Source organism: Phacochoerus africanus, chromosome 16 (assembly GCF_016906955.1).
Source record: "Phacochoerus africanus isolate WHEZ1 chromosome 16, ROS_Pafr_v1, whole genome shotgun sequence".
NCBI classification, from domain to species: Eukaryota; Metazoa; Chordata; class Mammalia; order Artiodactyla; family Suidae; genus Phacochoerus; species Phacochoerus africanus.
In genome coordinates, this window is record NC_062559.1 from 12900004 (window position 1) to 13188361 (window position 288358).

Below are 288358 nucleotides of genomic sequence, written 5' to 3' on the forward strand. Positions count from 1 at the left end.
AGATCCTGCTGTAGAGCACTGGGAACTGTATCTAGTCACTTGTGATGGAGTATGATGGAGGATAATGTGAGAAAAAGAATGTATATATGTGTGTGTGACTGGGTCACTTTGCTGTACAATAGAAAATTAACAGAACATTGTAAACCAACTATAATGGAAAAGATAAAAATCATTTTTTAAAAAAAGGATAGATGGCTTGATACTTGACTATTCAGAGCCAAAAGCTAGAAGGTGTTTTCGAATACATTTTAGAGTCAAATGCCTTGCATCCTTGTTTCACATCTTTAATAAACGGAGATAATTTAAGGGAAGACAACCACAGAATTTGCCCATGAGATTAAGAAAGAAAAAGATGAAGGAAGAAAGGGCAAGTGGGAAGAGTGTTGAGAGAAAAAGACCAAAAAGATAGAACTATTATCAAACTCAAATTATGGATTGAGTTTCTTTTTTTTAATAAATTTAATGTTGACCTCTAATTGGTAGGTGCAGGGGGAAATTAAGAGGAGGAGGTAATTGACAGGTGAATAAAGAATCTGTGGACAATAGAATAACATCAACAATCACTGCAACAACCGGAAGAGAAAAATACGTGCTCTTAGAAGGAAGGGCTGATCTTTTGAGGTGATCCTCCACGTTTAACTAGCTCCTAGAATAGAGTCCAGGCACTTGAAAAACTCCAAGCTGATATCTGTCCTGCGAGAAAGTACATCAACACGTCTGAAGTTCTTTTATTTGTTCTCTTTGTGTTTCTGTTTGTGAAGATGGATGGATTCTTTGCTTCATTGAACACAACAGTTAAAGTGAGTGAAAATTAAATGTTGACTCGGTCTGATTAAAATATAAATCTAAATGCAGCATTGATAGAATCAGAAAGTGAGGCATAAGAGTCATTAAATATTTATATATGCCAGAAATTTGATTTTTAAGTATCTTTATAATGGGTTAGATGTCAGGAAGTCATAAACATGACAGTTTGACTTTAGCCTGCCTATTATACCCTAGGCATTTAAAATCCCAGAAGCTGGATTTTCCTACAAAGGACGATGAACTTTGCTACCCCTAAAGCCTGAGGCAAGAGGTCAAAGAATCCAAACTCGTGTCATTTATACAAAGGGAGACATGGAGGTTTTAATCAAACACTGTATATGCAAATGGTCAATACATACATGAAAATATACAAAACTTCAGATCTAGGCAAATACATGCAAATTTAATGACATTATTTACCTAATGATTGGTAAAAATTAATATGAATAATATTTATTGATGATGGGAAATAATGAGATAGGCACACTGAAGAAGAATAAAGTTCTCAACTTTCCAAAATACAATCGAATATAGTGTATGTATTTTTTGACCTAGTAATTTCACCTCTAGGAAAACATCCTAAGGAGATTTGGAAAAAGTATAAAGAATTAAGTACAGGGAGTTCCCGTCGTGGCGCAGTGGTTAACGAATCCGACTAGGAACCATGAGGTTGCGGGTTCGGTCCCTGCCCTTGCTCAGTGGGTTAACGATCCGGCGTTGCCGTGAGCTGTGGTGTAGGTTGCAGACACGGCTCGGATCCCGCATTGCTGTGGCTCTGGCGTAGGCCGGTGGCTACAGCTCCGATTCGACCCCTAGCCTGGGAACCTCCATATGCCGCAGGAGCGGCCCAAGAAATAGCAACAACAACAACAACAACAAAGACAAAAAAAAAAAAAGACAAAAAGAATTAAGTACAAAATTGTCTAAGGGAACACTGATTGTTACCATAGTACAGACAATTCAGATGCCTACTAGGAGGAAACTGGAATAAATAAATTATGCTCCAATTATATGTTCATAAAGTGAAATATTAGGTAATTGATTAAAGGGATGAATTTATCATTATGAATTAATATGCCATTACATAGGCGTTCCTGTCATGGCGCAGCGGAAAAGAATCTGACTAGGAACCTTGAGGTTGTGGGTTCAATCTCTGGCCTTGCTCAGTGGGTTAAGGATCTGGCATTGCTGCAAGCTGTGGTATAGGTTGCAGACGCGGCTCATATCTGGCGTTGCTGTGGCTCTGGCATAGGCTGGCAACTGTAGCTGTGATTAGACCCCTAGCCTGGGAACCTCCCTGTGCTAAAAAGACAAAAGACAAAAAAAAAAAAAAAAAAAAGGCCATTATATATTATCACATGAAAATAAGATTGAAATATATGTACAAAATGCTATGCTATGTTATAGTATATATTTTAAATGTTTCAACTTGTTATTAAATTATCTATGGAGAAGTCTACAAGGATGAGTTTTTAACCATTAATTACATTTAGCTAGAATTATATAGAACTTTTTGCTTTCTTGTCTATAAAGACAGGCTTTCACTTCAGAATTTTGAGCATGTATTATTTTTGTAAACTACAAAATCAATTAAATGATTCAATACAGGGGATTCTAACATTCCTTAAGTGAAGCTGTAGCCATAGAGGTGGGTGGCTTAAGCAGAACGTAGATGGAGTTGCTGGAGTCGAGAAGCCTGATCAGCTTTCAGGCTAGATAAATGGATGTGTCATCCACATACATGATGACAAAAAGAGATGGAGTGTGAAGAGAGAGAGTAAACCATATTTTGTTTTAAAAAAAAAATGGTACAGAAAGTGATGGACAATAATAAAAGCCATAGGAAAGTACTGAGGTGGCATGACTCTCAAATGACCAAGGCTTTTCGGCATGAAAATGGAAAAGGGAAAGTCAGGAAGGGCAATAAGGAGCTGGAAGAATACGGCCACACCACCGTAGACGCGGCTGCTCAGTAATGAGTGGCCTTTGAGGACAGGTCTGCTGGGAGGTGCTGCTCCCAGGGAGACCTGGTAGAAGGGCATCCAGGGGAGATGTCTCAATTCAGGCGTCAGTTTATTGAGCCTCTAGGACATACCAGGTACCAGATCAGTTCTTAAACATCAGTTAAAACTTATAAAAAGCACAAGGGGAAAGGTCTTAACAGAATGAAAAAAAAAGGGGGGGGGGGGGGAACAGATGGTAAATAGTGATAAAAGTTCAAAACAAGATAGCTTGTTTTGACTACCGGATATTGACTACCGCAAGTGACGACAATAAGGTTTGTAGTATAAGGACTGTCCCGCAGAATGCAGGGACAAGTGAAAAAATGAATGACAGTTTTGAAGGTGCCAAAATATTGAACATATAGAGATGGAAATGGCAAAGCATGAATATCCTAAAAGCTAGAGAGGCCAGACTAGGTGTATGGCTTTATCACCCTCTCGAGTCTTGCTACCCAGAGTATGGTCCACAAACCATCAGTCTCTCAGTATCACCTGAGAGCTTGCTTGGATGAAATCTTAAACTTACTGAATCATAATATTCATTTTAGCATGCTCCACCAGGAGATTCATAATTATACTAAAGGTTGAGAAATATTGCTCTAGAACATTTATTCCAAAATACCCAATCATAGCTGGTGGGATTACAACTAGGATACTAGGAATTGTGTATTCTATTTTGCCTGTGCAGCCATCTGTCAAGCTACTAGTGGAAGTGTAAGGCTGGTGGAACTTTTTTTCTGGGTTTCTTTAGTGAAAAAGAAGGGGTGCTTGTAAAAGACTCCAGAAAAACAGATCTGCAAAGTCGTGGGTATCCGTTCCAGAAGACATTTGTGCCTAAGAGTGAAGAGAGGTGGTTGAGAGAGCTTTGAGGATCTACATCCCATTGAAGAAGGAATTCTGTCTTATGGAGAATCAGTAATATATAGTACTGAGGCTGTAAGCAGGAGTTTAAATGAGCAGGCTAGTCTCGGCCACAGCCAGAAAACTTAGGAACCAGGAGACTCAGAGCCATAGGACCAAGGGAACATGCTGGTCTAGGGAGCAGGACAACACTATAAAGGGAGGGTTGCAGAACTCCCCTGTGGTGACATTATGACTCTAGTGATAAAACCCATATCATATTCCCCCACACTCCTCCCAGGATACAACTTCTAAGTGTATGACTAAGGAAGACATCAGCCTGAGCAATGGAGGTGGCCAGCAGGGAGAGGGCAGAGGCTTAAATTCACCTCAGTTCCCAGGAGGGCCACAAGAGTCTGTCAGAGATTCAACCTCAGCCCACAGGAAGTGACCTCAACTGCAGAGCAGGCAGGAGGTACAAGAGAAACCACCCTTGGAGAAGACAGTATGTGAGTAAGCTTGTTCTCAGGTGGGAAAAGTGGCTGACATTCTTGCAGTTGCAGGGGAGAAGTAGGGCTCAAGCCATGTTCTACTAGGATGTGCCCTCCCCCAAAGAAATGTTCAGGAGGATCTACCTCCTAGTGATAGTGAGCATGCTGAGCAAAGAAGAGGCATACAGCTTCTGCGATTCTTTGAGAAAATCCCCTGGAGTGAGATATGGACAGTCATTTCATGCCTGCTCAGAAATTCTAGCAGTGAACTTGCCAATACCTCTTCCATCACTCCTTAGTCCCATGCCCACTTCTACCTAGCATTAGTTTAAAAATAAAATCAGTTTGGGTACTCCTCCTCTGGATATGAATATGGAAATTAACTGAGAAGTTGGAACACAGCCTAGAATGGTAGTTCAACCAGGGAACCAGGCAGGAGTCTCAGTTAAACTACTAGAGGTACTACTTTTACTATGATGTTTATTTTTGTGTTCTTCCTTTTGCAGAGACAGAGAGTTTATATACAGTGGCTATTTTACATTAAATTGAACTATTGAAGATACTTCCAAGCACCCTCATTTGGACTATCTTCATTTTTCTCAAATCAATGTCTATCTCAGGAGAGCACAATTACAAATTAAAGGGGTGGAAAGGAAAAACATCCTTAGATCATCAGTTTTTCATTACACAGTAAAAGGAGGAATGGTAATTCAATTATTCTAGATCGGTTAGTAGTCCATTCGGACAAAAATGTCCTTCTTTAGCAACCAAAATGGCTCCACAGGAGAAGTTTGGCTGGAGAGCTCTGAAATGCCCTGAGTTGGGGCTTGAACAAGACAACTATGCAGACTCTTTTTCACTCTCTTGCACTTCCTTCGCATTCTCTTGGATTTCATCTTTCGAAGTGGATAGACATCTTACCATTCTCGAAAATTCCCCAAATCCTTGGGGAAGCAAATCAAAATTACTACCCTGTGCATCCAGTAGGGGGCCAAGTAGCAACAGCATGATCCAAAACAACTGAATCTGCCATGGATCATTTTCCAAACATTTTACCCTTAATCTTAATTAAACTTGTCTCCTCTTTGATTCCATGACAATTGATGGAGGTACAGCTAAATTATGCTAGAATGACAGGTAAAGAGTGACAGCCATGAGTCATGCTCAAATCATTTTCTTAACTGAAATAATCACTGACTCCTGCAACATCACTTGGATTGAAATATGGATGATTTGATTTGTTCCTGAAGGTTACTGAAAGAGCTATATACCATGACATATCTGAGAGAATTATTCCTGCCATTGTAAAAGCACATTCAGATAAACTGGACAGTTATCTACTTCATTATTTCTCCACTGTCTAGCATGATAGCCGAAATAAAAATTAATGACAAAACAGTTGATTTAGGTATGATATATAAATAAAACTCGAATGGATCTGCATCAGACATATGTTATTTTTCCAACTTTTATAAACAATGGATCAATTTGCTGGCAAGAGTCTCTATAGACCAACCATTTCACCAGCTTATAAAACATTCCACTATGGGTGAGAAAAAGAGAGATGTTTTTCTCAAGCAATGTCGACCGGCATATATGCAAATAAATAAAACAAGTGGTTTCAGTGTGCAAGGTGACAATGAAAATTATAAAGCATACATTATGCTCCCACAATAAAAAGTATTGATAAATGCCCAGCTGTTTAAATTCCTTCACTATTTTTAATGCATTTTACATCTACTTATCATTTTGTACAGAGTATATAACCTCGAATAACAGTCAAAATATAATACGATGTCCACCCCAAAAAAGAACTGATTGACAATTGTAACCTGCATCCATCCAAAGAAAAAAAAATGTGCAATTTCAGCCACTTACAGAGCAATAACCAATTCTTAGCCCTCAAGAAGAGACAAAATAAGGATACACTATGTAATATATGCATTTCTAATGATGTAAAACTCTTACTAAATCAATTCTGTGAATTCTATTATTTTAATTATTTTAATGTTAATTCCTCAACTATCCAACACTTACATTTCATACTTTTATTATAAGAATGATCTACAGTGACAATAATATGAGGGTCTGAATAATGAAAGCAGAGTCATTTAGAGGCATTTAAAGTTTCAATTAAACAGTCAAATATGTATCTTTTGTTTTCTTTTTTCTTGCTGGAAAAGCATTCATAAAACCAATTTGTGGGATGGGATTAAGATGGCAGAATAGAAGAACTTGAGTTCAACTTCTCTCATAAAAGCAGCAAAATTACATCTACTGCTGAAAAACCTTCAACAAAATAGACTGAAAACTATCAAAAAATATATATATATCCTATTCCAGAAGACAAAGAGAAGGCCACATTGAGACAGAATGAGGGGCAATTACATGATATAAGCCACCCTATACCTGCCAGGTGGATGTCCCATAGACTGGAAAGTAACTGTATCACAAAGGCTCATCCAGGGGAGTCAGAGTTCTGAGCCCCACATTAGATTCCCATGCCTGGGGATTTGTAACTGGGAGGAGGAACCCCTGGAACACCTGGCATTAAAAGCCAGTGGGGCTAGTGCACAGGAGCTCCACAGGACTGGGGGAAATGAAGACCCCATTCTTGAAAGGCACACACAGACTTTCATGTCCACTGGGGTTCAGGGCAAAGCAGAGGCCACATAGGAATCTGTGTCAGACCTGACTTCAGTTCTAGGAGGACTTCCTGGGAAAAAAGGGGATGACTATGACGTTGTTGGGGAAAAACATTGAAGGCAAAGCTCTGATGAATATTCATCAGTGTGTGTTCCTCTAGAGGTGGCCATTTTGTGAAAATATGGCCCCACCCATCAGCACTGAGAAGCCCCAGGTGAAACAATAATCCAAGTATTATAATCACAGCCCCACCTATCAGTAAACAGGCTGCCTAAAGACCCCCCAGGCACACAGCCACCTCTAATCAAACACAGACAAAGCCTCACCCACAAGAGGGATTAGAATCAGCTCCAGCTACCAGTGGACAGGCACTAGTCCCTCCCCTCAGGAAGCCTGCAGCAATGCCCCACACCAGCTTTAGCCACAAGGTAGGCAGACATCAGAAGCAAGAGAAGCTACGACCCCATTATCTGCAAAAATGAAATTTCAAGAATAAATCTATACAAAATGAAAAGGCAGAGAATTGTGACTCAGATAAGGGAACAACAATAACAACAAACAAAAAAGAGCTACACAGCCTGGAGATTACCAACCTCTATGAAAAAGACTTTAGACTAATTATAGTAAAGATTATTGAGAGATGGGATTAAGATGGCAGAAGAGTAGGACTGGAGCTCAACTTCTCTCCTAAAAACAACAAAATTACAACCAAATGCTGAGCAATCTTCAACCAAATGGAGCAGAAACTTTCAAAAAGATATTTGTTTTCTCCAGAAGGCAAACAGGAGGCCAACTCAAGAGGTAGGAGGAATGATTACACAATATAAGCAACTCCATACCTCCCAGTTGGGAAGCCCCACAGACTAGAAAGTAACTGTACCACAGAGACTCACCTACAAGAATGAGAGTTCTGAGCCCCACATCAAGTCCCCATGCCTGGGGATCTGGCACTGGGAGAAAGAGACCCTGGGGCATCTGGCACTGAAGGCCAGTGGGGCTCATGCACAGGAGCTCCCCAGGATTAGGGGAAATGGAGACCCCATTCTTAAAAGGTGTGCATAGACTTTCACATGCACTGTGTCCCAGGGGAAAGCAAAGTCTCCATAGGAATCTGGGTCAGACCTCACTACAGTTCTTGGAGGACTTCCTGGGAAAACAGGGGGTGAATGCAGCTTGATGTGGGGGAAGTGCATTGGAAGAAAAGCTCTTGGGAATATTCCTCAGGGTGTTTCTCTGGGGGTGGCCATTTTGGGAAAGTCTGCCCCACCCATCAGCACTGAGAAGCCCCAACAATCCAGATGGGGTCACAGCCCCTCCCATCAGTAAACAGGCTGCCTAAAGACCCCCCAGGCACACAGCTGCCTATAATCTCACCTAGAGACAAAACCCCACCCATCTGAGGGATAGGAATAAGCTCCACCTACCAGGGGGTAGGCATCAGTCCCGCCCATCAGGAAGCCTACAGCCAGCCCCTGTACCAACTTCAGCCAAAAGGGGGGGAGACACAAGAAGTAAGAGAGGCTACGACTTTATTATCTGTAAAAAAGTCACCACACCAAAAACCTATAAAAATGAAAAGATAGAGAACTATAACTCAGATAAGGGAGAAAGAAAAAAACCCGGAAAAACATCTAAGTGATCAAGAGATTCTCAGCCTCCAGGAAAAAGACTTTAGACTGTCGATGCTGAAGATGGTGCAAGACATTGGAAATAAACTGGAGGCAAAGATGGATAATTTACATGAAACACTGAGCAAAGAGATACAGGATATAAAACTTAAGCAAGAAGAGATGCAAAATACATTAACTTAAATAAAAAATTAATTAGAAGCAACCAACAGTAGAATACAGGAGGCAGAAGAACCAACAAGCAAGGTGTAGGACAGATTAGTGGAAATCATGGATGCAGAATAGAAAAGAGAAAGAAGATAGAAAGCAAATGAAGAGAGTCTCAGAGAACTCTGGGACAACATTAAATGTACCAACATCTGTATTATAGGGGTGCCAGAAGGAGAAGAGAGAGAGAAGGGGACAGAAAAAATATTCGAAGAGATAATAGCCAAAAACTTCCCTAACATGGGGAAGGAATCACTCACTCAAATCCAGGAAGCGCAACAAGAACCATATGAAATACACCCAAGGAGGAATACCCCAGACACATATTAATCGAACCAACCAAAATTAAAGACAAAGAGAAAATACTGAAAGCAGATAGTGAAAAGAAACAAATAACATACAAGGAAATCCCATTAAGGTTATATGCAGATTTTTCAGCAGAAACTCTACAGGCCAGAAGGGAGTGGCATGATATACTTAACATGATGAAAGGAAAAAACCTCCAACCAAGATTACTTTACCTAGCAAGGCTCTCATTCAGACTTGAAAGAGAAACCAAAAGCTTCACAGATAAGCAAAAGCTAAGAGAACTCAGCAATACTAAACCAGCTTTACAACAAATACTAAAGGAACTTCTCTAGGCAGAAAAGAAAGGGCTGCAACTAGAAACAAAAATATCACCAATGACAAGGCTTACCAGTAAAAGTATATATACAGTAAAGATACGAAATCATCCACATACAATTATGCCACCAAAATCAGAAACCATGAGAAGAGGAGGGTACAAACACAGGACAATGGAGATGAACTTGCAAGTAAGAGACCAACAACTTAAAACAATCTCATATATATATATACACATACACACACACACACATCCTTATATGAAAACTTCAGAATAACTGCAAATCAAAAATCTACAATTGATACACAAACAAATAAGAAAAATCAACTCAAATATAACACTAAAGATAGTCATCAAACCACAAGAGGAGAGAACAAGAAAAGAAGGGAAGAAAAAAGAGCAACAAAAACAAATCCAAAGCAATCAATAAAATGGCAATAAAAACATACATATCAATAATTACCTTAAATGTCAATGGACTAAACACCCAACCAAAAGACATAGACTTGCTGAATGGATACAAAAACATATATGCTGTCTTCAGTAGACCCACTTCACTTCTAGGGACACATTCAAATTGAAAGTGAGAGGATAGAAGAAAATTCTCCATTCAAATGGGGATCAAAAGAAAGTTGGAGTAGCAATACCCATATCAGACAAAATAGACTTTAAAATGAAGAATATTTTAAGACACAAGAAAGAACACTACATAATGATCAAAAGATCAATCCAAGAAGAAGATATCACAATTTTAAATATCTACACACCCAACGTAAGTTCACCACAATATATAAAGTAACTGCTAACAACCTCAAAAGGACAAATCGACAATGACACAATAATAGTGGGGGACTTAAACACCCCACTTACAGCAATGGACAGATCATCCAGTCAGAAAATCAATAAGGAAACACATGCCCTGAATGAAGCATTAGACCAAGTGGACTTAATAGATATTTATAGGACATTCTATCCAAAAGCAGCAGAATATGCATTCTTCTCAAGTGCACACGGAACATTCTCTAAGATTAATCACATCCAGGGCTACAAATCAAGCCTCGGTAACTTAAAGAAAATTGAAATCATATCAAGTACCTTTTATGACAACACTATATGACTGGAAATCAACAACAAGAAAAAAAATGCAGAAAACACAAACATATAGAGACTAAACAACATGCCACTCAACAACCAATGGATCACTGAAGAAGTCCAAGAGGAAATTAAACAATACCTAGGAGCAAATGACAACAAAGATATGACACTCCAAAACCTATAGGATGCAGCAAAAGCCATTCTAAGAAGAAAGTTTATAACAATACAAGCCTACCAAGACCAGCTCAGCAGGATGGGGCTGAAGAACAGGTGCTGTGGAACTTAAGGAAAAAGCCAACACAAAACAAAACACAGAGATAGTAAAGGTGGGAACCTGGTGGACTCAAGGTCTCTAGGACCAAGAGCCCCACCTCAAGAAACCACACCACTTTTATTTTACTCTTTTGATGAGATCACATGAAGAGGGGCTATGGGTGGATAATCAAGCAAGAAGATTGGAAAAACATGTCCTGCAACACAAGCCCACCTCAGGAAATGAGAAAAACCTCAAATAAACAACCTAACTTTACAGCTAAAGCAGCTCGAGAGAGAAGAACAGACAAGACCTAAAGTTAGTAGAAGGAAAGAAATCATAAAGATCAGAGCAGAAATCAATGAAATAGAAATGAAGAAAACCACAGAAAAGATTAATAAAATGAAAAGCTATTTCTTTGAAAATGTCAACAAAATTGATAAACCCTTAGCCAGATTCATCAGGAAAAAAAGAGAGAGGACTCAAATCAATAAAATTAGAAATAAAAAAGGAGAAGTAAAAACAGACATCACAGAAATACAAGGATCATAAGAGACTACTACATGCAAATATACACCAATAAAACAGAAAACCTAGAAGAAATGGACAAATTCTTAGAAAGGTACAAGCTTCCAAGACTAAACCAAGATGAAATAGAAAAGATGAACAGACCAATCACAAGTACTGAAATTGAAACTGTGATTTAAAAAAATTCCAACAAACAAAAGTCTAGGACCAGAGGCAACTGGTGACAACCTTAAAAGGAGAAACTGACAATAACACAATAGCTTGGGACTTTAACACCCCACTTACAGCAATTGACAAACAATCCAGATAGAAAAGAAAAAAGAAAACTCAGGCCTTAAGTGATGTATTACACTAGATGGACCTACAGAACATTCCATCCAAAGGCAGCAGAATACACATCCTTCTCAAGTGCACATGGAACATTCTCTAGGATAGATCACATTCTGGGCCACAAATTTAGCCTTAGTAAATTTAAGAAAACTGAAATTATATCAACCATCTTTTTGTACCACAATACTATATGGCAGGAAATCAACAACAAGAAAGAAACTGCAAAAAAACAAACACATGGAGACTAAACAACATGCTACTAAACAACCAATGGATCACTGAATAAATATGAGGGGAAATTTAAAAAAATACCTAGAAGCAAATGACAAAAAAGAGATAACACTCCAAAACCTGTGGGATGCAACAAAAGCAGTTCTATAAGGGAAGTTTATAGCAATACAAGTCTACCTCAAAAAACAGAAAAACCTCAAAACAATCTAATTTTACACCTAAAATAACCAGAGAAAGAACTTACAAAACCCAAAGTTAGCAGAAGGAAAGAAATCATAAAAATCAGAGCAGAAATAAATGAAATAGAAATGAAGAAAACAGAGAAAAGATCAATGAAACTAAAAGGTAGTTCTTTGAAAAGATCAAGATTGATAAACCCTTAGTCAGACTTATCAAGAAAAAGAGAGAGAGGACTCAAATCAATAAAATTAGAAATGAAAAGAAGTTACAGGAGTTCCCGTCGTGGCCTAGCGGTTAACAAACCCCACTAGTATCCATGAGGACATGGGTTTGATCCCTGGCCTCACTCAGTGGGTTAAGGATCTGGCATTGCCATGATCTGTGGTGTAGGTTGCAGATAAGGCTCAGATCCCAAATTGCTGTGGCTGTGGCGTAGGCTGGCGGCTACAGCTCCAAATGGACCCCTAGCCTGGGAACCTCCATATGCTATGGGTGTGGCCCTAAAAGACAAAAAGACAAAAAACACACACAAAAAAGCACCAAATCTTAACCCTTGAAAATTATGAATCTGCAAGAGATAACCAACAAGGACTTACTACATAGCACAGGGAATTATACACAATATTTCATAATAACCTATGGGGGAAAATGATCAGGAAAAAAAAAAAAGTTACAACAGACATCACAGAAATACCAAGGATCAAAAGAGACTACTATAAGCAACTACATGCCAATGATATGTACAACCTAGAAGAAACTGGCAAATTCTTAGAAAAGTACAATCTTCCAAGACTAAACCAAGATGAAATAGAAAAGATGAATGTACAAATAGTAAGTACTGAAACTGGAACTGTGGTTAAAGAACTTCCAACAAACAAAAGTCCAGGACCAGATGGCTTTACAGGTGAATTCTTTCAAACATTTAGAGAAGAGTTAACACCTATCCATCTGAAATTATTCCAAAACACTGCAGAGAAAGGAAAACTCCCAAACTCATTCCATGAGGCCACCATCACCCTGGTACCAAAACCAGACAAAGATACCACAAAAAATGAAAATTATAGACCAATATCACTGATGAAGATAGATGAAAAAAATCCTCAACAAAATACTAGCAAACCGCATCCAACAATACATTAAAAGGATTGTACATCATGATCAAGTGGGATTTATTCCAGGGATGCAAGGATTCTTCAATATCTGCAAATCAATCAGTATGGTACACCACATTAACAAACAAGAATAAAAACCATATGATCCCCTCAATAGATGCAGAAAAAGCCTTTGACAAAATCCAATGCCCATTTCTGGTAAAAAACCCTTCAGAAAGTAGGCATAGAGGGAACCTACCTCAATATAATAAAGGCCATATATGACAAGCCCACAGTGAATGTCATTTTCAATGGTGAAAAGCTGAAAGAATTCCCACTAAGATCAGGAACAAGGCAAGGATGTCCACTCTTAGCCATGCTTATTCAACACAGTTTTTTGAAGTCCTAGCCATGGCAATCAGAAATGAAAAAGAAAGAAAAGGAATCCAAATTGGAAAGGAAGAAATAAAACCGTCACTGTTTGCAGATGACATGATACTATACCTAGAAAATCCTAAAGATGCTACCAGAAAACTGTTAGAGCTCATCAATGAATTTGCTAAAGTTTCATGATACTAAATTAACACACATAAATCAACTGCATTTCTATATACTAACGGTGAAAGATCAGAAAGAGAAATTAGGGAAACAATCCCATTTAACATCGCATTACAAGGAATAAAATACCTAGGAATAAACCTACCTAAAGAGACAAAGACCTGCACTCTGAACACTATAAGACACTGATGAAAGAAATCAAAGATGACACAAATAGGTGAAAAGATATACCATGCTTCTGAATTGGAAGAATCAATATTGTCAAAATGATTATACTACCCAAGGCAATCAATAGTTTCAATGCGATCCCTATCAAATTACCAAGGACATTTTTCAGAGAACTAGAACAAAATATTTTAGTTTGTTTGGAAGCAAAAAAGTCCCAGAATAGACAAAGCCATCCTGAGAAAGAAAAATGGAGCTGGAGGAATCAGGCTCCCTGTCTTCAGACTATATTACAAAGCTATAGTCATCAAAATAGTATGGTACTGGCATAAAAACAGAAATATAAATCTGTGGAACAGGATAGAAAGCCCAGAATTAAACCCACACACCTACAGCCAACTAATCTATGACAAAAGAGGCAATAATATACAATGGAAAAAATACAGTCCCTTCAATAAGTGTTGCTGGGAAAACTGGACAGCTACATGTGAAAGAATGAAATTAGAACACTCCCAGGAGTTCCCGTCATAGCCCAGTGGCTAACGAATCTGACTAGGAACCATGAGGTTGCAGGTTTGATCCCTGGCCTTGCTCAATGGGATAGGGATTCGGCGTTGCTGTGAGCTGTGGTGTAGGTTGCAGACGTGGCTCGGATCCCACGTTGCTGTGGCTGTGGCATAGGCCAGTGGCTGCAGCTCTGATTTGACCCCTAGCCTGGGAACCTCCATATGCCGCAGGAGCGGCCCAAGAAATGGCAAAAAGACAAAAAAAAAAAAAAAAGAACACTCCCTAACACCATACACAAAAATAAACTTAAAATGGATTAAAGACCTAAATATAAGACTGGATACCCTAACACTCTTAGAGGAAAACATAGGCCAAACACTCTCTGACATAAACCACCGCAGTATCTTCTCAGATCCACCTGCTAGAGTAAGAACATTAAAAACAAAAATAGACAAGTAGACCTAATTAAACTTAAAGGTTTTTAGACAGCAATGGAAACTCTAAACAAAATAAAAAGACAACCCACAGAATGGGAGAAAATATTTGCAAAAATGAAACAACTGACAAGGGATTAATTTCCAAAATATCTAAACACCTTCTGAAGCTCAAAACCAAAAAACAAACAACCCTAACAAAAAAAAAAAAAGGCAGAAGATCTAAACAGACAATTCTCCAAGGAAGACACAGAGATGGCCAAAAAACATAAAATGATGTTCAACATTGCTAATTATTAGAGAAATGAAAATCAAAAGAATGAAATAATGGCATTTGCAGCAACACAGAAGAACCTAGAAATTACCATAGTAAGTGAAGTTAGTCAGTGAGACACAAATGTCATATGCTACCACTTATATGTGGAATCTAAAAAAAAGATACAATGAACCTCTTTGCAGAACAGAAACTGACTCACAGACTTGGAAAAATTTATGATTACCAAAGGAGACACGTAAGGGAGGGGATAGGCTAGGGGTTTGGGATGGAAATGTTGTAAAACTGGGTTGTGAGGATGGTTTACAACTACAAATATAATAAAATCCATTGAGTTTTAAAAAAACAGTTTGCAGAGTTCCCATCGTGGCACAGCAGAAATGAATCCAACTAGGAACCATGAGGTTGCGTGTTCAACCCCTGGCCTTGCTCAGTGGGTTAAGGATCCGGTGTTGCTGTGAGCTGAGGTGTAGGTCGCAGACGTGGCTTGGATCTGATGTTGTTGTGACTGGGGTGTAGGCTGGCAGCTACAGCTCCAATTGGACACCTAGCCTGGGAACCTCCATATGACACTGGTGAGGCCCTAGAAGGACAAAAGACAAAAAAAAAAAAAAAACAATTTGCAATGGTATAAAACTATAGCTTTTAAAGTGCTTTGAATACATTAAATTTTTAATATTTTAAATCTTCCTAGAGGCAAACATCTATACAATGTCATATTTTAAACAAAAAAACCAAGAAACCAGCCAGAAGTTTTTTATTTTGATTGACTGATTAATTTTTAGGGCCGTAGCCGCAGCATACAGCGTTTCCCAGGCTATGGGTTGATTTAGAGCTGTAGCTGCCAGCCTACACCACAACCACAGCAACACCAGATCTGAGCCATGTCTGCAACCTACACCACAGCTCACGGCAACACTGGATTCTTAACCCACTGAGCAAGGCCAGGGATCTAACCCACATCCCCAAGGATACTGGTTGGTTTCCTTATCCACTAAGCCACAACAAAAACTCTTAAAAGTTTTTTAAAACTCATAGATCTGGTCTTAAGTGTCAATGGCCAAAGAATATGAAGAGAAAAAGGAGGTGGATGGAAGGGTGAGTGGCTCCCAACAACATATAGAAAGACAATAGAAACCCTGCAAGCCAAGATGATTTACTGATAAATAGATTAGATAGATAGATAGATAGATAGATTAGATAGATAGATAGATAGATAGATAGATAGATAGATAGATAGATAGATAGAGCTGAACAAAAATCAGCCTAAGGCATTTCACAACCCTTTCTGAAAAGATTAATATGACATTCACATCTGAAAAAGACCTCATGATAGCACTGTCCTACGGCATGTATTTGGGAGCAGCTCTAAACAAGAATCCAGCTAGATATTTGGACTCTATAAGACTCCCAGACTGGACTGGTATAAAATGCAAATAAGTAAGTAGGGCCAGTGTTTCCCAAAGAGACAATGCATGATCTCAGAAGTTCCCCAAATGGATTCAAATGGCATACAGAAATCAAATAGCATCAACTCTCACAGCAAAAGTTATTTCCTCTTTGATCAATAAGATGTCAAGGAACAAGCCTCATTTTAGTGTGGTCATGTTATCAAAAACTCTAGCATGTGGTAAACTACTTCAGTAAACAAAAAACAAAGAAGTCAAGAACAGCAAAGAAAAATAAAAACACAGTTTTTTGGTTTTTTTGTCTTTTTTTGCCATTTCTAGGGCCACTCCCGCAGCTTAGGGAGGTTCCCATGATAGGGGCCTAATTATACCTACAGCTGCCAGCCTATGCCAGAGCCACAGCAAGGCTGGATCCGAGCCACGTCTGCAACCTACACCACAGCTCACAGCAATGCCGGATCCTTAACCCACTGAGCAAGGCCAGGGATCAAACCCGCAACCTCATGGTTCCTAGTCGGATTTGCTAACCACTGAGCCACAACAGGAACTCCATCAAACAGACTTCTCTTTAACGGACATCCAAATACACTTGTACTTGCTGGGTTGCAAGTCACAAACTAAGGTTTAGGTCATGGTTTTTCACCAAAGGTCCTCCAAAAGTGTGTTTCTTCCTCTGCTTGGGCATAAAACAAGAACCTTTAGGTAGGCAGCTCCAACACTGTCATGTCTTTAAAACCGACAGACCTAAGGAGTGTCCTGTGTCTTCTGGACCTCATACTCCCACTCCCATAGTTAAGATCCTTACCACAGAAGAAACATGTTAGTTGTGGTGTTCCTTCATAGTTGATGGTGAAGCACATTCAAGGGACATTTAAGTTTCATTGGGTTTTCTTTCCTTTCACATTTCCCCCTTCAACCAGTCCTGATGTTACATAAGGCAGATACTCTGCATAATATTAAGGTAGATTTTCTGTCAGCTAGAAATTGGTCTGGATCTTATACCACGGATATAACAATGATACATTACCTGACCAGAGAGAAAGAGCCGCTTCTACTCTATAATTAAATAAAATAACATAATAATAATACCCTAATTAAAAGGGGCTAACAAATATTTTCCAAAGGGAATGTGACCAACGTAACGATAAAGTAATTTTTGTATACCTGCCTGGTCAACTTCCTGAGGTGCATCTATGGTTCTAAAAATGTCTCCTTAAGGAATCATGGCCCATCAGAACTTTGCACCTCAGGGACTCCACACCACGGCAAATGCCAGACTTACAGAAACACAGTACTCTTGCCAATGTTCCCCCTCTTCCTGAGGGACATCGCCTGCCTCCGTCACATGGGAGTCGCTGCCAGTGCCAGGTTCATCTTCTCCAGGAAGTCTGCTTCTCTTGCCATCTGAAGTGTTAGGTTTTCTCTCACTCTATTCCCGTGGTACTTTACATGTGCTTCTAAATTATAGCATATAACACACCACGGGCATATTTGTTTGCATGTCAGTTTCCCAGAAAAAGCACCCTCCCCTCAACGCAAGGTGATGGAGGACAAGACTGAATTGTTAACCATCTGTCTATCTCCAGCCACAAAACCTAGCAAGGTATTGTCCTCTGGGAGCTATGTAATAAATCCATGTGGAATGAGTATATTCGTGAACGACCTCCCAAACTTGCTGCAAATTTCTGCACTGTGGGAAAATAAAGAACTTCTTGCCATCTCTTACGTAGGTGGGGTAGGGGAAAGTTCTGGTTTATGAGTTGGAAAATGTAACTGAATGAATCTCCAAACTGTATTCATGAGGAATCCAGGATGAGATGAAGTCTCAGTTTCTTCTGCCTTAAAAATCCTTATTGAATATCTCCTACTTAAAATTTTTAGCTGAAAATGCTATACTACTTAAACTTGCGTGTACTAACAGCCTTGCATTTGTCATTTAAATAGGACCCTCCATCATTTTCCTTTAGTTTGTTAGTAGCTGTCCTGCATATAATTACCACAAATAAAAGAAGGCAGTGGAATATAAATGTTCAGAGACAACACAGCATGGCAAGCAGAGGTGAGAAAGGATGTTGCACAACACTTGCCTGGTTCCCCAGGGGACAAGGAATATAGAGCAAGTCACATCAGGAGCCTAGTGGCTGTTCAGCCCAGATACAGACTATGTATGTATGTATGTATGTATGTATATTATTTTTTTGGAGGTATAATATTTTAGAACCTTTTTTATTTACTAGGTTGTGCAAGCCTCTACTACTGCAACTTAAAATATCATACCTCTTTTTGCTTCATGAAGGTAAGGCTAAGTTCCTTCCTAAAAAACCTTCCTCAGACCCAGACTCTTTTACCACAAAGAAATTTAATTTCAGTGAGGAAGAGCCAGAGAAGGAGTTTCCCAGATGGGAAAGCAAATGAGAAGAGGAAGAGGAGAAGGACATGTTCTGACAGAATCAGGGCACCAAGGAATTCCATGAACAATGTCCCCGAAACACTTATGAATAGGTTTGTGAATAGGGTGGAATCCTGCAAACACATGACCTGGGTTCCGGTTCAGGTTAGCTGGGTAATTAAGAGCATGCCATTTCCCACTCTGGGACTTAGTTTTAATACCTACAAAATGAGGAAAGTGTCCTTTCCAGGTTTGATCTTCTGTGCCTCAGGGAATTTCTATAAATTGTTGCTGCATGCTTTAATTTGCATCAACTCTTGCAAAAGAGAACCACTGACTCATTCAAGGTATGTCAATTAGATCAACAGAAAAAAGGTGGTTAAAAAATAAAACGTATCTTCTTTCTTCTTGTCAATCCAACAAACACCAGAGACAAGGAAAGACTTTGCTTAAGAGTGAAACACTTTACCCGGTACCACACTTTACAAGATACATCACAGGGAAAGCACTGCCAAGCAGGAAAAAACAAAACTTTAATTTTTTCCACTTGGAATGAAAAGCGCTTTTCCTTGCATTTTATGCACAAAGGTTTAGGGTTCTACCAGGCGTTCTAAAGCTGATGAAAGAGAGCATACAGCATTTGATGACACTTTACATTTACGCTCCTTCAGCTCTACAGCAGAACGGCGAATTCAGAATGATGCCCTCTAGTGGAGAAATACTCTGGTTGCACGTTTCTTTTCCTGACATGGAGAATCAGACCTACAATCGCTTGGGATTTTTGCATGACAGGGGCACCACTTCTAATTATTTGTGTCTTTATGGTCTGATTCTTATCTGAGATATAGCATAAAAAGCACATAGACTTGGAGTTAAAGAGTCCCAAGTCTGAGTCCTAGGTTAGCCATTAAGTAACTTTGTAGATCTGGGAATCAATCTCTAAAAGTCCCAGGGTTTCCAAGAATTATGTATGTCACCTTCCATCTTCCATGAGGGGTTGTTGTGTTAATGAAATGAAGTAATACTTCACATGTGCTTTTTAAAAACTTATATATATATATATATATATATATATATGTATATGTATATATATATATGTATATATACACACACACACACATATATATATGTATTTAAGGCTGCACCCATGGCATATGGAATTTCCCAGTTCCCAAGCTAGGGGTCCAGTCAGAGCTGCCACTACAACCAGGGATCTGAACCATGCCTGCTACCTACCCCACAGCTCATGGCAATGCCAGATCCTTAACCCAGTGAGTGACGCCAGGGATCGAACCTGAATCCTCATGGATACTAGTTGGGTTCTTAACCTGCTGAGCCACAACAAGAACTCCTAAAGTATCAATTTTTATTATTAGTAAAGTTAAGAAAATTATTTAGTCCTTTGAAAGGCTAAACCAATATTAAGAAAGTACATCTCTCAATAATAGGTGAATCAACATATATTTCAATTTTTAAAAAGCTTCATATTTCTCCTGTGTCAATCTCTTCTCACATTTATCCAGAATCTTCTTTGAATTCACAACTGTAGTATCAAGTAAAAAATCTTAAATGAAATTTGATTAATTTACTTAAGAATTATCTCAAATAAGCTGAAGAGTTAATAAGAGATGTGCCAACTTTCTGGACTTAACAACAAACATTACAATAATTAACAAATAATTTAATTTTTTAAATGCCTCCTAAAGGAAGCCCATTTTAAATAAAAATATATAAGGTAAAAAAATATATAAAGTATGATTTTAAAATGACATTTTAACATTAACAACTTCCAAATGAAGATGAAATTCCTTCCCAAACTTCTCTACAAGTTACTTAACTTCTCTACAGAAAAAGCACCTAAAATGTGAATGACTATTTATGGTTGATGAGATTATCCATTTTATTTTATTTTATTTTTATTGTTCTATATGTTAACAATAATATATCACTAAAATTATCTTTATTAAGATAAAAGCATTATCTCAAATCATTTCAAAGTACTCTGCGAAGTGGAAAAATGGTGAAAACTGACTCAGATGTTTGTCATTTTCACTACCCAACAAGGTCTAAACCTCCCTTCTTTTATCCCCAGGACTCCCTCCAGGAAACACACATACCTTGTTCCCCACAGACAGTAGCAAAGTATATTTGCAAAGCATTCCTCCTGTTTCCCCAGATGTGTTTAAGTATGAGCTTCCCATAGGTGGCATTTTAAAAATTAAATTACTTGATTTTGTTAACTATGGTAATGTTTGTGGTTATTTACATCCAGGAACCTGGCATATCTCTTATTAATTCTTCAGTTTGAGATAATTCTTAAGATTCAGAATTTCATTTTAAGATTTTTTTACTCAATAGTATGGCTGTGAGTTCAAAGAAAATGCTGGATGAATGTGAGAAGAGACTGACACAGAGGAGAAATATGAAAAAAGCTTTTTAAAAAATGAAATATATGTTGATTCACCTATTATTGAGAGATGTACTTTCTTAATATTGGTTTAGCCTTTCAAAGGACTAAATAATTTTTTAACACTGCACCTACCCTCTTCTCCATCTCTCCATCACATGTTTTTGAGATTAAGAATATTTAAAATTAAAAGTAATTATATTTTTATGTTTGAAACAAATCAATTAACATTCCACTATAACTAATCTATCTTTCCAAGTTGCCTCTAACTTCCTCTGATATTACAGAATCAGAGAGAAAAAAAGAAGAAGATAAAAGGAAAAAGAAAACAAAAAAAAACATGTTCAAGATTAGCAAGGAAAACAGAAAAACAGATGAGGGAACTCCAGGAGCAGGGCAGTGACACTGAGTATGAGAAGGTGGGTTTAAATGAGGAAGATTTCAGGATCTGAAACAGATGGCAGAAGCGAAGTTCATGTGGGCAGGAGAAAGAGGAACTGGTGTTCAGCCAGCCCCTCCGAGAGCCCTGGATCCTCAGGGTGCACGTTCTGATGTCAACTTAAATCTCTGGGAAACCCTAGGACTACAGAACTGCTTCATGCTGAGCCACAGGAAAATGCTTGCTGGCTTCCCACAGACACTGGACCGTCTTCCTGAGATCCTACCAGTCAAATCAAGGCCCCTTCTTCTCTCTCACAAAACCTGAACTTTCCTTCACAGGACTTACTACATTTTAAGGATACATTTAGGTATGTGAGCAATGAAACTTGTAATCAAGGGGATTCTGATAGAAGGGTTAAAATGTTCTCAACTTACACATGATCACAAAACTCAGAAAGACCCTCTGGACAGACCCCACCCCCAAAAAAAACCTGCTAGCCTGTTTAACATTTCCAAACCATTCCATAAAGTCAGTCCCAGACCTGACAAGCATGCATAAAACCTCACAAGCCTGAGTTAGATTCAGCTTCAGAATTATTATAAATTATCTCATCAAATTATATATAATCAAATTATTTTAAAATTCTCATCAAATCATTATAAATTATCTCACCATTAACTTTTATAATAAATTTTATAATTAGTGCCTTGAATTTTGTGAGCAAAGAAACAAAATAAAGCAGAGAAAATATTTATATTTCCCTTAATTGTATACTTTTGATTATGGATCTAGAGCAACTCCAAAATAAGAAAGAAAGAAAAGGAAAGAAAGACAGACAGACAGAAAGAGAAAGGGAAAGAGAGAAAGAAAGAAAAGTTACTTGGAGAAGGATACTTGCACTGCTCAATCTACATGATGCTGTCTGCTCTGCATAATCAGTAGACTGGAAACTAACTATGTAACTACAAATGGGTCTACTTTAACCCTTAATTCTCACAGCATTAACCAATTTACTCAGCACACAATCTCACTCACCATAAGAACCATAAAGCAACAGGAGTCCTACAACTGTGTGCTCCTTCTGAATTGGTTCTCCCTTCTCAAACATCTGAACTTCTGTCTTGGTGGCCCTTCTGAGTTCAGCTTCCAGCAATCAAAACAGTAGCTGGACAGAACCCTCCCAATCAGCCTAATTACGAGTTATGAAAAAATAATGCACAGAGAGATGATTATAAAAAAAATTTCAGTTAACTTCAGAGGAGCCGAGAAAATGTGATTTCTTCCTAAAGATATCAAAATGAACTTTTGAACTTCACTAATCCATCCCTCCCAAATGAATTCTGACGGTGCTCCTACCAGAACTGTGTACAGGAGGCTCTGAGGAATTGATCCTCTGGTCTAATTTGGCTTTAGAGGCCTCTTCTGTTTTCTAAAGACCTTCCTCTCTGTCAAGTGTTTCTGGTCCTAGAAACCAACAGAGGTTATGCTCCTGCTCTTGGAAGAAACCTTGTTTTAAGTCATGTATGCCATTTTAAGAAAAGAAACCCCATATGAGTGAAAACATACGGTATTTGGAATCCAAAAAAACAAAACAAATGAATGAATCTAACAAAATAGAAACAGATTCACAGATACAGAGAACACAGCAGTGGTTGCCAGATGGGAGGGGGAGATGGGCATAGGAGATTAAGGAGATTAAGAGGTTCAAACTACTAAGTATAAGTTAACAAGGATGTGATGCTCAGTATGGGGGTGCAGTCAATAATATTTTAATAACTATGTACGGTATGTAATGTATAAAAATATCAAATCACTGTGGTGTACACCTGAAATGAATATGTCAGCTATACTTCAATTTAAAAAAGAAAGATAAAGTAAATTGACCCAGAGTTACCACTGTGGCACAGTGGGTTAAGAATCTGACTTCAGGAGCTCAGGTTGCTGGGGAGGTCCAGGTTCAATCCCTACCCCAGCGTAGTGGGTTAAAGGATCCAGAGTTTCAGCAGCTGCAGCACAGGTCACAGCTGTGGCTCAGATTCAATCCCTGTTCCAGGAACTTCCATATGCCACAGGCACAGCCATAAAGTAATTTTTAAAAAAAGGACTCCGTATGGTATGATAATGGTGGATACATGTCCTTATACATTTGTCCAAACTCACAGGATATACACCACCAACAGGGAACCTTAATGAAAACTAGGGATCTTGGGTGGTTATGATGTGTGGAGATAGATTTGGTATCTATGAGGGAAGCTATGCATTGGAGTGGGTGGGAATATATGGGAAATCTCTGCACCTCCTTCTCTTTGTATACCTAAAAGTGCTCTAAAAAAGGTAAATCTTAAAAAAAAGTAATCAGAAATGTTTACTTCAAAGGAGTTTCCTTACCTAAAATGTCTATCATGGAGCACGGATTTTTTTCCCACTGTCATCACTGCCAACAAGGCAGTCTGCAGTAGGGCAGGTGGGCTTTGAGGTCTCCCTGAAGGAGTGAGGGGGGTCTTCTACACGACCTCTTGTCTACTCTCCCTCCCTCATAGGGAAGCTTAACCACCTGTTTCTTTGAAAGCTTCTCCCCACAGGCATTTTATTTCCTCTCCCACTGTTCATCCTCATCGCCACCGTTAAGCACTAAAGGGATCAATACCATTAAGTAGGTCCTGAGGCTGAAGCCTTATGATGTTTTTAAAAAGTTTCTTTATGAAGATAATCCCCATTTCACTAAAATCTTTACATCCTGGTGGGGACTCCAAAACTACCCTTGTTGTTAGTGACCAAAAGAAACAGACTAAAAGTTTCACTTATATTTTTGGATATCTGTCCACTCACAACAATTCTTTCTGTGGGACATTGTATCTTTTTTGTTTTTTCTTCCATGTCGACATCAGCATCATAGGTCAGTGATGTGGCTATAACTGGTCGCAGTAGGCATCTGAACGAAGCTGTACCAACTCGGTGGTCCCCTTCAGAAATCTGGGCTGGGTTCTCTAGATGTCCAGTCAGTCTCTTGGTTGTGGAGGATAATGGTGGGAGTAGAATCATGATAATGTCCACACTCCAGAAGGGAGGTCACCAAACTTTTACTGCATAAGCCCACAGTATATCCCTAGTTCCCATCCATCTCAAAGCACAGATGTTCATCTTTGCCCAGGAGCTGGGAAAACCATAGTTTTTTTTGTTTGTTTTTTTCCTATAAACTACCTTGCTTCATTTCTGTAATAAATAATAGTGATTTGTTTTATGCATCTTTTTCTAAGGAATTATTAGGGTAGCACAAGGTTAAGCAAATTATTTATACTTAGTCTTATTTCTGACCCAGGTAACCACCGTCACTGGTGTCGTTGGAGGGGTAGGAAATGTTCAATTCTACACACTTCCCTATAAAGGAACACTTTTTGTCCAGTCTTGTTGAGCTTTCCTCTTATGTAGGAAGTGTCCTTCATCTGATGGGTAGCATCTGAGGCCATAACTGAGTCTTTTTCAATATATATAACAGGCTGGGACACTATGCCCTAAAAGGCACAGAGACTTGTATGTTCTCCCACTTACCAGACCCGTTAACATTGGACTCTTTTGCCCTTTCCTGGTCCATCTTTAAGCTCAGGTGCCCAGGCCCTGGCATAGTCTCCTCTCTGATCCTGCACTTAGGCTACTGCCTGAACTGGCAAATCAGATCTTGACCTTGATACTGGCTGGTTAAGTAGATTGGCACTCTGACCTTAAGACTGGCCATGTTTGTACATGCAGGAGTTCTGAGGACCTTTTCTTTAGACTTCCACACTTGACTTACCTGAAAGATTTTCCAATACCTTCTAACAGAAAACCAATGCATTAACTTGGGATATTTGGCATTTGGCCATTTATTTTTTTAAACACTATGTTATTTTTCACTTGCCTTTATATCAGAGATTCTTAACTGAAAACTAGAGCAAAATCACGGTAAGAAGTACAATTTAGGCAGTAAATTTTGCCTCGCATTCTTTTGGGGCATGATTCATTCTTGGTACACAGGTCACCCAGTATGCAGCTAGTGGTTTCTCAATGTGGGCTACGAATTAGAATCTCCTGGGAAGCTTTTTTTTTTTCTCTTTATGGCTATACCTATGGCACATGGAAGTTCCTGGGCAAGGGATCAAATCAGAGCTGCAGCTGCAAGCCTACACCAAAGCGACAGCAACACAGGATCCGAGCCACATCTGTGACCTACACCACAGCTTGCAGCTACACTGGATCCTTAACCACTGAGCAAGGCCAGGAACAGAACTCACATCCTCATAGACACTCTGTCGGGTTCTTAACCAGCTGAGCCACAACAGGAACTCCTGGGATGCTTTTAAAACTTGGAATGATCAGACAGCACCCATGTCAAGTTAAACCAGAATTTTTCTAGGTGGGAACCAGGCAATAGTGAATGTGCAGTGAAGGCTAAGAGCTACTGCTATGTCTGCTACTCTGGCAATAACCCTCAGGACTCTTTTTCCTTTTGATGGCAGGGATCTCCTGATCAACCAATGAGCACAGAGTCCAAACAGAAGCAAGGAAGACCCAAAGGAATTAAGAGGAAAAAGTTGAGCTAATGGGCAGCAAACACAGTGGGTTGTAGCATTAAAAATAAAAGTCTTGTGCCAGATAATTTATTACAGAAGACTGGAATTGTATTGTTCTCACTGGACAAAATTTAACAGAAAAAAAAAATCAAGTTGTGAAATGAGGCCAAAATGCAAACTTGTATATATATGGGATGGGGGAGAGATGACTAAACATGAATAATCAAAGTTGAGAAAATATAGGCTCTGGCTGCCATACCAAAATACCACAGACTGGGGGTCTTAAACAACAGGAATTTATTTTCTTACAGGAGGTTGGAGGTCCCAGACTAGGATGCTGGTCAGGTTTGGGAGAAAGCGCTCTTCCTGGCCTGTTCATGGCTGCCTTCTCTCCATGCGTCCACTTTTTTTGGTATGTGAGCATGGAGAGAAAGAGAGCAGGCTCTGCTATCTCCTTTTGCACCTGCAGCACATGAATTTCCCGGGTTAATCGGAGCTGCAGCTGGAGCCTACACCTCAGCCACAGCAACCACGGATCCAAGCTTCATCTGTGACCTATTTCACAGTTTGCAGCAATGTGGGATCCTTAACCCACTAAGTGAGGCCAGGGATCAAACCTGCATCCTCACGAACACTCTGTTGGGTTCTTAACCCACTGAGCCACAATGGGAAATCCTCTTATTTTTCTTATAAGAGCCACCAGCCCCATCAGATATGATCTCACTTAGCCTATATCACCTTATCACAGACTCTTATCTCCAAATGTAGTCACTTTGGGGATTAGGGTGTCAACATATGAATTAGGGGACAGGAGCAGGGTTGAAATTCAGTCCATAGCAAGGTTTTTTGGTTCAGTCTAGACAAACTAGTCAATAAAGATTGCTAAAATTTGACTGTATCTCAAAGTATATAAAAATAATAATTATTATTAAAGTTTACCATGTGGCAGGCACTAGAATACTGTATAGCACACATTTACAGTATAACACACCTGGCCCTTCTTATACATTATATCATTTAGTGTACGGAGAGAAACAAACATAATTATTCAGAGAAGGCCTCCGAAGCTCATAATAACTGAGAAAGGGTGTTTCCCACTCCCAGTATGAGCTGATTGTGTCTAGATTAATCTAGCACAATACCAGGGAGCCATGTCCTCCAAGAGCCTGAAATCAATTTCTTGAAAAGTCACTGGGCACTGGCAGCTGGTTCTCAGACAGCTCCCTGCAGTTGGTGTCCAAACTTTAATCATTTATTCCCTGAGTGAAAACTATTTCTCCTATTTGCATTATAAGCTGGCAGCTAAGGGGCAGGGTACCTCGCCTGAACACAAGGTCCATCTATACGCACAGCTACCCCTGCAGGCATCTCTGTGATAGGGGAGAGCACATCTGTTTTTGCTGAACTTAACTGGTCAGTTTCCCCCAAAAGGCTCCTTTACCAAATAAAGCCGGTTGGTTGGTTGGTTTGTCTTTTTCTAGGGCAGCACTCATGGCATATGGAGGTTCCCAGGCCAGGGGTCTAATTGGAGCTGTAGGTGCCAGCCTACATCCCAGCAACACGGGATCTGAGCCGCGTCTACGACCTACACCACAGCTCACGGCAATGCCAGATCCTTAACCCACCGAGCGAAGCCACAGATCGAACCCACAATCTCATGGTTCCTAGTCAGATTCATTGACCACTGAGCCACAACGGGAACTCCTAAGGCTGTTTTAACCTGGTGCTTCCCAAATTTTTATGAGCATATGAAACACCTGATGGATTTTGTTAAATTACAGATTCTGAGTCACTTGGTTTGCAGGGGAACCTGAGCATCTGCATTTCTAACAAACTCCAGGGGATACCAATGCTGCTGAAACAGCCGCTGCACTGAGTAACAAGCATGTTTTGAGAAAGGTGGTACTTGCCATCTCCCACCTCCCCTTCAGTCAATCAATCCTCACAACAATCTTCTGAAATATTCTTGTTTAGACTCATCATTTTGTGTATTAGAAAATTAAGGTTCAAAGAGACAAAGGAATCATGGGGAAGAGACTGTTACTGAGGTTTCAATTAAGTTTCTTTTTCTTTTTTTTTTTTTGAAAAGGGAAACTGTCCCTCTTCCCTCTCATCTTTCTCTCTCTTTACAAAGTCATTGATTTTATTCTGAAAGATTATAACTCACCATATTAATATAGAAGTGATCTCTGGAAAAATATGTAGAAGGATCCTGGATTTTGACGTGAATCACTACTCACCGATCAATTCACTCTCTTTCCCAGAACAAAGTCACTATAATTGAATAGATGGCAGCTATGGTTTGACTTGAGGAACAGCTAGGCAGCCACCAATCTCATACTTCTGTCACTTTTTATGTTTTTCTTTCTTCTGATTTTTTTCATAAACCCCTTGGCACCTCGTGCACAGAAGAATGGGTAAAAGAATAAATAAATGTATAGATAAATAAACGAGATTCCTACGTTAGTTCCAAAGGTTGAATAATGTTATTCTCCTCTACAAAACCAGCAGCGACAGAATCGTAAATACACACATATATATGCCTATATATACATACATACAAATATGCTTTTATTGTTCAGTATTATATATATTTAAATTTTTATAAAATGTACATAAAAGACAGATATGTATATATCATAGGAAACATGAATAAAGAAGCAAATATGTTTACCCCTCATGCATGTCCTTAGAATAGACTAATCAGGAGCACTTCAAACTGACAGGAAAACCACATGATCCAATAAAGAGATAAATTAAACTCATGAGCCAGTCTGTGCTCTGCCCATTTAAAATAATTTAGCTTGAGTTTCAAAGTGATATTGTAACCAGGTTCACTTCACTGAACCTATTTGCATATTCATCTGAATGCAAAGCACAAGATTAAAGTGAATTGCTGTTTAGCTTTCTTCTCTGGAGCTCTCCACAGGATTCACCCCTTGCTGACAGACACACCAAAGCCCCCAGGGAAGCATTTACAAAATGGGTTTACAAATTTGTTTATGTGCAATACCCTCCTCAGAAAAACAAAGATCACCAGGATCCTGCGACTAAAGCAACTCTTCTGATTTAACCCGCTTCTCCAAGTCATTTTTTACCACTATCCTTTTTTAATTTGACCTTGTCACTATCCTATTTAACTTTTTTTTTTTTTTTTTGGTCTTTATAGGGCTGCACCCATGGCACATGGAAATTGCCAGGCTAGGGGTCAAATCGGAGCTGCAATTGCCAGCCTACACCACAGCCACAGCAACACTAGATCCAAGCCACGTCTACACAGCACAGCTCACGGCAAAACGCTGGATCCTTACTTAACCCACTGAGTGAGGCCAGGGATCAAACCCGTGTCCTCATGGATATTAATCAGGTTCATTACCTCTGAGTCATGACAAGAACTCCTATTTAACATTTTTAAATCTATTTCACATGTGTAGCAAGATATCAAACATTTATTAGGCACCTTTTACATATTTAGCTTTATGTTAGATGCTGAGTTCACCTGGATAAGAAATTTATTATAAGAAACCTTGTTTTCTTATAAGAAACATATTAACATTTTGAATAATATAAAAAGTCATTCATTTGACTTAGCTCACTTCATTTTGAATATCCTGTCTGAATTTTAACCACTTTTAATTACTTCTGCATCCTCCCATAAAGTATATGTTTGTGTGTGGCTAAGCATAGATAGTCCACCCTAAAGATACACGCATGTCTTCCTATATTTACCAAATAAATATAAACCTACCAAAACAAGAAATATAACCTCTACTTTTTTTGGTATTCTCCTCAAAATAGCACATAACAAGGAGTTCCCGCTCTAGTGAAGTGGGTTGGGAATCCAACTGCAGTGGCTTGGGTCACTGTGGAGGCGCAGGTTCAATGCCTAGACCATCACAGTGGGTTAAAGATCTAGTGTTGCTGCAGCAGCAGCCACAGAGTAGGTCACAGCTGCAGCTCAGATTCAATCCCTGGCCTTCAGTTCCTGGCCCGGGAACTTGCATGTGCCATGGGTGTGGCACATAACACTGATTTTTAAAACCTCCTTTATACATCATGTGTTCCTTGTTTCATTTATTTGAAAAGAGTTGCAGAGTGCACCAATAACCAGAGAGCCATGGAAGTGGCAGAGGCATTTGCTTTGGCAAGACTGGTGGAGGAAGGGAGAGCCTACAGCCTGGAGGAAGTTTGAGGTGAGGCTGGGCAGAAGCAGCCACCTTTACAAACACAGAAAGCTACAGCTTGCACACACAAAAGAGGAAGAGAAAACCTGGAGGCAGCAATTTGGGAACGAAGGTCAACCCAGAAGTTCAAATAGATATACATAGGAAAGAGGAAAGCTGCCTGAGTGAGACTCAGATGTTATAAAGAAATGAGGTTACTGTGGAAGTGAGTTCATCTGTCACAGAAATTTCTATGACATTGAAAATTGCAGTTACTGAAAATATTAAAAATATCACATATTAACATTGTCCTACAATACATATAAAAGGGTTTTAAAGTGATAATACCATATTACTAGCAATCAGAGAACTAAATAAACTTGAAAATGTGTTTGTAACTCTATTTGTCCATAAAATATAAGACACTGGAGTTCCCATTGTGGCTCAGTGGCTTACAACCCAACTAGTATCTATGAGGATGTGGGTTTGATCCCTGGCCTCACTCAATGGGTTAAGGATTTGGCATTGCCATAACCTGTGGTGTAGGTCACATCTGCGTTCCTATGGCTGAGGCTAGGGCTGCAATTTGACCCCTAGCCTGGGAACTTCCATATGCCACAGGGTAGAAGCCCTAAAAAGACAAAATAAAAATTAAAAAAAAATTCTAAATTAAAAAAATATATATATATTACACCAAATATATGCAGTCAGATTGTTTCTAAAGCCACTTGAAGTAAATAATTTTTTCTGTGATTAATATCAACTTGATATATAGTTAAGTTCATCCATTTTGTTTTTTAATTTGTAGAGTTTATTGTATCTTTTCAATCTAACTTCATTTTGAAAATGTAAATCATAAGTTTCAAAAGTCAACATTATTTACAAAGCACTTTCAGAGAAATCATACTTTCATATCTATTCCTTCTTGAGAGTTTTATTTTTTTATTTTTTCTGTGTGTGTCTTTTGTCATTTTAGGGCACCACCCGAGGCATATGGAGGTTCCCAGTCTAGGGGTCCAATCGGAGCTGTAGCTGTTGGCCTATACCACGGCCACAGCAACGCCAGATCTGAGCCACATCTGCAACCTACATCACAGCTCACGGCAATGCCGGATCCTTAACCCACTGAGCTATGCCAGGGATAGAACCTGAAACCTCATGGTTCCTGGTCAGATTTGTTTCTGCTGCACCATGATGGGAACTCCTTGAGTGTTTTATTAAGTACCTTTGCATTAACATATGCAAATGGTTTCATATCAAATATACTCTTCTGAACCTTGTTTTTTTTTTCCCACTTTAACAGTGGATCCTGGAGGTCACTCCATATCAGCTAATACCATCCTCATTCCTTTTTATGACTGTATAGTACTCCATTGTGTGAACAGACTATTTTATATTCAACCAGAACCCTATTAACTGATATCTGTAACATTTCCAAGTTTATGGGTTAAAACATCATTTTTAATGGATAAATTATGTATACATAATATAACTGATTTAGCTAATACCATATTTCCAAACATTTAAGTGATTTCCAATATTTTGCCACTACAAAAAAAAAAAATCCTTCAGCAATAATTCTTTAGCAAATCCATTACAAATCCTAAATCATTTTCTAGAATAAGCTTCTAGAAGTGGAATTTCTTGTTTTAAAATTTTTGCACTTTAATGTTTTGTTTCTTTTTTTTAGGGCCACACATGCAGCATATGGAGGTTCCCAGGCTAGGGGTCGAATCATCAGCACTGCAGCTGCTAGCCTACACCACAGCCACAGCACCTTAGGATCCAAGCCGTGTCTGCGACCTACACCAAAGCTCACAGAAACGCTGGATCCTGAACACTGACAGCAAGGCCAGGGATCAAACCTGCATCCTCATGAATGCTAGTCAGATTTGTTAACCACTGAGCCACGACGGGAACTCCCAATTTAATGTTTTAACACCATTAATTTGAGTCCTACTTGACAGTCTATGCCATATGATAATAATCCTGATAGTAGGCCCCAATTTGACTATTCAGTAACATCACTCTGTCATTATGAATATAGTTTTTTCAAATCTAAAACTTACAGACATCAAAAAGCTGAATTAAAAATATAAACTAATTTAATTATTAACACAGTCTCCATTATGGAAGATTGCACTGGGTTCTTACACCTATAACACGAAGATCAGTTTGCTCTGTCAAACTGACTGAATAAATGAAAGTTTTGATTGAAGGTGTTATACAAATGAATTTCATCCACATGGATTGCTTCAATGTAAGAAGTTACTGGGGTAAAAGGTGAATATTTACTTTGGGTCTTAAGGACAAGACTTTTCCTGTTTTGTATACGCCCTCTGCACAGGGTACAAATGTAGAAAACTTTGAAACTATTGCCAATTTCCTCAGAAACGTGAAGTTTGACCTTGTAGAAAAGAAGTAGCGAGTTCTATACAGTTCTCATTGAGAAGCTAACAAAAGGGATAAAGTTGGCTGACTCTGAGACACGAGTAGAAACTGGAGAAGGAAGGGGATCTGGGATGGTCTTCCTCTAGACATTCATAAAGACCTTAAATAATTTCCCCTGAAGATGTATTCCCCAAAAAACACATGGCATAGAGGAATTCCCTACAAAGAAGTTTGTAGGGAGCCCTGGAGGCAACAGAAATGACTGGTCAATGTTTTGACTCTCACGAGGGAAGCAAGTAATGAACCTAGTATGTACCCAAGGACCTACATACCCAGTGACAGATTATAAACATAGCAGCCAGTGCCTGTGAGAACAGCTGGTATAAAGAGTTAAAAAATAATAATAATAATCTACTATTTAGCAAAGACTGATTGAACAGAAGAGAGATTCCTAGGCAGAGAAACTATTAATATCGAAGATTCCAGAAAACTACCTGAGGAGCCACCTTGTAGAATAATAAGATAAGAAAGTGACTTGGCTAGAAACTCCATCTGAGTTCCACAACCTGTAAAATTAAAGGGATAAGATAAGGGAGGAGAGGAGAAGACAGACCTTCTGCGAAAAGAGGCTGGAGTAGAGCTCCATTGGATGGAGAAAAGAATGCTAGTAGAGGCAGAGTCAAGAGATAAGCACTCTATGCCTAATCCGTAAATTCAAATATCTGCATGAAAAATTCAATTTTAAGTCAAGACAAGAAAAACTTATACACAAAATTTTTCTTGACCAGTTTGGGCCTCCTCCCTCCTCTCCCTGCATCAGTCAGGGCTCCTCAAAGTCAGAAATAATTGCTCAACCATAAAGATCAGTGTTTCTTCTGGCATCAGTCATGTAAGTCCTTAGAAGATAACATTCCTTTCTCAATTGTGTAAGGGACCGCAATGACTCATGACTCTTCTTGCCTGTGCAGTTATCTTTGTGAATTTTATGAACAATGCCAATACATCTTTTCCCTTAAAGACTGCAATTAGTGCAGAACAGACTGGGTGAGGTGACCTGAGGAAATACTGGGCTGCACCTGATGAAAGTTCTGAGTTTAAATCCTCTGGACCTTACTAATATTACTAGCTGGAGTATTTGTACCCTGCCTGTTTTAGAAGATTACTGTTTCTTGCATTACCAAATGTGTGACTGAGCCCCCAGTAAAAATGATGACTGAGACCTGAAACAACTAGTCAAATACAGAGTGATACAAAATCAATGACTGCAAGAATGTAACTTGAGATATGGGAAGAAGCAACAAAAATGAACCATTTCCAGGATCGTAACATACTAGTAAAATAGGTGGTGCAGAGTCTTCTGGCTACTGTTAACAGGGTCTGGTCCAGTGATAGCGCACTAAATGGCCTATCAATGAAATCCTCATCTGACCTGGGAATGAGCATTCCTAGCACTGCGGGACAAAATAGTCATGAAAGGCCTCCCAAACCTTGTTAGAAATTAAGACTGAAAAGGACAGGATTGTAAAATAAAGGTTTCCTGCCATCCAGTTCTACAGGAATCAAGTGTGGTTGCTGACCTACAGTACACCCTGAGAGGAATTTAGGGCAAGGATCAGGATGCGGTATTTTGTGCTCTGGGAAAACTGGCAGAACTGATCCTCACATGGTTAGATATTTTCAGAAAAAGATGTTCTGAACACAGTTTCTAGCATCTTCCCATACTCCAGAAAAGCAATAAAACCATTAACTTAGAAATACCTATTTCTTGCAAATAGCAGTAACCTTCTACCAAAATGCAGCTTGAATTACATGTACAATTTGGCCCATATCATATATATGCTGAACTCCTCCCTCACCTCTTTGGAACAATTTTCAGAGCTGAGAAACTGCCTCCAGGGTTATAATCTTCAGATTGGATCAAATAAATTTTCCCATTTCCTTCTTAGACTGAGTATTGATTAATCTCTTTGTTGACAATCTTATAGGACCAAACACACAATATCAATGACTGAAGCCAACCAGACGACAAGGAGTGATGGGTAAGATGAGGCACTAAAGGGAGCACTCCCACCTGAAGACAGCAGCGGTTTTGGTGGCTTAGGTAACAATTGCCTCCAAGGGATTTGGGCCCCGAATGGCCATAATGCCTAATTTTTAAAGAAACACTGGAAAATTTTTGTGTGAACAAATCAGACTGTTTTGTTACCAACACAATTTGTTAAATTTTTAAAAATCCCATATAAGCCAATCAAAACATGCCCACAGGCCCTCAATTTGCTATCTCTATAATTGTTCCCGGGCTACTGGGTATGAGGAAGCTGTTTATTCCTACTGGGTCCTACCATCCCATTCTCCCAAAGGCATGAGATGGGCTCAGAAACAATGAACATTACAAGGAAAAGCAATATATTTTTAAAGGCAATAGATAGTTGTTATTTACCTTAAGTTGTGCAAGCTCTGTGACGTCCAAAGTTAATTATGTTAGTGCAAAATAACTTTAAACATCTTTTACTTAAAAAAAAAAAAAAGAAGAAGAAGAAGAAAAAAGAAAAGAAAAACCTGTAAAGCTGTAACTTGCCAAATTTCAAACCAGTTCATAGTGGTGCAATTTAAGCCCTTTTCTTCTTGCAATAAAAATGGCACACTGACAAGGCATTTCATACATTCCAAGATGCTGATGCAGCCCTCCAAAAAGAAAAGGAAAAACCCATGCCTTCCAATCATCAGCTGATTAATCTTCCCACCAAGATGACCAGATATTTCATGGCTGCCTAGATAGAAAACATTACCTGAGAGGTCATCCTAGTGAGTTTTGAGAACACAGATTGGAATTGGTATTTTACAGCTCCCTGTAGAGTATTAAATGTATTCTATCCCTTTGCAAAAGCAATAGCTCTTTTTAATCTGAAAAAAAAAACAAACTTTTCTTCTATATAAAAAATCACCCTTGCCTCTCACCACCCCATTTCTACAAATATAATTTTTTAGAATGAGGGAATTTATAGTTGGAAAACACATTGGAGGTCATACTGGTCAAATCTCTGATTCACCAGGGAATTCAGGCTATCGAACCCCAGCAAATGACCAGTTGGTCTCTGCTTCAGTAACTGGTGACATTTAACCAGTCTCTAAGAATTTTGGCTAGCATGGAGAATGGTGAAACTGTGATTGGGGATTCCCTGCTCTCTCAAGTCCATATCTAACCAAGTGAAAAATCCTTGCTATTAACTCTTGCTGCCTCGATCTCCTGTCTCACTAGAAATCCTCAGTACCAACAAACACCCGGTGTGCTAGCGTCCCCAGCACCCTTCATGACTCACAAGTATCTGATTATTTAAAGCAGTGAAATATCACATTTGGCACCTCTCCTGAGAGGCAGCTGCTGTGTTTAGCTAGTGAGTGAGCATTTGGTGGGTCCTGCCCACTGGCAGGCCAAGTCAAAAATAATTTGTGCCCACGTCAGCAGTCAGAACCACAGGGTTTCACCGAAATCCCAAAATCTGTGGGCCTAATATAGCCAAAACAAGGAGCAGAATCCTACACAAAAAAAAGAAAGGCAAACAACAATTCGAGTTTGCTAGTCTTTCTATCCTTTCAAAGGAAGAACAAATCACTCTGTTTATAGAATTGGTCTGAAATGCTTGAATCTGTGTGAAGATATATCACCATCATAAATCAAATGAATTTATTATGGACCCATAATTTCAGGACAGAAAAAATTATTTACATTTTTATAGAAAAATATATTTACCATGGAAACTGTACATTTTAAAATATTGACTTAATGTGGGGTAGGATCCCTAATAGTAAGGGTATCTATGGTTTCTAAAGCTCTTAAAATAATGTCCTAGAAGCTAGCTGTCCTCATTTTCCCTATTTATGCTCATGTCACGGCTTTGGACAATCACATATTCTTAAAATATCAACCAATTAATGTTTTACCTTGTCACTTTCTTTCTGGATAAATTTACATGAAAAAGAAGTACTTCATTTGATGCAATTTTATTAATTTTTCTTCTGTATTTTGTGTCTTATATTCAGATGCATTTTCCATCATAAGGTTTAAAAGATTCTTTGACATTTTTCTGCCTAAAAGTTTAGAGTTTTGCCTTTCAGAAATAAGCCAAAATTATTTTATGTATATGGAGTGAGGTAAGAATCGAATTTCATTTTTCCCAACATAACAACACTGTTAGCATCTATTTTTCCACTGATCAATAATGCCATCTCTGTTGTATACCAGGATTTCACAAATGGAAATTCTGCTCCTGGGCTCCTGATCCTTATTTATGGGTCAATTTCTCTATGAAGCATAAATACCAATGCATTAAATGCTGTTAACTGTAAATAATTCAATATATTACAGAGTAGTTTACCATAATAAATTCCACTTCAGGAAAGTTCTGGCCATTTTTCTTCCCCTCATATTTGAGGGACTGATGGGAAATTATCAAATTTCTCAAAAATCCCAGGTGGTATTTTTATGAAAATTATATTGAGTCTCTAGCTTAATTTGTAGAGAAGAGGCATCTTATGATACTAAATTTTCTAATTCACTGATCAGACATCTTCATTTATTCAATTCTTCCTTAATGTCTTTCAGTAAGTTTTATAAATTTCTCAATAAAGGCTGAAGCAATTTTTTTAGATTTATTCCTAGGTACCCTTACACTATTGTGTTGTTGTAAAGATTATTAACTTTGAATTATATCTGTTTATTGATAGTGAATAATTTATAATTTATTGAATTATAAAATTCAATTAATTTTCATGTCTTATAGCCAGACATATTCTTAAAATCTCTTACTGGATTTCTTTACTTGGGCAATCATTTTCTGCATATGATAACAATTTTTCTTTCTTTTTTCTTTATATCTTTTATTATTTTACTTTTGTATTATCTTGGCTACCCTTCATATACTAAAACATAGAAAATAATATTGAATAGAGGAAGTTTTGTTGGTTATTATTTTTTGTTCCTAATTTTACAAAGAATGCTTCTATTTTTCACTAATTATGACATTCTTAAAAACATTTTACTGGATCGTACTTATTCAGACTAATAGTTTTCTTCTATTCCTAATTTGAAAAAAAATTATAATAAATGGGTATTGAATTTTCTCAATTTTTTTCAAACTTTGAGAAAATCGTATTTGTTTCTTTTTTGATCTGCTTATGCAGTGAATTTAATTTATAGACTGTTCAATGAAATTAAATAGTCTTGAATTTCTATGGGAAAAAAACACTATTTATTAAGGATATATGATCTTGCTATGCATATCTATATTTAGTTTGCCAGTATTTGCTCATGATTTGTACCTCTATGTTCTTAAGTAAGATGCTCTATTATTTTCTTTTTTCATGATGCTCTTGTGTGATTTTAGAGATATATTAGCTTTCTAAAATGTGTCAGAAGACCATTCTTCATTTTTGTATTTTTTGGGAGATATGTAAGATTAGAATTAGGCCTCCAAGTTTGATAGAGTTCTTTTGTGACACACTTTGCAGCTAGTTTTGTTTTGTTTTTTGTTTTTTTCCATTGTGGAAAGAGGGAATTATTCAATTTTTTAAAGCTGACAGAAATTGTCATGCTTTCTATTTCTTCTGGAGTCAGTTTGAGTAAATTATGTGTTTCTCAGAATTTGTATATTTCATTGAAGTTTTCAAACTTGTTGACATAAACTTATGTCATATTTTGTTATTCCCTTTTCAATCTCTTCTATATTTGTAATAATGACCATTTTCTATATCTAATATTGAATATTTTTCTCTTTTCCTTTTCTTTTTAGAAAATTTTTATTGTTGATTTAAAATGTTCTGTCAATTTCTGCTGTACAACAAAGTGACCTAATCATACATAAATATACATTCTTTTTCTCATGTTATCTTCTATCATGTTATATCACAAGGTTTTCCTTTGCTTTTGATGGGCCTCATCAGATGACTGTTTTATTAATCTTGTCAAAGAACAACTTTTGGATTTATGATTCCCACTTATTTATCTTTTATTTCTTATTTTATTAATTTCTGTTCTAAAGTAATTGTCTTTCTTCTATATTCTCTTGAGTATATTCTGCTGTTCTTTTACTAAGATGAATAGTTAGCTCATTAAGTTCATTCACAGAAGTAAAAGAAGCCAAACAAGTATGTGTGACTAACAATTACAAATATTTTTATATTTTATTTCTGTGGTTACAGAAATCTCAAAATATCATTTACATTTATAAACTGCTTTAAAATTATAGTTAAGAGAACCACCACTTTATTACTAAATCACATGTTTTTTTAAAGAGACTTTTATAACTATTTTTATGTGATTGGTTTTATTACAGTTATCCATTTTTATCTTATGCATTAGGGATCCCTGTTATGTAAAAGAAACTATAAGCTTCACTAGATTTCCATAGAGGAAAAAAAGCATAAAATCCTTTTGCTAGAGCTTATTGGAGGATTCTCAGGTTTAGCTTCCTCACTTTGCCAGGACCTAAAATCTCTAGAAACCCAGTGCCTTTGTAGGTCTTTTCCGTCACGTAACCGAAATTTACCAGCCCCTGGTTTCCCTTCTTTTTCACAAATTACCTCTCTCTAATGTGTTTTCAGCTCACCAGATTTTATTTTTGTTAGTTAATTTTACCCTTGGGTATTTCTCTTACTTGGGAGCAAATCCAACAATAGATTAAATATATTTCTGGTAACTTATCAAGTATCTCATTATTTTAGCTCAGACTAAATGTAGCCCATTATCCAGCTAGAAAATAACTTACTATCCAGCTAGAAAATAACTTCTCATCCAGAATTTTCCCACTTTTACTTAAGCTAAGTTGGGAGAAATATCTACCCTAATTTATTACAAATTCTGACCTCCAGATTTATGTTCAAGACAAATTCTGTCCCTTGAAGAACAATTTTCCCCAGTGAGACCTTATATCTCTTACATCTAGCCCTGAAACACTCTCCCATAATGGAGAAATTCAAAAATTTCACTACGGAACACTGGTCCTCAGGTTTTAAACCTCTATTGCTGCCTCCTGTTTGGATGGCGACACACACGACCTGAGCTTCTCTCTGGTGAACTGTAATCCCTACGAACATCACCGACAACTCAAACTCTGTGCCTTGACCCTCCACCTGTGTCCAGGCTCCACCATGCCTTCCCTTCCCTCAGCTGTCACAGCCAGAGCTTCAAGGATATCAGAATTCTGCGTTTCCTCTTAAATACTATAGTGTTCACACTGTTTGATCACTTATTTTTTCTGTCTTTAAGATTCTAAATCTTAGTGTCGTTTTGTTTCGATTCCTACCTAAAAGTGTAAAGGAACATCACTGGTGAAGGAGTAAGTCTTTTTCTTTTTTGTTCCCATTTGTTCATTCCACAGTAAAATCCTCTCTTTCTGTGTGTGTGTGTGTGTACACATATATGTAACATATATGTTTGGGTAATATTTATATAATTTCTAAATAATATCTTTGTTACATAGAAGTATTTTTATCTGAGAACATCAGCTACTTCCGGAAATGTGCCTAAATCCAAAAAACCTGACTGATAAATGATATATTACTCAAACATGTATCATATTTTATATAAATGTGTGAAGGGAGCTACTTCTTTCACTGATTTTTATCAAACTACACCTGCGTACTACTGAGGCTAATGAAGGTGGCAATATTTGAGCTGTAGTTATTTTTCTTTGCTTTCAAGTAATTCTGTATCTGATTGCTCTAACATGTATCCACACCTCCCACCCCACTACACCTTCACTGGCATTAGCTGTTGTTGTTCTATTTAGGTTTTGCAAATCTGTAGGCCAAAAAAAATGTCTTGTATTAACTTACATTTTTATGGCTAGTTCTGCTGAATATTTATTTTATCTGTGTTCTTAGAAGAGTTTGACTAAGTTAATTCTAACACAAAATCATTCTCCTTTCACCATGTATCTTGTTTCTTTAGTCTTAGGCCATTTTATGGCTACTGAATAATTAACAACCTGTTTTCATATAATCTTTTTGAATGAATTTTAGGAAATGGTTATTTTAGAAGGTGATTAGGTCCAATTCTTATTGCCTTACTGCTCAAATTCTTTTATTGTTTCTGACTAATTTATTTTAATTACCTAGGGATTAAACCAAATAAACTGCATGATTCAAAGCACCTGAATAATGGCATCAACTCTTCGGAGAGTAAAACTGCAGCCTTAGGATAGTCTTACAAGACTTCAAAACAGACACTTAATTTGGTTGTGGCTTCAAACACTTATATATTTAATTGGAAAAGAGAGAGAGAATCATATCCAGCACTCCTATTTTGTAAATCTGGCAGCTAACATCCAGAAAGGAAGGTCAATTCACCAGTATTACAAAAAAAGTTATTGGTAAGTCTCAGTATGAGAACTCAAACATCCTGGATCTTTTTCTACTGAGTTGTAACCATTTTCTCATCATAGAAAATTTTCCACATTGGGAAAAGATATTATGACAAATAATATATTTTCTATATTCAGGTAGACATTTACACATAGATTTCAGAAAAATATTCAATTTTCTCTGATCAAGGATATTACCCCCTTACATATACCAACAATGTAGGTATATGTTGAACCTACATTGGTTTTTGCTTGAGAGCTTCAAGTTCTTAAAAAACAATTAGGATATATTCCATTTAAAAAGTGTGTTAGACGGGCAGCAATAGGTTGAAACTCCTACAATGACTTCTGGCATATTTTTATTTTTTTACTCTTTTTTTTTTTTGCTCTTTAGGGCCACACCCACGGCATATGAAGGTTCCAGGCTAGAAGTCAAATCGGAGCTGTAGCCACAGAGCCTACGCCAGAGCCACAGCAACACCAGTTCTGAGCAGTGTCTGCGACCTACAGCACAGCCCACAGCAACACCAGATCCCCAACACACTAAAGGCCAGGGATTGAACCCTCAACCTCAGGGTTCCTAGTTGGATTCGTTTCCTCTGAGCCACAACAGGAACTCCGCTTCTGGCATATTTTTAAAACAAAACTACTACAGTGCTTCAATTAATAAGAAAATGAGTTTAACTGGAGTTAGTGACTTAATGAGTGACTTTTTCTGCACAGCATCAAACTTAACATGGGAATTCCCATTGGGGCACAGTGGAAACGAATCCAGCTGGTATCCATGAGGATGTGTGTTTGATCCCTGGCCTTGCTCAGTGGGTCAGGGATCTGGCATTGCCGTCAGCTGTGGTGTAGGTCACAGACTTGTCTTGGATTCCGCATTGCTGTGGCTGTGGTGTAGGCTGGCAGCTGTAGCTCTGATTTGACCCCTAGCCTGGGAACTTCAATATGCTGCCACAGTTGCAGCCCTAAAAGCAAAACAAACAAACTCAACATGGAACTTAGCCCCTACATCACTAAACCCCAAATCCAACCCACCTAAAGAATCTGGGTGTACTGCAGATCTCGCTGAAAAGCTGGAGTCTGCTGTATCTCCAGATTTCTACCTAGAAAGAGATATGTATATTCAGGCATTAGGCTAAAGAAGAGGTGAGTAGGGGGCATGTTTTGCATACCAGTTCTCTATTTTGGCTTAGATTGTGTTTTTCCTTGAGGGATCAGGAAGACATTTGGGTCTAAGAAATTTCTTTACACAAAACAACTTTCTGGTCGGCCTTCTTTCAAATGTGTGTCCTGGACCTTCTTTGATGACAAAGCATCCAGTACACATCATCCTGTGCCTTCCTCCTCTTCTACTTTTCTCTCCTCTTGGCCTTTCCAGCTCTCTTTTCACTTCATGAAGAGCAACAACAACAACAAAACTTTTCTCCTAGCATATCTGCCCTTTACTCAGATGCCTTGGCATCAGCCTGTCTTCTTCAAACACTTAAATATGACTCCAGCCAAAGACCATTCGCTGTGCAAGAGTAACCCTAATGCCAGCTGTTTGAGATAATAACCTTTTTTTTTCACCTTGTTATACAATAAACAGAGAATCTGCTGTAAGGGCTTAATGTAGACACATCGTTTACCATAGCATACAGCAATCTTTAAACTCTAAATAATCTTTAAGCTAAAGCATTTAACATTTTTTAACTCTGCTCAGCTTTCTCTATGTCCTTACATTTATTTCATTCCCAACCAAAGGCTTCTCTGCCTATGAAAGTAAACTTTCTCTTGCTGGTTCTGCCACTTCTCAGCCTGCTCTTGGGCCAAGTCTTTCTCAGCTGCCCTCTCCACTGAAGAGGCCCTTTCTCCCAATTTCCTATCTGACCCCAAATGGCTGCCACCCCTTGCCTAGCCCTCCTAAATCGAGGAATAATTAATCTAATAATTGCCACCTTTTACAGAATTCTGAAAACATATTCTTCTCCTTTATTCACAGTGCTCAAGTTTCAACTCAAGCATCCAAATATCTATTATTGCCCTATTCCAGGTCTTTGTTGTGAAAATAGTAGTCTCCACTTACATACCCTCCTTAGCACATACTGGCACCAATTTAAAACTCCTACGTTGAAAAACACCCCCAGTGAAACTTTTTTTTTTTTTTTTTTTACCTAAAAGATGCCAATTAAACAATGAGGACAGAGAATTTTCTTCTAAAAGTGTCCCCGTCTTTGTAATGGTGTTGCACCACTTCTCCTAAAATCAAGATGACATATTTCATCACCCCTCAGATCCTCGTTTCTAAAAAGAAATATTTAATAGTCATTCTGCCATGATATCCCATTCTGATCTCATACCCGCTGCTTTTTAAGCTCTAATAAAAGTTCCTACTCAACCTATACACAAAGCCATCTTGTTTTAAGGGAACTTGTCACTTAGAGAAAGGTTTCTGTTGTGCTGACGTTAAGTGGCATGGTAGGTCAAGCAGCATTTGTAAAGTCTTTACAAGGCTCCCTGCTTCAGTAATGCCAAATAAAATGTTTAAGGAATCTTCAGCTCCATCCCTTTTTGTTTGTTTGTTTGTTTGTTTGCTTTTTAGGGCCTCACCTCCACATATGGAAGTTCCCAGGCTAGGGAAGTGGAATCAGAGCTACAGCTGCCAGCCTACGCCACAGACACAGCAACAAGGGATCGGAGCCATGTCTGCGACCCACACCACAGCCTTGACCCACTGAGCAAGACCAGGGACGGAACCCGCTTCTTCATGGGTACTAATTGTGTTCAGTTCCGTTGCACCACAATGGGAATTTCTCTATCACATCTTTTGATGACGGCCCTTTGTTGTCAAAATAACTTTCACTTATGGATGTCTTAATTCAGGCACTCTTTTTACAAAATATTCTTTCTCTATAGTTCGAATTTCTTCTCTCTGCCATTTAATATAAGATTTGATTAGCCAAAGAAGGAATATAATTCAGGGGGAGTGGGAAGGCAGGCAGGCAGGAGAGAAGGGACAAAATCTCGTAAGTGCACGAAATTAACTGAGGTGTTGCACAAGTTAGCGAGTGTCAGTACAAGAAGCAGCATTATGCCTGACAAAAAGGCATTTTATAGGAAATACCACTTAGGTTTTTAATAGTGCTGCTGCTACTGGTCAGTGGAAGGAGGCATGATATTGATGTACAGTGAGTCATAAAGTAAGATTGGGTGCAAATGAACCTCATATATCTACCACCTCATGGAACTCTCCAGGTTAGAGTTCTCTTTTTTCTCTAGTTCCCAAATTATTGAAAATAACATTGACTCTCTCCTTCTAGAGAAGATGTGCTTTTTAATTAAAAAAAAAAATACTGGGAAACATGTTTTTGGCCTTTTTTTTTTTTTTTCATGGCTGACCTCATTCAGAATAACCTGTAACTTCAAACTGCCACATAAACACCTAATGCTTCCTTGGAAGTTGGAGCATTTCAGCTCAAAAATGCCTAATTGCTGCTACACATAATTTTTGCTGTTTTTCAATTTTAGGATCACTTGTTAGCCAGGGGCTAAGAAGGAAAAAAACAGATGCATTATCTTGAAAAGACAAGAACATGACTGACAAGCAAGAAGTGGCCCCGAAGCTAGACCCAGTCAATTTCTTGAACAAAATTCCATTCTCAATCTTTCTTCCCACATGAAACAGACCTAAGGGAGTCTTACACAATCCAAAGCCTGAAGAACCATTCTAAGCCAGAACTGAGATGTTAACTCCATCAGGTAAGGGTAAGTCTAACGGTCTTCCACTTGGATCACAAAGGAAACTAGAGATTAAAAAGAAAAGCTTTAAGGTACCAATTCTGACATTCATTCCCAGCTAATCAGTATGATCAGTTTTCTAGGGTTTTGGGGGTCTTAAGAAACGCTCACCTTTTTGCTTTTATTATAATTATTCCTTCCTCACCCTTTAGTGTGTATATACCAAGTGACCCTAACTTAACATTTTTCTTTTGTTTTTTTTTGTTTGTTTTTTTTAGGGCCACACCCATGGCATGTGAAAGTTCCCAGGCCAGGGGTTGAATTGGAGCTGTAGCTGCTGGCCTACACCACAGCCTCAGCAACTTGGGATCTGAGTCTTTTCTGCGACCTAAACCACAACTCATGGCAACACCAGATCCTTAACCCACTGAAGAGGCCAGAAATCGAACTTCCATCCTCGTAGATACTAGTCAGTTTCCTTAACCGCTGAGCTGCGATGGGAACTCCCTAACTTAACATCTTAACGTATATGACATTTCAACCCTATCAAGTAACTAAAAATAATCAACTATATCTTCACTTAGAAAATCTGCTTCCATTTTTTCTAAATTAAATAATCCCCATCCCAATAACCTTTTCATGCAAGGTCTTATTTTCTAATTAAACACACCGGTTGGCCACTTAGAGAATCTTAAAAATGTCTACATATATCTAAGCCAGTGGAACCCATAACAAAATTCTAACTAATCTCTGACTAGTGACTATAAATATAACTTATTCTCTTAAGGATTCTAATATAGCAATACAGAGTTGGAGGAGTTATCTCCTAATGATCCCACAGGTACAAAAGTAGGCTGCTAGCAGCCCTTCTCTGAATTTCAACCACGTGGAAAAGGAACCATGAACTCCCACAACTGCCGCCCCCTTCTCTGAGGGAGCAAGCTCACAAGCCCTTCCTGCTCCCTGCTCTGAGTTACCAAGGAAACTATGTGTCACATAAATATACCCAGTACTTGAGAGGTATTCCCTGAAGACCTGCTCTTCTATTTGCTTTTAACTAGGTCCTTTTACTGATGCACAAATAAGAAACACAGTAGACTCTCATCAATGGCTCCCTGAATCCACAGAAGATCCTTCCCATCAGGGAACTTGCAGTGCCAACAACATGGGAAAATTTGGTGAGCAAAATGGTCCCTCTTAGCAGGTAACCTGTTACTCAGAAGTGCCTGAGATTGTCCAGGGGGCAGATAATGCTTATACACAGAATGTCTTAGAAGCTTCCTAAGAGATCAATCACCCTGAGAAAGACGGAGCCAGGGAAACAGTTATTCTCCAATTACAAAGCCTCAGTGATCTCTTCAACCTCATGGACTTTCAGTCCCCTCTTCTTCCTCCCATGCCAAAGTCCCAGCTTCCTTGAAGTCCAGGCTCCAGTACAGGATATAGGCATTTATGCCTCCATTTAATTCCACATGGCACTCACAGGAAGGGGAGTTTTAGATTCTAGAGTAAGAGGGGGTGGAAAAAAAGCTTCACAGTTGTCTGGGCTTCACACCGGATATCTGAAAACCAGTAAGAATTTATGTACTGCAAAGATGAATCTACTACCAACATATCTCCTATTTCTTATACTGAAATAGTTTCTGGGAGTTCTCACTGTGGCTCAGTGGGTAAGAATCCAACTAACATCCATGAGGATGCAGGTTCTATCCCTGGCCTTGCTCAGTGGGTTAAAGGATCCGGCACTGCCATGAGCTACAGCTCAGATCTGGCATTGCTATGGCTGTGGTGTAGGTGGCAGCTGCAGCTCTGAGTTGTCCCTTAGCACAGGGGGATCTTCCATATGCTGTGGGTGTGACCCTAAAAAGACCAAAAAAAAATAGTGGCTGTATCTTGCTTAGCTGAAAATTTACTTTAAAAAACACCTCTCAGAGTTCCTGCTGTGGCACAGTGGTTAACAAATCCGACTAGGAACCATGAGGTTGGGGGTTCGATCCATGGCCTTGCTCAGTGGGTTGACGATCCAGCATTGCCGTGAGCTGTGGTACAGGTTGCAGACACAGCTCAGATCCACCGTTACTGTGGCTCTGGCGTAGGCCTGTGGCTATGGCTCCGATTAGACCCCTAGCTTGGGAACTCCATATGCCGTGGGAGCGGCCCTAGCCTGGGAACTCCTATGCTGTGGGAGCAGCAAAAAGACAAAAAAATAAAAATAAAAAACACATCTCATAAAGCCCGGCTTCTGGAAGATAATGTAGGTAGGTACAGGAATGAGGAAAATCGTGCCAACATAAGTTAAACAGTAAATTATAATATTCATTTATCCATATTCAAGAACATTTTTATTTTTTTATCATAGACAATTTTAAACATATATAAAAGCTGAAAAAATAGTGCGATAATCCCTATATACCCACCACCCCATTTCAACAATTATCGAGCTCAAATTTTTTTTGAAAGAAGTCCTAATTATTATATGATTTTATCCATAAATGTCGGTATGTACCTCTAAAAACATAGCACCATGACTTTAAAAAAAAAACCACAATAGCATTATCCAAAAAATTAGCAATAATTTGTTAGTACCATCAAATATCCAATTAGTCTTCAAATTTCTCCAATTGTCTCATCATTTTTACAATGTTTTTGATCAAATAAGGATCACAATGTACAATAAGTTCATATATCTCTTACAATTTCTTGAATCATAAGTTCTCTCCATCTTTTTTCATTATCATTTATTTGTTGAAAGAATGAAAACATCTGTCCTGTATATTTGCCCCAGCCTAGATTCTGTTAATTTCATCCCTGTGGTCATGTTAAATGATCCTCTTCCCATAAATTCTTCCCTTAAAACTTGATCCTCCTCAAGTTCTTTTTCTTTGCAAAAATGCCTTATAAGTAGTTTACGTATCTTCAATAGAAAGCACTTCATATCTGAGCGTCTCTATTTTGTGATGTTACCATGCACTGTAATACTCACCTAGCATTTTTAATTCACTGAGGAGAACTCTAAAAGACTTAGGCATGTTCCAATGTGTATATCCTAGAAATAAGAACTAAGGACCCAAAGATGAATAAGACATGCTCTTGCTCAGTAAAATCTTATAATTAAGGTGTAACAGGCAGAGAAACCAGCTGTTATAATGCCAGGCAGGCTCTGCCAATACCAGCTAAGTCTATAGGGTCAGGCTGTCTCACAGAACAAGGAACACTGGCCAAGCAGCAAAGGAAGGCGTCTCAGGTCAAATCAAGACCAAAGAAGTAGTCGTGCACACTGCTGGAAGTATATGGGGAAACCCAGCCTCTCTGGCCATCAACATTCTTTTTTTAGCTATACAATGAGAAAGCCAATCTAAAAGTTCTCTAAATTCCTCCCACCTCTAAAGCTCTTGCATAATATATATATAACCTATAGTACAGCCAAAGTACTCACATATTTGTGGCAAAGGATAATCAGCAAATCAAATGATAAAACATGAAACAGAGTGCTATTCACTCCTCCAATAAAAGTTTCAGAGGAAGATAAGTCAATGATTAAGATATCTGAAGGAATTCTGGCTAACTTCAGAATATTATTACTCAAGTTCTTCACTGAGTTAAATTTAATCTTAAAATGTGATTTTCTGAGCACTCGGTGGATTGTGGGCAGGAGTATAAATTAGAATAATATCCTTTTGAGGAGGAAATTTGGAAATATCTGGTAATAATATAAATTTGCATGCATTCATGCCAACATAATCCAAACAATAAATTCTATATGAATACTCACACAAATATGCAAAGATGATGATCATAGCCTTATTTATAATAGTGGTAAACTGAAAACAATGACACCCATCAACAGAAGATTGATTTTTAAGATAATGATTTGTTACCAAAAAGAATAAGCTATTTTTCTCTGCTTGTATGAACATCATTGCACAATTTCAAGTGAAATTAAGTTAGTATACTGAATGTCCTAATTCTGAATTCTTATTTTTAAAGCATCTTTCTACTTGTATATCTATATGTATGTATGAATATTCACTTTTTTAGTAAAAAAAAAAAATGTCTGGAAGTATAAAACCAAACAGAAGTTTTACCAGTATTTATTTTTATAAAATATAATTATGGGAGATTTTCACATACAACTCTTTCTATAATATTTGATCGCTTTATCTATACATGTCACTTTTCAAATTAGAAAAAGGGTAAACATTTTTCCTAAGAAATGCATTTCTTTTCCCAGATACATTTACCTTGTCCCCTCTCTTCCTCCCTGCTGCTCTGAGTCTCTCATCACATAAGCAGGCTCTATCTTACCACAAACTCTAAACAAGTACATAATAAAATTTTGCTTGACTTGCATGCTCCTCTGGTTTCTGCCCCGTTTCCCTCCTTCTCCTCACACACACGTCCGATACTGAGGCCACTCACGTGGCTGTCCTACAACTCCCCCCCTTTCACTCTTCAAACCAACATCACGGGGTTCCTATCCCCATCACTCCACTGAAATTTCCTTAATTAAAGTCATCAGTGGTCTTCTGATTGTCAAAGAGTGAGGGCCATGGTGAATCTTTCATCCTGGACCTCCCAGCTATACTGAATATTTTTCAACACTGTATTCTCAAGACTTTCATGAATTTCACCCCTGAGGGTCTGTGATGCCATCCTCTTGGCATAATCTCCACATCTGTGGGAGCACATAGAGCTTCCTCTCATGAGCCCTCTTGTTTGAGTTGCTCCCCAAATTATTCTTTCCTCTGTCCTCCTCTCTCTTGATTCCATCCTCTCCCATATTTTGATCTACCTTTCATGCTTTTTTTTTTTTGCCTTTTTAGGGCCATACCCGAGGCATATGAAAGTTCCCAGGCTAGGGGTCTAATCCGAGCTGTTGCTGCCAGCCTACACCAGAGCCATGGCAACACCAGACCTGAACTGCGTCTGTGACCTACACCACATCTCATGGCAATGCTGGATCCTCAACCCACTGAGCGAGGCCAGGGATCAAACCCACAACCTCACGGTTCTTCTGTGCCAGACGGGAACGCCCCATGTTCTCTCTTACGTATCTTCCACATCTCCCTCTCCATCACCTCAAGCTCAGTCACCAACATGCCCATGTCCCCACTCATAAAGTAAACACACGCATGCTCCTTCTATGCCCTCTGTTCTCTACCTCCATCCACCATAACTTTTCAATTTTTCTTCTTTACTTCAGAGCCAAGGTTCTTGGAAGGAGGAAACACTTGCTATTTAATCACCATCCATTCATTCTTCAGCCCAAAGGTGGATTTATTAAACAGCAAATGAAGCTGTATTTCAGGGCCCTTCATTGAATGACCCCCTCCTAAGGCCTTCTACAAGGTTGTGAATTAACAATTGTGTGGTTTTTTTTTTTCTTATAAAGAGACCCCCAAATTGTACAGCAGGCGGCCACGCACAATTTGGATCCATTATGTCTCAGCACATTATAAATGGGCTTCTAATCTAACCATTCTCTGATAATACTGTGACAAAGGTCACGATTTAATTCCTAATTGATAAATCCATAGGTGATTCTTGGTCTGTCTGACCTCTTTGTGATTTTGTTGCAGTTAACCATCCTCTCCTTAAAACTCTCCTGTCATTTTAGCTTCCATCCTCCCCTGGGTCTTTTTACATCACTTGCCTCTTCTCATTCCCTGTCTGTATTTGCTTGCCCCCTCCTACATGGAATTAATCACTAATTCTATTAAGCATACCTCTGAAATTTTCCTCTTCTACTCACTCTCATCTTCATGCAGGCTTGCTCTCAGCTTCTACTCTCATAAGATCAGTCCCTATGGATATGTCATCTCTCTGCCTTCACCCACCCCCATGATTAAAATTCTTAAAGGTGGCCCAAACCTTGAGGAGGAAATCCAAACTCTGTTTAGGGTACAAAGTCTCCCATGGCATGTTCTTTCCTTTTCTAGCCTTCTTGCAAAACATGGCTCAACTGCTATGCTAATCTCCAGCCAAAATACCTGCTGTTCCCAGAAGGCACATCTGTGCTTTGCACCTACCGCTTCCTAAAGAACAGTTTCTCATTCCCTCCTATCCATCTTCGTCATTCTAACTCCCTCTCAACTTTTAACATTCGGCCTCAGAATCACTCTATGACTACCCTTTTTTAAATTAAGTTGGTACTACTTATCTATGCTACAGCAAGATCCTATTTTCTATTAGAGGGTTTATCATACCACATTGGAATTGTGGATTTAGTCATTCCCTAGTTAGGCAGAATCCCTTAAGAAGAGGGAATACGCTTACCTCATCTGGTACAATTAGCACCAAAAATACTGTCTGGCACAGCAGGCTCTCAACAGGTGTTTTTGGAATAAATGAGTAAATAAATTAATGAAAGTTTAATACACTTCAATAGAATTCATTTGGGAATCTTTTTTCCTCTATTTTTCTGCCTAAAGCTTCTTTTAAAATTTAATCATAACTGGAATATGCTGTTCTCAGTCTCAAATGAAGCTACTAATTTGATTCTTTTTTAATATTTTATGTTCATAAAATATTTCTTTTCATCATTCTAATCAACATGTATTCAGTGCCACATGGTACATGTACTAGGGTCCTTGGGGTTCTAGGAAGAATCAGACAATGAAGGCTATTCTTACTAGTCAGGTTAATATGGTCTGTGATTATCAGCCACACTCTCAAGTGTGAAGAGAATTTTTTATTCATGTTAAAGGAATCAGAGGAAGCACAAGTAAGTGAAATACCCATGGAGATAAAATTTCAACACACAGCATTACAAAAATTGACAGTGAACAAAAAATTCAGGGTATTGGAGTAAGAGATCTGAAAGCCTGCATTCATGACCTCTGAACTTCAGTTGGTTTTTAATGTAGAAATTTAAAAGATAATTCTTTAGCCTACATTTGACATCACACCTTCCCACCTCAATGTCTAGGACACCCTGAGAAGTATCAGAGACAGGAGATATTCCAGGAGAAGGGATAGAAAGACGGGCAAAAGTAAAAACACATTTGATTCTAGGATGTTAACAGAGTATATACCATGAAGAGGAAACATAGCTGGGATGAGGCATATTTCAACCATGCTCCAAAATGAAGCAGACAATTGAGGAAAATTCTCTTCCTTCTCTACCACTAGGAAGTAAAATTATAATGACTACGAAGATTTGCGGCAGAGGTGGTTTTGGAGTGTTTTGCTCTCAATGCTCAGTTTCTTGTTTTCTCTTTTTCCGAGGGGGCTTCTGGTTTGTGAAGAAACTGTTATCTCTACAGAACAGAATGGTCCACATGTGTCCAGAAAAAAAAAGGAAGAAAAAAAAAAAAGTTAAGTGCTGTGTACTAGCACTTACTCTGAATTCTTCCAGGTTTGGGGCTCAAAGAATAAAATTAAGAGAACTTGTAGGGATTCTTCTAGGTTGGTCTGCCTAATTAACTTGAATAGGAAAATAGCCAAGATTTCAAAAGTGGCACTCTGATCTAGACTAAATATGATTCATTTTAAGAAAATTCTACTAAATAACCTCATCTAGATATAGTCACTTATGCCTTCAACGCATATTTACTAAATGCTTACTCTGAACCAGGCACTATCTTGGGCACTGGGAATACGGAATGGGCAAAATATACAAACTCCCTATCTTTATTGAGCTTATATTGTAATGCAAACAGCCTGGCAATCAGCTAAATAAGAAAAATTTATAAAGTGCCAAATGAGATAAGTTCTACAAAGAAAAATAATGCAGAGGGAGTGGATAGGGAAGGCAGGGAAGAGATGGTCATTTAAATAAAGTTGGTTCTATAAGGCTTCACAGAGAGGATGACATTTGACTAGGACCTGGAGGAGATGAGGAAATGAACCATGGGAATATCTGGGAAAAGAGGGGATGACCCTGGGGATATTTGGGAGATTAACTTTCCACGAAAAGAGAACAAGTAGTGTCAATCTCCTGAGAAAACAGAGTTTTAGAGGAATAAGGATATGACTCAGTTGGCTGGGGTCCAATGAATGAAGGTAAAATAACAGAAGGCTAGAGAGCCAGGCTAAGGGTAAACTACATAGGGTCTTGTACACCGGAGGAGGCGGGTGTCACCTTTCACTGTGAATGAGATGGGAAACCACTGAAGGATTTCCAGCCAAGGAGTGGCATGATCTGATTTGAATTTTAAACAGCTTGTGCAGGTTGTGTGTACACGGTGCTCCAGAGTACATCTTAAGCAATAAAGGTGTTAGTCAAAAAACTCCTACTGCTTTTTTTTTAGCAAGCAAACAAAGTCTTTATTAAAGGAAAGCAAATAGCTCCCAGGGCTGCTCGGAGGGGGGAGAAGAGCCCCCTTTCTTTATGTCCTATAGGGGTTTTTATTCCTTAAAGATGGGCACCAACATGGGGTCCAGAAAGATGTGGTTTTCTCTCATTGGCCTTGCTCAATTACCTCTATCAGTCCTTATCCAATAGGGGTTTTAGGGTTGGAAATGTCCCATAATTTTTATGGTTTCTTTGTCCTTTTTTTTTTAATTGTTAATTCCCCAATAAAATTTTTTTTTCTACTGTACAGCATGGTGACCCAGTTACACATACATGTACATATTCTATTTCCTCACACTATCATGCTTCATCCTAAGTGACTAGACATAGTTCCCACTGCTACACAGCAGGATCTCATTGCTAACCCATTCCAAAGGCAATAGTTTGCATGTATTAACCCCAACTATTGCATTTTTTAAATCAAATAGTGTTTTAATCAGTTGGAGGATGGCTATTTAAATTAAATCATTTCACAAACGGAGATATCATTGAAAATTCAGAATATGAGTCCCTCCAAGGACAAATGTCCAGATTCCTTTAACAACAGATAGGTCATCTGCCTATTAACTTTAAAAATTGATGAAACAATGGTAAATGGTATGGCTTCCATAATTTCTCTTTCTGATCTTTCATTGTTAATATATACAAATGCAGTTGATTTTTGTGTATGGATTTTGTATCCTACAACTTTACCAAATTTATTGATGAGCTCTAACAGTTTTCTAGTAGTATCTTCAGGATTTTCTAGGTATAATATCCTGTCATCTGCCAACAGTGATAGTTTTACTTCTTTTCCAATTTGGATTCCTTTTATTTCTTTTTCTTCTCTGATTGCCATAGCTAGGACTTCCATGACTGGATATTAGTGACATTAAAGAATTATCGTTAGTTTTTTAACTTATAGTTCTTAAAAAATCCTTGTCTTTTAGAGCTAAATACTAAAATGTTTATAGGTTAAATGATGGAATATCTGGGATTTACTACAAAATAATCTGGTTGGTGGGAGGGGGAGGAAAAAATAAAGTGTGCTGGGTCACTTAATTATAGAAGCTGAGTGACAGTTACAACAAAGGGGTTCAGTTTGCTATTATCTTTGCTTTTATACTTGTTTGAAATTTTCCATAGTATAAAAATTAAAAAAAAAAATAGAATAGGTTAGATCATTTTATGAAATGAAAAAGAACCTAGTTCTAAATAAATAAATGATGGGCACTCTAAATCTGAGGAAAGAACTTCTAAAGAACATCTCCATCAATTCCTACTTGTGATGATCAAGGCTTTCTACACCTATTTTTAAACATTTTGAGTTGTGGAAAAGGCACCAGGCCGGGAGAGCAGAAGTAGGCATTCTAGGTTTCTTTTCGCCACTGACGGACTTTTTGAGCCTGAGCTAGTGAACATAAGGACCACACAGTTCTGTCTCCTTCTCTAAAATAATGGAGTCACATCAGATGATCACAAATATTTCTTCCAAATCTAAGACATAATCTTTGTCTTCAAGCTGAAGCAATTACTGAACAGCTAGAAATGAATTCTGTCTCATCCCAGACCTTATAAACAGTAGGCAAACATGTTTCCAAATTCAAAACTGCATTTGGTCTTATTCGTCCTCCAAAAATAAGCCTTTGCTGCCCTTTCTAAATGGAAGGATCACAATGTATACACAAAAGTGAAATGTCATTCTGATGTCTCCACAGGTGACCCATAGACACTGTGGTTGAACAGTTCGAACCCATGTAGGACAGAGCCCCTCCCATGCTTTAGTACCAGGGAGGCAAAAGTCCTTCTCCCACTCACCCATTCTCTTCCCATTCACAGTTCTCAAAACCAAGGCAACATCCTTCCACCCACAAATTTTACACATGCACACACACATACACTTGCATGGATTTTATCACATAGCATGACACGACTGGAGTTATTTATGGCCATAGAAAACTAGACCTGGGCATGTGGCCACAATTCCCATTCATCCAAATGGTAACATAAGGGTGCTAGGTTACACTTCTTGCTCATAGTTCAACCTACTGGAAGTCATGGATCCTTTGAGAATCTGATGAAAGCTGTGGATCTTGTCCTCATAAGTTATCTGTAATTATACACACATACACACAAACGCATGCACACACACAAAATATAATTTCATAGTGTCCACAAACCTCCTTGAGGCCCGAAGACCCCCAACTTTAGAATTCTGAATCCCAAATTTAAGAAGAAATAGTTCCAGCTGTGTGAAGAAACCAGTATCAGGCCATAATCTGGTGTCTTCCTTAAGGAAGCAATCCCATCATTTTTTCTTACATTTCATTTTAGACATTAGCTCCTTCTTCCCCTTTCCTGTGTCTCTCAATACCCACATACATATTTTTCTAACTGACTTTCACCATCTCCATGTCTCTCTTTGTTCTCAATGTCTTAATCTCTTTTGCACTGTTTGTCTCTACCTGTATCTCTCTTTCCTTCTCTCTGTGTTTCTCTGTCTCTGTCTCTCACACACACATACACACACAAAGATAAATGTCATGTGCAGGTTCTATAGTTAAGTCTGATGTAAGAATATGACGTTGGAGGGAGTGGGATGGATGGGGAGTTTGGGGTTAGTAGATGCAAACTATTACATTTAGAATGGATAAGCAATGAGATCCTACTAACAACGCAGGGAACTATACCTAATCTCTTGGCATAGAGCATGACGGAATAGAGAGAAAAATATGAGACTGGGTCACTTTGCTGTACAGCAGAAATTGGCACAACATTGTAGATCACGCATACTTTAATAAAATTTTTTAAATTTTTTAAAAATATGATATTTAATACCATAGCCTGCAACTCCAGAATTGTCCTACTCTGTACTCATTCAACCAATTCTAATTTTTCCAGATCATTTACATTCTTTCCATTGTTTCATTTTTGCTGAATAACAATCACTCCATCTGACTGTCATGGTTTCGTGAACATAAAAGTTCTGACTCTAAAAGTTCTTTATTAAAAAAAAAGTTATCTTTTTGGCCTTCACATTGTGGCATAGCATGGCGTGCTTCTGTGCACTAACTGCTATTGGAGTCCCAGTCATATTTAAACATATCTACCTAAAAGTGACAGGTACAATAATATTTTCTAACTGAATCAGACTTCCTACACTGATTTCTTTAGTTTCTTTCCCCAGCAGTGACACTTCACTGTGTGGTTATGCATGTGGAACTGTACCTTGCATATTTCTATATAAAATACAAAAAGAACCTGCTCATGTGCACACATGCACAGAAACACACAGAGACTTGTAATGGGAAGCTTGTAGCAGAAGGGGATTAGAGTGAGTTGAATGATGACTATAGAAAAGGAATTCTTTTGACTCCAGTTGACTAAATCAACTTAAAGCGTAGGAACTCACCTGAGAACTGGATCAAACTTAATCATTTTAAAGAACAACGCCATCCTGTAGTGCCTTCGCTAGCACTCCTATTTTCTTTCTCTCTCTTTCCTCACTCTGTACGTCTGCATGTACATACTTCCTCTCATACATCGTCTGCATGTCCAATCAGCCAGTAGTAATTGTGATTTGACTGTTACTAAGCTAATATATTTATATATCACATTTTTGTGTATTAATCAGAACCACACTATTAGACAGTTATTATTTCCCTATCTTAGTGATGGTGATAAAGACACAGGATGATCACGACTTGGCAGCGGCTGTATTCCCTCTACCTATGGCCTCAGCTCCTGTTAAGCAGCCCCTTTCCTCGGCTAAAGCTCTCCACATATTCTGGGAACCATTCCTTCCAGTTGCCCCCTCAAGCCTAAGGGAGGAGAGGGAGCTTCTAATTTTGCTATTCCTAGATGCCTTCTCATTCCTTGTTGACTCTCTCAGTCCTGCCTGTTCCTCTTCATTAATAACTAGCCCCTTCATAAAACTCTCCTTATTAACCAAGTCAAAGAAGCACAGGCTTAATTCAGCAGCACAAAGGTAAACACTAAGATGATACAATCAACTAAAAGATGGGTAGAGAAGACAGAGAGGAAGGAGGGAAAGTGAGGAAGAACCCTAATTTTATCACATTGCCTCCAGTAAGGAGTCCATGGAGACCATGTAAAACCAGGCATTAAAGTTCTTTTGTAAAGTTTTAGTTGTAATGGTCATTTCTTTTTTTCCTTTCTTTTTTTTTTTGTCTTTTTGCCATTTCTTGAGCCTCTCCCGCAGCATATGTAGCTTCCCAGGCTAGGGGTCTAATCGGAGCTGTAGCCACCGGCCTACACCACAGCCACAGCAATGCAGGATCCGAGCCGCGTCTGCAACCTACACCACAGCTCATGGCAATGCCGGATTGTTAACCCACTGAGCAAGGGCAGGGACCGAACCTGAAACCTCATGGTTCCAAGTTGGATCTGTTAACCACTGCGCCATGATGGGAACTCCTGTAATGATCATTTCTTGAACAACAAATACAGATACATAAAACAAAGATAAACAAAACAGGCAATTCAGTGAAGTTTTTAAAATGGAAAGAGTTGGGAGTTCCCATCATGGCACAGCAGAAATGAATCCAACTAGGAACCATGAGGTTGTGGGTTCGATCCCTGGCCTCACTCAGTGAGTTAAGGATCCAGCATTGCCATGAGCTGTGGTGTAGGTTGTAGATGCGGCTCAAATCTGGCATTGCTGTGGCTGTGACGTAGGCTGGCAGCCACAGATCTGATTGGACCCCTAGCCTGGGAACCTCCATATGCCCTAGTATGGCCCTAAAAAGCCAAAAGTAAAATAAAATAAAATAAAATTAAATTAAATTAAATTAAAAATAAGATTAAAATAAAATAAAATATACAAAAATAAAATAAAAGTTAAGTAAAATAAAATAAAGTAAGATGGAAAGAGTCACTTAAGACAAAACTAAGACCAAACATGTTTGCCACATGACAGTGTACTAAACTTGGTAGCATTAAACAATGTTTATACTGAATCACAAAGCCTTTTGTTGGCCTGTGACACAAGGCAGCCCAGATTCAGGGGTGAGGAAGTGACTTTGCTGACAAGAGCTGCAGAGTCCCATTGCAAATCTTATGGCTAGCGTCAGAGGGGAACAGTTAGGACCACTGTTCCATCAATCGGCTGCTTTATCATTCACCAAACGGCTTTCCAAAGGACTGGCAACACTCTACCTCAACAACGTATTAAATGTTGTTGCACTACACATGCTATTCTTTGGGGACTGTCTAGTGTTTTTCCTACAGGCTTCTTTTTCTCACCTTTTCTTTTGCACTTTTACTGTCAGGTATATCTTCAGAATTTTATCTTTTCACTGCATTTTTCAAATATTATTTCTGCCTATCTACACTACTCAACTCTCTTATTTTTTGAGTCATTTTTCAGCATGGATTTTCCAAGCATATGCTCATATCATCAGAGAAAATTTTATACCTCCTGTCCAACTTTCAAAATCTCAAGTCTAACATTATATCCTCTAACATAACTGTGTAAGCTACTACCCCCAGAATATTGTTAAATAATAGTGATATTAGTAAACATACTACATTTGTTGCTGACTTCAATAAAAATGCTAACATTTCTTAATTTAAAACATGCGGTTTGGGGATGAGAAGGATCTATTTTACAATTGTAAAAGCTTTAAAAAGCTTTCATACGCAGTAATCTAGCGATTCCTAAGCTATAGGACTAGATATTGTGGTTTTGAATGATTCATAAATAGCAGTTATTAGCAAAAATAATTGGAAAATAATCTGCTTACTGAAATCAACCCTAAGAAAATAATTTCAGCTGTATAAAAGAGGTTTATGCAAATGTTTCAGTATTGTGTATATTAAAGTAGGACAATCTAGAGCCATCAACTAGAGGTATGATTCAATGAATCAATGTTAATGGTGCCACCAATTAGAGGGAATATGACACAATCGTTGGGACATACATTTAAGAAATATGTAATAAAATAAAAAAATATAGTGTTAAGCATAAAAATGCAAAAGTACATACTGAAAAACAACCTGCGAAAAATCATGTGGCTTTAACTAATAGAACTATAATGTTTAATTTTTTTCTACTTCTCTGTTTTAAAACTTTTCTTTAATAAGAATTTATTGCTTTTACACTAGAAAGTGACCGGTAAAATTTACTGAATGCAGGGGATTTGGTATCTATGAGAAGGTTAAGCATAAACCACCTCAGCACTTTGAAGTTACTTTGGTTTTTGATTCAAGCAAAAAAAGTGTAACCGATTGTTGACAAATGATATATTCTATTAATCATCATGAGGTTGGGGGTTCAATCCATGGCCTTGCTCAGTGGGTTAAAGATCCGGCATTGCCGTGAGCTGTGGTGTAGGTCACAGACATGGCTCGGATCCTGCATTGCTGTGGCTGTGGTGTAGGTCGGTGGCTACAGCTCCGATTCGACCCCTAGCCTGGGAACCTCCATATGCCACAGGTGCGGCCCTAGAAAAGGCAAAAAGACAAAAAGAAAAAAAAAAAAACTTAAAACAATTTAAATGCCACTTACAGCATACTTTCACATTCATACTTTATCTTTCAAATGACCTTGAGAGTGAGATACTATTGTTGCTAATAGCAGATGAGAGCCAAAGAACCTGAGGTGGAAAGATGTTGAGTAGCTGCTTCCCAAAGTCAGTCAGTTAACAAATGGCAGAAAAGATACTTATTGTTTACTTAAATTCTTATCATCGTGGATGGGCAGTAGCACCTGCTCCTATAAAGTAAACCTATTAAATTTTAATAGTAACAACATGATCCTGCTACAGTATTTATGCTGAAGCAAGGCTACTAACTGGTCTACCATTAACATTTTATTTATTCTTCTATCTTGTATATTGGTTGTTTTTGCATAATTGAAACCAAACTATATGCATGTATTATTACCTATTTTTAATTTAAATTATAATGTGCCTTTTACAAACATCATTTTAAATGTCTCCATAATCATTCATCTCAATTCATTTAACTATTTCCTTACTGTTAATCATATAAACGCATGTGTGTGTTTTCAGGATCATTTTTATGTATGAAGCTTTTCACCCTGTTTCCTTGGATAAATTTCTATCAGCGAATGGAAAAGTATAACTACTTTTTTAGGTTCTCAGTACACTTCAGAAAATTGCTATCCAAAGGGCTGCATGATTTATACTCCCACAACAGTTTATTTAAAAAAAAAATACCCTTGCAAGTATTGCTATTCACATTTTCAAAATTTAAATAAGCCTACAGCCCAAATATTTTGATGTTTCAACTGATACTTTACTTACTTGTGACTTAATATTTTCCCATATGCATACAGCCATTCTGCCATTTGTATTTTCACTATTATAAATTGCTTGTTGACTAATTTTTTTGAAATCTTAGTGTGTCTTAGTTTAAATGCACCATTTATACAAGTGTGCCTTTATAAGTTTTATTGAACAGTCTCGCCCTTACTCTGTAACATGCATTGAAAATTCATAGTCTACTTAATAAATTGGACTTTTAATTTTGAGCAACCAGCTTTCTTAAAAAAAAAAATTTCGTCGTAGTGAAATCCACTACTATTGCCGATGTAATTTCTTTCATTGTTTCTCAAAATAGAAGATGTCCATGCAGAGGTTTTCCAAATTTTTTCTTATATTTTTATGGCCTTTTATGGTTTGGAGTTTTATTAAAACTTTTTCTTTAAAATTTTCATTGAATATATTCTAGTGCTATTGGTAAATTATTGAATAATTGATATTGATTAATAAACAGCCTTAGTATGATTTATCCACATGTCTTTCATTGACTTGTGATATTTAATCAACATATAATCGTCTTTTACATACAAGAGTCTCTTCTGGTCCATTTACTTTGTCATTTTTGCTTAGCATAATGCCATTTTTATGGTTTAACTTACTATAGCATACAAAGAATCTAATATCTAAAAAGTCTATTTTAAATTCTTTTTATCTCTAAACATTCTTTTTTTTCCTGCCATGCCCACAGAATGCAGAAGTTCCCAGGCCAGAAGCCTAACCTGTGCCACAGCAGCCACCTAAGCCACAGCAGTGAAAATATCAGATCCTTAACCCACTGAGCCACCAGGGAACTCCTAGTTCCAGACACTGTTATCTGTTCATACCTTATGGAAAACGCTCATTCCACATTTTTTTACATTTTCAAGTTCTAAGAAAATCCAAAAAAAAAAAAAATCAATTTGTGAATTACATATTCTCTCTCTGGGAATCCTCTTTTATGTTTCTTGGGAAGTTTTGCAGGATTCTTCATTAGATATTACTAATATCTGTTATTTTTTTCTCAAATGTATGGGAAAAAACAGACATACTTTCTCTAGGACTCTTTGGTATATTTTATAAGTTTAAATAGTCTTTTACCATGAAAACAATATATGAATTTGAAAAATGCAAACATAAAAAACATTGGTTTTTCTCAATCTCACCTTATAAATGTGACTACTATTTTTAAGTCTCTTACTACATTTTCTACATACACATGTATGTCTACACACATGTGTATTATGTATAGATATTGTATCTTATCTATTATAATATACATATTTTGGAACTACTTAATACACAGTGTTCTCATTTTGATTTTCTTGTGTTGTATTATGACTTGGCAATTTTTTCACAGTTTATTAAATTTTTAAAAATTTAAATGAAATTTAACCATCATTAATTTATACTTTCTGAGTTGTGTTACTGATTCAGGAATGCTACACTTATAAAAATATTATCCCTTAACATATTATTTTTTAAGTAGTTTTACAGCTTCATTTTTATCTAACCTATTACTATAGCCATTTCACAGATGACGAAAATAAACAGTAATTTGCCTGAGGTCACATAGCTATTAGTGATGAAACCAGAGACTGAATCCATTTTGCTTGACACCATAGTTTAGTCAATTCATTATGTCCACTCAAGTACCAAAACCAAATATATTTAATTTTTACATTACTAGTTTATTATCTTTACCTTATTATCTTATTATTACCTTATTGCCTTTAATTCTCACCTTATCATCACATCACTCTTATTTTTTAAATCATTTTGAATATCCCCTCAGCATTATTTTTTAAATAAACATGAAAACAAACTTTCAAGTTCCTTTCAACACCTAACCACACCACTGCCCCAAATTTTGATATTCAGTATTATCACATTGGATTTATATGTTAATGTGGAAGGACTTGAAATTTCTATAATACTTAATTTTCCTTTCTGATAAAATGTCTTTAAGTCTTCCTTTACACTCTGAATTAAAATTTTCTTTATATAAGCTCTATAAATTTCTTTGTAATTTTTCTATGCATTTTTCCTATTGTCAATGAGACATTTGATTCTGTTAAGTTTTCCAATTGCTCTTTTTATACTAAAATGTATGAATTTTTAATATTAATTTTTGTGATACACCTTACTAAATTCTCTCATTATTTGAACTAGTTTTTCACTGCAATCTCTCCAGTTTTCTATATAAATTACTATATCATCTGCCAATAACAATAAAGTTGCATATTTCATGGCAATATTTGTATTTTTTTTTATTTCAATCTCCTTTCCAGAAAACATTAAATATTTCTAGTGCTAGTGTGCATCATTTTCTTGTTCCCGACTTCAGTAAAAATTAGTTGTTTTACTAGTTCAGATATTTAAGAGCAAGTTTCCCATAGGATCCTATAAATTTGGGTTTTATATATATTTATATCTCCTATAAATTTGGGTTTTATATATATATATATGTACTCACACAGATGCATTTCCAAGAATATTTATATCTCCCAAGAGTACTTAAAAATTGCTACCTATATCGTTTTTAAAATACACATTTGAAACTCAATACTTTCTCAGTTCTAGCATGAGACAGTATTTTTAGATTGCATGGTTCTTTTACCTATAATCTAAATTTACTTTAAATTACTACTTTAGGAAACTATGATCCCTATAAGCTACTTATACTACTTTAATGTTTCTGTAGCATTTTCATATTAAAAATTAAACAAAAGCAGTTATGAACAACTTAACTTTGCACATATTTTTGTCCTTAACATTTCTTTTAAAAAATTTAGTAAACTATATTTAGAGCGCATTTAACTTCACACATCATGGACAAGAGTTCTCAAATTGTCCTGATCTTTTTGTTTTTGAAAAAGAGTGGATGGTAAGAAGCCAGAAGATATGAATACAAACTCTTTGGAAGACATACAAATCTGCTGGGGTTTTCTCTCACTGTTGAAATACTTGGTCCTGTCTTTCAATCACTGTAAGGAAGCTGATGAACAAGTGAAGGGCTCCTTACTAAAAGGTTAAAAGTTATTGCCAGTCTCATACTAAAGAATGCCTCCAAACACCCCGGGGTCATTGGACAAGCAGGTAGCAACAGGGAGGGTGACTGCCTTCAGGGAAACACCCCAAACTAGTGACTTGTCTTCCGAGGCAGTATTTTTATTACTTCAATTTCCAGGGAGAAAAAGTAATAACATGTCCAGTTTGAGTTCAATTATATGATTTCAAAATAATGTCTCAGTTGTTTCAATGTTTAGGAAATAACAGTTAAATTTTATCTTACTCTGAGCTACCATAACAAAATACCACAGACCATGTGTCTTAAACAACAAAAATTTATTTTCTCACAGTTCTGAAGGCTGTAAGTCCAGGACTAAGTTGCCAGTATAGTCAGTTTCTGGTGAGGATTCTTTTTCTGGCTTGTAAACAGGTACCTTCTCTTTTAGTCCTCGTGAGGTGAGAAGAAACCGAGAGCTAATTCTCTGGTGTCTCTTCTTACAAGAGACTAATCCCATCATGAGGACCCTACCTCATGCCCTCATATAAACCTATCTCCCAAAATCCCCATCTCCAAAAATCATCATAAAAATTGGGGGAAGGGGGGACACAATTCAATCAATAGCATTCCTCCCCTGATCCCCTCAAATTCATGTCCTTCTAATATGCAAAATACATTTATTCCATCCCCAACAGCCCAAAAGTCTTAATTCTCTCCAACATCCACTCTCAAATCCAGTATCCAGAATCTTATCTAAGTTTCATCTAAACTGAACACAGAGGGATTAAAGGTACAATTGATTCTGAGAAAAATGTCTCCAGCTGTAAACTACTAAAAGTAAATAACTTACAGGCTTCCAAAATATAATATGGGATAAGCATAAGATAGATATTTCCACTCAACAGGGAAGAAATCAGAAAGAAGAAAGAGGTGACAGGCCCCAAGCAAGTTCACACCCAGCAAGTCAAGTTCCACTAGATCTTAAGGTTGAGGATAACCCTCTTTGGCTCCATATCTGCCTTCCATGCCCACAGGAATGGCAGCATTACCCACTGGATCCCTATATCAGAATCTGTATTTGTCAAGTTTCTCAGAGAAACAAAACAGCTGGAGATCTATATATACGTCAACCAGCTAGAGATGCAGGAGAAATGAAGGCACAGTTATGTCCAAGTCCAAAGTCATGAGAACCAATAAGCCAATGGTATCCAGTCTGCAAGCTGTTAGGCTCAAGACCCAAGAAGACCCAAATAAGTCTTAGTGTAGGGAAAACCCCATGTCCCAACTCATACGGTCAGACAGGCTTTTATTCAGGCTTTCTGTTCTACTCAGACATTCAACAGATTAGATGAGGCCCACCCACAGAAGGGAGGGCAATCAGCTTTGCTCAGTCTACCAATTCACATATTAAATCTCCTCCAGAAACACCACACAAACACAGAGCACTCAGAATAATGGGTGGCAAAACATCTGGGTACCCCATGGACCAATCGATTTAACACATAAAGTTAATCATCACAAGGTTCTTCTTGATTTGTGCCTTTTCTTTGACCACAAGGAGTGAACAGAAAGGTATTACCCAGTTTTGTATCTATTTGATGAAATTCACCTTAGAAATGTCTGGTTCTGGCTTATACCTTCTGTCTCCTTGAACAGTATAATCTACCTACCAGGGGTAAGATGCTCAACATACGAATGCTTTGAAACCTCTAGCAAAATATTTCCTCTTTATTTTATTTTGTTTTGGCTTTTTGGGGCCACACTAGCAGTATATGGAAGCTCCCAGGCTAGGGGTCAAGTCGGAGCTGCAGCTGCTGGCCACAGCCACAGCCATGTGGGATCCAAGCCACATCTGTGACCTATACCATGGCTCATGGCAATGTCGGATCCTCCACCCACAGAGCAAGGCCAGGGATCAAACCTGCATCCTCATGTATACTAGTCAGGTTCATTATTGCTGAGGCACAATAGAAACTCCCTCTAGCAAGATGTTTCAATTTTATGTCCTGGAGAAACATCTGTAGTTTGTTAGTTTACAGCAGTGTTATGGAAAAAATGCTGTATAATTTGATGGTTCAGGTAAACATTCCAATCTTTTTACTGATCCTTTAAGGGGAAATTTCTTCTCTATTTAAGTCTCTAGCTGGGCCTAAGAATTAAACTGATGCAAAACAGACTAAGAGGAGAAAAGCTTATAAATTTCGTTTAGTAATTTTTACATGTCCATAAGATATTTCATAAGAAAAAGAGAAGACCCCAAAAAAGCAGTTAGAGCCAAACACTTCTAGGTGGAACAAGAGTGGTTAAACTGAGCGGTGACAAGACAAAGAGGTTTGGGCTGAGCAGTTAGTTGTGGAAAAGTAACTAGGAAAACAAGGGTTAGTTTAACAGGATCTGTTTCTATAGATTTCTCTGTCCTACTCTACTGATAAGAATGTTTTCCTAGGAGTTGCTGTCTTAGCTCAGTGGTTAATGAATCCAACTAGTATCCATGAGGACGTGGGTTCAATCCCTGGCCTTGTTCAGTGGGTTAAGGATCCGGCATTGCCACGAGTCGTGCTGTAGGCTGCAGATGTGGCTCAGATCCCACATGGCCGTGGCTGTGGCTCTGAATGTGGCCAGCAGCTACAGCTCTGATTCAAACCCTGGCCTGGAAAGCTCCATATACTGTGGGTACAGCCCTAAAAAGACAAAAAATAAAAATAATAAAAAATAATAATGTTTTCCTCCCTCCTAGTACAGGTTGGGAAGCTTTCACAGGGAAGTTTATCTCTGGATAAGGAAAAGAAAGGTCAAAGATCCCCTCTTGGATCTGCTGTTTTTCAAATACCTTTAATTTATAATAATCAGTATGTCAGAATGGCATATTTTGGCATAGCTTAATCTAAACTCCTATAATTTCTATCAATATCTTCCCATAAAAGAAACCCCTGATAGCCTAGTGGTTGAGGACTCCCTGTTGTTACTGCTGTGGCTTAGCTACGACTTGGGTTCAATTCTTAGCCTGGGAACTTCTACATGCCACCAGCCAAAAGGGAAAAAAAAAAAGAAGAAAAGAAAAAGAAAGACCTTAACTAAAAAACATCATTAAAATCAAATTTTACTATTTTATAACATTAGGTTAAATATTAAACTAAGAATATTAATTGTTTTACACTAGAAATAGTAGCAGTCATGTGTTGTGGCTTTCCACAGATCTGTCTGAGAAATCAAATTAATCTTTGATAAAAGAGGCAAGAATATAAATGGGAAAAAGACAATCTTTTCAGCAAGTTGTACTGGGAAAACTGTACAAATGCATGTAAATCAATGAAACTAGAACACACCCTCACATCATACACAAAAATAAACTCAAAATGGCTTAAAGAATTAAACATAAGGCAAGACACTATCAAACTCCTAGAAAAGAACACAGGCAAAACATTCTCTGACATCAACCATATGAATGTTTTCTTAGTCAGTAGAAATAAAAACAAAAGTAAACCAATGGGATCTAATCAAACTTAAAAGCTTTTGCACAGCAAAGGAAACAATAAAAAAAAAAAAGACAACCTATAGAATGGGGGAAAATAGTTGCAAATGATGCAACTGACAGGGGCTTAACCTCCAAAATATACAAATAACCCATACAACTCAATAGCAAAAAAAAAAAAACAAACAACCCAACTGAAAAATGGGCAGAAGACCGAAATAGACATTTCTCCAAAGAAGACATACAGATGGCCACCAGGCACATGAAAAATTGCTCAATGTCCCTAATTATTAGAGAAATGGAAATCAAAACTACATTGAGGTACACCTCACTCCAGTCAGAATGGCCATCATTAATACGTCTACAAATAATAAATTCTGGAGAGGGTGTGGAGAAAAGGGAACCCTCCTACACTGTTGGTGGGAATGTACAGTGGTACAATCACTATGGAAAATAGTGATGGCTGTGCCTCAGAAAACTAAATATAGAACTACCATATGATCCAGCAATCCCACTCCTACGCATATATCCCGATAAAGCATTCATGATACCTGTGCCGGTACTTTCATCACAACAATATTCACAATAGCCAAGGTATGGAAACATCCTAAATGTTCAAAGACAGATGAATGGACTAAGAAGATGTAGTACTTATACATAATGGAACACTACTCAGCCATAGAAGAGAACAAAATTATGCCATATGCAGCAACATGGATGGAACTACAGACTCTCATACTAAGTGAAGTAAGTCAGAAGGAGAAAGACAAATACCATATGGTATCACTTATATCTGGAATATAATATATGGCACAAATGAACCTACCTACTGAAAAGAAACAAACTCATGGGCATAGAAAACAGAGGGAGGGGGAGGGGTGGGAGGGACTGGGAGTTTGGGCTTAGTCGATGCAAACTATCGCTTTTGGAGTGGATAAGCAATGAGGTTTGCTGTATAGTCCAAGGAACTATATCTGATCACTTGTGATGGAACATGACGGAGAATATGAAAAAAAGAATGTATGTATACATGTATAACTGGGTTACTTTGCTGTACAGCAGAAACCGACATAACACTGCAAATCAACTATAAAAAATTATAAAGAAATCAGACACTCTGGGTTCAAATACTGTCCTTGAAAAATTCCTTACCGTACCTGATCTCACCTGCCTTGTCCCTGAAATGGAGATAAGGCTGTTCTGAGAAGTAAAGGAGATAATACACAGCAAAGTCTATCGTACATTCTGTTTTTAAAAATGCATTATTATAAATTTTTAAGAATAATTTGTTTTAGAGAAGTTTTGAAATTATCTTGCCAAGTTTTTAGCTGTGTTTCTAATGTATATATTTGTCATTTGTGGTTCTCCTTATATATATATGGATTAGATAATTTTCTAAGGCAATTATAAGTTTCTGTAGTTTTCATCTATGTATTCATTCATTCATCTATTAATTCATTAAATACATATACACACATAAACATTCACATACACGCTGTGAGAAGAAAAGCAGGTATTAACAGGTATTATGAACAAAAAATAGAAATGATCCCTGCCCTCGAGCAGCTGACGATCTAGTGGAAAAGGAAGATGTTAACCAAATAATCAAATAAATGTAAAATTGAAATGAAATAATGACAATGATAAGAGGATTTCACCTAACCAGGGAGATGAGGAAGAGATTTTCTTGGAAAAGGACGCTGGAACCAAGATTTATCTGAAAGATGAATAGGAATTAACACAGGAAAACCTGGAAAGAACAATTGCTTAGTCTCAGTCAAGAACCTGAAGATGGAGCATGGACCATACACAAGAATGCCAGCCAGCCAGTGGGTCTGGAATGATGAAGGCTTGAATGAGGGAATGAAGTTGTGTTAAGAGGTCATTAAGGGCCTTTTAAAAATTCATTTTGGGAAATGACAGGAAAGAGAGGGAAAATTCAGATAATGAATCAACTGAGCAGGAGAGGTCTGTAAAATATTGAAGTTAAAGAAAAATTCAGGCTTATATCCAGAGAAATCACAAGGCAAAGATAAAAAACTGGGCCTACAGGTATGGAAAGGTGAGCTGGAGATACTGGAGTTCAGGAAGCCCTCTGAAAAAAACTGATGAAGAAGAGAATTAGCCTGTGGAGTTGCCTGGGAGGCTTATGCCCTACTTTGTGTCCTCAGTGAATATAGGATTCCCTTGGCCTGGAGGAGTTTTTAGAGCTACAGAGAAGTCAGAAGACTGCAGAAAAGCACTGCTGCGCTACAACTACTTTTTATAGACCTTGAACCAACACTCAGGCTACATCCAGAGACAGTCCTTAATCCCCAAATCCATAAACTTGGAGAAAATCTTATGGTTTCTCAGGGGTTTCATTTCTTCTTGAATTATGTTTACTTCAGGCATCATACTTTACCTGCCTAAATGTTTGGACTACAAGTTAACTCATCTTTTAAAACATTTACTAGAATAATGTCTCTGAATAAATGATGATGTTTTTGAAAAGAAACTAAGATTATATAACTTCTAAAAATGACTGCAGGAGTTCCCATTGTGGCACAGCAGAAGTGAGTCCGACTAGGAACCATGAGGTTGCAGGTTCGATCCCTGGCTTCACTCAGTGGGTTAAAGATCTGGTGTTGCCATGAGCTGTGGAATAGTTGCAGACACGGCTTGGATCTGGCATAGCTGTGGCTGCAGTGTATGTAGGCCGGCGGCTACAGCTCCGATTAGACCCCTGGCCTGGGAACCTCCATATGCCATGGGTACAGCCCTAAAAAGACCAAAATAATAATAATAATAATAATAATAATAATAAATAAAAATGATTGCATTTCACAAACAACAAAAGCAAAAATAAACAATGGGCTGCAAATATATGATAAATATTGTTATAATGATAAATATTGAATGTACAAAAATTTGTCTTTTTTGCCTGTCAGAGAAGTAGTTTTAAGTTAACCATTAATGTTTCTACCTAACTGACCTCGATATTTAACCTAGAAAATTCTACCTCAGCGAAAGGAAATAAACAGAACCAAGAAAGAGAAAGTAAAGAGAAGACCAAAGTAACACACTAAAAAAAAAAAAAAAAATTCTCGGAAAATAAGACTTATTGGGGGCACAATACAGCTAGACAGAAGAGACTAGTTCAAGTGGACAAATTAAATCATCTAACATGTAAGTGAAGTCACAAGCCATAATTAATTTCTACATTAAAATTGCACATAACAACCATGCGCTAATTATGACCAGTATAATCATTCCCATCCAGGTAGACAATCTGTGGTTTCACTTTTTAATTGAAATAGCTGGACAGAAAAATCATCTGAAAGAATAACGTGATAATTATATAGTAACACACTTTCACTTGAAATAGGATATTGATCCCTGAGATGATGCACATTTGTTATGCACTAATGCATTTCAACATACCTAAGTGAGATGATAGAGCTGGAATAATTATACAGAAATTGACAGCACACTTATTACTGTTTGTGGTTTTTTTCATAGCATTGGCATTTCCATGAATTATGGCATGTCGTCTCAGGTGTATACAAATGTTAAATCATTTATGGCAACAATTGGTCCTTAACTATAGCATATACTGAAGGGTGGCACCTGTAAGACATTCAATTAAAGGGATGAATTTGGTGTTTAGACTGTGCAATTAATTTGACAGGCATTCTGCAAGTTGTAAAGGGGATTCATATTTCATTCATTTTGTTTGTTTCCATCTATAAAATGTTACTGGAATGAGATAAATAAGCATGCTGGGCACATGAGGTATTTTTCAATCCAGAAATAGGCTATGTTGGAAGACCTGTGTTGGGGAATATCAACTACTTCACCTCTGGGAGGAACAGACCTGTCACCCCATCTGCCAAGAGATTTTACTATGCAAGATTCTAAGCAGTTAGTAAAATTAAGTTACTAATTACTCTAGGACCAAAGTAAGAAAAAATAAAATGATGGGGGTTGGGGAGGACAGCAACATAAGAAACAGAAATAGGTATAGGTAAAGAACAATCAAAGAGAATGGAGAATGATCTAAGAATGAATGGGGGAAAGGAAAAGGGAATTAAATTTGCTAACAAAATTTCACTCAAATGTGATTTAATTAGACAAACATTTCAAGAGCATCTACTAAGAGCCAATCACCTTTACCTTCTTTGCCAAAATCAAGGTCTTCACTAAAATGTACTTTGACTCATTTCATCGTTTCTATTTAGACCACCACCACTTAAGTTCAAGTACTTAATTTCTTGTTCCAGATTTTTTTTAAGAGGCTCATACACATTTGCTGTCTCTCCACTCTTGCCTTTTCCAGATATCAATGCCGGATTAATATCTTTAAAACTACCTTTGAAAACATTATTCCTCACTTCAAAAGCTCTCAATTGCCTACAGAGAAAATTCAACTTGATTCAACTCTTGTACTGTTGGGAACAGTAGTATAAATAGAGATAGTAGTAGTTGTAAATTGGCTCTCAAAAAAAGAAAAAGCACTAATTTTTACATTAGCTGTTTTCCATGGTGTAAATGCTTTCACCATAGATTTCAAACTACCAATTGATGTCACTGAATCAGCTGAAATTCTAAGATCTGGTAAGGTAGAGTGCAAGACTGCCAAAAGGAATAAATTGTTTATTTTCTCCTACAAAGTGTATGCCAAATGCTTCTGCAAGAATTGTTAGGTTCAAAACAATTGCACATAGTAAATGCATATCACAAATAAAATGAAAATTATAAATCATAATAAAATAAAGTTATTTATTTTGAAATAAAGAGCATTTGCAACTTTTATTTTCCTCCACTAAGTGTTGAACAACTACTTAAGAAACAAAAGTAAAGAAGAACCACCTGGAGGGTCATATGTCTCTGTGGAGTTCTAAGTCACATTTATAAGCCAAAAAGTAGTTTTGCATACTCAACCCTTCTGAGATCTCTCCCCAAATGATTCTGGAAATTGTGAATAGTTTCTGGTGCGCTCTGTGAACCAGCCTTCTTGCTTGCCACATAGTATAGGCCATTTCATTCCTCCCTTGTCCCCACTCTCTATGGATCCAGTCCCCTGTCTCTGCCAAGACCAAGAGCAGGAAATCTAGTGCTGGCACCCTCCAAAAGCACAGCCTCCACACCCGCCCTACCAAGGCACTGCAGAGTGCCAGTTCCTGCCAACACCTCCATCAGGCTGCCAGGGCCCTATGTCAAGGACTGACATTTGAGCAGAGGGCAACTGTGCTTGATGTCATCAGTCTTGTTATCTGTACTGAATTCCCTGCCTCTTGTCCTAACAAAAGCTGCTGGCATTGTCTTCTGTCTCTGTGAAATTTTGGCATGAATAATGCTGATGCTTTGCATTCTCAGTGGTCCAACCCTCTTAATATTTTTTTGGTCTTCACTGCCTCCCTCTCCACAATGGCTTTTGATACAAGTCCACAAAACTAGTCAGAAGAATCCTCAGTGGAGGAAGCCTTGTTTTCCAGAGTCACCTGAACAACCAATGAGTCTGGCTGTGCCCTTTCATTTGTCCTCAGGTGGAAGTTTGCCCAACCAATGCAAACAGGGGCTCAAGATTCTGATTTGGCCTGAGGATGGGGGACTGGCAAGGCTTTCTGGGATGCTAGAGAACTGAGGCAGAGATAGAATTCAGGGCTCCCTGGCATTGAGTCTTTTTCTGTCCTTTTGTTAGGAGGTGGCCATGTAGATGCTGAGCCAGTAGAGCCAAATCATGGTAAAGTCCTCCCTTATGACTGTTAGTGCAATTTTTTTTTTTGAACAGAAACATAGGCAGAATGCAGAAGAATCTGGCTTATGAATTCTGGTGTACATTTCCTGTACTAAAATTGTCATAGCCAACTATGTACTCCAGACTACAAAGGAAACACCACACACAAATATACTGCCTTGACTCCTGCTTCCATCAGTATTATTAGCAAAATAAGTCAGGAATGAACAGCATGTTGGCGTGTGGTCTCTTCCCACCAACCAGACACACAGTTACTGTGTTAAGAGAAAGCAGCAGAGCCTAGCAAAGGCAGATGCTCCAAATGGATGCTCCAAGGCATCAATTCCCAGCATATAAGCAAAGGCTAAACCAAGAGCAAAGTAACAACTTCCTAAGCAGGGGGGGGGCCTATGCGGTTTCTCTGAGTTGCTGGTTCAGACGTACCATCTCTGTAATGGGGAGTTGTCCTTCAAACTCTATAGCAGAGATATGTTCTGCTCACTAACCTTCCACGTAATTCTCCCCACTCCTTGCAAAAGAGGACCTTATCTCTGATTCTGGCCAATGGACAGTGATGGAAAGGACTTGTCATCCCATCTCAGCCAGAGTTTTGAGCTGATCAACAGTCCTCAGCTCTACCTCTGCTGCAAGGACTGCAAGAGGACACACACTGAGATGTTCTTGCTTCTTGGTGTCTTTGTAGAAGAGGGATGATGTGGGGCCTAGCCCTGCATTACTGTTGGCCTTTACATGAATAAACCCACCTTTGTTAAGCCATTAGGATTTGAGGACTCAGAGTTAGCACTGACCTTATAGTTTCACAACCCCAGTGACCAACCCCTTCCCCGCCTCTTACCCTAGAGCCAGTCTGTTCTTGTTAACAATGAGAATTCTGTGTTCCCACTTCAGTGACACCTGAGTTGTTTGTTGTTTTTTAAATTGTCTTTAAGGAGGAAGGGCCCCATTAAAGGGTAAACTTGTAATAAATTGGAATGTCAAAAAAAAAAAGATTTGAGGACTCATTTTTTACAGCATCACATCCTGGTTATCAAACAGCCACCGGCAAAGCCCGGTGGGGTCCCAGGAGAAAATCAGATGTAACCTAAGTGATAAGGTCTAACCTCTTCTTTTGTGCTAAGTCCAGGGTCACTTGTCCACAGGAGGTCTTGCACCCAACACAGCAGATGAGAATTTCAGCATAGAACCGGGGAGAACCCCACCTCCATCCAAGAAGGCGGGGCAGCAGGCCTTGTGCAGAGACGCTCACTGCCCAGCACTTGGCTTTGAAGAGCCAGGAGCAGAGCAACGACAGGAACTCCGCCCCTCCCTCCACAGAGGACAGGAGGGCTAACAAAGAGCAGCAAAACGTTGAAGGACAGGAAGAACCAGCAAGAGAAAATGCTCAGGGGGGTAGCCCACAACAGCACCTGCCGCCGTCGGCCAGTCCCCAGGGTGAGGTGACGACGAGGCACGGTCCCCTCTTTCAGCTCCTGCGCAGACTCACAGGTTAAATTGCAGGGACTTTCAGGGAGGAGAGAACCCTGACTAACTTCTGGTCAAAATAAAGCCAAAGCAGAGGGTATGAAAGGGGCAGTTGGGAACAGTCAGTCCAGACGCCAGCTCTCTTGTTGGGCATGAAAACCTTCTCTATCACAGGAAAGGGGGTTCCTCCATTCAGAACCGGACCTCGATGCGCAGGGGCCACTTGGGAGTGCCGTGGACCAGACCCACTTTGACTCACACCAGCTCCTCCAGCAACGCAGCCCCTTCCCTGTGCGGAAAGCGCTGCCTCTGGAACATCATCACCATCACCGCAAAGCTAACAATTCCTGGGAAATGGAAATAGAATCTGAGTAACAAAATAAAGTCTAACCTTTTCTTCCCTTTGCGCTTCGTCTAGTTGCACTTGCTCACAGGAGGCCGAGGGCAGAGGCCTCACAGACCGGCTCTCCAGACCAGAGTTCCTGGGGCGAAAGGGCTGCGAACCTCAGCTGGGTGGACGTGTGCAGAAGCACCGCGCATGCGTATCAGCACAAGATGGTGGCTGCAGGCTGAGGGCAGCAAGGCTGCGCCTGCGCGGGGAGCTGGAGCCTGAGGAGCACAGCTGTGGCCCGCTTGCGGGAGCTCCGCCCCCTCCCTATTGAAGCAGCCCTGCCCACTGCCTTTCCAGTAAGCACATGTTCAAGAGCTCAGCTGGTACCTCTCCGACTTTGATCAAAGAATAAAACTTTCCTTTGCTTCTTAACTAACTCGGTCTTATTCTGTCGGCTTAAACGACACTGGGGAAAAGAACACTAGTTGGGGCCTGACTCAAAAGGGTTGGTTACAAAATCCACTTTTATATCAAAACATCTTGCCAGTCTCTGCTTAATAAACCCATTTCCTGGGCTTGCCTTTTGTTTTGGGGTTGTTTTTTGTTTGTTTGTTTTTTGCTTTTTAGGGCCGCACCTGCAGCATATGGAAGTTCACTGACTAGAGGTCAAATCAGAGCTGCAGCTGCTAGCCTACACCACAGCCACAGCCACTCGGGATCCAGGTTGTGTCTGTGATCTACACCACAGCTCAAGGCAATGCCAGATCCCCACTAAGCGAGGCCAGGAATCGAACCCGCATCCTCATGGATACTCCTTGGATTCGTTTCCACTGTGCCACAGTGGGAACTCCTGGCTTGTCTATTCTTTGCTTAAGATTCCATCCCTACTTTCTAGTTGATCCTTTGGATCCACCCTTATTTCTTGGGTCATCTGTACTCAGAGTATGAATTTGACTCCCTTTGATGAAACCCAGGGACTCGGTGGATATAAAAAAAAAGGAAAATCTCCCAAGGCATTGTGTACAGAGGTAGAGAACATTATTTTAGGGAGTGTGGTTCCTCTTCTATACCTGAACATTACCAGTGAACACTGAGTTCAGACAAGAAACTTCATTGTATATTTGAAAGGACAACACATCATGTCTGTGTAAAAACCGCATTCACAATGATCAACTCTTTGCCAAACCTCATCTGACCCCTTTTCCAGAGATAGAAACTCGGAGCATCACACAATTCTTACCTCTGTGTAACCACCACTAGAATCAACATTTGTATAACACACAGGATCTAGTGGATACTGTTACTACCCCAGGATTTAGAAACAGGAAATGGAAATGTTCCCTCTTCTACCTAAATGTCATGTATAAATTATACTGGGCAGATACTTGTGATGAGAAGAAGATAATTATGGATCAGAAAAATAACCCATGTGACACTCTCACCATTTGAAAGGCATATAAAAATATTTATGAGATACATTAAAGAGCTTATTTTGCTAGTATCCAACTCTAAATGACCATTTCCAGTGTTCTCTAGCATATATTTTTATAACAGTATCAATTTATTATAAAGGTCAGTATTTTTTCTCTTTCAAATTCTTTCAAGAGGACTTTTAAAGTCTGTTTTCTGAAGTATTTAAAATTCTAATAAACCACTGCAAAATTGCCAGGAAAGCCGTATGGGATTTTTTCCTAAAAACATACCATTTGATGGAACATGAACCTGGGTTACAGTAAAACATCATTAAGAAAAGGTCAGCTCTGAAAAGCAAAGGACAAAGACCAAAAAAAACAAAAAAACAAAAAACACATCAGGCATCTTGGAAACATTGGGGTCAACAGAGTTCATTCAATGTAGTCTTTCAGAGTATAAAGCCTGAAGTTCTTAAAGTGCTAGTTTTCCAAGGAGATGAAAACATCCAATTTGTGTTAAAGCTGATCAGGTGTTCTTTTTCCTGTCATTTTGACGAATAGTCATGTGGTTTGATTTCTTCCCTGGATACTCTCAGAGCTCTCAAACCTGAAAGATTTTCATTGTCAAAACCACTTCTTTTTTTTTTTTTTTTGTCTTTTTGCCATTTCTTGGGCCGCTCCCACGGCATATGGAGGTTCCCAGACTAGGGGTCTAATCGGAGCTGTAGCCACCGGCCTACGCCAGAGCCACAGCAACTCGGGATCCGAGCCGCGTCTGCAACCTACCCCGCAAGCAGTTCATGGCAACGCCGGATCCTTAACCCACTGAGCAAGGGCAGGGACCGAACCCGCCACCTCATGGTTCCTAGTCGGATTCGTTAACCACTGCGCCACGACGGGAACTCCCAAAACCACTTCTTGGTAATCTTTACTTTGCAACCACAAATTCTGTTCTGGTATTTAGTGCTCAAATACGGAAACTTGTTGGATGAATAAATGTCTTTTCTGGGTCCTAAGTATAAACATGAAAAATCCTGTCAATTAGGTCACTTGTCTGCAAAGCACTGCTAATTGGTTTGATGCTTTTTCCTCTGAGTTTTCCAAACAGACAAGCTACTTCATTAATGAGCAGGCTTGGGTGGAGTTTTCCCCTACATCCCATCCTCAACTTTCTACAAAGAATGGGTCAGGGTCAAAGGAAAGAACATTCTATTTATAGGCTGTGCCTGGGTGTAGCGCTCTCTCTGCAATGAGCCTGGTTGAGTGTGTTCTTTCTTCTTGGCAAGCTTTCTTTGATGCCACATTTGGTAGATGGTTCCTCTCAAGGGCAGCCTGCCCAACCCATCACAACTCCAGATTCTGAGGTCATTGCTTTCTCATTCTTACTCCTCCCTGGCCTGTTTGCTTTCTCACGGAGAAATGAGACTCCTGCGTGCACTTAGGAGGAAAGGGGCAATGCTCACATGTTTTGAGAACACAGATCTATTTCTAGCTTGGATTAAAGCTGTCCTGCCTACAATCCAGCCGAGATCACTATTCATATTGCAATTTGGGCTCAAAGCCCCAACAAATAAACTAGAATCCTTTGTCCCAGCCTTATCCTTCATGCATGTTTTCTTTTCAGAAGCCCCACAAAAGTAGCAGCTGTTGTATAATAGAGTTTGTATACATCTCTAGGATACTGTCATGTCTCGTTTTACATAAAAATTCTATTTCCACAACATTCTCCAGAACATAGATTAGACACTTCTGACAACTGAGCGACACTGCTTCGTATCTATGCAAACCAACAAAAATAGAGTTATAAAGCACAACAGTTGAAAATCTTACCATTTTGACTGTCCTAGTTCCTTGATAAAAAGAAAAGGGACTATGACAAATAAAAACATGATCATTTTAGTATTTATTCCTTGTAAGTTTTACAATGGATGATAAGACAATCTGGAACTTTTTATCTAGTTGAAAAATATGAGAAATATTGCTTTGTCTTTCTTTTTTTATATATATAGGCAGGTCAACATTGTCCGTGATGAAAGATCAGCTTAAAGGATGTAGTCATACCTATCTCAGCAAGGAGACACAGGGGAATGAATATTTTTAACCTCTGCTTAGGGTAACTTCTGAATGGCCATGGTAACCTTTCAGTACTGTTTCTGAACTGATACCACCTGGATGGAGACCAGCTAGGAATATATAAAAGGCAGTTGCCAAATTACCATGGCCAGGTAAAGCCATGCAGAAAGGTCTTTTTAGACATTTACACTGTAGAGACCACTGTAGCACTGGAAAACAGATTTGTGTAGAAAGGCCCCTGAGCCTACTTTGAGTGTGGGGTCAACAAGAAATGTACCTAAGCAATGGAGAAAAGAGCAGCAGATTCTCAGGGGAAATCATTATAGCAAAATCCTGCCTTTTCTTTCCATCTGCAGAAGCCAACAGCAATAGTACCTTCCATCCATAGTCTAAAATCCACTTCCCCCCTGTCACTTTGTAAAGATACTGTCTGTGGAACCAATCCCAATCCTTTAAGTAGAGATTCAGGAAATGAAATTGGTCTAGTACAAGAGAATTAAATCAGAACACAGATTTTAACCCAGAGTCTGCCACTTAGACAGGTTAACACCAGCAAACCACTTAACCCCCTAAGCTTCAGTCCTTCCATACATAAAATGGGTCCACTTTGGACTTAATTAGGTTTCAGAGCTGTTATAAGAATTAAGGCTGTGATTCTCAAGCTTTAGCATCCATCAAAATGACCTAATGGGCTTGTTGAAACCTAGTCATGTGAGCCCCAGAGTTTCTGATCTAGTACGTCTGGGCTGGGGATGGGCAGGAACTGGCATTTCTAACAGGTTTCCCCATGCCACTGAAGCTGCTGACTTGAAGACTGAGAACCACGGAAATAAAGAAAAAGAGATGGACTCCCTTCTATATAAGACAAACTCCAGCATTGGAGCTTCACGTCCTAACTTTTCTTGCCTTTTCAAATTTACATCATCCTAAAAAAATCCCTGTCCCTATCCCACTGGCCCAAATTTAGTCAATCTCTCCACAAAGACCAGAAAATACAGCTGAGGGGGCATCATGCATTCAGCTAACACCTAGGCTTTTGACGGAATTCTTTTCATAAAGTACTTTGGAGAAGACAATTTCCAAAGGGAAATAATTGCAATTCATTTCTATACAGATATGTAACATTCATTTTTTTATCTGTCACGTGGACCTGCTCATTGTGGATGTTTCATAACTCTTTGCTGAATTGTCATGTTCTAAATGTGAAATGTAATAGCAGGAAACCGGGTGTGTAGACCAGAACAGGTTCACACTTTTGAAATAACTCACCGATTAATTTAATACGTCCAATATATCTCATTATTTCTTGAGTATTATGTAGATAAAACAAGCAGTTTAGTTAAATTTTTAACATGATCAGATTTTTAGTGAGTACCTATGTGAACAGAGTCTTTGATGATGTATTACAACGTAAAAAAAAAAAAAGTGTTATAACACCATTAACTATAAAGCCACCACTTGTAATTCAAATTCGTAAGTGGAAGGGCCAGAATTTATTTTTCTTCTGATGATGTGCAGCATAAATATACACAGACAGTATCTACAGGTAGGCAAAAATAGTTATCATTTATTAAACATCCATGCAGATCTATGTGTTATCTTCCATGCCAACAATTCTACAAAGGCGGTAACTGTCCTTCTTCTTAAAATAAAAGATTCAAATGTAGAGAGGTTAAAAATAGTAATAATAACAACACAAAGTCGGAGAGGCTGAGTAACTTATTTTTTGACACTGATATCCCATATGTCTCATAATATCAAGAATTAATTTGTTGAGTGTTTAACGATTGGCTGGATGGCAAACAGATGCATCCTCATCTAAACAAACATTTGGGGCAAAAAAGATTTGATGGATAAATAAGCCATTTTTCTCTTATTAAAATGTATGGTGCATGGGCCTGACAACCTGGATTATTATTTAGAAAGAGTTCTGTCATGGTCTTATGCTTCCAAGATTTAATTCTATATTTCCTTATAACTGGGGGCATTTACATGAAAACAAGACCTTGTTTTCAAACAGTTTAGCTGTTTATGTATTGCCTAAAGTCACGATTCTCCCTTTGGGTATGACAATTACTTCCATCATAGCCAATTGAGAAATGAAATATAGAAGCAAAATTGTTTCTAAATTAGTAGCTTTTAAAAGTTTCCTAGGGAGTTGTCAGACAACTCCAAACATGTTCCATATCAATTTCCAGTGTGGGAAAATAATAAAACTGTACTAAAAGGAAAGTAAAGGGAACTACTGTGAATAAATTAAATGTTGCCATCTAGACATGAAACAAATTCCTAATTTATGAGAAAGAATTTAAAGTAAGTTTTATGCTAATGACTGTAGTAGATGCTGCTTTACACAAGCAAGGGTCTGTTTCCAACCTGGAAAGCATCTCCAACTGAGATGTTCTTTCACATGAGCTCATGATCATCAGAACCACAGATCCCATGACTAGGTTGATGTGAGATGAAACACAATCCTCTGAGGAATCATAAGTTGATCAAAGTACACTTGCGCAAGCATGCACACACGTGCACACACACCCCTTTGTGAGCGAGGCTCCTCTACCTTGTAGTTAAAGAGGACTAGGTGTTCTCTGCCTTTTGTGTGGTACCTAGTGTTCAGAGTGGGTGGCATTTAGTAGTTCTCAATTGATATTATCTGGAGAATGGAAATGCTCTTGAACCATCTACAATCATTACGGCTGAATGTATACATGCGTATATATACACACACACACGCATTGGACCTGAGCACACATTTCAGAGGTCACTTTGTCATAAGTGGCCCCACCCCAACACATGTACACCTTCACATGCTGCTGTTGTTGCTGCGAGTAATAATCTCCCGCATGTTTAATGAAGGGAGGACTGTGAGTCCTATAAAAAGCCAGGAATGAACAAGAAAATGGATCAATCAGGGAGTTCCCGTCGTGGCGCAGTGGTTAACGAATCCGACTAGGAACCATGAGGTTGCGGGTTCGGTCCCTGCCCTTGCTCAGTGGGTTAACGATCCGGCGTTGCCGTGAGCTGTGGTGTAGGTTGCAGACGCGGCTCGGACCCTGCGTTGCTGTGGCTCTGGCGTAGGCCGGTGGCTACAGCTCCGATTCAACCCCTAGCCTGGGAACCTCCATATGCCGCGGGAGCGGCCCAAGAAATGGCAAAAAAAAAAGACAAAATAAATAAATAAATAAAAACCCTGTGAAATGTTAAAAAAAAGAAAAAGAAAAAGAAAATAGATCAATCAGAGAATGTAGCTGATAAAAAAAGAAATTTGAAGGGATCTGGCTTAACCAAGATTTGATATGTGATCCTTGAACCGTGGTTTAGGCACCCTCTCCTAGACTCCCAGATCAGAGGGTCTAGAGGAGCCTGAATGTGAAGGGACAGAGCCAATATGAGAAGGTGTAATGATAATTATTAAATCAATGGAGATGTAGGTGATTAATATTTTATGCTTAATAATTATACCAGTAATTATAATTTTTAGGAATTTATGATTAATTGTAACAAGTTAAATAATGGCTTATGGTGATAAATAAATTATGCAAAAATCAGAACAGAATTCTGAAAGTATGACTGGCATACATAAAAACCAAAAGAGGGAGTCAATTTCAAGCTGTGAGCCCCGGCCGTAAACCATGACAGAGGACGGATTTTGTGTCCTCCATGCTTGACATAGCCTCTGACATATACTAAACATTCAATAATCTTGGGGACACACATATGAGCAGGATGATTACATGATCATTTGCATGACTGATGAGAAATAGTGTCACTTAACAGAGTTGAGAAATCAGATTAAGTTCTCCTTTTCTTGAAACTGGAAGCCGACGGACCAGCAGTGAAAAATGGGAAAGCATTGAAAGCAACCTGAGGGATTTTGAATCTCCTTTTGCCTCAACTCGGAATTCTTGGCAAGGGATGTGGCCCCAGGAGACATTTGACACGGTCAGACTCAGATGAGGGTACCTGCATTTAGCAGGTGGAGGACAAGGATGCTGCGGAGCCTTCTGCAATGCATAGGACAAGCCCCCATGGAAAGAATTATCGAACCCAAAATGTCCATAATACCAGGTTTGAGAAATCTTGACCCAGATGAATAGACTCCTCTGCTTTTTCTGACAAACTCCTCTTGAGCCCTTAAAGTCCAGATCAGCTGTTGCCTCTTATCTGAAGCTTAATCAAACAACTGTCTTCCACACCTCTCAAGAAAACTAAGTTCCTTCTTCACCTGGGATTCCTTCACCCAAACTACATTTTACCTACCTCTAGCTTTGAACTATCGCAGACATTGTTATTTGTAACTGTAGCTGTGTATCACTTCAGCTGAACTGAAATAATAAAAATAGCTACCATGAATTAAACAGAAGGTCACACAACTAGAAAGTAGCAGGACTAAGATCCAAACCAGAGGTCAATGCCGCTGTGACATGTGTCCTCCAAGTATGAAGGTAAGAAGTATTAGGTGCAGAATAACCATCTTTGTACTTTTGAATCACAGAAAGTGAAAAGATTCATGTCCAGTCTATAGACTCACCCACTGAGATGAGCAGGGATAAGGAAAACAAACCAAGATGTGGCAACTGACAGTGGATGCCCTGGCGACACTCAAGCAGAAGGTCCCCATATAGAAATACTTTGTCAAAAGCCAAGCAAACAGGAAGAGGTAAGTTTAAATGATGCACTTATTACATAAATGAAGGAAATTAAAGGTGGATAAACATGCTTGTAGTCAAGGCTTCTAGGATGTAAGACAAACTTCAAAAGGCTGTTTGGTGGGTGATGCTCAGTGTGAAGTACAGGGACCTAGACTATCTAGGGATGGGAAGCTTGTCTTCACTCTGTGATTCAAAAACAGTTTCTGAAGGGTCTGGGAAAAGTGATGCAGGGCCCTGGACCAGGAGTAGGCAGTCATTCCAGCCACTCACCGAAAGCAGACCTAGTGATGTGAGCCGAGGGATGGGTGAGAGTACAAGTGGGCACTGTATCTGGGAAACAGTGGGAGGTCTGGTACCGATTTTAAGTGAAATGCCAGGGAGGGAGAGTAATCAGGAATCACCTGATAATAAAGCTGAGGGATGTGATGCTGGAGCCACCTGGATTCATGGAGGCCATGCAACGGGAACCCAAAGGAGACTCTACTTCTGCAAGTCACTAAAGCCTGCAGCCAGCCAGGCTGATGAGGATCTTACCTCTGAATTGGAAGGACTGGAATCAGTCTTGGCCACCAAGCCAGATTCCTTCCTTTGTTTAGAGAAAAATATTATATTACATATAGAAATAGATTATATTTTAGACCCAAAAAATGTAAAGACTGAGAAGAAAAATAATATTAAATGTGGGAAGATGTTAACATTTCCCCAAATGCAATAAACATTTTTTGTGCTATTTGGGCTACTTTTCTCAAAATTTGAAATTACATCAAAAACAGTCCTCTTGGAGTTCCTGTCGTGGCTCAATGGTTAATGAATCCGACTAGGAACCATGAGGTTGGGGGTTCGATCCCTGGCCTTGCTCAGTGGGTTAAGGATCTGGCGTTGCCCTGAGCTGTGGTGTAGGTTGCAGATGCGGCTGGGATCCTGCGTTGCTGTGGCTCTGGCGTAGGCCGGTGGCTACAGCTCCGATTCAACCCCCAGCCTGGGAACCTCCATATGCCGCAGGAGCGGCCCAAGAAAATGGCAAAAAGGACAAAAACAAACAAACAAACAAACAACCAAACAAAAAACAGTCCTCCTACACCTCCTCCCTCGTGGGGTAGAGTGCCCCATGTGGGTGGAAGACGGACTGTCCTCTGTAGGTTTTCAGCCAAGGTGGGCATCTCACCCAGGAGGTTGACCAGGTTGATTGGGTAGTAGCTCAGAGGAGGTCCCACCATCAGAGACCCGGGTTCTCTGTACCTGTCTGCCTCTTTCCTCAGAACTGTGCAGGAAATAGGTTCCTATTTCTATTATAACAACACAAGCTGGGCCCATTAAATTGAGTGACGAGCATTGCCTTAACCAGAAGACTAGTTACCCAGAGAAAAACAAAACCCTCCAGCGGTCCCCACTAAATAATCCCTTCCCTAATCTCCAGTCAAGAATCGCCCTTATAATCTTCTTTTAAAAATCCTGCTATGAATTAGCTCCGTGTGTTTGAAAATACAGAGGAGTAGACTCCAATTCCATTCCATGTGACATCAGAGGCACTTCTCAGGATAAGAGCCTCTCTCTCTGTGTTTCTAAGCACAGTGAACAAGCTGGCCTCCTACACAGAGCACCAGATCTGGCTATTCCTCACATGGCCTGGAAACCCCACTTGTATTATGATGTTAGAGGCAGCGATGGGTGCTCTTACATTTGTTAATTCTCTCATCCGATGCATTTCCATCCAACTCTAAGGAGGAAAAAGCTGATTACACATGGCCAGTAGCTAGAATCATTTAAGCTTAATTAATAGGGTCTATAAATAACTTTGTCCTTCCTTAAAAGAAAAAAAAAAGAAGATTGTGAGGTTAGCAAACAGTCATTAGAATGGCCTCTTTCCATCTTTATGTTAGGTTGTCAGAAACTGAAGAAATCTCAAATTAATTTCAGGGAAAATGTAGCAGCCCAGTGTTCTGGGCTACATGCAGAGGGGATGCCTGTTAACTGAAGTTCCCCTACCACCCATTTACCGACATACTTGTCAATCCTTCTTTCTGTAGCTACGAATGCTGCATTTAGTTTAATGTGATTTTTTCCACCCAGTGGATTCAATTTTAGGCTTTGTTGAAGCCATGGATTTACCTACTTTGAATAATTTTTAAACCCTAAAATAGAGAGGATTTCAGGATTTCTTATGCAACTTTTAGAGGAATATATCAGATGTCCTTAAATCTGACGCCATAAATTGATTTTAAGAGGCCCTATCATTTTACGCACCAACCAGAAAGAAAATCCCTGCCAATTAAATATTGACACTAAAATCACTTTGACGTTTACCACAGGGAAATTGAGGAAGTTCTTTTAGACGTATTTAACACAGAGCTGTATCATATATTACTGTCATACGTATTATAAAGCACTCATGAACTATATTGGTTCATGCATATTCCTAAAACTTGGTGTTCAGAGTCTGCCTCTTTTGGGATGACTTTTGAACTCAAAATTGTTCAGGTCCACCTTACCTGTTTAAGAAATACTGAACTAAAATACTTTGTTGCTGAACTTTAATCACAAAGAGCTGAAATTCTTCCTTTCCCTGCAATCACTCGGTTCCTAGGAGTTTAAAAAGTGCTCCATTATGTTCTCTGGGATTTTCTTACAAACAGCTGTTAGTTATTCCATGACTTTTGACGATGATGCTTTTGCTGTTCTTCTAGCTTGGGCAGTGACAAATGTATCAACTGTGTGCTGGCCATCGGTGCTACTGCTTGTAAAATACAGAGAGAGACTTTAAAATTTGCACCTTAGAACCAGTGGAGTACAATGTGTGCTCACTGAACTACCCAGCCTCTCTCCTCAATTTTCACCTCAGATGAGAATTGAAGCCAGAGTTTTGCTACATTTGCTTCTTGGTAGATATCTTCAATTGTTTCTGCTTTTTTTTTTTTGTATTTTTAGGGCCACACCAGAGGGATATGGAGGTTCCCAGACTAGGGGTTGGATCAGAGATGTAGCCACCGGCCACAACCACAGCCACAGCAATGACAGATCCGGGCCAGATCTACCTACGCCACAGCTCACCGCAACGCCTGATCCTTAACCCACTGAACAAGGATCGAACCTGTGTCCTCATAGATGCTAGTCAGATTTGTTTCCACTGAGCCATGATGGGAAGTCCTATCTCTGGGTTCCTCTCTGTGAACTTCCACCCCTAAATTTGTCATCTGAAATGTGAAGATATTCATTCATTCCTTTGGGTAACACTTCAGCTACTGTGGGTAATTTGTAGCATAGTAGGAGAAAAGATATCTCCCAGTGCTTGGTAAGGTCAAGGGGGAATAAATTTCGTAGTGTGAGTAGACGGCCAGAACAAATTTGGATTGTGACCCCTCGGCCCTCCCACCCCAAGAGATCAGGCGCTTGTGTGAGACGCTCTGTGGAAGTGGAGCGAACAACAAACCCAAAGGCAGGCAAAGAAGGAGGATACATGGAAGATACTGGACAGCACACAAAAGGAACTCTGCTTCATTTATTCCTTCAGCTAGTCAATCAAGCAGCAAATAGTTATAAAAACTCTAATAAATGCAAAATGCAAGCTTTGGTGCATCTTCCAATTTTGACCCACATCCGTTTTGCATCAGAGACACAGATGGCTGCCCCATAATTCCATGATAACTATTCTCTTTTCCAAATCTTACTCTTCAGTGTCTTAAGAGTCAAAAGGCTGAAAGAACATATGATCAAATATTTTCTTCCAACCCCTATAGCATTTCTTAGGACAAATCATGATACCAGAATGCACAGGGTACCTGGGTTTATTCAGCCAGAGCTTTAAAATTCTTTAAAATCAGGAATTTGAGAATTTTAGTGGCAGTGCAAGCTTTCCACCAAATTAAATTTGCATCACAATGTGTCTCACTCAGATCCTCCACTACCGGACAAATGCAGCTTATATTCATGGGAATTTAGGTTATTCATCCAAACAGCTGAAAATTGTCCTGGTTTAACTCTGAAAGACTTTGATGGGTATCCTTTTATTTAGTTATTTCTTCTAGAAATGACCCAGCATTGAAAAAATTAGGCATTTTGTTATTTTTTCTTTGCCAGCCCAGAAACTAGGTTATTGCATCCCAAACTCCGAATCAAAAATGCACACTGATTTTTTTTGAGATGCTTCTTGCCTCCCTTCACTCATATAAATCATTGGTGCTGTGCTGGATATAGGCCATGTCTACAGCCTGTTGAACAAATGATTAGACACAGCACAGGGTGTGTTAGGTTTGCTATGAAGTGAGCCCCCTGCTCACAGTTCTGGTTAAGTGCCGGGATTCATCTGTTCTATGTTTCTGCCCTCTGGCCACTTGATGTTAACTTGTTAAGGCCTGTGTTCATGTCATCTTACTGCTTTTGGTCCTGGCCAGACCCCTTTCTTCACTAGACTTGGGTCACTGGTGGTTGACAAACAGGCCCTTCTCAGTCCCTGGTTATCTCTTTGAAGTCATCTCCAGGTAGCATCTTGTAAAACTATCTAAAATAGTTAAATCGGCTCTTGGTTTGTTTGTTTATTTGTTCTTGAAGCCACCTTGAAAAGTTGTATCTGCACTTTCAATTTAAAATTTTTAAATGCCCATGAGCAGTTGTTGCCCTTTTGAAATTTAAGTTTCTCATTTCAACCACAGTAAACACAGAAACTAGAGAATGGGGTCCCTGACCAGCTGAGGAGGCTGAGACTGGTGAGGAATGTGGATGGTACCACTGAGAGTCAGTGTTCCATACTCAGGGCATGTACCAGCTTGGAGGGCACCTAGATGCTCACTTATATATTGATACATTGGTAAGCCAGGGTTGACCCCTCAGTGGAGCTGGTAGAATCCCCACTGAGTAACTGATTCAAGGAGTCAATCATCCCAAAACATTTTTACAGCAAATATATAGACAGGATACATTCCCCAAGCTGTTTTAAAAACTAGCAAATCAGAGTTCCCATCGGAAACAAATCTGACTAGCATCCATGAGGACAAAGGTTCGATCCCATGCCTTGTTCAGTGGGTTAAGGATCAGGCGTTGCCATGAGCTGTGGTGCAGGTGGCAGACGCAGCTTGGATCTGGTGTTGCTGTGCTGTGGTGTAGGCCAGCAGCTACAGTTCCAATACACTCCTAGCCTAGGAACCTCTATATGCCACAGGTGTGGCCCTGCAAGGACAAATAAATAAATAAAAACTAGCAAGTCAACAAACATATGCTAACCTTTGACCAATACTCCCATGTGCAAAGTAGTCTTGAGGTACATTAATTAAGATCCCATCAACCTAGGGAACCTGATAAATAAGATTACAGAATTCTTGACAAGCATTTAAGCAAGAGTTTTTTGCAGCAATTGTCCTGTTCATTTGATAGCAAACAGATGGCTGGACAAAGGTACTTGAGACCACATCCCAGGGAGTATTTGCCAACTGCTGGGTTCTGTGTGCAGAGGCTTATAGTCAAGAAATTAAATTCCTTTAACAAAAAGAGAAGAAATAAAAATCCTCCTAGAGTAAACACACAGAGAACTCATTTCCAGATCCTGCAAGGCTGGCTAAGTTCTAATTTTATCCTCTTCTACTACCTACACTACTTTTTAAAGTGGGGTCGGGGGAATTTATTATTTTAGTTTATGTGCAAACTCTAATTCCAATATGAAATCAAGTGAAGCCATTTAAAAATCAAAGTTGACGTTAACAAGATGATCTATTTCATCCCCCCAAAAGAAGCTAATGAATCATTGTGGATTTATTGTGGTAAAAAGACAGTGGCTGCTGGCAATTATACTGATGAGCAGAAGTCCTCACAAGTGGGTACTTTAAAGCAATTATTTTCCATTTGGTGCTAAAAAAGCCTCTGAGTACAACTAAGCTTTGATTACCTGGCATCTGAAAATATACTTTCTCAGAGGGGTATTTGCAGTGATTATTTTAGTGGAAAGAAAGTAAACAGCTACTGTTTGTGAGAACTCAGTTGTGAGCCTCTTTAAAATTTAAAATATGAATCATGCAAAAGACAGAGCCCTGACTAAATAGACTAGCATGGTACTATGACATTACATTCCCAACTAGAAAGAGTCAAGAATTTACTGGGTTCCTGAGGATCGAAAGGCTGAAATGTATGCTCTCAAGAAAAACTTCTTCAAACTCAAAAGCCAACCGCAGTTTTGCTAACAGACCCTCCAGTCCCAAGTCAAAATTTATTCCTCCATTTTTATTTCTTGGCCCCAGGTTCAAGAAGAATTCCTATTAAGAAGTGACAGACATCGAGTTTCTGCTCTGGTGCAGTGCGTTAAGAATCTGACTGCAGGTTTCTGTGAAAGTCCAGGTTTAACACCCAGCCCTGCACAGTGGGTTAAAGGACCTGGCAGCTGTGGCTGGGATTCAGTCCCTGGCCTGGGAGGTGGGGGGGGGGGGGAAGGGTGTGGCCATTAAAAAAAAAGAAAAGTATCCAGAAATAAGCTGTGGGTGGCAAAAAAAAAAAAAAAAAGGTAACGGATAACATCATTAATCTAAAATATTATAGGGTTGTTCTCATGCTTAAGACTCTTTGTTTCCAAACAAATTTTCTTAAGTGAAAAAAGAATAATAGCTACATGACTGAGTCAGAGCCTTTAAAAACTATCATTTATTTTGACAACATTCTTTAAGGTAAATTAAGAGTATTATGTAACCAAGGATTGGAACACCCTGGAAGAGTGGCCCTTGCTAAAATAAAAACACTTGTAAATGCCGCTGATGCCTGAGCATCACTGTTGAACACAAACATTGAATGGACTGTGGACGCAGCCCCAGCTACAGGGATCACAACAATTAGCCTAGAAATTATTATGCTAAGTGAAGTCAGCCATACAATGAGACACCAACATTAAATGCTTTCACTGACATGTGGAATCTGAAAAAAGGACAGACGGAACTTCTTTGCAGAACAGATGCTGACTCACAGACATTGAAAAACTTATGGTCTCTGGAGGAGACAGTTTGGAGGGTGGGGGGATGTGCTTGGGTTATGGAATGGAAATCCTGTGATAAATTGGATTGTGATGGTCATTATACAACTACAGATGTGATAAATTCATTTGAGTAATAAAAATAAAATAAAATAAAATAAAAAATAAAAGCGATAGACAGCACAGAGGTCACCTGGAACAAACACTGAATCCACCAAGAGAAGGAAGCGCAAGGTCCTCCAAAGAGGGAATCAGTAGAGAGAATGTTTGCTTTATTTTTTAAGTAGAGAAAAGTTGGGAGTTCTTATAAAGGGGCATTGTGCCCATTTCTATCTACTCACCGATGTTCAGGAGAAGACAAAAGCCCACATTTTATTTGTTTCATTTTGTTTTTTGATTTTTTCAGGGTTGCACCTGTGGCATATGGAGGTTCCCAGGCTAGGGGTTGAATCAGAGCTGCGGCTGCAGGCCTACACCACAGCCGCAGCAACACAGGATCCAAGCCACATCTGTGACCTACACCATAGCTCACAGCGATGCCGGATCCTTAACCCACTGAGTGAGGCCAGGGATCAAACCTGTGTCCTCGTGGTTACTAGTCAGATACGTTTCTGCTGAGCCACGCTGGGAACTCCCAAAAGGCCACATTTTAAAAGGAGTGAGGGATGTGGACCAACCCAAGGTTCAAGACCATAAGAAACAAGTATTCAAATTTCTAAACTCAGCTCATAAACTAGAGGTGGTGAGCACAAATACAGATGGACATGATCAACTTTTTCATGTGTCTTGGGCAAAACTTTTTCCCCAAATGGGAGAAATACTAAAGAAAATGCTGATGATGCAGTTCAATAGCTGAGAATGAAGACAAGAAAAGGGGAGGTGTATTGGATGTGTAACCAGTAGTTACCAAAACCAGAATCATCATTTTCATAACCAGTTTTATTTGTCAGACCCAATGCAGTTTAATAGAGTGCCAACACAAGTGTTTGACCTCTGATGTTGGCCCTACAAAAGGGGTCACTTGCCCAAGTTCCCACAGTGAACAAATCATGGACCTTGAACTAGCTGACAAGTGTTTGTGTCTATATTTTGTTCTAAATATAAAAATAATATATATTAATTTTGAAGATGTAGAAAAAATATTGAAGCTATGTAGAAGCATAGCTTCAATTCCTAGAGAAATTGTTAATGTTACCATAATTTCTCAATTTTTCTATATATTGCTTTTCCTACTTAATACTACTTTGTGCTCTGCTTTAAAATGTTATCATAAGCCTTTCCATATTCTTAAAAACTACACATGAAGGTCATATGTAACGTGTGCACGGTATTTCAGAAATACTATTTCTTACTTTGCAATTCCTATAGCTAAGCATTTTCAGAAAGTCTTAATTTTTTCAGTGTTATAAGTTATCTTACAAAAACATCAGCAATTGAGCTTCTGGCTTTAAAAGACGAACATATTTAAAACTCTAATCATAGTCTCAAATAACCTTCTTGAAAAGTTAGAACAATTGTACTCTCAGCAGTGTCTTAAGTGTCTACTTCATACTACTTGCCAACATTGGGAACTCCCTTTAAGAACAACCTTTATGTTTAATTAATACAATTTATATCTCATTTTTATTTGTAGACTTTGACTATGAAATAACCGAAATACTTTCCAATGCCTACTAAGTATTGTATTGTTTCTCTGATAAAGTAAGCACACATGGTCTTTGTCCATTTATTTATTGGAATCCCAGGTTTTTTTCTCATTGATTTTTAAGACCATGTCTGACACTTAGTGGTGGAACCCTAGCATTGTATAGGACAAACTAAAATCTGGTTGAATTATTTCTTTATAAGTAAATACTATTTTTGTTCGTCATGATTTTTCTTTGCCATTTTTAAATCTAATATGCACAACTCTTGAAAGTAGTTGAGTCTGTATTTTCTTTTGCCAATTCTTCCGTTTGATTTAAGTATAAAAAGTTTTACCCAAAGTAGAGCTCAGATAAACTCTCAGTTACCTCCTAGTCATTTTATGGCTTAATATTTATAAGTTAGTAATGATCTGGAATGTATTTTAGTATGGTATAAGAGTTGAAGACAATATTTTTATTTAAAAGTAAATGACTTAAACCCACTTATTAAATAACCTATCCCTTTCCCATTTTTTAATAAATCGTTTTCATATATTTAATTCATGTATATACTAAAATATCTGCTTTTTGCTGTTTCTTTGACCCTTTTAAATATACTTATAATTGTATCACATTGAGTATTGTATTACAGCTTTACATTGACTTAATCTTAAGAAAATAATTTAATTCATCTTTTTCACATTAAATAATTTATAGTCTTACCTACATATTTTCCCACACCATTTAAAAAATATATTTTAATAATAAAAGTTAAAATTTTTACGCTTTGGCCTTCTGAAAAACTCTTTTTTTATCCTACCCTTAACAGTTTGTTTATACTTTCTGCTTTTCAAAAGGGATTTAAAGCACCTTCAAATAAAATGTATGTAAGAGTTCCTTTGTGGTGAAGTGGGTTAACGATCCGAGCATTGTCACTGCAGTGTCGCAGGTTGCTGATCCAGTGCAAGTTCGATTTCTGGCCTGGGGACTTTCACATGCTGCATGAGTGGCCAAAAAAAAAACATGTTTGTATACAACAAAGTTCTGGGTGGGGGAAATAACCTATCAAAGATGTACAGAGGAGTAGGGGAAAGCAAAAATGCTAAGCGTAAAGTTTGATGTAATCGTTGTGATTGCCTATTCAATTTTGCTCTGAGTCTCCTCAGAGACAAACAGCAACAACCACAAAAACCAGGTTAAATACTTCTAATTATTTGCTTGGTGAAAGCTACCAATTTTAAGAGAGAAAACAGGTAGAAACAGAAAGAGAGAGAGAGTGGGAGAAAATGGGCACATACATTTCCTTCCCTGGTTATAAATTCTAAAAGGATTTATCGAATGAGACTCTATACAGAGAATTATAGGCAATATATCTTTGACCAAAATTATCTACCCACTACAGACAAAACCAAAGATATAATATTTAAATTTAATTTAGTGAAGATGGTTGTTGAGGGGGTAGGATAATGTGAAAGAAACAGTTAACATAATTTTCTAGTGCTCTGCCCTGATTTGAGGATAGAGCCAGAGAAGTGAGAGGATACCATATTTCTCAGACAGTTTTACTTAGAAGGCAATGGTCTCCGTAGGGTTTTAAACAGGAGTTGGTTGGCAGATGGTTTGAGGTCAAGCGCTTCAGCGAGAGTCGATGAGAACAGCATCATGTGCCACAGGAGAACTACAAGTTCAATACCACATTTATGGGTGGTGAAGCCAATGCAGATGGTCCAGGGACCATACCTTGAGAGTCACAGCCTGGGTGGCAAGTGTCCCCTTTTTCATAAATGGAATTTTTACCATCTTCCATGGGTCTCTGAAAATACAGTGGCTTCTTTCTAAGCTTTAAGTCTATAGAGTTGCATTTGTCTGACAAAGACATGTTTCCAACACTAGCCTATGGAAAAGCTTTTAACTTCAAGTCCCTCAGAATGAAAAGTCTTCTTTCCAGAAGCAAGTTTATGTCTATTCAAACTTTAAAAGCATAGGCATAAATTAAAAATATTTTTCAACTGTGCTGTTCTCTAAGTTAAAAAAAAAAAAAAAAAAAGCTTAGTTCCTTGGTATTTCACTATTTCAAAGCTTTTAGAGTCAAACTCCTAACATAACCTGCTTTATTACGAAAAAAGAATTCATTTATTTTAAAGTGTTTTGATCATGTTAATATATTTTAGAAGTCAATTAAATGTAATCTAAACATCTCAAAAGAGAGGAAGATTTATTTCTTTTTTATCCAAAACCATAGACACAAAGCCCTGAGTAAATGCATTTTCATGCTGTGTTGGGAATATGTAACATCCAGGCTAACTGCTTAAATGTCATCCAGCAAAGTGCAAACCCCATGTGTAGTTTGAAGGAACAAATGTTTGAAAATCTAATACTCCCAGATTAATGTCAAGTCATAGTTATGCACAAAGATGTTCTTATGCCAAGAAAGGATGCTAGTTAGATGGAACTTGCAGGATAACTTAGAAAATTTGAGTTTCTTGTCTAAGAATGGAATATATAACCTATAAGGACTCTCTTAAAAGTTAATCAAAGTCCAGAAAAGTGTTTTATAGTAAACTCTGACAGGAGGTCAAAATCATGTTTTGCAGCTGAATAAAGATCAGATAAAACCAAATTGTTTACCAGCTCTAATATGCCCTCAGCTGTCTAAACAGTCCCAACTGGGACAAGAAAGTAAAAATGCAAGCTCACCACACAGGGTCATTCCAACAAAGCAGACAATCGGACCAATTAAATCTGTTAAGCATTTTATTCTATGAAAGTCCAAATCTCTGTGTGAGCAAAAAAATCATTTCCTCTCAAGTCAATCGCTTCTCTGACCACCTTTGCTTCAACAACTTAAATATCTGAGGCGTCTTTTGCAAATCTCTCTCTCACTTAAGAAATACCCAAGCAGGTGCTGAATCTCTTTTCAATGCACTGAAATATACTCTAACACAGAATGAAAATTCATTATAAGACATTTTTTTCATTACATAGAAACCTGGTGAATAACTACAAACATCAGGAATGCCACTATATAAAATAAAATGCATAAATAAATATGTGGGGAAAATGAACAGAAATGACTGAAATTAAAAACACAACAAATTGAGAGTTCTTATAAGCTGGGATAAGAGATTATCTTTTTCTTTTCTTTCCAAAGAATTCTATAATGAGAATTTATTGATTTTTGTATAAAAGAAAATCTTAAAATTGTCTTACTATACAGTTGGTGAGAGAAAAACATGCACACAATGAATCAAAAAAAATCAAAAATAGTATATCAATATGTGAAAAGAATGCTGTTAAATAAATTCAAAACTGTTAAAAAATAACCTAGGAGCTGAAGTTGGTTCAAGGAGGCTTCCTGAAGGAAGTGAGTTTCTGGGCTCTAGGAAATAAGCTATCTGGCAGCAGAGCATGATAAATTTATGAGGATACCAGAAAAGCTGGAACAGATGTCACATGAGTTTGTAAGAATGCTGAATCTGCAATAAAGAAGACAATTGCCAACACACTGCAAGACATTTAGGGGAAAAAATTACATTTTTTTTTTCAAAAGAAATTGAGGTAGCAGGAAAAGCTTTGTGCTAGGAATTTTTGACCTGGATTTTCGTGCTGGTCTTGCCATTTTCATAACTTAGGTAATTCACATGAATTCTCAGAGTCTCAATTTCCTCATCTGAAAAATAATGACAGTAATTATATAGTCTCCCACCTTCCTTTGTTACCATAAAGGTCAATTGATATGACGTTTCTGAATATGAAAATGTAAAGTGCTACTTGTGTGAAAAGGGTTTTTATGAAGGACATGTTAATATGCATCTGTCAAATTTTACCCATGGCCCAGCCTTCACCTCTAGACTCTCCATACCCTTTCCGAAATGAACCTCATTCACACAACTTCAACCATCGTCCATATCCTGATGGCTCTGAAATCAATATTTCTAACTAGCTCTGACTACTTATATTTCCACATAATGATCCGAGTGCACTAAAAATCAACATGTCCAAAACGAACTTCCTCTCCTTCCTCTAAAGTCTGCCCCATACCTGACATGAGCCACCTTGTAGTGGAGAGGGGGAAGGGCCCTCCCAGAACAAAGGGAAGGCAACATGCAACACAAGCACCTGCACCGCATGTGCAGTTCTGTAACAATGTGACATAGCCTGAATCCATGGGCTGAAGTGTATCTGTAAGTGTCCACCCAGAGATTACAGAATGGATGTTACCTTATAAGGTGGACAAAGGGACCAAAGTATAAAAGAAAAAAAATAACAGCAGGTCTATAAGACAGCACCCTGCTATGTTCATGGCTCAGCCTTCGGATATGAATCCGCTGGCCAGTTACCAGCATGAATAAATGCTGCTTCCTGGCAAAAACACCTGGGTGTCCTGTCTCCCTGTATGTAAGTCCTGCAACGATCTGAGCAAAATGTAAGGTCGACATGAGCCCTGTCTTGGGTCAGGTTCCACAGAAGCAGACTCTGAGATGAATATTTATGTGCAGGGGCAGAGAGAGGCATGCACTCCCAGGAGAAAGCTCGAAGAGAGTAATGGGAAGAGGAATGGGAAAAAGTGGAAGCCAAGCAACTGCGTGATATGAGCAAAAACTCTAGTCTCAGCCTCACCCCGCAGGGAAGCCTTGAAGTATATGTTAATCTCCCAGTTTGTGCCAAAAGGCAGGGCAGCTATAGTGCAGTCTCTGGCTAAAAATCATCTCAGGGTCAAGATGGGGAAAGATAAGTTCCCAGATACTTGCAACCTCCATAAAGTGGGCAAAAGCCTCCAGGAGCCATCGTCATCTCCCAAAGAGGCAAAAGAGCACGGAAGCAAAATTGAGAGGGAATCCCCATCATGGCTCACCGGTAACAAACCCAACTAGTATCTGTGAGGACGTGGGTTTGAGCCCTGGCCTCACTCAGTGTGTTAAGGATCCAGAGTTGCAGTGAGCTGTGGTATAGGTCGTCGCAGATGTGGCTCGGATTTGCCCCTTAGCCTGGGAACTTCCATATGCTATGGGTGTAGCCCTAAAAAGAAAAAATTAAAACACGTATTTATTGCATTTTATATGACATGGTGAACTAGAGGCCTCCCTCAGCTCAAAATCGACCAACATTGTGCTCACGAGATGCAGGGAAGACGACTGGGTCCACTCGCACTGGAACTGGCCTCCTCAGTCTCCATCCCTGCAAGGGGCTGCGGGGTGGGGAGGAGTACGTGTCCTTTCTCCTTTCATCTGCCTCTTTCTGGAGCAGAAAAGCAGATCCAGGAGCCTGACATACTTCCAAAAACAGGCATGTGTGTATCAAGGTCTCTCACACCAGTCATGACTCAACAGGCCTCTTCCAATTCATAACCCTGAATCAGCACATTACTTCCTCGGAGTTCATTATAGCCTCTGCTCCTAATCACATCACTCCATCTCTTTTTAGATGTCATCCCTAAGGCCCTAGATTTCCAGTCTGATTTATGTCAGTGTCCTCCCCTGCCTCCCCCTACCTCATTAAAGACTCTATTAGCACCGTATGCATGCTTTTCTTCCAAAGCACAGGAAAATTTTTACTCTAATCATCAGCTTGCTTGTTTATTCTTCCTCCTCAACTGTTAAGGTCTTTGAGACTGGAAACTGTGCCTTAGTTGAGTTTTTATCCTCCTATGAGCCAACCTATCCCTATATGTGGCAAGTGGCGGGGGGGGGGGGGGGGGGGGAAGGGGGGTTGACAAATATTTGCTAATAAACGCTTGCTGAATATTTGTTGATAAATGTCACATGGTAGTAGGTCAGAGTGATTAGCACTGAGCAAAGAGTTAAGGTGTTAAAAAAAAACTGAGAAGATAAGTGGGAAGTACATCAACAATGAGTATTTGCTTGGAAATACTCTGTTGGAAAAGGGATAAACCAGAAGAAAGGAAACCAATTAGGAGACTGATAAATAGTACATAAATATTAGATGCCTAAATAAGGTTAGTGAAAAAGGGGAAGAGAAAAAAAATAATTGAAGATTTTGTTCTCAGATGTAGTGGTTAATTTCAATGTAATAAACACAAGGTATTATTTGGTCATTAGGTTTTGGTTATTAGAAAGAACATAAGCATTTGAGAACTTGATTTAAAATCTAGTTTACCCATTTAAAAGATACATGCTTTGAAGAAATTTCTTCAACTTTTTTTCATAAAAAAAGTTGGAAAAGGAAAAGTTAAGCTAACTTACATAAGTTGTTGTGAAATTAGATATTATATAAATAACAGCTATCACAGTGCCTGAGACCTAATAAATTATGCTTATTCATTCCCATACTATTTCTTCTTTTGCCTTATTTCACTTTTTTTTTTTTTGGCAATTTCTTTTATGTCTGCATGCTTTTGAACTAGGGCTAGGGAGTTGGTAGAGAATATCATTAGAAACATGAGTGTCTTTCAAAAATACTTGGTGGTACATTTAGATGAACACAAAATAAAATGAGGGCCTTTGCTAAATTATGGGTGACCATGTGCCTCCAACTCATTAATACATAATCTCCCCTTCTCTTCTCCCTCTCATAAGCCCTGCTTACTCTTCAAACTAGACTATGAATGATTCATCGAGGTCAAGATCCTAGCTACTGCAATGAAACCGTTGAGCTACGCTTGCAGACACTAATGAGGACGAGAGAAGCAACATTTACTTTTTTTTATTGGTTGGTTGCTTTTTTCCCCTAAGGTTCCCCTAAGGTTCCACATCCTAGCGGGAGTGTCCCGTCTCTCAACACAGTATCTTCGCATTGCCTTCGTCACCGGCTCTACTTTGTCCCTTGTGAATCATTTACAACTGGTTGCCCTTCTCACATCTCAACAACAGAAAAGAACCCACAGGGTTGTATAAGCATATTGTCCATCCTTTTCCAACTCTAATTTATCATGCCCTTGTTCCATCTTCTCTCAATCCCTCAGTTTCCCACACTGACCTCTTCACTCTTGAGGGATTAGACTTTTGGTAGATAGAAGTGTACATGTGTCCTCATGCGTTTCTGTATCTGAGAATGTGGATATGTGACCAAAAAAGTGATTCAATTTTTTAAATCTTTACATCAGTAATAAACATGGAGATAGATCCCTCCCCTTGATCACATTTTGAACTGCTCTTTTTCTCATCATCAACTATTTTTTGTAGTTCTGACTTCCTCAAAATCCATTTTTTTTTTTGTCTTTTGTCATTTTAGGGCCACACCCTCAGCATATGGAGGTTGCCAGCCTAGGGGTGGAATCAGAGTTATAGCTGTCAGCCTACACCACAGACACAGCAATGCGGATCCAAGACATATCTGAATCCTACACCACAGCTCACAGCAATGCCAGATCCTTAACCCACTGAGTCAGGCCAGGGATCGAACCTGCATCCTCATGGATACTATTTGGGTTCGTTAATCACTGAGCCATGACAGGAATTCCCTTAAACACCATTTTAACTTTAAGATCAAAAAGAGGAAACATCACTTTTTCCAATGCAGAACACACAGGTCTCCAGTGTGTGGAAGATGTGCCAGAAGAATGATCTGTGTGCCTGGAGTCACTTTTACCAAATATATTTAATGGTGACAACAATTTAGCTTTTGAAGGCAGCCAAGTTCCTTCCCAGATTGCTGTATGTCTAGCCAAATTAGTGAAACAACCAATGCTGCTGTGTCTCTGAAAAAGACATGACTTTGGCCATCAGAGCACTATATACACACCACAGCTCTCAGCAATGAATAGCTACTACCCAATTCCAGAATAGTCTTTTGTCAAAGGTAGCAATATGTAAATGAAGGTAAGTAACTTGACAAGTCTTACTTTAAAAATACTCTCTGCATCACACTTGAAAGGCTCTCGTGAAATTCAAGTACTTGAATCTATTACTAACTGAAAGAAATAAAGGTTGTAACATCTAAGAAGACTTCAATTTAGCAAATCATTTTAGTTTCTATAAGAAGTTTGTGTTTATAATAATTTACCCAATATTCATTTCCTACTTATGTAGTGTAAGTTAGATTACATATAGGATTCAAGCATTCTCCGTTATTTAAATGGTACAAATTGAAAAGCAAGGACAGAAAACAAACAAACAAACCATTTTGCATTTAGTATATCAAAAAAAAAAAAAAATGGAACAGGAATTCCCATTGTGGCTCAGTGGAAACAAACCCTACTAGAATCCATGAGGATGCAGGTTCAATCCCTAGCCTTGCTCAGGGGGTTAAGGATCCTGTGTTGCCATGAGCTGCAGTGTGGGTCGCATATGCAGCTCAGATCTGGTGTTGCTGTGGCTGTGGTGTAGGCCCACAGCTGCAGTTCTGATTTGACCCATAGCCTGGGAACTTCCATATGCCACTGGTGTGGCCCTTAAATAAAAAATAATTTAAAAAAAATGGAACAGAAGCAGCAAGGGCAACTTAGAAGAATATGTTAAGGTCATAGTACTTTGATGTAGATAGATCTTTCTTTATGACACTCAATTGGTCTAGGATTTAAGAAAGAAAAACAAGAAACTTCCTGTATTCTTACATTTACCTGACTTTTCAAATAAACTGCACCTTCAAATCTCTTTCAAAGTGATTATAAAAAATCCAATTTGAAAATATTCCTGGGAATAAAAAGACAGTGTTTAGCATTAACAAAAAGAAAAACAAAAAAAACTTATGGCTTAAATTTTAAATGCTCTAAATCTAACCTAATCACTAAGCTTAAAGAGACTATAGGCAAATTATCTTTCCAAGAAGTAAATTATGTATAAGGTTCTGTAGTTTGTGTCCTCCTTCCTCCTTCCCAAAGGGACTAAATAAAGAAAAAATGAAGGAACAGTTAGTCCAAATTTTAAAAATGAGTTAGAGGGGTTTATTGGCATCCATGGGATGATTTAAAAGCTCCCCTGAGAACTGGATAGCTAAACAAAATAAGACACTGTTAGGATGAAAAAGGAGGGGAATTGTGGATAGCGAACAATGTATATAGTAACAGTTTCAAACATCTAAAGAATCAATATATGGATGAAAATTTTTTAGGTCATTAGAAAGGGTTGAAATAACCTAGCGAAATCTATGAAAAGCTAAAGATGATTGTCACTTACTACTAAGGAGACAAATCATTTAAAGTATTTTTCTATATTTAAAAAAGAAATATTGAATTAGTGAAGATTTTTTTTAGAAATCACCTATAATTCCATGACTCAGAGATGGCCACTGTTAACACTGATTCTTCTTTTTGGGGATCCCACTGTACATATTGTTTTAGAACCAGAATTTTTACTTAAAACTATAATGAACATCCCTACTTGCAAATAAGTACATTTGTATATCTATTACATCTTCCGTAATAGCTAGAGTATTTCTTTGTATGCAACCACCACTGTTTATTTATCAGTATTTTTGGCATCTCAATTTTTTCCAATTTTATACTATTAAAAATAAGTATGCAATTGAAAAACATTTATACATACATTTTTGTGTTTAAATCTACTTCTGTCACTAGGATGAATTTCTAACAATACCATTTCTGCTTGATCAGAGATTCTGCATGTTATTTAACTTTGTCACACTGCTAAATTGCCAACCAGAAACACTGTATCACCTGTATTACCACTCTGAGAGTGCTCATTTTTCTAACTCATCACTAATTGTAGGTATTAACATTCTTTATACTTCATGAATTTGACAGGTAAAAAATAGTATCCTGTTGTTTTTAAGTGGGGCTCTTTGAGTATCAATCTATAAGAACATACATGTATGTATAATTTCCACTGTTTGTATTTTTTCCTTCTAATTTTACCCAAATATTGTTTGCTCAATTTTTTAACCACAAACTTCCTTTTTCTCTCTCTTCCTCTCTTCCTCTCTTTCTCTCTTTCTTTCTTTTTAGGGCCGCACCCGTGGCATATGGAGATTCCCAGGCTAGGGGTCGAATCAGAGCTACAGCTGCCAGCCTACGCCACAGCCACAGCAATGCCAGATCTGAGCTCCGAGCCACATCTGTGACCTACACCACAGCTCACGGCAAGGCCGGATCCTTAACCCACTGAGCAAGGTCAGAGATCGAACCCGATACCTCATGGCTCCTAGTTTCCTCTGCACCATGACAGAAACTCCCTTTCTTTTTTAATGTTATGGATTTTGCACTTGAAGTAACACCTAGAAAGACTAGACATTACCATTTACAGAAAAGCCTAAAGAAATTATCTAACTTAAAAAAATTAGTAAATCACTCATCAAGGAAGTTGCTTAAGATTAGGCTGGATGATTTCTAGCTGGGATTTTGTTGCTGTTGAAGACGCCTATATTAGATCTCTAAGATTTAATAATCATACATACATAAATAATAAAAGTAATTTGTAAATGCAATTAAAAGAAAAAGCAAACAGAAGAATCAAAAACAGAAATGAGACAGAGTAACACTGTAGAATAGGAGTTGGGTGAAAGACCTTTAGTTTTACTTTAATTTTATTTTTTTTAATTACTGCACCCAAGGCATACGGAAGTTCCTGAGCCAGGGATTGAACCCGAGCCACAGCTGCAACCTATGCCACAGGTACAGAAACGCTGTATCCTCTAACCCAATTGTACTGGGCCAGGGATCAAACCCACGTCTCCACAGCAACTGGAGCTGCTGCAGCCAGATTCTTAACACAAGGCACCACAGCTGGATCTCCTGGTTTTTATTTTAAAGTCTGTGTGTATGCCTCAATTTTTAAAATGTGTTTATGCAATTATTTAATAAAAATTATAATTGTAACAAAATTTAGTGATAAATAAACAAAATAGAGAAGACACATATCAAATACAGAAGATTACATTATTTGGTGGAGGAAGTGGCAGGCTAAAATCTCCTAGTCTGACTTAGACTTCTACCTGGTGATCAAAACATCTTTACTTCTCTCGACTACATCGTACTTATAAAATGGCCAAGAGCTTGCTCTATCCACTAACTATAACCACCTCAGCAATTTTAAAGTTCAGATTTGCTGGCTACATTCAAACTTTCTATGAGAAGAAAGAGAAGAGGAAGGAGGAGGAGGCGGTCTGGACTAGACCTGAGTAGCGTCTGATTGCCTCTCTTGGCTGAATTCCGTCATCACTAAGCATCACATTGAAGCCTATTTCTCCTGCTCAAGTACCTTCTAATTTATTTCATCTCTACCTTGATGAATCTGAGTATTCCTTGAGACCACAACTTTTTTCATTTTACTCACCACTTCCTTTTTCTGAAACACTATGTTGGTGACCAGGATGAATGGGGCTCATTCTTATCATCCACTTCTGGACTATCATGTTCACTTGAGTAGGAACATAGTCCAGAAGTGCAGGAGATGGGACAAATTCAAAGGCCCTGTGTAGATATGATTCTAACAAGGAAGAAAATGGGGATAAGTCTGAGACACTAATCCAGAGTTTCTGTAGGTCTAGAGAACTGGAATGGTCGGAGTCAGAGAGGGCATCTGAGAACCCATTCAAGAACAGGTTGAAATCCTGAGTCATGACATTGGATGAGAGCCCAACCCTTTCACCTCCTTCATTTGACAGTGGGAGTGCTTGCTTGGATCCAGATAACCTCAACCTCTTTCAGCTTCAAATTATGGCTGAGAAGCCTGGAGAAACTGGAGCAGATGGTTGACTTCATGCATCATTGAAAGGCCTGTATTCCTCTCACCTAATTGGCAACACTATAAAGCAAAAAGGACAAACCCGACTCCACTTCCAGTCTCCTTCCAATACATTATATCGCTGAGTGGTACAATGCATCGCTGTTTGGCAAAATGCAAAACAAAAGGGAATTAGGTTATCAAATATTTCTGTAAGTGGTCAGATAATAGGTAGTTTAGGCTCTTCAGGACATATATACTCTCCTTTGCTTATTTTTCTATGTTTGTCTGTTTATAAGTCTTTTAAAATGTAAAAATCATCCTTAGCTAATGGGAAATACAAAAACAGACCACAGGTCAGAGTTTACCAACCCCTGGTCTAAGCACTTCAGTTAAAAGACAAAGATTATCAGATGGAATGGAAAAAACAAGACCTAATATATCATGTCTACAAGAAATCCACTTTAAATATAATAATATCGATAGCTTTAAAGTAAGATGATTTAAAAAAATATTCCATGTAAATACAAAGCAAAAGAAAGCTGGAGTGTCTAGAGTTATATTATAAAAATTACCATGAAAAGAATGAAATAATGCCATTTTCAACCATATGGATGGACCTAGAGATTATGATACTAAGTGAAGTAGGTCAGAAAGAGAAAGACAAATACCATATGATATCACTTATATGTGGAATCTAAAATATGACACAAATTAATTTTTCTATAAAACAGAAACTGATTCACAGACATAGAGAATAGATTTGTGGTCGCAAAATGGAGATGGGGATGAATAGAGTTGGAGTTTGGAGTTAGCAGATATAAACTATTATATATAGATACATGAACAACAAGATCCTACTGTATAGCAACTATATTCAATATCCTGTGATAAATTATGATGGAAGAGAATATGAAAAATTACATATATATATATATATATTTATCTGAATCACTTTACTGCACAGTAGAAATTAACACAACATTGTAAATCAACTCTACTTCAATAAAATAAATTTTTAAAAAAGAAAAACTGGACTTGAAAACCATGAAACGTACCCTGGTTAAAAATGGATATAACAAAATTATCAAAGGATCAAGTCGCCAAGAATGCATAACAGCATTAAATGTGAATGACCCTACCATCATAGCAGTCAAATATATGAACCAAAAACTGATATAACCAATAGGAAAAAATGATAAATTCAAGATTGTAGCTGAAAACTTCAACACTCCTTCTTCAGTAACTGACAGAACAAGTAGAGAGAAAACCATCAAGGATGAAGGAAACACACATGATTGCAAAAATAACTTGACCTAATTCCCCCCCCAAAAGAGAATACACATTCTTCTCAAATGTACATAAAGCACTCACCGAAACAGACCATGTCCTTGGTCATAAAGCAAAATTTAACAAATTTTAAAGAATTGAAATCATACAAAGTATATCCTCTGATCATAATGGAATTAAATGAAATTAATCACAAAAAGATATCAGGAAAATCTTCAAACACTTGATAATGAAGCATCAAAATTTTAAGTAATCTATGGGTCAAAGAGAAGTGTATTAGTCTATTCAGGCTGCTAGAACAAAATACCATAGACTGAGTGGACAACAGATGTTTATTTTTCATAGTTCAGGAGGCTAAGAAATCCAAGATCAAGGTGCTGGCAGATTCGGTTCTTGGTGAGAACCCTCTTCCTGGCCTGCTGGTGGCTTTCTTCTCATGAGTCCTCATGTGGTGAAGAGAGACACCCCTGCTCTCTCTTGCCCTCCCTAGAAGGACACTAATTCCATCCTGGAGGCCCCATCCTCATGACCCAATTTAAACCTAATTAGCTCCCAAAAGACTCACTTCCAAATACCATCACTCTGGGAAGGCTAGAGCCTCAACACATGAACTTGGGGGAACAACAAACAATCAATCCAAAGAGGAAATTAGAAAATACTTAGAACTGAATGAATATGGAAATATACCAAAATGTATCAAATTAACTAAAACAATGTTTGGAAGAGTATCCATTACCATTAAATGCATATATTAGTAAAGAAGAAATTTTTGAAATCAATAAAAGAAGCTTCTACACTAAGAATCTAGAAAAATAAGGAAAAACAAAACCAAACAACCAGAAAAGAAGCTTAAAGAGCAGAAATTAATAAAAGGGAAGAGAAACAACAATAGAAAATGAAAGCAAAAATTAAGTTATTAGAACAGATCAATAAACTTTTTTTTTTTTCTTTGTCTTTTTAGGGCTGCACCCTTGGCATATGGAAGTTTCCAGGCTAGGGGTCCAATCGGAGCTGCAGCTGCCAGCCTGTGCCACAGCCACAGCAATGTGGGATCTGAGCCATGTCTGCAACCTACGCCGTAACTCATGGTAATGCCTGATCCTTAACCCACTGAGCAAGGCCAGGGATTGAACCCACATCTGCATGGATACTAGTCCCGTTTGTTATCACTGAGCCAAGATGGGAAACTCCAGCATATCAATAAACTTGATAAATCTCTAATCCAGCTAATCATGCAAATGTAAATCCATTCAATCTTCTGACTATGGGAAGGATCTTTGGATCTTTAGACTATGTTACTTTTATCTTTGTACTTTATGTCTTTAACTCTTTACTTCTATTTAATGTCAGAATATAGACAATGCAGAAATTTTCTTTTAAAAAGGGAAATGTCAGAGTTCCTATTGTGACTCAGGGGGTTAAGAGCCTGATGTTGTCTCTGTGAGGATGCAGGTTCAATCCCTGGCCTCAATCAGCAGGTTAAGGATCCGCCATTGCCTTAAGCTGCAGTGTAGGTCTCAGATGAGGCTAAGATTTGGTGTTGCTGTGGTTGTGGCATAGGCCTGCAGCTGCAGCTCCAATTCAGCTGCTAACCCGGGAACTTACATATGCAGGAGATGTGCCATTAAAAAAAATATAATAAAAACAAAAAAGGGATATTTCACCCCTTAAGTGCTCAAATTTCAGTACAGCTTTATGGCTGCTTACAACACATGAGCAACAGGTTTTCAGTAACATTTCCTTTTAAAGGGCTGAGTCGTAAGTTAATCAGGCACCTGTGAAGAGTAACCTGTGGATAAGGCACATCTTAATTTTGGTTGAGGTCTACACAGGAGGTTTCTCTCTAGCTTTCTTCCAGAATTTATAGCTTTGCTTCCCCAAAACATGATCCAACAACTGCACTACAATAAGGTCATCTCGAGAACAAAAGTTGCTTGGCCAAGACTCCTTTGCTTTGGAAGGAGCTTTCCAATGTCCCTGGATATGTTTTTAAATTTGTCCTTTCTAGGACTATTCTAAACCCAGGGCCATTTCTGTTTGATGAAAAATCTCCAGACATTTGGCAGCTGTGTAGACCTATGCCCTCAAGGAATCTGCAGTGAAGTGGAGGGTCACGAAGTAAATACACATAAAAGAACAGGCAAGCTAGGACTCTACGTGATGCTAAGATTCCCGTGGTAGCAGCTGTGACTACAGAGGAAGATGAGCTGTACAGCTCAGTGAGGACTGGAATAGCCTTCATGTATCAGGTGTTAGCTAGAGAAAAATAGCTCCGAACAGGGGAACCACATGCATTAAAGCACAGAAATAAGAATAGCCAAGGAGCAGGAATGAGACTAGTGTGACTAGAGTACAGAATGCACATTTGAGATGAAATGTGGTTTGACAGACTTGAAACCAGGCAGAGGACTTCAGAGAGAAAGCCGCAGGAAATAGCCAGGCGATGTGATAGACATGAGGAAGCTGGTCTTCGGGGAAGGTGAGCGGGACAGACGTGTGCATGATGCCTCACAAGGAGACAGTTCGACAACAGGTAGCCTGCCAGGAGTTCAATGCTGGACAGCAGCACTGAAAAAAGAAAGCAAAAGACGGACATGCAACATATTCAAAGGTAGAACCCCCAGCACTTGGTGAGTAGGCGCAGGAGATGAAGAAGCATTTGAGTTTCTGGGAGAATGTAAGAGAGAAATTAAGAAAGCAGCAAAAAAGAGAGAGGAAATAAAGGAACAATTTCTGGAAGAGATGATGATGCAATGAAATCCTCGACAACGTTAAGTACAAGGTGGTGGCAGGCCCCTTGAGTGGTGAAGTATACACCAGAGGTTAGAGGGCCACAGCAGGACACACATTCCTGAACTGTCTAAATAGACGTGATAAAGTCACACACACACAAAACTGATGTCTTAGGGAGAAGTGACAGGGAGAGAGGTGAGCTAAAGAGCCCCAAGTCTTCCACATATCCAATTAGGAAGAAAAGGAAAAGACAACTTCCTCTCCCCCCAGCAGCAGAATAGCTAGAGAAAACAGAAAGATCAAAAAACAAACAACAGCAACAAAAAATAAAGCTGCAGCTGGGGCATTCCCATTGTGGCTCAGCAAGTTAAGAACCTGACTGGTATCCATGAGGATGTTGCTTCAACCCCCGGCCTCGCTCCGTGGGTTAAGGATCTGGCATTGCCATGAGCTGTGGTGTAGGTCACAGACACGGTTCGTAGCCCAAGTTGATGTGGCTGTGGCGTAGACCAGCAGCTGCAGCTCTAATTACACCCCTAGCCTGGGAACTTTCACATGCCACACGTGCAGCCCTAAAAAAACCCCAAAAACAAAAAATCCTGCAGCTGGTCAATGGTGTCCTATGCCACAAAGAGGTAAGGGACAAAGAGAAGAGAATGAAGGCAGCTGAGCTTGAGAATTAAATGTCTGGGTCAGTGGTTATCAGGGCGTGTAGTTTACAGGGAATGGGGCATTACTATTCAATGAGGATAGAGTTTCAGGTTAGCAAGAGGAAGAGTCCTGGGGAGCTGGATGGTGACGATTGCACAATGATATGAATCTACCTAATGTCACTGAACTGTACACTTAAACAGGTTTAAGATGTTATATGTGTTTTTGTTTGTTTGTTTTTAACCACAATCAAAAAAAATTTGAAAGGAGGAGTTCCCGTTGTGGCACAGTGGAAATGAATCCAACTAGTATCCATGAAGATGTGGGTTTGATCCCTGGCCTTTCTCTGTGGGTCTGAGATCCAACACTGCCACGAGGTGTGGTCTAGTCTGCAGATGCAGCTCAGATCCCGAGTTGCTGTGGCTGTGATGTAGGCTGGCAGCTGTAACTCTGATTCAACCCCTAGCCTGGGAACCTCCGTATGCTAAGGGAGTGGCCCTTAAAAAAATTTGAAAGGAAAAAAAAGTCATTTTTATGTACAAAAATCTACATCTCGCTGAGTATGGTTTGGAGGCTTTTTATGGTAAGATTTTTATTTTTTCTATTACAGTTGATTTGCAATGTTCTGTCAATTTCTGCTGTATAGCAAAGTGACCCAGTCATACACACACACACACACATATACACATACATTCTTTTTCTCACATTATCCTCCATTATGTTCCATCACAAGTGACTAGATATAGTTCCCCGTGCTATATGGGGGCTTTTTTTTTTTTTGTCCTCTCAAGAGTCATATTCTTTTTTTCTATGTATAAGAAAATAATCAGCTCATTATACTGGAATCTCCAGCAATTCCCAATAATGGCATTGTGCTCAGTAATCATTCAGATGTATTTTTATCACAGAAAAACTTCCTTTGGAGGCAGTTGTTCATGAAGACTTCTCTACATAAACGGAAAGAAACAGCATATGTTTCTCATAAGATCCAGATAATGAAACTGTTGTCTGCAGACTTCTGGGCATGTAGAGCATACTCACCCTGGTCTCTACATGTTAAGAGTGACAAGGAAACTTACATCTCTATTCGAACTTCCTCACATTAAAGACGAAGAAACCGAGGCCCAAAGAGGCAGGATGAGGGGCACAGAATCGCCCACAAGCTGGTGGAAGAACTGGAACAGACCCCCATCTTCCCAGGCCCTGCTCAGTGCCCCCTCCACAGGTAATGCTCTTCCAAAGCAGAGTGTTCCTCATGCATAAGCCAGTAATTCTGTGTAGGAGACTCACGTAGGACTTAACATTGATAAAAGTCCCTCTGGGGAAAGAAAGTCCTTGTTCCAGAAAGAGGACACAGGACATCACATTTCCAATGAATGGTTGTATTATTAGAGTATTATTACTCCTTCCAATTAGTCTATCAGTCTGTAAATGCCTGTAAGGCAGTTATGATGCTGTGCTCAGAAGATACTCGTAAGTAGGATTAATCACTTAATTAGATATTTTAATAGAATTATTGCACCATGCAAGCTCATATTATTCCTAAAACTAGAAAACTATATGACTTCTAACCCATAAACGCAAAAATCATTTGCAAGATTGGGGGGGAGTGAAAAATAAAAGAAGGGAGAGCCACCTCAACCTTTATTACATTTTTGTATCTGTTGTTCTCTCACTGATAAATTTCTTGCTAATTTTAAAATTACCAATTTACTGAAAGTTGTTCAGCATCATAAGAGTGCTGTTTTCTCCTACGGATCCACAAATTACTATGTCTTTTGTAGTGAGAAGGTACTTGTGTTTTCCTTCCATCCCTTAGGTATAACCAATAATAGATGCTTGAGAAATGCAGTGACATTTCTCTGCGCAGGGGTCCACCCAGTGCCCGAATGTGGACCAAACGTTCCTCATAACTGGATTTTTGCATCCATGCATACAGCACCTACATCTGAGGTTCCTGCAGCAAAGGAATAGTTTTGGTGTGGGAGGAAGGGATCTTTGCATCCACAATGGAGCTGATGGCCATCTGGGAAGTCAGGCTTAATCTCCCAGCTGAATCATTCCTGGCCACTTTGGTGGCTTGCACCTGGCATTCTAGGGAGGTGAAGAATAGAATTCTTGAGTTATGGGATGAGAAAAGTCAGTTTAAATCATGAACAAAATACATACTGAGTTAAGGGAATATGCTGGGAAGGCTCTACTTGCCTCCAAAATGCATGTTTTTCATCAAGGAGAGGAAGATTTCCTTTGAGTTATAGAAGATAAAAATTGGATTTATGAATCTGTCAAATATGGCAGGAAACACCAATTACTAGTTTGTGATAAGTAATAGAATTCTCTTCAGTGTTGATGGCTTGAAAATGTGTAATTTAGCTGAATGGTGTCCTCACCACTATAGGTGAGACTGCTGTATGCACTTCCCAGATCTCAGAAATTTCCCTGGGAGGTTGTATAATTCTGATAGACAGTCATCACAGGGCCAGGTTTAGGGTATGATACTGAAGGATTTCCTCAGGTACAATCAGGTGAGACTCAGCAGGAAGCATTACTTCCACATGAAATGTGCTGTTTTTTTCCAAAAAAAAAAAAAAACTTCCATTGTTAAAGTAACTTGAATTGAGCTATAAATTAGAAGTCACACTGTATTTTAATAGTCAGAGCATCATAAAAAGATTATTCTCCTTGAAGGGGAAAAGACGTTTTTTGAATCAAAGAAGAAATAATCAAAGCTGAAATTTCGGAATGTTTTAGAAATTACTGACCATGAGGTACAAGACGGAAACATTTTTGTGAAAGAAATCAGAGGCAAATTCATAGTCATAAATGGCTTTATTGTTAAAGAAAAAAACAAAAATTAATGTGTTTAACTCAAAAAGCTTGGAAAACAGAACAAAACCTCAAATATTAAAATACAAGTTAAACCTGCAGAACAATCTAAGGCATGTCCATATAAAAGAATGTTCTGCAAAGCAATAGGGTCCTACTGTACAGCACAGGGAACTAAGTTCAGTCTCTTGTGGTAGAACATGATGGAAGATAGGATGGGAAAAAAATGTATATATTTGTACGACTGGGTCACTTTGCTATACAGCAGAAATTGACAAAACATTATAAATCAACTATACTGTAATAAAAATAAATAATAAATTAAAAAAAGAGTGTCTGGAGCATTTTGTTTAATGAGGTATTTCTATGCATACTGATATGGCACATGTTCCAAAGTATGTTGAATGAATGAATGAAGAAGGTTCTGAATCACGAATGTGGTCTACAACCACAGGCTTTTTTTTTTTTTTTGCTTTTTAGGGCCAAACCAGCAACACATGGAAGTAACCAGGCTAAAGTCAAATCGGAGCTACAGTTGCCAGACTACGCCACAGCCACAGCAAAAGCCAGATCTGAGCTGTGTCTGCGACCTATACCACAACTCATGGCAACACTGGATACTTAACCCACTGAGCAAGGCCAGGGATTGAACCCACAACCTCATGGTTCTTAGTCGGATTCATTAACCACTGAGCCATGACAGGAACTCCCTTATTGGAAGTTTTTTAATTGCAGTTTCAATATCAGTGCTTGTGATTGGTCCTTTCTTCTTTTCTATTTCATCTTGGTTTAGTCTTGGAAGATTGTACTTTTCTAAGAATTTGTCCATTTCTTCTAGGTTTTCCATTTTATTGGTGTACAGTTGCATATAGTAGTCTCTTATGATCCTTTGTATTTCTGTAATGTCCATTGTTACTTCTCCTTTTTCATTTCTAATTTTATTGATTTGAGTCCTCTCTCTTTTTTTCTTGACAAGTTTGGCTAAGGGTTTATCAATTTTGTTGATCTTTTCAAAGAACCAGATGTTCGTTTCATTGATCTTTTCTATGGTTTTCTTCATTTTTATTTCATTGATTTCTGCTCTGATCTTTAGGATTTCTTTCCTTCTACTAACTTTAGGTCTTGTCTGTTCTCTCTCTAGCTGCTTTAGGTGTAAAGTTAGGTTGTTTATTTGAGCTTTTTCTTGTTTCTTGAGGTGGGCTTGTATTGCTATAAACTTTCCTCTTAGAATGGCTTTTGCTGCATCCCATAGGTTTTGGAGTACTGTATCTTTGTTGTCATTTGCTTCTAGGTATTTTTAAATTTCCTCTTTGATTTCTTCAGTGATCCCTTGGTTGTTTAGTAACATGTTGTAGGAGGAATCAGGCTCCCTGACTTCAGACTACACTACAAAGCAACAGTCATCAAAACTGTATGGTACTGGCACAAAGACAGAAATATAGATCTGTGGAACAGGATAGAAAGCCCAGAATTAAACCCACACACCTAGAGCCAACTAATCTATGACAAAGGAGGCAAGAATATACAATGGAGAAAAGACAGCCTGTTCAATAAGTGGTGCTGGGAAAATTAGACAGCCACATGTGAAAGAATGAAATGAGAATACTCCCTAACACCATACACAAAAATAAACTCCAAATGGATTAAAGACCTAGATATAAGACCTGATACTATAAAACTCTTAGAGGAAAACATAGGCCAAACACTCTCCAACATAAATGACAGCAACATCTTCTCAGATCCACCTCTTAATGATGATAAAAACAAAAATAAACAAATGGGACTTAATTAAACTTAAAAGTTTCTGCACAGGAGTTCCCATCGTGGTGCAGTGATTAACGAATCCGACTAGGAACCATGAGGTTGCAGGTTCGATCCCTGCCCTTGCTCAGTGGATTAACAATCTGGCATTGCTGTGAGCTGTGGTGTAGGTTGCAGATGCGGCTCGGATCCTGCATTGCTGTGGTTCTGGCGTAGGCTGGCAGCTACAGCTCCGATTGGACCCCTAGCCCGAGAACCTCCATATGCCGCGGGAGCGGCCCAAGAAATGGCAAAAAGACAAAAAAAAAAAAAAAGTTTCTGCACAGCAAGGGAAACCCTAAACAAATCAAAAAGACAACCCACAGAATGGGAGAAAGTATTTGCAAATGAATTGACTGACAAGGGATTAATCTCCAAAATTTATAAACACCTCCTACTGCTCATTACCAAAAAAAAAAAAAAAAGAAAGAAAGAAAGAAAAAAAAAAAAAACAACCCCATAAACAAATGGGCAGAAGATCTAAACAGATGACGCTCCAAAGAAGACATATGGATGGCCAAAATACACATGAAAAGATGTTCAACAGCACTTATCATTAGAGAAATGCAAATAAAAACCACTATGAGGCACTACCTTACAACAGCCAGAATGGCCATCATCAAAAAGTCTATAAACAATAAGTGCTGGAGAGGGTGTGGAGAAAAAGGAACCCTATTACACTGTTGGTGGGATTGTAAATTGGTGCAACCACTATGGAAAACTGTATGGAGATTCCTCAGAAAACTAACAATAGAACTACCATTTGACCCAGCAATCCCACTCCCGGGCATCTATCCAGAGTAAACCATGACTCGAAAAGACACATGTACTCCAATACTCATTGCAACACTATTTGCAATAGCTAAGACATGGAAACAACCTAAATGTCCATCGACAGAGGAGTGGATCAAGAAGATGTGGTACATATATACAATGGAATATTACTCAGCCATCAAAAAGAATGAAATAATGGCATTTTTAGCCACATGGATGGACCTAGAAATTATCATGCTAAGTCAAGTCAGTCAGACAATGAGACACCAACATCAAATGCTATAACTGACATGTGGAATCTGAAAAAAGGACACAATGAACTTCTTTGCAGAACAGATATGGACTCACAGACTTTGAAAAACTTATGGTTTCCAAAGGAGAGATTTTGGGGGTGTGGGGGATGCACTGGGGGTGTGGGATGGAAATCCTATAAAATTGGATTGGAATGATCATTGTATAAATATAAATTTAATAAATTCATTGAGTAATTAAAAAATAAAAGTGGTATCCTACCTACATAAGAGTGTTCTTCAGTAAAACGGGTACAATATCGTTTACAGAAGTGCTAAATTTCTCATTAATATTGACGTATTTCCCATCTGAAAACTTTCAAATATTTTCTAAATCAAAGTTTTATATAGTCTTGCATAAATTCACACATTTCCAGGATGCTATGCTAATTATTTAATGCCTGTGAAAGTACTGCACTAACCATCTATGTCTATGTGAAATTATTCAGTGGGTATGTGTGTATAACCGTTTAAGTTGGCTAGAAATTGAATCTACCTAAAGACAGAAAAAAAAAATTCAGTGATATTACAACTCAGAAAAAGCAATGTTGGAGTTCCCATCATGGCTCAGTGGAAACAAATCTGACTAGCATCCATGAGGACAGAGGTTCAATCCCTGACCTTACTCAGTGGGTTAAGGATCCGGCGTTGCCGTGAGCTGTGGTGTAGGTGGCAGACATGGCTCAGATCTGGCATTGCTGTGGCTGTGGCTGGCAACCACAGCTCTGATTCGACCCCTACCTAGCCTAGGAATCTCCATTTGCTGTGGGTGTGGCCCTAAAAAGACAAAAGACCAAAAAAAGAAAAAGCAATGTTTCCTATAGTTTGAGTTTTAAGTCTTTTTGCTTAATTCTTCAGTTCACACTTTTTAGTCACACTTTTCATTTCACAGTCTTCTGTCCACTTCAGGAGAGGTCATTTCCTAATTCTTGTCTCCCCAAAATTCCACCCACCTTTAGTTCATACTGGAAATGGCTCCGCATGCTGACAGAGGTTGACATGTTTTTGAGGAGTAGTCCCCCTAAGAAGTAGGATAGCATAACCATAATGCCTTCTGCTCCTGTGAAAGTGCAGAGGCAGTCTCCTTTCCTTGTACAAATGTTGACTGAGAACTGCTTCTGTGTGCAAAGCTGAGCTGAGTTCCCATTTGCTAGAAAAAGAATCAAACTCTTTTATGTTTATAGCTGAAATAATTATCGCTCACCTTTCCCATAAGGTCTTCAAACAAAGCTTTTTTTTTTTTTTTTTTTTTTTAAGAGCTGCACCCACAGCATATGGAAGCTTCCAGGCTAGGGGTCAAATCAGAGCTGCAGCCGCTGACCTACACCACAGCCAGAGCAATGGGATCTGAACTGGTGTCTGCGACGTACACCACAGCTCACAGCAATGCTGGATCCTTAACCCACTGAGCGAGGCCAGGGATCGAACCCACATCTTCATGGATCCTAGTTGGATTCCTTAACCACTGAGCCACGAAGGGAATTCCTCAAATAAAGCTGTTCTAAAGAAACTATTCACTGCCTGGAATCTCCTTTGCTTTTCTGGATACTATTGGAAACAGAACGTTGCATTCTCAAATACAGCGTCTTCTAAGGAATCCATAACCTTAGGATAACAGGGGATGAAGACTAGAGCTCTCGAGTTAGCCCCCCAAAACAATTCCCTGCTAAGAAACCGGGAACAAATGGCTCTGGGATAAAACCTGGAATGGTGGAACAGAATTCATGCCTGGGCTGCTCGATTCCAGGGCCCTGTAGAACAACTCGGCTCCCTTTGACGTCAGGTGTCATCACTCCCACAGTCACTCTTGGTGTGATTCACATCACAGACCACACCTGACACCTCTCTTGCTCGGCTATAGCTCAAACCAGGTGCAACTTTTAATCAAAAATATTCACCAATTGTTAGGTACTAGCGAGCAAAGGTCCTGGAGACAGGGTTATCCTAAACTGCCACACAGAATTGTGAGAATCCAAACAAGTCAATAAGAATAAAGACATAAGTGGCAATGAGAAGTTAGCACATGCTGTTAGATAAACATGTTTTTCCCCCCAAAGCCTCAGCCCTGTCTTCGCAACTGCATTATAATCTATTTTTGTGCAGGAATCACAAAAATGCTAATATGGTTTTCTTAAATGGACTCAGAACTCAATAAAGGTTTTTGAAAGAACGGATGAAATTCAGTTTTCTTTGGCATCATTATTAATATCTTAGTACAATGCTGGGTAGAAAAGAATCATTTCTTTAAATAGTGAATGCATTACATGATATATCATTTAACATATAATTGAAATGTATTTTCTGGATTAGTTTGCTAGAGCAGCCATAACAGAATACCCACAGACTAGGTGGCTTAAACAACAAAAGACTTATTTTCTTCTTCTTCTTCTTCTTCTTCTTCTTTTTTTTTTTTTTTTTGTCTTTCTAGGGCTACACCGGCAGCATATGGAGGTTCCCAGGCTAGAGGTCAAATTGGAGCTGTAGTCGCCAGCCTATGTCACAGCTACAGCAAAGCAAGATCCAAGCAGTGTCTACAACCTACACCACAGCTCACAGCAATGCCAGATCCTTAGCCCACTGAGCGAGGCCAAAGATCAAATCCACGTCCTCATGAATGCTGGTCAAATTCTTTCCACTGAGCCACAACGGGAACTCCTGATTTATTTTCTTAGCCCACTAGAGGCTTGGAAGTTCAAGACCAAGCAGTGAGAAGGTTTGTTTTTTTCTGAGGCCTCTCACCTAGGCTTGTAGATGGTTGCTCTGTGTACTCATGCGGCCTTTTCTGGGCACACACATGTCTGTGTCCTACTCTCCCTTTTTTGTATGAATGACACCAGTCATACGGATTAGGGACCACCCATGCGACCAAACTCATTTTACTGTAATTATCTCTTTAAAGGCCCAAGCTACAAGTACAGATACTGGGGATTCATTTTAAGCTACTAAGAATCAGAACTTCAACATAAATATATTTCTAATAAAATATATTTAAGTACATAATACTATTCTCTAGGATTACGTCATGGACCAACTAGGTGAAACTTTACAGTAAATTTCTTTTCACTTGTTTATAACTAAACTTCCTTAAGTTTTATGTGTAGACTATCACTGATTTCTACAGAGAAAGTATAATTATGATAATGTTTTATTTATTTATTGTTGGCTGCTCCCGCTGAAATGCAGAAGTTCCCAGAGTCAGGGATTGAACCTGAGCAGCGACAACACTGAATCCTTAATCACTAGGCCACCAGGGAACTCCTATTTTGATAATATTTCCATTTATAAATTTTTGATTAAACTGTTTGCCAGGAAAAGCCACAGTGATTCTGCTCTCTGTATCCCCCCTTTGATAGTGCCTTCTCAAACTGCTCTTAGCCAGATGTCCTACTTTGGCCAATTAGATATTAGTAAATGTGATATTAATAGAAACTTGGAAATCTCTTGTGCACTTTTTTTTTTGGCTGCTCCACAGCATAGGGATCTCCCGGACCAGGGATCAGATCTGAGCCACAGCTGTGACCTAAGTCCCAGCCACTGCAATGCCTGATCTTAACCTACTGTGCCAGGCCAGGGATAGAACCTGCATCCCAGCACTCCCAAGATGCTGCCAATCCCACTGAGCCAAAGTAGGAACTCCTGAGGCATGTCTTTTGATATTCTTGGAACCCCTTCAACCATGTGGACAAGCCCGGAAGAACTTGCTGTATGATGAGAAACAAACATGTGGCCCATTTGCCCCCGTTACTCCAGCCAACTGCAAAGCAAACCTCAGAAGCAGAACCAACTGATCAGACTTCATTAACCTGAATGAGCCCAGCCAAGATCAGCAGAGAAACCTTTCAGCGGACTTCAGCCCAAACTACCAACCCACTGATTCATGAGCTAAGTTAATGGTTACTGTTCTGAGCAATTAAGTTTTGAGTTTGTTAACACAGCAAATACTGAGTATTACAGTGAAAAGCGCAGAAACTTAGAACATGCTTATTTTAACACAAATGGTTAGAATAATATTTGCGAGTTAAAGCACCAAAAACATGTCTTCAGAGATTAAAACGAGCCTCCCAAAGTCAAGTGATACCATAGTAATTGGCTGCATGATGGCACAGATCTATTAGTGTACAGCACAGGCAGAAAATGTTATCAAAATGATGTCAGAATAACTCAAAAAGAACATTAAAACAGATGGAGTCAAATCACAGCTTCCACAGTGAAACATCACCCCATGTTGTAGGATTCCCTTGTGAAATGAGGTGAATTAAAACTAATTTTGGTGAAAACTACCATAGTTCAGTGGTAGAAATCTAATTACAGACTATTTAAGAGGAGAACACCATAGCATTTTAAGCCACAGCATCAGTGGTTAACAAACTGTGGCTATGAAAAGACTTCACTAAACCAAATATAATCAACATGCAAAATGATTTACCATTGATTCGTGAAGAGCATGCCAATAAGGCAAAATGGGCTAAAGAAAACAGAATACTATCCAGAAAGGGGGGAAAGAATGGAAGAAAAAGAGAAAGAAATTTCATTTCAGCCTAGACTAGCAGTCCTGTTAACAAACAGCAAGCAATCCATTTGGCAGAAAAAGGCAGAGAGAGATGAGGAGTTTTCAAGTGTCGAAGGCTGTGGGTTCTTGGCTGATGACTCAGCTTCTGAAGCAGGCAATTCCCTGTGCAAAGCCTAGCTCAGCAGCTCTAAGGAGGCGAATTGCTAATTGCTAATCCATCTCACCGAAATAAATTAGTCTGCCTGTCCTGGTATGAGAAGATATGGCTGCAAAGCCCACGCTGGAGTCAATGGGCAGATGCAGCAATTCGTAATGAGGGCTCCCTGAGGATCCACTGAGTGTAATGCCACCTGAGACCCCCTCACCAGGAGGGCTAAAAACTGGGGAACAGAGCAGGAAAGACAAAAGAGCAGGAAAGACAACGCACAGGCTTACCAGTGAGGGCAACCATATAGTATACTGTCCAAACTGAGACAATCTGGGCCACAAAAGGAGGTGCCATTAATAATTATGCTGACTGAGACCACGGGGGTGGAATGCACTGGAACTGCCCCAATTGTACTCAAGACTTCACAGACTTTTTATCATATACAAGTATGTATCATAGGCAAAGAAAAACCCAAAGGATTTTCAATATTAAATCTCTAAAAAGTACAAGAGGATCAAGATAAAACTGGTAGAAGAGAAAACTGGTAAAACTTGTGACTTAGTAGGAAAAGAAAAAACAGTCTAGAGTGACCCTCTCAGGAAGAGGCAGCCCATATTTCCTGTACGCAGGAGTAAACAGCTTAGAAAGATCCAGCAACCAGTCAATGCTGCAGGAAGAGATGCATAATGAAGTTGGTGACGCACTGCTGAGAGATTTGACTGCTTATGAAATAAACAAAGCTGAGCAGATAGTAAACAATATTCCTTATGAAAGAAAAGCGGCTTTGAGATATGTGTTTATTAACTCTGCGAAGCATTGCTGTAGGTGACACAGAGACAAGGTCTCTGCTCTCAGGAGCTTACTTTCCAGTGGGAGACACACAATAGACACAGAAGCATATACCCTTATAATCAAGGTAAGAGCTATGAGGAAAATAAGAATGGTATAACAGACAATGTCCATGGGTGGTGAGTGAAGTGATAGTTGATGAGGAAAGGCCTGAGGGGATGATTTTTTTTTTTTTGTCTTTTTGCCATTTCTTGGGCCGCTTCTGCGGCATATGGAGGTTCCCAGGCCAGGGGTCGAATCGGAGCTGTAGCCTCCGGCCTACACCAGAGCCACAGCAATGCCGGATCCTGAGTCTGCGACCCACACCACAGCTCATGGCAACGCCAGATCCTTAACCCACTGAGCAAGGCCAGGGATCGAACCTGCAACCTCATGGTTCTTAGTTGGATTCGTTAACCACTAAGCCACAACGGGAACTCCAAAGGGCATGTTGCCTGAGGGGATGATTTTTGAGCTGAAGCTCAAAAATGGAACTGGTCATGCAAAGATCTTGGGGAGAAGAACATTGCACGTAAAAGAAAGATAAAGAATTGGAGACTATGACCTCAGACTCATCTTTCTAGAAATGTTGCTGTGAGTCTTTTGTTTGTTTTGTTTTGTTTTTGTCTTTTTTTTTTGGGGTTGCACCTGCAGCATATGGAGTTTCCCAGGCTAGAGCTCCAATCGGAGCTACAGCTGCCGGCCTACACCACAGCCACAGCAACATGGGGTCTGAGCTACAGCTGCAACCTACACCACAGCTCACAGCAACATCAGATCCTTAACCCACTGAGCAAGGTCAGGGATCAAACCCACATCCTCATGGATCTTGGTGGGGTTCGTTAACCACTGAGCCACAAAGTGAGCTCCAGTCTCATCTACTATCTACTTACCTAGATCCATGTGAAATGAATGTAGAGCTCCCAGAGTCTAGCTCATCGGGAGTTTTATTCCAGATCCCGTCGGTAGCTCAGCAGAGAGCTGACTCAGCCAGCTGGAGTCAGGTCCACAGAGACATAGGCTGACGTGGCAGGTGATGAATTCCAAAAGTTCTCCCTTTCTATCAAAACCACTCTTGCATAGAAAGTGCTCGCTCTTACACTGTTATCTAAATAAGCAGTTAACAAACTGTTTGGTTCCATGAGTCAAAGCTGGCCCACCACCTGCTTTGTAAATAACCTTTTATTGACACAGAGCCATGCCTATTAATGGACATCCTGGCTATGTCTGCTTTCACACTGCAGTGGAGAGTTGAGTAGCTGTGACAGAAACTATTTCCCACAGAGCTAAAAATACTTATTCTTTAGTCCTTTACAGAAAAAATAATGTCAATCCTGAACTAAATTGCAAGTCCCTTTAAATAATAATCCCTATACATATAAATATGTTGTCCCTATAAATATAAATACATAGTTCCGATGCAACTAGAGATTCCCAAACTAAGTGAAGTAGGTCAGAAAGAGAAAGACAAATACCATATGATATCACTTATATGTGGACTCTAAAATATGGCACAGATGAACCTATCTACAGAACAGAGTCATGGACCTGGAGAACAGACTCATGGTTGCCAAAGGGAAGGGGGAGGAAGTGGGATGGACTGGGAGTTTGAGGCTGGTGGATGTTTAGAATGGACAAGCAATGAAGTCCTGTGGCAGAGCACAGGGAACTGTGTCCAATCACTTGTGACAGAACATGATTGAAGATAATATGAGAAAAAGAATGTATACATATGTATGACTAGGTCACTTTGCCATTCAGCAGAAATGGACAGAACATTGTATATCAACTATAATAAAAATGGTTTTAAATAAATAAATATACAGTTCCTATATATTTATAGTTCCTAATGGAGGGCATTACAGGAACAAAATCTTTTTCCACTGGATCATTGATTATAGTCCATCCTGTCCAGGTATGCCCAGCTTGAGTCAACAACTCTCTAGCAAAAGAAGTGCTTGAGGGAGTATGTACTCTGTTACTTCTCTGTTTGTGCATTGTCCCCTATTAAGCCCTAATTTGTATCTTTACCCCTCTACCTATATATATTAGCCTATAATGAGGGCCCCTTTGCCACATCACAGGTAATGATTTAACCATTTCTTCCACATTGTACTGGGGCTTTAAAAGAGGGGAATATGAGAAATGAATTGTGGATTATCGGAGAATGGAGAATAGAGTTTTGCTTTGGTTTTCTGGGATAAAACCCAAAGTTCAAAAGAATAGGATTTTGACAAGGGATGTGGATAATCACTGATGGAAAGAGACATTTGACTGGGATCCTAAATCCTTGAAACCTTAAGTAGCTGACACTACAACAGGTCACACTGTGTGAGGAGGAAGCCATATGAAGAGAATATTTTGTAGGAAAATACAAAGCTTTATTCCTAGCTAAATCTTTAGTACCTAAATCTCAGTGGGATCTACTTCCCTGGTGTGCTGGATGCTGAAAGTTCAGGGTGGGATTTGATATCCAAATTGTCACTCTTCCCTTGTCCTCTCCAGGGTACCAACACAAATAACTAGCTAAATCAGCATCAAACTATCAGCTCAATTGCCAGTTAATCAGGATCAGAGGCCACTGCAAGGCTTTCTTTACCACTCCCCAAACCTAGAGTTTGGTAAACAGGCAATCCTATTACCATGCAGGTACAGTCTTGAAGAAGCTGAAATTAAAAGAATAGAGAACCGCAAGTCTCTGTCAAGCCTGGAAGCATGTATAGATGAAAGAAATGCCCGTTGTCATCTGAGTCTCAGTACACTGGCTATGCCCCAATTCACGGGACTTGAAGCCTTCCAGTGGTTGCCTAGTTTCACCAGTTGAATTAGTCTCACTTTCCTTGTTGGAGGAAAAGTTTAGAAGTGTTTCTCCAATTTTTGTTCTTCCCGAGTAATGGAACAGAAGCCTCCATATATAAATATAAGGAGATAGAAGTATATTTAAATACAAGGGGTAGTAATATTTTCCCTAACAGGGGTCTGAATAAACTATGGGCATTAATTGTGACCCTTTGGCCTTAGGCTTTATTTAAAATGAAGCTGAATGGCTTTCTATTCAGCTTTCTAGATCTTACCACCCTCGGAGGGGCAGCATGAAAAATTAAGACCATCTTCCAGAATTCCAAAGCCAAGCATATCTAAGCTGTCCTTGCCAGCCTTCCTCCTCTGTCTTCTATCAGCTCTTCTAGGTCTACCATGGTCAGGGACTCCTCCAAAGAGAAGCCTCCCCTGTTCATCTTGCAGGAATAAAAAGAGAGGGAGGAAAAAGACTCCAAAGATATCATCCAATTCTGAGAGCGATTTTCCTCTACCCATCAAAAGCCACTAATTCTTTGGGGAAGATGTATAGATACAGACTACAGATAATCATATATAGATAGATAGCAATACATGTCTTCTTCCTTGACTTTGGAAAGAGTTGCGTGTGTATCCTTGAGTCCCACCTAGAGGTTATAGACTACATCTGAAAAAAAAGATATATCATGATGACTGGGAAGAAAATAGAAAATTGCTATTCTGACTGAGAGGATTTTAACTTGAAATTGGAAAGGAAGATGAAATATTCTCCATGAAAATGGGAAAAATATTAAGACAGTCAACATCACTTATGACACTAAAAAAGAAAAGATTAACAACGGATGAAGGGCCAGGTAATTCAAAGGAGAACATAGTTGAAAGTATGAGAATCTCCATATATTTCAGCAGGTACACAAATGCATTCAGTATAGGTAGGGGGAAAAGAGTCAAGGTGAACTTGAAGCTTAGCAAGAAGATCAATGTTACTTCATAAATGTGGCTGAGACTTGGTGGTACAGAATTCATTATGAAGACGGTGATCCAAAGGAGTATCCTGTTCAAAAGAAATCAATCAGATAGAAATGGAAGCAAAATAAAATTGCAGCTTAAAGAATTTGTAACTGAATGTAAATCTACACATGTGAGGATGTCAGTGCCTAGAAACTATTAGGATGAAAAAAGGGAGATCTGCAGGCAGACCAGCACAGCGGGAGTGTTTTATAGAGGATGTTGCCACAGGAGAATATATTTAACGTGTTTCTGAAATGGCCAACAGAACTGGACGTGAGTGATGATAGACACATGAAGGGTGTTAGAAGGGATACCCTGCCCCTCAGGTGTCCAGGAAATAATTTTCACTCCAGGAAAGGACAATGTGCCAGTAAAATTTCTCTCTTTTTCTCACCCCTCCTTTCTTTCGTCCCCAACATTGGAAGAGTGGGAATTATGCAACTGGTTAAATGAAAAGTTCCTGACATCAGTTGATTTACATTTTTGATAGGAGCAAGATAATGACATGAAAGTTAGGTGTCACCTGTTGTCTTTCTCTCTCTGACCCTTCCCCCTCAGGATAAGACAGTGATTCTTCTTCAGGATGGATAACCATCTGTCTGGATAGGAGTTCTATCTTGAGGTTCCAGAATACCTCTGCAAACAAGAATATCATTTTGATGGCCTTAGAGACTCTTCTTTACATGAAGATCCCAAGGTTCAGTCGGGAAGCACAAAGGCATTCACAGGTCCGAGCCACCTGCTCCGGTCCAGATTTGATGATGATGATGATAGAGAGAGAACTAGATCTATTGCCCTCATGTGTCTTTTGTGTCTGTTTCTCATTTGGCCCTCTAAAATTGTAATAGTGGGTATTGACATATTTCCATTTTTAAAATATATAGATAATCCAAAGAACAGCTATCTTAGGAATGTTCTTTTCAGAGCTCAAGGCACATAGCTCACCTTGGTCTTATGTCTCCTTTTATCTTTCCAGAGATCTTAATCCTACATTCCCTATGATGCAGCTCAGGTACCACTTCTATCCTTCGCTACTGTAGCCAGCAAAAGTTTTCTCTAGGGCGTAAATTCCTTAGGTCAGAAACCAGCAAATCACAAACTTCTGTGTATGTTGTCATCTTTGCTTTTAAACCTGCTCTGATTTCTGTCAGCTGAGTTAGAGGCCTCCGTCATTCTAGGCTCCTCTCCAATTCATGTCCGCTCATATCTTATCTGACAATATGCTCCACTTGCCCTGGACTCTTTCGGTTAATACCTAGTGCCCGGGCATAATTATTAAGATGCCAACCTTCACTCTTGATTGCTCCCTTTAGAGATGATACATTTTATGGTCACCCTAAACCTATATTCAACCTTCCTTCCTTCCTTCCTGTGTCTTAAATTGATCTCCCTTTCTCCCCATCCTTAAAATGTAAGTCTTACTTCAGACTCCCATCAAGTCTTATTAGTTTAACAGCCTAATTACTTTTCCAGAGGCAATCCTTCAGTTCTGTCTTCACAGCTGCCAGAGCAGTCTGTCTGAAACTCAAACGTGTTCATGCTTCTTTCTTATTTAAGACCATTCTGCAGCTCCCAATAGGAACACAAACTACAATGTCTGGCTTCAGATTATAACTAACATCCTTTTGTAAATCCTCTTCTTCCTTTGCCCATGCTTTCTCCTCTACCCAGAATATCTTTTCCTCCATTACTTTCTTTCCCCAACTTGTCTGGCAAACTGATTTTCATCCTCTAGGACTCCGAACAAGCATCATCTAATAACTGACCCCTTTCCTCACCACCTCTGACCACCTGGGATTTGGAGACCTTCCTCCATGTTGTGATAATAACTTTTATTCATCTCTGTTGAGTGTTTAGTGCTGTATTTTGATGATCTATATTCTGTTTCCCTCCCTCAAGTAGGAGTTCCTTAAGAATAAAGAACTACTTTTTCCTGATTTGGGGTACACCAGTCCAGAGTAGATAATCCATAACTGTTTGTTTATAATACTTATCACGAAACATTTCAAACATAGAAAAATATACTAGAAGCACATGTATAGCTGCCACTTGGATTTGACCGATAAATCATTCTACTAATCTGCTCCACCACATTTCTATTCATTCTTCTATCTATGCATTAACCCATCTTGTTTTTAAAGCATTTCAAACTAAATTGAAGACATTGATATATTTCCCTCCTAGCTCTGTCAATACATAAGTCATTAATGAAAATTCATCGCTTTATTCTTTTCTTTTAGGATGTACACACAAGAAATGCATACATCTTAAGTGTACATTTGCTGAGTTTGGATAAAACGTATATATTTGGGTAACCTATCCTTTCTCCATCCAAAGGTGTTGCACCTTTGTCAAAACCAGCTGGCTATATTTGTGTGGATCTATTCCTGAGCTCTCTATTCTATTACATTGATCTATGCGTTTGTTCTTGCACCAGTACCATACTGTATTGATTACTAAATCTTTTTTTTTTTTTCCCCAGGGCTGCAACCATGGCATATGGAAGTTCCCAGGCTAGGGGTCGAATCAGAGCTACAACTGCCAGCCACAGCCATGGCCACAGCAACACCAGATCTGAGGCGCATCTGAGACCTACACTGCAGCTTGCGGCAGCCCTGGATCCTTAACCCAATGACCAAGGCCGGGGATTGAACCCACATCCTCATGGTTACAAGTCAAGTTCTTTACTCACCGAGCCACACAGGAACTCCATTAAATCTTTATAATAACTATCAAAATTGGCCATTTCTACCTGATAACTTTTTCTTTCAGCTTAAAGAAACTCTTTAAACAAAATATGGTTCTAGTTCAGGTCCATTGGTGACAAATTCTTTTAGTTTGACCTAAAAATGTCTCCATTTCGCATTCATTCTTGAAGGGTAATTTTTCTGGACAGAAAATTCTGTATTAACAGTTTGACCTTTCAGCTCTCAAAAAATTTTGTTCTAATGTATTCTAGCTTCCATTTTTCTCTAACAAGAGATCAGTAATGATTTGAACTCTCATTCCCCTTTATAAAATTTTCTCTGGTTCCTTTCAAGATTTTCTCTTAATCATTTATTTTCAGAAGTTTGACTATGTTTCGCTTGGTTTTCTTTGTACATATCCTGCTTAGGTTTTTCTAAGCTTCTCAAGTTTGTAAATGTATGTCTTTCACCAAAAAAAAAAAAAACGTGGCCGTTATTTCTGCCCCATTCCTTCTTGCTTCTCTTTCTGGGACTTGAAGTTACACATACGATAAATGTTTTCATGTTTTGCCACATGTCTTTGAGGTGCTGCTAATTTTTTACTATTCTTCAGATTCACTAATTTCTACTGAGCTCTCCAAGTTTACAGATTCCTCTTCTTTTTTTGGTGAAGCTCATTCAGTGAATTTTTAAATTTTCAAATATGCATTTTTCAATTCTAGAAGTTGTTTCATTCTTTGTTATTCTTTTTACTTCTCTGCTAAGATTTACTTTCTAAAAATTCATGATGAGTATATTTTCGTCATGACCTTGATCCTCATTGTACCAGCTACTTTAAAATCCTTGTCTGCTAATTCCAACATCTGGCTCATCTTGGCGTTGGCCTTCGTATACTTTTTCCCCTTGAGAATGAATCAGATGTTCATGATTTTTTATATATTAAGTATTTATAGATTGTGGATTGCTAGATTCTGTTTTATGCCTCTAGAGTGTGTTTTGTTGTTGAGTTTGTTTATGTCATCAGGCAGTTAGCTTGATAGGTCTCAAACTTCAAACACTTTTCTTGATGGCAGCTTTAATCTAGTCCTTAATGAGGCTGCTTGGGATATGCCCCGAAACATTTATGTTTCAGGAGTCATTCAGATGGTCAGAATGTGTCTAAAGACAAAATTTCAGCCTCCTTTTCTCTGATTCCATCACTTCCCAGAAGTTTTGCTGTCCAGGACTTTGTTCTTTATTTCTTTTAGACCCAAAAGACGTTTCTATCATAGTTTGAGCCCCTATTCATCTATAAGGCAAACCGAGGCCTTTATTTAGTTTACAAGCTGTAGAAGTAGGAAGTTAGAGCTTTCTCCTTCATCCAAGGGTTGTTTCTCCTCCAGTAACTACCTTTATTTTTTGTTCTTCATCACTTTCTGGCCATTGGTTTTGCTTTTTTTTTTTTTGTTCTGTTTTGTTTTTGTCTAGACTTTATAGTTATTATCTGCAGAAGGGTCAGTCAGATAGGATCTTACTCAGACATTATTAGAAGCAAGCCTCAACAATTCATAAATATTTATTGAATTAAACCTTAGTCTGGCACTTCAAGGACAGAGATCTTTATCTATTTATTTGTTGGTATATCACAAATGCCAAGGATGGTGCACTGTATATTTTAAATATGCAATAAACATTTGTTCAGTGAATGAACAGATGAATGGTGATTATTGTAATGGCCTGTACACAACAGACATTTACATTTTCTGGGTAGCTTAACTGACTTTCTCAGGAATTGAACACATACTAAAAAGGAGCATAACCCATAATCTCTTCAAAAATAACAACTGTTACCCTTTCATTATATCTTTTTAAATGAAAGACTCACCCATTGTTTTATTTCGTAATTTGTCTTATTATTGAGTTTCTAATTGTTCCTTATGAATTGTGGCTACAATTCTGTATGTGTGTATACGTATATTACTTATACATATGCTCACATATATTTTTCTTCTAATCTTTGGTTTGTATTTTTAATTTCATAATAGTATCTTTAAAAGAGCAATAGCTTTTATTTTAAATTAAACATATTTAATTCTCTAATGGTAATTACTAACTCTCAGTGGTATTTGTCTCCTGCTAATGTTATACAATGTTTGCCTACCTCAAGTTTGTAAGATTTTCTCTTTGCTTATCCACTTCAAAATAATTTTGATAATGGTCAAGTTAGGCATTGAGGTTCATTTGTTTCAGTGTAGATATTCAGTTACTCTAGAGCCACTTTATGAAAAGACTATTCTTTCCATCTTCAATTACCTTGTAACCATTGTCAAAAATCAATTGACAGTATTTCTAAATGGTGTAATTGACCAATACTTCTGATGGCATGCAAAATCTTGACTCTTTTATTTTTGTAATCTTGAGTCTTTAATTTTGTCCTTATTCAAAATGCTTGCTAATCTATGTTCTTTGTATTTCTGTATAAGTTTTAGAATTGGTTTGTCAATTTCTATAATATCTGCTGATATTTTGATTGCTATTTTGTGAATCCATAGAAAAATTAGAGCATAGTGAATATCATAAAAATAATACATACTCAATACATGAATATGACATATCGTTTCATTTATTTAGATCTTTTCAAATTTCCCTCAACAATGTTTAGTAATTTTTAGTATAAGTTCTTCTATTCATGAATTTTTCCCATAACAGTTTATATATTTGATGGTATTAACTTTCTAAAATTTTATTTTCTAATTTCTTTTTATGAATATCAGAAATAAAACTGATATTGCATTTGAAAAAAATAAATCACTAACAAAATTAGGTATAAAGTCGAAGACCTTATAATATGTTAACTTTTTCTCTAACTTTGGACTTCAGCATATATGTCTTTTAATCACGATTATGGAGAATTCTTTACTTTTTCAGCTTTCCAAAGGAAAAAGGAAACATAGGAGTTCCCGTCGTGGCACAGTGGTTGACGAATCTGACTAGGAACCATGAGGTTTCGGGTTCGATCCCTGCCCTTGCTCATGGGTTAAGGATCCCGAGTTGCCGTGAGCTGTGGTGTAGCTCGCAGATGCGGCTCGGATCTCGCGTTGCTGTGGCTGTGGTGTAGGCCAGCGGCTACAGCTCCGATTGGACCTCTAGCCTGGGAACCTCCATGTGCCGAGGGAGCGGCCCTAGAAAAAGCAAAAAGACAAAAAAAAAAAGGAAAAAGAAAAAGGAAACATAAAACTCAAGTGGTAATAGATGATTCTTTTAAGCGTTTAGTAGGCAAATACATTATACAAATGCTATGTTCAACAAAATAAAACTTCAGGTCGTCCTCTCTGCAAACCAGGAAGATTGTGTATAGCACGTAGCCCTTCCCAAACACACCTGCCCTTGGAACATTATCCTAGAATGCCACATGGTGTTCCCTGAAACTCACACGGGGGAAAGCTAGTGTGGCATTTTCCATATGCCTGATGCAAACGCTTGGGCATGAAGAGTCATCCTGGGATAGAGCAGATCAGCTTCCCATCTCTTCCATTCCCCAAATGGCATATTCTCTCCTTCCTCCCCTGAGCCTGGATTTCACTTTCACCTTTCCATTGCATTTGCCTCAGGTAGAGGCCGTCATCATCCTCAGGTATTTACACGTTGATCCAAACACAAAAGAGAATAAAACAACTGAGCAGACTGAAGGAGCGATTAAGAACCTGGAGATGTAAAAGGCAATGGCTTTCAAGAGGATTCACCCAGCACGCAGAGCTTTCTTTCATGATCACATTCTTTTTGAAATCCTAAATCAAAGGTGCAGCCTATCAGAGAGCTAGGAAATCCATAATAATAAAAAAAAGTCATTGATGAGAGCCATTTTGTTATTATACTGTGTGCTTTTGACAGCGTTTGCTGCCTAAGCACACATGGGAAATAGCAATACATGCTGAACGCTTCCTTTATATACACAGCTCTATAATGAAATGCCCAGGGAGAGAGAAAAAAAAGAAATAAAACACACTTGGCAAGATCAAACCAAGCAGAATTAACACCTCCAAACCACAGCCCAGGTGTCTCCAGCTCCCCAAGGGGACTGGTTGGAAACTATAGCTTTCAAAGTTCAGTCCTTTCGGAACTCTATTAATTTTGTTTCTGCTTCGTTGAGTCAGGACTGCATAGGAGACAGGCAAGGGGTAGGACAATCCATTTTTAAAACTTTTCAAATAAATCCTGAATAGGCACCAGTAATATCCAAGAAGTAACAACCATGAGTAATAAGCATCCTTGGGGACCTAGAAACATTTTCTAATCAAGGACCATAAAACTCGAAAACTGGGGAGTTCCCGTCGTGGCGCAGTGGTTAACGAATCCGACTAGGAACCATGAGGGTGCGGGTTCGGTTCCTGCCCTTGCTCAGTGAGTTAAGGATCCGGCGTTGCCGTGAGCTGTGGTGTAGGTTGCAGACGCGGCTCGGATCCCGAGTTGCTGTGGCTCTGGTGTAGGCCGGTGGCTACAGCTCCGATTCAACCCCTAGCCTGGGAACCTCCATATGCCACGGGAGCGGCCCAAGAAATAGCAACAACAACAACAACAACAACAAAAATAAAAAAATAAAACTCGAAAACTGGGCACAGCAGGTAATCAGCCAAGTGAATCGGTTATGCAGGTTTTCCTGATAAATATGGCTTCCATTTTGTGGTATTTTCATTTCTCATGTTCACTTTGGAATAACTGATGTCCAAAGAAACTTAGGAAAGGTTAGAAGGAAGTAGGAGAGTGATGTGTCCTTACATGTGCCCTAGTTGAGCAGCCAAGAAAGTAATGGATAAAATGCAAGTAAATCTTTTTGTGATTTTCTGGGGTGGACCCAGAAGTCCACACAGTGTGATCAGAGGGGTCAGGTGAAAAGCAATATATTTGCTCGCCACTGGGTTTGTTGGGAACTAAGTATTTATCGTTTTGTCCTTTTTAAAAACTTAAAACAAAAAGACACATGCACCCACATGTTCATTGCAGCACTATTCATAATAGCCAAGACATGGAAACAACCTAAATGTCCATCGACAGACAATTGGATTAAGAAGATGTGGTGTATATACACAATGGAATACTACTCAGCCGTAAAAAAGAACAAATTAATGCCATTTGCAGCAACATGGGTAGAACTAGAGACTCTCATACTAAGTGAAGTAAGTCAGAAAGAGAAAGACAAATACCACATGATTTCACTTATATCTGGAATCTAATATATGGCACAAATGAAACTTTTCACAGAAAAGAAAATCATGGACACAGAGAACAGACTCGTGGTTGCCAAGAGGGAGGTGGAGGGAGTAGGAGGGACTGGGAATTTGGGGTTAACAGATGCAAACCATAGCCTTTGGAATGGATAAGCAATGGGTCCTGCTGTATGGCACAGGGAACTATGTCTGGTCACTTGTGATAGAGCATGATAATGTAAGAAAAATGAATGTATACATGTATGTGTGACTGGGTCACCTTGCTGTGCAGCAGCAAATTGACAAAACACCATAAAGCAGCTATAATGGAAAAAATAAAAATCATTATAAAAAAAATTAAGGGAGTTCCTGTCATGGCTCAGTGGTTAATGAATCCAACTAGGAACCATGAGGTTTCGGGTTCAATCCCTGGTCTCACTCACTGGGTTAAGGATCCGGCGTTGCCATGAGCTGTGGTGTAGGTTGCAGACGCGGCTCGGATCTGGCGTTGCTGTGGCTCTGGCTTAGGCCGGTGGCTACAGCTCTGCTTAGACTCCTAGCCTGGGAACCTCTGTATGCCACGAGTGCAGCCCTAGAAAAGACCAAAAAAAAAAAAAAAAGACAAAAAAATTAAGACCAGCTTTATAGAAGTCTAATATACATACAATAAAATTAGAAGTCTAATATTCATAAAAAAATTCACTATTTTGTATGCAAATAAATAAATAAAAACTTCAAACGATAATTTTCTGATTACCATAGAAATGTTTTCCCGTTAATTAAATCAGACCAAACAAAGAGCTATAATGAAGTAAAAATCTCCCCAAGTTTCACTATGCACATATTTGTGGTATTAACAGCTTGGCTCATATTCATCTAGATTTCCATGATACATAAATCACCCATTTTCAATATGTTATAAAAATGGGTTCCTCCTTTGCATGTTGTTTTATAACTTTCTTCCTCAACTATAAATCATGATCATCTTTCTGAATAACTATGTCATCCTTTTGACTAACTATAAAATATTTTCCTTAATTGTATACATCACAATTCACTTGCTTAAGCTTATTCTTGAATATTTAATTTTTCACTATTCTCAAGAATGCATTATAAATACTACATGTGCAACTGCGGGGTTCAGGGCATACATGTTTGAAATTTGTATGCATTTTGCCAGATAGAACTACAGGGTGGGGGGAGTATATTCGTTTACATCCTCACCAAAAGTATATAAGAGTCAGCACTTAGCTTCAGTACTTGGGATCTGAGATGCTTCTCACCCAAAGTGGGGCTTTTCCCGTACAACAGAGTCTGAACTCACTGAGGGCTGAGTCTGAGCTTTTACCTTTATGTCCACCAAAGCACTCAGATGGCATTGGCTCTACAGTGGATGCCCAATCAAGGTTCTGATAAATAGGCCAAGTTCCTAGCATGACCTTGAGACCCCGTAGACACTGATCACCCCCACCCACCTTCCCAGCTCCCCCTCCCACGACCCTCCCACTCTGCCTGCTCCAACCACACTGATATTCTTTCTGTTCCTCCAACACACATGGCATGCTCCCATCAGAGCCTTGGCATCTGCCATTCAGTCTTCTTGGAACTTTTCTCCCCTGATATCCACGGAGATCTTTGCCTCAGGATGCTTCTCAAAGGCCATGAGTGGTTTTCCTATTTTAAATTGCAACTCCTTCATTGTAAAGCAATCATAATAAAAAATTAAATAAATAAATAGATCGACAAAGATAAAAAATAACATTCTGTATCACCCTTCCATTATATCTACTCTCTCCAGTATTTTTATTACCATGTGCCCTTATATATGTCACCTGCTTACCTTGTTTACTTTCTGCCTCATCCACTAGAGCAGGAATTTTGTCTGTTTTATTTACTGCTGTATTTCCAGCCCCTGAAAGGGGTGCTCAATAAATATACACTGAACAACAACAACAACAATTTATGAAAAGTAATTGCTGGAACCATACATGAGAGCACAATGAGAGAAAGTATACATATAAGTGAATGGGGTAAAGCTAAAATACAGACCTGAGCTACATCATCTGAACTATGTAGCCTTTCAGTGCCTACTTGAGGTTGGAAGTGGGAGCATACAGGTAATCTTGGAAAGTTTATGGTCCATTTGGAATATAAAACTCATGATATTGCTATAAAATACACATCTGTAATAAATAAATGGAAATCAATATGATGTCATCATTGAGGGGATGCGACTAGAGCCACAATTTACACATTGAGAAGCTGGTTTAAAAAAGAAAAGGATTTAAGGGGATGCAAAGTTGTGAGTATATGAACAACTGTGTTCAGTGTTGGGGAGAACAAGAAAAGAGTGTTTCCATTAATCCACAGACCTTAGTTGAGCATTTAGGGAGATCAGGCATTTAGCTGAGAACTGGGAAACATAACACAGACCCTGACTCTGACTCTACCGTGGACTTCTTCCTTGGGGAGAAATGCATGTAAATTACCATTGTAATTCTATGAAGGCTGTGCTATTTGTAGCAGACATGAGGGCACTGAACCTAGATGGGTGTATGAGGGAGGGGGAGGGCATTGCCAGGATATGTGGTCTCAGAGTTGAGTTGTGAAAGACATATCACACAGAAATTAGCCAAAAAGCACAAAGGAAGTGCTTGCAAGGAGGAGAGAGACACCCGTGCATAAGCTCAAAGGCAAAGCTTTTTCCCATTGGTTTATTTGTGTCTCTATTGTCTTTATTCTAGGAGGTGGATCAAACAAGATGCTGCTGTGATTTATGTCAGAGAGCACTCTGCCTGTGTTTTCCTCTAGGAGTTTTATAGTATCTGGCCTTACATTTAGGTGATTAATCCATTTTGAGTTTATCTTTGTGTATGGTGTTACACAATGTTCTAATTTCATTCTCTTACATGCAGTTGTCCAGTTTTCCTAATTAAACTCAAAAGCTTCTGCGCAGCAAACTATTTTAAAAAATGAAAAGATAGGAGTTGCCGTCGTGGTGCAGTGGAAACGAATCCAATTAGGAACCATGAGTTTGCAGGTTCGATCCCTGGCCTTGTTCAGCGGGTTAAGGATCCGGCATTGCCGTGAGCTGTGGTGTAGGTCACAGGCGCGGCTCAGATCCCGCGTTGCTGTGGCTCTGGCGTAGGCTGGAAGCTACAGCTCCAGTTAGACCCCTAGCCTGGGAGCCTCCATATGCTGTGAGTGTGGCCCTCAAAAGACAAAAGACAGAAAAAAAAAATGAAAAGACAACCCACAGAATGGGAGAAAATTCTTGCAAATGACTCAACCAACAAAGGTTTAATCTCTAAAATATATGAAAAACTCATATAACTCAATGAAAAAAATACAAACAACCCAAAATTGAAAAATGGGCAGAAGATCTAAGTAGACATTTCACCAAAGAATACATACAGATGGCCAGCAGGCACATGAAAATAGGTCAACATCACTAATTATTAGAGAAATGCAAATCAAAACTACAATGAGATACCACCTCACATCCATCAGAAAGGCTATCACTAACAAGTCAACAAAAAACTAATGCTGGAGAGGATGTGGAGAAAAGGAAACCCTCCTTCACTGGTGGTGGGAATGTAAATTGGTACAACCACCAAGGAAAACAGTATGGAGGTTCCTCAGAAACCTGAACATAGAACTACCATATGGCCCAGCAATCCCAGTCCTGGGCACATATCCAGACAAAACTTTCATTGAAAAAGATACATGCACCTGTATGTTCATTGCAGCACTATTCACAATAGCCAAGACATGGGAACAACCTAAATGCCCATCAGTAGATGAATAGATTGGGAGATATGGTGCATATATACAGTGGAATACTACTCAGCCATAAAAAGAACAAAATAATGCCATTTGCAGCAACATGGACGGAACTAGAGACTCTCATACTGAGTGAAGTAAGTCAGAAAGAGAAAGACAGACACCATATGATATCACTTATATGTGGAGTCTAAAATATGGCACAAATGATCTATCTACAAAACAAAAAAGATTAAGGACATGGAGAACAGACTCATGTTTTCCAGAGGGAGGGAGTGGGATGGATTGGGAGTCTGGGGTTAGTGGATGAAGTGGAGAGGCAACGAGATCCTGCTGTATAGCACAGGGAACTAAATATATCTGATCCCTTGTGATGGAACATGATGGAGGAAAATGTAAGAAAAAGAATGTGTATATATGTTTGACTGGGTCACTTTGTTGTACAGTAGAAATTGACAGAACATTGTAAATCAATCAAAATAAAAATTTAGGAGTTCGGAATTCCCGTCGTGGTGCAGTGGTTAACGAATCCGACTAGGAACCATGAGGTTGCGGGTTCGATCCCTGCCCTTGCTCAGTGGGTTAATGATCCGGCGTTGCCGTGAGCTGTGGTGTAGGTTGCAGACATGGCTTAGATCTGGCATTGCTGTGGCTGTGGTGTAGGCCGGTAGCTACAGCTCCAATTAGACCCCTAGCCTGGGAACCTCCATATGCCGTGAGTGAGGCCCTAAAAAGACAAAAAAAGTGAGAGCGAGAGAAAGTACGGGCTTGGAACTGCAGGAGGGGGTGCAGCAAAGAGTTCAAAACAGAAGTGGGACTGTGGCTACAGAGGTGAGTAAGCCTGGGGATGGGGGTGGAGTGGTCTTCTCTCTTGCTTGGTCCAGTCTCTACCCCAGAGACTTCGGGCTCCAGGGAAGGAATTACAAAGGGCGATCAGTGCTGATCTGTAATAAACTCCTTCCACAACATTTCAGATTTATAGGACAGACTAAAAGAGAGCAAGAACCCACTTAATAAGACCTGACGTCTCTGCCAGGACCAAAGGACTAAAGTAAAATGATGAAAGGAGAAATTCAGACTTTAGCCCTCAACAGGGCTGCAGTAACAGCTTCCCCGGGGCGAGAGACGGGCAACAGCAGAGAGCCCTGAATTCCCAAGGTGGTCTTGGCTTCTGCCTCTAGAAATGCAGAAGCACTGTGGACAGAAATCAGGGCTATACAGGGGCATTCGCTTATTTCCAATCATTTCCTTCCCTCTTATAGCTCCATCTGTTCTCCCATCGCTAGTGATTCATAGAGTGCTTGTCTGATCAAAATTGACTTTCATTTAATAAAGAACTGCATCTATGATGAACTACAAAAGCCTTTCTACTTTCTGTCATTTATCATCATTTTTTTCTCCATCGTGACAAATAATTGGGGAAATGAAAACAATTGGCTTCTAGCCTGAGCATTCATACTAAAAAAAAAAAAGTTTCATTACAGTAGCATTTATGCATACCCGCATTACCTGGAAAACTTAAAAATATGGATGCCTGAGTCTCACCCCCCAGAGGTTCTCATTAAATGGGTTTGGGGTGGTACTTGGGAATCAGTAATTATACCTATTAAACGTCCTAAGAACTCCAATTATAGAGATCAAGTTTGACAGTGTATCAGCTCAAATTTCCTAAACTTATTTCACCGTGGGACTACCTATTTTTTTGGCAGAACAGTTATCTCACAAAGCACTAATCATCAGCAAAAAATAATGACAGGTGCTAGTCTTTCTTTTGAAAGAAATAAATCCCCAGGAATAATTGTGTACATTTATCTATCACCGTTTCATATTTATTATCAATCGTATTTGAATAAAACCCTAAAGAAAACCCTGCACTTTCATGAATCCTCCTCATTTAGGTACACTTACACTGAGACAAATGATAAGCTAGGAAACAAGCATGAAGCTTTCCCTCCTCCCTTAGAAACCACTTTTTAAACAGAGTTAGAAGCCCACTGCTCCATGACTCTGTCTTTTGCTCACCCATTGGGCTACAATAAACCCTGCTCCAACACAGCAAATACTATTTCCTCAAAGCGAATGTCTTAATAATTTACAAGTTCCCCTCATTTTTCTTAATACCTCTGGGCACAGGTTTGGGATCCACGAAATTGGCAGTCCACATAAGTAACGTAATAAATATTAAATAAACCCTTTGCAAGCAGTGCATGGCAGCGAAAATAGCACAGCCTCTTGAAACAGCCAAACCTGAGTGTAAATCCCATCTCCATTGCTTATTAGCTTTGTGTCCTACAGCAAACTTATCTCTCTGATCCCAAGCTTGACAGCTAAAGTGAAGATGCCTGAAATATCTTCAAGGCTCTTGTAGGTGTGGGGTGGGGAGAGTTAAAGTTTATATAAGCAAACTTCTTGACTTAAATATGGTGCCTAATAAATATTTGTGGATTAATCAAATAACTTTTAAAGTAATGATGTAATTATTTTTTTATCAAAAATTGCTTGAAGTTTTTTTTCCAGGTACAGTGTGAGACGAGTTTAAAATACAGGCATTTTTCTCTGTTTATGAGTATTTTTGAAAGAGGGAGCATTCTGCTGGAAATTCAGACATCTGTAGCCCTCTGGTGGAGTTGAGGTCACAGCCATATTCATAAATCCTCAATTTTTTTGTTCTAGTATCTTGGCAGATACTACCAAGGAGCTCCTTTACATTTCTCTCTGCACAAGCATATTAACGCCAAAGGACGGGTTAATGGGCAACCAAATTTGGAGTTATTGATGAAAACAAATGTATGATATGTCTGCTCTTAGGTTATATTTTTGAGCAAAGATACTGAAAGATCAAAGAAATGGGAGGGGAAAAAAACTCTGTTCCAAATCAGATCTAAACCACAGACCTGTCCAATCCCAAAAACTCACTTCACTGAGTGAATAGAAATGCTGTTTTGTTCATATTCTTAGAGACTAAATGTAAAATCACCGGAGGTGTAAACATAATGAGTGATGTTTTCTATCTCACGAAGGTAATTTACGTTACTATTTATTAAAGATTTCTTCAGCTGTGAACACTTGCATCTTTCAAGGTGGATTCTCACTATAGGCCACTTTATAAAGGCATTGAGAAGAAATGGCTGTCCTCTCCTCTCTCTTTTTGTCTTTTTAGGGCCGCACGCAGAGCATATGGAAGTTCCGTGTCTAGTGGTCTAGGCATTGAATTGGAGCTGCAGCTGTCAGCCTACAGCCAGAGCAATGCCAGATCCGACGCACACCTGCAACCTACACAGCAGCCTGCAGCAATGCCAGATCATTAACCCGCTGAGCCAAGCCAGGGATTGAACCTGTATCCTCACGGATACTACTTGAGTTCTTAACCTGCTGAGCCACAGTGGGAACTCCGGTTGTCCTCTTCTCTTATTCGAACTCTCTGACACCGAAGAATCCTTCGGCTGCTTTCCTTTGGGTTAGAGGTGAAAGACAAAAATTATTTTTTTAATCATTCTTTTTAAAATGACGTGACAGAGGAATGATTGACATACAAAAAGCTATAGTTGTTTAATGTATACAGCTTGTGATTTTGGAGATATAAGTATATACCCAAGAAATCCCCATCGTTCTCAATGCCACAAATGTATCCATCACCTCCAAAAGTTTCTACCCACTCCCTCGATTTTTCATTTTTTGAGGTTTACTTTTTTTTCCTTTTGTGGTAAAAGCACTTAACATAAGAGTGGCTCTCCTAGCAAACTGTTAAGTATACCATACAGATTTGTTCATAATAAGCCCTATTTTGTACAGCAGATCTCCAGAAACTATTTTGGAAAATGGAAACTTTTTGCCTTTTGATCAAAATTTCCCCATTTCCCCCTCCCCCCCTCCCCTGGCAATCACCACTCTACCTTCTGCATCTGCATGTCTGACTATTTTAGCTTCCACATACATGTGAAATCATGCAGTACTTGTCTTATTTCACTCAGCATAATGTCCTTTTGATTCATTCTTACCATTGCAAATGGCAAGATTTTCATCTTTTTAAGGCTGAGTAATGTTCCATTGGATGCATATGCCACATTTTCTTTATCCACTCATCTGTCAGTGGAGATTCAGAGTTCAATCCTTTTGGCTCTGTGCCCAAAAGTTGATGGCTGAAAATTCTTCCCACGACCTAGAGGACCAACTTGCCTGTCTTACTGACTTAAACTCTTGCCACACTCCCCACCCATTTGTAAGTCTTCATAGTCCAGTCATATATACTAACCTTTCATCCAATTTTCCGGTTCATTTTTGGCCCTCCTAACCTCTGCCAAGCATATATTCTAACCAGCGATCCCTGACTTAAGCAGCCTTTATTCAGGCCCCTGTGACCTCTTCTCTGCATATGCAGCTGGCTTTTGTCTCCCTGTTAGGCATTCCCCTGAGACGCTTTCTGGCAGAACCACTTCTTACTCCAAATCAACTTTTCTTTATAAACTATAAGCTGCCTGAGGGCTGGGGCTTTTCCCATCTGTTTCACACTGTCACCAGCACCAATATGATATATTTTAATAAATAAATGAACATGATGAATAAAGAATGAGTTAGGGAAGAAGCTGAGATTTTAACCTGCTTTCATCTTTCTGATCTTGCGATTTACACCTCACGGAAAGGAAAGTAAAGGAATTAATGTGCTGTGTAGAACTAAGTAGCACTAACTTTTTTATCCAAGCTGCATATTCATGTACAAGTAATTTCACAGGCATTAGTCCGAGCTTTTTACTCCAAGAGGCTGCTTCAAGAAAGGCCTTAATTTTTAATGTTCTACTTCTTCAAATAGTAAGAAATTAATTAGCATCCCAAGTTTGTTCAATAGAAAGTGTGTAATATATAATTATTAGCTATGGTAATAGAGACTGAAAATAATTTAGTATTTTAATACGATTGACTTCCTGGGCATACTTTTTCATTAAAGAAAGTGATTTTATAAACAAGCTATCGGTTAATGCTTTTGTTAATTTTCTTCTGCAAGTATGCTTTATCCACTTTTTAAATTTTAAATGAATCGAATGTATAAGACAAAATGAACTTGATTTCTGTTCATCCTTTCCTTCTGTTTAATGGTAGAAATCTGCTGGTGAGGGTGGACCTGCGTCAGTGGTCAAATTTTAAATGAATCGAATGTATAAGACAAAATGAACTTGATTTCTGTTCATCCTTTCCTTCTGTTTAATGGTAGAAATCTGCTGGTGAGGGTGGACCTGCGTCAGTGGTCAAATTTTAAATGAATCGAATGTATAAGACAAAATGAACTTGATTTCTGTTCATCCTTTCCTTCTGTTTAATGGTAGAAATCTGCTGGTGAGGGTGGACCTGCGTCAGTGGTCAAATTTTAAATGAATCGAATGTATAAGACAAAATGAACTTGATTTCTGTTCATCCTTTCCTTCTGTTTAATGGTAGAAATCTGCTGGTGAGGGTGGACCTGCGTCAGTGGTCAAATTTTAAATGAATCGAATGTATAAGACAAAATGAACTTGATTTCTGTTCATCCTTTCCTTCTGTTTAATGGTAGAAATCTGCTGGTGAGGGTGGACCTGCGTCAGTGGTCAAATTTTAAATGAATCGAATGTATAAGACAAAATGAACTTGATTTCTGTTCATCCTTTCCTTCTGTTTAATGGTAGAAATCTGCTGGTGAGGGTGGACCTGCGTCAGTGGTCAAATTTTAAATGAATCGAATGTATAAGACAAAATGAACTTGATTTCTGTTCATCCTTTCCTTCTGTTTAATGGTAGAAATCTGCTGGTGAGGGTGGACCTGCGTCAGTGGTCAAATTTTAAATGAATCGAATGTATAAGACAAAATGAACTTGATTTCTGTTCATCCTTTCCTTCTGTTTAATGGTAGAAATCTGCTGGTGAGGGTGGACCTGCGTCAGTGGTCAAATTTTAAATGAATCGAATGTATAAGACAAAATGAACTTGATTTCTGTTCATCCTTTCCTTCTGTTTAATGGTAGAAATCTGCTGGTGAGGGTGGACCTGCGTCAGTGGTCAAATTTTAAATGAATCGAATGTATAAGACAAAATGAACTTGATTTCTGTTCATCCTTTCCTTCTGTTTAATGGTAGAAATCTGCTGGTGAGGGTGGACCTGCGTCAGTGGTCAAATTTTAAATGAATCGAATGTATAAGACAAAATGAACTTGATTTCTGTTCATCCTTTCCTTCTGTTTAATGGTAGAAATCTGCTGGTGAGGGTGGACCTGCGTCAGTGGTCAAATTTTAAATGAATCGAATGTATAAGACAAAATGAACTTGATTTCTGTTCATCCTTTCCTTCTGTTTAATGGTAGAAATCTGCTGGTGAGGGTGGACCTGCGTCAGTGGTCAAATTTTAAATGAATCGAATGTATAAGACAAAATGAACTTGATTTCTGTTCATCCTTTCCTTCTGTTTAATGGTAGAAATCTGCTGGTGAGGGTGGACCTGCGTCAGTGGTCAAATTTTAAATGAATCGAATGTATAAGACAAAATGAACTTGATTTCTGTTCATCCTTTCCTTCTGTTTAATGGTAGAAATCTGCTGGTGAGGGTGGACCTGCGTCAGTGGTCAAATTTTAAATGAATCGAATGTATAAGACAAAATGAACTTGATTTCTGTTCATCCTTTCCTTCTGTTTAATGGTAGAAATCTGCTGGTGAGGGTGGACCTGCATCAGTGGTCAAATTTTAAATGAATCGAATGTATAAGACAAAATGAACTTGATTTCTGTTCATCCTTTCCTTCTGTTTAATGGTAGAAATCTGCTGGTGAGGGTGGACCTGCGTCAGTGGTCATCCTTAGAGCCATAAACCCCCACAATTCGATGATCATAAAAGAGCAGCTAGTTTCTTGTGAAGGGATTGTCAACCGTTATTTTAAATTAAGTGCCATATTTTACATTTAGACTAAGTGCCATTAACCTTAATTTTTATGAGGATCTCTGTTTATGTCTCAGTAGATGTACAAAATGGAAAGTTAGATGTGGCTACTATGAAATCAAAGCTATAAAGGCTCACATCGGTGGTGCCAAGTAATATGTAGCCGGTTTATATAAATGGAAAATGATGTGCACCCCAGGGAGACCAATTCTGCCCTTAAACTAAACTGAAACCATTTGCTCACAGGAGTGTGCTATGACCTCCTTCAGCATATTCATCCTAGCATTCACGAAGGGCCTCCTCAGCCCTTGACTCTCCATGTCAGTCGTAGGCGCCACTCTCTTTTCTTTATTTTTTTAAACGCCATTCCTTATGCTTTTTCATGTCTATTTGGTTCAACTAAAAGAATTTTAATTATGTTAGGCTCCAGGTTGACAATAAAGGGTAGAATGGGATTTCCCAGACTCCACATACAGAAATTATTTTGCATCTGCTCAAAATAAAGTTATGCAATGTAGTATGATGGAGAGTACACAAGTTTATGGTCACTGGAAAATTTTGATTTAGATCTCAGGTTTGCTAATAAGTGACTTTGTTCTGTGAGCTTAAGTAATTCATGTGAACCTGCATGTCTATTTCTTTTTCTCAGAGTTGTTGTGAGGGCTAAATTAGGGCTAAATTAGGCAATGCATATAATATGATCATTGTAGTGCCCAGCAAAGGGTAAATGCTCAAGATATAAGCTATCTAAGGTTACACATTATTATCTGTAAAGCAATGAAATTATATGCTAGAATATTCAACACCCCTTGCAGATCTGAAAAAATTTAATTCTATAAATACTATTTATAAATGTATGTCATCAAAGCTAATGATATGCAACATGCATAATTAAGGTGGTAGGCATAGCTATTAGCAGTGAATGAATAAATTTTCAATTTTATATTAAAAACTCAATAAGGAGTTCCTATTGTGGCTCAGGGGTTAATGAACTGACTAGCACTCATGAGGACACGGGTTCGATCCATGGCCTTGCTCAGTGGGTTAAGGATCCAGCGTTGCCGTGAGCTGTGGTATAGGTCACAGGTGCAGCTCGGATTCTGCATTGCTGTGGCTCTGGCATAGGCCAGCAGCTGCAACTCCAATTCGATCCCTAGCCTGGGAACCTCCATATGCCATGGGTGTGGCCCTAAAAAGACAAAAAGACAAAAAAAAATTAAAATTAAAAAAACTCAATAAATAATGTTTTAGTATCAAGTAGATAAGTAAAGCTAGTTATCATAACTTTGATTATTTTACTTCTTGATTTTAATACTTTAATTTACAATCCATCATGATGTAATTTTTGACCTAACAATTTGGGCAAGTTTACAGAAGGGGTATAGTCCTATAGTTCAATTCTATATTCATTGTTTGGAATTTTTAAAATTCTTCCAACAAATATTAATCCAGCTTCAAGCACCATGCTAGTTGAAAGTAAACTATGTTTATTATGTTTATTATATTTTTGATAATTAGATTCTCAGGAGAGCCCACAAAATCTAGGTAGTGGAAGTGGAAATTGTTCAGTAAAAAATATAAAAATGCATCTCTTTTACAATGCTAGTAATTTTGTGTGTCTTAGGAATTATCCAACATGCAAACAACTGAGCTGTGAATGCTAACCCAGAAGATAAACAAAACCACGTGTATACCACAAGATTCTGAAGAGTTAAGCGCAGATGGTAGATGGCAAAGTTCAGATGCTTCAAGAACAAGCTCTCGGCCCCTCCACCAAGTGGACTTATTAACTCAGAACGGGCTGGCCACTCACTGGAAAAGAGCAGTTGTCACAGAGGTAGGTAAGAGAGCACCTTTGACACTGTTCACTTCTTCACTTCAGCCCAGACAAAATCTGAGACTGGCTGAGGCATTATCCTTTCCGAAAAAGAAACATTCTCCAAATTAAAAGGGAGTCTAGGGAGTTCCTGTTGTGGCTCAGCAGTAATGAACCCAACTAGTATCCATGAGGACACGGGTTCAATCCCTGGCCTCGATTAGTGGGCCAGGGATCCAGCAGTGCTGTGGTGTAGGTCACAGATGCGGCTGGGATCTTGTGTTCCTGTGGCTGTGGTGTAGACCAGCAGCTACAGCTCCCATTAGACCCCTGGCCTGGGAATTTTCATATGCCGCAGGTGTGGCCCTAAAAAAATACACACACACACACACACACACACACACAGGAAATCTATCTTCCTTAGTCCACTTTAGTCTGGACTAAGGACTATCTTCCTTAGACCACTTCCTTGGGACTTAAAATCTAAATGGAAAACTGATAAATTATCTCTCTTTTCATGGCCAGCACTTTATGTAAGATTTTTCTCAGAATTTACATTATTAATCATGGCTTATTTTTACACTGAATTTTACAATAAAATTCAGTGTAAAAATAAATATCCACAGCTCCATGAAGTGAGGGAACATGTCCTACTCTTTGATATGAAGTATTGTTTATCTTAGGCAATGGGATGTAACACTATTGTTTCAGACACCAATTCTCGTTTCGAACCCATTTAAGTCAGCTCAGCGTGTGAGCTGTTTATTATTCCAGAGAAAGAAAGGAAGAGAAGATGGGAGGGAGGAAGGGGGAGAGAGAGAGAGAAGGCAGAGAGGAATGAACTGAATGGAAACACTCAACTTCAAACAACACTTTCAAAACACGGGAGTGTTTCTGTATATCCACGGATCAAACATTTATTCCCAAGACACACCAATTTTTTTCTTTCCCTGGGTTATAGACTAATCATGCTTTAGTCTAAATCTTCAACATGACCACAGGAAAACTAGAGTAAGTCTGAAGAGACTCTGTAAGCTGTATATTTGGGAGTCGGTAACTTCTGAGAATGTGCATCTTTCTACGTGTTGTCAGTCTGTTGCTAGAATAAACAGTCTTACAGTTGCTTCCAAGTGGCTACCAAGTTGTATAAACCACACTTATTGAGGAAACATAAAGCACACTATTGAAAGAACAGGGAAGTTCACTCTAATAGAAAGCTTGCTACTTGGCGAGCTACGAGATTACGAGGCCTTAGGGAAAATGCAGCGAGGAGTCACTTGGTCTAATGCGTCCCCATTTGAGCATAATTGCAAATAAAGATTCACATAGCAACTCAGTCTCTCAAGAAAAATAATCATTGAAGTTGGAGTACTTGATAGAGATCTCTGTTAATTATCCTGGTACAGAGAGCAGAGGTTGAGACAAGAAAATTATTATTATTTCAGGTGTGGAGACCACAGAATACCCACTCAAAGTTGTAGAATGAAGTTTGGTGTGGATTCGAGGCCCAAGACATCAAAGCCCACTAACCAAGGCTTTCAGAAAAAAACAAATAAATCGTTCTGAACACTAGAAAGAGATGATGGGTTTTATTTCCTTTGATCGCAGCTTATCTTTTTATGCACCAGAGAGAGTACACACTTAAGGCGTGCAGTCTTCTAAATACGTGACTCAAAACGTCAGATTCCACAGAAGGGGATGGAAAGAATATCTAAAAGAAAAGAAAATACTGAGGAAGTCCATCTCATCACTTTAGTGAATTTTATTGGCATTTAGAGCCACCCCGTAATGACCACTTGTTGGGTTTGCTCAGAACCTCTTCCTCCTCTTGTATTAAGTGTACCCTACTTTTCCTATTGCAGCACCCCTCTTCCACTGCACATGCTCTCTGTGGGACACTGTCAGCCTTGACATGCAACCCACCCGCCAAAGGAGTGATACTAAGAATCACTTAGGTTCACCAACCAGAGGACACTATTTTCCTAACTACTTTGTTCAGTGATGGACATATGACAGCAAAGTGGCCAACTAAGTACATTCTGAGACTGCAGTGAGAAACAGGCTCTCTCTTCTGGTGGAGGGGAGTCTATAAGCAAAGAACATACACTTTAGATCACCCCTGTCCAGCTTTCCTAACATGTGGCTAGAACTGGTATGAAAAAGAAGCCACACACACAAAGAGCAGAACCATGAAGCAGAGATTAAAAGAGAAACGTGAAGATATCATTCAACCCCCTGGGTCCAGGTGTGCCCCAAAACATCCAGACTTCCCTGTAACCTGTACCAAAACATTCTTCTCTTTAAGTTGTTTGCGCTGAGTTTCTGTCACCTGCACCTGAACAAGGCCTGATCAATATAACACAACTATATGTCAACTGAGCACACAATACACAGTGCCAGACAAAAGACTACATACCGGATACTTTCCCAGTTTCTATAATAAATGCTATACAAAACCCCAAACGCAAGATGTAGCGGATGTGACCTATCTAGTGCTATAACACAAACCCTGTGTCTTGAGACTGTTATAAAGGTCAGCAAACACAACTTTCTGAGTCCTAGTGGCCAAGATGACATCCTTTAAAGAGAGCTTTGTGTTGCTTTTCCTGTAACCGCAGATGACCAAGAAGAAGCCCCATGTCTTCTCTACTGGGAGTAGAGAGATAACATGGATAAAATGGAACTATTTCTTGAAAAACAAAGACTTAAAAGCATGAACTCGACCTAGGGTAGGTCAACAGATAGGTGCACAGTACTGCCCTCCACATGAAGAACACAGCCCATGTTAGAACTGGGTGAGTTGCGACGCCTGCTTTCTTGCCTTCAGGATCATACGAAACCAAACTCAACTCTGTCACTTTCGTTACTGACTTTCTCAATGCAATGAGGAGGATGTGGCAGAAGCCCAGATATGATCGCAAGAGTGTGAAAAAAATCCCCAAATGGCACACATTCCAGTGAGATACATCTCTGTGTGCTTAAGATCCTGCTGTGCATCTCTAGCCTTAACCTAGATGATGTTTTTATAGCCTCGTGCTACTGAAGTTAGCACCAGACTATAAACAAAATAAAATACAATAAATGTCAGCATTTTGAGCCTCTGAATTAGGCTAATTCTATGATGTAACTATGCAAATTACTTTATAACCAGTCCACCCTTCCTAAACAAAGTTTACCTTTCCCTATCCAATCCTGAAGGATTCAAAAGGAATCTTGCTCCATGTCCTACCAAACAATGCCTGATGTAACCTAATTCAGAGCCCATTAGAGCTATCTGTACAGTTGCGCAGCACTGAGAAAGCTAGAAAAGTAGAGGAAAAACTGAACAACAGCTTCCTGGTCGTGAGAAACATGGGGAGCATTTAGTAACTAAGCCAGAGCCATGTATTTCATCTGTTTTTCCTCCTCTTCTTAAGCCAAGCCCCTAATGACATACACATCCCAGAAAATGGAGAAGGCAAGTCTTATAAAGTAGCTAAAACAATCCCCTGTCCTACAGAATCTTCAAGGAGAAATTGCCACCAAAATTTTATTGGGACCTTTCTTATGGCAATTCATACCAAGGGCTATAGAAATGTATCATTCCCTTAGACCCAAAAATTCCACTCCTGAGAATTTTTCCTAAGGAAATAATTCAACAGAAGAAAAAACTAAGTGCACAATAATGTTATTTGCAGCTCCATCAAAAACAGTAAAGCATCAGAAGCAATATAAATGTATAATAATAAGGCATGTTTAAACAAATTACTGTGTATAAATCGATGGAATATTACACAGCCATAAAATTATAATTATACTGACTTGATTTAATAGTCAGTGAAAACATTAAATGTTTCATTATTATGATTACAATTATAAAAACTAAAAATGTATGTTGTTGAACATTAGGATGGAATATAAAAAAAAGTAATTATAGTAGGACATTAGGTCATTGGTGATATTTCTTTTGTCAAAATTAATTATGTTGTTATTATAAACAAACAGCAGCAATGTCATGAACCTGCCTTCTCCTCCAGGGGAGAAAAATCAGCCGTCATCATCCATTCGTTCCCTAGAGGCTCATACTCAGCAGCTCCCATGTGCCAGAGTTTGTTTAGAATTAGGGATCTATTCAAGCATGCTGTGGCCAACATTTCCTTCCCTTTTCTCCATGGGATGAGAAAGTATTACAGGACGTGGTCACTTTCTATTTTGGAAATTACTACATTTCTTCAAAAATAGGAGACCCTCTCCAACATATTCAATATACCTGAAATCGAGTTGCATTTTCTAACTGAAGGCATCTTAAAATTGCTGTCACCTAGATGATAGTCGTGATGAAGTTACAACCACCTGACCGTGTACGAACTTGGTCATAGATCTTCATAAGACTGTCATTTCAGTTGAGTTATTTGCATTGTTGGTAACACAAATGATGTTTCATTGCAGTCTTTTAAAATGTGTACGATCATTTGAAGACAAAAAAAATGTGAAAAAAAACCCTTAGGAGTTCCTGTCATGGCTCAGCAGAAAATGACTAGAATCCATGAAGACATGGGTTTGATCCCTGGCCTCACTCAGTGGGTTAAGGATACGGCATTGCTGTAAGCTCTGGCATAGGTTGCAGACACAGCTCGGATCTGGGGTTGCTGTGGCTGTAGGCCAGTAGCTACAGTTTCGATTCAACACCTAGCCTGGGAACCTCCACATGCCAAGGGTCTAGTCCTAAAAAGACAAAAAAAAAAAAAGTAAACTGTGTACAATCATTTGACATTAAATAAAAAGCGATCCTACTGTACACGACAGGGAAATTATATTCACTCTTTTGGGATAGGACATGATGGAAGACAATAGGAGAAAAAGGGTGTGTATATATATGACTGGGTCACTTTGCTGTACAGCCTAAATTGGCACAATAGTGTAAATCAACTATACTCTAATAAAAAATAAAATTTATGGAAAGAAAAATGGTCCTATCTTATATAATTCCTATTCAGAAGTTACAGCTATTAATTCTGAGTTTGAAACATAAGATCAGTAATATGTATTGACATGTACGTCGTTCATACACTTTTTCAATTGGTATAAATTCTGTTATAAAGCAAATCTGCTTTTTAATGAAAAAAATAAAAAGTGATTGTACATGTGGAAAGTCACGGATACTGAACAACAGGGTAGAAACCTAAAAGCAGTTAAGTAAATCTCTTTGTCGGAGGAGTGATTGTAATTCTACATCTTCTTGCAATGACAATTTATTGCACTTGTATTTTCCTTATTATACATGTTCAAAGATGGGAAATGATAAAACTCTAAGATAGTCTCTTTGATAAGGTAAGATAAAAATTTTAAGAGATAAGAAGCATGGTGTCATGGTTTCATTGGGAAGCACTGTTTTCAGTGTTACGTTAAATGAAGATATCACGTAAAAATCAATGGCTGGCACAGATACAGTAAATACGGTAATGGACAGCACTATCCACTGCTGTGGATTTCCTTTTGTCTCCCACTATTTCTCCTTCCTCCTAGGCCATATTCGGGATTTCTACAATTCTCCACACTTCTGATCCATGCTGGAGAACTCCATTGCTAAGTATGGTGAGAAGAAATCAAAGGTCTGAAGAATGTTCCAGGGCCTAACCTTTACTGAGGTCAGTGCAGCGGATGGTCCAAAGGAAGGTAGGGGGGAGACAGCAACATCCAGAGGATGAAAGTCCAGCCTGGAGAGTATCCAGTCTATCAGATTTGGGGGTCTGGTTGGGTTTTGGTTGGTGTGCTGATGGAGCACTGGTAACTCTCAGTACATCATCCACATGTATGACTGTGATGGTGGGGGAAGAAGTGAAATTTTCTCCTTTTCAGCTTGTCTTTAATATTCCCCTGTTGTTAACTTTCCATGAGAAAGATACATGCACCCATATGTTCATCTCAGCACTACTCACAATAGGCAAGACATGGAAACAACCTAAATGTCCATTGACAGATAAATAGATTAAGAATATGTGATAGATATACACAGTGGAATATTACTCAGCCATAAAAAGAACAAAATAATGCCATTTGCAGCAACATGGATGGAGCTAGAGACTAAGTGAAGTATGTCAGAAAGGCTTACTTCTTTCTAAGTGAAGTAAGTCAGAAAGAGAAAGAGAAAGAAAAAGACAAATACCGTATGATCTCACTTATATCTGGAATCTAATATATAGCACAAATGAACCCTTCCACAGAAAAGAAACTCATGGACTTGAAGAACAGACTTTTGGTTGCCAAAGGGCAGAGGGAAGGGAGTGAGAGGGACTGGGAGTCTGGGTTTAATAGATGCCAACTATTGCATTTGGAGTGGATAAGCAATGAGATCTTGCTGTATAGCACAGGGAATTATGTCTATCATGTATGATGGAGCATGATGGAAGATAATGTGAGAAAAAGAGTGTGTGTGTGTGGCTGGGTTACTTTGCTGTACAGTAGAAATTGACAGAAAACTGTAAACCAACTATAATGGAAAAAATAAAAATCATTTTAAAATAAATAAATAGGGATTTCCCTTCTTGGTGCAGCAGAAGCGAATCCAACTAGGAACGATGAGGTTGCAGGTTCAATCCCTGGCCTCACTCAGTGGGTTAAGGATCCAGCATTGCCATGAGCTGTGGTGTATTGCAGACGCAGCTCGGATCTGGCCTTGCTATGGCTACGGTGTAGGCTGGCAGCTGTAGCTCCAATTAGACCCCTAGCCTGGGACCCTCAATATGCCACAGGTGCAGCCCTAAAAAGACAAAAAGACAATAATAATAATAATAATAAATTAAAAAATATAAATAAAATTCTCCTGTTGTTGACAGTTAAATCCCACAATGAGAGAGCAAAGACTGCGGGTTGGAGATCTCTGTCACTTCATTCCAACAAATGCCCTCTCTGCACTGGCTCTGCTGTCAGGGACTTTTAAATTGCGATGCTGCTGCCTGCATGAGAATACACTCTAGACCCTAAGCCCTCTTCTCTTTTAACTTTTCTTTAAAGTTCATGAACGTGATATTTCTGCAGAAGATAAAGCAGTCTCAACCTCACATTAACTCACACTCATATGTGTCAAAAAACTGGAAGAAGAGAATATGCAAAGAAGCATTTCATCTTATTCTTCCTATTTATTGCCCTAATCCTTCATTATCCACAAATAGTTCACATCGCCTAGAGGAAATTATCAGGAGCCAGATGCAGAAAGATGCATGGTGTGACCTTTCCTTTAGTGCAGAAAGCTGTTTCCTCACCTCAACCTCAAACACCCTTCCAAATCCAGCCTGTGATTGAGATGATGAGCAGACTGATCCGGCAGGGGTCATCCTTGAAGGGCTACTTTGCTCTGACACAAGCAAATCAGGCACTAGAATCCTTCACAACTCTATTTGAATGTCCCCCTACTCAGAGAGGGCTTCCCTGAAAGAGCATGTACACACACACACACACACACACACACACACACACACACCCACACACGATAATGCATGCACGCCCCCCTCCCTCTTTATGCTAACCCGGCTTTGTTTTTGACATGTCACATGTCATAACCTGATATTAAACTTATCAGTTTATTGTCTGTTTCCCTCCTTTAGAATAGAAGCTCTAAAAGGGCAGAGATTGTGTCTTTTCTGTTCACTGCTCTGCCTGAGGTGCTGTTATACCTGTCAGGTAATAGCACCAATAGGAGGCACTCAATAAACATTGTTAAATGAATGAGCAAATGAATGAATAATACAACTCAGCTTGGGCATCTATGAAATGAAAAGGTGTGAGGAAATGACCTGAGTTTTCTTCCAAATATAATGTCCCGAAATTTTAATTTGTTGATGGATGATTTAATTAATATTTAAATGACATATGAGGTTACTTCAAAACAGGATTTAATATAGCTGAATTTCTAAGCTTCTGGATTTTATATTTCTCAAGGGTGTCTTCTGTTTTGAAGTATCTGCTCTGGAATCTAAACAGGTGCTACCAAAAAAAGTGGTAACAATTAATTTGTCACAGATCAGTCAATATGGGAAAAGATGAAGGAATAATCTTCATTTTTTCCTAACCTCTAACTTTTCCAACTCCAAACCTAACTGCTGTTCATCAGGCAATCATCAATAACAAGAAATAAAATGAACTATTATCGATTAAACAGGAAATATTCCATTCTTGCAACAGCCCTATGAGCTCTATACCACTATTAATCGCATTTTACATTTTACATGCTAACAAGAGAGACTGAGATTGACAGAGCAAGGCTTGAACGCTTAACTGTGACTCTAAAGATGGGTTCTTAGTGTTATTCTTTGGGGGGGGGGCAGGGTGGCTTCCATTCCTTCCTCTCCTTGTTCTTAATCCTAGCTAGAAACTCCCCTGTTATACGTTTTCACCAGAGTATATAGCATAGGTATTTCTAGTACTTGTTTTCCTTCTTTCTTCACCAATTCTCTCTCCCCACCCCATTCCACAGAAGTAGGCTTTGGTTTTCAGGAAAAGGTTCAGAAACCTTGTGTCAATCACTAGCTATACCAAGTGAAGACAGGCTTTTCATTTACTTATTTATTTTTATTTTTTATTTCTTGGGCCGCTTCTGTGGCATAAGGAGGTTCCCAGGCTAGGGGTCAAATCAGAGCTGTAGCCACCAGCCTACACCAGAGCCACAGCAACGCAGGATCCAAGCCCCGTCTGCAACCTACACCACAGCTCATGGCAACGCTGGATCCTTAACCCACTGAGCGAGGCCAGGGATCAAACCTGCAACCTCATGGTTCCTAGTCGGATTCGTTAAACACTGAGCCATGACAGGAACTCCAAGACAGGCTTTTTAAATTTGTTTTTGTTTTTTAGGACTGCACCTGTGGCACATGGACGTTCCCAGGCGAGGGGTGGAATAGGAGCTACAGCTGCTGGCCTACGCCACAGCCACAGCCATGTGGCATCTGAGCTACACCACAGCTCACAGCAACGCTGGATCCTTAACCCATTGAGCGAGGCCAGGAATCAAATCTGCATCCTCATGGATACTAGCTGGATTCGCCACAGCGAGAACTCCCCAAAGAGAGACCCTTGATGGAAAGAAATGATATTCGAAAATTGAAAGAAGAAATGAATGGTATTAGATTGATCACAGACAAGTGAACGTACACGCACTTGGTAGTGTGGCTGTCTGCCGCTGATGAGGCTCAGATGAACATGGGAAGGAAAATGGCTCAACTCCTCCGCAGCAGTTCGCCTTCAATCTTGACTTGCTGAGGAATCCAAATGAGAGTTCAGCAGGATTCCGGGACATATGCAAGCAATAAGCTGCAGTACTGCGACACTGCTTCCCTCTGTCTTTGCCTATCACCTGGCCCAAACTAAACATCCTGATGATCAGAGCTTTGGTCAACTCTTATCGCCTCTCCTTTTTCTGTCCCCACTTTGCCATCATTCTGGCTTTTCCCCAAAGAGCTTATGCAGATATCCATAGAATAATTATATTTGCATTTGGAGACTTATTTTCGGTAGCAGTGAGGAGCACACACTGAAATAAAATAAACCTTAAGGCAGTTTTAGTACAAAGCAGGGCTGCACTTGATTAATGGCAGTGGCCGTAGAGAGTGGATTGCATTTTAGGAGGAGACAGCACCGCAGAATAGACACTGCCTCCAATTAAGGGCTCTCTGGTCACTGGGCAGCCACACAGTGGCCTCATTCTGAACTGGACGCTTCAGAAGTGGGTGTCACCTCACATTCATCATACTTCTGTACATTCCTCCCTTTCATTCACACACACATGTTCTTTGACTCTTAACTCAGCTTCCTTGTCTCTCTCTCTTTTTTTTTTTCCCTCTACAGCCACACCTGCAGCATATGGAAGTTCCCAGGCTAGGAGTCAGCTTAGAGCTGCAGCTGCTGGCACACAGGATCCAAGCCACATCTATGACCTACACCACGGCTTGTGGCAACGCCGGATCCTTAACCCACTAAGCAAGGCCAGGGATCAAACCTGCATCCTCATGGATACTAGTCAGGTTCTTAACCCACTGAGCCACAACGGGAACTTCCCTTTTAAACCCACCTTTACACCTGGCTTCAGGCCCTTCTGGGGCATCCTGAGCATAGCAAGGACAAATATCTTTCTGCCAGGGTTTATAATCCACAACTGAGCTAAATTAAAAAGATGATCACTTGGCATACTGAATGCTTGAATTTACTTAAACCTTGCTCTGAATTATATATACTTAAAAATCTAGGTGAATGTTAGTAATCACAGATTCACGAATACTTACAGTTTTATTAGGAACAGGTTTATACTGAAAACTATGCTGGAACAATACATGCTTATTTTATATGTACTCTCAGGTGTTTCAGACTGGAATACCAGTGTTAACTCCTCACTTTGGGGGTGACTAACAGAAAAAATGGAAATATAAGCATTGTGTTTCTCCGCAACAAGAGACCTTACAGATTAAAAAAAAAAAAAAAGTTCTTGATGAGATAAATGTAAGGAATGTTGCATACCCTCACCTTTCTTGAAACACCCTTGAAATTCACATTTACACCTCAAAGGCTCTGGGAAGTCCCACATTAAATAAAACTATTTAACACAGCATTTCCCAAACATTGTAACCATATAAACTTAGAAAATCTATTTAGCCTGACTGCGCTTCACTGCTTCTCTGTGGTGGGAGAAGTACTGGGCCTTCCTTCCTACAGAAAATACTAGGAAGAACTGATGAGCACAATTCAAAGTAACCGAGCAAATGGGAAGTTGCCGCCCCTTGAAAACACGGGAAGGATCAAGTCTGTGCCATATATAGGCCATTGTTCCATTGTTGCATGGCCCTCCTTTCCTAAAACATGCCAGTGTTGCCTTTTGTATTGGAAGGATGAAATCACACTCTGGCTGTGAATAAACTTAAAAGGAAAAAGGAAACAGAGAGATAGAGACAGAGACAGACACAGCTCTCCCCCAGAATGAGGTTTCCTGTGAGGCTTAAGGGGGGTTGCACCTTACAAGTCTAGTGAGAAGACAAAGCCATGAATCATCACATATTTTCACAAAATTTGCAAATGAGAGACATTTAAATTGCAATGGCTTAGATGACCTTCTCTTTCCACTCTGATTCCCCATCTGTTACATTTTCCCCTGTGGGGTGATGTTGGTGTAATGGGGAATCATTTGGGGTTTGGGCTAAGGAGAAGTTGAGTTAGGGACACACTAAGCTGTGTTGATAGGACTCGTTTATATCACTTCCCGTCATTTCTGTTAAATTGTGACCAGCCCTCCCAGTGTAGAGATGACTTCCAAAAATACTCCTACAGTCCACTCTACCACCCTACCCAGCACCGGGATCTGGAACACTTGACCATAAGTTAAGCCGTGATGTTAGCATGTCTTATGGTTTACCTAGCACTGGAACTGTTGAGTTGTAAACAGGAAACAAGGTTTGAAATACAGGTTTGAAAAGCTAATTTGTGTGATATTTTACACAAAAGATTCCATTCTTATTAATGCATGATCAAAATTAAAGTCTTCTCCGTCAAAAACAGTGCTGTGGTTATGCAGCACGCATGAATATAAATGCACCATATATTTTCCCTTTTTTGATGAGAATCTTTGTTTAATGCAATTTGCCAGAATGTTTGTGTTTGTAGGACACAAACCTACAGCTGTTACATGTTTTTTGCATCCCAAGATATTGGAGTATATCTTAAACTCTCTCTCACATATTGTCCTGATACACTCTGACAATATTTGTACTCTGACAGTACAAATATTGTCAATAACACAGTGGAATAGAATGAAGAATGAGTGCAAATATTCACTAATAAGTCCCAGCATGTGATATAAAATTCATTTAATACAACACTTTTAACTTGGTACAATAGAGCAGCAATTTTTGTTTGTTTGTTTTTAGTATTTTTCGGGCTGCACCCATGGCATATGGAGGTTCTCAGGCTAGGGGTCCAATTGGAGGTCTACACCACAGCCACAGCAACTCGGGATCTGAGCCACATCCGCGACCTACACCACAGCTCATGGCAACACCAGATCCCCTACCCATTGAGCAAGACCAGGGACTGAACCCACACCCCCATGGATGCTAGTCGGGTTTGTTAACTGCTGAGCCATGATGGAAACTCCTAGAGCAGCAATTTACAATGCATTAACATCACTGGTTATTAGAGAAATTCAAATCAAAAGTACGAGGTACCATGTCACACCAGTCAGAACGACCATCATTAATAAGTCCACAAATAACAAATGCTGGAGGGGGTGTGGAGAAAAGGGAAGCCTCCTGCACTGTTGGTGGGAATGTAAGCTGGTACAACCGCTATGGAAAACAGTATGGAGGTACCTTAGAAAACTGTACATAGAACTCCCGTATGATCCAGCAATCCCACGCTTGGGCATATATCCAGACAAAACTTTCCTTAAAAAAGACATATGCACCCGCATGTTCATTGCAGCACTATTCACAATAGCCAAGACATGGAAACAACCCAAATGTCCATCAACAGATGAATGGATTAGGAAGATGTGGTATATATATACACAATGGAATACTGCTCAGCCATAAAAACAACAAAATAATGCCATTTGCAGCAACATGGATGGAACTAGAGACTTTCATACTAAGTGAAGTAAGTCAGAAAGAGAAAGACAAATACCATATAGTATCACTTATATCTGGAACCTAATATACAGCACAAATGAACCATTCCACAGGAAAAAAAAACTTATGGACTTGGAGAATAGACTTCTGGTTGCTAAGGAGGAGAGAGAGGGAGTGGGATGGACTGGGAACTTAGGGTTAATATATGCAGACTATTGCCTTTGGAATGGATTAGCAATGATATCCTGCTGTGTAGCACTGGGAACTATGTCTAGTCACTTATGATGGAGCATGATAATGTGAGAAAAAAGAATGTATACATGTATGTGTACCTGGGTCACCATGCTGTACAGTAAAAAAAAAAATAATGTATTGGGGAAATAAAAAAATGTGAATCATAAAAAAACTAAAATACATGTCACCGAAAAAAATGAAAAATAAAATTAAAATGCATTCAACTACTCTTGTTTGTACTCTAATTTTAGATTCATGTTATATTTTTTCAGAATCATAGATACTACAAAAATTCAAACGTGATTTTAAAAAAGAAGCCAAATGTAAACTAAAAGAGTGTTGACTTAAAAAGTAGACACAACTTAAGAGTTGAGGGTTAAGTTTTATTTGGGGCAAAATGAGGCCTATTGCCCAGGAGGCAGCATTTCAGAGAGCTCTGAAAGACCGCTCCGAAGACAGAGGGGGATGTCGGTATATGTGTGTCTTTGGTGGTGGTGGGGGGGGGGGGGTCCGTGCAACCAAGCGCGTATGTTTACAGAAGTTCGCTGCTAGTGTCCTCGAGGTCACTGCTAGTCATGAGGAGCAGACGTCCCCATGAAGGATTTAGCGCTTTTCTAGATATGAGAAAATGCAAGAACGGGGCTCATACAGTCTTCTCCTAAAAGTGTCTAACTATCTGAAGATCTGTTCTGTTCTGCCAGTTTTCCCCGAGCACAGAGGGCCTCACTCCTGAGCTCCACCCTGAGCTCCCTGGAGGGGCTGCTGTGGGTCAGCAGCTGTAGCTGCTCATGATTCAATGTGTGTCGAGGCAGATGGCAAGTGCCAGTCTCCAGTTCACAAGAAGAGAATACTGGCCAAGGCTGCAATATCACCAAAATTCTTAGTATATCCTGAGGGAAACTATAACTTGCAGATCAACATGATGGAAAGAATTATATCAGGACAGGCTTCAATCAGAAATAAAAGGCAAAATGCAGATGAATACTGTAGAGCAGAAAAACACAATCTGCATTGTTTAATGAATGTCATCAGATCAAATACCATTCCAGATTAGAAACTTACTAAGAAAACTTCAAATATCTAAAACCATAAAATTGGAATTCCCGTCTTTCACAGTGGAAACAGCTCCGACTAGGAATCAGTGGGTTAAGGATCTGGCATTGCCGTGAGCTGTGATGTATGTAGGTCGCAGACGCGGCTTGGATCTGGCATGGTTGTGGCTGTGGCTGTGGTGTAGGCCAGCGGCTACAGCTCTGATTGGACCCCTAGCCTGGGAACCTCCACATGCCAAAAGAACAAAAAGACAATAAGTAAATAAATAAAAAAAATTTATATAAAAATCAAATTTTAAAGAGGTTTTGCCTAATTTGACAAAAATCCTAAACATTTGCATGCCATCATCAATACGGGTTTAAACTGAAGTACATGTTTCTAAACTACCAATAATACAAATCCATTTTGTGTCAATCATGATAAAGGAAAAGCTATTATCTTTCTACAGAAAATAATGTATATAAACTTATTGTCTTGTGAAGGGGCAAAGAGAATGCAATAAAAAATGCAGCGATTATATAGGTGCATCAGAAAGGTATTTAAGAAAATAATGTTATTTTTCAGGAATTTGTGATAATTTGGGATTTTTGTGATGCATTTTAAAATGTGTAACTTGGAGTTCCTGCTGTGGTACAGGGGGTTATGGATTCAGCAATGTTGCAGGTGTGGCACAGGGTACAGATATGGCTCAGATTCTATCCCTCGCCCAGGAACTTCTGGCAGTTGCAGGTGCAGCCAAAAAAAATTAATCGATTAATTTAATTAAATAATATAAACTTGTGATTTCTCATTCTAAATAAATATTTATTTGCATACCTAATTTAAAGTTGCATTTGTAACTTTGTATTCTTTTTCTTAAGGAAATCTCCCTAAATTTACGTAAAAGCCTCAGGCCCCTTACAACCTGGATTTACTTTTGATCACTCAAACAGATTGACCAGTTGATTATTTGATAAAATTTCATATTGACACAACTCATATTGAATTTAACCAAAATGTATCCCACACCTGGACCTCCTAAGATAAGTTTTGACCTCCTAAGATAAGCTTCTCTGAGCCCAAATTACATCTTGATATTGAAACAATTTCCTAACATTGAAAAAAAACTAGTGGGAGTAAATACTGCTTTCTATTCTGGAAGTTTCAAGTTCTGTTCATTGGGAATAATTGCACAGCATGGTTTAGACATCAGATTTTTGAAGATATATTTTAAAAGTTAAGTGCATCCAGGAGTTCCTGTCGTGGCTCAGCAGAAACGAATCTGACTAGCATCCATGAGGACACAGGTTCAACCCCTGGCCTCGATCAGTGGGTTAAGGATCTAGTGTTGCCATGAGCTGTGGTGTAGGTCAAAGAAACGGCTCCCAGACATGGATCCCAAGTTGCTGTGGCTGTGGCGTAGGCCAGCAGCTACAGCTCCAATTGGACTCCTACGCCTGGGAACCTCCATGTGCTATGGGCGTGGCCCTAAAATAAGAAGAAAAAAAAAAAGTTACGTGCGTCTAAACATGATCTGTTGATCATGAAGGAAGACTCAGGCACTTACTCATGATGATATTCATAAGCAAGGTGATATAAAACTAATACTTGCCTTTTGGCCCGATGTCATGACACCACAAACGGATTAACAGAGGGGGTGGTCACTGCAATTGATCATGAGTCTTTCCCTGCTTAGAGCAACTCTTTAGACTGCAAGAAGGTCCTGGAATGTACTGCCTGTCCCCTCCCTGTCCCCGACTCCATGCAGAGATCAATAACCCACTTTCTGAGCAATACTAAATAACATGTGTGGAGATGGAAGATCTTCCCTAGGGACTTTACTACTTTTTTTTTTTGCCTTTTGTCTTTTGAGGGCTGCACCAGCAGCGTAGAGGTTCCCAGGCTTGGGGTCGAATTGCAGCTGTTGATGCCGGCCTCCGCCAGAGCCACAGCAACACCAGATCCAAGCCACGTCTGCAACCTACACCACAGCTCACAGCAACGCCGGATCCTTAACCCACTGAGAGAGGCCAGGGATCCAACCTGCAACCTCGGAGTTCCCATCGTGGCTCAGTGGTTAACGAATCCGACTAGGAACCATGAGGTTGCGGGTTGGATCCCTGGCCTTGCTCAGCGGGTTAAGGATCCGGTGTTGCCGTGAGCTGTGGTGTAGGTGGCAGATGCGGCTCAGATCCCGTGTTGCTGTGGCTGTGGTGTAGGCTGGCGGCTACAGCTCTGACTCTACCCATAGGTGGGAACCTCCATATGCTGCGGGAGTGGCTCAAAAAAAGGCAAAAAGACCAAAAAAAAAAAAAAAAAAAACACCTGCAACCTCGTGGTTCCTAGTCGGATTTCTTTCCACTGCGCCACGATCCACTACGGGAGCGCCAAGACTTTACTACGTTCTAAACAGTCTTGGCTGGGACTCAGGAATATTTTAATTGCTTGCTTTTTTTTGCTATCCCCCATCTCTTTTCCACCATAACAAAAAGGCTAAAGAAAATTAAGGAAAAGGGGAAATGCAGCAGCAAACTAAATACTCAGCAGTTGGATAGGGATAAAAGAGCAAGTGGGATAACATACATCAAACTAAGATTAAGATTCTTATGTTTTCAACCTGGCATCCCCCTTCGGCGCTGAACAGAGCATTAAAAATAGGTACACGCATCCCATCCACAAGAGTTAGTCTTCATAATTAGCTGGTAGTACAGGCGACATGCACAGAAAGCTACGAAAAAAGATGACAATTGGGCCGCGTGGTGGTAACCCTTCTGATTTTTATTGTTATGTTGATGAGCAATTGAAATGGCCGTAATTAAAACGAAGCTGTAGTTCTATTTTTAGTGAACTGCTCACTGTCAAATATATGACATGGTGAGAGAAAGTAACCTGGCGTGGAAAACAGTGGAAAAGGAAAAGAAATGTTGCTCTCATGATGCCCTTCTCCCATCACACAGGAGGAGACTCACTGAAAAGTGTGCAATATGGTCCAACTTCCAGCAAAGTGATTTACATTTCCTGCAACATATTGTATGAGTTATTTTTGAACTGCTCGGAACCCCTCAGATGACAAATGTATCATCAGCCCTGCAAGTACTTGCTCTCGCCTTGGCTGTAAGATCAGGGTAGCCGAGGGCTCGCTGACTTGAACCTCTGTGACCATGTAGGTTGTGAACCCTGGGATTCTGAGGGATGGTGATGGGAAAATAGGAGCCTGGGCCATTTGGAGGGCATGGAGCAGGTAACCCCCTGCCCCCAGTTAGATGGAAGTGACTTTGAGCCCAACAGGGCAAGAGCTGCCAACCCAAATATCCAGAAGACATGACCAGGGCAGTGCAGGGCTTATCCATCATTCAGGCAGGCTTCCTGGACTTTGGGCTGGAGAGTCATCCTCTATCCCAGACTCTCTCCCTCCAGGCAGGGGAATGTCTGAGCATCCAGTGCACATGGCTGCCTCCTTCTCGCCTCCATCCACGGGGGAGCCAGGGGACCCCCTGAGACAGCTGAAACGGACCCCCATAACAATACGGGCATCGAGAGAACGCAAAGCTCCTCCCCCCGTAGAAGCTAAGGATCCTGTTCCAGGACCAGAACACATCCTGATCACGGAGGTGATCGTGATGATACGTTCCACTCCTGCCACAGGGAATATCCATCAGTGCCATCAGCCTGGTCTTTTTACTCTGCTTCCAACAGAGCAAGAGAAAATCACAGCTCCAACAGCCATCTGTCATGTCCATCATTTTCCTGTTTTAGCAAGACGGGGAGAAAAGATGACCTTGGAGACTTTGTGAGGCAGCGTCTCTCTCTCCTTTACCTTCCCTCTGAGTAAGGGGTGCTTCACATCACATAGCACTTTTTATTTCCATTTCCTCAAGTCCAAGGTTCTGCGTAAATGTACGCTACAATTATAATCATGGTCATTAATGTCAACGCCCAATCTAAATAATTACGTTTTCTTTAGACAGAGAAAACTTGGTAAAGTCCTTGAGGACTAACAACCTAAATTATCTCCATTGCTTTAATCTTATGAAATCCCAGTTTCTTCTCCTTTAATCTACATTTAGTCAGATGGAAAGCTAATAAATCAGACCAGAGTTTGCCCAGATTCTGCCCTTAAAGGATTCACAAGCCAGAAAATTAGTGCAGCAACATGATAATTTTACCTACAAACATATGTTCAAGATGCCATGTGAGTTGGGAGAGGGAAAGTTCTTCCTTCCTCGGGGTCTTCACATAGATTATTGCATTTGTCTAGAGGGTATTTAACTCACTCTCTGCCTGGAAAACTCCTGTACCTCCATTACAGCTTGGCTTAAAGGACACTTCTCCAAAGAAGCTTTCTCACTTCCATCATTTCCTAAGATACTTTCTTTCACGGTACTTACAATTAGGAAAAAAAAGTGATTCTGATTATTTGTTGGAGGTATATCCCCAATTAGACAATGACCATCTGCCTCACTGTTTATGTGCCCAGCAAGTTTAAAAAAAAAGGAAGCAGCATATGGAATGTCTTAAAGGATAAACAGACTTCAGCAAACAGGCATAGAAAGCAAAGAAGGAATGGCATGGCTGAAAAAGGAAAAAGCAGGTGGAACTTCTCATCCATGTGGAGAAGCCTGACACACTGAGGAAACGAATTAGTTTATAGTTCCTGATGGCTGGAGCTCAAAAGGGGATAGGTGGTAAAAATGGAAAGCCAGACAGGACCCAAATAATGAAGCGGTGACATGCTGTGGCATTTAAACATAATCCTGTATGTTTGGGGAAGCCACTGAAGACTCACACAAGAAAGTAATAGGATACATATTTTAGAAATATGTGAGCAATAGGCAATAGGAAGGAAGAGATCTGATGCAAAGAACTCACTGGGAAAGTTATGTGAAATTATGAGTGTCTGAATTTAGGTAGGACCTAAAAATGTAGAGAAAGGGATGGATTTGGGGGACATGAGGGAAGCAGAAGTCAGTCATTTATGAGCATTTGGATGCAGTTGGAAAGAGAGTGGGAGGAGTTGTAGACGACACCTGGGTCCTGGGTTAAATGACCTGGGCTATGATACACTGAGATGCCGGTAAACAGGATAGCAGCGAGGAGGTGGCAATTTGGTTGAGGATAATAGAGCTGATTTTTGCATTTACTACATCTCAGGTACCTGTGATTCTTCTGGGAAGGAGGTCACCAATGGGACAGGTGCAGGCTAGAGCTGGAGACTTTGGAGCCATCAACCAATGAGGGAAGATGGATGCCATGAGAGCCATAGGGAGAAGGTGTAGGATGAAAAGAAAAAGGGGGACAAACGTAGAGCCTTCCTGAGCACCAGCACTTACGGTCTCTGACCTCTTCCCTCCACTCACCAACTCTGCGGGCTCAGCCCTACTCCCCTCCTCTACCCCAGATTCTGCCCTTCAGTCTCAGGCCTTCCTCTCGCTACCAACAACCCAGCATTCACATCTTCTATAAAGAGATGGCAAATGCCTCTAGAGGAAAGTGGGAAAAAGAAAGGTCGTAACTCTCAAGAGAGTGACACAATCACACATAGCTCAGATGCTTTGCTAATTGCTGTGCTGATCGGCTAAGGCTGCCACCACGAAGAACCACACACAGAGTGGCTTAAACCACAGACATTGGCTCACAGTTCTAGAGGCTACAAGGCCAAGGTCAAGGTGTTGGAAGGCGTGGCTCCGTCTGCGGGCTGTAAGAGAGAATGTGTTACACTTCTCCCCCAGCTTCTAGTGGTTGGAGACTGTATCTGGTGTTCCTTAGCTTGGACACACAAGGTTTCTGCTTTCATGTTCACGTGCCAGTCTCTTAGTAAAAGCTTGTGTGCCCATGTCCCTTTTCTACAAGGACACCAGTCATGTTAAATTAGGTCTCACCCTAATGACATCTTAAATTAATTAGTTACACTGGCAAAACCCCTATTTCAAATAAGGTCACATTCTGAGGGACTGGGAGTTAGGACATTAAAATGTGAATTTTGATGTATATTCCTTAAGGAGGAACTAGGACTCTGCCCCAAGGCTGCACTATTGTTTCTTGGCTATTCCTCCCAGGTCTCTGCATCCCCTCCCTTCCCTAATTCGAAACTGTTTGAACCTGCCCTTTGGAGCCCTAGGAAGGTCAAGGAGACTGAGTGAAGCCTATTTCCTACGAATAAGAAGAGGGGGACACAGAAAGGATTTGTACCTGGGAGCCCCGCAGAGTCCTGCTCAGTTTCACTGATGGCCCACAAAGGACCTCTTTATAGATGAAATGTTAATTTAGTCAAAATTGAATGAAAGATTTTCCCAATCATTTATGAAAAAAATGGTTACTACTGTCCCTTTTTGTGGAGTAGACTATAGTAATTAACAAATCTTTCTGGCTTATTGTTCCATTAAATGAATTAATGTGGCTCGGTGGGTTATGACTAGTATCCATGAGGATGTGGGCTTGATCCCTGGCCTCACTCTGTGGGTTACTGATCCCTCGTTGCTGTGGCTGTGGTGTAGGCTGGCAACTGCAGCTCTGATTCAACCCCTAGCTGGGGAACTTCCATATGCCATGGTGTGGCCTGAAAAAAGCAAAAAATAAAACAAAATAAAATAATTAATTAATTAAATAAAATGTGAATTTGAAGAGGATACAGTGCAACCCATTACAACTATGGAACACCATTTTGTCTTGGCTTACAGAGAACTTACTTCATTAATAGCTTCTAAAATACTTTCATAAAGTAATGTATAAGAAAGACTCTATCAACTGGAAACTGTTAAAGGTACTATAGTTCTTACTTTTCATATAGCATAAGTAAATCATATAAACACTATCTCAAGATTTTCAAGCATGGAGTTCCCATTGTGGCACAGTGGTTAACGAATCTGACTAGGAACCAGGAGGTTGGAGGTTCGATCCCTGCCCTTGCTCAGTGGGTTAAGGATTCGGTGTTGCCATGAGCTGTGGTATAGGTTGCAGACGCGGCACGGGTCCCATGTTGCTATGGCTGTGGCGTAGGCTGGTGGCTACAGCTCCGATTAGACCCCTAGCCTGGGAACCTCCATATGCCATGGAGCAGCCCTAGAAAAGGCAAAAAGACAAAAAGGCAAAAAAAAAAAAAAGAAAAGAAAAGATTATCAAGCGTGAAGCAAAGGGCCCTTAGCAACCCAAATGCCAAGTGAATGGATGCCATTATATGGCATGATCATGATGCCAAATTCACAGTCCTTTTTATTCAACGAAAACATGGGATCAGACTTTTGGTTGATGTTTCAATCACTATTTTGGGCTTTATGATTCTCCACATCGTCACCGCCACGGACTTCGTAATGGCTTTGTGTGACGCCTGTTCATTCATCTCTGATGACGTACGACCCAGCTCCTGGGATTGCAGCCACCAGTCCCTGGCTAGTCACTGAGGCATCAGCTTGGGCCAGTAATCCCAGGATCAGGACGGCAGCGTCTGGGTTTCCATGGCAGTCATTTCAGAGCTCCTGCCACGGCTGGGCACGAGGACAGCCCTGGGTGCCTGCCGAGCCCCACGCTCCGGCACCAGCCCTGTGTTCCACACCAATATTCCATGTTCCCGGATAACTGTTTCTAATGAAACCCTGCTTTGTGCTTTTCATTGGCTTCAAAGCGTCTTTCCACCATTTCGGAACTGAATTTGTAGGTACTGACATGGCTCCAAATCCCATTTCCCACCTGAGAAAGGGGTTCAAAAGCTTAGGCTTTTTTTTGATACGACACATGGCTATGCTTAGAGCCCTCAGGCCGCTATTTTGCTCTAGTTTCTTTGATGGCATTTTTTGTTCAGAGCAGGTTTTGCCAAACAGAGTCACGGCAAACTTTTATTCTTTGTTTGCCTCTGTACTTCCTCCTGCTCCAAAATGCAATTGAAATTAAATGTCTAATTTCTCCCTCACAATTTAATGATAAATATTTGCACAGTGCTTTACCTATTCCTGTGAGGGACTCTAAGCCAATCCCATGAGGTAACTACAGCTCTCGTGAGCTTCCATACAACATTCTAGAGGCCCACAAAGAGGGCTTTCAAATACTGAGGTGTTTTTATTTATTGTTTACTATATTTGAAGAGCCGCGGATCAGTTAACCTGCTAACTTCCGTGTAACGGGGTGGGAAACAGAGGTTCTCTTCCTTTAATTTAAAATGCCTGTCGTGGCTCAGTGGTTAATGGATCCGACTAGGAACCATGAGGTTGTGGGTTCAATCCCTAGCCTCGCTCAGTGGGTTAAGGATCTGGCGTTGCCATGAGCTGTGGTGTAGATTGCAGATGCAGCTTGGATCTGGAGTGGCTGTGGCTGTGGTGTAGGCTGGTGGCTACAGCTCCAATTGGACCCCTAGCCTGGGAACCTCCATATGCCACAGGTGCGGCCCCTAAAAGACAAAAAAGAGACAAAATGAATAAATAAACAAAACAAAATAAAATGCCTTCCCTGTCTCCCTCTTCCAGCTAAGTCTAAAGTTCATTCAGACTCCCCCAATCATCTGTATAAAATAGTCCTATATCAGAATTCCTACCTTGCTAGTCACAAAATAGGAACAGTACATATTTTGACATAATACTCACTCCCCAACCCGGAGCCAATGACACTATATAAAACTTTAAGCGCAGAGTTCTTAAAATTAAGTTGCTGCCAAACCAGAGAGGACATACATTGTGAATCAGTGAAGAGAAAAATTACAAAGGGTTTGGGTTGGCTGCATTCAGCGAGGTTGATGGCTATGGGGCAGAGGGGAGAAAGCAAGGAAGCAGAGGCATAGAAAATGAAAATCGGCTTTTATAGAAAATTAGTTAGGACAAGGGTGGGGGAGGCAGAAGACCTCACAGTGGCCACGATGACCTCACAGAGCAGGTCAGCTCCCAGGGATGGGAGGGGCACAGTCAAAGGGACAAGCTCGGCTGTAGAAGGAAGATCGCGGGGAGCATGGTGGCCAATCGATGAGGACTGTTTGTGGGGTCTCCGTGTCCTCCAACCAAAAGCCAGCGGGAATAACTGAACTCCAAAGGCTGACTGGAGGCAAGAAGGCCAGAGCCACCAAAGAAAAGGCCTGGGAAAAGATACAGCAGTGATGACAGGGAGATGCTGAGAAGGACTGTGTAGCGTTTCAAAACCAGACAAGAATTGAGGAAATGGGGAGAACTCCATCTCTCACCAGGGAGGCACCTCACTCCCAAGGCTGCTTGCCTTCTCTGCTTTCACGGCTGCCCAGCACACCTCCCACAGAGTGACACCCAGGGCCACTCATGTGAGGGAGCATGTTTCTGGGTGAGTATCTATTTTTTGTACTGTCTTAATAAAAAATTTTTCTATGGGTGAGGCCAACAGGTAAATAATTGACATTTACTCCTCGAGACCTTTGCAGGAGGCTATTAACTCCTGAAATCTTCTCATCCTTTCCCTCTGGCTGGAACTGTTTGAAATCTATTTGAGTTCCCTTGGAGCTCAGTGGGTTAGGAACCCAACACTGTCTACATGAGCATTTGGGTTCGATCCCTGGCCTCGATCGATGGGTTAAGTATCCTGTGTGGCTGTGATGTAGGTCACAGAGGTGGCTCAGATATGGTATGGCTGTGACTGTGGTGCAGGCCAGCAGCTGCAGCTCTGATTCAACCTCTAGCCTGGAAACTTCCACATGCTGCAGGTGCCGCCCTAAAAAACAAACAAACAAACAAAATCCAATTTCAATCACTGGGAGAGGCAGCAGAATCTTAGCTTCTTCTCACTCGAGCATTCTCAGAAGATGAATCCCACCAACAAATGAGGAAGCGCATTTAGTAAGGCCAACATCCGCTTATCACGGACCTCCACTCCCTGCAGTTTATATCCTCAACCCAGCATGAGAGTCTATATTTGAGACGCTAAAGGAATGCCTAGATTTTCATGTGGCTCCCGGGAATGTACAGGAAGAGGTCAGGTTGGGGCTGTTCCCCAAATCAACCAGAACCCAGAGGTAAACATTTTAACACAGCAAGACCCTCTCACAGCAACTCCTTTTACTCTTTTTTATTCATAACATAAAAGCAGCAAAGCATCAATCCAAAATCTGCTAGAAATGGGATAAGATGTTGCATTTTATTTGGTCTTGGATAGATTAAATAGAGTTGAAATGAATGAGAAAATAGCAGACAGTAAAAGCAGTTCAACAGACTTTTCCTTTTTTCTAAATAAAAAAGTGCAAAGGGGTTGAAAACATGAGCTATACGGTGCATTACAGATGCTATGGACCAATCAATCACAAAGGTAAAAGGACATCTAGAAAATGCAAGCATAAGCAATTTGACCAGGTCCAGATGAAACACTGCCAAAGTGCTGTTAGGAACTGTCTGGCTCGCTGCTCAGGCTGCTGGTTCTCCTCTTTTCTGTCTGGGCTCTGTACGGCCCACGTGCCAACGTCATCCTGGTCCTGGGCAGAAAGCATGCAATAAAGAGTCCTTATAAGGCTCGCCGTTAAGTATTAGCAAGGTCACTTTCTTGTCGTGTGTTTCCTACTTAAATCTGCAGTGCAGACGGGGCGCTGGGCACTGGGCACTGAGATTTTCTAGCTGACCCTCTGAGCCAGTTTTCTGGCCTTTGTCGCTCATCATGACTATGTAAGGATCTCCCAAGTTTCAGCGTTCTTGCTGTTGCTCCTCCAGACTCTGATGTGGCTGGACCCCCTTGGCCTTTATTTCTTCCTTGCTATTCCATGTCCTTGCTAAGGTCCTAAACCCGGGGAGCTGTCCTTGGACATGGACTTTCCCACTTCTCTCGACGTGAATCCTATCAGAGCTTCCCTTCTAGACCTTTTTCAGGCCCTGCTCCAGGGCTACCCCAGTCCCTGCACGAACAGCCTAAAGAAAAAGATTTAGGACTCACAGCAGGGGATTATTTATTACTATGCGTTTATGGATATTTGCTAAGAGCTCGAGATAGATACAGCCATAAATCCATATGGACATGCTCTACTATTTTAAGGGAGAATATGGTTACCCTTAGGCAAATCTGAATAATAACTAAGTTGAGATACAAAGTAGGAAATGGGTTCTAAGTCTGAGGACAAGGAATTAATGAGTATTAAGCAAGCGTTGTGATCATTTATTTTATTTTATGTTTATTTTTGGCTTTTCCAGGGCTGCTCTCACGCCATATAGAGGTTCCCAGGCCAGGGGTCTAATCGGAGCCATAGCCACCAGCCTACAGCAGAGCCACAGAAACGCAGGATCCAAGCCGAGTCTGCGACCTACACCACAGCTCACGGCAACACCAGATCCTTGACCCACTGAGCAAGGCCAGGGATCGAACCCGTAACCTCCTGGTTCCTAATCGGATCCGTTAACCACTGAGCCACAACAGGAGCTCCGTGATCATTTATTTTTTAATTTATTCCAAACAATGACATAGTCCATAAAAAACAGACAGAGGTAATAGTGCTTTGGGGGAAAAAAATTAAACTGAGTAAATATATAAATGCACGATACAACTCTTGGGGCAATGACTCTAAAATAAAATCTATTTAAAGGATACACAAAAACCTCCCCCATGGCAGTACAGCAAGTCACAGCTGCACCATTGGAAGCTGTGGTTATTCCTTCTGCAATCAGCCACCCACACCCACCCTCATAAGGCAAGAGGTAGTTAAGAGGTTCTATTGCACCTCGGTCACTGACCTCATCCTCTTTTTCTTCCTCTTTTCTGTCTCTGCTGGGTCCACCCAGGAACTCAGGGCTTAGAAGAAGGGGCAGCTATCAGCCATAAATAAACTTGAAGCCAAGAGCCCATCAACTCAGAAGTTTTTCCTAGACTGATGGAAATCGTGTTTCTGTCCCAGACTGACAAATTAGCCTAAGAAAGCGATTACGTAGCTATGCTGGGGAAGCTATCAGGAGACTAGAAAGCTGTAGAAGACTATGCTTCCTGTCATCAGGAAAACAATTCCAGGCAGGAAACTTGAAGCATTATCTAAAGTCCCAATAATAACCACAGCCATCTAGAGGTGGGTATGCAATGGCGGTCGTGTTCTTGAACCTGATCCTGGAAAAACACTTACATTCAATTGGCTATAAAATGCTTTGCACGTCAACTAAGACAACAGACTTAAAAAAAAAAAAAGTCTGAGAATGCAATTGCAGATGTATTTGCCATCTTGCAGGAGAGAAACCCTAAATACCAAAAAAAAAAAAAAAAAAGAATTAACACCTATAATGCAGACCTGAAATAAGTCTCGGAAGTAGATTGCCTATGTTAAACAAACAAACAAACAAAAGTCACTGATGTTTTGTTAATAAAAAAGTGGAAAAATGACATTCAAATGTTCAAGATCCCTTTGGGGGACATGACAGACAAAAGATGATGCACCAAACCAACCATTAATGGTAGGAGGGGAAAAGCATCTGCCTGAAGACCAGCTACAATAAACAGGCTAATTCAGAGCTCGACTCACTGTTATCCAGACTATATTTTACATAGCAATAATTTTTTATGGCTGGGGTCCACTACTAGCTGACCCTCTAAATTTTTAACTAAAGAAACAAATATTTCCTGATCAATGATCCCTTTGAGAATCTGATGAATTCGTAGACCTCTCCCTGGAGAAGAAAAATGCAGCTGAAGTACAAATTGCAGAGGCTATGAGAACCAATATTCAACCCCAAAATCCACATGTCATATATTAAAATCTCCTGCACTAGACTAGTTTTTTTAAAGATGAATATAAAGATGGAAACAATCTGCTCATGAACATTTTAAAGAATGTAAATTGGGAATGATATCCTGAAAACTAAAGCCCAAATTGGCTGGTACACCCGAGTACACATGTCAGATATAATCTTTGAAATGGTCTAAGTGAATTATCCTATTACAGCAACACCTACTGAGAGACCCTCTCTAGGTTGCTATGCGCTGCTTGCTTTTAAAACTCTCATCTCGGGACTTTCCGTTGTGGCGCAGCGGAAATGAATCCAACTAGTATCCATGAGGATGCTGGTTCAATCCCTGGCCTCGCTCAGTGGGTTAGGGATCTGGCATTGCTGTGGTTGTGGGGTAGGCCAGCAGCTGCAGCTCTGATTTGACCCCTAGTCTGGGAAATTTCTTATGCCACGAGTGCGAACCTAAAAAGTGGGGGTAAAAAAAAGAAAGAAAGAAAAGAAAAGTAAACAACTCTCCATCTCTTCTTCACTCTCTTAAGTATTCCTCTCTCCTCTCTGTTATTTCTCTCCCTTGTCCTCGATCAGCCAGATTTCTGCCATTGTTATATCTTTTTTTTTCAGTGACTCTGCGCCTGCCCTAGGACGTATAAACCAGGAACACATTTCTCTACAGCTGTAGGCAATACAATACACCAAACAACCAGCAAGTTAAGCTTCTTGAAAAGTTCCCTCAATGTCACAAACGATGCTTATTGAACTTTAAATTGTAAGACAGGGTCACCCCCACAAAATACAAGAATGAGACGGAACTACTCAATGCTGAAGCACACCATTCGTTCAGCAAACAGTCACAGAGCTTTCTGACACAGTTTCACTGGCATAGCCACGTACTGAGAATGGATGACTGCTATATGATGACTTGGAAAAGGGCAATTGCCAAGAAAAGCCACTAGAAGACCAGACAGCAGAGAGAGTAATCAGAGACACGATGGTTTTCTGGAACAAATACATCCTTTGGATTATGTTTAAAACAGAAGACTCTGAAAACAGCAGCATCAGCCAGGATCTAAAGGACAGTACTTTCATATATTCACAATATGCAACAGACACCGGTCACACGTCTGTCTTCAGAGCCTTGTCCTGTACTTCTGGCTGTTGACCGTAGTCAACAGGTTGCCATCTTCTACGACAAAGGACTAGTGGAGCTTTTAAAAAGCACCACCACATTTGTCGAGTAGTTTTGAAAGGGCAATGAAAAGTTTGGCTATTTGATTACGATTATGAACAAAAACAAAAAGAAGGCCCCTAAGAGGGCTCTGGTCAGGTAGTTGGTGAAGCATGACAAAGCAAAAGAAAAAGGAAAAGATGAAGCAAGCTGGACTCAGTTCATGCCACTTTCCTGAATGATTCAGTCTTCCAAATAAATATGCTGAGCACTTGCTAAATGCAAGGCAGTGTTCCATGCTGTAAGACAGCGATTTTCAAATCTTAACTGTCCATAAAAATTGTCTCGGTGAGCTTTAAAAATTCAGATTCTAAGGACTCTCCTCAAAACTTCTCAACCAGAAGTTTCCACTGTGGCTCAGCATTAATGAATCTGACTAGAATCCATGCGGACATGGGTTTGATCCCTAGTCTTGATCAGTGGGTTAAGGATCCCACATTGCTGTGAGCTGTGGTATAGGCTGCAGACTCAGATCTGGCATTGCTGTGGCTGTGGTGTAGGCCGGCCACTACTATAGCTCCAATTGGACCCCTAGCCTGGGAACTTCCATGTGTCACAGGTGCAGCCCTACAAGGACACATAAAAAAACAAACTTCTAAGTCAGAATCTCCAAGGTGGGGCCCTAGATTTTTTTTTGGGGGGGGGGGGCAGTGCCCATAGCATGTTCATTGGCTAAGGATCAAACCCACGCCATAGCAGCAAGCTGAAACACAGCAGTTTAACCTGTGGAGCCATCAGGGACCTCCCAAGACTCTAAATTTTTCAAAGGGCAACTCAAGTGATTCTCATACAGCTAGTTTTGAAACTGCTGCTATAGACATATAAAATTAAGAAGACATAGTCCCTGCCCCTGTGGACTTGACAGTACAATATTTGAGAAAATGTATACTTGTAGACAAAATAAGAAAGTATCAAGTGTTACATAACAGTACAGCAATACAAGGGATATCACAATGCAATAGATAATAACAGCCATTTTTCTTTGTCCTTTACCCAAGCCCTGAGAAATGAAGGTTATGATACAAAGATTGGGACAAAAAAAAAAAAACCCTCTCCATTTACTAAATATTTTCAGGTTAAAATCAAAATTTATGTGGTTGTAAAAGGCAAACACCGAGTAAGGAAAAAATTCCAGTAAAAAAAAAAAAAAAGATTTATCTGTAGCCAAAATGATTTCCTCCCACAGTTATAAACATGTAAATCATTCCCCAAACTAACAATTAGCACAGAACTAATGATTAAGCAACATTTATAATAATAATGAAAGCACATTAGAAAAACGTGCTAACATCTTTCAAATTTTCACAGCCCCTGAAAAATAATTTTTATTTTAATTTGCCTAACTAATTGACTACATTTGCCTAGCACTCATCTGAAAATCTGACTACAAATTATAAACACATCATTGTAGGAAAATAAAAGAGAAGAAGAAATAAAAGAGCACAGAATTTGCCACAAATTAACTGAATTCTTGATTAATTATGTAGGTTTCATGTTCAGATTCTAGTTCTGGTCATTGGTCTTTGTCCTAAGCCTGCTCAGGTAGCCTGCATGTGTGAGGCACGTCCTGGTTATTAGCAACCAGCAGCTCCCAGAAGTCATCTGCCAGCAAGCTTTGACTTTTGAGAACTGGATGCCCTAGAAACCCCAGGAGCCCTGTTAGAACGTCCTGCCTCTTTACCTTGGACCCCTACAGGTACCTTTTTCTCTGGGCTGTGATATGTTGATGCCCTCCTTTCGGCTGGCAGCCCTGGTTCGTCTTTAGTCAACATGAATTTCACAATGTGGGAAGCGTTTCTAAGAAGAACTACAGGTGTGCTTGAAATGTGGTCCCTAATGGCATCTTACCACACCAAATAGATTATTTTGAAATGATAAACAAATTATCAATTATTTCGCCCCCTTAATATTAGCTCATCATTGGTAATATTACCTTCAGAAGAACAAAAGAATTTGAAGATATGTTATCCTTTCTTTGTAAATTAAAATATAGGAAAATACCATGTTTATGCACAAGACACTATGAGAAGCAAGGTAAAACAACATAGCGTCAGGGTAAAAGTCATGTGTGCCCTGGAGAAGAAAGGGGGGCGGAAACTGTGCATATACTTCTACATATAAACTACCTGCATATAAACCAACAGAAAGAACACTGTACATGGAATTTTTGAGAATAAAGTCCTAGCCCTGACTCTATTCCCCAAGGACCACAGCAGATCTAACCCAAACTGCTCTGTGCCTCAAGAGTCCCTGTTTGTTAAAAGAGAGATTGAATTATTTATTTATTTATTTATTTATTTATTTGTCTTTTTGCCTTTTCCTAGGGCTGCTCCCGCAGCATATGGAGGTTCCAGGCTGGGGGTCTAATCGGAGCCATAGCTGCCGGCCTACACCACAGCCACAGCAACGCGGGATCCGAGCCACGTCTGTGACTTACACCGCAGCTCAGGGCAGCACCGGATCCTCAACCCACTGAGCAAGGCTAGGGACTGAACCCACAACCTCGTGGTTCCTAGTTGGAGTCATTAACCACTGAGCCACAACGGGAACTCCGAGAGATTGAATTAAGTCAGTGTTCTTGACTGGAGGAGGGGGGATCAGGACACCATAAAGAAGTTCCAAATGCACACCATCCACTCACTGTCTAGAAAATTTAGACATCATCTGTCCTCATAGGTTCACATGAAAGCATAGCAGAATATGGAAGAGATGGGCAAACATCCAAACAGCCCACGTAATTCTGTTACCCCTCCTCACCTTCCATCAACCCTGAACTGACGGTCTCCAAGGGCTTTTCTGTTCTCAGAAAAACCAACACGTATTGGAAAACCTTGATCTGTATTCTCTGTTGTATAAGAAGACATTAAGTAGGCAGAGGCGGTGGTGGGCAAGTCTTTGTGTGCATAAGAATTCAATTTAGTGTTTATAAGCACCTACTTCGTGCCAAGGCAGTCCTAGGGAATCAATGGTAAGCACATAAACACAAACATGCATGACTCAAAGCCAGAGTCCCTGATGCCACGAAACTTGCCTTCTCTAGCCCTGTCGCAAGAGATTCTAACTCAGCAGAGCTTAGGTATAGCCCGGAAAGCTGCATGTGAAAATGTAGACCAGACAATCCTGATATAGATGATGCAAGGGCCAGTCTGAGGAACCTTAGATTCAGGATGCCAGGTCTCTGGAACTTGAAGCTTATAAATCCAGTGGGTCCTCTCTAAGAATATTCTGAGCCCATGTGCCATAACGTGACTGTACACGAGAGGGACCGGGGAGCACATGAGCATATCCCACTGAACTTACTAAACGTCCTTATTTCACCTTCCTCTCAGCTGAGGCCCACAATGCGCACTTGAGCACCGCCCACACCGAAGGAAGTGTGGCAGAAGGGAAGTCAGGATGGAGAGACAATCGCCCCCACTGCAGTTAAATAGCTTTTACCAACTCTGCAAACACAGATGGCCATGAAGCGCATCGCTAGGGCTTTTCCCCGAGACCGGGAAGGGACCCCATCAAGGCAGAGGCCCTGATACTCAAGCTCCATTAGCCTCACTGTAAGTATCACTCTGGTTGGGGTGGCGAGAGGTGGCCAACGTTGTAAAGACAGAGGCAAATGTGACCATGTGAGAAGAAGATGGTATGGACACCAAACCTAATGCTAGCTCCCATTTCAGGAGTTTAATAAATATTTTTGACAGATTATCATTGAACATGTTTGATATTACCCAGCAGTAGTGACTTTTAAGGAAGGAGGAAATAAGGGTTGTTTTAGATCGTTCTTTGGAAATGGGAAGTGTAGGTATTTGAAAGCTCACGTCCAATACTTCTACGGTTTAACTACAGAAGGTTAGATTGGTAATTTCTTCTTGACTCAGAGGATACACACACTATGGAGTGAAAGAGCATTATGGCAGGTGTGGAGTTGAAGGAGGTAAATTTCTTTAAGGTTCAAGAAGGTGGGAGCCTCCACAAATATCTGGGTGTCTCAGTGGATGGACTGGACTCAGTGGATGGACTGGACTTTCACAAGCCCCAGTCTCCCCTTTGGGACAGGAAGATGGAAGTCAAGCATCTGAGGGATTGCGATGCTATGCCAAAGAGGTTAGATTGATTCTAGAGCCCATGGTGGCTGCTGGTGATCTACCTGGAGTTTGGCAAGACAGCTCTGGTCGTGGTGGCGAGGTTGGGCCAGCACAAGGGAGGCCAAGTTGAACATATAGAACAGGAGTCTGTGCCACTGGTCCAGGTGGGAGATAGTGAAGCACGACCAAGGGCAGTGGCAGTGATGATGAAGTCCCTAAGACCTGGGGCTGCAGGGAGGGAGGGGACATGCCAGCATGGTTCCCCTCTGGCCCCAGCATCAGTCCCCAGGAAAGCCCTCAGTTGTTAGCCTCCTGCCTGAAAACATCACTTCTTTTAAGTCCTCAGGGAACACAGCTCTATGCCAGCTTTATACCCATACCTGGCCAACAAGTTTTGCTCAGCTTAGAGAGAAGATCGGAATCAAAGAACACGAAGAACTCTAAAGAGGGTAGGACCAACTGAGGATCTTCCAGCGCCCAGCTACCTTGTCACCTACAGTATGATCAGTACCGTGTGCCAAATGGATTGCATCTTCCAGGACTGAATTTTTGTGGGCCGTGACAATATAAAACAATCTCAGCAACTCCAAACTCTATTGCCTACTTTAGCCCAGCTTGTCTGGATTTCTTCCTCCACCTCAGACGCCCCCAGGCAATTTCCTATGACGCTAGATAAGCTTTAGAACCTTCCTTCTTAATGTGCCTAACCTGTTTGAGAACAGCCTCCTCCGCCTGATTAATTTCCCAAGCAGCTTGTTCCAGAACCAACCCACTCCAGATCAAGAGCTGGAAAGACCCATCTGGATGACCAAGAACCAGGAGCCAGCTGGAGGGGCCTCACTGCCAATACCTCACAGAAGCCAGCACACTGCAGCTGCTCAGTGAATGTGTGTCACATCAAACTGAAAGTTTATCCCTTCTAACTCCCTGACCCAAGTAACCAGGATACAGCAACCCTTCCCAGAAAGCCAGGGCAACAGTGTTGCATAGAGAACCCTTGAAGGACACCCCAAAGACACCCTTTCCAAGCCTGCCCCTCAGCAGTAAGTCAGAGACAGGTGTGTAGCAGCTCCGCAGCTGAGGGTTTATAACTTGCAAAGTGTTCTTTTTGGAGGCTCCTTAAGTGTGAAGATAATTAAAGCCTCTGCATATTACCTCTTCCATTGTCCCTGGTGCTGGTCCCCGCTCATTGTTCAGATAAGACAAGACTGATGAATGTGAATATGTCTGAAGTTAAAGCAGGCAGGAGATAATGAAAAAGGCTGATTGGAAAGTCCTTATCAACTAAAGAGCCCTGAGATACACAGAGCGTGAGGACTACCCGCATCCTCGGCCCAAAGTCAAGAAGTACAAGTGCTGCTGCTTCTCTTCACAGACACAGAACTGTCCCCCCCACTGGATTTGGGGACAATGCTCTACGGGAAAGGTGCGCCCTAGAGTCAAGCGACTCAGCAGCCCCCAAATCGCCAGTGATGGGACGATTCCCAACCCCTGTGACACAAGGCTACTTTCACTGTCAATAATAAGCTTCCGAACAACGAAAATCACTTACAGTGACCATCCCTACTTTCACACCACAGTCCCAGCGCTCGCCCTCCGACCTCACCCCTCCATCCAGACAATATGTTGTTTATTTCTGAGAAGCTCCAGCTCTGAAGCCCTGTTGCAAGCTCCCTTGTCCTCTCATCCCCAAGCTCTAACCTTGCATCATGGAGATTGTTAAACCCACTGGAAAATTTGGTGGCTTTCTACACTGTGGAAAATGATGGCTGTCTTTACGGTTTTGTGTGATTGTTTACCTTGCTGGGATGAAACACACTTTGAGCTTCCACTCTGATCCCACTGCTGCCAAGACAGAGGCTGGCTTGGTTTTTACTGCAGCCATCCTTTCGTAGAACAAACCACCCTCACTCCACTGTTCAAAGGCTCCTCCCAAGGCGGTACGGTGTAATGATCAGTAATTGACCTTGGCCCTGGATGGTCTGGGTGCCAGTATCAGAGTCACTACTTAGAAGCATTGACACCTTTGGCGAATAGCCCCACTTCGATATTCTCACTGTAATAGCATTCACCTCATAAGACTGTTATGAGGATTAGCTGTTGGCCTTGTAGGCCACTTCCACATATGCATATCTCAGTGTTATTCCCAGACCCGAGTTTTGGGGTGAGAGGGACAGCCAGAATTATACTCCTAGCACAAGTGGGCAATGAGTCACCCCTTTTTAGTTCCCAAGATGGGTAAAAGTCCTTCCTGTCTCTTTTCTTTTCCAGCCTGTAACTTAGAATATTCTAGAGAATGCCTGTGTAGTTCCTATCACACTACCCTTGATTAAATTTACTAAAAATTGAGATTATATTGTCTTTATTTCTGTTGTTAAAAAAAAAAAGGTATCCTTCTGTGGCTCTAGGACTGTGGAAACTTTCTCTACTGTCAGTTTTCTTGTTCACCCTTTCAGCTGCTATTATTTTTTCCATTGGTGACTTTCTCCAATTACAACCTGCCCACATCTACTCCAGCCCCAAGTTCTCACCTCCTACCACAGCCAGGACATTACTATTTCCTTTTATAATATTTGGTTCAGGCTTTTGAAATATAGAACTGACTTTTAAAAACCATCATTATCATACTTGAAAAAATTCTTGGGGAAGTTCCTGTTGTGGTTCAGTGGCTAACAAATCTGGCTAGGAACCATGAGGTTGTGGGTTCGATCCCTGGCCTTGCTCAGTGGGTTAAGGATCTGGCATTGCTCTGAGCTGTCAAGGAGGTTGCAGACGCAGCTCGGGATCCTTAGTTGCTGTGGCTCTGGTGTAGGTCAGCAGCTACAGCTCTGATTCGACCCCTACCCTGGGAACCTCCATATGCCGCAGGAGTGGCCCAAGAAAAATGGCAAAAAGACAAAAAAAAAAAAATTCTTGGGGAGTTCCCTTCGTGGCTCAGCTGTTAACAAACCCTACTAAGAGCCATGAGGATTCGGGTTCGATCCCTGGCTTTGCTCAGTGGGTTAGGGATCTGGTGTTGCTGTGAGCTATGGTGTAGGTCCCAGACGTGGCTTGGATCCTGCATTGCTGTGGCTGTGTTGTAGGCCAGCAGCTGTAGCTCCAATTCGACCCCTAGCCTGGGAACTTGCATATGCTGCAGGTGCGGTCCTTAAAAAAAATAATAAAATAAAATAATTCTTGGAATTATACATTTATATTTTAACAGAGGACTCCAGATCATTCCCAATTTAAAATCACTTTTTAGGACATGAGATAGTCTCCTAAACTGGAAATAATAAGACAAAGCTTATGTGAAATCAAATGCTGAAGTCAATAATCTGAGCAGGATACTGCAAAATCAGGACAGGAAGGAGGGGCTAGACTTTAAATTTGTCCAAGATTCAGCAAGAGAAACGTGCCATGGGCTAAACATTAAGTTAAAAATGACAACAAATACTTCCTCCAGGGGCCTCTCTCACTCAGATTCTGTGTTTCTCTGGCCTGCGTGTTCTTGGAGGTTATTTCCTGCTTAGTTGTAACTTGAAGTAACTTGTCCCTTTGGGTGGAGAAGAAGCAATTTTTGGAGAGCACATCATTTCTAAGAGCTTTTCTGAGCAATGAGCTACCCCAAAATGACTCATCAGAAAAGATTTTAGATCCCAGAATGGCCAAGGTTATGGTCTAAAAATGCCCCCAAAGAACTGTTTTGTTTGTTTGTTTGTTTGTTTTTTGTCTTTTTGCTATTTATTGGGCCGCTCCCGCGGCATATGGAGGTTCCCAGGCTAGGGGTCTAATCGGAGCTGTAGCCACTGGCCTACGCCAGAGCCACAGCAACGCAGGATCCGAGCCGCATCTGCAACCTACACCACAGCTCACGGCAACGCCGGATCCTTAACCCACTGAGCAAGGGCAGGGACCGAACCCGCAACCTCATGGTTCCTAGTTGGATTCGTTAACCACTGCACCACGACGGGAACTCCCAGAACTGGTTTTTTTTTTTTTTTTTTCTCTTTCAGCTTCCTGTCTTTGGAAATTCTACCCACTGGTCTCCCAGCAGCGTTTCTCAGGGCTTCACAAGGAGCCAGGCACACGTCAGTCTCCCACGAAGTGCATCCCTCCCACAAGCCTCAGAGGCCCACAGCCTGATGGGCAGCCGGGCGGGAGGGATGGAAATGGGGGGGGGGGGGGCGGACAGCGATCCCAGCCTGTGCACCCAGACAGGCACTCATGCCCTTTTATTCTGTTCGGAAGTATGTTTATACCCAACCAAGACTTGCCCTTGCCCACCCTCCTCAACTTCAACCACTATTTTGTAAGAAAGTTTTTCATTTTCAGTAGACCAGGGGTAATTGTGAACCCTGAAATAATCGCCTAGCTGTATTCACAAATGCCTTCAATGTACTCCTCTATATTACAGCTACAAGAGCCTTTTCTTCTTTTCTTTTCTTTTTTTTTTTTTTTGCTTTTTTAGGGCTGCGCCCATGACACATGGAGGTCCCCAGGCGAGGGGTCAAATCGGAGCTGCAGCTGCCGGCCACAGCCACAGCCACAGCAAGGGGGCATCCGAGCTGCCTCTGCAACCTACACGACAATGCTGGATCCTTAACCCACTGAGTGAGGCCAGGGATCCAACCTGCAACCTCATGGTTCCTAGTCAGATTCATTTCCACTGAGCCACGATGGGAACTCCTAAAAGAGACTTTTTAAGAAAGAAGAACGGGATTTGGGGGGGGGGGGTAGTTAAAAAAAAAAAAAGTATTTTTGAGGGGATAAGGAAGCTGGCAAGAGCCAAAGTATAGAAAAATTGGAGATGGGAGGTCTCATGTCAAACTTGGAAATGTGAAGATATAAATGTGAAATGTTGAATATCGTTTTGCGTTGAAATAGCACTAAAGAAAAATTAGGCACATGTTCCTCAATTAACAAATGAATCTGGAGAGCTGCGTTAACAGACTGAATGCCCTGGCTGGGTGGTCAAAGCCCTGAGGGAGAAAGCTCTCTGAAATCACGGAACAAAATAGGGTACGAACCCTGAGTAAAACGAAAGTGAGTAATTCAGGATCAGCCTGAACAGCTGCATTAGTTTCCTAGGGCTGCCGTGGCAAATTACCCCAAAATGGATTGTGGTAACACACACACACACAAATTTACCGTCTTACAGTCCTGGAGGTGGGAAGTTCAAAATGAGTCTCACTGGGCTAAAATCAAGGTTTGGTGGGGCTGCATTCTTTCCGAAGGTCCTAGGAAATAAGCATTGCCTTGTCCTTTCCAGCTCTAGAGGCCACCAGCACCAGCAGTTCTTCGACCTGTGGTCCCTTCCTCCACCTTCAAGGCCATCAATGGCCAGTTGAGGCTTTGTCACATCATCTCACTCCAATGTCCTCTGCCTCCCTCTTCCACGTTTAAGAATCTTTAAGTACATCAGGCCTAACCAGGTCATTCAAGACAATCTTCTTAAGGTCAGATCATTAGCAACCTTCATGCCATCTGCTGCAATTCCTCTTTTCCCTGTGAAATAACATATTCACAGGCAGGATCCAAGAATTAGGATGTGGGCATCTTTGGAGGGCCATTATTCCTTCTACCACAAAAACCCTTTTTAAAAGCATTAAGAGACTGATGGTTAATGAGATTAGAAAACCCATATCTGGAGGGTGGGGAGATGGGAATCTCACATGTGCAGCTCAAAATTTAGTTTAACTTAGGAATTTACAAATGGAAATGATGTTAGGGACTAGCTCTCCAGAAGAACTGCATTAGACTGCGCTTTGCTTTCTTTCTTTTTTTCTTTTCTTTCTTTCTTTTTTTTTTCTTTACGGCCACACCTGGGGCATATGTAGATTCCCAGGCTGGGGGTGGAAACAGAGCTGTAGCCGCCAGCCTACACCACAGCCACAGCAACACTGGATCCGAGGCACATCTGCGACCTACACCACACAGCAACACCGGATCCTTAACCCACTGAGCAAGGCAAGGGATCCAACATGCATCCTCATGGATACTAGTAGGGTTCATTAATAACTGAGCCACGACAGGAACTCCATAGACTACCCTTTATGTTCTAATTCAAGACCATCTGCAATGTTCTCCATCGTTGTCCTTTTGTGTCTTCAAATTGATCGGAACAAAATTCCTGAACGGTGATTATGAATCCACTCATCACTCAAGGAAAAATTCAAGCACCTCTGGTCTATGAAGCTCTCCCTACCCCACAGGCAGAATTAATTTCTCTTCCTTGGATCGTTGTCTCTTGTGCTTTCCCTTCCAACACGACTTATCATTCTGTAATGTAATTTCCTGTTTTCATGTCTGTCTCCCTACTGGATGATGAGGTCCTTTTGAGGACAGGGAGGTGACTTAGACATCTTTGTAATCAAAGCACCCAGCAAGGTGGCTAGCATGAGGGAGGCATTCAACATATTTACTGAACAAAAACCTGTGGGGTGAATCAGAGGCTTCTGAACTATGTCCAGTATTAGAGGACGGTGAGTGGGTGGCATCTGGGGATTGCAAACTGGATGGTAGCTTTTAAAATGAAAATAATGCACACTAAATCTCTTAAGTCCTGAGGATGCATCTGAGAGAGGGAGACAGGAAACTGATAGGAATTAGGAAGACATTTTCCTCTGATAGACTGCAGATTGAAAAAGCAAGGTCAAAATTCAGACAAGTAAATTTACCTGCTGTGACTTTATACATTCTGGACGACACTTAGCATACAAATGAATGGTGAAAAAAATACCCTAAACACCAAAACTTCTGTTTGGGGAAAAAGAGTAGGATATTATATAATTTTTAAGCAGTCAGAATTTTTGGTCAATGAATATATTAGAAAGATGTCCTCCATAGATAATTTTTCCATAATATTTTATGAAAAATGTTAACACTCTGTAGGAAGAAGAGCAAATTTCTGAACTTCTTCCATTCCTTCTGAAAATATAAGATTGATCTTGAAGTTCCATGTTGAATTTTGGAGAAAAGAGACACTAAAACTCTGACTCAGCTCTCTCCACGAAGAAGTGGAAGAGGGGTCAAGCTGTCTCTAAACCAGGATTGTCCTGCCCAATGGACCGTGAAACAATCGCTGAGACTCTGAGGTTTGAGGCAAAGAGGTAGTTTTAGTCAAAAGGCGACCAAGCCAAGAGATGGAAGAACAAATCTCAAACCCACCTCCCCTAAGGCAGGGGGCTCAGGCTATTTATAGGATGATGAGCAAAGAAGCAGGGCCGTGGAGCGAGTAGGGGCACATGAGGGCACAGTGATTGGGAAAAGGTGTGGAATGTCATTCTGCACAGGGGTAACTAAGCTACAAGCCTCTGCAGGTTGGAAAGGTCCCCGAGGGGACACCGCTCATGCCCAGCTGGAGGGTCAGTGGTCCTATCCAGCCCTAACCTAGCTGAACTGGATGCAGCTGAGCCAATGTCTTATGGTTCAGGCTACGTGCAGTTTGGGGGACATGCAAGCGTTAAAATGACATTGATTCATAAAGGCAGATGAAATGGATTGGATTAATCATCTCACAAAGTATCCGAAAAAAAAAGATGATGGATGGTAACTGATTTGATCTTTCCCAAAAAGAAGATGGATGATAACTGGAAGCATTTACAAGGTGCTTCCCTTCACACCACCCTTCACCAAAATCCTTCCTCTCCTTCCACACTCATGGTTATTCTATTCTACATGCACTGGACATTAAAAAAAGAAAAGGCAAGTTAGGGAAAAGTCAAACGCACCTAAAGCTCAACCCTGATAAAGACATATGCCGATACTTTTCTTTCTCAGGAAAGTTTGTTTTAATTTTTGTTAAAGGTGGCTTCATTTCTGATTTTTAATTATGGACCAAAGAAGTTACAGGAAAGAATTAGTAGGTCTCCATTTTTTATCTCATACCTAATTATTGCGAGACAATTATAATATTTTCTTAGCCTCTTTGCTGAAAACTCCATCTTGTCCTTCCTTACTTTGTCCCGTCTTCCTGCTTGAGACACAGTCTCGGTGATGGTAAATGACTTAAGCTTAAGAACAAAGACCTAAGGGCATGGGTTATTCGCGGGGTCAGCTGAATGTGGATATAATACAATGGTCTAGGCGCACCGGACCTGTGCAGAATGGCACGCCATTTGCACAAGCGCGATATGTCCTCTAAAGAATAAGAGAAAGAGGAACCTCATGACCAAGTGGTTTATGAGTGGTCCTTAACAGAATATGCCTTAGAAAAGAGAACCAAGGTGCAAACCTCGGTACCCAGGGTTGCCACAAGTAAGCATGCCTTTCGCAGAAGCACAGTGAGGATTCTCTGAAATGCTATGCATAGAGAGCTCACTCGAATGCTAATGATTCTTAAATGCCTAAAGTTTAGAGTAAAAAGTTTAACCATTTACCAGCTAAGTGACTTTTAAAGTAATAATAAAAAAAACCTATACCCTGCACCTACAACCCCCTTTTCGCTTGACGGCATCCTCGAGAGCACACCAAGAGCAGTGTGGTTTCTTAAGGCGGGGCTCTTGGTCCCTGAGACCTTGAGTTCCCCGGTTCCCACCTTTACTTAAGATAAATGTCTCTTTTTTTCCCTTAAGTTCCATAGCACCCGTTCTTCAGCCCCATCCTGCTGAGCTGGCCCTGGCACCTAATGAGCAGCAGCCAATTAGAAAGAGTAAGGGAACAGGCAGACCAGGGAAATCAGGTGTGGCTCCGTGAGCACAGAGATGGTGAAACCACGTGTGGATGAGGAGTGTTCTCCGCACAGACCAGGGAGGAAAAAAAACAGATCAAGAATAGTGTTTAAGAAATTCCAGTATCGGAGTTCCTGGCTGTGGCTCAGTGGTTAACGAATCTGACTAGGAACCATGAGGGTGTGGGTTCAATCCCTGGCCTTGCTCAGTGGGTTAAGGATCCGGCATTGCCTGAGCTGTGGTGTAGGTCGCAGACTCGGCTCGGATCCTGCGTTGCTGTGGCTCTGGCGTAGGCCAGTGGCTACAGCTCCGACTAGACCCCTAGCCTGGGAACCTCCATATGCCAAGGGAGTGGCCCTAGAAAAGGCAAAAAGACGAAAAAAAAAAAAAAGAAAGAAAGAAATTCCAGTATTTTCAAGGCAGGCAAAGAGGAGTCCATTAAACTACTTGATAAGGATAAACTAAAGAGTTGGGAAGAAAATTATAGAACAATGGCTGGGAAACCACAGAGAAAAGTGTTTCAAAGAGCCAGTCAACAACAGCATCAAACACTGCAAAATAAAAAACATATGGTAAATAAAGTAAATGAGATAGGTTTAAATATATCCATTGAGCATAGCCCAAAAGAAAGAATGAGCTTCTAGAAATATTAGCATTAATAAATTCAAACACACATGCACACATTCCTGCTGATGCCTCACTAAAAATGACCAAAGTTCAAATAGGTAAGAGAAAAAAACAGCTCTCCTTGTTATTGCTGTTTTCATTTTCATAAAGGTCACTGGACCAATTGGCTCCATTGATTTGGAAAGAAAAGCAACTAAAGCATTCAACCACAAAGCTAAAGGTTAGAACATGGCTAACTGACAGTAACCTTGCCATTTTTAGAGCTAGAGAGAAGGTTTTACCTGCTAATCAAAAGTGAATTGTCTTCATTAGGCAAATCTCATTAAATTATTCCACAATATGGCTTTCACTAAATTAAAGACCAAAGGCTATGGATTAGAAGTATTGTGCCCCCGCCCCAAAAAAGAGAGAATAATGAGTATGAGCAATTAATCATTACTTGTACATCATTTTATAGTCAATACATCATGAGGAAAGAAAGATAAGTATTATTAGTCCAGTTTCCATACAAGGAAAGGAGGCGAAGGTGGCAAAACAAACAAGAATCTCAGAGGAAGAGCTCTAAGTCACAGTCAGGTTTTCTATAAATATAAACACCCCTGAAGAGCTGATGAAATCGTATAGCTGGGCAGGCATAAAAACAAACCACTTAGGGAAAAGACTAAGTGTTGTGCTGAAGCTGGCTCGCGCCAGCCCACCAGAACCTAACGTGTGTATTTCTTTGCAACTTCATGTTCAGTGATATCATGCTGGTATTTTGAAATTAGGCTTCAGGGGGGTATTTTTTCAAATTTATTAAGGTATGATGACAAATAAAAATTGTACATAGGTGTACAATGTGATTGAGATAGATACATATATATATGATTACCACAATCAAGCTAATTAAAATATCTATCATCTCCCATGGTTACCCGTGTGTGTGTGTGTTTAGAATATTTGAGATCTATTCTCTCAGCATATTCACGTACAGAACACATTGTTATTAACTACAGTTACCATGCTGTATGTTAGGTATCCAGACCTATTTAACTTATAACTAAATATTTGTACCATTTAACCATCCTAATCCTATATTCTAAATGAACACTCATCTAAAATTCCCTCTGACTTTATGTACCCTCCCTTTGGGAATTTTACAGGTAAGCTTTGTCATGATGCTATTATGGAAATTATCAGATGCCATAGGACCACTTCACTGAGGCATTCAGCCCTCTGTGGTGCTCAATCCCACACACACTGTGATTGCCAGGCCTAGTTCCCTTAATACAAGGCAGTTTATGTGAAGGGATATATATATATATATATATGGACACTATTCTGTATACACACACACACGTGTGTATGTACATGTATACTGATGCTATCTGTTCACTATACTCACTGGGTTTTTTGCTCCAAAAATTCAGAAGTATCTCAGGAGTATATGGCGCCCAGAAAATTTGTAACACTAACGTGTAAATTTTGCTTAAATTACCCCAAATAGACTATTTAACTTTGGCAATTTTGGGCATTCTTCACCTTCATTTGTTCCCAAATCTCCACCGCTGCTCATTTTCCCCACTCACTCCTAAATCTTCTTTTCTTATCCTGCCTCCACTACCCTGCAATTTGCTTTCTGTGCCCCAAACTATCGTCTCTGTTTTAAACACTGTGAAGATCAGTTTTAAATTATTAAAATAGGAGTTCCCATCGTGGCACAGCAGAAACGAATCCAGCGAGGAACCGTGAGGTTGTGGGTTCGATCCCTGGCCTTGCTCAGTGGGTTAAGGATCCGGCGTTGCCCTGAGCTGTGGTGTAGGTCACAGCCGAGCCTCGGATCTGGTGTTGCTGTGGCTGCGGTGTAGGCCAGCAGCTGTAGCGCCGATTAGAACCTCCATATGCTGCAGGTGAGGCCCTAAAAAGGACAAAAGACAAAAAAATAAAAAAATAAAGTATTAAAATATTCATGGGACTAGAAATATAATCTCTTTAATACCAAGTAAGTCCTCTGACAATGGCCAGGCTTGGGGAAAACATAATTAAGAAGTCAGCTAGAGGAGTTTCTAAGGAAATTAGTTTTAAATAGATGGAAGTAATTAATCAGCAAAAACAAATACCTGATGGAAGGGGAGACATTTCCCTGGTGATTAGAAAAGAACAATTAAGGCAGGATTCGGGATAGTGACCCGTGTGCACGCTGTGTAGTAATCTCTCCTTTCTGGCCTTCGAGGAGCTAAACGGAGCATAAAGCAATGTTCCCGTGATCCAGATGAGTATGGAGCGAGCCTGCTGAAGAGGGGACTGCAGGACCGGACAGCCTGCAGAGACTCTCCGTTACAGGAAACTGTAGGAACTTGAGCATCGAGAAGGGGTTGCTAGGGGTCTCGGAGCCAAGAAAAAGCCTCAAAGGAACAAGGAAATACTGAGGGAACGTTGTTAAACACAGGTACAGAGCTAGGGCTGGATTAGGTACATTTTGGAAACAGGAAAAGATCAGTAAAATAGCTACCGACTTGTGTCTAGGTGTAAGTGTTTATTTTAAAACTGGTTTAAGTGATAGCATATTCCTATAAATAACTATGTTACTATTAAGTGAAATCATGGGTGCTAATCCAGTTACCCACGCCTCTGAGAAAGGCAACTGTTCCATTTGCCATTCCAATAACAGAGACGTCAGCTGGAAGAAACGTACCTGAGCTGCAGCTGTACCCGCGCTCTCAGTGATCCTCTTACCCGTCTCCTTTCCAGCACGGGATGTGACCGATAGGCATCCTTGCCTTTCTGCCACCTCCCTCCCCAAGTGTTAGCTTCTTGAGAATGGGATTTTTTGTTCGCTGTGATATTTCCACCGCTTAGAAGGCGTGCTTGTATGTAAAAAGTATTCAGTAAATATTAGTTGAATGAATGAAGTGTAGGCTATGAAGAATGTTCTCGTGTATCCCCTCTGCTGAAACCCCAACCACTTAAAGCAATGGCACCATTCGACCTGCACGTCACAGATCTCCGTGCTGCTCTGCCCTGGGTTCTTCATTTTCCTCTTGAGTTTACTCATATCCTTTCTCAGATTTACTCTCACTCCAAATAATTTTTTCCACTACTTCTCTCACAGTCAAAAATCATTTGAATAACCTGGAAAATTATGGGCTGAGGAGTACATAGGTAAAATTTGAATTCTTTTGCTTTCTTTCTCGTATGTTCTTCGCTTGAGAGTTGTCTTGCCTCTTCATAAAATGCATATGACTATCAACCTCAAACATTTTGAAACAGGATAGTAAACAGATCCGTTCTCACCAAACTTCCAATTTACATGCCTTTAATGATAGAGACAGAATATTTGTTTCCTCACAAAATTCATATGCTGAAACCTATTTCCCCAACATGATGGCACCAGGAGGTGGAGCCTCTGGGAGGTGATTAGAACGTGGATGTGGAACCCTCATGACTGGGATGGGTACCCTTATAAACACGACCTCCGGAAGCTCTCTTCCCATTTCTATCATTCGAAGGAACATAGAGCACCATCTAAGAAGCAGGATAGCATTGCCAGACACTGAAACTGCCAGCAACTTGATTTTAGACTTTCCAGCCTCCAGAATTTTAAGCAACAAATTTCTATCATTAACAAGCCACCTGATTTATGGTATTTTTGATACAGCAGTCTGAACAAACCAAGACATATAACAAGGCATAAAAAGACAAAATCTAGCGTGAATCATACAGACAATATCTGAAATAACAGAATAATACACACTAATTACAATTTTAATTAATTTAAAACTATTTCCTGAGGCTTAGGACTCCAATATTGCCTTAAAAGCATGCTAATCTATTACCGTCCCGACTTTCCGGGATCTATGTTCTGAGCCAGAAAGAGTCATATTAGCTTTTCTCCATTTAGGCTCTTGGACTATGTAATGCAGAATATAAAATGCTGATATAGAAGATAAATGTTGACGACACTGTAGCCCTGGGTCTAATGACACAACAAGGCAAGAAGAGAAGAAATAAAGAGAAAAACAAATAGCCCTTTGAGGAGCATCTGGCAGAAGGGGAAGGAGGAAAGTTGACACAGAATGCAGGAGGAAAGGTGGCAGGCACCCCCTGGCCACTGCAGTCAGAGAACTTGAGAGATTAACTGCAAAGAGCATGGATGAATTCGGTAGACTTTGTACGCAATGGGTGCCTGTTGGCGCTAGAAGCAGGAGTACACTTCGAGTTGATATTTGGGAAAGACTTCAAGAACCAACATGGACAGTGAGGGGGCTGTAGTATTTCAGAAACACTATTTATTATCAAGTTTGGGTTAATTTCTCCTCTGAAAGTTAATAAAAGAGAAGGGGTATCAAATTTGGAAAAAAAATGCTTCATAGAAGCAACGTACTTATTTCACAAAAATAAATTTCTATTATTGACTCTAAGATAAGCGACAAATAGGACCTAAGACTAAGGTAAGTTGTGAAAAAATAAGTGAACTAGGAGGACTAGCTCAAATGAGGACAGATCATAAGATCGCTTAAAATATAATCACAGAATTGGAAACTACGAAGGGGGCATCAGAGACAGAACAAATCCTAATGAAAAGAAAATTAGTAATATGGAGAACAAACTTGAGAAAGATTTCAAGGATATAGACCAGTATATTTAAAGTGCACATTATAAGACATATAAAGATTATCTTACAAAATCAAGTATGTTATATGAATGTGCAAATGCACACAATCCCAGAAGGAAAGCAAAGCCAAAAACATGGAGTTACGACCACAATTTATATTCGAAGCTAATGTCCTTAGCTTAGAGAAGATGGGCACGGTCTGCAGAGTGGAAGAGCTCACCCTGTGCCGGGTGAGGATCATCCTGTAGACTCCTAAAAAGTTGAAGAAAATAATCAAGGTGGCACCTGAGCAGGAAAGATATGATCATCTTCAAAGGAAAAAATAACTTTCAGGCTGAACTCAGATCTCTCCACACCCCCCGAATAAGATGAAACAGAATAATTTTTAAGCTTTAGAGGAGAATAACTGTGAATCGGTAAGCTCTCTTCATTTATTTAAGAAAAAGGAAGGCATTCATGAATATGTAAGGATTAAGAGAAAGCTTTAAAAAAGATGAAGGAAACGGGCATTAAAAATTGGTAGTGGGAGGTCTTGTCGTGTGGCTCAGCGGTTAACGAACCCAACTAGGATCCACGCGGACATGGGTTTGATCCCTGGCCTTGCTCAGTGGGTTAAGGATCTGGCATTGCCGTGCGCTGTGGTGTAGGTCGCAGATGCGGCTCAGATCCTTTGTTGTTGTGGCTCTGGCGTAGGCTGGCAGCTACAGCTCCGATTCGACCCCTAGCCTGGGAACCTCCATATGCCGCAGGAGCGGCCCAAGAAATGGCAAAAAGACAAAAAAAAAAAAAAGAAAAAGAAAAAAGAAAAAAAAGGTAGATATGAATTAAGACTTGATAGTATTGACCTTTAAGAGCTTTTAAAAGATCATCAAAATACATGAAATTATGTCAGAAATATAGAGATACTGTCAGAAAATATAATTGTACTAGTAGACTACCCAATTTGTAGTTCAAGACACATGGAAAAGATTTGAAGATAAAGGCAAAAGATGGAAACAGAATAAACTGAATTATTATATTAGAACATTATTTATTAAAGAACCTAAATAATGGTGCATCCAAACAATTACAGTCTTCTCAAATTATCTTTAAACTCTTCGGAACCGATGAGGGCATGTGGTGCTCTCCCCAGGAGGTGAGTGACCCGTGGAGGATTTCTCTGGAGCTGGGTCCACACAAAAGGAAATGTCAGCGACGTGGATCCAAAAGGCTGATCAGAATGACATTACAGCAAGGAGGTAACCAGTTACAAACACTCGGTAGTGGCTTTCCATTATGCTAAGTGAGAAGCCAGAGACAAAGAGTATGCAGTGTGTGATGCAACTTACATAAAATTCTAGAAAACATAAATTATTCTATAGTGACAAAAGCAGATCCGCAGTGGCCTGGGGCCAGGAGCAAAAGGAGAAATGGACCACAAAAGGGCACAAAGAATCTATGAAGAGACTATGAAAAATTATATATATATATATATGAACATTTTGATATATAGTAGAAATTAACACAACATTTTGTTAAGCAACTATACTTCAATAAGAGTTTTTTAAAGAACACGATAGAAATATCATATTGTGTCAATGCTTTTACAGACGTATACATATTAGAATTATCAAATCGAGATTTTATTTAATGTGTTTAATTTATTGACCATAAATTATAACTCAATAAAATTAAAAATAAAATTTCCAGACTTCCCACTGTGGCACCCAGGGTTAAGAACCTGACTGCAGTGACTCGGGTTGCTGTGGAGGGGTGGCTTTGATCCCCCGCCCAGAGCAGTAGGTTAAAGGATCCGGCATTGCCACAGCTGTGTCATGGGCTGCAGCTGCGGCTTGGATGTAGTCCCTGGCCCAGGAACTTCCATATGGCATGAGTGCAGCCATCAAATTTTTAAAATAAATATAAATAAATAAGTAAAATTTCCATATAGATAAGACAAGTAACTCTAAATATCATAAACATTATTACCAATATATATGTTTTTGACAATGGCATGACCAAGTTAATATTCCCTGAAGGAGTTTGCAAAAACTCAATACCAATTCTTTTTTTTTTTGTCTTTTGTCTTTTTTGTTGTTGTTGTTGTTGCTATTTCTTGGGCCGCTCCCGTGGCATATGGAGGTTCCCAGGCCAGGGGTTGAATCGGAGCTGTAGCCACCGGCCTACGCCAGAGCCACAGCAACGCAGGACCTGAGCTGCGTCTGCGACCTACACCACAGCTCACGGCAACGCCAGATCTTTAACCCACTGAGCAAGGGCAGGGACCGAACCCGCAACCTCATGGTTCCTAGTCGGATTCGTTAACCACTGCGCCACGACGGGAACTCCAATACCAATTCTTTTTTATCATTTTTTTAAAGTTTTATTGAAGTATAGTTGATTTACAATGTTGGAATATTTTCTGCTGTACAACAAAGTAGTTCAGGTATACATATACCAACATCCACTCCTTTTCAGACTCGTGTGTGTGTGTGTGTGTGTGTGTGTGTGTGTATGTGTGTGTGTGTGTGTCTTTTTAGGGCTGCACCGGTGGCATTTGGAAGTTTCCAGGGGTCAAATCAGAGCTGCAGCTGCCGGCCTATGCCTCAGCCACAGCAATGCTTGATCCAAGCCAAGTCTGCAGCCTACACCACAGCTCATGGCAACACCGGACCCTTAACCCACTGAGCAGGGCTGTGGATCAAACCCACATCCTCATGAATACCAGTCGGGTTTGTTACCACTGAGCCACAACGGGAACTCCCCTTTTCAGATTCTTTTCCCATACAGATCATCACAGAATATTGGGTAGAGTTTCCTGTGTTACACAGCGGGTCCCTGTTGGCCAGTCATTTCATATACCACAGTGTATCAATACCAATTCTCGATTTAAAAAAAGTACAGCAAACACCTGATAAGGAACATCTATTTTAAGGTATCATTCAGCAGTAGTCTCAACAGAAGCACACTATATGCATTCTTGAAATCAGGAACAAGAGTGGCCATAATTCACTGCATTAGTAGTCACTGCATGTCTACCGAAAATAAAGAATTAGGACAAAACCAAGAAATGAAAGTGAACCCAAAAAAAACTTATACAGCTTTCGAAATAATTAGATGCAAGATAAAAAGGTAAAACTCAATCCTAGTATGTTAGTAATAACCAGTTTAAAAGAGGAAAGTGAAAGACAGATTCTACTTATCTTTGATAATTATAGGCCAAAACATAAAATACTGAGGAGCAACCTTAAAAATAAAATGTGATATCTGTATAAAGATGACTAAACATACTGAAAGGCATAAAAGTCATCTTCAAAAATGTATAGGTTTTCTAAGATCCTAGGTAAGAAATAAGTAAATCCTCCAAAAGTTTATTAATAATTTTAATTCAATGCCAATCAAAATCCACTTTGATAAAAATAAGAGATCCTAAATTTACCTAAAAGATAAATGTGTCATACAACCCAGGAAGAATGTTCTGAAAATAAACTATGATGAGGAATTTTCCATACTACATAGAAAATTCTATACTCACAATATCACAACCTAATATACAATAAATGTGGCATCAAAATAAATAAGAAAGACAAATGGTGCTAGGACATGTTAACTATTTTTAAATGATTTGATGTTAAATACAAATCTCATGTTACTATACAAATGGATTAAAGAGTTAATCCGGTTTACATTTTTTTATTAGTTTAGTTTAGTTTTGCTTTTTTAGAGCCACACCCACTGCATACGGAGGTTCCCAGGCTAGGGGTCCAGTCGGAGCTACAGCTGCCAGCCTACGTGGCCACAGCAACGCAAGATCCAAGCTGCATTTGCAAGCTACACCACAGCTCACAGCAATGCCAGATCCTTAACCCACTGAGCAAGGCCAGGGATTGAACCTGCAACCTCATGGTAACTAGTCAGATTTGTTTCCACTGCGCCACAACAGGAACTCACAGTTTTTATTTAAAAAAAAAAAAATGAATCATAAAGACCTATTAAAAAATATAGGTAAATATCTAACTCCTAAAAGGAGTATTAAAATAATGGAGAAAATTAACTAGGACATACATGATTATAAAGTTGAATAGCTTTACGTTGCTGTGGCTCTGGTGTAGGCCGGTGGCTACAGCTCCGATTAGACCCCTAGCCTGGGAACCTCCATATGCCGAGGGAGCGGCCCAAGAAATAGCAAAAAGACAAAAAAAATAAAAATAAAAAATAAAGTTGAATAGCTTTAAATTATTCTTTATTTTTCAATTACAAAATTGGCACATACTCATAACGCATTTTAAAAAGTAGCTCAGTTGTATAAGGTGGAGTGCCCTTGCCCCACCTACCCCCTCCCAGAACTAAAGCCTATTATTAATTATGTGTATCCTCTTAGATTTTTTTCAATATTACACAAATATTTCACATGAATAAGTAGTGAATTTTTTTAAAAATTTTTATTCTAAAATAATTACAGATTCATAGGAAGCTACAAAGAAATGTAACAGGAGGTCCCATGAACCCTTAATAAATCCTCCCCAAGACAGGTACCATCTTGCAATAACTATAGCACACTGTCCAAAAAAGGGGAATGTCATAAAAAACAAACTCATAGTTACCAAAAGGGAAAGGATGGGGGAAGGGCTAAATTGGGAGTCTGGGATTGACATATACGCACTACTACACAGGTAACAGATAAACAAGGGCCTGCTGTACAGCACAGGGAAACTATATTCAATACTTTGTAATAACCTAAAGGGAAAAGAGTCTGAAAAAGAATATCTATACTATACATAATATATATAGACGTATACATATATAACTGAGTCACTGTGTTGTATATCTGAAATACCACATTTTAAATCAACTATCCTTCAATTAAAAAAAAAGAAGAAATGTAAGAAAAAAAGGAATCGACACTGGACAAAGCACAGAGGTCGTTCAAAGTCCACCATTTATAAGTCCACATGCCTGTGTGTGTTTTGTATGTGTGTGTGTGTTGCCATACAATTTTATCACATGTGTAGATTTCTTTAACCACCATCCAAATCAAGAAACTTAAGTATCCCATCACTGCAGTATTTACTGGAGTTCCCATCATGGCACAGTGGGTTGAGTCCAACTGCGGGAGTTCCTGTCATGGTTTAGCGGAAGCAAATTTAACTAGCATCCATGAGGATGCAGGTTCGATCCTTGGCCTCACTCAGTGGGTTAAGGATCCGGTGTTGCCATGAGCTGTGGTGTAGGTTGCAGACACGGCTTGGACCTGACATTGACGTGGCTGTGCTATAGGCCAGTGGCTAGAGCTCTGATTCAAACTCTACCCTGGGAACTTCCGTATGCTACAGGTGCGGCCCTAAAAAGACAAAAAAGAATTCAACTGCAGCATCTCAGGTGGCTGCAGATGTATGGGTTCAATTCCAGGCCCTGCACAGTGGGTTAAAGGATCTGGCATTGCTGCCCCTGCAGCTCAGGTCCCAGCTGAGGCTCAGATTCAGTCCTTGGCCTAAGATCATCCATATGCCATAGGTGCAGCCATTAAAAAAATAATAATAATAATAAAATGAAATTATTTATTGATAAAATGCCAAAAAATTTTAGCCATAGGCCTAATTTTCCTAATTCAGATCGTAAGCTGATGTAGCAGTGACCTACTTATGGAGTCCTTCCGAGGGCTGGTTGTGTGGGAGTAGAAGAAGCTGATCCCCTCAATATGTAGAAATATTTTCCCCATGAACAGTTTCAGAAATGAACTGCTGACTACAATTGAAAAGAAAGACTAGAATAAATCTTAGAAATAGCACTAATATTAAGTTCTCCCTGTAAAAAGAAAAGCCATTTTTTGGGATATTTGTTGCCTGGGAAACTGACAGCACTTATGGCTTGAGAACCCAGATTGGGACTTGAACCCATGTGCCAGGACTCGAACCCAGCCTAAACCCAGATTGGGTTTTGAACCCAAGGATTTTTTTAATTAGAATCACTCACCCAGGGTCTGGACTTACTGAGGTTCAGGTTCTTTGTGCCTCAGCACAGAAGGAATTCAGTGAAAGACAAAGTGATAGGCAAGAAATACATTTATTAAGAAGAGGGCCGGCCAGGAGGCTCTGTCCCGAGGATATTAGGTGGGCTACACTTTCATAACCCAAGGGGAGAGTGTGTGGGAAAAGATAGCCTCTTCCTCTTTCTTTGAGTAGTAGCTCCTCCTCGGTATCCGGTGAGAGAGTATTTGACCCTATATGGTCAAACTAGGACTGTCAAAGTGTTTATTCATATCAGCAGAAGGGCGGTCCTTAAACTCCTGCCCTTGGTCTGAACCTGAATGCAGGCCCTACCCCAAGCCCCCCCACCGCCAATGATCTGGTGCCTCCACTAGTCAAGCAAGCCTGCTGCTTCTGATGGCCCTCCTGAGTGACCCCCAACCTGCAGTGATCTCCCAAAGCTCCCCAGGACCCCCCGTCCCCCCAATCCATCCATAGCCCCCATTGGGACCCCCACAATCACCTGTGCAACTGTCCTACTGTATCCCTGTCACCTGGATCCTATGGATCCTCCACACTATTTCCAGAATGCGGTCCCTGAAAGTTCCCGCTGCTGGAGAGAGCTAGAAATAAGGCCAGGCACACACCAAGCCCCACGGGCCCTCTAATTAGAAACTGAATCATTCAAAGATTGATGGCCTGTTCCATACATGTCTTATAACTCTGCCAGAGAGGTACAGTGGGTGCCCAGATATCTTAAATCATTCATATGCAAATTATTCCAAGAACAAAACTTAGAGCACATTTAAAGTATTAAAAATTCAAGCCTCATTAACATCATCACCACTCTGAGCAATTACTTAGCAATTTAAAGCAAACTTCAGGCCACATCAGATCATGGCCTTTGAATGATGCTTATCAGATTGACCATCAGGACACTCGGAGTGTGAAAGAGATGCCATGAATAGTTAAGCTGAGACAAGAAACATAAACCGGAACTGGGTAGGCAAATTGGGGTGTATGATCAACTGCCCTATGATAGGATGAAATTCGCATCCAGCCACATTCTGTGCATGATTCAACATCATATAGAAGGTGGGTCTGGATTAAATTGATAAATAAAATAATTACCTACTAGTACAATCTACAGAATTGAGAGAAACATCCTTAATAAAAACAAGTTACCCCTTTACCACCACATGAACATTACCACTTAAATTTGGGGTTGTTCTGATAAATATTTTATGGGGAAACACTTTGATTCTGAACTAGTAACTTTGGGTCCAGGGCACACGTGACGATGAGTCAACATGTTCATGCTAAGTTCAAGGCAATACAAGAAGGTATCTCCCTAAAAAGAAACAGCACCCCCTGCATGGTTCCATTGGGATAATTTACCCTTTATGGGTCTCCTCAACCTATCCTGACCTTCCCACATTCCTCCCCCCCATCCCAACACTCAATTCTAGAGCCAGACCCTAGAGTCTGACTCCAAAATTTTGCATTTCAATGCCTCCTGACAATAAACACCTATACTCCAGGGCCCTTATTCCCTCAAAATCTTTCCTTCTGCTTCTCTGACACCTTCACTGCCTTGAGCATGTTCTTGTCTTCGAGTCATTAATTTTTGACTCCTCATCCCGTCTTGGTCCTATGGGATGAGAACTAAAGGACTGCTTGCCATACCAGTAAGCAAAGGATGTCACAGCCATCATATTACAGTCACCTGGACGGTGAGCCCTGAGGGAACTCAGGATGAGAAAATACAGGATACCGGCCCCAGATAGCTGAGGTACACATCAAAGAAACGATTTCAATGAGCCCAGATGCTTGCATCTTCTCATACATACAAAAGCTACATTCCTTAACTTGATTCCTGAGATCTCAGTGGCTTAATACAATAATAAGGCGTTTTGCTCACTTAAAGTAGGTTGGACAGCTCCCTTTGGCAGAAACTCTGGGATCCAGAGACCTTCCAATTTAAATACAGGACCTCTGATATTTCGCAGAAGGAGAAAATGGAAAACCAAAGTTTTGCCGGAGGTATTTTTAAGGGTGAGGTCAAAAATGGATTACATCACCCATGTTTCCTTTGCCGAAACGGAGTTAAATGACCCTTATCTAATTTCAAGTAAGGCTGGGAAATGTAGGCTTCCTGCATGTCTAGGAAGAGGAAATGAGGTTGATGAGTAAGTGGCCAAGTCTCTGTCATCATATAACTTTAATTTTTTGTTTGTTTGGTTGTTTTTTTTTTTAGGGCCAGACCTGCAGTATATGGCAGTTCCCAGGCCAGGGGTCAATGGGAGCAGTAGCCACAGGCCTGTATCACAACCATAGCAACACAGAATCTGAGCCAGGTCTATGACCTACACCACAGCTCACAGCAACACTGGATCCTTAACCCACTGCCCAAGGCCAGGGATCGAACCTGCATCCTCATGGATACTAGTCAGATTCATTTCTACTGAGCCACGACAGGAACTCCATAACTTTAACTTTCTCTCACCATTTGCCTTTTTCCTCCAGCTATGCAGAACATATCTTCTGGGGGGACATGATTCATCCCACATGGCCGAGAGACCAGGAACTCAGGGTCAGGGTGTGTTGTGAACCCTTCTCACCAACCGGTGAACCCACTTGCAAAGTGGTACACACACAGGTAGACAATTCACATGAAAACCAGATCAAATGAGCAGATGGAAGTACAGGCAGCCACACTGAAACCATGCATGGCCCTGTGGGGCTCCTGGCCATAAGAGCCTTTCTGTGTCCCCATTTCTTGTTCTTAGGAAATAGGCCTCGTTCAGCCACCATGACCCCCCCTGAGTTCCTAGCTACAGGTTCAGACAGCTGCTGATCTGGAGAGGGGGGAGCAATCGTGCAGCCTTGGGGCAGGATCCTAGTTCCCCTCAAGGGATACACATGATGATGGAGGCATCTTATACACCTAAGAGAAAAGTTATATTCCTTGTGCTTCTTTTAGACATGAATACTTTAAAATTGAACAGATTAGAGTCCTTCCTTGTCCTATTCCCTGACTTAATTGCACACTAAACACAGTCACCCATAAGGTAAAGATTAGGCACCCTGAACATAATTGCCTGTGGGTTAAAGATTATTAGCACATGGGGTTTTTCAGGAACTTCCCTAGTTTGTTCTAATCTCTGATCAATATGCCCTTTTCGCAAGTGCTGTTATTTTAGGCAATAACCCAGAAGACCCCCACCGTGATCATGCCGAGATCTCCTGGCTCCAGCTTTGACGGCTAAGATTCCCCCAAAAGATAGAAGAATGTGGAGTTCCCATCATGATGCATCGGAAACAAATCCAACTGGAAACTGTGAGGTTGCGGGTTCAATCCCTGGCCTTGGGCAGTGGGTTAAGGATCCAGCGTTGCCTTGAGCTGTGGTGTAAGTCGTGGACATGGCTCAGATCTGATGTTGCTGTGGCTGTGGTATAGGCTGGCAGCTGTAGCTCTGGTTTGACCCCTAGCCTGGGAACCTCCATATGCCACAGATGCGGCCCTAAAAAGCAAAAAAAGAGAAAAAGAAGAATCCATGTTTGTTCCAATCCTGATTCCTATTTGAAAACCTGTTTTTCTCCTTTTTACTATAAAACAACTCACGATCCTTTCTAAGGGCGGGGCACACAGGCTTTAGGGCATTAGCCCGCTGTGACCCTCCTTTGCCTGGCAAAGCATAAAGCTATTTTTTTCTCCTTTACCCAAAACTCTGTGTTTCAGTTCGGCACTGGAAGACAGAGACCAAATTCCGGCAATAACACTAGCACCCAAACAAACAGAAGTTTTAAAAATAAGACAGGATTTTTACCTATAAAATTAACAAAGACTAAAACATAATACTAAGTATGAAAGGGGGCCCCAAGGAAATTTGGCCCCTGAGGGAGGCACTGGCAGTGCTAGAGGGAAATGCCTAGTTGTACAATCTTCCTGAAAGATAATTCAGAAATTAGTACCCCCATCCAAAACAAAAAACAAAAAAAGAAAGAAATTAGTACCCAAAGTCATCATTTAAATCATCCAAAAAACATTTACTGAATATTTACTAAGCACTGGGCACTATTCTATATCCTCTAATCTAGTAATTCCAGTTTTGAAAATGTATCCAAGGAAAAGTAGTAGAAACGCAGACGAGAAATGCATCTCATTCGGGTCCATGAGGACGCAGGTTCCATTCCTGGCCTCTCTCAGGAGGTTAAGAATCTCGTGTTGCCGTGAGCTGTAGTGTAGGTGGCAGATGCGGCTCGGATCTGGCAGTGTGGCTGAGGCATAGGCTGGTGGCTAAAACTCCCATTTGACCTTGGGACCTTCCATGTGCCGCAGGTATGGCGCTAAAAAGCAAAAAACAAACAAACAAACAACAACAACAACAACAAATGCAGACAAATATTAATGTACAGGGATTCCATGGTAGTGTAAAAACAGCCTCTAACAGCTAATGATAGGGAAGCAATTAAACAATTCCTGCTATATCTATATTTTTAATTACACGAAATGATAAAAGAAAAATTGGGCGACGAAAGTCTAAAGAAATTCTTCATGCATAATTTTATGGAAAAAAAGAATAATAAAAGTCTGCATTTATAGTACGACCCCAGTTTCTGATCTATATTCAGTCAACATATATTTATTCACCATCAAATATGTGCTAGGACTTATAAAGAGAGAATCTGCAACATCTCGGGGTGAATAAAACTAAAGGTCAACTCATTTTTTTTTCCCCATTATTTTTCCTCCATTTTGCAGAAATTGCAGGAGAACAAGCCAGCATACAGCAGAGTACTTTGTGCTTTAGTCATGAATAAAAATTTGTCCTGAGATATAATGGAAGAATAGAAGTCAGAAAAAAAGTGTAATTTCAGCTTCAAGTACTTTCTGTCTAACAAGAGGTGGAAATTTGAATTTGAATTCACATTTGAATTCACCTGTGAGGGCAGACAGGTCCTTTGGAGAAAAAGAAAGGCTACAGCGAGTCTTTTAAATTATGTATGGAGTGAAGAGAAGACTGCTCAAGTGAAGAAGTTTGGAAAATCTGAGGCTCGAAATCTGAAAAGACTTCGAGATTTGGGGGAGAGGAAATTGCTTTTAAGAGGTGTTAGGGAGAAAGAAATTTTCCGCTACCCTTCCACATTCTTCTGGCTGGTCTAAAAATTACATTGACATAAAACAGAAGAAAATGACACAAAAGTTTAACAACACGTATACATGCGAAAGACCTAAGCCCTTTATCTAAATTCTTTTCGGCGCTGGATGGCGAAGTAACAAGAAAAACTTCTGTTTCTTGAGAAATAATAGTAATAATCAGCCTAAGTTAATCCTCGTACCAAGGAAACACATTTTGGGGGGGCGAATTTTTCTCCCCGACAGAGGAGAGGGTTGAAACTCAGGGGAATGGATCACAATGAAGGGAATACGTATTAGTTCCTGGGGTTGAATTGCAGCATTAAGGGGATGGTGAACAGGGAAGGGGGAGCAGAGGGTGACAGGTTTTCCCTGGGACAGGAAATGATTCTGGGCCAGACTGAGCTCCCTGGAGACCCAAGGGCCACACACACATCTGGCTCAGAGTTAGCAGGGCTGCGTCTGGGTGGAACCTGGACATTTCTGGACCATGCCCTCAGCACAGACACCAAGGTTCTTAGAAGTGGTGGCAGTGAGGGCCTCCCATGTACCTTGTGGCCGAGAGGCATGGCGAGTTGGGACCTAAAGCAGGAACGGTAAACACAGAGGTGACAGCCTTGGGTCCTGTGCCCAAACAGCGGATGAGGGCAGGAGGAGTTAAGCTGAGACTTTGTTACCAAACGAGGGGAGGCTTTGTGGTCAAAACATAAATATTTTATACTCAGAGGCTAATAAAGCGAAGCAACATGGGTTTAGAGTTCCTTTAATGATCAAGTTTAGCTCTTTTTTTTTTTTTTGTCTTTTTAGGGCCGCACCCACGGCATATGGAGGTTCCCAGGCTAGGGGTCAAATCAGAGCTGTAGCCACCAGTCTACACCACAGCCACGGCCATGGCAGATCTGAGCCCCGTCTGCGACCCACACCACAGCTCACGGAAACGCCAGATCCTTAACCCACTGAGCAAGGCCAGGGATCGAACCCGCAACCTCATGGTTCCTAATCGGATTCGTTAACCACTGCGCCATGACAAGAACTCCAAGTTTACCTGATTTTCCACAAAGAACACATATACCTTTCAGAATCAGGAAAAGGAGATTAACATCCCCTCTGCCTTGTCTGGTTTTCCCGGCTGAGAGCAAAGAACCTCACCCCCATCCTCAACCTGGATGCCCCTCCCCACAGAAGTGTTCTCAGGAAAGAAGGTCATTCAGTGCCTTTCTAATGCCCCGAACCAGCAGGAGCTTTCCCGCCTTTTTTTTCTCTTGGTCTTCTCAGTCACGTGGGATACTGTGGACCTGCCGACCACCCCATCTCAGCTGAAACGTCTCCCCTGGTGTCCCTGCCTCTACTCCTCCTGCTACTCTATCTGCTCCTTGCCCAACGTTTGGGGGTCTCCCCTTCCACGGTCTGACTCTCAGAAGCTGGTGTTTCCCAGAGACCAGCACTGAGAGGAGTTCGCCTCCTTTCCCCAGTCTCCCTAGGCCATTTCATCCACACCAACTTCTTTTTTTTGTTTTTATTTTTTGTCTTTTAGGGCCCCACTCGAGGCATATGGAGGTTCCCAAGCTAGGGGTCCAATTCGAGGCCACAGCTGCTGGCCTACCCACAACCACAGCAACGCAGGATCTGAGCCACATCTGCAACCTACACTACAGCTCAAGGCAACACCGGATCCTTAACCCACCGAGCGAGGCCAGGGATCGAACCTGCGACCTCACAGTTCCCAGTCAGATTCGTTAACCACTGAGCCACAACAGGAACTCCAAAACTTGCAGGTTTATTTAGGTATAACTGAAAAAATCATAAGATATTTAAACTGTACATCACAGCGACCCGTCTGGCACATACACACTTAGTGAAAGGATTACCCTGTCTCATTAATTAACACTGACGCATCCATCACTTCACGTATCTATCTTTCCACTTTGCCTTTTTTTTTTTGTAAGAACATCTGAGTTCCACTCTCCCAGCAAGCCTCAGTCACCGTGTTATACATTAGACCCTCAGCCCTCATTCATCTTATAGCTTAAAGTTACCCTCTCTTACCAACTTTCTCCCTCTTTTCCCCACCCCCAGCCCCTGAATTATGTTTTAACATGCAAATTCCCTCCTCATTGTGCATTGCCTTAAAAGAAAATCCAAGAAAATAATGATGACTACTAATTACTTTGTGACAGTTACTGAAAATAATTGTATGGCACCGAGGCAGGAGAGTGTTAAGAAATGATCTGATCTAATGACAAACAAGCAGGGGACTGTACCTCCGGTGTTTGAGGAGCCCCTCTAGGCTCTGTAGACTGGGCAGTAAATGAAGCTATGAGGGTTTAGAAGTTGGTGTGGGAGTTCCCATTGCGGGGCCGCTGAAAGGAATCTGCCTAGGAGCCATGAGGTTGTAGGTTCGGTCCCTAGGTTGCGGATCCCACATGGCTGTGGCTGTGGTGTAGGTCGGCAGCTACAGCTCCTCCGATTGGACCCCTAGCCTGGGAACCTCCATATGCTGTGGCAGCGGCCCTAGAAAAAGGCAAAAAACAAAACAAACCAACCAACCAAACAAAAAAACCCTGCAAGTTTTAAAAAGTAAAAAAAAAAAAAGTAAATTAAAAAGATATTATTCAAGCGGAAGAAAATATTTCAGATATGAGCTAAAATTCAGACTTAATTTTATATTGCTTTAAATGGAAACATAAATGCAAAAATCCCAAGTGTTGCACAGTATGACAGAATTGGCATAACCCAAGTTCTGTGTCTTGACTTCTACCACTCAATGTGCCAGCACTGTTTATTTTTAATCTACTGCTTGAAGGCAAAATTATGCAGCATCATCGAGGAGGGAAACAAGAACCCATGCCCAAGTGTAGCTCAAGTGACTCCAAACAATTTTAAACTTACTCTTAAAACAAAAGCATGTAGCTGAGTCCCGATGCGTCAGGGGATGAATATATAACAAGGAGGTCTCTGAAGTAATTCCCTCATGTAGAAGACGGTGTTTGCAAAAGGATAAGAATTAGAATGTGCTAATTTGAAGCTTGCAGATATATTGCTAAAATCAATAGAAAGCACAGCCATTGTTTAGAATTTAGATTAACAGAAGATTTTCTTCGGGGGGGGGGGGAGTATTTTATTACCGGCACTGTGGCATTTGAAGATAATAAAAAAGATCACCTCTTAACTCAGTTTTATTCTGTGCAGACAATGCAGCATCTTACTGCCCGCGCCCTGGGTTGGCTTCCGTCGGTGTGATATTGGCAATAGATATTTGATGAGTAGCTGAATACATTCATCACATGATTCCAAGACGGCCTCTTCAGCCAAGACTTCTCCTAAATTCTAGGTCTGTATCTGTCATCTGACATCACCTGACTGTCCCCGAGGAACCTCAGTTTTGTGGCCCAAAATGTGTTCCTTTTTCTGCTCTCGGTCAATGGCACCAAATACTCCCGAGTGTCTTAAGCCAGAAACTAGAGATTCCTATCACCTTTTTCCTCCTAATCAGATGCAAAAGCTGTTTCTCTTACCCCCTAAACATTTCTAGATTCCATTCTGAACCCACTCATTCTCACTAACCTGGGCTAATTCTTTTTGTTTGTTTGTTTGTTTTGTTTGTTTGTTTTTTGTTCTTTGTTTTTTGTTTTTTTAGGGCCACACCTGTGGCAATATGGAAGTTCCCAGGCTAGGGGTCTAATTGGAGCTGCAGCTGCCAGCCTATACCACAGCCACAGCAATGCAGGATCTGAACCGTGTCTGCGACCTACACCACAGCTCATGACATCACCGGATCCTTAACCCACTAAGCAAGGCCAGGGATCGAACCCAAGTCCTCATGGATAGATACTAGCTGTGTTCATTACCACTGAGCCACAGTGGGAACTCCCTGGGCTAATTCTTCATTTCATCATTCTGTCCCAGACCATTACAACACAAACAGTTCAGTCTCTCTGTTTCAGTCTTTCTTTACACTAATCTCCCCAAACTTTCCTAAACCCCTCAGCTTTAAAAGGGGATATTAATCCCTAGGTGAGATCACTGTGAGAATGAAATAACATGTATAGGGTCTGGCCCACAGAAGAGATGTTCAAACGTAATATGACTTTTCCTTCCTAAACTATTGCCTGACCCTCTACTGCCTCTCATTGCTGAATATTTTCTGAAAGCAATTATATTTTGAGACTGAACTGATGAAGCACCATTTTATAGATTGCAAATTACACAGAAATTACAAATGAGGAGTTCCCGTCGTGGCGCAGTGGTTAACGAATCTGACTAGGAACCATGAGGTTGCGGGTTCGGTCCCTGCCCTTGCTCAGTGGGTTAAGGATCCGGCGTTGCCGTGAGCTGTGGTGTAGGCTGCAGACGCGGCTCGGATCCCGCGTTGCTGTGGCTCTGGCGTAGGCCGGTGGCTGCGGCTCCGATTGGACCCCTAGCCTGGGAATCTCCATATGCCGCGGGAGCGGCCCAAGAAATAGCAAAAAGACCAAAAAAAAAAAAAAGATACAGAAAATTTCAGTTGTCTAAATGCAACCTCATTGAAAGTATCCCCCAACTCTTTTATTCATTTTTATCATAGCAATAGACACTTGCTGCTCATTATAGAGACCCAACAAAGGAAGGTCTGATATTAACTCTGACATCTAAAGACACAAGAAAACATCTATGTTCTCAAGGGCTTCATCTCTCCCTACACACTTAGAGCTCCTAGCGATGTTATTCATAAGTGCTACAATGAATGCCACACTCATTTAGAGAAAGAGCGCGAGAACTAGCCAAACTGGGGCAATCAGAATGCTCTTTGAGGAGAGAAACCAAGATGTGACGTAAGGAAAGCTCCCATGGCTCCCCCCTCACCTCAGTTTCTCTTGCGATTGTTTCAGTAGCTCACTGTCAATTACAGTCAGGACAGGTTAAATGGAAAATTCCGGAAATAAACAATTCAGAAGTTTTAAATGACCCACCATTCTGAGCAGCGTGATAAAATCTCACGATGTCAGCTCCATCCCTCCCAGAATGTGAATCATCCCTTTGCCCAGCATGTCCACACATGAAGCCGCTTAGGAGCCTTCTCAGCTACCAGATCAACTGTCAGGACTGCTGGTGTTCAAGTCCCCCTATTTGACTTAACAAGGGCCCTAAAGGGCAAGAGTGGTGATGCTGGCCATTCAAATAAGCCAAAGAGGAGCTGCAAAGTGCTTCCTTTAAGTGAAAAGACAAAAGTTCTCAACTTCATAAGGGGGGGTGGGGATGGGATGCTGGGGTGCTAGGATCTACCCTAAGAATGAATCCCACCCATGAAACCGTGAAGAAGGAAAGGAAATTCATGCGAGTTTTGCTGTCACACCTGTTGGGGCTCAGTGTGGGCTGCTCCCAAATATGCTGAAATGGCATATTGATTATTTTGAATTGAAGTTGCTTGAGAAGCAGACGAAGCAAGAAAGAAGCTCTGACTCTCCTTTCTGTCTCGCTGAAAAGAGGGAAATAAATCTTTCATGTAAAAGATGCACCGCCTGCATCTGGAGATAGAAGGACATTCTTATCATCAGAGACAGGGAATTCGGAGCCCAGAAGCCTGGGTAAACAAACCTTGTCACTTCTTTTAATCTACTGCCTCGAGTCCAAACTCTGCTTAGATTATTCACTAATTAAGCACCCAAACCTAAGTTTCTTTGCCCTGTCAATTCATCACAAGTTTATTGTTTCTTTGTCTAAAAAGCTGCCTACTTTGGCCATTTCTGTGGGACATTCCTGCCTATGAATTAAACTGTTTTTTTTTTTTTCTCCAGTTATTCTGTTTTATGCCAGTTTATTCTTAGTCCAGCCAAAAGAACTCAAGAAGGGATAACGGGGAAATTTCCCCCCTGGACGACATACCTCAACTGCAAGTTTTGGCTACAATGTAGGATAAGTGCTTCGTTAGGATGAAAAAGACATTGCATTTGTACAATAAGACATTTTGAGAGAGAGAGACCACATTCACATATCTTTATGACAGTATGCTGTTATAATTGTTGTGATTTATAATTATCATTGTTGTCAGTCTCTTACTGTGCCTAATTTATAAATTAAACTTTATCACAGGTATGTCCGCATAGGGAAAAAAAACGGTGCATACAGGGCTTGGGACTGTCCGAGGTTTTAGGCATCCACTGAGGGCCCGACCACAGAGAAAGGGGAACTTCTGTACAGCTATACTGAGGTAGGAAAAGGAAAGATAAGTACAATTCTAATACAAAAAGAAATCACAAAATCATGAGATAGGAATGGCAATGGGACATCTTGAAGAGAACAAAAAATTCATAAAAAAAAATAACAAGAATGAGACTTGGAAAAAAAGACTGAGTAAGTGGAGGAAATTAAATGCCAATAGGATTTTTCTTTGAAAGTAATGAAATATCAATATGCAATCCATGGCCGCCTGCTATCTAGTTGCCCTGCATTTGGTCATTTCTCTCTATAATCCATCGCACACTTAGCTGTCATTGTGACCTTTCCATATCTCACTATCTAAGGTCATTGTTTAAAATCTTTTTCAGGGAGTTCCCTTCGTGGTGCAGTGGTTAACGAATCCGACTAGGAACCATGAGGTTGCGGGTTTGGTCCCTGCCCTTGGTCAGTGGGTTAACGATCCGGCGTTGCCGTGAGCTGTGGTGTAGGTTGCAGATGCAGCCCGGATCCCGCGTTGCTGTGGCTCTGGCGTAGGCTGGCGGCCACAGCTCCAATTTGACCCCTAGCCTGGGAACCTCCATATGCCACGGGAGCGGCCCAAGAAATGGCAAAAATAAATAAATAAATAAATAAATAAATAAATAAAATCTTTTTCTCCAAAGATGATACGCAAATGGCCAATAAGCATGGTAAGATATTCAATATTACCAATCATTTGAGAAATGCAACTCAAACACTACAATGAGGAGTTCCTGTTGTGGCTTAGAAGTAACGAATCCAACCAGTATCCATGAGGACACAGGTTCGATCCCTGTCCTCGCTCACTGGGTTAAGGATCCGGCATTGCCCTGAGCTGTGGTATAGGCCAGCAGCTGCCGCTCTGATTTGAACCCTAGCCTGGGAACACCTATTTGCCGTGGGTGCAGCCCTCAAAAGACAAAAATAACTACAATGAGATACCACCTCACTTGCATTAGAGTGGCTACTATCAAAAAAAAAAAAAAAAGGAGAAGAAGAAGAAGTAGACAATGACAGCTGCTGGAGAAGATGTGGAGAAATTGGGAACTTTGTGCCCTGCTAGAGAGAATGTAAAAAATACAGGCACTGTGGAAGTTTCCTCAGAAAATTAAGAGAATCACTACACGAGCTATAAATTCCACCTCTGTACACAAACAAAAGAACTGAAAGCAGAGCCTCTAAAAGAGACAGTCCCGCACCCGTGTTGACAGAAGCATTATTCACAACAGCTAAAAGATGGAAGCAGCTGGTGCCCATCAACAGATGAGTGAACGAAGGTGGTATATACACACAACGCAGTTACTCAACCTTAAGAGGGAAGAAAATTCTGACACCTGCTACAACGCAAATGAACCTCAAGGACGTCGTGCTAAGTGCGATAAGCCATCATAAGAAGACAAACGCTGTATGAGTCCACTTACATGAGATACCTAGAAAAGTCAAATTCACAGAAACGGAAGGTGGTTGCTAGTGCTGGGGTAGCAGAAAAATGAAGAGTTATGGGATGGATAAAGAGTTTCAGATTTGCCAGATGGAAAGAGTTCTGGAGACTGGTTGCATAACACTAATAAATTCTACATTTATAAAATGGCTAAGATGGTAAATGTCATGTCACATTGTTTTACCATAATTAAAAGTAAGTTTAAATCTCTTTCATGGGCTTCCACCAACAGGATAAATTTGAAACCCTTGTAGAGCCATGTACAAATCTTTCCATGATCTGACTTCTTATTTTTGTGGAAAAAGAAATATCATCACCAAAGCATTAGGTTATGCTGAGATTCAAGAGAAACAAATGTTTAGGTATCATGGTATTTTCAAATGCATCCTACCATGAAGAAGTAAAGAACGGAGTGAATTTTATAATAAGAAAATCACAAACTGAAGTATTTGTAATTTTGAAAACAGTTCTCCTTTAAAAAACACTTAGTAAAATTACTGTTTACATCAACTGATGCAACTTTTGTACCCCATATATAACCATTGTTTTATGACCTAAGTGATTTATGCAAACAATGTTTCACAAACATTTAGAACCACGCAATCTTATAAAGCATCTTAATGTGTGCAACAAGAAAGTAAATTAAAAAGTTTATTAGCACTAGGAGGATTCCTATCTTCTCTCTGCCTGTCAAAAACCTGACAGAAGTCTTCAATCCAGCTTAGTAAGCCCTTTACTGATTAGAAGCTGATCTCCATTGTTAAAGGGGAAGTCATAGTTCTGATCCTCCAAAAAAGGAGCATGGTGAGTTCCTACTGTGGTTCAGCAGTAATCCATGAGGATGCGGGTTCCATCCCTGGCCCCCCTGTTCAGTGGGTTAAGGATCCGGCATTGCCATGAGCGACAGTTAGTCACAGATGTGGCTCAGATCCGGAGTGGCTGTGGCTATGGTGTAGTCCTGGATTTCACAGATAAGTTCGTATCACATGGCTCCCATATCTCAGTATCACATGATAAGGTCTTCAACAATATTTGGCCTAACCGTCTGCTCTAAGTGAATTGAGGCATTGGTCAATGACCCGGCGAATTCGCTCCACAAAGCTAATCTATTTCAATTAGATCAAACGTTATAAAATTTAAACTACGCTTTTTAAAGAAAACATTTTCAGTTGAATTATCTGGGCATTTACTTCAACTCATTATTCAGCTTCACCATAGATCATAAGAGCTCATCATTTTAATCCAGAAGGGAACCAAGACAGTTTCTATCTTGTTCAAGCTCTGCATATAATGGGCTCACCATGAACCACAGTGATAGTGAGGGGAAAGCCGGGTATTAAAGCAGCCATAAAACTAATAACCAAATGGCTTTAGACATTTTTCTGGAGGTGATGACAGATGGCTCCTATCCTGGGATCCCTCCAGGGTGGAAGGGTTTATCTGCAGAGTCGACAAACAGATCTTATAGGACCCATATAAAACCAAGTTTCTTGATTATGTCGTAAAGTCGCTACTGGCACAGTAGGGCAAGTGTGACTGCTCCTGAGAGGGTGACATTTGGAGGACAACAGCCTCAAACAGACCATGACAGAAGAGAGAGGAGGGACTTTGAAGGCTCCATCCCAATAAGCAGCAAACACGGTCAGGATCACAGATCCGCCTGCTTAGAAAGAACAGTTCTCGGCGTGAACTGTGGTCCCCGCACACCATGCTGAGAAGCACTCACTCTTTAAAGTTTTCTGCCTTTCAAACAAAAGGCAGAATTAAATCTTTAGAGGGTGCCACATGTTTATCTGTGATTAGCCTTGCCGGATGCTGAACAGCCTATTTATCTATGGCTTTTAATCAGCTACACAAATGACAAAAAGATGAACACCAAACACACAGAGACACACACAGAGACACAACTTCACCTCTTATCTGAATGGACAGATGCAGAAACATACAGCCCAGAATAAATTAGAGCAAAATGAGCTCAAGATGAAACAAGCCTGGGGAAAAACATTCCAGACACACGACAGAATGTGTTGTCATCAGAAATGCCAGGACTGTGCCCTGATCGTCTTTGGAGGGAGAGAGATATTTATGACCCCTATTCGGGCTCCACCTGGGACAGAGGGTGTATGAGGGTCTCCCCAGGCAAAGAGCAGCCTGGGTCCCGGGAACAAGCAGCTTCTCTTTGGTCCTTGACCCCAGGAGCCTCTTGAGGCCACGGAGAGAAGGAACAGCTAGGGAAGAGAAACCTCTGGAACAAGTTTCATCTCAAAAAACAAAAAAAAATATGACTTTCATTTTTTTGAAAATAAAACATTAAAGGCAACCGATTTTCTTTCCTCATTGCTCTAAAATAACTTTTTATCAATCTCATTTGCTGTTGAAATGTGATTTCCTCTCAACTATCTCTGCCTGTTAACATCCATCAGTGTCAGGCCAACACAGATGGGAAAAGAGGAACAAGCACAGCAGTGCAGGGCCTCAGGGTCACAAGGGTAAGAAGCGTCTGAAAACGTGCCATGGTCCCCAGCCAGGGAGGGGGACAGCGGCTCATCGGACAGTACCTACGTGTTAAATCACCCAGGCCGCAAAGAACCACTGTGTCTCTGATCTGGTGTCAATACTGTCAGAAAGGAGGAAGCATTCTCAGACTCAAGTAAATAATAAAGACTGCTTGGTGATGGTGACTCTAATTCTTTTTTTTTTTTTTGTCTTTTTAGGGGTGCGCCCACAGTACATGGAAGTTCCCAGGCTAGGGGTCGAATCAGAGCTGTAGCCGCCGGCCTACACCAGAGCCACAACAACTCGGGATCCAAGCCAAACTGTGACCTACACCACAGCTCATGGCAATACTGGATCCTTCACCCACGGCGTGAGGCCGGGATCGAACCTGTGTCCGTATGGATTCTAGTTTGACTTGTTACCACTGAGCCATAAGGGAAACTCTAGTGATTCTAATTCTAATTTTATCAGCAGATGCCAAAAGCAGATAGATACATGGCTCAGCATCCTCCGCCATCAAGTATATCTTCATACAACATTTTATTTTCTGATGCCAACCTTATTACTTGTTAATGAGTATTGCTGGTGATGATAACTTTAGCCTTTGTTAATGACATAAACTACGCACTGTGTGGAGGCTGAATGACCAGAGATGAGACAATTTAGTTATTCTCTCTTTTTAAAAATCCTCTGCTTCCTGTCTTATCACTAAGATGGCATAAGCCCCTTGAAGAGGAATTTTTTATGCTTTTTTAACGTATAACTCACTGATGAGCAGATGCTCAATTAAAAAGAAACATTGTTAGTAAAATTAAACGAGTCCTATCTAAGAAGTATAACATGCACAGAATAACAGTAAAATGTGCAACTTTACAGAAAGAAGCAATTCCGGGTGTTGTTTAGTTCTAATAACTCATTTTATAAATGAAAAAACTGAGGTCCTAAGACCACAAGTGCAAATTTTCTAAATAAGGTGGTTAAGTTTGCCAGTAACAATATCTGTTCCGAGCAGTGTTGCTTGTATCATTCCCAGAATCTTGAACCCTGTTTCAGATTCCACTCTGAAAAGAGAAATCGATATTTTTAAATTGCGTCCATGGAGTTCCCATCATGGCGCAGTGGAAACAGATCTGCCTAGGAACCACGAGGTTGTGGGGTTCGATCCCTGGCCTCGCTTAGGGGGTTCAGGATCCAGCGTTGCTATGAACTGTGGTGTAGGTCACAGATGTGGCTCAGATCTGGTGTAGGCTGGTGGCCATAGCTCCGATTCGCCCCCTAGCCTGGAACCTCCATATGCCTCAGGCGCAGCCCTGAAAGGACAAAAAGACACACACACACAAAATTGTGTCCAGAAAGACAAAGGGACTAGAGATACCTCTTGAAATAATAGTTCAATGAACTGAACTGTAAAATCTAGAGAAGAGATGCGATGTCTGGCCTCAAACATTTGAAAGCTCATCCCATCTACCTAGACAAAAAATGCACAGCCTGAAAGTTGAGAGTTCGGTTTTACTGGGAGCAAAATTAGGATGTAAGCCTGGGAGACAGCACCTCAGGTAGCCCCGAGAAGCTGCTCCAAGGAGGCAAGAGCGGAGCTGGGATACACAGGAGTGTTTGCAACAAAGGGCAGGAACAAAAGCGGTCTGGGCTCACTGAAATCCTTCCTGTAACAGGCGCCTCAGCCACTGGGGCCAGTATCCTGAGTTTTCACATCTCTCATCCCTCGAGGCTCACCAGCTCACCCACGGAGGTGGCCACATTTGCAGATGACCAGGAAATACCACTCCAGCAAGGCAGGGGGACATGATGTCCGCGCTGATCAAGGGGAGGGGGAGGTGCTGCAGCCACGCACGCATTTTGCAAAGCTCTGTTGCTGGTCCTGGGAAGGGTGTTACTAGTCACAAGGAGCAGACATCATGAAGGATTTAAGTGTTTTTCTAGATAGAGGAGATGCAAGAATTGGGCACCTCAGTTCTTCTAGAAGTATCTAACTATTTGAAGACCTGTTCTTCCAGTTTTCCCAGAGCAAACAGTGCCTCACTCCTGGTCTCTGCCCTGAGCTCAGCGCAGGGCAGGCTGCAGGTCTTGGGCAGCTGCTCTGGTTCATGATTTATTCGGTGTAGAGGCTGACAGCAAGTGCCAAACTCCAGCTCGCCATCCTAAAAGCAATTAAGCTTATTATGGCTGGGAATACAATGCAGGACCAATAGCTGATCTGTGGATGAGAGCTGAGCTACAGGGTAACAAGTGTTCTCACAAAGCCCTGACCTCCACGTTCCTAAACGTTGTCAGGTAGAAGCTAGTTGTCAAACCTCAGAACCAAATGGCCAACCACTGAAGCCAGCCTTAAACACAGCATATTCGCCCCTTACAACAACCCACAAAAGCAGATATTACCCCCACTTTACAGCGGAGGACCCGAGACTCGAAAGTGAAGCTCCGCCAAAGTCACATGAGTTATAAAGCAAAGAATCAGAAGGCGAATCTACAAAATTGCAGCGATGACTCAACTGTTGAGAAATATGAGGACCTTAAAAAACTCCTGGCTCTTCTGAACCATTCTCACCAGGATCCTGCATCTGGGATTAAACCATAGCAAGAGGTAAGTTCTAGTCAAATGCCTGATAGTGACATTAAATCAATAGTGGATAAATTCATAAAAAGTCATTGAGAAACAAGTGGCAAGCCCAGCATTCAAACCTAGATCTCTGAGACTCTAAAACCCTAAGTCTTCCCACTATTTCAGATGCCTGTCTCATCCCTCAACTTCCTGTTAGCTCTCAGATTCTTTGATTTTGAGATTATACACCCAAAATGAAAAATACATCACTTCTCTGATTACTGTGATGCAATGGGTGTTTTGTTTGGTTGGTTTTTGCTTTTTAGGGCCACACCTGCAGCATAGGGAAGTTCCCAGGCTAGGGGTCTAATCGGAGCTACAGCTGCTGGCCTACACCACAGCCACAGCCATGCCAGATCCAAGCCACGTCTGTGACCCACACCACAGCATGGCAACACTGGATCCTTAACCCTCTGAGCGAGGCCAGGGATCGAACCTGCATCTTCATGGATACTAGTGGGGTTCGTTACCACTGAGCCACAATAGGAACTCCCTCTATGTGTATTATGAACAGATAATTCCGTCTCCACTATGAGTCCAATGCAACAAGAGTTGATCTTACTGTACTCCCATCAGCCCAGCATTCTTAACTACTTACGAGGCTTTCCAATTAAACAGAAAAAATACTTAAGGAAGTACTCTTGACTGTGTTTACAAACTTAAGCTTAATCCCCCTATTAATAATGTTTTTATTAATCTTATTACCAGCTTTCCCTTCCCTGAACTGACAGAGGATATAAAATAAACTTTGGCTGTATCAGATCTCAGCCACTGTCTGTTGTTCATTCCTAAGCAGGGTAGCTCATGGGACAGAGGGGCTTCAATAGCAATTATGTTTTTTTCACTGGTTCTGCTTTTTCTGGATAAAAGGATTTATTTTAATACTGAAAAGAAGTCATTTGCAGATTAACATTTGATTTTATCATAATAACCTGAGCTACTTCATTTTTCCTAAAGACTTTCCTACTGCATAGAAAATGCCTTAGTCTGTTTCTGATTATACTCAGATCTTTCCATACGGTTTTCAAGTATCCTTGTGTAGGAAATAGGATGGTATCGCCTTATATTTCCTTTTCAAACACCAGAGAAACCAGAAAATTAACTTTTTCTGAGCCACAGCCTTCTATGAAATTAGTGAAAGTAATGGGCCTTGTTCCCACAAAGCTTCATGTAAATTACATACACAAAATCTGGGAAATTGTTCCTTCTAGTGTACCAGAAAATTTTCTTCTCATAAAATGAGGGAAAAAATCTTGAGCTGAGTTTCTCTTTCCTGACAACTGGCATGGGCTGCTGTCTCTACCTCTCCCCCAAAAAGCTAACACGAAGAAACTATAAAAACAGACTATGTATCTAACACAGACTCCCATGGTCTGGACCACTGCTGCTCTGGCACCTGGCCCTCTACACAGAGGGCAAGGAGACACTGAAGAAAGAGGCAGAGCAATCCAGGTTGGTAGGTGGTAGGCTGAACAGACAAGGGAGCTTACCTGGGAGACTTGTCTCCCGCATCATGAGTTGCATAGATCTTTGAGCCACCCAGCAGAACCTCAAAAGTTCACAAAGAGGCCTTAACAGGATTCAGTCACCTACTCAGTCCAGATGGTCTCAACAACACATTACTCTTTCAAGACTGCCATCTTTTTTTTTTTTTTTCTTTTTTGGCCATCCCTGTGCAGCATATGGACCTCCCAGTCCAGGGATCAGATCCGAGAAGCCAACTAAGCGCAGCTGCAGCCACGAGGGATCCTTAACCCATTGTGCCAGGCCAGGGATCGAACTGGCGTCCCAGCGCTGCCGAGATGCTGCTGTGTTGCCACAGTGAGAATTCCAAGGCTGGGTTCTTGATAACAGCTGCCACTGCAGAAACAGGGGGCAGAACATCCATTTCAAGGACAGGGGAGGGGGTGAGGAGCCTCCCATTTCCCAGGTCCAGCTGGCAGTTCACCCTTTGGTCATGACCTCTCCATGACCTCCTCTCAACAAGTACCTGTAACAGCTTTACAAGCGAAGAGTATGATTTTTTTCTTCCTATTGTGAGCATGATCAATTGCATATGTTTAAATTGTTCATTTCGGTAACTCGCATCTTTCCACTAGCCAACGGCATGATCCATGATCAACAATGGCAGCAGTTTTTTCCAATATATATACCTAATTACACTGCATTTTCATAGACTTTGTAATGTCACAAAAAGAAGGTTCTTGCTCTCCTAAAAGCAATTCTCTTAAATAGCAATGTTGCCGGAACTCGGCCTCTGCTCACCGGTGCCAAACAGAAATGCCGAGAGAGAGATTTGGGCAAAGGAGAAAAAATGGCTTTATTCCTTTTCTCAGGCAAAGGAGGGTCACAGCAGGCTAATGCTTCCAAGACTGTGCCTCCCTTAGGAGAGATTGGGAGGTGGTTTTCTAGTTTGGGGAGTGAAAAATAGGGCCGCAGATAAGGATCAGGGCAGAAGCAAGTTTGCATTGTTTTCAAAGCTGGTGTTCTGTGGTCTGGTGGTCTTTCTTCCAGAATAAAGAAGGCTTCATTAACATCTTCCATTTGTTGGGGGTTTCATTCTGAAGAAGAACTCAAAGATATTGTCACCTATATTCCTTGAGGAGGGTACTCGACCCTGCCCCCAAAGCTTCACTATTGCATCTTTCTTTAATATGTAAGTATATATATTTAGTTTGCATATCTATTTGCTTTATTTTTTTTAAGTTTATTTTTTCCATTATAGTTGATTTGCACTGCAGTTTTTTTTTTGTTTGTTTCTTGTTTTTTTTTTTTTGGTCTTTTTGCTATTTCTTTGGGCCGCTCCCGCGGCATATGGAGGTTCCCAGGCTAGGGGTCCAATCGGAGCTGTAGCCACTGGCCTACGCCAGAGCCACAGCAACGCGGGATCCGAGCCGCGTCTGCAACCTACACGGCAACGTCGGATCGTTAACCCACTGAGCAAGGGCAGGGATCGAACCCGCAACCTCATGGTTCCTAGTCGGATTCGTTAACCACTGCGCCACGAAGGGAACTCCTGCACTGTAGTTTCTTGACGGCTCCTCTCCAGTCTCTGCATCCCCTCCCTTCCCGGATTAGCAACTGTTTGAACCTGCCCTTTGGAACTCAGGGAAAGTCACGAGTAGGCTGAAGTCTATTCCCTAAAAACAAGAAATGGGGGACACAAAAATGCTTGTGTGCCCAGGAGCCCACAGGGCCCTGCTTGGTTTCAAGCAATAATAATTATACCCACACATATAAGTCCCATCGTGATGTCTAAATAGGGCAGCACACCTGGTTGTGAACTCCTGGGTACCACTCTGAAGCTAGTACCTGTTACCTTATAAGTGGTTTTAATGAAGAAACATTCAATACGTTTGTCCTTGTTCTGGTTCAAAATGTCATAAGGTCCTCATTCGGAGTCTATTCTCTCAAATCCTCTAATTTGTCTCATAAAATCTGTAACAATTCAGTTTCTGCCATGTCAACTATACGAAAAAAAAACCAACTTTACAAATTCTGCAGACCAAGATTCCCCATCACCGACCATGTGACAAAGCTCTCTGTATATAGGAAGGGATGGGATTGATAAACTGTCAAATATCGCCCTCTTCTACAGGACAGCAAAGTCAGCCCCTTCCCTGCAAAGATAACAGCATACATACAAATTACAAAAGAGAAAGAACAAAAGCATGAAAGTTCTAGAAACTCTTAACTATTGCTCCTGAGTTTGACACCATACTTACTACTTTGTAACTTTGTAATGGTCTGTTAGAAGATAAATCTTACCTTTCAGGAAACTGAAACACTGCAATTAGACATTACAAGAGAAACCTCTTTTGGCTTTTTTGAAACTGACAGGAAGATTTAATACTGCTCAAACATTGCAAGAAAAGAAAGAGGTCTCACCAGCAGAGGGCTGAGGAACAAGTGGGAGTATCTGAATTTTACTTAATGTAAGTATAAAATAAAAGGGACTTTCTTGAGAAACACTTTTGCCTGAAATGTCATATCTTGTACGGCTCATTGCTTTAAAACAACAACAACAACAACAAAAAACAGAAAAGGACCAAATAATTAACTGTGTCCTGGCAATGTGGAGAAAGTCTGTCCAACTTCTTGTCTAAATATCCTAAAAGTCCTAGAGTAATAGAAATTTTTTTACAAGTTTTTTTTGTTGTTGTTTGTTTGTTTGTTTGTTTGTTTTTTAAGGCATATGGAAGTTCCTAAGCCACAGATATGACCACAGTTTTCGGCAATGCCGAGTACTTAACCCATTGATCAAGGCCAGGGATGGAACCCACATCCTCATGGATACTAGTCAGTTTCTTAACACGCTGAGTCACAACGGGTTTCTACTACTAGAATAGTAGAAATTTAATCATAAATAAAAAATATTTAATTTTGGGACTTCCTTTCATGTTTCAGCAATTAACGAACCTGACTAGGATCCACGAGGATTCGGATTCCATCCTGGGCCTCGCTCAGTGGGTTAAGGATCCCGTGTGGCCCGGAGCTGTGGTGTAGGTCACATTCGCAGCTCAGATCTGGTGTTGCTGTGGCTGTGGTGTAGGCCAGCAGTTGTTGCTCCGATTCGACCCCTAGCCTGGGAACCTCCCTATGCCATGGGTGCAGCTCTAAAAAGCAAAAGAGAAAAAAAAATGACTCTCAATATCATATATGTAAACAAATCATCAAGGAAAAGGTATATATTCTGTAATAACATCCCTAAAGTTTACAACTTAAATAGGAATCTTTAAAAGTTATGAAAAATATTTAAAGCAACTGTATTAGGTGAAACTTTTTTCTACAATATAAAGGAAATACTCAATGCAAGGATACCTCACTCTAAAGAAACTCAACTCCTGTATTTTTTACAGCAGTTAATATATTTTGACAGTAACTCAATCTAAACAATCAATATATTACATATGTACATTTTCCCATTTCAGAAGCATTTTGTTTCATAGGCTAAAATTTTTAAGGAAAAAACCAATAAACAGGTACTTTAAAAATATTTTTACAACAATCCCTAAATCAATTAACATAGTCTTACAAGAGGACTTATTAAGTCTTTATGAGGTACTTATAAACCTGATGAGCAGATAATACAAATAGATTAAGAAACAAAATAGCAGAAATGAAAAAGCAGAGATGTTTTAAATAGGAAAATTAAAAGTAAATATTTTAGAAACATGCCATAGCAGCTTTTGTGTTGTGTTATTTCCAGTAGCATTATAGATCTGGGTCAAAGGCTGTGTCTCAAGAAGTTCATTAGCAATTGTGACTGTAATTAGGATAGGATGTTTCCAGGAGAGTGGTAATGAGACAGTCTCATTGTCCGAATTGCTAACCTCCTCCTGACAGTTTCCTGGGTGTTAACCTACTTCTCCTGTCATCGTGCTTTTAGAAACATAATTCAATGCTATGTATAAAAATAACATTAACATTTCTATTCATCATTGAAGCAATTAGAATAACTTCTTAAAATTTTCAAATAATCTGTTTTCTCAAATTTCTGAGAGATTGGAAGGGTTAAATTTTGTCTATGTACAAAAATAAAATGAAGCATAGGTTTTAATAACTAACTAGTTTCCTCAAGAAAGCTGTTTCAAACTGTGATGGTCAGAGTCCCAGTTTTCTAAGGAGGTAAGGAAATGACCATCCCAGGTGACGACGGTGGAGACAGAGGGCTAAGACTCCCTCTTCATCCAGTCCAGTTATGTTCTATGTATTGGGATTCCCCCATACATTTTTAGAATAAAGGCAGTTTTTAAAAGAGGCACTAAAGTCATAGATGCCCAGGCGACAATTTTCTAGGATAAAGAGAATTAAACGAAATGATGATAAAAGAGAGACAAGTGGAGAAATGGAAAGTTTCAGTATAATAAATATGTAAACCTGAAAAAGGGACAGAGGGAATCAGGGCAAGTATGCAATAGCCAGTCACTTTTAGACCCTCAGTAGCTTAAGTCTTTTAAAAGTTTACTAGTTAAGTTCAGTAATTACTTGTTTCCATTACTCTCCGTCTAGGGAACATATATAGCTATGTGTTAGAAGGTACCTAAAGCCACAGGATAAATAAATGTCAATTATTATTATTATTACTGGAGCACTAAACTCATTGTAACAAATTATATTAAAACAAATTTGGATATGTTATTGAATGAATCTAAAGTTCAAGTACAGGAGTTCCCATTGTGGCACAGTGGAAGTGAATCCAACTAGTATCCATGAGGATGCAGGTTCCATCCCTGGCCTCACTCAGTGGGTTAAGGATCCAGTGTTGCCAGGAGATGTGGCATAGCTTGGATCCCAAGTTGCCGTGGCTGTGGCGTAGGCCAGCCAATGTAGCTCCAATTTGACCCCTAGCCTGGGAACCTCCATATACCTCAACCGTGGTCCTAAAAAGCAGAAAAAGAAAGAAAGAAAGACAGAGGGAAAGAGAGAGTGAGAGGTAGAGAGAGAGAGAAAGAAAGAGAGAAAGAGAGAAAGAAAGAAAGAAAGAAAGAAAGAAAGAAAGAAAGAAAGAAAGAAAGAAAGAAAGAAAGAAAGAAAGAAAGAAAGAAAGAAAGAGAAAGAAAGAAAGGAAGGAAGGAAAGAAAAGAAAGGAAGAAAGAAAGGAAAGAAAAGAAAGGAAGAAAGTTAGTTGAAGTACATCTTAAGATAAAGCACTGGTCTTCTTGGAAATTTTATATTTGCAGAGAGCCACCGGGGTCTACACTCTGAGGCCCCCAAAAGTGTGCATTTGCTGTTCACTACCATTTGGAATACTTCATCGAAAAATACTAAGTTACAGTAAAATCCTATCATAATGTGCCCCATAACAATGCTAACTAGAATTCAAAGTGATTGGCTATTTGCTCCCAACCCCTATGCCCAAAAGAGGCAGGCTAACGTTCTTATCTTCTGTAGTAGGGAAGGTAGAAGAAAATAAATGAATGTTCGGGATACATTTATTTTTCATAGCCTCTCTTTCTCTATAGCTCTTCGATGATTTTTCCTTTTTTTCATATAGCAATTAGAAGGCTGACCAAAAACTATGGATTTTCATTATTCTGTCAGTAAAGAGGCTCTGCATATTATGCATTTGAAAAATGTTGGATTTATTTACAGCTTTAAGATAAGGTTTACTGTGCTTATTTTCCCTGGAGTCATTATTGGCCAAGACAATAGTTACCTCATCTATAAAATTAAAGCTTAATTTTGGGGTAAAAATTATGAGACAGAAATCCTTCCCTCCTTCTCAGGACCAGGGTAAACATGAGCCTGGATGTCATTCGGATCCCTTCTCTCTGTTCTCCGAGAAACCATGTCCAATCGGTGGGGCACAGATGATGAGATACTTGCCATACCTGCACTGGATAATCTTCAAGGGTTATACAAACTCTAAATTTTATAAGTAATATGCTGGAGAGGAGTCACAGACACATATCCTATCTCAGAAAAGCTGTTCAAACTGTACCTGTTGGAGTTCCTGCTGTGGGACAGTGGAAATGAATCCAAGTGGTATCCAGGAAGATGTGGGTTCTAACCCTGGTCTTGCTCAGTGGATTTAAGGATCCAGCGTTGCTGTGGGCTGTGGTGTAGGTTGCAGACAAGGCTCAGATTTGGCATTTCTATGGGTGTGGCATAGGCTGGCAGCTGTAGCTCTGATTTGACCCCTAGCCTGGGAGCTTCCATATGACGTGGGTGCAGCCCTAAAAAGAAAACAAACAAACAAAAAACATGTATTTATTTATTTCTTTAATTGAATATACTTGACATATAACATTATATAAAGTTAAGGAATACAACATGTTAGTTTGATACACTTATATATGGTAATGTGATTGCTGTTGTAGAGATATTTAGTACTTCTAGTACTCTTTTTTTTTTTTTTGGTCTATGTGCCATTTCTTGGGCCACTCCCTCAGCATATGGAGGTTCCCAGGCTAGGGGTTGAATCGGAGCTGTAGCCACTGGCCTACGCCAGAGCCACAGCAATGCTGGATCTGAGCCACGTCTGCAACCTACACCACAGCTCACGACAACACCAGACTGAGCAAGGGCAGGGACCGAACCCGCAACCTCATGGTTCCTAGTCGGATTCGTTAACCACTGCGCCACGACGGGAACTCCTCATTTCACTTCTTAATAGGGCTCCTGTATTTCCTAATCAAAATAAATAAATAAATAAATAAAGAACCAAGCCCCAATGTAACCAGGACGTTGAGGTCAGAAAGGTTACGTAACTCTCCCAAAGTTACACAGCATAGGAGTTAAGTTAAGCAGTGGCTCCCAGTTGCTTCTCATTCCATGACAAGGTCAAAGAGCACAAAATTTTGACTCAAAGACTGGAGTTTAAAATTTCCCTCTAAAGAGATGCAAATCAAAACTACAATGAGGTATCACCTCACTCTGATCATAATGGCCATCATCAAAGGCTACAAATAAAAAATGTTAGAGAGGGTGTGGAGAAAAGGGAAACCTCCTACACTACTGGTAGGGATTTAAATTGGTGCAGCCACTATGGAGAACAGTATGAAGTTTCCTTAACAACCTAAAAATAGTTACTGTAATAATCCAGCAGTGCCAACCTTGGGCATAAATCTGGAGGAAATTCTAATTTGAAAAGCTATATGCACCTCAGTGTTCATAGCAGGACTATTCACAATAGCCAAGACATGGAAGCAACCTAAATATCCATCAACAGATACATGGCTAAAGATGTTATATGTATATACAGTGGAAGACTGCTCAGTGCCCAAAAAAGAATGAAATATTGCCACTTGCAGCAAAATGGATGAATTTAGAGATTATCATACTAGGTGAAGTAAGTCAGGAAGAGAAAAAAAATACCATATGATATTACTTATATGTGGAATCTAAAATATGATACGAATGAACTTATTCATGAAAGGGGAACAGAGTCAGCCATAGAAAGCAAATTTATGGTTATCAATGAGGAAATGGGGGAGGGATAAATTAGGAGTCGGGGATTAACAGATGCACATTTTATAAATAAATAGGTAAACAACAAGGACCTACTGTATAGCTCAGGGAACTGTATTGAATATCTTGCCATAACCTATAATGGCAAAGAATCTGAAAAAGAATGTGTGTGTGTGTGTGTGTGTGTGTGTGTGTGTGTGTACACGTATATATAACTGAATCACTTTGCTATACATCTGAAACCAACAACATAAATCAACTATACTTTAGTATTTTTTTTTTGTCTTTTTAGGGCTGCATCCACAGCATACGGAGGTTCCCAGGCTGGGGCTTGAATCGGAGCTGTAGCTGCACAGCAATGCCGATCCTTAACCCACTGATTGAGGCCAGGGATCGAACCTGCATCCTCATGGATACCATTCAGATTTGTTTCCACTGAGCCACGACGGGAACTCCAATATTTTTTTTAAAAAGGAAAAAAGAAATTAGTTCCCCTTTATAATTAGCTTAAGCAAATCTCTTAGTTCGCTTCTCTTCATGTATACATTATCTAGAAGACGACTGATAATGGCTCTCTTAAGAGTTTTTTTGTGTGTGAGGATTAGAATTTAGCTGGGTAAAGCAGCACCTGGCATGGTACCTGACACTTGCCCAGCATTTTCACTGTTGTAGCCCTTTGTAGTGGACCATTCCGAGCACAGATGTGATGTGGGTGTGTAAGATGCAGGGAGTGACTGACTGACCTTGAGATTTGTCAAGGACCATAAGCATGGCAATGCTGCTCGTCAGTATGGGAGGCATTCATCTCCCTTGCATAACATAGCTAAAACAACATTCAAAGAACCATCAGAGAATAGACATTGTTAAGCTTTAAGAGACTTCCAGAAGCATCTACCTGTGTCTCCAGCTTTATTCAGGCAACCAATTTGAAACAAATAGTTGTCTCTTCTTTAAGGTCTCTGGGGAGAGAAAATAAGTGGCATGTCTGGACATTCATTCCAGTATTTGATCCCATTACCATCCTGAAGAGCTTCTTTAGATCCATCTGCAATCTCTTCTGCCTCGGTTTGAGCACTTTTCATCTTATTCTGTCCTTTGTTATTGTTGTTGTTGTTGTTGTTGTTGCTATTTCTTGGGCCGCTCCCGCGGCATATGGAGGTTCCCAGGCTAGGGGTCGAATCGGAGCTGTAGCCACCGGCCTACGCCAGAGCCACAGCAACGCGGGATCCGAGCCGAGTCTGCAACCTACACCACAGCTCACGGCAACGCCGGATCGTTAACCCACTGAGCAAGGGCAGGGACCGAACCCGCAGCCTCATGGTTCCTAGTCGGATTCGTTAACCACTGCGCCACGACGGGAACTCCTTATTCTGTCCTTTGTTGATAGAAAACATGTGTGTGTGTGTGTGTGTGTGTGTGTGTGTGTGTGTGTGTGACTAAAACTCTTCCTAAATGGTAGTTACCTTACTTCGCTTTCTCTTCCAAAAGCAAAGCAATGTCCATTGTTTCCATTTTTCTATAGCATCCCTTTCCAACACATTACTCATCATTCTCATTCTTTCCTGACCTCTTTGCTTCAGCTGTTTTTTTTATAAAATGATAATTATGACAATTATTTTATTACCTTGAAAAACTGACATTCTTATCATTGAATTGGTTGAATTCTTCCTCTACCCTATCCAAACAGAGCAAAACAATTATTTAACCCTGAGGTTTCACTCCCCGGGAGGCCTGAATTTTGAATAATTAGCTGTTAAGTTACCAATGCAGAGAAAGATGGAGAGTGTTTGGCAATGTCTTTTTAAATTTTTTCCACAGACTATTCACACACTATTCATAATAAAAGCTCAAGATATTAAAACAATGCTGAAGACATTACCGGTGCATAAAGATTAAGGGCTAAAATAAAATTCTTGTTTTAAATCTGGGAACTTTGTGATAACCCCACATTTTTACTGGTCTTTGAAAAGTAAACACTGACTTGAATACAAAACAAAACAGTCGAAGCTGAAAATATTAAACTTCTGGTTGGCAGCTATTACCTCTAGAACAGAGAGAGACTGGCTGCAGAGTCACCCTGGGGAGGGCAGAGGTACTTAGCATTGTCACTGTGACAAGAGGTCAGGACTCTGGAGCAAGGTCAAACAGCCTTCAGTTAAGAGTGGACATATAAGGAGTTCCCATTGTTGGTGCAGCAGAAACATATCTGACTGAGAACCATGAGGTGGAAGATTCGATCCCTTGCCTGGCTCAATGGGAGATGCGGCTCAGATCTGGCCTGGCTGTGCCTGTGGCGTAGGCCGGCTGCTACAGCTCCTATTCGACCCCTAGCCTAGGAACCTCCATTTGCTGTGGGTGTGGCCCTAAAAAGAAAAAAAAAAGAGTAGACAGATAAAATCTTTTTTTAGGTAGCATTCAACAACAAAAGGAATATACAGTACTCAATAACTGTGTTCCCCAAAGGCCCGCTAAAAGAAAATGGAATCAGGAAACTCAGACGTTTCTCAGAACAAGCTTAATTAAAGTTTTTCTCAAAGGCTGGTCTGTTTTTTGTTTTTTGTTTTTTTCCAGGGGGGGGAAGCTGCAGAGTGAAGGAAAGAAGAGTGCAGTTCTCATAAAATCTGAAATCTGTTTCTTTCAATCTTTCAATCTTTCACCTGGGGCTGAAAAAAAAATCGTTTTTATGCTTCCTCTCCTTGCTTTGCTTCTAGCACACGTAGTTCTCATTAAATTTTTTTCCCCCCAAAAAAAAGCTCTTCCTTTGACTGATGGCTTTTGTTTAGTGCTTAATCTGTTTTTTTCTTGTAATTGAATAGCACTGCATCCAAGGCACCCTTCACTGTTACAGTAAATCACCATTTCCTGCATCTCCTTAATGCAGTTAAGGGATGTCAGAATTATCTCAGAGGTGGCAGGTTTCCCTTATCTTAGGATGAGAGCAATGCCTCCAGGGAAGCAAAGACCTCATCTCTGTTTTTAAAGATTCCTCTGCAATATTCAAATCATTTTGAAGGAAAAAAAAAAATAAGAACTTAGGCTTTTCAAAGAAAAAGAAACAGCTCGAAGTCATTCATGCAGTCAGGCTCTCAAACTGCAGGATTTAGTGCTTAGGTGGCCCGTGGCTCTTACAAACCTGCGCTGCGGAGGAGCAAGACAGTTGGTGAAGCCAACTGTGATGCACCCAGGATGCTGTCCCCACGGGAGGCCAGATGTGTTTCGGATGAAATGGCACCTTAGGGGAGACTGACTATTTCTTACTTGCCTTTTCACCAAAAAAGTCAAAAATCTTGAAGCGGAAGCTTTCCGAGGACCATGCCTTTAAACAAGGAAAACCGCAGAGTCCTCTCTGGGCAAATAGTGAGGACCTCAGGATTCAGGATTCTCCTTTTGATTCCTTCCCTTCTCTCCTTCTATTTTTTGTTGTCTTTTTTAGGGCTGTACCCAGGGATATGGAGATTCCCAGGCTAGGAGTCACTGCCGGCCTGCACCACAGCCACTGCCAACACCAGATCTGAGCCGAGTCTGTGACCTACACCACAACTCACGGTAAGGCCGGATCCTTGACCCACTGAGTGAGGCCAGGGATAGAACCCACAACCTCATGGTTTCTAGTCGGAGTCGTTTCTGCTGAGTCACAATGGGGACCTCCCCTTCTCTCCTCTTCTTAAGCTCTTTGGTACATCCAGTGAAGAGCCTGCTTATCTCCCCTGCCCTCAAATTCAAAAAGAACTAGACATCAATCATCCTCTGCTTTTACTTACCAAAAAGATTTTGCTTTAGAAGGAAACGAGTATCCTGAGTGACCTCTTTTAGGCATTTGTAATTTTTCAAGTCTTTGATATATAAATATACATTGAAAAATTTTGTCTTGAGAGACCCTAGGCTTTCCCTGAAATCTTACTGTATTTTCTTTCTTATGAAAGTATAATTGATTTACAATGTTATGCCAATTTCTGCTGTACAGCAACGTGACCCAGTCATACATATACATTCCCTTTCTTATAGTCCATTACGGTCTATCCCAAGAGAGTGGATATGGTTTCCTGTGCTACACAGCAGGACCTCATTGCTTATCCATTCTATTTTTTTTTCCCATTTTAAGCATATATTTCAATGTGGTTGATAAATTTTTAGATCCATGGAACCATATGACTGTCAATATACAGAATATTTTCCCTCTCCCAAAAAGTACTATTTTATTGAGGACTTTAGCTTCTCTCAGCATTGCTTTATATTTTTTTCAATCATGTCTTGCACGTATTTTGTCGGTTTTTCCCTAAATTCATTTGATGAACATACTTGGATGAAAATGCCTCTTTCTGTTGTTTTCTACATGTCCTCTCTAGCTTATCCATTCTAAATATAATAGCTTGCATCTGGAGTTTCTGTATTTTCTTTTCTTTTATGCTTTCTTTTTTTTTTTGTCTTTTGTCCTTTTTGGGGTTGCACTAGCGGCGTATGGAGGTTCCCAGGCTAGGGGTCTAATCGGAGCTATTGCTGCCAGCCTATGGCAGAGCCACAGCAACACCAGATCCGAGCTGCGTCTGCAACCACAGCTCACGGCAACTCCGGATCCTTAACCCGCTGATCGAGGATCAAACCCGCAACCTCATGGTTCCTAGTCCATGGTTCCTAGTTCCATTTCCCCGCACCACGACGGGAACTCCATGGAGTTTCTGTATTTTCTAATCCTGGATTCTGTCCTGGATAAGAAGCCAGAAGGGACACTTCTCCAAATAGTACATGTTCTCCTAAAAAAAACAAGGCTACCGGAGCTCACGAGGGCCTCCTTCCCATCCTAGACATTCCTTAAAAGCCAGGGAAGTGTCTAGTCATTCATCTTGTATTCCCAACATAAAAAGTAAGCCCCAAACCTTATAAAAGGAATTTCCCCTGTAAAATTAACTTTATCGAGAGATGGCAGCTATCACTTACTTTAAGCTTACTACTAAGCTGGACTTTCAAGTATTTGTTTGGCTTAGATGTATCTCTACTCAGAAAGCCCAAGGTATATTTGTCTTATAACTAGAATAAAGATTAAATATACATAATCACTGAGCATTCCCAAGGCCCCAAGCTGCAGCAGAAACTCATCAGATCCACCAGACAGAGTCTTCTCTAGAGTAGCAATTATCAACTTTTTCACCACCAAGGCTCTTTTTACCATTTCCTCCTGTAGACCTCATGATTTGAAAGATTTTGTCTGCAAAGAGGCACACATGGAATAATTTATTTTCCCTTGTCATTAATCTAACAAACACAGCTGCCAATAGTCAGAACTCCAGATAGACTGTGATAAATATATTATGACAATGAATTTATATAATCCCACCCTAAAGCAAAGATACTTGACAGTTTTGTCTGTACAATGTTATCATGAATAAATGGATAACTGCTCTTAGATTTTTAAAAACATCAAAAATGGCTCATAGACCCTCATTACCATCCTGTAGACCAGTAGACGAGAACAGAGCTCCCAGGCTCTCCATCCCTCCCTGATCCCCTTTATACCCCAGCATTTCTCTTCTCTAGTGCTAAATTCTGCAGTACCAATGAAATATTCTAGCCCATCAAACTGCTAATGGGCAATTCCCATCATGGTGCATCAGAAATGAATCTGACTGGTATCCATGAGGATATAGGTTCCATTCCTGGCCTCGCTCATTGGGTTAAGGATCCGGTCTTGCTGAGTGCTGTGGCGTTGGTCACAGACATGGCTCAGATCCTGCGTTGTTGTGGCTGTGGTGAAAGCTGGTAGCTACAGCTCCAATTTGACCCTTAGCCTGGGAACCTCCATATATTGCAGGTGCAGCCCTAAAAAGACGAAAACAAACAAACAACAACAAAATGACTACTCATGGCTAATGGCTTGTCCACTTCCTTCCCTATTTTATGCCTTCCGAGAGCATCCACTTGGTTCCCTACTGTGGTAACACCCTTCACCCCTCGCTTGGCCCTGATGTCCTCGTATTTCTAAACTACCCCCACAGATGGTGGTATCTGTGAACCAGCCTTGCAGGGAAGGCGTTTGCCAAGAATGCCCTGGCACTTAAGGTCGTTTGAAATACATTTTTGAATAATGATGCTTTGTTAATTCAGTGGGGGACATCCGGTTGCTTCTCAGAATAAAACAGTTGGTTTAAGAAAATTTTCTTTCCTTTTATTTAAGTCATTTGTTTATTTAGGGTCTAGGGGAGAGAAGCATTGTACAAGCAAAAAAAAAAAAAGTGACTTAATTCATTGCACCCTGTGCATTTCAAATGGATTTGTGGACTCACAATCTGACTGAAACCATCAAGCAAAGAGGGGAGAAATGCCCAATGCCCTCTTGTAAACTCCAAATGGTCCAGAGATATAGAGCATAGATTTAGCCTGTGTACGATATCTTCTTTCAAATGCCGTAAAATACAGTGGGGACCGACCACACACTGGAGTGACACTGACATATCCTCACTGCCTGGCCGCCACGCCTAGAATTGCCTCACGATTTAACCAGGGGGGAGCACGTTAGAGGGAATCCTGTTTGCTTCTTCAAGTGAAAAGGATTTCAAGGGATAGGTCCCTAACTATCTGCTTTTTGTCCCTTACTATTTTCTCTTTAAAATACATCAGTGGCTTGAGCTGGACCTTAGCATCTCCTCTTCCTGGCCTCACTCTCACCTGCCTGGGCTCAGCGAGAGGATGAGCTCACTCAGCACCTGGTCACTCTGTAACCTCCCTGATGCGTATCAGGGTTGCTGGAATAGTCCTTCCCCAACAAGCCAAAGAGGCCGGGGCTGTGCTTATGCATCATGCATGTCCCTACCCTGGACTAGACAACGTCTCATAGAATTAGGAAATGAAAGACAAACCAAGTGAATTAGGACCACTTACATGATTCAGAGGAAAAGCAAAGCTCTGTTGAGGCTTTAAAGAAAAAACACCCTGCATCAGCACATCCTCACTGAGACAAGGATTTTTTCAATGTTCAATATCCGTTACCTTAGTTCTCTAAAGCCTATACATCTACGAAAGATGTCATTTGTAGTGAAACTCTCGCCAATACTTTAAAGTAATTGTATGGAGGTCTGATGCCACCGAATCTCCCTCTAAGACTTTTACACAGATTCACGCCAGCCGGCCACGACAAGCAGATTTGTTTCCTCTCCGGCCAGAAGAACGTGGTGCCAAGAGGCCGTTTTTCTTGAGATCCCGCTGAGCTAAGCGCTAATTAGTGGGCTGTCCCACACTCTGTGCTCTTCAGCAATGTCAGACCAGGCTCCACCGTCCACCTTCTGCTGCTCATTCACCCTTGTGGGTTCGGTCTCATCACACCACTCGCCCCCCACCCCCACGTAGCGCTAAACTGTCCATTCCCTAGAGGGAGGGAAAGCCGAAGCAAATCAGAGGCTCCTGGCTGTGCCAGGACACTGACTCCATGTCAAACCTTCCTGCCCACATCATGATAAAGGGCTGTCGGTTTCTGCCAGAGTTCTGAGCCACCGGTGACCTCCCACCACTTTCCAAGGAACATTTTCTTCCATGGGATTTCTTACAAGGATTGTCTTCTGCGTCATGAGAACCTAGCTGCTCGCTCAATCGCAGCCCCCTGTGAGTCCCAGAGACCTGCCGTGACGTCCGCGATGTCCTATCTCTTTCGCAGGCCTGGGTCTCAGTAATCGCCCACCTCCCAGGAGCCCAGACCGATGAGGAGGAAACCCAGCCTTCCTCCGAGAGGGTTAATGCCGCATTAGTGCTCTAAAGACTTGCCTAAAGGAACAGTAACTCCTCACCCCGAAAGTTAACTGAAATGACCACAATTTTATGCCAGGCAGTACAATTACATGTGCGTGTGTGTGTGTGTGTGTGTGTGTGTGTTTCTCTTCAAACCAGGATTTCCTTAGGGCAGATACCATATCCCTTCAGTGATAATTACTTGGACATATTTTTCTTGTAGTAAAAAATTCAAGAAATGTTGGCCAGATTTAGAAACAAACACTTCAGATTTTAAGTGTTTAAAAAAAAAGCTTTACCCTGGTCCAATTGGAGCTACTCGTGTGTGAAAGAAGTTGGGTGACTTAGTGCCTGATTCCTGGTGTGTGCTGGGCCCGGGTTGGGAGGAAGCAGGAATGGAGTTGTCAGTCTCCTAGTGCCCACCCCAAGCCCTCCCCTCGTGTCCCATGTCCCCTCCCACAGCCCCTTTGAGAACCACTGCGTGAGAATGTTACTGGAGGTGGCAGGCTACCGATGTACCTTAAAGAGAGAGAAGGCAGAAAGGTTTGGAAAGCACCTATTTAGAGATGGATGGTCTCAAGGAGATGGCAGCAGCAGCCGGGAGATGCGATGCTGAGGGACAATGGAATTTATCCCAGCCCATGAATGCTGGCATGCAAAGGAGAAAAAGTGGGGCAGGTTGTGAAGAACCGAGAAGGGCAATGTAACCTACCATGAAGACAAGGAGCCCTGGCAGCCAAGAGTCACTGAAGCCAGCAGCCCGGCTGGAGCAGAGGTGCAGCAAAGGGTGCTGATTAAGGAACCCTAACCAAGCAGGCAGAGCTCTGCAGGGTTATGCCGGCGTTATCTGCCTCCCCTGTATGCAAACACAAATGTAACACTGGGACCAGCTACCTGAGGCAGAGGAAGAAAACCTCAAGAGAATTTCTAGTCGTGGCTCAGCAGAAATGAATCTGACTAGCATCCATGAGGACGCAGGTTCCGTCCCTGGCCTCGCTCAGTGGGTTAAGGATCCAGTGTTGTGGTGGGCTGTGGTGTAGGCTGAAGATGTGGCTTGGATCCTGTGTTGCTGTGGCTGTGGTGTAGGCTAGCAGCTACAGCTCTGATTAGATGCCTAACCTGGGAACTGCCATATGCCACAGGTGTGGCCCTTAAAAAAAAGAAAGAAAGAAAAGAAAAAGAAAATTTTGAGAGAGAAGAGGGTCTCATACAACCCTTCATGGACATGGAATGACCAGCCCAGTGTATGGGACCCTGACTTCCAACATGCGTCCTAGAGCCTTGTGGAGTAAACACGGCTTCTCTGCCTCATACTGACTCCCCCAAACACTGAAAACCTCAGTTAACAGAGCTCAGCTCCTCTAGGAACACTTCTGACATGTATGTAAATATATCAGCGTGCGTGCACACACATTCACACTCACTGGCCTCTGCACACACAATCTGGACCAGATGTTCCCCTTCTGTGCTCCCATCACTTCCTACCAACACCTGTAATTGCCTAGAGGTTACCACAATGAGCTCTTACTGCATACCTAACAGAATGGCTACAATAAAAAATCGTGGCAGCACCAAACACTGGAGAGGATGCAGAGAAGCTGAATTATTAATGCATTGCTGGTGGGAACACACCACTTTGGAAGAGAGTTCAGCAATTTCTTAAAAAACTAAACATGCACCTGTCATAGGACCCAACTATCACCCTCTTGGGCATTTATCCTAGAAAGGTTTTTCACCGTTTCATGTGCGTACAAAAGCCCACACACAAATTTCATAGCAGCTTCATGGCAGCCCAGATGGCCTTCGAGAGGTGAATGGTCATGTAAATCACAGAAACGTGCCACAGAAGACTACTCGGCAGTAAAGAGAAACAAATCATCGAGAAATACAACTTGGATGAATCTCCAGGGAATTATGCTGAGTGAGAAAAGCAATCCCAAAAGATGACGTTCTGTAGGATTAAATCATTTAACTCTTTTGAAATGACAAAAAAAAAAAATTCCAAAAATTATGGATAGATTAGTGGTTGTCAAGAGTTAGGAATTGAGGCAGGGATGAAGACCAGGTGAGAGTCATGTATGATTATCAAAGACCCACCAGAGGATCCTATGATGGGGAACAGTTCAGAATCTTGACTGTGGTATGTTGGTCTCAGACACACACACACAAACACACACACACACAGAGATAAAACTGATACAAGATCAGTGAATCGTATAGATGTCAACATTCTGGTTATGATATACTACAGTTTTGCGAAATGTTACAAATGAGGGGGAAATGAGCAAAGTATACAAGGAATCTCTATTTTATACTTTACAGTGTGAATCTACAGTAATGAAAGAGAGAGAATGAGAGACTAAAGAAAGATAACAACAAATTGCAACACATCACCTTGTTTGGATTTTTTCAAGCTTTAAAAGAAACTGGATAAATTAGAAAAATGTGAATATGGACAAGACATTAGTTGATATTAGGTAATGACTGTTAATTCTGTTAGGTGATAATGATACTGTAATTCCTAGAAGGTAGATGCTTAGTATTTTGAGGTGAAGTGACACAAGCCTGCAATTTCCTTTCAGGTGTGTGTATACACATATACATGTATACATATGTGCATATTTTTATGGCATTATTCACTTAACATTTTTATATTTTTAATTGCTCATTTTTAAAAGTTGGATAAAAGTTGAAAGTATTGTTAAAACAATTATGGCCAAAGAAATCATCGGGAACAGATCCCAAGATTGAATTTGCAGGATTATCTGTGTTCAGCCTTAATTATAATGGCAAAAAGAAAATGGAAACGGTTGGAATATCAAATAATAAGAATGTGAGCTCTAGGAAGATGAGGACTTTGTCTTGGTCACTGAAGTATTCCCAGCACCCAGAACAGTGCCTGGCACAAAGTAGATACTTAACAAATATTAAACGAATGAATAAATGTGCAACATTAAGATGAATCATTTTGCCACTCTTTAGTAAAATGTTAGCAAACTCTTTAAATTTGCTTTTAGACAATATAAAATGACATGAAGAAATAACCAACTTAAAACAGTTTATTAAATTCTGTCTGCCCAAATGCTAACAATAAGTGAATGGACAGGTGGACAGGCGGTATAATAAGACATTAAGAGCAGATATTCTTTGGTATAAGGTTATAGGGGTTTCGATTACTTGCAGTACTTTGTTGCATCTTCTAAGTTACCTAAAAATTTTTTAAACCACTAATTTTTAGATCAGAAAAAATTTTTGAGTAAACATTTTTTTTGGTCTTTTTAGGGCCGCACCCATGGAATATGGAGGTTCCCAGACTAGGGGTCTAATTGGAGCTACAGCTGCCAGCTTATGCCAGAGCCACAGCAACGCCAGATCCGAGCCTTGTCTGTGACCTACATCATAGGTCATGGCAACGCCGGATCCTTTACCCACTGAGCGAGGCCAGGGATCAAACTCCGCAACCTCATGGTTCCTAACTGGATTCGTTTCTGCTGAGCCACAAAGGGAACTCCAAGTAAACATGTTTTTAAAACCTTGAGATCGAGTAGGTGGGGCTTGGATCCTTGATTCTCCTTTACCATCAAACATGGGACACTCTTGTACCTGTGTAGCCCTAGATTTGGCACAAATTCTTTCCCCCATGCTGTGCTGATCTGGAGCCAAAAGCCAGGCTTCCATATGACCTCCCTACCTAACACCCTAGTTCTGACATCCTTGTCTCAGGAGCTAAACCACAGGTAACTGAAAGCCCTGGTACCCTGCTTGGTTCCTCTTAGCCATTTATCCCTTGAAAAACGACAGTGCTCTCCCTGGCGCCCATGTGCCACCTCCGCAGATGGGAGTAAACGAATGCTTTCCTGCCTGGGACCAAATTCTGGATCCCCTCCCTACGATGCTCAGACTGACTGGGTTAGTCCTCTTAGACACGATGATTGCCTCAACCAGCCTGAGCACCCGTATTCTGTGAAGCACTGGGCTAGAAGCCTGGCTCCCCTCTCAGGGCCGTCCTTTGTGGCTGGGTCTCTTCCAGCCTAATTTCTCTTCGTCAACCTCCTCTGTCAAGGCTCCCGAAGGGTTCCTGTATTCATCCCCATTACGACCCAAGAGCTGTGTGGGCAGAGCCATATCAGCAAGACCAAAAGAGTTCATCTGTCTCTTCATCCCAAGCCTTTCCTATCGTTGCCCCCTAAAGGTATTTACATACGAAACTAGAAATCGTACGCATTAATTACTGTGCATGACAAGATTCAGAGACAAAGTAAAAGTGTTCTAAAATGAATATATGGATAGAGAAATAGTTGGTGCCATGGAGGTAAGGCCGCGCTGTTCTTTAAAAGTTTGTAGAAATGGGTAAATGTTAGCTTATAATGAGTTTCAGTGATAAAGTGTTCACTCAATTTATATCTACTTGCCTTTCAGACATTATCAGAAAGCCTTTTCCTCAGACTAAGGGGAAATCAAAAGTGACAAGCTGTTATCTGTTACGTAAAGTTCCAGGGCCATTTTGGAAGAGAGAAGAAGGGAAGGACAGATTAGATATAATTAGTTATTAAATTGCCACCAATATATACAAGATTGGGTGATAAACAAACCTAAAGTCAAAAATGAATGTGATTTTTTTTCTACAACATCATTCGATGTCAGAGACAGGAAGAAAATAAGCTTTTTATCCTTGTAAACCCGTGTCAAGAAAATTAACTATTCACTCACCTCAGACAGCCACATAAAGTAAGGTGCTAGTGTGTCCTTGCTTGCCTGAAATGTGGGGCTGCAGAGGACTAGGGGGCAAGATCCGGTCCAAATCCTTCCTTAGAGCCTCCGTGCTTAGCTCTCCATCCCGTGGCGACCGCATTTGATGGAGTCTGAGGAGAAAGAGTCGGGTACCCTGCAGCTCCAGCTCTCGATCCTGGTTCCAGAGCCACGGTCTTAGGAAAAGCACACCTCACCCAACCCTGGACCAGTATCTCTTTTGACGAAATCATGATTGTATATGCACTTACACAATTCATTTCTTTTTGCTTTTTAGGGCCATACCAGAAGCATATGGAAGTTCCCAGGCTAAGGGTCTTATTGGATCTGCAGCTGCAGGCCTACACCATAGCCACAGCAATGCCAGATCCGAGCCAGGTCTGTGACCTACACCACAGCTCATGGCAACAACACTGGATCCTTAACCCACTGAGTGAGGCCAGGAATCAAACCTGCATCCTCATGGATATTAGTTGGGTTCATTACCACTGAGCCACAAGGGGACCTCTCCAATTCATTTCTAATCACATTGGGAAGAGTTAATTGTATTTAAGAAGCAATTTGTTTACACTTTCCAGATAGACGGATGGGTGGTATTCCTGTTACTGAAAAGGTAAGAAAATGAAGGACTAGTTCTGTGCAGATGTAAGAGCCCGCCTCAGTACTCCATCTTCCCTGAGGCCAACTGCCTCTAAGATGCTATTTCTCCATGGGATCAAGGAGGTAGGACAATTTTTCATTATGGGGAACTGTACATTTCAGGACCTTTAGCACCCATGGATCCCCAGCTAAATGCTAGTATTTTCCTCAGGCTTAGTGACAACCCAAAAGCCCCTGGACATGTCTGAACGCCGCAGCTGAAAACCACTGGTGAGTAAGTTGGCTCGTTTAGAGTATCAGAGAACTAGCTGTTTGGTCTCCTTGCTTCATTTTAAGAATAAACGTCTGTGTTTCGAAATACAGTTAGAAGCTAGACCAAGTAAAAATGCAAAGCAAATTTGAAATATGAGTACTTTGTTTTTAATGAGTTCAAGTTCAACAATCTAAATTTATTGACTTCTTGTCTTCCCTCTAGGAGAAAGCTGCAACCAGTCACCCAAAGATTGATTTTTATCACCCAACCATTATCTCTGACTTAATTTTATCTGTTTCAGCTTTATTGGGGTTAAATGACAAAAGACATTGTATATATGTGAGGTGTGCAACTTGATGTTTTGCTATATGTATGCTTTGTGAAATGATCCCCACAATCGAGATAGTTAACAATCCATCACCTCGTGTATTTACCAACTTTGTACCGTGGGAACGCTTAAGGGCTAACAGATTTCAAGTGTACAACACAGTGCTATTAACTGTAATCATATGACTATACATTGAGTCTCCAGAATTTCTCCGCCTTATAACAGAATCTTTGTACATTTTGAGCAACATCTTCCCACTTTCCCTACCTCCCAGCTGCTGGCAACCACCATTCTACTCTCTGCTTCCATGAATTTGACTATTTTAGATTCCCCATATAAGTGAGATTATACAGTATCTGGCTTTCTCTGACTTATTTTGCTTAATGTGATGTCTTCCAGGTGCATCTATGTTGCTGCAAATGGCAGAATTTCCCTCTTTTAAAAGGTTGATTAATAATCCATTGCACATATACACCATCTTTATCCATTTTTTCTTTGTCATCTTTTTAGGGCTGCACCCTCAGTATACGGAGGTTCCCAGGCTAGAGGTCCAATTGGAGCCGTAGCCGCCAGCCTACACCACAGCCATAGCAATGCCGGATCCTTAACCCACTGAGCAAGGCCAGGGATCAAAACTGCAACCTCGTGGTTCCTAGTCGGATTCATTTCTGCTGTGCCACGATGGGAACTGCTATCTATTTTGTTCTTTATCCATTCATCTGTCCATGGACATTTAGGTTGTTTCCATATCTTAGCTATTGTGAATAAGGCTGCCATGTATTTGGGAGTGCAGTTATCTCTTTAAAACCCTGACTTCCCTTCCTTTGGATATTGTACTCAGAACAGACCCCTGCCCAGAGTGATAAATGGCAGTAGTTGGATGGCTAAACCAGGATGACCAGAAATGTCTGCTGATACCTGGCTTACTATTAGGAAAAGTCAAGCGCCCAGTAAAGGCAGAAACAAGAAGGTCAGCGTTGGCTAGAGAACTGCAGGTGACAGGTCTGCAGCTTGCTACCTAGGACATTCTGCCCTCAGATTTTTGCATTGCTGGCATTTACTGACGTTTCAGATCTCAGATGAATGAAGATGAGGTGGAAACACCTTCTCAGCTTGACAGACAGTGTATGTCATGGGCTCCAGAGCCAGACTCTGGGTTTGCATTCTAGTTTTGCTGTTTACTAGCTGAGCATTTGTGGGCAAGTCATTTAACTTTTCTGAGTCTCACTTCTCTTATCTATAAAACAAGATTATTAATAGTAATTAAGAGCTGTGATATCTGTTAGAATTACATGCTTTAATGTGTATAAAGAACGTAGAATAGTGACTGACTCATTATAGGCATTCAATAAACATTGACTCTTTTAACAGGATGATGGTTGGGCTTTAACAAGACAACAAAATGGAGAAGACATGAAATTCCAAGTAAGAAATCATCCAAAATATCAATATGTTAAGACATCTTGAGAAATAGTTTTATAACTCTTGAGTATTTTACCCACTGTGAAAATATAAAACAATCAAAAACAGATGTTGAAAGCAAAGAGGGTTTGTGAGGATATTCTGTTTGGAGAAAGTTATGCTGAGAACGCCATCCCTCTGTATTTGGGGACAGAGAGGAGAGATGCCCCCTCCCTATCAGCCTCAAGTCTACCTGAAGGTCTTCATCTCTAGCCCTGCAGACAGGTGCAAAGAGGGCAAGGTCCGATTCCCACCTGGGAATCTAAAAGACAAGAGATGAGCTGCACTAACTCCTTGGGTGACAGAACCAGAACTGAGATGCTGAGTTAGCTTGCCTCCCTTTCTCCAAGTTTGTTTGTTTTTGTCTTTTGTCTTTCTAGGGCTGCACCCGCAGCATATGGAGGTTCCCAGGCTAGGGGTCTAATCAGAGCTGTAGCTGCCAGCCTATGCCACAGCCACAGCAACGCCAGATCTGAGCCATGTCTGCAACCTACACCACAGCTCACGGCATTGCTGGATCCTTAACCCATGGAGCGAGGCCAGGGATCGAACCTGAAACCTCGTGGTTCCTAGTCGGATTCATTTCCGCTGTGCCACGACAGAAACTCCCTTTTCTCAAAGTTTATTGGGCAAGAGATGCCCATGGCCTGGAAGTGAGCCATGCATAAAAGGGATGGGGCCCAAGGTAAGCATGCATCTCTCAGGGTTGGAGTCAGAGAAGCCTGGGAAGGAAGCTCTGAAGAGTCATGAAAACACCTGGAAGACTTGCCTTTTAATCATCTACCAGCACCAACAAAGGAAAAGCCAAGCAGCCATGAAAGAACTACTCTGCCTTTATCTCTTCTGATTACTCCTAACTCCTTTATCCACACTGAGAGCAAAACAACATGCCTGGTGCAAAACCACACAGAGCGAAGATGAGTAAAGAGAAAGAGAGACAAAGCCAGTGACTACCACCACTGTGCCACTTCCCCAAAGGCTTGGCATGCAAAACGGGGAAAATAAAGACCTGAGGATGAGTTTGAACGAATAGTTAAGGATAGCTTAATATCGAGGAGTAGACATTCTAATCACAGAATTGAGGCTGTGTTTGTGACATCATCTAAGAGGGAACAGAAAAGTTGAGATTTTATCCAGCGTCAGGGAACGATTACTTTCACAAAATAAAATTTCTAAAGGACAGCAGGTGACAAAAACAAATTTGCATTTTGATTACTTTGCGAGTCATCCTTATTCAAAATCTCTCTTGTACTATTTTTATTATTCCCAGACCACCCAATCTAAAGTAGGTACTGTGCTATGAGTCACTGTCTATAATATTATTTGCTTCATAGCATTGACTCCAAATGAAATTATCTTCTGAACTTATTTGCCTCCCTAGTGTCTCTCACCCTACATTAGAATGTAGGCAGCATGTCTATGTAGTTCTCTGCTATATCACAGTGCCCAGAATGGAGCCAGATATATCCCCAATATTCAATAATACATCATAGGTACTCAATAATCATTTATTTTCTTTTCCTTTTTTTTTTTTTTTTTTTTGGCCACCCCCAGGCATACGGAGTTCCCAGGCCAGGGATCAGATCTGAGCCACAGTCGCCACCTCTGGCAATGCAAGATCCTTAACCACCTCTCCTGGCCGGGGATCGAACCTGCATCCCTGTGCGCCCAAGATGCCGCCAGTCCCATTGCATCATTTCTTAAATGAATGAAACCTGACTGTGTGGTTCACCTCAGTTCTCCTTCAATTCACTTCATTGCTTCAGCTGCATTTTCAGATCTAATGGTTGCACCTTATTGCTCAAAGTTTGAAGACTCAAAGGCTCTTTCTCTAACCATCAAGGAGAACAGACCATAGGTAAACACAGTCCTCTACAAACCAGAGGATGGGAAAGGTAGGGATTTGAAGAGAAAAAGAGGACCTTAAGTCAACATGAGGCAGAGGATCTGAACCAACGATGGGGCAGATGGAGTACTGTAGCCAATGCATTCAGAAGCCTAGCTCTCTGCCTCCCACTTTTGAGTCGCCCCCAAGACAATACTCTTCCCCTTAAACCTCCATCAAGCAAAGACACTGAATGCCTACCTCTAATGTATTCTGTTCTTGAGGAAAATTATTTTTTATTTTTTGTTTTTTTATTTTTATTTATTTTTGCTTTTTAGGGCCAGACCCGCGGCATATGGAGGTTCCCAGGCTGGGAGTTTAATCGGAGCTGCAGCTGCCAGCCTACACCACAGCCATAGCAATGCCAGATCCGAGCCACATCTGTGACCTACACCACAGCTCACAGCAGTTTGGAATCCTTGACCCACTGAGCAAGGCCAGGGATCAAACCTGCAGCCTCATGGTTCCTAATCAGATTAGTTTCTGCTGTGCCATGACGGGAACTCCCAGGAGGAAAAAAAATTATTTAGCAAAGCACAAAAGAATTCAGAAAATAGTAGGATATCCAATTCAAGAAGTAATTGTTTGTTTGCAGACAAAAGATTGTATAAGAAACCTATCTTTCAGAAAGGAAATCAACCAACCTATGCCCTAATTTTGATCATGTGATGCACTTTGAGAAATGGGAGGAGTTCCCATCATGGCAAAGCAGAAGCAAATCTGTCTAGTATCCATGAGGATGTGGCTTTGATTCCTGGCCCCCCCTTAGTGGGTTGGGGATCCAGCGTTGACATGAGGTGTGGTGTAGGTTGCAGACGCTGCTCGGATCCCACGTTGCTTTGGCTGTGGCTGTGGCATAGGCTGGCAGCTACAGCTCTGATTCGACCCCTAGCCTGGGAACTTCCATATGCCTCTTGTGCAGCCCTAAAAAGCAAAATAAATAAATAAATAAATAGAAAGAAAGAAAGAAAAAAGAAATGGGAGTTAATTTGCTCTGGATGCTGAGGATATTTTCCCTGAAAAGACTTAGACTTAGACCTCAGTTTCAATAACAGTTCTTGGTTTTTGCAGTGAGGAATGTTTATGTAATTTTTATATTATAAATATTTATTGGTTTTCAATTTTTAAATTCAGTAGACAAAGCAGAGAAGCCTTAATTAAAGTTACAGAAAAGAATAAAAAATGTCCTTACTGTTGGAAATGTAAACGGTATACCTACAGAGGTTGGAAGATTATGCAGAACAATGTAGATGTGAGCTAAGGGTGTTAATTTCATCTTAAATAGCCGGGAGTGAAACAATATTATCTAAAGTGATGGATCAAGAAATAGAAGATTATGTTTATTATTTGAGATGATCAATTATATGTAGGTATGAACTATACAACTAAGAGTTTGCATGCAAAGAGAAAAAAGAAAAAGATAGTATAAGAATTATACATAATTCTTAGCACATGTCAGAGTCTCTTCTCTTTTGCTAGGTAATTCCTGTGCCTCCTTCCCATTTAAATGACATTTCCTTCAAAGAGTCTTTTGGGAGTTCCCACGGTGGCTCAGCAGTAATGAACCCAACCAGTATCCATGAGGACACAGGTTCAATCCCTGGCTTCACTCAGTGGGTTAAGGATCCAGTGCTGCCATGAGCTGTGGTGTGGGTCACAGACGTGGCTTGGATTCTGCATTGCTGTGGCTGTAGTGTAGGCCAGCAGCTTCAGCTCTGATTAGACCCCTAGCCTGGGAATGTCCATATGCCTCAGGTGTGGCCCTAAAAGAGACACAAAAAGAAAAGTCTTTCCACTTTGTTCCCCCCCAACACACACACACTCTAAGGGTAAGATCTCTCTTGTAAACTCCCTTGCTTATCATGCCTTCTGTTTGGTGACACTCATCACGTCTAATTACTTGTTTAATCGCTTTCTACCACAAGGGTAGGTGCTCAGTACATATTTGTTGAAGGATTAAATGCTGCATGCAGTATATACATATGCGTATATAAATAATCTGAATTTCTTTTATATTTGGAAGTCAATAGATAATGTTTAAATCCGATAAAACAATAAATGCTAGTATAAACACACAGTATTAATGAGGTAATATCAATCCCAAACAAAAATGGAGCCTAAAAATGAGTGCTGGGAGTGCCAAAAAAGACTTTCCTCTCTGATTTTCATCTTCTGGTACTGCTTCAATTTTTCTCATGAACATGTATTACTTTTATACATATATATATGTATATATATACATACATATATATATATGTATAAAATTTCTAGGGCCACACCCATGGCATACGGAAGTTTCCAGGCCAGTGGTTGAATCAGAGTTGCAGCCATTGGCCTATGCCACAGTCACAGCAAAACCAGATCTGAGCCACGTCTGCGACCTATACCACAGCTCACAGCAATACGGGATCCTTAACCCACTGAGCAAGGCCAAGGATGGAACCCATGCCCTCATGGATATTACTTGGGCACGTGACCATTGAGCCATGTCGGGAACTCCACCTTCATAAATATACTTCTTAAAACCCAAGGTTCAATCACTGACTAAAAGCCTTATTGTATGAGATAATAAAAAAAGAAAGAAAGGTGTAAATCACAAAATTGAAAGGCTCTCCAGATGAAAAAAAAAATAGGAGAATGAAATTAATACATGTACAAGATATAAAAATAAAATAACCTATTAAAAGGTATATCAAATATATGCAAACAGATGAAAATAAAATGAAAGGAAATGATGTCATTGCATATCAATCTTCTTTGGAATAATGGATTTTATCTCAACACCAGACAGCCAGACAGAACGTTAATCTCATAAATGGCGAAAATGTAAAATAGTTCAAATATTCTGAAAAACAATACAGACATTTAAAATAAAAGTGACAAAAACAAACGATTTTCTTCTCATATGCGAATCCTGTGGGAATTATACTCTATGAAAATAATACAAAATAATTTTAAAAATCAATATTAAGTATTTAATTTATTGCAAAGTTTCAGTAAAAAGTGCATATGATTTGGTAAACTATATTTTAATAACCATAAAAATACACTACAATCAGCAATAATACTTAAGAAAAAATATGTTTAGATATGGAATTTTAAATTTAACATAATACAAAAATAAAAACTGGAGAGGTATTACGGGAAAAGAATTCAATACCCATAAACATGAAATAAAAGTTATTTTTCACTATTTCGTAATACAAATAGAATCAGAAAAGTAATACAAATGACATTAAAATTACCAGAATCATAAGAAAACTAACAAGGTTTAAAGAAATCTTTCAGGCTACAGAAGTTTAACAGTGACACCGACGAGAGTTCTTTAAGCAATTGAATAGAATATGTGTATTAATTTTTCCAATATGAACTGTTTTTTTCTCATTTTAGGGCCACACCTGCAGCACATGGAGGTTCCCAGGCTAGGGGTCAAATCAGAGCTGTATCTGCTGGCCTACACCACAGCCACAGCAACACCGGATCCGAGCCAAGTCTGCAACCTACATCACAGTTCACAGCAACACCAGGTCCTTAACCCACTGAGCAAGGCCAGGGATCAAACCTGCATCCTCTTGGATACCAGCCAGATTCGTTTCTGTTGCACCACAATGGGAACTCCTAAAAACTAATTTACAAAATATTTACCAAAGCGCATTTGAAGTAAATGGCTCTGAAATACACATATTAGCACTGAAAGATCCTTTGAAACTCTGATGGACCTAAGATGCTCAAATGTGTTAATTCTACTTATCCTGCTTATCTAGTTATTGACCACTTCCTGTGTTCCAGACACTAGCATGGCATCGGAGAGAAACCAAAGACAAAGCATCCTGAGGTGTTTCTGGTAACTGCATTTTGGTAATCAAGATGTGAATTAGACTGAAAAACTAGTTCTGATGGAATTATTTAGATATAATGAAAATGACTGCAGTTTTTGGACATAGCCTATATGAAAATGAAAATTAGAAATTCCCATCGTGGCTCAGGAGAAATGAATCCAACTAGGAACCATGAGGTTGTGGGTTCCATCCCTGGCCTTGCTCAGTGGGTTAAGGATCCGATATTGCCGGGAGCTGTGGTATAGGTTGCAGACTCAGCTCAGATCTGGCATTGCTGTGGCTGTGGCGTAGACCAGCAGCTGTAGCTCCAGTTAGACTCCCTAGCCTGGTAACCTCCATGTGCTGTAGGCGCAGCCCTTAAAAAAAAGAAAAGAAAAAAAAGAAAATGAAAATTAAAGGAAAAATACAAATACAGATCTCCAAGTATACATACACCTGAGTATATGAAAATGCAAATAAAAATCCAATCACAAAAGAGAAAAGTGTTTGAGGAGAGGAAGAGAGAGCGACCAATTTCTATTTTAAATGGATCTCAATTACTCCTCCAGTGTCAGACTGGATTTAAGGACCCCTAGGACAGAAGCCCAGCCAAGGTGGCCAGGAAAGTGCCCTTGCTGTTTCTGTCCAGAAAGACAAATATTCTCTCCCCATTACTCATAACTGAGGCTCTGCCTTTGAAACCTTTGAAATATGTTGAATCTTTATCTTAGTGTTTTGTTGGGGTTTTTTTGGTTTTGTTTTGTTTTGTTTTTAGGGCCACACTCATGGCATATGGAGATTCCCAGCCTAGGGGTCCAATCAGAGCTACAGCTGCTGGCCTACACCACAGCCGCAGCTAACGCCAGATCTGAGCCACACCTGTGACCTATACCAAGGCTCACGGCAACGCTGGAGCCTTAACCTAATGGTCGAGGCCAGGGATCGAACCCACATCCTCATGGATTCTATTCAGGTTCGTTAACCCCTGGGCCAGGAAGGACACTCCTCACTAGTGTGTTTTTTCTTTAGACGTTATTCAGGGTTCTTTATCTTTCCAGTTGTAAAACTGCCCATAATCTAAATCACTTTTCATGATATGGTACCCAAACAAAGTTCATTCTTTCATGCACTCATTTATTCATGCTTTCATTCCATTAGGTAGACCTTCATTCAATAACTGTTCTTCGAGTGCCTGGCACTGCGCTGGTTTAAGGGTATACAATGGCAAAAAAGGGCTCTCCCCTCCCGTGGAGACGACAGGCAAGAGTTGATGGTTAGATATAGAAAAGGAATACAAAGCTCCTTCACAATAGGTTTCCAGACATCAAATTTTGACAGCACTGTCTCCAGTTTATTGATAGCGAGGTGATGAATGCCTGAGGAAAATGGGACCCAAATTATTCATGTGGCTGACTCCAAAACCAACAACACAAATCACTTGTCCTCAGGTTGCAGGAGACAGGAGTAACAGCCACGCCGCTCACACCCTCCGTCACATAAAATGCACCCTCTTAAGTCTCAAGAGGATAAATACAGGAAGTTTTAAGATAGATGCTGACATTGTTTTCCAGGCCATAAAGAAAAATTGCCTGAATAAAATAACTGCCATTCGGTCACAGAAATTACCTCTTTGGCTTTACAGGCTTAATTAAATCTGGAATAGGAGGCTTTCTTTTCGCAAAACATGGCTGAAACATAAATTATAAATTCAATTGAATATTAAAGATAAAGCAACTGACTCAAACCCAAAGAGCCAAACAGACACTGAAGATTATAACTCAAGTTAACAGCAGGATTCGAACTAGAATCCAGGTCTCCTAACACTCAGAATCCTGGTGTTGTTCTTGTGGGTTTTCCCACTTTAACACACTTCCTCTAGGAAGAACTAATCTTATCTGAAGACAGGAGAAGAAGTTTATAGGGTTTTTTTTTTCTTTCTTTACATTCTTAAACTTGCCCCCAAAACTGCTCATACATAAAAGCCATCACTTCATTTACCATCACACACAAAGGGGGAAAAAAAGACAAAGGGAAAAAAGATCCCTGTCTCTCTCTTTTTCTTTTTTTTTTTTTTTTTCTTTTTAGGGCCGCACCCACGGCTTATGGAAGTTCCCAGAGCTACAGCAGCCAGCCTACACCAGAGCCACAGCAATGTGGGATCCGAGCATTGTCTGTGACCTACACCACAGCTCACAGCAACACTGGATCCCGGACCCACTGAGCAAGGCCAGGGATCAGACCCGCATCCTCATGGATACTAACTGGATTTGTTTCCTCTGCGTCACAACGGGAACTCCAAGACCCTTGTCTTATAAAGAGAAACCCACTAATATATTTTCCAAAGTTATAATTAATAATTTGGATACTTTCATCCACGATAATCAATGAGCATGAGTGGCCTTTAAAAACTGAAGTCTACATTCTGTACTCAACATACTAAAATTTAATGTCCAGATGTCTTAAAAAGTTTTTTTTTTTTCATAGAGAGCCTTGAAGTACATGTTAATATTACTAAATCCCCAACAGAATTTCATTCTGGTAAATATTTTCAATATGCAGCTTTACCCCAAATTTTTATTACAATTAGCACTTTGGATTTGAGTTTGCAGAATTCCTTTCTTTTCTGGAACGGCTCATTATGAAAGACTATGGCCCCGCAGCCTTCAGGCAAGATAATTTTCTAGAATCAAATCATTAAGTGCTTGGACAAAGAAACCTAAGACTTCACGTAAAAACATAGATACTATTGGAGTTCCCTCATGGTGCAGCCGGTTAAGGATCTGTCACTGTCACTGCCATGGCTCTGGTCACTGCTGTGGTGTAGGATAAATCCCTGGCCCAGGAACTTCTATATGCCACAGGTACAGCCAAAAAGATAGATGGATGGATAGGTAGGTAAATAGATACTATTTCCATTTTTATACAGGAAATCAGAGACCTGTAATTTTCTACCTTAATTATCATCTGGGATTTATGGCTGTATAATTTTCACGAGTATCTGTGAAATATGCTCAGAAGAAAAAACGGAGCAAAGAAGTCCTCGAGTAAGTATTAGCATAGATGATGACATCAGAGCTACCTCTATTCATTCGTTTATTCAACACATATTTATTGAACACATACTATGTGCCAGGCAGAGTTCTAGGAGCCTGAGATAAATCCATGAACTAAACAAAGATCCCTGCCTTCAGGGAATTTTCCAGGGGTGGGGGGGAAAAGGGGGGAAGACATAAACAATAAAACGGGTAAATGGGTTAAGTATATTATATGTGAGACGATGGAACATGTTACCAAAGAAGGGAAAGTCAAGGAGGATTCGTAGCATCAGGATTGCAGGGGATTGGAGTAGTGTGTTTTATTGAAGACAGTGGTCAGATAGGCTTGCTGAGAAAGGTAGATACACAGGCAAAGATCTGCAGGAGTTGTGCATGTGAACCAAGGACACATCTGGGGGAAAAGCCTTCCAGAAAGAGCTCCTAAGTAAGAGAGTACAGAGGGTGTTTGAGGAACAGTTAGGCGGCAGGTGTGTCATGGGAGAGTGACACAGGGGACAAGTATTAAGAGGGGAGTCTGAGGGATAATGGCAGCCAGATCACGTTGAATCTCGGCTTTTGCTCTGAGTGAGATGGGATTTTGAGCAGAGGACTCTCATGGACTGATTTGCATTGTAACAGCATCACTCTCTGCCAGGGGGCTGAAAACAGTGTGTTGGAGAACAAGAAAAGTGGAGAGATCACCCAGAGGCTCTTTCTGCAGCCCAGGTGAGAGATGATGATAGTTCAGGTGAGGGTGGTGGTTACAGTGGATGATGGGTGCGAAAGGCTTAGATGCTGCATATAATCTGAAGGTTTTCCAAAAAATTAAGTGTGGAATGTGAGAAAAACAGAAAAGCCCAAGATGACTTCAAGGATGAATGGAGGAATCAAACTGCCAGCATTTGAGTTTGGGGAGACTCCAGGGGGGCGTAGGTAGAGAGACCATGTGCATGACAATCAAGAGTTTGGTTTGAGATAGCCCAAGTAGAAATGCCAAGTAGGTGAGTGGGTAGTTAGGTATGTAAGTCTAGAATTTAGGAAAGAATTCTGGACTAGAGGTAGAAATTTAAGGATCATCTGCAAACAGATGTTTTGTAGATCTATATGGATGTCATTCGGGTCTAAATAAACGGATCTAAATAAAATCACCACAAGAGTAAGCAAGCAAAGAAAAGGACCAATGTCTGAGCCCTAGAGTTCTCCAACATCAAAGGCTGGGAGAAGAGGATAAAGTAACAAAGGAGACTTAGAAGGAGCAGCCAGTGAGGGGAGAGTCAAACAAAGACTCATCTAGTGAATGATGTGTATCAAGGAGGAGGGAGGGACCAGACGCTACCAGTGGGAGGAGGTGCTGGGCTGACCATTAGAACCGACAAGATGTAAGTCACTGGTGGCCTTAATGAGAGCTGTTTTGGTGGAATTTGTAAAAATAAAAGCCTGACTGAGGTGGTTTAAGAAGGAATGAAAAGAGAAATTGCAAGCAATAAGCTTTCCTTATACAAAATTGAGTAAAGAAATGTAGCGGCTCAGGATAGACTGGGAGCTTGGGGTTCATAGGTGCGCACTATTGCATGTGGAGGGGGTAAGCAATGAGATGCTGCTGTCTAGCGCAGGGAACTATATCTAGTCACTTGTGATGGAGCATGATGGAGGATAATGTGAGAAAAAGAATGTATATACATATATATGTATAACTGGGTCACACTGCTGTGCAGCAGAAATTGACAGAACGTTAAATCAACTGTAATGAAAAAATAAAAAGCTTTTTTTAAAAAAAAAAGAAAGAAAGAAAGGTAGCAGCTGATGGAGGGAGTGGAGTTAGAGATGTTTTCTTTAAGAGAACAGAGGTAACAGTATGTTTCAGTGCCGATGAGGACAGTCTAATTAAGGAAGGGGAAGATGCATAGGGGAAAGAAGAAAAAATTGCTAGAGCAATAACCTTGAGTGGGCAAAAGGAGATGCGATCGTGTGAACAAGTGGAGCAACTAGCTTTTGATAGAAGCAAAAGCATTTTCCATAGGAACAAGCAAGAAAGCAGAGTGTGTGGATACAGGTGTTGCTAGGAAGGTAAATGGAATGTAAGAGTTTAGAAATTCTCTTCTGCTTGCTTCAATCTTCTCTGTGAAATAAAGGTTTATCCTCGAGAATGAGAACAGGGAAGCAAATCAGAGAAAGTGGGAAAGTCCTTCTAGGTGAGTGGGGGAGGGAGGGGATGAGGGATGGATAGTTCAGTGGTGTAACCACATCAAGAACCCACTGAGGTTTATGGTCATGGTTTTAAAATGAGACAAGACAACATGACGGTTTGTTTTTCTCCAGAGATATTCAGTTGCATGGTTGTAAGCTTGGAAAGGCAGAGAGATTTTACAAATCCAGGGTTTGTGGCTTTGCCAAGCAAGTCAGAAGCAAGAAAGGGGAAGGGAATTTATGGTAAATGCACAAGAGCAACCATAGTGATGGACCATAAAACTGAAGCCTAAGAACTAGAAGAATCAAAAGCCATGCACTCTGCCTGCCCTTCGGTTATTGTCTTCCCTTAGGTTCTGAAGGGCAAAACGACATTTTCCACATTTTTTATAACTCTTTACAGCCGCAACTATACTTGTATCTACGATGACTACTCAATTAATATGTATTGATCGTCTAGTTACTGCTGAGTGTGAAAATGTAGCAGGTTCTCCAATTTTCAGTGATCCTTCCAGAGTTATGCCCCACTAGATTTGACAGATGGTCTATAAGTTTTATATTTGAAACACCATATGTCATGTACCAAAGCTCTACACATACTTAGCTTTACATTTTCAGGTTTGGGTGATAATGTAGTTGATAGCACCTGTGCTTCACAATCTGCCATCCAGAAGCTTCTATTTTCTCTTTCCCACACATGCATCACCCCAACCAGATGCTCTCAATTTCCTGGTTCCTCAGAGCATGGTCTGGCCATCCTGGGATTGAATCTTGTTTCACCAGTTCTGACGTAAGACCCCTGGTCCAGGATCGGAGAGCTGCCATCTGTCTATTCCCTTTCTTCATTGCTTACAGATCTCTTGACTCATAACTGCTATTTCAGAAGTATTTGAAGGATGAATTAATTTTCTACAATCTCATTGAATGCTTCATCTTCGCCCCACAGCTGTCTCTAACCCTTTCTGCTATTGACACTCATGATTTAGGTGACTTAGCTAAACACAACTGCTGGAACTGATAACATATCATCCCATTTGTGTCTCAATCATAGGGGCAGACACTACTAATCCTGGTTAAAATATGTAAAAGCTAAAGCACTATGACATTTTTATCCCAGGTCACTCAACAGTGAAGTAATGACACAAAAACTAACATTCTTCAAGAGTTCCCATTGTGGCTCAGTGGAAACAAATCCAACTAGCATCTGTGAGGACTCAGGTTCGATCCCTGGCTTCGCCCAGTGGGTTAAGATTCTGGCGTTGCTGTGAGCTGTGGTGTAGGTTGCAGACCCGGCTCAGATCCTGCATTGCTGCGGCTCTGGCGTAGGCCAGCAGCTGTAGCTCCGATTCGACCCTAGCCTGGGAACTCCCATATGTCGCCAGTGCAGCCCTAAAAAGACAGCAAAACAAAACAAAACAAACTAACATTCTTCAGATTCCAATTTCAATTCATTCGAGAAAGTATTTTTAAAGTATGTATTGCTGTGGGATACAAGTGTTCAAGTTGCTTACTTGAGAATAAGTCATATTGCCAATGATTCAAATAAGAACTTAGCCCATCATAGATACTGCACCACTTAAATTTTAAATTTTAATGTATAGAACCAAAATGTTGCATCAAGAATGCTTGCTTTATTTCCTATTGGCTTCTACTTTAAAAGCTGAAATAATTTTCATGATGAATTAAAAAATTGGACATGGATATGATGAAATCACATCATACAATGCAGCAAGTATTTCATTTAAAGACAAATGCTCTCTTTGGTATAGGACTCTTCACAATTAGTAATACAATAACATTAACAGGTGTGCACAATTTTTAAATGCTATCCAATAGGCTATGCTCTGCTCTGAGGATACAGAGGGAAAGGAAATAGACACAGCTCCTGCCTTCAAAGACTTGCAGTCTATTAGGGGAAGCAAACAACTGTGTAATTATAATGAAGTTATATTATGAAAGCAATTTCTAGGACAGGACTAGGCAAATCCCTTGGACTTTATTCGACATTGTCAACAAAATTTTTTTCTAAATTAGGAAAAAAAAAAACCGCTATCAAATAAAAGGTTGAAAGTAACCATTTAGTCCAGAACCAGGAGTCCTGGTAATGAGGTCATTGGTCCATTGCTCTTCCTGTGAAAATACACATCCCTGTAACTAACATAAGACTTCTCTCGAGCACCTTAATTCTTCTAGCTTGATACCCAAGGTTACTCCTTTACAAAACTGGCCCAGTTTTTACTTTTTAAAATATTTTACATTTTTAATTGCATCTTTCCAAGGATATTCACTTGTCAGTCTGTTACTGCATCCTTGGCAAAAGTCATGTTCCTATCTAAGTGAAACAAATGTTTTTTACACGTGCAATTATCAGGCATTCAGAATAGTCATTTCCTTACAGGAATGTGGAGATAAACTGAGTTTATGCATAGAATTTAAATAGAGTTTATTTAAACAGAGAGAGTGGGTGGCTATATACTACTCATCAGTTTGTAAGTTTCATTGAGGCGCTCCTTTTTCTATATCAATCAATTTTAACCTTTCTTAAATGGAGAAGGAAGCCATATTGTTTCATTGTCAGAAATAAAGCTTTATTTTTTTTAATATTTATATTATCAAAGTATGGTTGATTTACAACGTAATGTTAATTTCTGCTACACAGCAAAGTGATTCCGTTTTTCATAGATATATGTTCTTTTTCACATTCTTTTCCATTATGGTTTATGAATAGTTCCCTGTGCTATACAGTAGGGAACTATTTATCCATTCTATATATAATAGTTTTAATTTGCTAATCCCAAACTCCCAATCCATCTCTCCCCCACCCCTCCCTCCCTTGGAAACCACAGGTCTGCTCTCTATGTCTGTAAATCTGTTACTGATTCATAGATAAGTTCATTTGTGTCATAAGTTAGATTCTTCCTATGTGTTATCATATGATATTTGTCTTTCTTTGGGTGATTTACTTCATTTAGTATGATAATCTCTAGCTCTAGCCATCTTGCTGCAAATGGCATTATTTCATTCTTTTTATAGCGGAGTAGTATTCTATTGTATAAATATATTACAACGTCTTTATTCATTCATCTGTTATTGGACATTTAGGCTACTTCCATGTCTTGGCTATTGTGAATAGTGCTGCTAAGAACATAGAGGTGCATGTATTTTTCAAATTGGATAGTTCTGACTGGATAGATGCCCAGGAGTGAGATTGCTGGTTCATTTGGTAGTTTGATTTTTAGTTTTCTGAGGCCCTCCATACTATTTTCTATAGTGACTGCACCAAATTACACTCCCACCAATAGTGTAGGAAGGTTCATTTTTTCTCCACACTTTGCCAGACTCTGTTATTTGTAGACTTTTTAATAGTGGCCATTCTGACTGGTGTGAGATGGTCCCCCACTGTCATTTTGATTTGCATTTCTCTAATAATTAGCAATGATGAATATCTATTCATGTGCCTATTGGCCATCTGTATGTCTAGGAATAAAGCTTTAAATGCAAATACAGGACCTTCCCCTTTTAGTGTTGAGTCACAGTTTGGTTTAGAGACTTTCCCAAACAATTGAATTGTATTTTTTTAAACATTTATTGAATCCCTACTGTGCTTAAGACATAGGGATTAACTATAAGCCACCAAAGAAAACAATTTGATGCACTGGATGAAGATTTAGCTCTTCATAATACACTCACCAGTCCCACAAGAGAATTAAAGTGAGAGCAATGAAAGTTGCTGCTCTGATGCGATCTGTGATTTGCACAGTCAGAACAGGCTCACTGCTCCTGAATCCAGTTCCTGTCTGTCATGGAAATGGATGAAAAAAAAAAAAAAACCCTGAAAACTAGAATTGACTATCTTTATGTGATACTGTATACTTTTTCAGATGGATGTTTTGTTCTCAAAAAAGATTAAAGTTTACATTTAGATTAAGCCCTTGGGTGGGCAGAAATTCAGATGAAAAGAGAAATTTGGGAAAACATTCTAAAACATAGTATGTTATAAATATTTGCAGCTCGCTAGTCCTCTGGTTTTAAACATGAGAGCTGTGGCATTGTGTTGCTTGTGTCCAGATTCCTAGTCCATGGATGATGAAACACCATAGGAAAGTTAGAAAATCAAGATGTGGGTAACTGTTTCTCTCACCCAGTACATTCCATCACTGCAGAATGCACTGAGAACAATGTTCTTTACTGTGGTAGACAAATGGGTCTTCTAAGTTGCCCTGTCTTCTTTTGAAGCCAGCATCTAGTAATTAACCCTTCCATCTGGCAGTGTCTTTTCCACACTTCTGGTCAAGAGACATTTCACATTCCTAATAGCTGTGACTTCCGCAGTCCTCCCGCTAATGATATTTTTTTGTTTCTGCTCCCATTTGCTAACATGCTTTCCTCTAATTTAGTGACCTGAGCAGGGATATTAGGAAACGTGGAAAACAATCACTCAGAAACTCATTAAAATATCTCAGCACAAAATGAGAGTGGCACGTATGAGGGGAATGAGAACACTGGAAAGGAATGATAAAGATCTCAGAGTCATTACTGCTGCTGTCTGTCTGGCTTTAGTCAACCATGGACTTTGGCAAAAGAAAAAAGTCAGCGTGGAGTTTAAAAGCAGTAGGAGCTGCTAAAACAAAATGTGAAAATAACCCTGTACCACCTGACTCTAAGTTCTCTTTACCAAGAAAGTCTTTAAAGAGAAATCCATCTTCAGCTTTATAAATTCAAATGCTACTAATATGAAAATTTAGTTGAGGAAGTTCCCATGTAGATGAAAGATCCAGCATTGTCACTGTAGCAGATCAGGTTGCTGCTGTGGCACGGGTTCAATTTTTGGCCCAGGAGCTTTTGGGTACAGCCGAAAAAACAAGGAAAATTTAAATTGATTTCTGGTTTTTGTTGTTGTTGTTGTTGTGCTAGAAAATTTTCTGACTTAGACTTGCAAGTACAACATGCCCAGAAATGTCTCTACCTGGAATTTTATTGTAACCAAGCTGCTGCTATGTATTGAGGCAGTCTGTTTTCTCTGGTGAGATTAATAAGACTATGAGTCAAAAAAGTGGAATTTGGGGGGTTCCCTTGATGGCTCAATGGTTAACAAACCCGACTAGGAGCCACAAGCCTGCAGGTTGAGTCCCTAGCCTCGCTCAGTGGATTAAGGATCCGGCATTGCCTCAAGCTGTGGTGTAGGTCGCAGATGCGGCTTGGATCCCGCGTTGCTGTGGCTGTGGTGTAGGCCGGCAGCTGTAGCTCTGATTTGACTCCTAGCCTGGGAACTTCCATATGCCGCAAGGGCGGCCCTAAAAAAAAAAAAAAAAAAAAAAAAAAAAAAAGGTGGGACTTCCACATCACCTAAACCACTTACTTGCTGTTAGGTCTTAACTCAGTTATCCTATGGGTACCTCAGTGTTCCCAACCATAAAGGGGGCACTTAACCCCTTATATTGCTGGCAGGATATTAGGAGGTAACAAGTTATTTTTTATCAAGAAAAGTTAGGTTTTTTTCCAACTTTATTGAGGAAAAATTGACGAATAAAATGGTAAGATGTTGCCAGTGTACGTTGTGGGACACACACACATTGTGAACGGATTCCCACGCTGTAGTTCATTAACACATCCATCACCTCACGTGCTCATCTTTGGGGGGAGGTCTCAGCAGATTTCAGCCACGCCACACAGTGTGATCAACCGGAGTCATTACGTTTTACATGAGCCCCTCAGACCTTATTCATCTCACGGCTGAAAACTGCTACTATTTTATCAACCTCTCCTCATCCCCACCCCTGGCAAACACTTTTCTACTCTATTTCTATGAGTTTGACTTTTTTTTTAGGATTCCACATATAAATGAAATCATACAGTATTTTCTTTTCTCTGTCTGACTTATCTCACTTAGCATGAGCCTCGGGTCCATCAATATTGAAAATGGCAGGACGGGAGTTCCCACTGTGGCTCACTGGATTGGCAGTGTCTCTGAAGCGCTAGGATGCAGGTTCGATGCCCGCCCCAGCACGGTGGGTTAAGGAGCTGATCTGGTATTGCCCCAGTTGTGGCATAGGTCACAACTGCAGCTCAGATCTTGTCCCTGGGCTGTGGAACTCCATATGCCATGGCGTGGCCAAAAAAGGAAAAAAAGAAAAAAGAAAGAAAATGGCAGGATTACCTTCTTTCTCATGTGGAATAATACTCACACATACCACATCTTTTTTTTTTTTTTCTTTTTATGGCTGCACCAGCCCATGGAAGTTCCCAGGCTAGGGACAAAGTCAGAGCTGCAGCTGTGGCCTACACCACAGCCACAGCAACACCAGATCTGAGCCTCATCTGTGACCTAAGTCACATCTTGGGCAATACCAGATCCTTAACCCACTGAGCAAGGCCAGGGATTGAACCCACATCCTCACAGATACTATATCAGGTCCTTGACCCACAGAGCCACGGTGGTAACTCCCCACATCCTTATCCACTCCTTCTTCCATGGGCACTTAGGGCATTTCCATTTCATAGCTGCTGTAAATAATACTGTAATGAGCATGAGAGTACAGACAGCTCTTTGATATCCTGTTTTTATTTCCTTTGGATAGATGTCCAGAAGTAAGACTGCTGGATCATATGGTCTATTTGTTAAAATAAAGGCAATTGTCCTTAAGATCTCAGGTCAGTCATCATGTTTCCAAAAAAGACTTCCCTGGCTACCATTTTTTATCCACGTCCCAAACCAACCCCAACTTGCTCCCACAACATCATCCCGCACAGCCCACAACACAGCTTGTGGTCATGCTTTATGCACTGACTGCATCCCTGGAAGTCTAAACACCCTGAAGGCAGAGACTACACACTTCATTTACTGTTACATCCCACATACTTTTCCATCACAATGCCCGGCGCAGAGTAGGTTGACACTGGTGAATTGAATAAAACTTTTCTTTTTTTTTTTGTCTTTTTAGGACCACACACGCAGCATATGGAGGTTCCCAGGTGAGGGGTCCAATCGGAGCTATGGCTGCTGGCCTACACCACAGCCACAGCAACGTGGGATCCAAGCCACATCTGTGACCTACACCATAACTCAGGGCAACGCTGGATCCTTAACCCACTGAGCAAGGCCAGTGATCGAACCTGTGTCCTCATGGATGCTAGTCAGATCCGTTTCCACTGAGCCATGATGGGAATTCTGAAACTTTTAAACCTTGAATCTGGAAAGAAGGTTATTTAGAGTCATGATAAGTTTATAATCAAAGAACTAATCCTTTCTTTTGTTCTTTCCTAGGCTTATACAGGGAGAGAGTGGCCAAAACCCATCAGAATACTTCCCAAAGTCCCACAGGCAAGGCCCACCCTGTCATCATGGCCTTCCTGCCAGTCAGTGTTACAACTGGGACTCCTGAGCTGGCACTTCCTGTCCTATACCCTTCAGGACTCACTATTTATTATTTTCATCACAAAAGCCAAAGCTCATGAGTTTTCATTCTAAACAAGGCCTTCCTTTGCTTATTTTAAAATGAAAAAAAAAAAAAATGCAGCTCTAGTTCAACTATCCATTTCTGGTTTTGAATTTTTTATATGTACATTTTACTTATTCATCCCAGCCCTTCTCTTTTGTTCCTCTACTAAATAGGCACAGGCATAACTGATATTTTAAACCACGAGGATTCAATAGACGATGTGTCTACAAGAACGATGCTGCTGTGAAATGAGTAAATTGTACTCATTCAGACACACACACTGAAGCAGAGACCTCATTCTCTCAGCTGATTCAAAAACAAGATGATAATATACGCTTGAAAAATCCTGGTATAAAGAAAGATGTTCAGGTTATCAATTGATCATTTTTCTAGGTAACATAACCAGCTTGATCTGTTTTCATAATCTTGAAACACAATGATGATTTTGGCATTATCTGGAAAAATGATATTGTTGTTGTTTTTTACCTAAACAATTCCTCTAATGGCAAAACCATCCAAATATTTCTTTTCTTTTTTTTTTTTTTTCCAGTCAGTTAGTTTGATTCTGACAAAACCTCTCTCGGTCACTATCTTCAATCAGTGAACCTCATGGTGTTGGTTACCGGTCATCCATTTGTCTAATCCTTCCTCAGCCCACCTTTATTAATCATCTGCAATATATCAAGTACAGGGCTAACCTATGGCCTCAGAGAACTCCTTCGTGAAAGGCCTTTGACACAAGCATCACCACTTTTATCCATTTCCTACAGAATCAGAGTGCTTCCAAAATATCCAGGCTTTTAAAAGTGCCCCTTTCTCAAAATCCAAATAAAATAGGCCAAAAAAACCCAAAAGGATAAAAAAAAAAAACAACCCACAAATAAAATAGGCCAAACTTATAAACAGAAAGTCTAGTCACTTTCTAAATATTCCTGAGGATTCTCTGGAAGTGCTCACATGTCCTCCTTGGTATCCAGATGGCTGTCCCCCTTCCTCCTGGACCACTCCCGGATGTATGTCTACTCTCCTCCAGGAGTTATTGTCTCCACACTTGTGGGAGGAGGCAGAGTGGGCAGCCTGCGTTGCCCAAGGCCACTTGCACACAAGACAGGCATTAGACTATTTAGCTAATCGGCTTCACTGAAAGCTGAGAATATCCTAAGAGAATGACCATGCAGAAAGGAAAAAAGAAATATGACTGCTCTTGGAGTCCCAAGGGGGCTGCTGGGGGTTCTCAGCCTCAAAGCCCATTCCCAGAGCCTTGGTCGCTCCCATTGCACATCTGCCACCAGAGGAAGTTGGAAAATCAGTTAAGTACATCTTGGGAAACCCTCAGACCAAGAAAACTACCCTTTTGCTTCATTCTGATTCTCTTTATTCTTATTCCTTCTTTTTAGGCCATGCGTGGGCCTTGCCTTCACACAACCTATCAATCCCACCCCCCCAAGAATATTCCTTCTTCTAAGATGAATCCTGACACAGTGCTTAAAATGTAAAACCACTCGCAGTCACCCTTTTGCTATATTTGGGTTTTCTGTGTACTTTCTACATCTATCATGTTTTACTGTGTTTTTTAAACAAAAAATTCTTTGTGCTAAAAAAAAAAAAATGTGAATGCTTCAACAAGAATCATTGAAGGTTTCAGAACAAGGAAGTGGTCAGAACTAAGAAGAATAACCTCCCTCCCAGCCCTTGCCCTGAAAAGGGTTTACATTGGAGACAAAGTAACATTTTCATTTCTGGGTGCTTTTAATTTATCCACTGCTAATTCTCTTCACTGTTTCTAAACCACTAGTGGGACAAACTCTTAATAGGTGTATTTGAATACAGTGTTTCTTTAAGGACTTGGATGCAGTAAACCTTTAAGGCTAAGCAAGGGAACCCTATTTTAGTTGAACATCTTGGCCCAAATTAAGAACTTATTTCTTGTACAGAGTTCTATGGGAAAGAGAATATTTACTTCTGTGTCTTTCCTAGAGCTCTCTCTCCTGACAGCCCCTTTAGCGCTATTTAATACAGAGGGGAAAAGAAGATTATTTCCTTCAAATGCCTCTCATTGTCACTCTGCCTATGTAATGTCAAAGCAACTGAACAGAAAACCAAACTGAAATTGCCTAGGGTATACAGGCTGTGTACACTGAATGTAAATGTTGGATGTTTTGAGGCCTTAAGGCCTTATTTTTAAAAATACCAATCCCCATTTAGAATGGATACTCAAGGAGGTGCTACTGTATAACACAGGGAACCACATCCAGTCTCTTTGGGACAGACAACGATGGATGATAACATAAGAAAGGGAATATACATATATACACACACACACACACACACACACACACACACACGTGTGTGTGTGTGTGTGTGTGTGTGTGTGTGTGTATGACTGGGTCACTTTGCTGTACAGCAGAAATTGGTACAACCTTATAAATCAACTATACTTTAACAAAAAAATGAAAAAAAAAACCCAACCTGAATTCATCCAATGAGATTAAAATATAACTATTATTATGAGGTCTGCCGAGCTGCCTTAGTTTTACCAGTGTGACTGAGAATAGATCAAAAAACTATCAAGAAAGTGTTCCATAATTTGGGATGTGCTCTTTATATTATCTCATCATCATTATCTGTCAGTTCCACCTAGCCTTAAATTGCTGATATTTATTCTCTTTAAAAAGAAAGTTAAGGAGTTCCCATCGTGGCACAGTGGTTAATGAATCTGACTAGGAACCATGAGGTTGCAGGTTCGGTCCCTGCCCTTGCTCAGTGTGTTAACAATACGGCGTTGCCGTGAGCTGTGGTGTAGGTTGCAGACGCGGCTCGGATCCCGCGTTGTTGTGGCTCTGGCGTAGGCCGGTGGCTACAGCTCCGATTCAACCCCTAGCCTGGGAACCTCCATATGCCATGGGAGCAGGCCAAGAAATAGCAAAAAGACAAAAAAAAAAAGTTAATATTTTTCTGATGGTTAAAAGTATGCACAATAATCATACACAAATGTGAAAATATAATATAAAAAAGCAAATAAAGGCATTCCCGTCATGGCTCAGTGGTTAACGAATCCAACTAGGAACCATGAGGTTGCAGGGTTCAATCCCTGGCCTCGCTCAGTGGGTTAAGGATCCGGCGTTGCTGTGAGCTGTGGTGTAGGTCGCAGATGCGGCTCAGATCCCATGTTGCTAGGCCGGCGGCTACTGTTCTGATTCGACCCCTAGCCTGGGGACCTCCATATGCCACAGGAGCAGCCCAAGAAATGGCAAAAAGACAAAAAAAAAAGAAAGAAAAACAAAAAAAAGCAAATAAAAACCAGCCATGATTCCACAACCCCAGAGATAATCAGTTATAAATTAGTACATTCCCTTTCTGCCATTAAATGTGTATAATAGAGTCTAACATTGGTCATTCATTGACATTACAGTTTCAATTTCCTCATCTACCAGTCTCTCACGATATTTTAAAGTCTTGACCTTCTCCCAACGCACAACTGTCCTGATGAGCCATAAGTTTTATTGAGTTTCATAAACATCCTTACAGCTTAAGTCCAGCCCAATCCTAGGCAGTACCTTCCCCTAGACACATCTGGATGTGAGGGACAGCCCATCAGAAGCCCAGAGAAAAACTCTTCCAAAGATGTCAGACACAGAGACGTGGTCCAATAGGAGGGCTTCATGCTTCGGAGGGGAGATGCTGACTTCGGCATGGTGCCTGTGGCTCAGAGTTGCCTTCAAGACCATTTCTCATTGATTTATGCTCAGACAGCACCCCAGGAAAAAGGTAGGGCCACAGCTCAAAATAAGTAAAAGGACTGTTCACTGATATTTCTACAACACATTGGGTAAAAAGTAGCCCTGTTTTGGGAGTCATGTGAAAAACCTAAGAGAAAAAGAGGCAAGATCCACTTCTGCACAGAACCCAGCAAGGCTTGGGTTCATGGAGGCCCCAAAAAATATTCCTGCACTTTGGCCCATGGCAGCCTCCCAACCCTGTGGATCACCTCAAATCAACGACAGCTCAGAGGGGGGCACTGAAGGCATTAGCTATTCACAAAAGGCGGTTTTAAAGACAGGGAAAACCCTATGAATACTTTCCACCCACAGAGCCAGATTGGAAGAGGAAAAAAAAAAAGTCGCGGGCAATGCATAGCCACTTATTAATTAACAAATGTGAAATAAGTCAGAGGACAGGTGTTAGCAGTGAGGGTAGGGGGTAGGGAAGGCTTTTTAGATGAAGGTTCTACATTAACAGGTGGAAATATGAACCATGGACTTGTATCGACAAAAGGGAACATTCCCTGGCCCAGGGAAACCGTTTGTAGAATTTACTCACCTTATGCCAGCTACATAAACTCTTATTCCTGACAAGCCAACAAATATTCTTTTCTGTCGCCAGTAGATAAATGAAATGGTTACAGCATTCTCTACTGTTTAATTATATATATGCTTGAAAACTATGAATGGTCTTTAATCCCTATCGAATTAATCCAATTATTTTTGCCTTTTCTGAAGCCAATCCCAAAGCCACTTCTTTTGGAATGAATTTAAGCATCCCTAGCTCTGGAGTCTGGCCCAGGAGAAGCACTGGATGAGAGTCAGAGTGAGGCTTCTCTCTGTCCCACCCACTAGGGAGTTTGTTTTACCCTGCAAAGCTAGAAAGAGAGAACAGAGCAGAGAGCATCTAAAATAAACCCATTTGCCAATTTCTCTTCTTAAAAAACAGCTACTAGTTGTTTCAACCCTGAGCAGATAAGGAGACAGGGGAAGAAATGTTCTCTCAGTCATGAGTCATCTGTGAATTAAATGGTTGTGAAAATAGTAAGGAGAACACATTAAATGACAAGCAGCATGAGATGAACATTTGTACAACGACTGTAACCACGGGCTACAGTTTCTCATCACACAGACAATTTTGGTTGACTTTCTCTGAAAGATAAGTAATGCAAATTCACTCTTCATCATCAAAAAAAAAATGTTTGATGCTGAATCAATCAATTGATCAATCAGGACCTGATGAAGATGATGAGAATTATAACACACTCACAGACTTTGAAAAACTTATGGTTTCCAAATGAGACAGCTTGGGGGGTGGAGGGGATGTACTGAAAGTGTGGGATGGGCTTGCTATAAACTTTGGTTGTGACGACTGTTGTACACCTATAAGTGCAATAACATTCATTAAGTAGTAAAAAAAGAACAGCAGAAATTGGCACAACATTGTAAATCAACTATATTTTAATAATATATATATAATAATGCATATATTATTAGATTAAAATATGTATTGTATCAATATATTAATTATATGTTGTATAATAATATGTTAATATTATACTTTTTACTCAAAAAATTATTAATTTTACTATATATACATATATAATAAAAGTTTCAAAGAAACACACTTCTGGAGGATACTCTGTGCCAGGTACTTCTCTAAATGCTTTACTTGAAGAGCTCATTTAATCCCCACACCAACCATAATAATTAAGTGCCATTATAGATAGATAAAATAGATTTAATAGATAAGAACCATAAGGCATGGAGAGAGGGAAAAACTTTTGGGGGTAACGTAATAAGTGGAAGAGCCCAATTTCAACCCCAGATACCGGGTGTTCTGATCAGGAACACCGACCGGAAGTGGGAAGAGCAAAGCTAACAAACAGATGAGGTGCGTCTTGCTGCCAAACTTGAATCTGGTTCCAAGATAGGTTTCCTTGTGGCTGCTAGTTCTGGAGAAGCTTGGCACATGTAGCTAGAGAGACAGAGGGAGAGAGAAGGCTGGGGTGGGCTGGGGTGGGGTGGGACGGCTGTGGCGTCCAGATGGGTGATTGATGTGAGAAGAGCTGAAGCAGGGCGGAGACAAATCAGAATGTGGGGAGATTCGGGGTCCCTGGAAGAAGTGCCACCAAGAATACATGTGTGCCGTTTGTGACTGTTTTTTATTCTGCCTCGGTTCGTTTGGCCTGCCGTAACAAAAATACCATAGAACAGGGCGGGTTAAACACCATGCATTTACTTCTCCAGCGGTGGAGACTGGGGAGCCCAAGATAGGGCGCTAAGTTTGGTGTCCTGGGAGAGCCCGCTTTCTGGTTCCTAGAGGGCTCTTTTCTCCGCGCAGCCTCACATGAATAAGGGGGTGCGGGCGCGCTACAGGGTCTCTTTTGTAAGGGCTCTTCTCCCACTCGTGACGGCTCCACCACCGCGACTTAAGCACATCCCCCAAAGCCCACCTCCTGATACCATCACTTTGTGGACTGGGATTTCAACACAGGAATGTGGGAGGGACACAAACAGTCCATCCATAACACACCCTATTCAGGTTTAAGTCCTGGGCTAAGCGAGAGTAGTCCTGTTGGATGTTTCCTCAGCACCCTCCTCCCCTTTAGGCTCTGCCTCCAGTTTGACATCTCTTTTATTATTATTATTATTATTATCATTATTATTATTATTACTCTCTTGTCTTTTGTCTTTTTAGCCCACACCCGTGGCATAAGGAGGTTCCCAGGCTAGGGGTCTTATTGGAGCTGTAGCCACCGGCCTACGCCAGAGCCACAACAATGCGGGATCCGAGCCGCGCCTGTGACCTACACCACAGCTCAGGGCAATGTCCGATCCTTAACCCACTGAGCAAGGCCAGGGATCCAACCTACAATCTCATGGTTCCCAGTCGAATTTGTTAACCACTGCGCCACAACAGGAACTCCTGACATCTCTTTTAGATTATGGCTTTAAAAGTATGGGCTTACAGGAGTTCGCGTCATGGCTCGGCAGTAATGAACCAGACTAGTATCCACGAGGATGAGGATTCGATCCCTGGCCTCGCTGAGTGGGTTAAAGATCCAGTGTTGCTGTGGTGTCGGTTGCAGACACAGCTCAGATTCCGCGTTGCTGTGGCTGTGGTGTAGGTTGGCAGCTGCAGCTCTGATTCGACCCCTAGCCTGGGAAATTCCATATGCTGCATGTGCAACCCTAAAAAAAAAAAAAAAAAAAAAAAGGCATAGGTTTAAAATTTCCAGTTCAGTCCCTTTTCATTAAGATATACCCCCAGATCAGGTCTCTCAAGCAAGCAGCTATTCATCCCTAATGGAAGCAGCACAGTGAGTGCACATCTTAGAATCATAAAGCAGTTTGGAGCAAGGCACGGTGCATGTGTGTGAATGTGGATTTGACCGGTAAACATAAAGCCTATCATCGGCAAGATGTTACATCCACCTTAGCACTGGAATGATGTCCCCTTCGAGGTACCCGGAATTGTTCCTCACCAGTGTCTGGTGGAAGTTCATATACTGTAAGTTTCATATACAGCAAACGCCGTCTTTACATAAACAAAACCATAGAACAGCCTTCAGTGGAACAATGCCCACAACTTACAGTTCTTGAAATTCTTGTTATTGTTGTTTTTGTCTTTTTAGGGCCAAACCCTCGGCATATGGAGGTTCCCAAGCTCATGGAACATGGGATCCTTAATCCACTAACCTAAGCCAGGGATCAAACCTGCACCCTCAAGATTAGTCAGTTTCATTACTGCTGAGCCACGACAGGAACGCCACTGAAATTCTTTATTGCTTCCTATCAGTTCCTCCCCTGTCTGACTCTAAGCCTAAAGATGCATAAGTGATCCAAATGAGGATGAGTTATTGCAAGATATGGATTTTGTTTTCCTTTCCATCCTTAAATATTTCTCTTTCTCTTTATTTTGACTTTTTTTGTCTTTTTTTTTTTTTTTAAGGGCCACACCTGTGACATATGGAGCTTCCTAGGCTAGGAGTCCAATCAGAGCTACAGCTACTGGCCTACGCCAGAACCACAGCAACACCAGATCCGAGCCGAGCCTGTGACCTACACCACAGCTCACAGCCACGCGGGATCCTTAACCCACTGAGCGAGGTCAGAGATCACATGCACAGCCTCATGGTTCCTAGTTGGATTCCGTTTCTGCTGCGCCACGATGGGAACTCCTATTTTGACATTTTTTTTATTGTGGAATACATCACCCACAAAGAAACACACACAATATTTACGCACATGCATACAGTGTAAAGAATAACACGACACATCTGTGTGATCTAGCTCTCTCCCAGTAGAATTTTTTTTAACACTTACAGGACTAGTTAGTAAACAAGAATAAAAACATTTTGTTCAAAGGAAAAAAATACACGTTAAACCCTCCTGAGGAATAAAGTTAAGAAATGTTCTTAAGACTGGGGAAAGTTTCCTTTTTAAGTCGAAAAAGAATTAAAATGGACCCAGTTGCCAGCTTTGACTTTGTCCCTTTCCCTTTATTTTTTTTCTCTTCTTTTCTTTTTTTCCTTCTTTTTCCTCCCCTTGCTCCCCTTCCCTGGAATCTTAAGTGACGTGAGACAGTTAACAGACAAGCCATGAGGCAGAAAGCTCTCCAAAGAACTGTTCTGACAGCTGTGAACATGAGACGTGGGCCAAGGATTCCAAGAAAGATGTGTAGAGACGTATAATCCTCTCCCATCAGTCCAACCACACGTTTTATAGCAGTTTCAGGGAAAGCAAACTGCTGCCTGAGTCAAGACCACCATATCACACCCAACACTTCTCCCGACTCTATTAAAACTCCAGCCCTGCTTGGAAGGAAGTTCTCTAAACGCGAGGTGCTCCCTGATGTACATCAGCCAATAGAGCCTTTAAATTCATATTTGAGTTGCCTGAACCGTATTCTCCTTTTAAAATTAACCTTCAAACACCCACGATTTACCACATTATCTACTTTTCACGCGGAAGAGAAAGCTAAGCTTTCCTTCGAGGACAGGCTCGCCCTCTCAAACTAGGAGGCACTCAAGGTAGAGATGGTCTCAGCAGTTACTAGGCTTTGCCAGTAGAGGGCAGTAGAGCGGTTGGAAGTAATAACCTGTCATCCCCAAATCGGTTGTCAGAGGCGCCAGGCATCATTGTAATTTTACCAACTTCGTTTTCAGAAACTTCCTACCTGAACCCCTTCGCTCACTCCTCCATCATGCTTTTTCTCTCCCATGTCTTCCTGTCCATCCAAAAACAAAAGCAGCATCTGACAGGGACGCTATGGGGCAGGATGGATAGTTCAGAGCCCCTGGGGAGCCATTTCGATCCCATGTGCGCCGCTCACTCCTACAAGAGAAGAGACGAATTAGAGAAAGTGTGTGGTTTCTGCATTCACAGAGTTGGAGTTAACGGCGCTTTGGGGATGATCTGGCTAAATACCCGCATTCTACAGGGAAACATTCTGAAACCCAGATAGCTGAGCTGACCTGCCCAAGGTCACAGAATTAGTGTCAAGGATGAAACTAGAGTCTGATATCGGTCCCACATACTTAGACTGAGTGATGATTAGTAATGACAACGATAATGATGTTTATTGAGCACTCATTATATGCCAGGCACTAGTCTAAAAACTTTATTTATTCCTTTCATCCTTACTGGAAGATTTTTCATTTGTTGTAGTCCCACTTGTTTATTTTGTTACTTGTGCTTTTGGTGTTAATATTTCTTCCAAAATCTTATGAGACAGAGATCCTGATTATTTCTATTTTACAGGTGAGGAAACAAACTCAGAGTAATTAAAGACCAGCTAGTGAGCAGTTTGTCAGAAGTCTTATTTCAGACCTAGAAATTATAAAACCACTGACAATTTCACTGCTGTGTGGTGAAATGAAAGAAATGAGGACAGCGCAAGAGCATTTTTCTTTAAGCTAGATTTATTTGACTTAAAATACTATGCTTTATTATATTCTGTACTTCTGATTTTAGAATATTAAAAATGCTCTTTCTTTTATGAGAAAGCAGTGAAAGTACAAGGTAGTTGGTGTCTTATGAATTGCATTTTTTAATGAAAATATATTTTCAACGTTGTTTATGTATGTGAAATTGCAGAGTCTGGAAAGCACTTCCCTGCATTATCTGCATCCTGTTAGGAGTCCTAGGAGAATTTTGTTGCTTTCATGCTTCCTTTGCAGGGATCTGGCTCCTGGAATAAGGGGATGGGGAGGTGGAAAATGACTCAAGTTTATTATATTGCTTGAATCAGTCAGGGCTTGTTGGATTGCAAGTAAATGACTTAAGCAAAATTTAGTATATATTAATTAGTTTAGCCAAAACATTTGGGGAACAATGACTCAAATTATGTCTTACATTATACCTCTTGGCTTTGCTCTCCACCATATACTGCTTTAATTCTGAGGCTCCACTGGGGCAAAATAGCTGCCAACAGCTTCAGACTTTCTCTTTGTTCAAGTTCAGAGGGGGGGAAAGTATGTCTCCCCAGTAGCTGCCACACAGGATTGTCTTTTCATTGGGCTGATTGATGTTGATCCTTTAAGGAGCCATACAGCCAGGGAGGCAGTTATGCTACTTGGCCGGTTTTGAGTTACACATTATAATGCTGAAGCTGGCTGAAGAATTGGTGCCACTGGCAGGACTTCCTCGACAACAGGAAAAGGTTTGTTCTCAAAAGAGAAAATTAGCTATTGGTTTTTTATTTTATTTTTATTTTTGTCTTTTTAGGGCCACACCCACGGCATATGGAGGTTCCCAGGCTAGGGGTCCAATCGGAGCTGTAGCTACTGGCCTACACCACAGCCACAGCAATGCAGGATCTGAGCCATATCTGCAACCTACACCACAGCTCACGGCAACGCCGGATCCTCAACCCACTGAGTGAGGCCAGGGATCAAACCCGCATCCTCATGGATGCTAATTGGGTTCGCTAAACACTGAGCCAAGACGGGAACTCCAAAATCAGCTCTCGTTGACAAAAGGAGGGATACTTGGTGGTCAGGCTAGCTCACGTTCGTTGTTTACCTAATAGATGTCATTCACCCACCTCTTCATTCAACTCTCCTAACAATTCTACCAAGCAAAGAATCATTTACCAGTGAAGAAACTGAGGCTCAGAAAAGCCAAGAAATACACAAAAGGACCAAGACTAGTTGCTCGGAAAGCCAGGAATCAGATTCTCTTTGGACTAACTTCAATGCTCAAGCTCTTGATTTTTTTTATTTTCTAATTTGTTTATCCTACCCATCCCTTTACCATTAAAACTGAGGATAAAATAAGCCACCCTGTGTCTTTGAGTCATGGCTTGATCCAGGGGCTCAATAACCACGCTTAACAGGACCACGCCTCCAATGGGCGAAGCGCTAGAGACTGGTGACTGCTCCCCTCGCCCACCTCCCCAAGGACTGAGACCTCTGTAAACACTTGCTCCCGCTGTCCTCGCCACAGTCAACAGGGCAACAATCAGAGGCAATGGTTATGTTTCACCTCTGGGTTGAAGAGAAAAATACAATCTGGAACAATTCTAGAAGGATCTTAAACAAGAGAACAGTGTTTCTGGAGTTCCTGTTGTGGATCATGGGAAACTAGCCCGACTAGTGTCCATGAGGATGCAGGTTCGATCTCTGGCCTCACTCAATTGGTTAAGGATCCAGCATTGCCGTGAACTGTGGTGTAGGTCACAAATGCCACTTGGGTCTGGTGTTGCTGTGGTTGTGGTGGAGGCTGGCAGCTGCAGCTGCAGTTTTGATTTGACCCCTAACCTGGGAACTTCCATATGTTTTTTAGGGGTGGCCCTAAAAAAGCAAAAAAAAAAAAAAAAGAGGGGTGGGGGAAACAATGTTTCTTTTAAATTTGATTTAGAATTTTCCAATGTGTTAATCATGTCACACCCCCACCTCACAGAACAGTCCTTTAGCCTTAAAAAAATAAACTTGTCTAATTAAATGTCCAAGAAGTGCATCGGAAGAGAAGAATTTCATCCGTAATATATTTAAGAACAGTTTCTCTATTCACTCGATAGCAAACATGGTCCTTATAATCACCCCACAACAGTTCCAGGAAATTATTCTCTGAAACAGTAAATCTGTCCAATCAAAATTGTGTTCACAGTTGTAAACAGTATTCAATGCTTGATGCCAAATCTAAAACAAGACCATTATTTGCAGCTCCAGATATCATTAGATATCCAGACGTGGGTCATAAATAAGCTTGCTTTAATAAAATACAAAACCATGGCTGAGTGTAATATGCAAGGGAACCGAGATCGTCCTTCAACGGGAAAAATAATTTTCATTATTTTCCAAGGAAAATGTTCACATTTGGGGGAAAAAAAAATGAGAGTCGTAAACTGAAAACAATTAGAGGTTTTGATATTAATGTAAAAGCAAACTAGTCATGTCAAATCTTGGCTGTCACCCCGTATCTGGCAGGATGGCCCATGGCCTTACATGCACAAAATTCCATCTTGGGGCATTGCTTTCTCAAATGGTCAGCCCACAGCCCATCTCCTGTGGCTCCAGAAAGCATACGTGAGTCTACTTCTTCCCCTTCTCACTCCTTCTCTCAACCCCCAACCCCTCTCAGCATAGACAACCTTTCAGTTCTAGTCACACACACACCGTGCAGCTCTAGGGTAACTTGCATGTCTCTCCAATGTCCATTTCTTTACGGTTTGAGGAAAGGCATCCCAGCTTAAGCCTAAATTGCGTTCACTGCTAAAGTCCAGATATGTGAGGGCACCTCCGATAAACTCACGGGGGACTTGCCAAAAAACTAATTGAGGAAAGAAAGACCAAGCCCTTCTGAGGAGAGAGCACGTCCCAAGAGAACAAGAGGCAGCCAGACACAACACACCTGATCCAGTTTTAAAAACGTCTTGGCTTTTCAAAAGGTCAAGGGCACGGGCAATCGTGGCCATGTCGGCTCAGAGCCAGCAGAAGTGACGTCCTAGCAGCAGGGGCACAGGTGCCTGGCGGGGGAGTGGGAGGGGATGCTCAGGGGGCTTTCAGGGCACCTCAAGGCACCTCTAAGCAGTGGGGCTGGAGCTGGGCTCCAGGGATGGAGTAGCAGGAACTCTACGGCAACTCAGCAGGCCCTTGGCAGACGCTTGGTTTTCAGTGTATGAGGATTAAATGGATTTCTCAAAACACCTTACGGGGAGGGGACTGAGCAGAGGCTGCGATCCTATATTGCGTCGCAGCAAAACAAGGATTAAATAAAAAGAGGGTGTCAGATGTTTCTCCTCAAATCCTTCCAGCTCCGACGTTGCGCGGTTTTCTAATTCTAACTAGACAATGGTGGTGGAAAGAAACCTTGCCCTGTGTCCCCTGCTCCAAACCTCTGTCCCCAGTCCTCACCCGCAGCAATTAAGCCTCCCAAAGACGGGAAAAAGAGCGACCGCTTCTGAAGGGGACACCGTCCCCCTCGTCGGGAGGGTCCGAGCGCAACGCCTGCCCAGCCGGCCTTCCCGCTCAAGCCCCGGCTCCTATAAAGTGGCCTCCTTCCCAAACTGGCTTCTCCCCTGCCTCTCACCTCCCACCCTCTCTGGGCATCTCGGGGCAAAGGGTTCGAAGAAAAGCGTAACGGTCTCCTTTTGTGCCCCCACATCTCATGCCAGCTACTTTCATAGGAACGTAGATACAGGAGCTTCCTCATCTCCCTTTACCCTGGTCCCCGGAGATCCCAGACTCAGGTTCCACATGACGAAGGACAATCCACCTTTTCAAAGGCACACAAGCGTTTATGAAGGCGTTTCAACTCAATGGTTATTAACATGAATTTGCTACTTTTTCAACTCCTTCCTCAGGTGTGCTTGGCCCGTAACCCTGTCCTGCTTCCTGGCAGTGACCTCTTGGCACAGCCCATAACTTAGGAGTCACTTTTGACTATTACGCACATGAAAACGTCTAATCCTTAAGTGATTGGAAATTGTTCATCTTCCCTTCTCCAAGAGAGCCAGATCCCTAGGTCCTGGGTTCTTGGCATGAAGAATGAACATAATTTGACTCTGAAATAACTTCTCTCTCTTTTCAAAACCTGGCTCCTCCAGCCCCTGCGGGGAGGGAGGAGAAATAAATGAAGGCAGTGATCACGTCCACGAGGGCGGGCGTCCTGACCCCCCTGTCACTGCGGGGACGAAGTGCGCGGGTATCTCGGGGGCGATGTTCAGTCTCACCTCGCCCCTCCCCACGCCTTGGGGAGGAAAGGGCAGGAGGTACATCCGGCGCATGAGAAATGATCTCTTCCTTTTGCAGCATGTGCCTCCTGCCCGTTGTCTGGATTGGGTGGCCCCTCGCTTGGCCCAGCAGCCACTGGGCAGCCCTGTGCTCCTGTCCCTCCCCTCCTCTCTGTGCGGTCCCTCCGTGCCCTCAGAGGGACTAGAGCGGGTATGGCCCAGCCTGTGTTCCAGCACCTTACACTGGGGCCCCTCCTTACGCTGTCGTTGTTCCAACAAGCCTCCTGCTTAGGATTCTCCAGACGAGCAGCGGCCAGGTCCCCTTATCCCACACACTTAAGGAGGCGTGGGTCAGACTCACCTGAAGCCGTCCCGCCCTGCTCTGCACCACTCCAAGGTCAGTACAGAATGAGTCTGTAGCTTCTGGAGCTCAAGACCCATCCATCAAGGAAGAAGATGAGGTCTCTCCTCACAGATGCCCCCAAATCCTATGGCTTAAGCCTTTGAAGGCCTTTCTCTTGGCTTCTTGGAAAAGAAATAAAGCCCCATGGGAAAGAGGAGCAAACCTCTTACCTGCACCCTAGTGACCCCCCATCTCCCATCCTTGGGCAGACAGGGACGGGACAGGGGACCACGGTCATGTGGCAAGTCAACCATCTCATAACAAACACCCAAAGGGCCCCAAAGATGATGGCCCTTTGGTAACTAACTTCAGGATATGGTGTACGGAGCTGTTTTGCCCTCAGCTTTATGCCTTTGCTGTAATTCCAGCACTAAAAGACAAACATTAGTCTCAATTTCTTGTTACAAAGTTGAATGGCTCAATGAGAGCTAAACTGAAGGAAAAGAACTCTGGCACGGTGCCAGTCCTCTCTGTGCCGCCAAACAGCCGCATCCCAAGCCTCCACCTATAAGGCCCCTCCCGCTTAGGGATAAACCTCATTCACATTCACCTGTCACAACTGCAGTGAGACCTCCAACCATCTGGGAAAGGAGATACCATCACTGGTTTGTAACCCAATGTAAGCATACTTTTGCTACAATAATAGACCGTCTAGAGACAATAAGAATAACACGCACAAAAACAACCACGAGACTTACACACCACCCCTTATTCTCATAAACTTGTTTCATAGATGGAAAAACTGAGAGCCATACATTCCCAAATTGCATGGAACAGAGTCAAAATCAGCATCTGAGATCTCTAATAACTTCAAACGACTCACAGCTCAGTGAAGAATAATGTTTTCGTATTCCTATATATATATATATATATTTTTTTTGTCTTTTTGGTCCTTTTTTAGGGCCGCACTCATGGCATACACTGGTGCCCAGGCTGGGAGTCCAATCAGACCTATAGCTGCCAGACTACACCACAGCCACAGCAATGCCAGATCTGAGCCACATCTGCAACCCACACCACAGTTCACAGCAATGCCAGATCCTTAACCCACTGAGTGAGGCCAGGGATTGAACCCCCAACCTCAAGGTTCCTAGTTGGATTCATTTCCATTGCGCCACGACAGGGACTCCTGCTTTTGTATTCCTAAATGAAAGTTCAAAACTGCCTTCCCACTGACGTTTCTGGCTAATTTTATCTGGAGGTTATTGGAGGAATTCTGATCTTCCAGTCTAAAGACCAGAATGACATTTCATGTAATTTTATGTATGTTTCATGAAAGCCTGATACATTTTGGACATAACTGGCCATCTCTTAAGTTGTGTGATAGTCCTCCCTGGAATGTTCTTTCATTTTAAATATATTATTTTAGGAAATTTTTTAGTCTAGTATAAGCTGACACATAGAAAACTTTGTGAATGCCTAAAATATATCAGGCACAAAGTCGGTTACAAACAAAATAGGCTTCTTTATCTAAAAATAAACAAAGGATCAGAACCTTTTGTCTGCCTGCAGCAAATGCTTTTCTTCACTTTTCTGACACACTTGTAGCTATTCTGCTGATAATCTGCAATTAGAGCATGATTCATTTGCCCATGACGGCAATGCAGGAGCCCATTTGTGTTTTTCTTAGCCACCTCCTATGGAGATGGAAAAATGCAGCATCCAAATTAGAGTATAAACCCAACCCCTCGAAGAATGCTTTTAGAAGCCTAGAGGTTTTTTTTTTCCCCCCTTCAAACTGTGTGTTAACGACAACAGTTTTTAGGAAGTTTCCTTAGGCTCACGCCACAGTGAGATTAGCCCAATACCAGGTCATGGGTGAGAACTGAGGCAGGAGGGAACAGCAGCCGGGCTTGACTCCTGAAGGAGCTGGCGGGGAACCTCTAAGGAAAGGATAAATTAGAACGAATAAACTGAGTAGATGTATATTTTGCATAAAACTCCAAATGTGCCCAACTTAAAAGAAACATTGATACATAGAGAAAAAGCTAAATAGTTGGCATCTTTATGACAAGTGGCTCTTAATCGAACATCATTCATTGCTCAGAAAAGGAATAAACACCACAGTGCCACTCTCATTCAGACATGTAGGGATGCTGCTATAATTGAAAAGGAATGTGATTTTATGCTAAAAATCATCCTCATACTAAAATATTTAAGAACAAATAATTTATGGCATTTGACAACCTCCAGTCATTTAGTCTCTAAAATTTTTAATTCGTGAATAATTTCAAAAGCATTGGAAAATCCTTTTTCAAAGGCCTCAAGATTAAATGCAGTATTTTATTAAATTTAAATTATAAAATTATGTTATTAATCATACTACTAATGTATTACATTTAAATGTAAATTAAATAATTAAATGTAAATATTTTATATTTGGTTAAAAGCCTCTTTCTGTCATCCGTAAAGGATAACATTTTTCACTGACTCTTTTCCCTCCTCTCCTTTCCTGGAGGTTAATATGTAATATTTTTATGTTTGGGCTTAATGTTTTTACATGTGTGTAATTCAAAATCACCCTGTAGTTTTCTGTGGGATTTCTAATAAGTAACTTTTTTTTTTTTTTTTAGGATGGCACTTGTAGCTTACGGAGGTATCCAGGTGAGGGGTCAAATGGAAGCTGTAGCTGCCGGCCCACACCACAGCCACAGCCACACGGGGTCCGAGCCACGTCTGCGACCTACACCGCAGCTCACGGCAATGTCGGATCCTTAACCCACTGAGCAAGGCCAGGGATCAAACCTGTGTCCATATGGATCCTAGTCAGATTCATTTCCGCTGCACCACGACGGAAACTCCCTAATAAGTGATATTATGCCACGTGGATCCAGCTTGCTTTTTGTACACCTTTTTTCATGTTCACCCATTCATTTGAACTGCTACAAAGTCTTCCATTGTTTGAGTAGCTAGAGTTTATCAGCCCTTTCCTTTATTTGGGTTTAGTTAGATTGTTTTCTTCTCATTTTCCTTTCTGTTGCAAACAGTATTGTAGTGAAGCTCTTTGCACATGTCATCTTGCGCATATGGGAATATTTCTCTAAGCTGACTTGCTAGATATGAGATTATCACGTTATAGAATATTAAAATCAGAAGTTTTGCCTGAGATCCTAAAATGATAGATCTCAGTTATCAAAGTGAGACGCCGGACCAAGACAAGACGTTCCAAGATTTCCCTGCTCTTATACCTCCCCCCATATTGAAAGTAAAACAGGGCCAGCTTGTTGCAGATGAAGGAGAGAGAGTTCATGATGAGAATTTCTTGGCGAGAACTGTGCTGTTAAGTCCTAGCCTGCCCTGTGAACATGCAGAAGAGAGTAAAGTAGGGAACTACTAGTTTCTCACTTCACTCAGATGAGAAAACCTTGAAAGGAGACTCCACAAGCTGCAGTGAAGGTCGAGGATGTGGCTCAGATCTGTTGCTGTGGGTGTGGCGTGGGCCTCAGCTGCCACTGCGATTTGACCCCTAGCCCTGGAATGTCCATTTGCTGCAGGTGCAGCCATAAAAAGAAAAAAACAACACAAAAACAAAAACCAGTAACCACGGAGAGGAATTAAAGGCAGCACCTCCCATAATCATACCTAATGGCCTACTTGTGGAATTTGGACCTGAAGGTTTAGAGGTACTGGCTTTCTCGAGGGAGGGGACATCAGTAAGACGAACTGAAATCTGAGGTGCTACTTAGCCAGCGGGCTCCTTAGTGGCCAGGAGGCAAAGGAGTAAGCTTGGTGGTGACTGATACTGATATTCTTGAAGAACCAGGGTTGCTGCTTCACAAAGGGAGCAGGAATGAGCATGTCTGAACACAGGGGACTGGGGTTCTCTGGGGTGTCACACAGTACTACCAAGCCCAGAATTTGCTGTCCATCGCCGTCTGTGAGCACATGGGTCTCAATGTGAGATTCCCAGAAAGGAACCCTGATAGGGATCTGAGTTCGAGTAGCTTATTTGGGAGTAAGCCCAGAAAACACCAGTAGGGAAGTGAGAAGGAAGCCAGGAAGGGGAAAGCCAGTATTAACCAATTTACAACTGGGGGCATTCAGCACCAATCCTGCCAGGCAACTCAAAGTCAGTGTGGAACACAGGAAGCCCCATGGTGGGGAGCTGGGCTGTCATCCAGCTCCAGGTCCATAGTGGAGGGCTGCTTCCAGGGGATTCTCTTTCTGACATTGCTGGTTTTCTCATGGAGCCTGGGCATCTCTTGTCATCGAGTTTGCAGGTATCCCCAGCAAGCAGCCTTCAGTTTGCAGAGGTAAATGCTGAGGATACATAAGGACCATCCGCTGCACACCACAACCCAGCAAGGGCAGAACAGTGAGAAGGTCAGGGGACGGTAGGGGCCACTGCACCACGCAGGCAACCCACCCCAGGTTAACTGCTGGGCCAGCAGGAGGGGACTCCAGGATGGTGACAGTGAAGGACGACGGATTAGAAAGTACAGCATCAAGACCACCTACAGGAGCAGGACCATCAGGCGTGGAGCACTAACCTGTTGCCTCATGTCTTCCAAGACATCACAACTGGGTACCACTTTGAGGAGGATGCATTCCTCTTTTCTGAGGACAGCGTGTTCCCAAGAAAGTGAAAATGGAGACTCTGTATGACAGTAACGAGCCTAAAATAAGGGGAGAGCATGATTACATTTGAGTGGCCGCAAGAAGGACACTGCATCTGACCCTAATGGCTCACAACATCTCAGATTCCCTTGCCTGCCTCCTGGACCATGCTGCCACATCCAGGGGTGACATGAACCTTCCCTGTGTGTGACCGGAGCGCCCCTTCATCCCTGTCACGGGGCCCAGACCATCAGCCACCCCTGCATCTTCTGCTTCTCTCGCCCCTTTCAGACCCAAGTGAAACACCCCGATAGTGTTTGGCATCCTGTGCCGAACCGAGGGGGCAGGTGGCTCAACCCCGAGGTGGGCTGGCGTGGCCTTCCGGGAGCAGACCTTGGACCAATCAGACGCAGCAGCGAGGAGCGACCCGCTGGGAAAAGCTTCGTTCTGTCCATCTCCCCTCCCGCACCGTACCTGCTCCGAGGCCGCTTCCCTGCGCAGCTTCATCTCCGCAGCCTTCGTCACTGAGGACGGCCAGGGGCAGCGAGACCTCAGGACATCTGTGCCATCTCCCTGGCCCCCGTTGCCTGTCCCTCCCTCCAGCTGCCCTGGATACGCACTTGCCTGCAGGTCCTGGAGCCTCGGCACTTCAAGCCCTCGCTCCAGGACCTGTGTTTTAGCAAAGCTGGCTGGCTCCACACCGCTTAACCAGGGTCACGCTCAACTCGATGCACACCTGGGAGTTTTTTGGATCACACAGGTGCTGTGAATTCCCGCCCCAACCCTGAAACGTGCGTGCGTGGGGCTGAGAACTCACAGAAAATGTTTTAAACCACCGCGCTGCTCTGTGCTTCACCAGGACTGAGGAGACAGGTAAGTCTCATCTGTGGGCAACTTTTCTTTCACCCTTAGCAGGTTCAAGGTGCTAATCAGACCTCTCTCATCTCTCAGACACGGAGCTGTCTTTATTCCCTTTCCTTCCGTGACTAAGTAAAGCCGAGGCTGCAGGATACAAGTACCTGCAGTGCCATGTGGGGAAAACTAGAGGTCCAGAGCTCACTCAGTCCTGGGGAACCCTGCCTTCCTGCGTTTCTGGTCTCTGGATGCTTTTCTTTTTTACTGCATGCTTTTAAGAAGTTGTTGCCTTTTGTTTAAGAAATTGTTACCTTTTGTTTCAAATTCAGCATCTTAAGTACTCAGTTGGAAGGGTTTTCTTGAGACATCTAGTCCACAGTGTTGCCAGGAAAAAAAAAAAAGTGAAGTGAGGAATATTCTTTAGTGAAGCTATCTTGAACTCACAGAAAAGTTGCAAGTACAGTGTAAGTTTTCCAGAATTATTTAGTTGCCTACATGTTACCTATCATCCACCCATCCTCAAATACTTTAGTGTTTTCTTGCAAAAAATATATAAGAATAATAATAGTAATTCTCCTGAAAACTCATAACCATAAAAATCAATTAATATCCAGTTCCCCAGTCGCTGTTCAAGTTTTGCCATTTGTCCTAATAATGTCCTTCACAGAAAAAAAAAAAATCCAATTCAGAAATCATGGGCTCTTGTCGTGCCTCTTTATTCTCTTTTCATCTGGAACCGTTCCTCCTTCTTTCTTTAACTTCTGTGACCTTGACAACTTTGATGGGAAAGGCTAGCTATTCTGCAAAACTCCCCTCAATCAGAGTTTGTCTGAAGATTATGCATCTTTGGCAGGAACATCGTGGGAATGAGATCATGTTACTATTACCGCATTTTCTCAGACGGCACATGGCTTTGATTGGTCTCCGTACTGATGAGTTTCGCTTGATTGAGATTGTATCTACCAGGCCGCTTCACCAGAAAGGGCCCCCTTCTTGTTTTGTAAGTAATCCGTATTTTGCGCGGCTTTTGAAATTATGTCAATTTTCCATTGCTCATCAAAATGTCAAGGTCCTTGTTGGATAACCTCTTTTGGTTTATGCACAGTGTTTTTATAAACTGTTACCATCTCTATTTGATGTGACAGTGACATTCAGTGTGATGCTCTAGCTTTCTCCTGTTCGGCTCCCAGGCCATCCCGGTGGAATGAACTAAGGAATATATGCCTGAATGTAATACATTCATACATTTATCTGTGGTTATTCCTCTCTCAACCTATACTGAGAACCTTGACTCCACACAGATGCCTCTAATTCCAAGCCAATCACTACAGGATCCTTTATAGTTTTGTTCCTTTCTACTTGGTAGTTCTCTGCCTCTCTGTGATAAGGGGGTATCTGGCTCCCAATCATCCTTAACATATTTATTTGAACAACACTCTGTATGTAACTCATCTCCACTCCTACAGGGGCACCCTTGACACCCCACACAACTCCCCCACCAGCCAGATGGCTACCCTCCCAAACACAGGGACTCCCTCTTTCCATGGCCTGGGCTCTGACACCCCAGGCCAGGCAGCCCCTGCAGGGACACCCCCTCACCCCACCCCAAGTCACCCACAGTATAGATGCTCACCTTACTCTCTTTGGGCTCCGTCACCCCACGCTGGGTCAGCATGACTAGTACCTGCCACCTCGCCTCAGCATGGGTGCCTGTGTTTTAACATTTAATACGCACACTTAACAAAGTGTAAAGTTAGACGATAATCTTATCCTCATCTTAATCAATTCATGGACTTAGAAAGTTTAATTCTTGTCCTCACTATATCTCCCCACCTCAGGATCTCACATTTTATTGTTGTCAGGGTTTTTTTCTCCCTTTTTCTATCTCCAAAAGTCAGAGTCATCTTACTTATTATCTTGGTTAGTTGATGCTTGCCTGTGTTGATCAATATTTTGCCTCATTTATTTGTCCCCTATTGCTTCATATATCCCACTCCCTCAATCTGGATTCAGTTTTGTTTTTTTGGCTACGCTCTATCTTTCATTGGTTATCCTTCAATGATCCTATCAGACTACTGATCTGTGAGAGGTGACCTTAACTTTGTCATCATCAGATGTAATTTTTTTGGCTCTCTCTCTAATGACAGTTGAATTGCATTGAACAGTGTAGGGTGACTAAGCATCCTGGCTTGTCTTGAACTGAGGAATTTCCCAGGACAAAGGAATTCACTGCTAAAACCAGAGCAGCCCTGGAAAAACTAGGATGGTTGGTCATTCTACTGCTATAGCCTCTTTTTTCAGTTGGCAGTGTTGAGACATTATTCTATTGTCTTCTGATGTCTACAGTACTTCTGAGAAAACTTCATTGTGGTACATTTTATCTCTTTGAGAGTAACTTGTTTCTCTCTGGATGCTTTTATGATTTTCTTTTTCCTTTGATAGTCTACTAGAGTTTCGCTATATAGTTTGCTTTCTCTCCTTTTTGCCTTTCTCTCTCTTTTTTTCTTTTGTCTTTTTAGGGCTGCACCTGCAGCATATGGAAGTTCCCAGGCTAGGGGTCGAATGGAGCTACAGCTACCGGCCTATGCCACTGCCGCAGCAACCTGGGGGATCCAAGCTTCATCTTCAGCCTACACCACAGCTCACAGCAACACCAGATCCTTAACCCACTGAGCGAGGCCAGGGATCAAACCTGCATACTGCTGAGCCACAACAGGAACTCCCTTTAGCTTTGTTTCTTATTCATCCTATTCAAGATTAGTTATACTTACTGAATATGAAGATTCATATCTTTAATCAATTCTAAAAGCTATTTAGCCATAATCTCCTCAAATATTTCTATTCCCTTCTTTCTGTTTATTCTTTTCTTTGGAAGTCCTGTTAGACACATTGTCTTCTCATTGGGCTTCTTAACCTGTCTTTCAGATTTTTCTCATCTCTGCATTTCTCAGTGCTACAATCTGAATAATTTCTTCCGCTCTGCCTTCCTGATAAGTAGGTATCATTTTCAGCGGTATCTAATCTGTTTAACCCATTCACCGGGTGTTTAAATTCACTGCCTAAAATTTCATTTCTAAAAATTCTACTTGGTTCTTTTTAAAATATTTTTATTATTTTTAGAGTGTTATGCTACTTATTTACATAGATAATTTTCTTTTATCCTTTAGATCCTTACAAACATTATTTTGCATTTTCATTCAGATTATTTCACTGAGTTCAAGAACTTTACGTCCGTATTTATATATATTTTGTTTGCTTAATCTCTTCCTCTCTCTCATGATGGATTATTTTCTCAGATGATTTAACATTTTGATTGTGTGATAATAGAGTGATCTGTCTTTTCTGTGAAAAACCTGTGGGCCCAGTTATGGGAGTGTATTTTCAAAGTGGTTTTATACTTGCTAGAACAAGTTACCTCAGGGATATCAATTCATGGTGTTTAATTATTTTTCAGTTTAGGGATTTGGAAAACACTTAGTCTTTAAGGATCTACACTTGTGAGATACAGGCCTGAGTTATCACGTCTTCTTGGGAGAATTTTGTTTTTATCCAGAGCTCAGATCAAGAGAGAGAATTTTCTCCATATCTACCTTCAATGGTGGACTGTTTTCTAAACATATCTTGCATTGAGGGTACAAATTTTGAGGGTTTTCACCTTATGCAAGTGTTGCATTTGCATAAGAGTTGACCTTTTCCCTTAGGCTTAAGGTCACCAAGACACAAAGTTTCACCCCAACCAATACCTGTATCAAGGAGAGACACAGCAGTGTCCCTAATACTGTGGTTTAATTTCTTTCTTGTGACCAGAACTGTGTATTTAAAATTGTTTCATCTAGAGTTCCCATGGTGGCTCAGTGGAAACGAATCTCACTAGTATCCATGAGGACCCAGGTTCGATCCCTGGCCTCACTCCATGGGTTAAGGATCCAGCATTGCCGTGAGGTATGGTGTAGGTCACAAATGCAGCTCAGATCTGGCATTGCTGTGGCTGTGGTGTAGACCAACAGCTACAGCTCCAATTCGACCCCTAGCCTGGGGACCTCCATATGCCAGGGTGTGGCCCTAAAAAGACAAAAATAAAAATAAAATTGTTTTATCTAGTATTTCTATGTATTTGTAGTGGGAGGTTTTGGACATTGCCTTAGTCCACCTCTTACCAAAACTGCAATTCCCTGCTGCAGCCCACAGCTCTCATGTACCATTTAACAGCATCTGCACAGCACCTGCCTCTTCTGGTCTCTGCTGTACTCATAAATCTGCTTGGATTCTAACCAACTTCATCAGGCACAACCTGGCACATTTTCTAAAATTCCTCCCGTTTTCTTCTAAACAAGGAAAAGAGACTGGGCAGTTGCTCGTTAATAATGACAAGAGCGTTCATAACAATCCCTGAATTTTTCACGCATGTCCATGTCCTTCCACATGTGCGTCTTATTCAGTGTGCTTAATACCACTGTCCCTCGCTACCTGGCTTGTGCCTGTGCCCTCCCGCTCAAATCAGAGCTCTTAACACCAATGCTGATTAAGCATCCTTACCACACAGCTTGAACAGCACCCTACCTTCCTGTTTGGACACCAGCCTTTCTCATTGTTTCCAGTTTTAGTCAGCATCCCAGAGTCTAATCTTCTTCCAAGTAATTATACCACCCTCATTCATTCTATCTGCAGATCTGGCCAGGAAAGATGTTTCCTGCCTTTGAAGAAAATTTGAGAGAAGCTAGGGCTATTTACACTAGTGGCAGAATCAATGGGGATATCTAAAAAATACATTCTTGATGAAAACAAATTCAGATCTCTGAAATAGAACCCACAGGAAACCATCAAGCAAATTAGGACAAAATTTTACTCACTCTTATGGTCTGTCCCAATGCCAGCATACAGTAGCTACAATGACTAGAACACAAGTGGTCAACTATTCCCACTTATACATGCACGAACTCACACACATGCATACTTGCTCACGTATGTGTGTGGGCACACACACACACACACAATGCCCAAAAACTATTGTCTGATTAGGCCTCAACAGTCACTTTTCTTTCACTTATATTGAGAAACCATGGATCTCAGTTCCCAGCACAGGTGGGGAGGGTCTGGCTGTGGCATATTTTATTCTGGATATGTAGATATGTTCAGAAATGCTCTGTAAATAAAAGTAGAGTTTGAGTTTCTGGGAGCAGTGCATGTGTCATCTCTCAGTATCCACAGGGCCTTTGTTCCAGGACCTGCCATGGCTGCCAAAATCAGCAGATGCTCAAGTCCCTTATATAAAATGGAGTAGTACTTATATAAAATTTTCACAACCTCCCACATATTTTAAATCATCTCTAGATTCCTTGTAATACTTAATACAATGTAAATGCTATGTAGATAATTGTCAGTACTACATAGCTGCTATATAAATATGGTGCACAGGAAATTCAACTTTTATTTTTTGAAACTTCTAGAATTTTTAAAAACCTTTTTGATCTGCTGGTGGTTGAATCTGTGGATGCTGAACCTGCATATACTGAGGGACAACTACATAAATAATTGCATACATAGGAAAGAATTAAATACTACCTCTTATGTTCTATAAAAATTTAAACTTTAATTTTAAAAAAGAGCTGGAGGAACCTAAGATCCTGGTCAATTCCTATCAAAAGTCAGAATTGGTACTGGGGATTCTGAACATGTAAACCACTCCAGCTCTAGATCAGAGAAGAAGAGCCATTTTCAGTCAAAAAGATATGGGGGATTCTGCCTCGACCCTGACTTTTGACAAAACTAAACCTGGATAAATTCTGCCAATGCTGGAGATAAGTTAGTAGAAAAACAAGCAAATAAGCAAAATGCATGAGCTAATAAAATAGTTTATTGCAAGGAAAAGAAAATAGAGGGAGAATACATATTAAAAATTATTTCCATAGAAAACAGAATATATTTTTTATTGTGGTAAAGTATACCTAACATAAAATGTATCCTTTTAATCATTTTAAGGGTACAGTTCAGTGGCATCAAGTACATTCACGTTGTCATACAGCACAGAGTATATTCTGTATGTTCTTTTACAGTACCCCACCCAAAAAAAGCTTCTGAGTTTCAAAAAAAGTACAATAACCCCCCCAAAAGGACAAAGCTTCTGAGATTAAAAAACAAAAACAAAAACAAAAAACAGGAAGACAATAGCATAGAACAGACTGAAATAGAGAAATAAAAAGGAAGTGACTAAAAACTAAAAAGTAATACAAGTTTTAATGAAACTGCATTAAAATTCACATTGAAGGTAATGAGAAGCAAAACTGATAAAGAATAAAATCCATTCGGCGATGTGGAGGATAAACTTGAGAAAGTTTCCGAGACCAAGAAAGAAAGATGTAAGAAATGCAAACATAGAGAGGTGATAACAGAAATGAAAGAAGTTATTGGTCTAAGGTAACCAAGGTAGCCTTATCCCCCCGTTTTAATGATTGGTTCAGAACGACATGTGACCTGCAATTATCCAATCAGAGTGAAACACAGAGCTATTACTCAACAAATGGGAGAACAGACACCCTCTCTCCTGTTAGAAGCAAATAAGGAAGCCAAAAGCCCTAGGAGCTGCTGGCAACATCTCTCTGAAACAAGAGTATTTGCTGAGGCCAAAACTTACAAAGGATTAGGGAAGGGCAGAGCCGAGAGAATTGACAACCTAAAAACACTATGAATCCAGTCTATATGTTGCTTGTATACGTTCTTATCTCTGGACTGCCCAATTTTTGATTTAACAAACAGTGTTTATTGTTTAAACAAGTTTGAGATATGAATTTTCTCAGATTCAATTTTTTTGTTTTTGTTTTTTATGGTCGCTGTTGTTTGTTTTGTTTCGTTTTTTTCTTAGGGCCGCACCTGTGGAATATGGAGATTCCTAGTCTAGGGGTTGAATCGGAGCTGTAACTGCTGGCCTATGCCACAGCCACAGCAATGCCATATCTAAGCTGCGTCTGCGACCTACACCACAGCTCATGGTAACGCTGGATCCTTAACCCATCGAGTGAGGCCAGGGATCAAAACTGCATCTTCATGGATACTGGTCAGATTGGTTTCTGCTCAGCCATGCCAGGAACTCCCCCAAATTTTTTTAAATGATTTTTATTTTTTCCATTATGGTTGGTTTACAGTGTCCTGTCAATTTCTGCTGTACAGCAAAGTGACCCAGTCACACATATACATACATTCTTTTTCTCACATTATCGTCCATCATGTTCCTTCATACGTGACTAGATACAGTTCCCTGTGCTATACTGCAGGATCTCATTGCTCATCCACTCCAAATGCAATACTTTGCATCTATTAACCCCAGATTCCCAGTCCATCCCACTCCCTCCCCCTCCCAAAAATGTTTTAATAAATACCATTAGTAAAATTCCTTCAAATCAGAATGCCCAATGTGAAAACTGAAAAAACTATTTCTAATAAAACAAATTTTTTTTTTTTTTTGCTTTTTAGGGCCACACCTGTGGCATATGGAGGTTCCCAGGCTAGGGGTTCAATCAGAGCTATGGCCGCCAGCCTATGCCACAGCCATAGCAACACGGGATCCAAGCCACGTCTGTGACCTACACCACAGCTCATGGCAACACTGGATCCTTAACCCATTGAGCGAGGCCAGGGATCAAGCCTGAAACTTCATGGTTTCTAGTCAGAACGTTTCCACTGTGCCACAAAGTGAACTCCAAATAAAACAAATTTTTAAAAGACCTACATTTCGGTCTAACCTGGTAAAAATTTTAAATGTTCATGGAAAAGAAAAAATACTAGATGTTTTCAGACAGAAAGAAATAATTAAATATGAAGCTGACCCTAGACTTCTTGGAAATATACTAAATACTGGTATTTAAATAGTATACAGTTAAGCATTGATTATAAAATGTTGTGAGAGTTCTTTTTTTTTTGTCTTTTTGTTGTTGTTGTTGTTGCTATTTCTTGGGCCGCTCCTGCGGCATATGGAGGTTCCCAGGCTAGGGGTTGAATCGGAGCTGTAGCCACCGGCCTACGCCAGACCCACAGCAACGCGGGATCCGAGCCGCGTCTGCAACCTACACCACAGCTCACAGCAACGCCGGATCGTTAACCCACTGAGCAAGGGCAGGGACCGAACCCGCAACCTCATGGTTCCTAGTCGGATTCGTTAACCACTGCGCCATGACGGGAACTCCTGTTGTGAGAGTTCTTATTTTGACTCAAAATTCAAAAACAGGAAAACCTCATTCAGATGTGAAAACAACAAGAAGACCTTGCTAGCTATACAAAGATTGTGGAAATATACCAGTAGTCTTCCTAAGAACATGCAAAAACACACAATATAAGTAAACAAGTGATGACTCAAGATTACAAAAGGGAAAACTATAATATAAATAGACTGGCAATAAGCACAAAAATTAATTAGCTGTTCTTAAAATACTTGAAGAATTGAATTCAAGGTCCAAGTTACCAATATGTCTCAAAAGATAATTTCCATGGTTAAAATATAATTGATATTTAGTAAAATTTGGCTCCTTTATAGTAATTTAAATTAATAAGCCTTGAAAGTAGAAAAGGGAAAGGATAGGCTTACAGATATAGCATGTGAAATTCCTCTCTGGGCGAGAGAAGGAGTCCAATTTATCATTCTGTTCTTAATGTCCATAAAGAGAGAAATATAAGTTAGCTATTTGGTCATATTAAAGTCAATCACAGAGTTCCCGTTGTGGCGCAGCCTCACTCAGTGGGTTAAGGAGCCATCATTGCCACAGACTGCAGCACAGGTCGAAGATGCAGCTGGGATCTGGTGTTGCCGACTCATATCTGGTGTTGCCATGGCTGAGGCATAGGCCTGCAGCTACAGATCTGATTTGACCCCTAGCCTCCCAACTTCCGTTTCCAATAGGTGCAGCTGTAAAAAGAAAAAAAAAAAAAAATCCTATCTTATCCCTACAATCTATCTTAAGGCTAGGGATAAAAATTCCTATCTTATCCCTAACAATCTATCTTAACACAGTTAACAAGAAATATTAGATATCTCCCCGTTAAAATAAGAAGTATCAACATTATCAACATTATTTCATATTCTGGAGGCTTTAGCACATATAATACACAAAACAGAAATAAGAGACATAAAACTCAGAAAAAAAGGAATCTTTCTTCACAGACAATAAATAATAATATGCCTAAAATTTCCAAGAGAATCACTTGAAAATTTATTGGAACATAAACATATAAAAATCTATCACCTTGGAGTTCCCATAGTGGCTCAGTGGTAACAACCCAACTAGTATCCATGAGGTCCTAGGTTCAATCCCTGGCCCTGCTCAGTGGGTTAAGGATCCGGCATTACCGTGAGCTGTGATGTAGGTTGTAGACGTGGCTCAGATCTGGCATTGCTGTGGCCATGGTGTTAGGCTGGCAGCTGCAGCTTCAATTAGCCCCTAGCCTAGAAACTTCCATTATGCCATGGGTGTGGTCCTAAAAAGACAAAAAAGAAAATCTATCACATTTATGTATGGCCAAGTAACTAGTTAGAAAATATAATTTAAAATTCCCTTTGAATTACAGCAGCAAAAAAAAAAAAAGAAAAAGAAAAAGAAAAAATGTAATGCTGAGGAGTAAATGTTGTTTTTTGTAGTTGTTCTTTTTTTAGGGCTGCACTCGTGGCATATGGAGATTCCCAAACTAGGGGTCGAATTGGAGCTACAGCTGCTGACCTACACCACAGCCACAGCAACACCAGATCTGAGCCATGTCTGCGACCAGGGATCAAAACTGTGTCCTCAGGGATACTCGTCAGATTTCTTTCCTCTGAGCCACCACAGGAACTCCTGAGGAGTAAACTTTTAAAAAATAGGAGTTACCTGCCAAAGAACTAAACTTTGCTAAAATACTTTGTTGTATAAAAGGCACATAAGAAAAGAAGAAAATAACGCTCCTCAACCAAATGCATCATCATTAAAGAGAAAAGCAAACTCCTGGAAACATACTTAAAAGTAAACCTCATTAGTAATCAAAGAAACGCAGATTAAAGTAAAAACTGACACCATGTTTCACCCAGCAAATTAAAGGAGCTCTTTCGTTTATTTGACTCTCTGTTTTTAACACTAGTCCCCAGTGCTGGCAAACGTGAGGTAAGATAGATACGTTGGTGCTTTCACACACTGCTGGTGCCGTAGAATCACAACAGTCTCTCTGAAAAACCATTCATCCATGTATATCTTAATTAATATTCCTTATGATCTACATTTGTACCTAGGAGTTCTCCTAGGAAGCCGTAGGGAAATTTGGGGGTATTTCAACAAAGACTTGTTCCAAGACATTCATAACGTTATAGCAGGTCAAACAGAGATGGATACGTAAATTTACACTAGAAAGATGCTTAACCACATTATGTTGTTGCTCATCACTTTTAGTGACTATGTAATATTTTAGCATGTAGATTATTTTATAAATATCTATGTATATTTACTATTAAAATGATGTCTACAAAGAGTTTTTCATTTCACTGGAACAGCTTACTATGTATTGTTAAACAAAACAAAACAATCAGCATATCAAATCGAATCAGTAACATAAGCCTAAAACATTTTACAAAATGAATAAGGATCAAAAATAAGTATGTCCAAAAATTGTGAAAAACAGTTGTCTATTGGTGCTGAAGTTAAAGGTAATTTTTCTGCTTTTCGATATTATACCTTTATGAACATATAGTATTAATTAAAAAGAAAAATAAGTTATAAGCTTTCCTAACCTGGGGTTAGTTGAAGGATGGGCTTCAGCATGTCCATGACTCTGCTAAGACTGCATAAAATTTTTCATCTAATTTTACTGAGTTTGCCTGGAGAGAATGATAATTTTCAAATGGTTTCATCTTCCCAGAATTATTAAAACTCACTGATTTACGACTTTTAGAAAGTGATTTTGAAGAGTTATTGTTACATATTGACTATGTTCCAGATTTGCCCCCCCACATTTATATTAAAGGTTTATGATTTTTTAAATATCATTATTTTAAGAACGAAGCCAGAAATATTTTGTCAAATAGAAAATCTCAAGATATTCATGAATATCTTTTTCGTTTAAATTGTAACTGCTACTAAAATTATTATCCCATAAATATTTACTGAGCACCTATATAAGCAAGGTACCATGAAGCATGAAAAACTTTCCAATAAAAACTTCAGGTTCAAGGTACAGTGAAGATGTAGGACACCTTTACATGATAATTTGTTTATTTATGTGAGTGTGTATGCATGTATATTGGGTTTTGTTGTTGTCTTTTTGTCTTTTCTAGTGCTGAACCTGGGGCACACGGAGGTTCCCATGCTAGGTATCCAATCAAAGCCATAGCCACCGGCCTACACACAGCTCACGGCAACACCGGATCGTTAACTGAGCAAGGCCAGGGATCAAACCCGCAACCTCATGGTTCCTAGTCGGATTCATTAACCACTGAGCCAAGAAGGGAACTCCTGGGATATTTACTTTTATTCATACCTTCCTTTGTTCCCCCCCCAAAATTTAAGGAAGCCTACCAAAATAAGTATAACACCATAGAATGAAATTCAAAATAAGTAGGTGAGTCAGTTGGGAAAAAGGCTAAAATGAGGTAGAAAAAGTAAGATGAAGCCAAGATCGAGGTCAGTACTCTTATTTCATGCCAAAGTTTTAAGCTTCCTTGTCGTCTAAACAAAGAGGTAACCATGATGTGTTACATGATTCTTGGTACCCAGGAGATAAAAAGAAACCATTTACTCAGAAGAAGCCCAACTAGGGCTGATCCTACTACCAAAGAAAAAGTTCTCCACGGGTCCCCATAAAGAGGACACTGTAGAAAATAATGAACAACATCCGGATGTAAAATACTCAGCAAAATCTGTGGGTCATGCCAGGCGCCATTGAAGAAGACGTCAATGACCACGTATTTAAAATCACGACTCCCTGTCCCCCTTCCTAGCTTGCTTCTGTTCCCATAGCACTTAGCAATTCAGATTTTATCTTTTTTAAAATCTGTCTCCCCCTCCACTAAAATATAAACTCAGTGAAGGCCGACGTTTTTGTCTATTTTATTCATCTGCATTCTCAGGGTTCAAAAAAATTTCTGACACATAGAAATTGTTCAATACATGTTTTTCAAATGAATGAATTCATGAATTATCATATGATAATAAGTAATGACTACTGTTATTATCAATATGTCCTTGTTATCAGCAGGATTTACAGAATTCTTTTGGATTATATTCCTCAATGTGAACAGAGGATAAAATTAAAACCATTTTTTAAAAGCAATTCTATAGGAGTTCCCGTCGTGGCTCAGTGGTTAATGAATCTGACTAGGAACCATGAGGTTGTGGGTTCGATCCCTGGCCTTGCTCAGTGGGTTAAGGATCCGGCATTGCCGTGAGCTGCGGTGTAGGTCGCAGACGCGGCTCGGATCCCGTATTGCTGTGGCTCTGGCGTAGGCCGGTGGCTACAGCTCCGCTTAGACCCCTAGCCTGGGAACTTCCATATGCCTCAAGTGCAGCCCTAGAAAAGGCAAAAAGACTAAAATAAAATAAAACAGAACAAAATAAAACAAAAAAAGCAATTCTATAAAAGTCAAAACAATGTGGTATAAAAATACAGCTCCTAAATGCTGGAAGTACTGCCCACATTCAGCCCTCACCTGTCAGCCTCTTTGGGACTGGCCCCCTGTGGAGGCGGTTTGTGCCTGGCCCAAACGTACAATGACCCCTTGCACCCCTAGAGTGCTCCCTAAGGCTATCCATCTCTGCAAGTCCAAACCCAGCCTGCTCATCAGAGCCTTACTCAAAGATCATCTTCTTCCAGAAGAACTTGCCAGATTCCCCCAGGAAGTGTGCTTTTATCTTCTAAACGACTGTGCTCCCTTCCCAGGAAAGGTTGCCAGGCAAATGCAAAATACCCAGTTAAAGTGAATCAAGTGATCAACAGCAAGGAATTCCCAATATAGTTATGTCCCAAATATTGCATAGGATACTATTAAAAAACTATTCACTGTTTGATCTGAAATTTAATTTTAACTGGGCAATGTAATGTGGATTTTTATTTGCAAAATCAAGCACTCTTATTCCGAGACAGCCAGGACCCCGTAACTCTTCTACACAGATGGGGAGAGGCCCAGAGGGGGAGTTGTCCCATCTCGGGACAACTCTGAAAGGTCATCCTCACTTCAGAGCTCCCCTCAGGGTCAACTGAGGAGGTTCATGGAGCCTGTATCCCAGCCCAGTCCTGCTGCTTTGTCTGCAACAATCGTTCGTCCCAAAGAGCACTCCCCAGTAACCTTCCTGCGCACGAACCTCCCTCCCAGAGCCTGCTGCCCTGGAAAGTCACTTTGGAACAGGGCCTAAGAGTGGGTGAAGAATGGGTTGGCTGAAACACAGGGTGAATGACTAAGAGCGATGGGAGGTGGTCTGGAGAGAAAGATTCAGGTCAAGTCATGAAGATTCTGTACACACTGTAGTGAACCCTTGGCAGGATAATCTACAAGTAGACATCCAGAAACCCCCAATGCCGGCACTGTGGAGGGCTGTGGACGTGGAGGTAGAATAGTAAGGAGTTATCTATTTGCCTCTTATCCGTGCCCTCCACACCTCCTACCAGGACAGAATGAACCTCCATAGTATGTGGCGGTATGAAATTCCTTCCTTTTTTTTTTTTAAAGTATAGTTGATTTACAATGTTGTGCCAATTTCTGCTGTACAGCAAAGTGACTGAGTCATACATATATATACATTCTTTTTTTTAATATTATTTTCCATCATGTTCCATCCCAAGAGATTGGACATAGTTCCCTGTGCTATACAGCAGGACTTTATTGCTTATCCATTCTAAATGTAATAGTTTTGCATCTGCTAACCCCAAACTCCCCATCTATCCCACTCTCTCCCCTCTCCCCCCTTGGCAACCACAGATCTGTTCTCTGTATCTGTGAGTCTGTTTCTATTTCATAGATAGGTTCATTTGTGCCATAGTGTTATCATGTGGTATTTGTCTTTCTCTTTCTTTTTTTTTTTTTTGTCTTTTTGCTATTTCTTTGGGCCGCTCCCGCGGCATATGGAGGTTCCCAGGCTAGGGGTCGAATCGGAGCTGTAGCCACCGACCTACGCCAGAGCCACAGCAACGCAGGATCCGAGCTGCGTCTGCAACCTACACCACAGCTCACGGCAACGCCAGATCGTTAACCCACTGAGCAAGGACAGGG